This window comes from Stenella coeruleoalba, assembly GCF_951394435.1.
Source record: "Stenella coeruleoalba genome assembly, chromosome: 14".
Lineage (NCBI taxonomy): Eukaryota > Metazoa > Chordata > Mammalia > Artiodactyla > Delphinidae > Stenella > Stenella coeruleoalba.
This window is the reverse complement of record NC_137160.1, coordinates 62,648,660-62,921,738: the sequence shown is the minus strand read 5'-3', so window position 1 is coordinate 62,921,738 and position 273,079 is coordinate 62,648,660. Positions and strand designations below refer to the sequence as shown.

General features: G+C 59.5%; 12 protein-coding genes across 34 annotated transcripts; 6 read left to right on the top strand and 6 right to left on the bottom strand.

The window, feature by feature from the left end:
• Nucleotides 1–14,060: 14,060 nt before the first annotated feature.
• On the top strand, nucleotides 14,061–21,302 carry TBX1 (T-box transcription factor 1). 3 transcript variants are annotated; one of them, XM_079943217.1, is made up of 8 exons: nucleotides 14,061–14,445; nucleotides 15,609–15,969; nucleotides 17,799–17,900; nucleotides 18,582–18,753; nucleotides 19,144–19,299; nucleotides 19,916–19,983; nucleotides 20,070–20,170; nucleotides 20,453–21,302. In XM_079943217.1, the coding sequence occupies exons 1-8, from the start codon at nucleotides 14,262–14,264 to the stop codon at nucleotides 20,917–20,919; spliced, it is 1,611 nt and encodes a 536-aa protein (XP_079799343.1). In that variant the 5' UTR covers nucleotides 14,061–14,261; the 3' UTR covers nucleotides 20,920–21,302. The 3 variants fall into 3 exon arrangements, with proteins under 3 accessions (XP_079799343.1, XP_079799341.1, XP_079799342.1); XM_079943215.1 differs by having other exon boundaries at nucleotides 20,070–21,302; XM_079943216.1 differs by lacking the exon at nucleotides 14,061–14,445 and having other exon boundaries at nucleotides 15,478–15,969; nucleotides 20,070–21,302.
• A 12,973-nt stretch (nucleotides 21,303–34,275) lies between these two features.
• On the bottom strand, nucleotides 34,276–78,697 carry GNB1L (G protein subunit beta 1 like). 2 transcript variants are annotated; one of them, XM_079942032.1, is made up of 8 exons: nucleotides 78,585–78,680; nucleotides 60,664–60,748; nucleotides 55,045–55,178; nucleotides 54,549–54,674; nucleotides 50,505–50,667; nucleotides 47,422–47,520; nucleotides 44,003–44,218; nucleotides 34,276–34,791 (listed from the first exon to the last, which is right to left on the bottom strand). In XM_079942032.1, the coding sequence occupies exons 3-8, from the start codon at nucleotides 55,167–55,169 to the stop codon at nucleotides 34,540–34,542; spliced, it is 981 nt and encodes a 326-aa protein (XP_079798158.1). In that variant the 5' UTR covers nucleotides 55,170–55,178; nucleotides 60,664–60,748; nucleotides 78,585–78,680; the 3' UTR covers nucleotides 34,276–34,539. The 2 variants fall into 2 exon arrangements, with proteins under 2 accessions (XP_079798158.1, XP_079798159.1); XM_079942033.1 differs by lacking the exon at nucleotides 60,664–60,748 and having other exon boundaries at nucleotides 78,585–78,697.
• On the bottom strand, nucleotides 74,726–78,724 carry RTL10 (retrotransposon Gag like 10). The gene is made up of 2 exons (XM_079942031.1): nucleotides 78,585–78,724; nucleotides 74,726–77,042 (listed from the first exon to the last, which is right to left on the bottom strand). Exon 2 carries the CDS (start codon nucleotides 76,815–76,817, stop codon nucleotides 75,675–75,677), a length of 1,143 nt encoding a protein of 380 aa, XP_079798157.1. The 5' UTR covers nucleotides 76,818–77,042; nucleotides 78,585–78,724; the 3' UTR covers nucleotides 74,726–75,674.
• A 9,671-nt stretch (nucleotides 78,725–88,395) lies between these two features.
• On the bottom strand, nucleotides 88,396–123,007 carry TXNRD2 (thioredoxin reductase 2). 6 transcript variants are annotated; one of them, XM_079942574.1, is made up of 18 exons: nucleotides 122,935–123,007; nucleotides 119,970–120,035; nucleotides 115,217–115,273; nucleotides 114,767–114,908; nucleotides 114,235–114,309; nucleotides 113,617–113,695; nucleotides 113,113–113,175; nucleotides 110,694–110,764; nucleotides 105,063–105,082; nucleotides 104,287–104,378; nucleotides 102,504–102,678; nucleotides 94,711–94,847; nucleotides 92,344–92,439; nucleotides 92,015–92,107; nucleotides 90,613–90,684; nucleotides 90,434–90,531; nucleotides 89,369–89,587; nucleotides 88,396–88,518 (listed from the first exon to the last, which is right to left on the bottom strand). In XM_079942574.1, exons 4-17 carry the CDS (start codon nucleotides 114,847–114,849, stop codon nucleotides 89,464–89,466), a joined length of 1,278 nt encoding a protein of 425 aa, XP_079798700.1. In that variant the 5' UTR covers nucleotides 114,850–114,908; nucleotides 115,217–115,273; nucleotides 119,970–120,035; nucleotides 122,935–123,007; the 3' UTR covers nucleotides 88,396–88,518; nucleotides 89,369–89,463. The 6 variants fall into 6 exon arrangements, with proteins under 6 accessions (XP_079798700.1, XP_079798695.1, XP_079798696.1 ...); XM_079942569.1 differs by lacking the exon at nucleotides 122,935–123,007 and adding an exon at nucleotides 122,741–122,859; XM_079942570.1 differs by lacking the exon at nucleotides 122,935–123,007 and adding an exon at nucleotides 122,741–122,859 and having other exon boundaries at nucleotides 88,396–88,514.
• On the top strand, nucleotides 122,794–142,198 carry COMT (catechol-O-methyltransferase). Of its 2 annotated transcripts, none has more exons than XM_079942576.1 (5): nucleotides 122,794–122,908; nucleotides 135,797–136,085; nucleotides 136,804–136,997; nucleotides 137,233–137,364; nucleotides 140,726–142,198. In XM_079942576.1, exons 2-5 carry the CDS (start codon nucleotides 135,797–135,799, stop codon nucleotides 140,924–140,926), a joined length of 816 nt encoding a protein of 271 aa, XP_079798702.1. In that variant the 5' UTR covers nucleotides 122,794–122,908; the 3' UTR covers nucleotides 140,927–142,198. The 2 variants fall into 2 exon arrangements, with proteins under 2 accessions (XP_079798702.1, XP_079798701.1); XM_079942575.1 differs by having other exon boundaries at nucleotides 122,807–122,908; nucleotides 135,756–136,085; nucleotides 140,726–142,195.
• A 209-nt stretch (nucleotides 142,199–142,407) lies between these two features.
• Nucleotides 142,408–178,709, bottom strand: ARVCF (ARVCF delta catenin family member). 5 transcript variants are annotated; one of them, XM_079943003.1, is made up of 19 exons: nucleotides 178,190–178,709; nucleotides 161,739–161,762; nucleotides 161,410–161,637; nucleotides 153,023–153,181; nucleotides 152,394–152,914; nucleotides 150,953–151,452; nucleotides 150,215–150,398; nucleotides 149,308–149,425; nucleotides 148,789–148,960; nucleotides 147,189–147,260; nucleotides 145,803–145,930; nucleotides 145,447–145,597; nucleotides 145,152–145,350; nucleotides 144,925–145,036; nucleotides 144,734–144,824; nucleotides 144,465–144,518; nucleotides 144,021–144,106; nucleotides 143,430–143,549; nucleotides 142,408–143,066 (listed from the first exon to the last, which is right to left on the bottom strand). In XM_079943003.1, the coding sequence occupies exons 1-18, from the start codon at nucleotides 178,439–178,441 to the stop codon at nucleotides 143,442–143,444; spliced, it is 3,159 nt and encodes a 1,052-aa protein (XP_079799129.1). In that variant the 5' UTR covers nucleotides 178,442–178,709; the 3' UTR covers nucleotides 142,408–143,066; nucleotides 143,430–143,441. The 5 variants fall into 5 exon arrangements, 4 of the variants coding, with proteins under 4 accessions (XP_079799129.1, XP_079799127.1, XP_079799126.1 ...); XM_079943001.1 differs by having other exon boundaries at nucleotides 143,430–144,106; XM_079943000.1 differs by lacking the exon at nucleotides 161,739–161,762.
• Nucleotides 178,710–182,289: 3,580 nt separating this feature from the next.
• TANGO2 (transport and golgi organization 2 homolog) lies at nucleotides 182,290–207,720 on the top strand. Of its 4 annotated transcripts, none has more exons than XM_079942284.1 (9): nucleotides 182,290–182,308; nucleotides 190,575–190,672; nucleotides 196,543–196,631; nucleotides 200,572–200,691; nucleotides 201,085–201,199; nucleotides 202,152–202,222; nucleotides 204,424–204,577; nucleotides 204,959–205,063; nucleotides 205,553–207,720. In XM_079942284.1, the coding sequence occupies exons 2-9, from the start codon at nucleotides 190,617–190,619 to the stop codon at nucleotides 205,671–205,673; spliced, it is 831 nt and encodes a 276-aa protein (XP_079798410.1). In that variant the 5' UTR covers nucleotides 182,290–182,308; nucleotides 190,575–190,616; the 3' UTR covers nucleotides 205,674–207,720. The 4 variants fall into 4 exon arrangements, with proteins under 4 accessions (XP_079798410.1, XP_079798409.1, XP_079798408.1 ...); XM_079942283.1 differs by lacking the exons at nucleotides 182,290–182,308; nucleotides 190,575–190,672 and adding exons at nucleotides 190,716–193,309; nucleotides 193,396–193,616; XM_079942281.1 differs by lacking the exons at nucleotides 182,290–182,308; nucleotides 190,575–190,672 and adding exons at nucleotides 193,596–193,616; nucleotides 194,729–195,288.
• Nucleotides 207,721–210,456: 2,736 nt separating this feature from the next.
• Nucleotides 210,457–232,032, top strand: DGCR8 (DGCR8 microprocessor complex subunit). 3 transcript variants are annotated; one of them, XM_079942565.1, is made up of 15 exons: nucleotides 210,457–210,630; nucleotides 215,177–215,405; nucleotides 215,504–216,177; nucleotides 216,623–216,782; nucleotides 218,851–218,993; nucleotides 219,155–219,437; nucleotides 220,714–220,911; nucleotides 221,069–221,170; nucleotides 221,730–221,828; nucleotides 223,085–223,167; nucleotides 227,518–227,618; nucleotides 227,851–227,957; nucleotides 228,866–228,993; nucleotides 229,929–230,042; nucleotides 230,337–232,032. In XM_079942565.1, exons 3-15 carry the CDS (start codon nucleotides 215,515–215,517, stop codon nucleotides 230,418–230,420), a joined length of 2,265 nt encoding a protein of 754 aa, XP_079798691.1. In that variant the 5' UTR covers nucleotides 210,457–210,630; nucleotides 215,177–215,405; nucleotides 215,504–215,514; the 3' UTR covers nucleotides 230,421–232,032. The 3 variants fall into 3 exon arrangements, with proteins under 3 accessions (XP_079798691.1, XP_079798689.1, XP_079798690.1); XM_079942563.1 differs by having other exon boundaries at nucleotides 215,177–216,177; XM_079942564.1 differs by lacking the exon at nucleotides 210,457–210,630 and having other exon boundaries at nucleotides 214,566–216,177.
• Nucleotides 232,033–232,476: 444 nt separating this feature from the next.
• On the bottom strand, nucleotides 232,477–236,816 carry TRMT2A (tRNA methyltransferase 2 homolog A). The gene is made up of 12 exons (XM_079942566.1): nucleotides 236,535–236,816; nucleotides 235,853–236,418; nucleotides 235,550–235,658; nucleotides 235,125–235,306; nucleotides 234,832–234,946; nucleotides 234,625–234,740; nucleotides 234,437–234,548; nucleotides 233,875–233,997; nucleotides 233,621–233,696; nucleotides 233,234–233,350; nucleotides 233,002–233,098; nucleotides 232,477–232,913 (listed from the first exon to the last, which is right to left on the bottom strand). The coding sequence occupies exons 1-12, from the start codon at nucleotides 236,556–236,558 to the stop codon at nucleotides 232,682–232,684; spliced, it is 1,869 nt and encodes a 622-aa protein (XP_079798692.1). The 5' UTR covers nucleotides 236,559–236,816; the 3' UTR covers nucleotides 232,477–232,681.
• Nucleotides 236,817–237,085: 269 nt separating this feature from the next.
• Nucleotides 237,086–243,167, top strand: RANBP1 (RAN binding protein 1). Of its 2 annotated transcripts, none has more exons than XM_079942568.1 (6): nucleotides 237,086–237,237; nucleotides 238,303–238,439; nucleotides 239,952–240,109; nucleotides 241,443–241,571; nucleotides 242,231–242,296; nucleotides 242,755–243,167. In XM_079942568.1, exons 1-6 carry the CDS (start codon nucleotides 237,223–237,225, stop codon nucleotides 242,868–242,870), a joined length of 621 nt encoding a protein of 206 aa, XP_079798694.1. In that variant the 5' UTR covers nucleotides 237,086–237,222; the 3' UTR covers nucleotides 242,871–243,167. The 2 variants fall into 2 exon arrangements, with proteins under 2 accessions (XP_079798694.1, XP_079798693.1); XM_079942567.1 differs by lacking the exon at nucleotides 237,086–237,237 and adding an exon at nucleotides 237,296–237,704.
• Nucleotides 243,168–246,078: 2,911 nt separating this feature from the next.
• On the top strand, nucleotides 246,079–260,416 carry ZDHHC8 (zDHHC palmitoyltransferase 8). Of its 4 annotated transcripts, none has more exons than XM_079942656.1 (11): nucleotides 246,079–246,276; nucleotides 252,519–252,640; nucleotides 252,808–252,965; nucleotides 253,043–253,215; nucleotides 253,418–253,520; nucleotides 253,951–254,042; nucleotides 254,204–254,345; nucleotides 254,539–254,659; nucleotides 254,733–254,842; nucleotides 256,174–257,174; nucleotides 259,996–260,416. In XM_079942656.1, exons 1-11 carry the CDS (start codon nucleotides 246,173–246,175, stop codon nucleotides 260,219–260,221), a joined length of 2,352 nt encoding a protein of 783 aa, XP_079798782.1. In that variant the 5' UTR covers nucleotides 246,079–246,172; the 3' UTR covers nucleotides 260,222–260,416. The 4 variants fall into 4 exon arrangements, with proteins under 4 accessions (XP_079798782.1, XP_079798780.1, XP_079798779.1 ...); XM_079942654.1 differs by lacking the exon at nucleotides 259,996–260,416 and adding an exon at nucleotides 258,872–259,471; XM_079942653.1 differs by lacking the exon at nucleotides 259,996–260,416 and adding an exon at nucleotides 258,268–259,471.
• A 1,006-nt stretch (nucleotides 260,417–261,422) lies between these two features.
• CCDC188 (coiled-coil domain containing 188) lies at nucleotides 261,423–263,773 on the bottom strand (the record flags this gene model as incomplete). Its single annotated transcript, XM_079942865.1, is given in 10 exon segments — nucleotides 261,423–261,785; nucleotides 261,875–261,924; nucleotides 262,053–262,110; nucleotides 262,299–262,363; nucleotides 262,454–262,513; nucleotides 262,621–262,677; nucleotides 262,765–262,869; nucleotides 263,024–263,131; nucleotides 263,237–263,716; nucleotides 263,720–263,773. Coding segments are annotated over 10 exon segments (1,224 nt in total). The 3' UTR covers nucleotides 261,423–261,598.
• Between the last annotated feature and the right edge of the window lie 9,306 nt (nucleotides 263,774–273,079).

Genomic DNA, 273,079 nt, shown 5'->3' with positions numbered 1-273,079 from the left:
AGAGGGGAAGGGCAGGCTGGCAGGTACCGCCAGTTTCCCAAGGTCCTTTTCAGATGGAGGGTCCCCAGACCCAAAACTTCCTCCTAGAACCCGAGGTTCAGGATTCTGACCTCTGGGACCGTGACGTGTCCCATGACGAGTGCAGTGCTGGCCGTGTCACAAATGCCCGCTTATTCCAGGGGGTCCAGGGGCAGCTGGGTGTCTCCATCTCATCAGCCTCCACCCCTCTCACCCAACTCCTGCCCCTCTACGCCCACCTCCTCCGCGGGTCAGGCCAGACCATTGGACCCTGCAGAGGCCCCGGACAGGCCTCCCGCCAATGCCTGCCACTCCTGCCCCAAGGGCCTTGCACGGGACTTTAGTCAAGCGAGGGAGAAACTGTGGGTTTGGATTCCAGCAACTGGGCTGACTCCAGCAGAAAACGAGGAAGAATCCGTCTCCCCCAGACTGCTTGGTGGGAGCCCGTATACTCCAGGTTCTTGATTTGACAGTCTCCCCTCTACAGAAGGGAGTGGGAGGCAAGGCTTGTGCTTTAAGGGAACGGTTGAGGGGCCAGCTGGGCAGAGCCACCTCCAAGGGTGGGCTGGTGGGTGTCCAGGACTCGCCCACAGGGAGGAATGTGGCACTGGGCTCAGGACACAGGCCAGGGCAGGGCCTGGGGCCTAGGACTCAGCCTGAGGGGCTGGGGAAGGCAGCCGAGAGGTTGGGGGGAGCACCATGGACTCTGGGCTTGGGCTCTGGCCATGGACTAGGTCCCTGGCTGAGCCCCACCCGCCTCCCTGGGAGCCCTGACCGCAGCGGTGTGGGGCCGGACCTCACCTGTCAGTCTGCAGCAGCTTGAAGCTGGGGCGGGAGGTGAGGTCTGGAGAGGACTCCAGAATCAAGCTCAGAACAGCCTGGAGAAGAAAGGTTTTGGGCGGGCGGCCGAAGAACAAACACAGGGCAGGATGGGGCCTGAGGGTGGAGGGCACAGGGGATCCTGCAGGAGCACGGCACATAGAGACTTTGGACAGGGCCAGACAGTGCTCTGAGCATCCACTCTTAACCCCACATGGCTGGCTGGATGGTCTGTCACCACGTGGGGCCGCAAGCCCAAGGCAGAGGCTGTGGAGGCCAGAAGGTGCCCAAGGCAGAGAGGTGCAGGGCAGGGCAGGGCAGGGCAGGGCCAGGCGGTGCTGGGTGGGCCCAACCTTCCCAGGGACCTGGCAGCACCTCAGACGTGGGGTGGGGAAAAGGGTAGAGGTCGGCCCTGAGCAGGACGGGACGGGCACCCAGCTGTCCTGTGAGGACATGCTGCTCCCCCCGCCCCCAGGCCTCGCCACCGGACATTCACATGACCCACGTCTGGCTGCCCGCCCAGCCTGCATCCCTGCCAATCATGCTGACCTTCCTCCCGCCAGCACCTGCTGGGGACTGACAGAGGTCTCTATTCCCGGCCAGGCGCCTGCTCAGGTTATATTTAGGCCATGGGTCGGGGGGAGGTGGGCACCAGGCTGCTGACCCCCTCCTGGGGCCCAGAGCAGGGCAGCTGGGCTGGGCTGCCTGCCTGGGCCCAACCTGGTGGCTCGGGCTGAGCTCTGAGGAGCAGGTTGCTGCCTGCGAGCCCGCTGTCCATAGCCGGGAACAGGCTGGGGCCACAGGCTCTGCCTGTTTCCAGTGGGAGCTCCCGGCTGTGGGAGAGTAAGGCTGGTGGTGCTGGAAACTCGGGGAGTCCAGCCTCAGGGGGGGCGGGCAGGAGCTCCAGGTCAGGGGTGGGAGAGGCCCAGCTGGCCTTTTAGTTCCAGAGGCTCTGATGTCCATGAGGTCATTCCCTCCTGGGACTTCCCAGGGCCCTGCCTGAGGGGACGCCTAGCCCCAGGTCCTTCCTGCCGCCCCGGACTGAGCCCTCTTCCCTCCTGCTGCCCGGCAGGATGTTCCCAGGGAGGAAATGGCCCCTAGGAGGCCACCCCATCCCTGCTGGAGCCCAGGGCCACTTCCTGCCCCTTGTGGGCCTTGGTCCTGCCCCCAATTCTGCCAGCCCAGGCCAGACCCAGACTTCCTGCCCCCAGCAGCGTGGAGGGGCAGGGCCATCCCAGCTTCACCCGGGCCAGCAGGGACGAGCCAGACTCCCCAGACCCGAGGGCCTGAGAGCCTCTACCTGGGACTGCAGCACCCTGCCCACAGACACCCCCCCATCAGACACCCCAGCTCTGGCATTACCTGCTGCCCCCACAGCCCACCTCCACGGTGGACGGTGACCTCAGCAGTCCTCGGCCCAGCCCTGTAAGCTGACAGATGCTTTAGAGCATCTTCCGGGCCATGGCAGAGGCGGGCCCATCTGGCACCACAGGGCTGGCCTTGAACCAGCGGGCTTGCCTGGATCTGAAGGGCCCTATGGCAGAGGTCACAACCCTGCTCCGTGGGCAGCCTCATCTCCAGGGGAGGCCCCTCCTTGGCCCAGCCCTCCCTCTCCGCCCAGGCCCCTCACACCCTACTCGAAGGGGTTTCCTGGCCCTGCTGACCCCAGATCAGGGCAAGTTGCCGGCCACCCCCCTCCACCCTCCGCCCCAGGAAACACGCAGCTGGGGGTTGTGGGGCTTTGGGGCCGGGTTGAAGGAATCGAGGGCAGGGCTGGGGGCTCTGGAGGGAAATGGGCGGCCCCAGCCCAGCCCGCTCTGTGGTTCAGGAAGTGGGGGTCTCAGAAGCTTCCTCTTGGCCAGACGTGCTCCCGGTAGGGCTGGGCAGCCAGGGGGTCAGAGGCCTGGCCCCAGCTGCCCCTTCCTCTCTAGCCGGCCACCAGCTGGGTGGCCCGTGCTGCTGCAGGCCTCGGGCTGGTAGCTGGGTGTCCCTCGGGCCCTGCAGGTGGCCGGCAGTCAGTGCCAGAAGGTCTCCGGGCCGCCCAGGCTGGAGGCACGTCAGCGCGGCCTCTGTGAGTCCGTCCGCACACCCGGCCCTGCCTGGCAGGAGTCGCCATCAGATGGGTGTGGCGGGAGTGCCCAGCAGGGCCCACCCCCGCCCCGGCCTGTGTCCCTCCTGCTGGAACTCCCACGAGCCTTGGTTTGCCCATCTGTACAACGAGGTGACAATCCCTGCCCGGATGCAGACAGAGAGGGTGCCAGTAGAGGCTGGAGCTGGACCACTGGGGTACAAGACCTCGGGCCCTCCGGGGCGGTGCCTGGGCCCCTGCCCCGTCACACCCCCTGAGCCCCGGGGCCCACTGCCCGTCTCCCCCACACTCCGGTGTGCCTGCCACGCCTGCCCTGAGTGGGCTTCCCGAGCCGGCACCAGGCCCCACACCTGCCCCCTGGCACGCACAGGGGCTGATAGAGCCTTCGGAGGTGCCCAGTCCGGCCAGGCCCCGAGTGCAGACGACTGAGGTGGGAGTTCTAGCCCTCTGGGAGACAGGTGGGCACCTTGGAGGGGCCGGGGAGGACTCCACCCTCAGATACGTTGGCTCGCGCCCTGCCCACAGTGGGGGCCCGCGTCGGTGGGGAGACTGAGGCGGGGGGAATGACTGGCCTGGGAGGGTCTCAGGGTGGGGTGAGACCAGCACCGCAGCTCATGAGTGTGCATCTGTGGCTGTGTCGCGGGCCTCACTGGCCCCCACCCCTGGCCCACACATGATGGGCGGTCGTCCGTCAGCGAGGCCTGCCCCTCTGGCCATCCATCACCAGCCATGGCCACGGGAGGAACGGCCTGTTTGTTTTGCCAGCTCCGTGTTGCTCCCTGGGGCGTGAGCCGGAGGAAATGGCTATTTCTGCCTGGGCGGGCGGTGGACAGCAGAGGTGTGGAGGCCACCAAGGGCGGGGTCAGGCTGGGCTGTGGTAGGACCCCTGGCCAGGCAGGGCCCCTCATAGGTGCCCGAGGCCTTGCCCTGCCCTGTGCCTCAGTCTCCCTCTGGCACCAGGGCGAGTGACACTGGGATTTTCTGACTGTTCCCATGGCAGCTGTCTCCAGCCAGGTCACTCACCCCTGCCCTTGCCACTGGGTGGGGTAGGCTCAGGTGTCAGCTGCCACCAGGTGGGGGGGTCCCTTTGTCAGAAATCCAAGATACTTGATGCTGGATGTCCACACTGGCTGCCGGGAGCTGCTCTGGGGCTGAGCTCAGGCCATACACCGATTGGTGGGGTGGGGGTGGGGCTGCCAGGAGGTCTGGAAGGTTCTAGGCACCCATTTGGAGATGTCCAGCCTCAAGATCAGATCCAGGGACACTTGGGGCCACATTAAAAGAGACAGCGCATGTAGAATGGAGGAAATGACATGCCGTACCAAGAGGGCAGTGTCCAGACCCCAGGGCACATCCTCAGCAGCTACAGAGTGACCACCTCTGCCCAGTGAAGTCTATTCATACAGATGACACAGCGGCATGGTGCTCGGTGCCCCAGTCAGCCATCTCTTCTCACAACAACCCCCAAGGCTCCAGCAGTCGAGCTGGGACGTTTCTTTCCCCAGTGCAGCCTCGGACCTCTGCCCTTATCTGCGATGTATAACACGGTCACTCCTCACTGCCCGGCCCTGGGCTCCCGTTGGACTTGTGGATGAGGGAAGCAGGCTCGAAAGGCCACAGTCTCAGAGCCACGCGGCGTGGGGCCCGGCTTCCAGGGCAGACGTCTCGCGAAGAACAGGCTCATGCTGTATCTGGAGGGCCTCGTCTGGGAAGCAATGCTAGAAGCCAAAAGCCAGAGTCAGGAAAATGCCCTCCAGACCCCAACCCCTCAGCCTTCCTCCAAGGCAGCCCTGCCATCCAGACACTTCTCCATCTGGGAGCAGCAGTCTCCTTCCAGAGCGTTCCTCCCTTATACCTGGCTGCTCCCTCTGCCCAGGCAGCCTGCACATGTCTGCAGGGCATCACTGCCTCCTGTCTCCCCTGAAGTAAGGCGCTGGCTGGTCTTAGCGGATGTTAGGAAAGAATCTGCAAAAATTCCCTCCAAGGTGAGCGTGACTAATAGCGTCCTGTCCTGAGCGCGCAGAGAGGGTCGAGGCACCCAGGAGAAGCCACGTCCGAGGCCACTTGAGGGGACTCTGGGTGCTGAGTTGCAGGTTCTGGGGAGAGGAAGGCTCAGCAGCCAGGCCCACCTTCCCCACCGGCACAGGGTGACTCCTGGGTCCCAGCCCAGGTCCAGCACACAAGGGCTGGCTTAGCCCCACTTGTGCGTCACCTCCGTGTCTGGTCTCACTGCCCCCCATGCCCGGCCTGGATGGGAACAGTGACATGACCATCAAATGCCACCCCCCCACCCCCCAGGCTGAAGGACCAGGCCGAGCAGCAAAGCAGAGCGCAGGGCCCAGCAGGCACGAGGCGGGCAGTCCTAAGACAGCGTGTTTGTCGGTGGGGGCAGAGCCAGGGCACAGCGTCAGGAAGGAGGGGACACGTGTCCGGGACTTGGGCAGGCAGGCGCTCTACAGAGGGGCTGGCCACGGAAGTCAGGGCCCCTGCGCCATGCTGGCTTTGTCGGGGCTGCCTCGGTTTCTCCAGTGGGCACCTCGGGGGCTCCCATTGGCCCCAGGGCCTGGCTGTTCTCAGTCAGGTCTGAGACAGCCCAGCGCCCACCTACACGCCGCCCAGCATGGGGCGGCCAGTGCGTTGGGTTCTGGCAAACACCCTGGTGGGAGGGGCTGGGTTGGCTTTGGGGCACCAGTGAAAGCTCACATCCGTCTGTCTGCCCAGCACAGCTGATGCCAAGTCCCCACTTAACAGGACAGGGCCTCCCTCCTGCCCCATAGCATGGGGCCAAGGCCAGTCTCACCCACCCCTCTTGGCCTCAGTTTCCCCATCTGGGAGGTCCCTCCCCTCTGCCCTGGTCCCCGGGTTGCCCACCACTGGCACCACCTTGGGGCCCCGACAGCTTAGTGGGTGCAGGGAACCCAAGAGGGGGCTTCAGCAGCGGCGAGATTGACCCAGCCCCTGCCTTGCCAGGGGAGACAGCGGGAAGGGCCAGGCCACCCCTACATGGATGCAAGCAGGACCCTCTTGGCCACGTGGGCAGAAGGGGTCGGGTGGGGGGGCTTCGGTGTCAGAACCAGCTCCGAGCAAGTCCAGGCCAGGGACTGGGGGAGTGGGCCCGCGGGCAGGGGCCTCAGGGCCGCCAGGCCGCCCCCTCCCCGCAGCTGTCTCCTGCTCCTCAGGCTCCCACCTCCCCCGCCGGCCGGGACTCCTATTTCACTGAGGAGATTAAGACCACCTGGCGAGAGCCCCCTCCGGCCCCTCCCCTCGCCCCAGCCCTGCCTCCCAGCCCGTCGGCCCCTTGAGGTGCCCTCCTGCCCCCCTCCCCACCCCCACATTCCCACACGGCTTCGCTGCCTGCCTCTGTGCCTGGGATCGCCCCGGCGCATCGATGCTCTGAGCCCCGAGCCCTCCAGTCCTCACCCATTGGGCTCCACCAGCCCTGCCTGGTGGCCCTGGCGCCACCGCTGTCCCCACAGCGATCCCTGTCCGCATCCTGCCTGCCAGGCCCGGGGTCCTTTCCGCTCAGCCTGTGCTGCAGCCTCCGGCAGTCCTCACAAGGTCTCGAGAGGGACCCAGGTCAGCCCCGCGCTTCAGGACGACAGCCTCTGAGCCTGGGCCCCGGGGGCTCAGGCGAGGGCCCTGTCCAGCCTGCCATGGGCAGCCGGCTGGGCCTGACGCTGCCTCAGACAGACAGGAGGAATCTCAGCTCCTAAAACCGCAACCCTGAGCGTGCCTGTTTGTTTGCTTTTGAGAAATTCCAACCTGGTTCAGCAGAGCCGAGGAGGAGGGAAGGGATTTGTCTGGCTGGGGCGGGGCGGGGCTGTGCTCGAGGACACGGGAAACAGAGGCCAATGTGGACACCTGGGCTGGGTGGGGAAGCCAGGCAGAGCGGGCCCAACTGGACTTCCTGGGGGCACGGCCAGCATCCCCCCTCCCTGAATCCCCGCCAGGTCCCAAGGCCCCACAGGAGCACAGAGACAACAGCTGCCCTACCCACAGTCCTGGGGGACCAGCTGGGCTGGGGGGCGGCCCAAGGAGCCTGGGACAACTGTGCCATCGGCTGAGGAGCCACGTTCAGGAGCTGACGGGAGTTCGCTTAATCCACACTGTGGGGCTTCCAGCTCTCTCCCCATTTCTCAGACAGAAACATTGAGGCTTGGGGAGGACACAGAGCACTGCAGGGTGAGGCTTACGCCTAGCCCAGCTTGTGATGTCTGGGCCACACCATCCGCCCTGGCTCTGCCTGCTCTGAAGGGCCCATCTCCTCCAAAACGTTGTCCCTGCCTTCTTCCCAGCAGCTCCTCCCCTAGAAGGGGAGTCCAGACAGAGCTGCTGGGGAGGGACCTGGCTGCCTCCCCTGGTCTCCCCAGGCCTTGGCCTCCTATCTGCCCACAGGGTCCTGGAGGTGGGCCTGCCGAGGGCAGTGGGCAGAAGCTCTGGACACCAGGTCGGTGGTTCTGGGCTAATGGGGTGACCCAGCTGCCCTGGGGGCTCCGCCAGGGAGCAGAGGGGACGGAGAGGGGCTCGGGCACAGAGCCAATCCTCCACTGCCTCAGACCAACTTCTACCCGGAGCTTCTCCAAAGAGAAAGCTGGGCTGTCACAACGAAAACGTGGACAACTTGAATTTTATTTTTTAAATAGATATCTAAAGAGAGGCATCTTTTATTTATTTATTTATTTTTGGCTGTGTTGGGTCTTTGTTTCTGTGCGAGGGCTTTCTCTAGTTGAGGCAAGTGGGGGCCACTCTTCATCGCGGTGCACGGGTCTCTCACTGTCGCAGCCTCTCTTGTTGCGGAGCACAAGCTCCAGACGTGCAGGCTCAGTAGTTGTGACTCACGGGCCTAGTTGCTCCGCGGCATGTGGGATCTTCCCAGACCAGGGCTCGAACCCGTGTGCCCTGCATTGGCAGGCGGATTCTCAACCACTGCGCCACCAGGGAAGCCTGACAACTTGAATTTAAATTGCTAACTGAATCAAGCATTTAATGGAAATTCCAAGTCTGATATATTCGGTTATTATAACTGCTGTATCTTGAAGAGGAGACACGATACATCCTTTGATTGTGGGGAGCTTGCCCTGGCGAGGCCCCGTTAACAAAGGTGCAGGAGTCCCCCGCTTGGCGGTCATTGCTCATGCCTCTGGCCCTGCCCCCGTGTCTTCCCAGAGCTTCCTTGCTCATCTTACCCGCCAAGCCCGACTCAGGGCTGGGGCCTGAGCATGGAGACTGACCCTCCCAGAAGGGTTCCCGCTGAGTGAACTGTTATGGCAGACTCTTCCTGTCCCCAACGTCCAGGGCATCGTCCTGGCCATTGGATCTTCCCCCAGGGGCATCATTTGAGGGTGTCACTTTCAGGAAATAATCCCGCAAGAGCAGACTGAAACATTTTGATCTTCATTGTGCAGTGCCTGAGGCTCCACATGGACCTTGTCCAAGCCAAGTAAGGCTGAGGACCAGCTGAGTTACTGAGGTGAGAGTCCTCGACATTGATGACTTGTTACAGGGGTCACTGTAGGGGGTGCACATGCATGCGCATGCGTATCTGTGTATGTGTTCTGCACGTGCCTGTGTGTGCACTCTGGCCCACGTTGGTGTGTGCGTGTGTATGGTGTGCTACACAAGAGTGTGCGCACGCGCATCTGTGGGTACGTTCACGTATGTGTGTGGTGTGTGCATGCATGTACACTCGTGCCCTTGCTCACAGTTGTGTGTGTACCCAGTCGGTGTCCCCTGCCAGCCAGAGGAACCTGAGAAGAGTGTCTGCAGGTGTCCGGCTTCTGGCCTCTCGCCCTCAGCCAACACACCCAGGGGCTTTGAGGGCCTATCCCTTTCCCTGGAGAGTGTGGCTCCCCCTGCCCTGACCACAGAGCGGAAGCTGTGGGCGGCCAAATCTAGGTCACCTGGGTCTCTGAGCCCCACCTCTGCCTGACAGCACCTGGGGTGGAGGGGCCAGTGTGGCCAGTAGATGGACAGACAGATGGACAGCCGGCTCCCCATGTGGCTGGGTCCTCCCACCAAGTGGGCAGCTAAATCAACAGGCTGAGAAATTGGAGAGGGGCCCAGGGCCAGGCTGTGTGTTGGGCCGTCTGTTTGTTTGTTCTAGAGCTGTGGGAACTTCCAGCCTGCAGGGGGCCCTGGTGCCCTGCGGGGGGCAGGGGGTGCTATCACCCAGGCCCGACAGACAGCCCCATCCGGTCCGGCCATCCCCTCACTGTCTCCACCCATCTGTCCTCCTGGGCACTGGGCCCAGAAGACAGCACCCTCAGTGAGGGGAGTACAGCCAGGCCCAGGGCGGATGGGAGGCTGCACCCAGCTGTGCATGGCTGTGCTGACCCTGGCCCATCCCTTCTGGCTCTGAGGGGCTGGTGTCACAGCAGTGTGTGCCTCTGTGCTGCTTCTCTGTCACCCCTCAGGTGACACCCTCCAGTGTCCGTGTCCGCCCCCTCAGTTGCCCTTCGTTCAATCTGCAGTCATTGGCCCCCCGGGGTCCAGGCCCTTGGATCAGGAGGCAGGTGGCACTGAGGACTTGGAAGAGTCCCAGGTGATGCCACAGAAGGGGCGAGGGCACCAGCCCCTTCCCTGGGCATGGCTCAGCTCACCCACCCAGAGTCATCTCCAAGCCACCAAACAGCACATGCCAGGGTGTTTCTGGTCCCCAGCCTTTGCCAAGAACTCCGTGGGTTCTGCCTGGCACCTCCTCACAGTCCTCAGTCCCGCACACATGAATCGTACTATGCACCTGGGGCTCAGGGCCCAGCACAGGGTCCCCCACCAGAGTTTGGGGTAAGAGTCCACCACCAAGGAAGAAGCCTGGGTGGGCTCGCAGGGACTTGTGCTTCAGTTGGGGGCACCCCGAGGGAAGGGCCTGGGAGCAGTTAGGGGGCCAACAGAGCCACTGCTAGTCCAGGTGCATGGAGCCCCCAGGCTGGGGAGAGGGAGTCGCCTCCTTCAACCTGCAGGCGGTGTCACAAGAGACCAGGCCAGCGGGGTAGGGGCAGGGAAACCGCCCCTGCCCAGGATGGATGCGGCCTCACTACCAGCTCCCACAGGCCCTGGTCCCAGCCCAGCACCGCCCCCCCAGCCCCCGCACCGCCCAAGGGTCTGCAAACCCACGGGAGGTCGCGCAGACCGCGCTGGAGCCAGTGGGGCCACGAGCTTGGCGCGCAAGAGCCACCGGCGCGGACAGCGCCCGTTCCTCCCCGCCTCATGGGTGGAGCCCATGAGTCCTCTTCGGCTCCCCAGCCAGGGGCCAGGAGAGGGAGGCCACCCCACAACGGCCCCACCCGCCCACCTCGGGGGCTTAGGGTCGCTGCCCATTCACGCCCAAGCGGGCCACCCAGAAAGCCCCATTTGTCGGCATTGCAGCCCATGCGCTTTTGTTGGATGGAGGCAGTTGAGACGCACCCAGGGGCCGAGGTCCTGCGCGAGGCGCCCACTATGGGCGGGGAGCGGAGAGGAGGAATGGAGCTGCGAAGGGAGAACGGAGCTGCCCTGCGCACCCGCCTCTCCCGGCTCCACTGAAGTTCACCCCCTCCCGCCTCCCGCCAAGGTCTGGCCCCCGGAGGCCCAGCCACCCGGGCCGCGGGGCCGGGGAGGAGCGGCTGCTGGCGGCAGAAAGGCAGGGCGCAGGCCGCTCCCGGTGCGGGGCCTGCCTGCGAGAGCACCGAGGCCCGTCTAGGCAGGCCCTGGAGGCAGTTCCCGGTGAATCAATCCCGAAACGAATGAACCGGGTCAAGAAAAGCCCAGCCTCTCTCTTTCTGAACCCCGGGTGGGGGAGATGGCTCTGCCCCGCTCGGTGCTCTAGTTCCTGGGGGACGGGGTCCCCAGTGCTCCGCGCACTCACATCCTCCAGCCGACCGCTCAGATCCATCTGTGTGCGCCTGTGCCCCAGATAGCGGGAGACCCAGGCTGGGGGAGCGGGTGGTGCCCCACCTTGTCTCGCGGAGCACGTGAGCACAACAATCGGTGGGCTTGGCGCCCACCAGAGATGCACAAGGGCGCGAAGGTCCTTCCAAGGGTGGGAACAGAGAGGCCCAGAGTGAATTCTGAGCGCTGCGCATGGTGCTGTCGAAGTGCCTTTATGGTGGCGGAAGAGTGAGGAGTGGGGTCCCCCCCAAAGCTGTGAGGGCTCCAGTCTTGACGGCTGCCCTGAGGAAGCCACGTGTGCTCCGGGGAGGCGGAGCTGGGTGCAGCAGTGCAGCCAGACTCTCCAGGGGCCTCCTTCTGCGCGCTGGGGAGAAAACCTCTGAAACAGCGCTTGCTTCGGGCAAAACTCTGAAGATGCTGGGGCGGGGGATGAGTGAGCCTCCAAACGCAAGGTGCCAGGGGAAGCGCTGGGATGGATCCCAGTGCCCACGTGGGACCCAGTGCAGGGCCTGCAGAGAGAAGCAAAGGCTGCAGCCCGTTCTGCACCCAGGATGGGCGTCTGCCGCGGCTCCATCCCGCCCCTGCCGCCTCCTGTCCTCAGCTAGACTTCTGGTCCCCGTACCTCGCGGAGGCCGGTCAAAGCAGAGCCTCGGTTTTAGGGCCTGTAAAGTGGTCTCATCCTAGTTCCCCCTTCGCTGCCAAATGGCGCAGCGAAATGCGGGTCTTGTCTTCAGCCCACGTCCCAGGTGGAGGGGCACGCCGCGCCCTAAGGAGGCAGAGCCCGAGCAGCGCACGACCCCCGGCAGCGCCCAGCCCTTCCAGCCCGGTCGGGCCGGCGCCCAGCCAGGCCTCCTACCTCGCGCTCCCGGAGGTGCGGCCGGCAGGGGGAGCGAGGCGGAAGGGAGCCGCGGCCGCTCCAGGTGAGGGATGAGGACTTCCCGCAGGCGGCGGCGCGCGCGGACACGGTGTGCGGGGCGTCGCGGGACCAGAGGGCGCGAGTTCTGTCTGGGCGGTGGGGGCACTGTGGGTGGGGCGGTGGCGGGCGGTGAGGAGAGCGGCGGATCGCTCCGGGAGGGACGGAGGAGGGTCCGAGGAACTCACCCCGGAGGCGCGGGAGGCGGTGACTCCGCAGCGTTCAGGCCTCTTTGGGCCCCTGCAGTTGGATTCCAGCAGGGACCGGGCGTTGACAGAGGGGTTCGGGGTCTGCAATTGCTCGGGTGAGTAGCTGCAGCCGGGGAAGCAGGGTTGCCAGTCCCAGGCGGAGCGGCATGGGGGGGCCCTGACCTCCTCCAGCGCTCTCTCGACCAGAATTGGCCCATTGGCCCATGCCACAGCGTCCTTTCTGCTCCCGCGCTTTTCCCCACCTAGCGTGGCCTCCCAGATCCCAGCTCAGGCATGAAGGGGTTAATGAGGGGCTGGGAGGACCCCATCTCCTGTCTACCACCTCAGACTCCGAGGGCCAGGGACCTCAGGACAGTGTCCCAGGAGGCTGACCCTGCGACTCCAGAAGCCCCAGAGTTTTTCACTTTCATTTCTCCTTTCTCAACATTGGTGTCTGCCTCAGACTGGGCACCTGCCCACTGTCTTCAGGTGTTCGCCCAGGTATACAAGGAAGGCTCCCCAGGTGCACAGGACACAACCACGGGCACCCCCACATGCCAGGACAGCACACATCCCAGATGGCATACAACCACATGCACCCCACGCACCCACCTGCAGGTTGGATGCAGACCACCAGCAAGAGGTACCCATGGTGACCGCTCTGCATGCCTCTCTAGGTGCAGACCCTCAGCACGGGCTCCCCTCCTGCAGCACCACCATGACCTGCCCCCACCAACTCCCCTGCCAGCCGGGCTCTCCCTCCACCAGGAGCATCTCCACCTGGGGTCCTGGAGGCCTGGCGCATCACACCACTCCCTGGACCTGCTCTTGGGCCCCACAGATCACTGTCACTGTCACTGTCACAACCCCACATGGCCACTGTGGGTGGGGGGCACACCCTGGCAACAGTTTCCCTTTTCTGGCATGGTCCACAAAGCTGCAGCCCCAGCCTAGGGGGTGGGGCGGGGCTCACTGTACTTGAGGTCGCACGCACCCACCCCAGTCACACAGCAGGGCCCACATGCTCACCGACTTGCCTCCAGCCATGTAGCTTTCCTGGACCTCAGGCCCAGGAGCCAGGCGTTTCCCGCTGGAGCCCACTCCCAGGTCCCCAGTTTCTGGGCCTTCCTGCCTCAGAGCCAGCATCCCCTCCAGCCTGGGATCTGAGGCCCTAGGACTGTAAAAACCCTGAGAGAGGCTGCTGCTTCCCACCCCCGTCCAGGCAAGCGCAGGCAAAGCAACAGAGGCCTTGGAAATGGAGGCCTGACTGCCAGAGCCTCAGTGCAGGGCCAGAGAGGATCCTGGGAGCAGGGAGGCCTGGCGCCCTGCTGGGGAGACTCTGGACTGGAAGGCCATGGATGCCCTGAACTGGGCAGAGAGGCCTCAGAGGCAGTAGGTGTGCGGAAGCACAGGCCAAGTCAGGTCTTAGCGTCTGGGATGCCTGGGCCTGAAGGCCCAACTGGGCAGCAGGGCCTTCCCAGGCGGGCAGGCTGGCTGTGGGGTGGGTGGTGAGCGAGGGGCAGCATACGACCCGGCCGGCGGCCTGAATTCCTCCGACGTGTCCTCGGCTCCCTCGGCCAGTCCAGGCCCCGCCCCCGGCCCTCCCTGCACCCGGCCGGTGCGCGGGGAGGTCGGAGGAGCGGGCACTGCCCACCCTCCGGATGTATAAGCGTCCTGGCCAGAGGCGGGTGGTGCGCGCGGGTGCGCGTGACGCTCGGGCTCCCGGGCTGCTTGGCCTGGGCGGCGTCCCTCTGCTCAGGGTCCCCAGCCACGACAGTGAGCCGACCGAAGAGGGCTGGGGGCCGCTTGCTGGGCTGGGTCCTGTCCCTGAGCACCGAGGAAAGGACGACGCCGTGGCCCTGGGGCTGTCCGCCTGTGGCCAGTGCCGGAGCCCGGACTGCCCTCTCCTCACCCAGGTGCAGGGGCAGCCGGGGAAGAGGAGGCGGGAGGACAGGGGCAGGGCCGGTGCCCCACAGCTTCGGGCTGGGGCTGGGCGCTCCCAGCATCCCCACCTCCCCTCTGGGGCTGGGGAAGCTGATGGCTTCGCTGTACAGAGGGAACCCAGGCCTCGGGGAGCAGCGGGATGTCCAAGGGGTGCTGGTCATGGAGGCCCCTGGGAGCAGAGGCAAGGGGCCCGGACCTTGAAAAGCAGGAGGGCCCACACCCCCAGGGCTTTCAACCCATCAGGGCCCCTCGGCTGCCACCGGCCCAGAGTGGGGGGCCGTGACACCATAATCCCCTGGGCCCAGGGCCGGCGGCTGTGAGTGGCACCGCAGGCCCCCGCCCCCGGGGCCCGAGGGCTGGGCCGGCCTCGGTGGGGCCGGGTGCACGCAGTCGGAGGCGGCGCCGGTCAGGCCGCCGGGCGCCTATGGACGCACGGAGCCCGCTGTCTCCCCGGGCCAGCGCGTTCAGCATTGCCTCTCTGGTTGCAGCAGAGGCCGCAGAGCACACCGCTCGCCTGGAACCCGGGTTCTCCGACCCGGCGAAGCTTCGCAGGCTGCTGGGATCCCCGGCCGGGATGCACTTCAGCACCGTCACCAGGGACATGGAAGGTGAGCCTCCTGCTACGTCTACACGGACCCGCCCGCCAGATCCCCTGCCCCTGCTGCCGTGGGGCCCAAGCAAAGAGGGTTGGCAGGATCCGGGCAAAGAGCGGGTGGAGGGAGCTCTGGCGGGGTGAGTTCCAGGCTTCTAGCTTGGACTCTAGGGTGGAGAGAAAGGGGGGCATCCTGCCCAAATTCTGTGCCCCCGTCCAGCCTGGGGACCCTCCAGCCTGGGGACCCCGCTGCAGAGACCCGCACGCAGCTAGACACAGGAGCAGAAGAGGGCGAGGGGAGGCTGGGAGGACAGGAAAGAAGGACCAGAGAAAGGCGGTGGCAGAGGGGCCGTGAGCTCAGAGAGGCGGGAGGAAAGGAGAGGAGCGTGAGATTGTCAGGGGACACGGAAAAGGCGGGGGGCAGCGGGAGAAAAAGAAATTGAGAAAAGGAGAGAAAACAGAAAACCCAAAAGAAGAAAGATGAAAAGGAAATGAAGAGGGCAAGAACGAAAGAGAAGAAAGTGGAGGAAATTTTACGAAAGAAAGTTGAGTCATAAAAAAAGAAAAAGAGAAAAGAGTTCAGTTTTTATTCAAAAAAAAAAAAGAGTTAAAAGCCATGAATAACAGAGAGACGCACGCAGAAAGGAGGGGGACAGGCAGACTGAAAAGAAAGACAAAGCGCTGAGGGGCTAGCAGGAAAAAGAGGAAGAGGCAGAAATAAGGAGACTCGAGAGAGATAGTGGAAGGAGGAAAGAGGATGCGGAGGGGAGACTTGAACGAGGAAGACAAAGGTAAGGAAATAACAAATTGCAAAGAGCCCGGAGAGAGAAGTGCAACGCGGGAGGGCGGCAGAGCGAGGGGCGGCCGGCGGGCGCTCGCTTGGGGGAGCCGGTCCGGGCGGTCGGGGGGCCGGGAGGAGGCGGGGGCGGGGAGGGGGCTGGGGGAGGCCATTGTCTCGGCGGGGGCGGGGGCGCGGCGCGGGGCGGGGCGGGGCGGGGCGGCTCCGCGGGCGGCGGCGTGGGGCGGCGCGGCCCGGGGCGCAGCGCAGCGCGCGCCCGCCACTCGGCCCGGGGCGCGGGGCAGCGCTCACCTCGGCGGGGCGGCGCGGCCCGCGGGTCATGATCTCCGCGGTGTCCAGCCCGTGGCTCACGCAGCTCTCGCACTTTTGCGACGTTGCAGCCTTCACGGCCAGCAGCCTGAGCGGCCTGGGGGCGGCGGGGGGCTTCCCGGGCGCCGCGTCGCCGGGCGCCGACCCGTACGGCCCGCGCGAGCCCCCGCCGCCGCGCTACGAGCCGTGCGCCGCCGCCGCCCCCGGCGCCCCGGGCCCGCCGCACGCCTACCCGTTCGCGCCGGCCGCCGGGGCCGCCACCAGCGCCGCTGCCGAGCCTGAGGGCCCCGGGGCCAGCTGCGCGGCCGCCGCCAAGGCGCCGGTGAAGAAGAACGCGAAGGTGGCCAGCGTGAGCGTGCAGCTGGAGATGAAGGCACTGTGGGACGAGTTCAACCAGCTGGGCACCGAGATGATCGTCACCAAGGCCGGCAGGTCAGGGCGCCCCTCCCTAGCGGCGCGCCTCGGTCCGACGCACGCGAGCGGGGCCGGCAAGCGGGGTGGGGGCGCGGCCGGCTCCTTCGCTCCCGGGTCCCGGCTCCGGCGACAACCGCTTGGCGCGCGGGCGGAGGGGCCGGCGGAGGAGCGCGGCCGCCCGGGTGCACCCTCAGCCCCAGGACGCCGGCGCCTGAAGCAGGGGCCGGCTCAGCTCGCCGGGCCCTCCCAGGGGCCTCACCAACTGGCAGATCCCAGTGGATCCCAACTTTTCAGAGGAAACTGCCTTCTTTGGTTCCCTAGTTCAGTCCATCCGGGCTAAATAGAGGCGCAGCCCGGCCATGGGGCAATGGTCTGGAACGTTGTAGGAGAGAGTTAAGACCCTTCAAAACTGTGCTGTGTTTCAGGGGAGATTGCTATCCAGTCTTCTCAGGCCTACGTCTCGGGCGATGGTGGGGCCTGGCTCTGCTGCTGGGGCCGCCGCCTTCAATTGGCCTGTGTTTGTTTTAAGGGCCCAGAGAGAAGGGGAACAAGTTTTGCGATGCAACCAATTTGACCGGCAGACAAAGGCGGGTGCCGGTCTGTGTCTAGTGTACACAGGAGACACCAGCTCTGGGTCCACACAGCCAACGGGAGCTCAGGGCCTGTTTGCAGAGCCTGCTCGTGGTTTCTCTTTCCGTGCCGCGGCGTCCGCCCTGGGAGCCTGGGGCCTGTGCCCAGCTCCAGATCAGGGGTCTTCTCCAGGCTCTCCCGCTGGCCTGGGCACTTGGCCTCCCCCCGCCACCCCATGAGGACTGTGCCCCAGCCTCCGGCCCAGTCCAGCCCAGCAAGGGCCTCGGCGGGGCCAGGCTCGCCCCAGAAGCCAGCATTCTGCAGCCCTCTCCGGCCTGCAGAGGCGAGGGCAGGCGTGGCAGGCTTGTCCAGGAGGGCTGGCATCTGTTTTCTGCCCACCGCCCGCAAGGAGTTGCCTGTGAGGGGAAGCTGCAGGACCAGCAGGTGGGGGCCTCATGCTGTCCTCCAGGGCCCAGCGGCCCACACTCAGGGCAAGGCCGGCCCATGGCCAGTGCCCAGGCTACGAGCCACAGAATGTCCTTTCCAGAGCCCGGGTCAGTCACCGAGTCGGAGCCCAGGGAGGGGAGAGTTAGGGGACCCCAAGGACACAAGCCAAGTCAGCCCTGAGTAGCTGCGTCTTGGGAACTTGCGTGTGTCCCCGAGGAAGGTGGGGAGACTCCAGCACTGGGTGGGAGGCAGGGCCTCAGAGTCGGGACTGTGGACTCCAAGGCTCGGCCTTACTGGAGGGACTGGGGAGCAGCCGCAGATCCAGCCGAAAGGGCGACTGGGACTCCTCAGAATCACACGGGCTGCCTCGCTTTCACTTTGTTTGAGCCGGGAGCTTAGGGCGGTTGATGAGATCGAGCAGGGGAGGCCTGCCCGAGGGCGGAGGATCCCGGGGGCCGGTGTTACTGCCGGCTGAGGCTAGCTCGGGATGGGACGGCTGCATCGGCAGTTGCTAGGCTGGGTCTACATGGGCAGAGTTGGCGGAAGAAGCCAAAGGCCTATGTTCAAGAGTGGAGGCTTGGCTCGAACACTGAGTTCGCCATTGTTGTGTTTCTAAAAAGGGGGCAGGGGGCTGTCCTGCCGTCCACTCGCCCTCGGCTGGGCAGGGGCTTGGTCGGGTTAGTCAAGCAGATGAGTGAGGGGAGATGCGATGAGGGGCCTCCCCACCCAGCACAGCGGCCGGTCGGGCGGGGAGGCCATGTCCTGGGCTGGTGGAGGCGGGTCGCCCTGCCCTCCCCCACCTGAGGTGACCGAGGTCCCACCGCCCCCAGGCGCATGTTCCCCACCTTCCAAGTGAAGCTCTTCGGCATGGACCCCATGGCCGACTACATGCTCCTCATGGACTTTGTGCCCGTGGACGACAAGCGCTACCGGTGAGCGCCCAGCCGGGCCTGGAGGGCGGTGGGTCCCTGCCTGGCCAGGCTGGTGAGGGTGGGTGGCCCAGGACAGTAGTGACCGGTGCCCCCTCCCCACTCCTGCCAGACCCCAGACCCACACGCCCCATCCCCAGCAGTTCTGGGGAGTGGCCCTCAGGGGGTCATGCAGGCTGGGCCCCCACCGTCTGGCCCCTCGCACACAGCCCCTGCCTTTTCCGTGTCCCCCTCTCCCGAGAGGTGAGCGCCGGCACCCCGTCCCTTCCCCCACCCCCCGGGAACGCTGGGCCCCAGAGCTGGCAGGAAAGGTGGGGTGGCCAGGAGAGATTATGCAGGGCGGGCCTGGCCGCCCGGACAATTAACAGCAATTAATAAAGAGAACCTGGTCCGCCCTGCGCCCTAGGCCGCCGGCGTGGCCCAATCTGGGCTCCCGCCGCGCCGGCGACACAGGAGGCCCAGAGCAGCGACCCGCGTGCGGCGAAATGTGGCGCCAGGGCCCGGCTTCCTCCCTCTGGTCGCTTCCTGCCGCTTGTGTATCAGGACGGGGAGTTTTCTCTTTCCTCACATTGCCCCTGGAAAAGCTCCCCGTTCACCTGTGGGAACCTCATCAGAGGCACCTTCGGGGTTCCCTTGGCAAGGCCCTCACCCCAGCATGCTGTGGCCCCTGCCCCGGCGTCCCAGGTACGCCTTCCACAGCTCATCCTGGCTGGTGGCCGGGAAGGCAGACCCCGCCACGCCCGGCCGCGTACACTACCACCCCGACTCACCGGCCAAGGGGGCACAGTGGATGAAGCAAATCGTCTCCTTCGACAAGCTCAAGCTGACTAACAACCTGCTGGACGACAATGGCCATGTGAGCGACCCCCCCAGGCTACCGCCCTGTCCCCCAGCAGGCCCTCGGGAGTCCCTGCTGACTGGAGCCAGAGGCAGAGCTTGGGCAGCTTGGGTGTGGATGAGGGACAGACCGAGGAGAGCTAGCCCTCCGGTCAGGGGCTCGGGGACTGGTGGGTCACACTGCTTCCCTCTCCCCACTCCTTGTGTTTTGCTGGAGGCTTTTTAACTGGAAAGGATGGGGCCGTGCGGGGTGGGGGGTGAGGGCAGCAGCCTTTGGAATCCAGGCAGTGATGCCCCACGGCCCAGCCTCCTTTTGGGAGCTCAGGGTTCTGCCGAGTTGTCTGGAAGCTCACTGCCCGTCCGGACCTTGGCTGGTTTCCTAGCTCGGCCCTCACCACCTTTCTTCCAGATTATTCTCAACTCCATGCACAGATACCAGCCACGCTTCCACGTGGTCTATGTGGACCCGCGCAAAGACAGCGAGAAATACGCCGAGGAGAACTTCAAAACCTTTGTGTTTGAGGAGACACGCTTCACTGCGGTCACTGCCTACCAGAACCACCGGGTGAGGCCCTGGGTGGCCCGGTCAACACTTCTGGGCAGGGGTGCAATTTTCAGTTGCTGCCTGGGGGACAGAAGGTTCCATTCCTGGAAACCCCACTGGATGGAGCCCCACCCCCAGAGCCTCAGGCCACCCCCTCCCCTCTGCTGCAGGCGGACCAGCCTCCTATCAGGTTGACCTCTCAAGGGGGAACTGTCACTGTGGCCTGAAAGTTTGTTTTCCAAACCATTCCGGAAACTCCCCATCAGGGGCCTGATGCGCAGTTTACCCAGATTCCTAGGGTGCTCCTCCACTCTGGACCACAGCGGGGTGGGGGGTGGAAGTGACTACATTCCCATCCCAGCCGGGGGAGCAGGGTCTCTATCCTAATCACTTGGGACGGAAAAGACAGGTTCTTTAGCGAGAAAGGGGTCTCCCCAGCACCCCTGCCCCAGGAGAGAGGCACAACCCCTGCGGGGGAGAGAGCAGTTGTGAGCCAGGCATTTCTGGTCAGCGGAGAGTAGAGGGGCCCTTACTGAGTGGGGGAGGGCTCTCCTAACGCTCCCCTCCGCTCCACCGAGGTCCGGTGGCCCCAAGAACAGGGGCTGGAGCCGGGTGTTCAGTGCCCGCTTTCCTGCAGATTACCCAGCTCAAGATCGCCAGTAACCCTTTCGCCAAAGGTTTTCGAGACTGCGACCCCGAGGACTGGTGAGTGTCCCCCGAGGAGACGGCGAGCGAGCGCGCGGGCGCCTGGCCGGGCGCCCCCTGACACGCTGCCCATCTCCCTCCCGCAGGCCCCGAAACCATCGGCCCGGCGCACTGCCGCTCATGAGCGCCTTTGCGCGCTCGCGGAACCCCGTGGCCTCACCCACACAGCCCAACGGCGCTGAGAAAGGTAGGGCCGGGGTCGTGGGATCTGGGCAGACGGCAGCGCCCGGCCTCGCCCGCGCCGCAGGGGCGCTCGCGGCCTTCGCGCGCCGGTTGCACAACGGCCGCGGCGGCAGGCAAGCGCGCACTCGCCCGCCCGGCCCGACGGCTGCGCCTGCCCGCCCCGCCCGCCGTCCCAGTGGAGGGCGCGGGCCCCCGGGGAGGGCCCGGGGCTGGGCAGGGGCGCGGAGCGGGGGCAGGCGCGTTCTCGCGGGCCTCTCCGCGATTCAGCCCTCGGCCCTCCCCGCAGACGCGGCCGAGGCCCGGCGAGAATTCGAGCGCGACGCGGGCGGCCCGGCCGTGCTCAGGGACCCGGCGCACCCGCCGCAGCTGCTGGCGCGGGTGCTGAGCCCCGCGCTGCCCGGGTCCGGCGTCCCGCTGCCCGGCGCGCCTGGAGGCCGGCCCAGCCCCCCGCACCCCGAGCTGCGCCTGGAGGCACCCGGCGCGTCGGAGCCGCTGCACCACCACCCCTACAAGTACCCGGCCACCGCCTACGACCACTACCTCGGGGCCAAGAGCCGGCCAGCGCCCTACCCGCTGCCGGGCCTGCGCGGCCACGGGTTCCACGCGCACGCGCACCCGCACGCGCACCCGCACCACCACCCCGCCGTGAGCCCCGCAGCCGCCGCCGCCGCCGCCGCTGCTGCGGCTGCCGCCAGCATGTACTCATCGGCCGGGGCCGCGCCGCCCGGCTCTTACGACTACTGCCCCAGATAATGTGGGCGTCCGCCTGGGGGTCCGGTCCACCCAGCCCGGGGCCACCGCAGGCCCCCTTCCCGGGCCTCCAAGCCGTGGGGCCTCCATCCGCCAGCCCCAGAGCTGTCCAGGACCTGGTTCCCTGGCCCCAGGGCCACCGCGGGTCCCTCCTCGGCCTCGAGGGCCCCGGGTCCGCACAGCCAGTGCCAAAGTGCGCGGTTCGCGCCGGAAGGAAGTGATATTTATTGTTCTCCGCGAGACCGCGACGTCCCCCGGCCCGGCTGGCAGTTGCAGTGTAGACGACCCGAGAACCCGTCTGCAGGCGGTGTAGATACTTGTAGATATTTGTAGATAACTGTAGATACCGCGCCGGCGCCGCCTTGATAAACGGTTTCGCCTCTTTTGGAAGCTGCCTGAGTGTCCATTTCTTTGCGTCCAGTCACATCGCGCGGGGTGTCTCGGGGAGAGCGAGTCCGGGCTGACTCGGGGACTCGGGGTCTCCCTGCAGCCGGGTCCTGGGCGGGGCGGGGGGTCCCTGAGGTACGCTCCGAGCCCCTCCTCCCAGCCCCCTCCCGGCCACGCCTCCCTGCGTCCTCTCCCCGCCCCTCCCAGCCCGGCCAGAGCGCCCCTCCCCCACTGCCACCTTGTGGCCCCAGGTGTGCATCCGGCCTTGTTAAATTCCTCACTTGGCGGTTGTCCCTTTTCTAGAACTTGGGCCCGCACCCCTGGCCTGTTTTCAGGCCGGTGCCTGTCCTGTGTGTTTTTCCACGGAAGCTGGTATAACGGTCTTGGTCGTGCAGGACAGGACACTGTCCGTTGGGGGCTAGGAAGGGGAGAAGCCCTGACTCTTATCGGAAAGACAAAAACAGGTAGTTCTGCTCTTGTAGCATTTCCCTGGCTGGCCCTGGCTCAGGCCTGCGTTTTCCCCTGTTTATTGACTTTATTTGCTGCGAGTGTCCCCACGGAGTGACCTGGACGGGGCCACAATGACAGTGGTCATGAGTCATCTTGAAACCTGCCTGTGAAGCGTTTTTCCCAGGCCAGGTGGTGAGGGACCTATTAGCTCAACAACAGGGATGGGGCCAGAGGAACCCTTTGATCCCTCCCTTCCTGAGTCCAGGCAGGAAGAGCTGACAGCCTGTCAGCGTCAAGGCTGCCGACTTGGACACGAGACGGACGGGAAATGCAAGTGGCCGAGGTTTTGTCCCCCTTCTGTGCCTGACCCAGTGTATTTGTGTCGATCGCTGCCAGGAGGCACCACATCTCCAAGGACACAGCCAGGCATTTCCTGACGCCTGCCCTGCGCTGGACTTTTTTCCCGGATGTGTTGGTCCTGGAGGCGGAAGTGACCTAGAGCTTAGCAATTGGACGACAGGAACTGTTCCCTTGAGGCAGGTCTAGGAAGGGAGGTGGTGACCAAGGCTGCTGAAGGGTGAGCTCTGGAGCCAGGGCCCTCCAGAGCCTCATGGGGCACCTGGTGCCCGGACATGAAGACTTGCAGCACTGCCTGAGTGGCCAGCAGGCTCCGTGGACAGAGCTTCAGGAATGCACTCCTGAGGGCAGCCCTGGACACCACCACTGATGGACACCATCTACTCCCCACTGCACATCTCCCTCTGGGTGAGCCAGCTGTGCCACTGGGCTCCCCTGCTTGGGGGCCACAAATGCACCCAGCACCCCCTTGTCCTGGGAGGCCTGCAGGAGTGATGGGCAGTGGTTTGCCCTGTTGAACTAGTTTTCCCTGTGGGCGCCGGCCACCCCTTCGGGACCACTGTGGTTCTCAGGCCTCCCTCTCCCCACTGCACACTTTCACCATCCAGACTGGGGGAAAACCATGGGTGGAGAAATCTCTTTTTTGGTTTTGTTCAAAGCTAAAGTGAGGAGATGCTTCCCCTGAACCAACGTTGGCACCTGGCGTTTGCAGGTGAAAGGACTCAGCGGAGCGTGGCCCCTCCCAAGATCACCACCCACTGGAGAGGGAGAGCCCTGCTGCTGTCTGATGCGGGGCCGTGCACGCGCTGATGAACGGGACAGAATAAAGGTCAACGTCGGGCTCCCGGCCGGCTGCATTTGAGAGCCTGGCGGCCTGTGGGCTAGACCCTGCAGACAGTCGCCTGCCCTGGGGAACGGCCCCCAGAGGCGGGTTCTCTCTCCGCTGCCCCCACAGGTAAGTTGGCCTGGCTAAGAACTTGTCATACATGGGTCGTGAACCGGGTGCCCAGCCGGCCACAATGCATCGGTCAGGGTTCTCTATGTCAGACCAGTGTCCAGTCTCCGGTGAAGGGTGCTTGTTTGTTCTCTAGTGGGTGCTGTGCTGCCCATCACCCCCACAGACCACCATCACCCTGCCTTTCATCCTGGGGCTCAGAGGGAAGGGTTGGCTTGGGGCACCCAGCCTCTGCTGTGGGCTTTGTGTTTCAGAAGGGCGCTCGGGCCTCTCTCAGTCGCTGATCCTGACCAAGTGCTTGGTGAGCACCCTCAGCTGCAGGCATCCTCCCTGGGACCGTCAATCGTCTTCCCTCTTCCGGCCCCTCCTCCCACACCCCGACCCTTCTCTGTGTGTGGCTGGGGTCCTGTTCGCCCCTCCTCCTCGGGGGCTCACCCTCAGCTGTTGGATGCCCCCACAGGCATCTTCCTTGCGTTTCCCTGTCGGCTCAGAGGCCATGTTCCACCCCTCTTGCCTGTCCCCAGGTACTGGCTGCCAGAGCAGCGAGGACGAGAGCTAGGACCAGGAGGGACCTCAGAGCTCTGGTCCAGGGGCTCTGGATTCTTCAATCCCGAAGCTCTTCAAACAACAACAACGTCCACTGTGTGAAAGAGGGAAAGTCGGGAGCAAGTGGAGGAGGGTGGGGCCTTCGGGCCCCACATCAGGGGTCTCAGGAGCCCAAGGACCCTGGGGTGTGGGGTGACAATGCCCAGCAGCAGGCGGCTCCCTGGGCCGGCTGCCGCCTCCCTCAGTCCCACAGCCTGAGGAACGTAAAGGGCCCAGCTCCCAGGGAGGCTCGGGAACTGCCTGCCCTCCCCATGCCCCTGGCGCAAATGGCTGGCAGTTCTGGAGACTCGCCCGGTGCCAGGCGCCCCGCAAGCCCGGCGGTTGCACCCCTTCACCTGAGTCCCCAGAGCCCCTGCTCTGGAGCCCTGTGACCCCAAAGAACTGCCCCCGCTGTTGTGAAGATGCTCAGGACTGACCCCCTGCACTGCATTGCCAGCCGTGGGATGCAGGTGGTCTGTTCGGTGGTCCTCAGGCCTGAGTTGAGGAGGGAAGGGCCCTGGCAGTTGTGGGGCTGCAGCCCCTTCCCTGGGGCTGGGGAGGTCCAGAGGGTATGTGGGCCATGGATGGGGGTAGGGGAGGGGGAGCGTGACGCACTGCCCTCCAGGTGCTGCTGCAGATCAAAGCCACGTGCAGGCGGCCAGAGGGAGGTGGGGGCCGGGAGCTTCTTCTAGGACCAAAAGGATGATTCCTGTGGAGGCAGGAGTGTGGCACAGCTGGAGCTGGGTGCAAAGGGGGCGAGCCTGGTTCCACAGACCTTGGTTTCCCTACTGTGACGGGGGGACCCCTCCTCCTCCATGTGGGCCCAGTGAGGCCCTTCGGTTCTGCGGGTTTCCGGGCAGAACCTCCGCACAGGCCTGTCCCCATGTGCCTTCCGCAATATGGAAGCAGCTTCTGCGTCCTGACACAGGCCCAGCTGGGAACAGGCCGGGGACATGGCCCAGCCCTGGGAGGGGACGATGGGGGTGTTTGCTGGTCTACCTCACACGTTTTCTGTATTTAGAAAAACTCAAATTGTGCCTTTGATTCAATTCCCTTTCCTGCTTGTTGTACTACTTCAAACCAGATGGGTTCACGAGATGAAACTTCGGAATCTCGGCATCTCCACTTAACTGCTGCCAGGGCTGTGTGTGGGAAACAGCAGAACCAAAGGTATTTTGTTGAAAGCACCCCACTTCGGGAGGAGCCGAGATCTTAATAGCAGCGATTAAATTATCTTCTTAATTATAAAGAGGAACGTTGACATCCTTTATCAGCTCTCGACTGCACGGAGCACACACCCAACCCGCTCCTCCCAGCCCCACCGCGGCGCCCCCTGGGCTGGGGGACAGCTGGGCCCTCCTGAGGCGAAGACCTCCATGCCAGTGACCCGGAGATGCCATCTCGGACATCCAAAGGCTCAGTCTTCCTTGGTGGCGTCAGCAGGAGCCTGCACCTCCGGTGGACGGGGCCGAACCTGAGGAAAGGCTCGTTTTCTCAGCCACGTGTGTGTGTGTCCACAGGGTAGGGCCCGTGCAGCTCTGGGGGCTACCCTCTTGCCCCGAAGACAGCCAGCCCCCCACCCCACCCCCAGGAGACCCCCATCCTCCGCAGCCCCTCCCCCAACACTGGCCCCTCCAGGACGATGCCCCTCCCAGCACTCCTGTCTTCCCAGCCTCCTCCTGGCTCCTCTTGGTTGTCCTAATCTCAGTTCCTCTCCCCTTTTTCCCATCTCAGAGCCCAACCTTTATCCCAGGATGCATTTTCTAGGTTCTTTCCCAGGACCTTTTGTGACCTCATCACCCAATGAAGGTGGTGATGGCAGCCAGGCCAATGGAGGCCTTGTGCAGGGAGAGGACAGCGCTTGGGGTCTCTCCAAGGCCCCGGCTGCACTTGGACCTTCCCCCAGCAGGGGGGTCGTCCCCAAGGGCAGGCAGGTTCTCCATGGCAGGGGCCGCCTGGTAGACTGGGTTGCTACCTGGAACACAAGCCCTTCCCACATGCCTTAGTGCTCTGGGACCCCTGTGTGCCCGAGGGCCAATGCCCGAGGGCCAACCGGCCGCCGCTTCCTTTGAGGCCAGCAGGTGGGGCTCAGGGCTGCAGGAGCCCCACACAGCCGGGTTGGGCGCGAGGCCACCACCTCCTCCCCTCCAACGTTGTGCTGGGGACTCCGAGCCCCTGGGCGTGGCTGTGAGGCTGAAGCAAAATATGGAAGTAGCTGCGTCTGTGCAAACTGTCACCCTTCTGGTAACAGTGAGTGAAATCTTAAAGGGGCTAAGAAAAACAGGCAGCTTCCTTAAGACGCAGCTGGCCCGTCTGGAAGCTCTCTGGCCGGGCCCTCCTCCTGGGAGAGCCTGTGAGGTGGGGACTGGGCTGCCGCTGAGCCAGGAGGCGGGCACTCACCCACCCACCACCCCGCGGCTGGCTTATGCCAGCGAGAAGCCTCTGGCCATTTAGGGCAAGGTCACTGTCCACGGGGGTGGCCGAGGAGAGGCCACTCCCCACGCGTGCCCGCTGCTGTATTCCCTGACCAGACAGCGCTAGCGGAGAGCTGACCCAGCGCCCCGAGGAGGCGGGTGGCGGCTCTGCTTCCCCTTCTGTGGGCTGGGGTGTCCCAGGCACATTTCACCTCATTGGCTCTGATGATCAAGCCCTCCCTCCCTTTGGGTGGCTGGCTGGGAGGGTCCATTTAGAGATGGGGCCCAGGACGCAGTCAGCACCCCTTTCAGGAGAGCTGGACACCGAGTCGTGCCCACAAAGTGCTGCAGGGCTGGCCCCACAGCTGCCTGGGCTTCACCTGCCACTGTCTCTGTCCTGCTATCACCTGCTTTCCTGAGTCCAAGGCCACAGGGGCCAATCCCGCCCTCTCATGGGCAGGCTGCGGGCGGGAGCCCCCAGGCATCAGGCAGCCCGACACCGTTGCTGCCAGGAAGGGGCCTGGTCTCAGGTGGGCCAGGACAGCCTCTTCCTCGTGCTGACCTGGCCGATTCGCTCCCGGAAGCCGGCCCAGCCCTGCGCTCTGTGGCTGGGTCCCTCCAGTGGTCAGCTGCTTCCATGCATGTGTCTCACCCCAGGGAATTAAGTTCCCAGAAGACAGAGATCCTATCATGTGTACACCCAGAAAATAACTTGACGATGAATGTAAAACCTGGATTAAACCACAGCAAGAGATCACTTCACACCCATTAGGATGGATGGATATTATCAACACAAAACAAACAGAAAATAACAAATGCTGGTGGGGATGGGGAGAAATTGGAACCCGTGCACTGCTGGTGGGAATGTAAACTGATGCAGATGCCGTGGGAAACTAGAGTTTTCACAAAAAGTGAAACATAGCATTACCATATGACCGAGCAATTCCACTCCAGGGAGTGGACCCAAGAGAACTGAGAACAGAGACTTGAACCTGCACTTGTCCACTCACGCTCAGGGCAGCTCAAGTCACAGCAGCCAAGAGGTGGAAACAGCCCACCTATCAATAGCTGATCAATGGATAGAACTGATTAATTGAAAAATGGATAAAAAGATATGATCTGTCCACACAGGGGAATAAAAAGGAAGGACATTCTGACACTACAATGTGGATGACCCTTGATGTGATGCTTGTTGAAATGAGCCAGGCACAGAAGGACAAATCCTGTGTGGTTCCCCCTACATGAGGTCCCTGGGCTTGTCAGATTCAGAGACAGAAAGCAGATGGTGGGGGCCAGGGGCTGGTCAGGGGTGGGAGGAGGGGGAGTTAGTGTTTGATGGGGACAGAGTGTCAGTTTGGGAAGATGAAAAGTTCTGAAGGTGACAGTGGTGACAGCTGCAGGACAGTGTGAATGTACTTGATGCCACTGAGCTGTGCACTTAAAAATGGTTAAAATGGCAATGATTTTTTTTTTTTTTTGGTGGTACACAGGCCTCTCACTGTTGTGGCCTCTCCCATTGCGGAGCACAGGCTCCGGACGCGCAGGCTCAGCGGCCATGGCTCACAGGCCTAGCTGCTCTGCAGCATGTGGGATCTTCCCGGACCAGGGCACGAACCCATGTCCCCTGCATCAGCAGGCAGACTATCAACCACTGCGCCACCAGGGAAGCCCCGGCAATGATTTTTAATGTATATTTAACAACTAAAAACCGCTGGATTATCCACAGTCTGCAAAAAAAATATGCTGTTCATCTCAAATTGATCAAGTCCTCACCTGTCTCTAAACCAGCAGTTTTTCACACGGTAGTTTTGTCCCCAGGAGCTTGGGCAGCATTTGGCGACACTGTCGGTTGTCACACGGGGTGGGTGGAGGCTGGCCCCCTGCAGTGCACAGGAATCTTCAGGGCAGGTGTCACAGGGTCTGGAGCAGCTCACAGTGCGGCCGCAGTGTTCTGAGCCCCTCAGCCTGCCTGGCACGCAGCTGGGTGGCAACTGGGTGGGCGAGCACCCATCCCACGGGAGCCACTCTCCTGGCTACGTGTCCACGAGGCCGGGTCCACCCAGCCCCCTCCACAAGCCCCCTGGTGCCCAGGGACCCAGACTTGCCATGAGGCAGGCCATCCAGCCCTGGGCTCCAGCCTGGGTGTGGGGTCAGGACCCGGGAGAGAGCCCCTGCCAGCACCAGAGCCCGGCCAGTCCCATTGGCTCTGGAGCAGAACGGACCTGCAGGGCAGGCGATGGTGGGATCTTTTTCACTGACCCCTGTTGCTCCTCTGAAACCACCAGGAAAGTCACTGAGGCTTCACAGTCAGAGCCTGTGCCGACCACCGACCCCCGACATTCAACCCCAGGAGCTGGGCTCTTGCTGGCCCCTCTACCGGCCCCTCCTGGCCTGCCCAGCGTCTCTCCCTCTGTTTGTGGGGTTCTGACCCTCCAGGGGCCAGGCCCAGGGTGGGGAGAGGCAGGGGCCAGAGCGGCACTTCCAGGTACGTCTCGTGCCCGCCCCACACTGTTCGCTGAGACAGTTTCTGCTCTAAAGGACCACATGTCCCCCAGGGAGGGACAGGGATGCCCACCAGGATCGGCTGGGCAGCTGTGCTCTGGGGAGGGCAGGGGGCTCAGGACAGGCTGAGTAGAAGCAAGACCCCTTGGGGGCGTGTCCAGCCGGCCCTGCTCAGGACCGTGCATGACCAGGCTGGTGGGTGAAGCCTCACGGCAGCACATCCACCCACGAGGGACGGATGGATGGGGATGCACCCCAACGTCCACAAAACCAGGACACGGCCAGGTGAGCCCGGCAGGGGGTGGGTGAGACATTCATCCCTCCGTCCTCAGGACCTGATGCAGACGAGGAGGGAAGGCAGCCTGGACAGCCTGGGGAGATGGGATAAGGTGGGACACGGTGGGACCTGTCTCCACACCCGGAAGAGGCAGAGCTGCAGACCCCAGGACAGACAGGGCGGCAGGGCCACGGGGCGACTACGAAGGGCGGGGCGGCCGCACCGGGTGGACTGCAGCTGTCGTGAAGCAGGTCCTCTCGCCGTGAAGATGGAGCCGGGCCTGCTCACCCCTTCCTGACCGGACCCCACCCTGGTGCTGCCCCTCCCCCCTCCACGCCCCGTGTCTGAGCTCGTCCGTGTGTTGACGTAGCTCTCGGGTCTGTTATTTATTGCTAATCACAAAACAGCGCCTTCTCCCTCTTTACTTCTCCAGGGCAGTAAGAGAGCCATCGAGGGCTGGGGGTCACGGCCAGGAAGGCAAGGCTGCAGCGGGCGCGGCCGTGGGCTTGGTTCGTCCTGCCCACAAGGAGAGATGTGTATCCAGAAAGGGTCCATCCAGGCCCACCTAATGGGCTATCCCATTTTTTGGGCAAGTGGCTGCAGGCCCCGGGAGCCAGAGCTCACCTAATACCTGGAGGCCGCTGCTTCATGCTGAAGCTGGGCGCTGGCTACACGGGGCTGTGGTTTTTCCCTCCATTTTGGTCTCCGCTTGAAATTTCCAAAAAAAAAAAAAAAGGTCAATTGTTCAATAAATTCTCAAGATTGATAAATTGTATGTTGTGTAATGGTAATTCCCTATATAGTCACATTCTAACTCAGTTCATAAATCAAAATTTATGAATAAAATAAAACAAAATTTCCCCAACACTTAATCACTGGTTGCAAATTCATTAAAAACTCTTCTAAACATTTAACAAAACGACAGCCTCACGTCTACTTCTAACGTCTCAGGAGAGACTCGCGGAAGCTGGTTCTCACCCATTTCTCTCCCTCCAAGGCGCGTCCTCAGTTCTGGGGTCTCACCTTGTAAAGGCTACAAACACTCTAAGGCCCTCCATCAGGAGGTGGGGTCTGTGTCTCCCACACACCAGGGCTAGGCAAAGGCGGCTCTTGGTGCCCGCCTGGCTCGCTGGCCAAGCCCTCGGTGCCCCCACGAAGAATGACTCCCCTGAGGCCACCACGCCGAGAGCCCACCCGAAGGCACCTGATGGGTGGTGCCCCCGTGCCGCCTTGTCCCGTGGAGAGAGACAAACAGCCCGGTGGGCCCTCAGCCTTCCTGACTGACGACTCACAGGCATGCCCCTGAGTCTGGGCTGATTATTAACGTCCCAGCAACGGGACCAGACCAGGGACTCAACTTCTCAACATGCACGTCTTGACAAACAACAAACATACAGGCATCCTGTCATCCTGTCCTCTTCCTGCTGCTGTAACAAAATACCACGGGTTGGGCAGCTTATCAACCAGAGACTCTGCTCAGTTCTGGAGGCTGGAGGTCTAAGACCAAGGCGGATTCGGGGTCAGGCAAGGGCCCACATACTGGTTCTGGCACTAATCCCATTCTTGGGGATCCACCCTCATGACCTAGTCACCCCCCAAAGGCCCTGCCTCCAACTGCCATCATGTTGGGGGTTAGGATTCCAGCCTATGGACTGTGGAGATGCAGATGTTTGGGGCAAAACAGTCCTCAGGCGCGTGCGGCTACCTGCTGTGACAGTACGTTTCTGACACACTTTGTTATTAGAGTGTTGGTGAGGATTCTTGGCCTATTTGAACAGAACCAGTGACCGTCACCATGATGCCCATGGCGGCCCCTGGACCCTCAGAACTGCTCCTGGCCCCTGTGAACACATCCTGGCCTGTGGCAGCTGCGAGATTCACCCCACCCCCACCCCCGTCTGCCCAGTGCCACGGAAGCAGCTCTGCTTTAAGGCAGGAGCCACACATGTCTCTGTGAAGGGCAGGCACTGAACACTGGCCCTGGGGCCCGAGGTCCGGGCGCTGTGCACAGGGCGCCGGGCTACGACACAGAGAATGAACCTGCCTGTCAGCTCCGAGTCTGAGCTCCCAGGGCAGGTGCTGGCCGTGCACGCAGGTGGCTCCTGAGCCCTCCTGGTGGGATGAGGGAAAGGCCAGGAGCGCCTACTCATTTTCCAGTTCAGCCACCGTGAGTCTGTCCTGCTTCCTCATCTGTGGCTGTGCCTCCCACTCAGATGCTTCCCTGAGTGGATCCTTTTGGGACTGGTGGCCTCTACCTGGTGGGCACAGCCCCACCACACAGCAGCCGCCTTGCCCTTCCCACCTCACTCAGCTCCGTCCAGTCACGCGCTTCCCACCTGCCCAGATCCCGAGGGGCCTCCAGACAAGCTGGTGTGAGGGTGGCCACATCTGGGCAGGGCCAAGCAGCCCCAATACACAGGAGACCAGGGAGGGCGGGGAGGGGGCTGCACACCCGCCCCAGCCCAGGTGCACAGCCTGCTCAGCTTAACCCCAGACCAGGCTCCCCGCAAGGTGCCAGCTGGTTGAGCACCGAGCCTCCAAAGAACCTCGCGTCGTCTCCTCTCTGCACACTGCTCCCGGAGCTGCTCCTGCAGAGACATGGGTGGGAAACACCTAACAGCCTTGCTTGCTGGGGGTGCAGACGCTCATGGCGTGCAGCAGAGAGCAGCCTGCAGGACAGCCCTCCTCAGGGAACCCCTCGGTGGCAACGTCCAGCCCCCGGGGCCGTGTTTACAGAGCACGTGGCGGTCTGACTTCTCAGACCTCTTGAAGCTCATGGAGCCCAGGAAAAGGTGAGAATTCCCAACCGTGCTGCGTCCCCTGGTCACTTGCCCGGCCCGCCGCTGACCTCTTGCTTGTCCAAGAGGGGCCAGGGCAGCACGATGCTGGGATGACCATGGGACCCACCCATAGAGTGCCAGGCGGCTGGAAGAGGGCCAGGCAGTGGCGAGCTCAGGAGAAATGCCTGCGTCCCCAGACCCACTTCCTCTGGTCCTGAGTGTCTGGCAGGGCTGTCACAACCCCACTCAGCCCCATGCATGGAGATTTGGCCACAAGATGTCCTTGGGACACTGCTCACAGCATGTGGCCTTGGTGGGCAGCCCAGAGCCCAGCTCAGGGCCAGCAGCCGTGATCTTCTGGGAGCCTCTGCCTGTGCCTTCAACGGAGGTGAGGGCCAGGTACGGATGGACACTTTGTCTCCCGAGCCCTCTCCCCCTCCAGGGCTGAGTCACGGCAGACAGCACACACAGCTCACCCCCAACGTTTGGGAGGCACCTCTGGTTTTTTGTGGTGCCCTGTCCTCTGCCGGGAGGACACGCTGCCACAGCTGTTTTCGTGAATTCAGCGATTCTGCCAAAGGATCGCCGAGCTGATGGCGCGGATGTAAGCGGGCATGGGCACCACGCCCTCAGCTGCGGCTTGGTTTTAGAGGCTGCCCCAGCCCAGCGCCCAGCACCTCAGGGTCACAGCTGCGGCGGGACCCACAGAATGACTGGTGTGTTCACAGCTATGCTCTAGTGAGGAGGCCAAGTGGGTCCTGAGACAGAGTCCTTTGCTATTTAGCACTGGCCTCTAGTCCAGTCTCCAGGACAGACCCACGGGAGGGGACGCTGGCCTGAACGTTGGCTTTGCTCGGGGTGGGGGCACATGTGAGATGCAGGAGCCCGGCCAGGCCGAAGAAGCAGAGGTCCACCTCCCGAAAGGGGCACCCAGTGCCCTACTGCCTCCCGTGGAGAAGGCAGAGAGTGGCGTCCTGAGCAGACCACAGTGCCCGGAGGACGCCCCACACGCAGGGTTCAGGTCTCCGCAGCCTAAACAGAGCCGCCCGTCTTGCTGGCATTCGTGATGTGGAAACCCCTCTGGATGCGCACCACCCCCCAACATCCCAGGGGCCGCAGCCCCCCCACCCCCGCAGATGTGCTGGAGGAAACCCAGCAGCACCTCTGTCCAACGGGCCCACGGGGAGGCCCGTCCCTGAGCTGGGATGGTGCACAGCCCCCCAGTCAGGGGTGTGGGTCTGGGGGGCCCCGGCTGGATCAGCAGCACAAGTTGCAGGCAGTATGGTGGGCACCTGGGCCTGGTTGCAGGGCAGATACCTGCTGGTCCAGGTGGCCCGGGTCAGACGTCTGCTCGCTGGATCCAGAACGCTCTGCTCTGCCCACGGGGACCAGGCCAGGCTTCAGCAGCTGCCCACTGGCTCCTCTTGCCGGGGCCCGGGGTCATCTGCCCACACCCGCAGTCCTGGACCCTTGTCCACCATGAGGCCCCGCAGCCCCAGGACCCGTCCCCACTGCCGCTTCTGACCTTCGGGGAAGAGGGACCACAGAGCTCTCCAAGGATGCAGGTGGTCCTCACAGCTGCCGGGAGGCACATCTTCTGGAGCCCGAGGAGGGTGAGCTAGTCTCACATGAAGCTCCCCCAACACCCTTGGTGCCCCCCTCTCAGCACCCCACACAGTGCTGGCATTTCAACCCCACTTGTGTCCCTCGTGGTCCCTGCTTCAACCAATCAGCCAAACGTCAGAGCCCTTCAGCCCCCGAGCTGAACCTGGAGGCCAGACTCTCCAGCAGGGCCCTGTTCCAGTGGGTTCGGCATCCCGCCACCTGGATGCACACGTGTTCTCCAGATGCCTGGGAAAGCCACGCAGCCCTTCTGGAGCGCAGCCACCGCAGACCCCACCCTCTCGGGCCTGCTGGGACCCAGTCTGGTTATAAGCAAAGTGTGGAGTAGGGGGTTCCTGAGTGCCCCTTAGGGCCCCTGCCTCGGGGGAGGCCATTCAGGTCCTGCAGCCAAAGGGGGGCTGACCTCAGGTAGGGTGCGAAGGGGGCTCTCCCGGCAAAGAAGCTGATGGAACGAAGGGGTTTGTGGCCCCCAGCTTGGTCGGGCTCTGCCCACAGCCCCCATCCCAATTTTCAGGGTCCCATTCCTTCCCAATCCATAGCCCAGCCTTGAGAGAAGCTGTCCTGAGGTCTGGGCTCGGCCCCACGTGGGAGTAGCCGGCGGCTGCCCTGTGTGAGCGGCTGCAACAGCGCCCTTGGTCCCTGTCTGTCTCGCTTGGGCTGCTGGGCTTTATGCCTAGAAGCCACACTGGGACAGCCACCTGCCACTCTCAGCCTCACTCCACGAGGTGGCCCTTCTTTTCTCCTGCTGGTCCTGCTGGAGGCCTAGCCCTGTGCCCTCCCCGCCACCCCCATCGGGGGCCCTCTCCCTGCCGCACTCCCATCAGGAGCCTGTCACTGGTTCAACCCTGTGATGGAGGAGCTCCTGGCCGTCTGCGGTGTGAGGAGCCCAGGACCCGGGGCCCACACTTGGCGTCCCTGCTGGACGGAGCAGCCACCCTGCCCAGTGGAGGCTCTGAGGACAGACAGCTCTGGGCTCTGATCACCCGGGGAAGCAGGGGGTCACCTGGGAGAATTCGTACCTCAAGCCTGCAGGTTTGCAAACAAGTTTATTATCAGGCACCCCCAGGTCGGCCTCTTGCCTGGGTCGCTGGTGCCCAGTGTCTGGCCTGGTTATGCTTTAAATGGCAGTCGCCGTGGCACAGACGCTGTGCTTCATGAAAGGGAGCAGGTCCCATGCAGGAAGGAGGCCCAAATGACCGGCTCTTCCCATGACCAGTGGGGCCCGTGGCCCATGGCCTCCGACCCCTTGCACCACCTTCCCGCTATCCAAGTGTCCTGACAAGGAGCCACGAGTCACGTGCACGGGTAGAGAGACCAGACACTGATGCGCTGATCCCCAGACCCTGCGGCCAGCAAGCCGTCGTCAGCGAAGGCCACACAGTGCACGGTGGCACTGTGGAAGGCCAGCACGGCCAGCGGCTTCATCGTCCGCCAGTGAAACACACGAACGCGATGGTCCCAGCCCGCAGTGGCCAGAATCTTACGGTCTGGCCGAATCTTGACGTCGGCGATCCCGGGGTTGGTGAGCACGTGAGTCCCACGCACCTGTGATCAGAGCGGCAGGGAGAACCGTTAGGTGGCTTCTTAGACCTGCCTCCACGCCTCCTCCTCTACCAGGACGCCCCTGTCAGGAACAGGGAGCCAAGCGCTCCTGCCAACTTACTGCCACCTCCTGGAGCCAGCACAGGCGACCTCTGCCCTTGGCCAGACCCTCGGGTTGAGACAGGACAGGCCTCAGTGGACTGCGGCCTGGGCCCCTCCCCAAGGAAATACTGCCCCCCAGCCTCCAAGCAGCACTGCCCACTGGACGGCAGCAAGGTCAGTGGGTCCTCTCTCGCGAAAACTCACCGCACCCAAAGCAGACGGAGCAGAAGGAACGCAAACCCCACCTTCAGCAAAGCCAGGGGAAGGGCAGCCCTGCGTGGCATGCAAGGGGGAAGGCTGCCCGGGGCTGGATGTGCAGCCATTGTGGGGCCATCTGGCAGCTCTGCCCCACGTTGACAACACACACTTGGCCATCGTCGTGATGACCCAAATGGCCACGTCCTTCCGCCCATCCTGTCTTGGCCCAGCCCTGGGCACCAGAAGTCCTTGCTGCCCCGGGGTCGCTGGTGTGCCCACAGCAGCTCCCCTTTCTCTGCAAATTCACCTCCTGTTGGGCCAGAGCAGCCTCAGGGAGAGTCATTCGTTTTTCAAAGACAACACAGGGAAAAGGAGGAAAGAAACTCAAGCAACCAGACACTCACCAGACACTTTTGCAAATCAGCAAAACAGAACTGCATGAAGCAATGATCTCCATAAAACAAGAACCAGGAGAGCAAACCCAGAAGAGGGAGCCTGATCCACAGGCACCGAGAGAAGCAAACACTGCAGAAGCGAGGGGAATCGGAAGAGACAGCAAAGGCAGGTGTGACCCAACCTGGGGACAGAGGCATGGCCACTGGAGAAACAGCAGATGTGGAAGGCCGCGCAGCTGCTCTGAACTTTGCCGTTTAGAAAATCTGTTCTTGCTTCTAGAAACTGAAGTCTTAGGATCCACAGAGAGCCTACAGGGTGGTCACAGGAAGATGCGCTTGATAACGTCATTGGACGCAAAGCTGATTAGTCCTTTTGTCAGGCAAAAGGATCAAGTCAACCATGAGGGCAGAATGGCCCATAGCCACGTCTGGGCCAGGTCTGGGCCAGACAGTGGGGTGACGCCTGCGAAGCTGGGAGGGGAGGCCTGAGAATTTTATATCCAGCCAAACTGTCGCTCAGGTATGAGAACAACAGACGAGCATTTGTGAACATGTAAGAACCCAGGGGATGCGTCCCATCAGCTCTTCCTGGAGAACTAGGAGATTAAGTCCAGTCTCTCAGGAGAAAACAGGGGAACGGCAGCAAGTGGCCTGGCAGAGAGTAGGGAACGTAGTCCCCTGCAGGATTAGGCCTGAGACAATACAGGGATCAAGGCTACAGAACCGGTTGTGTAACTAACAGAAATACAGGACGGCAGCAAAAGAGACGGGTGTGAAGTTCACTGATCTGCTCATCTTTGTCATCTGGGTCGAAGATACAACAGTCAGCCTCATTCTACGGAGATTATCTGACACCCACTGAGGTGCTGACAGAACAACCTCACTTCCTCTCCCCACCCAGGTGTAATCGTTTCCTAATATTTGCCCTTGTATTTCTCTGAAAAGGAATAAAAATATACTCAACAGACTTTGGACTGGATTCCAAAGTTAAAGCCAAATGTGTGCTGTGAACGTGAGAGACACCAAACGAATGACTGGCCAAGAAACCCCGGGAGCCAGCAGACGAGAGCCAGGGCCCACCCTGGGGACCAGGGAGCACTCGGACAGACTGCCCACACTTGACAACAACAGAGTGTGTACAGTTCACAACGAGAAGCCGCGAATGTCTGCTCAGCAGGCAAACAGACACCCTTCATGAAGCTGGGACTACAGGAGGTGGTTGTGATGGGCAGCTGGTGCCAGACCACTCCGCGTGCTGCCAACAACCACCAACTGGACAAAAGACACTGCGTGACTGCGTCCAGGCACCAACACCGGTGGGAAGGGCAGCTGACAGGGGAGCCTCCCAGAGGCCCAGTAGCTCTCTGCTCGCGGAATGTCTGGCCGCAAAGTCCAGGCGGAGCACAGCGGCCACGTGAAGCCAAGGAGGTGATCAGAGGGTGGGGCCGCTGGAACCCGTGGGGTGAGGCAGCAGCATAGAGGGGGCTGGGGGAGGGACTGCAGGCCATGTGGGTCCCACGAGTCCTTGTGAGGGCTGGGCTGTGCCCACTCAGGGCACCACACAAGGTTAGCCGGCCAGTGGCTGCTGCAGGGTTAAAGGGAACGAATACAAGAGATCAACAGTGACCTTGGACCCAGCAGCCGAGGGTGACATCTGTGTGTCCACACAAGACCAGATGAGACCCCGCGTGGCCGCGCTGCAGGGTAGGCATCACGCCCTGGTTGGGCCTACTCTGGCCAACCATGATGAAGCTGGAAACCAAGCCCCACAAGTGCGAAGGGGAGGTACAGTTTGGAAGGTGAGTCCCATGCATTACAGGAGCCTGGGATGACCCTGGGCCCCACATACTGCCTGACGGAGTGGAAGCCAAGCCCATGGTGCAGGTGAACAGCCGCAGGGCTGAGAGTGATTGCTCTGCAAAGTAAGAGAATCCAGTCTCCATCTCCATCAGTACAATGTCTGGCACAGACAAAAATTACTAGACACCCAAAGGAGTAGGAAAAAAAGCAGTTAATGGAAACCAGCCTAGAACGGCACAGGTGTGGAACATATCAGACAAAGACTTTAAAGCAATATTTAAATAAGTTCCAAAAAATGAAAGAGAATGTAAATAATTACCAAAAAATTGTCTTGATGAGTGAACAGGTAGGATCTATTAGCAGAGAAATGGAAATTCAGAACCAACTCAGAACAGCCAACACTCTGTGAAGGTGAAGAGCAAAGCGGGAGGACCAACTTCACAACTTGCTGTGAAGCTACAGGAATCAAGACCATGGATGTTGGTGGAAGAAGAGACAAACGGATCAGTGGAACAGAAAAAAGAGCCCAGCAATGGACCCCCATAAACACGTGACCTTTGACACAGGAGCAAAGTAGCCTTTTCAACAAACGGTGCTGGAACAACTGGACGTCCACATGAGAAGAAACGAATCCAGACACAGACCTGCCACCTTCACAAAAATCAACTCAAAATAGACCAAAGACCTAAATGTAAATTGCAAAACTGTAAAACTCCTAGATGACGACAGGAGAAAACCTAGGTGACCTTGTATTTAGATACAACACCAGAGCATAATCCATAAAGGAAACAATTGATAACCTGACTTCACTAAAATTAGAAACTTCTGCTCTGTAAAGACACTGTTGAAAGAATAAGAAGACAAGCCAAAGACTAAGAGAAAGTATCTGCAAAGACGCATCTGATAACGGGCTGTTACCCAAAATACACAAGAACTCTTAAGAAAATGAGCAACCCAATTTAAAAATGGGCAAAAAGCCTGAACAGACACCTCAGCACAGAAGATACACAGATGGCAACTAAGCATGTGAAAAGATGCTCCACATCGTATGTCATTAGAGAAATGCAAATGACAACAAACAGACACCACTGCACATCTGGACACATATCATTATACATTCATCCAAACCCATAAGATGTACATCACCAGAAGTGACCCCTGATGTGAACCAAGGGCTCTGGGTGATGATGAGGTGTCAGTGTAGTTCCATCGATTGTAACAAATGTCCCACTTGTTGCGGGGGGATGTCGATAGTGGGGGGGCTGGGGGTATATGGGAAATCTCTGTACCTTCTTCTCAATTTTGCTGTGAACCTAAAACTGCTCTAAAAATAGAGTCTTTTGTTAAAAAAAAAAGGCACAGTAGTAGAAAATGTAGAACTGAAAAGCTAATAACTGACGTGAAAAATGTGTAGGACAGGCTTAACAGCAGATTGGAAATTATTATTATTATTATTATTTTTCGCGGTACGCGGGCCTCTCACTGTTGTGGCCTCTCCCGTTGCGGAGCACAGGCTCTGGACGCGCAGGCTCAGCGGCCATGGCTCACGGGCCCAGCCACTCCGTGGCACGTGGTATCCTCCTGGACCGGGGCATGAACCCGTGTCCCCTGCATCGGCAGGCGGACTCTCAACCACTGTGCCACCACGGAAGCCGGAAATTATTATTTTTTAAAAGTCTGTAAACTAGGGGACATTATCAATGGACATTATCTGACCTGAAGAAGAGAGAAAACTGACCAGAGCCTCGAGGGCCATGGGACAATGTCTCTCAGGGAGGCCAGACCCCTGAAAACCACAGATAAAAAGAACGTCTTGGGAGCGGCCGAGGAGAAGCCCCACGAGGTGACCAGGAGTGAGGACCAGACGCCACGAGTCCCCAGCAGACGGGGGTCACCGGAGACCACGTGTCTTCAAAGCACACGAAGGAAGCCAACCAAGTGCTCCAGAGAAAAGGCAGAGGTTGTCGCAAAGCATGAAAAAGCAGAGCCCCACTAGAGGGCCCGACAAGGCGGCCAGGCAGCGCGCACGGGACAAAACAGAACCCGTGCAATGAGGTCGTGTGCGCGGCTGGCCCACGAGGGGGACGCCTGTGTGTGAAGGGAGGCTGAAGGTGAAAGATGGAAAAAAGCTACAGAAGGAAGTAGCAGCCAGAAGACACCTGGCCTGAGCCATGTGAAGCGCTGCTGAAATGGGCTTTCAGGCAAAAATCCTTCCCAGAGATAACAAGAGTTCAACCCCCCAGGAAGATTCAAAATGCAGACTAAGAACACACAGGACCCAGGAAAGTCACCAAGATGGACCCAGCAAAAGCACCCCCCAGAGGCCGGGGCAGGCATGGCTTTCGACCCACGTGGCCCACATGAACCACACGGCTGCCTGAGGGGCAGGCGCAGCTGGGTGGTGGGCAGCAGAAATACCTCTTTCCAAGCACGGGGGCCACGGGAACCTACTGGCATTTCAGGGAGCTGCTATCACTCAGAACTAGTTCTCCAACCACAAATGGATCAAGTTAGAAGCCTAGAAATAAAAAATAACTGGGGAAAGAATCAAACATTTGGAAACATAAAAACACTCTGATCAGCTCCGCACTCAGAGAACAAAGAAAAATCGGGCGCCCGGAAGTGAGTGTGATGAATCCCGGTCAGAGCTGCACATCGAGCCTGGAGGACTCAGGGGAGGAAGAGAAAGGTAGACGGGAAATGGGGAAAAGATGTTTAAAGAAAACAAACGTAAGCCTGATCAGGAATGGACAGGACAGTCCTGCAGATAAAACAGGGATGCAATCACAAACAACTGAAAAAGGTCAGTGCAGCCAGCACACGGGCAGTGCCCCTGCGGCGACCCATCCAGCCACTACACGCACGCCTGCCCTGCCTTCCTGCGGCCTCTGTCCAGCGCCCAGGCCCGTGATATCCCGGGCCCCTTCTCCGTCCATGGCGACCAGCAGCATCCCCGCATGTCCCGCGCTCTCTGCCGCTCCAGTGCTCTTGTCCAGAGGAATCCAGGCTCAGTGCCTCCTGTCTGTGCTGCACACAAGCAGCCATAACCCACTCACTGGCTGGGCGCCCAGCACGGCCCTCACCCCCACCGCCCCCTCCCTTGGAAGCTGGTGCAGCCATGCCCGCATGAGAAGGCAAAGCCCACACGTGTGCCCGCAGCAGGGGTGCGCCAGCCTGAGCCCCAACTCACGGGCAAGGACAAGGTGACTCACAGCCCCCGACTCTTCCTCTCCCAGGAACTCCGCCCTGGGCTCGGAGCAGTGGGTGCGCCGGAACCCACTCGGGGCCCTGCTTCAAGGTGGATTTGTTAACAACGGGGATGTTTCCCAGGGAGTGAAGGGCTCCCCAAATCTGCTGTCTGCTGGTGGAGCCGGGAGCCCAGGTGGTGGCCGGGAAGTTGCAGAGCAGCCTGAGCAGTGGTCTTTGTGTGGCTGGCTGCGAGTCGGGTGCGGAGCGGAGCGCATCCATGCCAGCGTTGCCACCTGGGGGGGGCTGAGATGCCCAGGACGGCCCAGGGGAAAGGGGACAGGAGTGATGCGCCCCCACCCTCGCAGCCCCTCCTGGAAGCTCAGAATCAAGGCACAAGGCCCTTTCAGTGGGGACCTGGACTGGAAGAGACCAGTCCTATCGGGGCCCACAGCACCCATGTATGGTCAAGGCGGCCGGAGCCCCGCCCATGGTGTCCTGAGATATGTGTGTGTGGGGGTGGGGATGGTGTTGTGCCCATAGCTCCTCAGCTCGGGGCCCCATGGTCTCCCTTGCACCAGCCCAAGTGTCACCAGCTGCTGACACTTTAGAGGGAAGCCCCCGGCAGGGCTGGGGAGCAGGCGGGCAACGGCCACGCAGCAGGGAGGAGGGGACGCCTGGCCGACCAGCCGTGGGCGTGATGGGGGGGAGTGGTCGTCTGACTCCAGCCTGGGTTGGCTGGGGTGGGGGCCTAGTTATTACTTCAGGGCCTAGAAATACCGCTGGCCGTAAATCAGCCCCTGCTTCAAGGCCGTGGACCCTGCCCCAAGTGTGGGAGGGAGGGCAGGTCTGTACACCACCTGTGTCTGACGACAGCCAAGGCCCAGACCCCGGGCTCGAGGGGAGCAGAGCGAGCAGCCCCTACAGGTGGGTGAGCGTCCAACGTCCTAGAGAGGGTGGCCGAAGGCTCCAGTTACCGCCGCGGCCTCTGGCCAAGCCCGTCTCGGACCAGGACCCTCCAGGAAGGATCCCGGCCACCAGTGGCTCTCGCAGCACATGACCTCAGGTGCCAGGAATGCGCGCGCAGCACGGCCCCATCTGGTTCCCATTACCCTCACTCCACGCAGGAGCCCCATCTGCGCCTCTGCAGCGCCCGCCCGCCCACCCGCCCGGGGAGATTGATTTGGGCTCATTAGAGCTGCTGCCGCGAGGTAAGGCACATCTTTGCCCACGTGGCTTCACAGCCAGCGCCTCAGGGCCAGTTGCGGCACCGAGGGCCCAGGGAGAGGTGCCTGCGGACACCGCGACGCTGAGGCCCTCGAGGCCCTGACACTTCCTCCTTGAGGCCTGCGTTCCAGGACCTGAAGGTGTCTGGGCCTCTGGGGACATGGATGTCTCCAGCGAGGCCACAGTGGGCAGTCGGAGGGAGGAGCGGCGCCTCGTAGGATGCACGCTAAGAGAGGCCCTGGCCGCGGCACGGCCTCCACCAACCTCCCGGCTGGCCTGGCCTCCCTATGCTCTGACTTTCCAATTCATATGCACAGTGAACCTCCAGCTCTGAGCTGGAACATGCCCCATAAATTTAAGTCTGAAGTTCCTGCAGCTGTTTCTCCAACAGGCCAGGGGAGACCAGGCCGACCTGGGCCAGGACGGCAGGAGGGGCCTCTTCCTAGGTCCTGGGGGCAGGGCCTGGGGGCACTGCAGTCAGTGGGGCCCTCAGGAGAGCCACCTGGGTCTCTAGGCATTTGCAAAGTTGGGCTGAAGTTGAAGCCACAGCAGGACAGAGCACTGGACCTCATGGGGGTGGGGGTCGCTGCCTGGTTCCCACCAGGCAGGAGCAGAGGAGGGTGTGGGGGGAACCCCGATGCCCACCTGGCCAGTCTCTGTGTCCTTGACGGCTCAGAACATGAAGACCCAGCACCACGTGGCTCCGCCCCATTTCTAAAGATGAGCACCATGGTGACTTCCACTCCCACCACCCACATCCAGGACTTCAAGGCCTTGGAGATGCTGCCTCTGGAATGGAGGCTGGAGAAGCTCCACCCCCACAGCCGGCCCCAGCCCCGTGGGGAGGCCTGTTTGACCCCATCCTGCAGGGCCTCTGTGGACTCCCTGGGACACCGGACAGGAAGACGGACGGGAAGCTGCTTTACTGCAAGTCAGGCGAGCGTGGCACAGGCTGGTCTGCAGTGGGGGGGGGGGGGGGGGGCGTGGGGGGCAGGAGGTGATGCCAAGGAAGTTGGAACACCTGCCTTGTCCTCATGTGTCACATGACCCCTCCCCCCCTCTCCCTCCCCCGTCCCCGGGACTCCACAGGGCTGCTCGCCCCTCAGGACCCTTCCCAGACCCTGCAGCCATGGCCACTCGCTCTGGTTCTAGCTTGGTCCTCCCATGGACTGTGCTTTTTAGGAAGCTAGAGCGGTCCCTCCAGCTGCCGCATGGAAGATCTCCCTGCTGAGTCTGCCCTTGGCCCCTAGCTCCTGCCCAGGACCCCTCACCCACCCCTGATAGCCCTGCCCCTTGCTATCCTGCACCCAGGGCACGGCAATGTCCGCTGGGCATGGCAGTCTCTCCCGATTTTCACCCATGCCTGCCCTCTCCCACCCACCCAAGTGCACAGAGCCTCTTCCCTGGCTGTGGGGGCCCCGGGCTGCTGGGCAAGGCCTCCCATCTGGGGAGGGCCCGAGAGATGCCCTCTTCCTGCGGTCTCCTGTCTGCAGGGAAGCCTGGACCACGCAGCCCCTGTAGAGGGCATAGCCACAGGCCCTGTCCTCCAGAGCTCCAGGAGGTGGGATACACGGCTCCCCACTGCGGCCCCACTCCCCCACCAGACCTGGGCTCACAGAGCCGGCCGTGGTCAGGTCTCAGCCTTCTGAGGCTTCCTGGCTAATGGGGGCGCCCCCGCCCAGAAGCCAGTGTGCACTCAGGCCACCCTCAGGGGGCTGACAGGCACAGGGCACACCCAGCACCTCACTCCCCAGGACCTCACCCGTCTGAGGCCTGGCCAGGAGGCTCCCCTCCCGGCCAACTCCATCCCCCCCTCCCAACAGGGCTGAGCACTGGGCACCCAGATGTGGCCCCGAAGGGCCCCCAGCCACGTGGTGGGAAGCCACTGAGCCGTTACGGCCCTCCCACTGCCCCCGGGCAGCTTGCAGACAGCCACAGGGGCCTCACTAAGGGATTTCTCCATGTAGGGTTTGGGGTTTTTTCTTTTTGATTGATCAGTTCCTTACTGACCAAATTCCTCTGAGTTTTGCAAACAGGCTTGCACAGTCCTGGATTCTACATGCCTTTCCTCTAGATGGACGAAACGTGACCGCTATTAGCCAAGGTCTGAGGGAAACCCAAACCCTGTGAATGGCTCACGAGCGCCAGCCCCTCTACTGCCGCCCGCCAGGCCCGCCCGCGCCGGGTCCGATGATTAATTAACTGCGGACCTGCCACAAGTCCTCTTCATGCCTAAATATTGTTCCAGCCCATCAGACTGTTGGCGCAGAGCAGGATAAATGACACCTCGGGCCTGGCCCACTGACCTGCAGGGCCTGCTGCTCATCCAGGCTCCAGACGGCCAGCGCCTTCTCCGCAGAGCCTGAGACGCCCCTGGCCTCCTGGGAGTCGAAGTCCAGACCCATGACGGGCTCCGTGTGGCAGGAGACGCGGCTGCACACTTTCCGTGAGGAGACGTCCCACAGGGCCACTGAGCCGTCCTCGTAGCCAGCCAGGAGGAGAGGGCGGGGACTGGAGTCAGCCTGCGGGGACAGTTCGCTGTCAGCTGGGGGATGCTCGGGGGTCCCGGGCCTTCTGGAGGAGAAGGAGCTTGAGATAGGCTGCCTTCCCCACTGAGCCCTGGGGGGTCTGCACACCCCCAGGGGGCCGACACCCAGACTGGGGCCAGTGCGGGCTGGGTGGGGTGCCTGCCATCGGGGTCTGGGACACTGGCTGGTCCTCCCACTCCTTCCCACCGGCCAAGACGTGCGGCCACCCCTGGGCGGGGCCGGCCACCTGTCTAGAACTGCCGGCCAAAGAAAATCTCGAGCTCCGTCTCAATGAAAAATGAACCTTCTGTACTTTGTCAACGTCGCCGCGGAAGCCCCCCAACCGTCAAGGCTGCAGAGTCAGCGCCTTGCCGGCCGAGCCGCGTGATGGATGAGGGCGTGGGTCAGAGGGCTGTGCAGCCGCCTGCAGGGGAGCATGGGGACCCTGGGTCGGCCTGGCACCGACTGAGAGCGGCCGCCCCGTGCTTGGTGCCCAGTCCCGGGACTGCCGCCAGGACCCAGCACCTTTGCTCTCCACTGAGCTCCCAGGGCTCAGAAACGACCAAGCGCCCCCTGCCAGCGGAGGATTTCCCGAGGCCAGGAGCTCAGCCGGCGGCCCTCAAACCCTGGATGGCCAGCGGTGAGCACAGGGCCTGGGGGCCGCCAGCAAGGCTGCCTCCAGGGTCGCCTGCAGCTCCAATGGGGACCCGCTGCTGGCAGGCAAGGCTGGTGCTGAGCCGCGTGCCTAGGCATGGCCGACAGCACCCAGGCGGGCCCTCCTGGCCCACCTGCTGGAGCTCGCTGCCCACCCAGAGGGGCTCCATGCCCAGGTGTTGCACACCGTGAGTGTCTAACATGAGTGGACGCTAGCTACGTCCTGAACCCCAGGAAGCAGAGCTCGCCGTGCTTGGTGTGAGGGGTATGTCTCAGGGCCCCACAGAGTGAGGGGAGCCAGGGGAGCCCCGTACAGACCAGCTCTGGGATCTGGAGGACGCCTCCCACAAGCCCTTTTTTCTGATGATAACATGTGCTCCCAAAAACAAGCAGCAAGGAGGAGTCCAAGAAAGCAGCTGTGAGGAACTTGCCGGGGCCCCCTTGGGTCCATCCCCCTTGGGGCACTGATGTGTCCTCCCACCAGCTTCCCACCGCACTGCCTGGCCCAGCCTGCTCCCCAGCCCCCACCCCGCATGTTCCTCCTGCATCCAGGGCTCCCCCACTGCCTATGGTCTGGGAGCTCTGAGTGCCTAGGCTGGAGCGGGGGCTGCACACCACTGAGCCCCCTGTGCAGGCACACAGGGCGGCCAGGGCAGGAGCCAGACCAGCCACAGGACCCCGTGCCAGGCTCTGTCCCTGCACTGAGGCCCCTCCACCTTCTCTCCTAGCACACAGGGTCCCTGCGGCCCCCCAGGATAGACCCTGCAGGCGGGTCAGGGCTCTGGGGCCTCAGTCCTCTGGCGACCACGCCCTTGGTGCCAGGCTGACTTCTGCTCACTCTGCGTTCCCGTCCCCACCCCAGGTGTGCCAGCCCGAGGCGCCCCCCAGCACCTCGAGGTTCCCCGGGGAGCCCTTAGCTGGGGGCGTGGGGGGGACACTGGAGGACCTGCTCTGAGGGTTGGTGTGGACAACCTCTGACCTCCTACATGACAATCATTCTAATAACACAAGCCATCCACTCTCAGGAGCAAAACAAGAAATCTCTGAATGTTTCAGAAAGGAATCCCACATTGGGCCACTCTGCCACACTCAGATCAATAAGCTATAACCTGGACCTCCAGGCTTGGCGAGGAATAAAGGGACATTTCAAATCAGCATAGTCTTTTCTTAACAGGATGCTTTGCGCTGGATCTGTATCAACTAACACAACTCGATTTGTCCTTCTGTCAACCACGTCAATTACCTTGACAAGTTTGTACATCCCATTTCTGCACATTTTTCTGATGGAATTCTTACACAATTAGGCAATGACAGCATCTCCAGGGAGGGAGGGTGAGCGGATGCAGCCCCGTCCCGCCCGGGGCCTGTGAGCACCAGGCCACCTCCACAGCCTCCGCTGCCCCTCCAGGCGCCCCCCCACCCTGCCTGCTGGCACCAGCAGCTTTGCCATCCAGGTGAGTCTCAAAGCCCCCACTTCCTCACGCCCCTCCCCCATGGGCTTCTCTCAGTTCAGAGATGGCAGGGACACCAACTGCAAGACAGGGCAGGGCCCTGGAGGGACAAGAGCTGGGCCCAGGGACCCTGCGGGCACAGACACCTCCAAACCATGCGAGCCTGGCCGGGTTCGTATGGAGAGTCACAGCAGGGGCAGGAACGGCCTCCCCCTGGTCCCAGGCAGCCCGGGGTGGCTCTGAGGAGGCACAGGTGAGCTGCTCGGAGCTGAAAAACAGGCCCCAGGCAGCGGTCCGGGACAGCCCTGGTCAGTGACCTGCTCCCCATGGCTTCTGCAGCTGTAAAGACGCTGCCGAGACTCTTTCCACATGAATGCACCGGACCATCTGCTCTGCTGCCCCCAGGAGTAGACGCCCATTTTGAGCTGGTGCTGACCGCTGGGAGTGGGAAGCTGCCCCTCTGGTCAGGAGGGTCCCTCCCAGGCCTCGCGCTCAGCCGCAGAGCCAGAACCCATCCTGCAGGGACTCAGGCCTGTGACTCCGCTGCCCCCCGGCTTCTGCCGCAGCCTCAGGAGATGCCTCCAGACCCTCTCTAATCAGAGAGAACAGCCAAGAAAGAAGGAAATGGCGTGGATCAGAAATTCCAAGTGTGGCCGCAGGGAAAGCCAGCACATTAAGCCCACTCCAGCCTCAACAAGGCAAAGAAGTAACAAAAATTAATCCTGGCGACGCAGGGGCCGTGCAGGCTTGCAGGGTTAGTCAGCACCCCCTCCTGGCCCCACGCCAGGCCATGCCGGTGAGCAGACCAGAGGGGAGCATGTGGCTCCCCCAGGAGGGGGTCGCTGTCTCCCACACCGCCCTGCGAAGACGAGGATGAGTCTGGCATCCCCAAAGGGTCTGTAGGCGTCCTCGCAGCAGGAGGGCTGGAGGGCTGGGGACACCAAGGCTGAGGAGGACGCTGTGCACACGCCTCCCAGGGGCCAGTGCCCGTAGGTGATGAGGAACCAAGTCCCTAATGGGCATGATTCACACCTGGCGGGCGTGGCCGGCAGGTGTGGTCGGTGGGCGTGGCTGGTGGGCGCTGGGCCTTACCTGCCAGAGCTGCAGGCACATGGGCATGCCCAGCCTGGCCTGTGCCTCGGGCTTCAGGGAGCACACTGACGTCTTGGACGGCATCTCCAGAATCTGAACCTGACAGTAAGAAAACAAGCTGAGTTGGGCCAGAGCCAAGTCAAGTCTGTGCTGCACAAACAGGAGACTCTTGAGGCCTCAGCCCGGCCACCGTGGGCCTGTCTGCGCCTTCGGGAACCCAGGCCGTGCCTCCCGCATTGACCCACGGGCTCCTGGGCTCGGGGACTGCCGGGCTGTGTGGAATGCACGCGTCACTCATGAGTGACTGGCAGGTCCCTCAAGCGGTGTCACTGCCCTGCAGCTACCTCAGGCCTCCTCTGCGTTGACCTCTTGGCCAAGCAGGCGGCCTGGCCCACGGTGCTGACTCAGCTCACTCGGCCTCCCGCCCTCCTCCTGGCACTCCTTCCCTGTCGGGCCCCACACGTGGATGACCCTGAGCCCTCCAGGACTGTCGCATGGCACCCAGACCTGCACACCTGGGGCCCCAGCGCCTGCTCCTCCACCGTGTGCGGCCTGTGCTCAGTGTCGCCTGATGCTGACACAGCCCCTCCTGCGCCTGGCTGGGTGACATGTCCCCACCTGGTGGCTCCAGCCACCCTCCTGGGGACACTCCACCAACAACAGTGTGTGCACCGCAGAGCTGCAAGGCACCCCTCGTCGACACGGGGCAGCCCCAGGTTTGCAGATGAGGAGTCTGAGGTCCAGACGTGATGGGGCATCGAGGGGACAGAACCTACACCTGCTGGTCCACTTTGACACCTGGGGCACAGAACCCCCAGGAGGAAACCCCAGGGTGAACTCAAGGTGTAAATACACAGTGTGGAACGGGTGTAGCCCTGCTGCTGCTCTCACTAACGCACGTGCACATGCGTGTACACACATGCCCACACACATGCACACACAGCCCCCTCCGCCGGTATCACATTGCCTGCAGGGCCAGCACCTACCCCAGACACCTCGTTCTCACTGCCCCAAAGAGACGGAAAAGGACCTAATTGACGTGAGCGTCATCCCGCCATGAATTAGAGGCTGCTAAAAGGAGTTCCTGTAGCACCCACGAAGCTCAGGGGAAGCTCCAGCAAAATGAAGGAGGTACAGGAGGATGCGGTGGCATGGAGTGTGGCCCAGAAGTGACCGAGCAAACCAAAGAGGAGGGGGCCTCGGAGCCCTTCTGTCCTCCGAAGTCAGCGGGAGGGAGGTAGGGGTGGGGACTGGCTGGGCCTCAGGCACCCAAGCCCGTCCCGGCCAAGGCGGGGGACCTAGAAGGTCAAGGAACATGGTGCTGGGGGCTGGATGCCTGCCTTCCTATTTCTGCTCCGATGCCAGTTTCCTAAAACGTCACTACGTCAGGAGGACAAGCTGCTGGGCGATGGGGGAGCGGGGTCCAGGGTCAGAGAGGGATGCCCCCACCCCTGATCTGGGGGCTCAGGAAGACCCCTCTGGTGGCAGTGAGGAGAGACGCGAGGGCGGGGGGATCGGGCAGAGGTGAGTGGCCCAGAGTGAGGGCGACACCAGGGCAGCCCAGGCCTGGGCTAGGCGCCATGAGAGGGGGCACAGTGCTGGCATCCAGAACAAGTGCCCCTTGGTCCTTGTGGTCCCAGGAGGGGCTCTGCACTCTGCCGGGGCCTTCCTCACACCGGGATGCTTCCACCTGGCATTCAAGGGCAAGTTTTGTTTCCAGAAGGAAAAATGTTTGGTTCGGGCAAGTGTGGCCACCCAGACGGCCGGGCCTGGCTCTGTTTGGGCACAGGCCAGTGGTGCTGATTCCAGGTGGGAACATGGAAAACAGCCCTTTTCCCAGGATATGCAAGGTTCCCAGACCTGTGGCTCCCGGGCAGGGGGGTGGTGGTGTACCAGAAGCTGGGGAGCTGGAGAGAAGCAGAGGGGACGAGCAGTCTTGGGCCAGGCTGGCGGGGGAAGCGGAAGGCAACCTCAGCGGAAGTGTGGTCCGGCCCCCACCACTGAGGAGGCTCGGCGCCACCCGGCTGCTGCCACCAGGAGAAAGCAGAGCCCTCTCTTTTCACGTTAATAAAACTTTTAACAGGTTTTTGGCAAACTGGCAAGAAAATCGCATGTAGCTCCTAATTGGTGACTTAAACGCCATCATGAACAAATAGATGCCTGTTCCTGCCTCATTATTTATGAGCTGAATCTGCTTTAAGACTCACGACTCCTCTTGGGTGGGGGCCAAACTTCCCGGGTGCAAGGCTTGCGTCCCTGCCCAGCCCCGCCCGCCGCATAGGCCCTCAGGGCAGCAGGGGACACGGGAAGGACGGGGCGTGGGCGGTAGGCAGGGGCCTCCCTCCCCCTGCACATGTACCCCAGGCCCACGCCCACTCTCGGCGCCCCCAGGCCCCCACCCACCAGGCCATCCTGCTGCACTTGGGGCTCCTTCCCCCACTGCCTCCAGCACCCCAATCCCCCTGCCCTCGGCGCTCCCCGCCGGCACCCCGTCCTGGGCTCTGCTTCCCCTGGGGATTCTGCCTCTTCTGTCCCTGGGGTGTGAACACCACTGTCCAGACTGACCAGTCCCTGCCACAGATCACTGCTGGACACTCAGCCTAGACTCCATCTGACAGTGACCTTGGGGATCCATCCCACCCACTGCCCCCAGGAGCCCTGTCCTCTGACGGGCCCCACTCATCTGTGACTGCGATTGCCACCCTGGTGCCAGCCCTTACACCCTGTGTCTCAGCCCTGCCCAAGACCTCTCACGCCAGTGCCCAGTTCTGACCCCAAAAGGCCGCCCTCCCCTGCTGTCCTGACTCTGAGGCCTACCTCGACCTCATGGGGTCTGCCTGGGGCTTCCCTCCATGCCTGCCTGCTCCCAAGGCCCCTGACAGCCTCGGGCCCTGACCTTGTCCATCCCGTGCTGCTCCTGGCTGGGTGCCAGGGCCTCCCAGAGACCTTGGGCCACTTCGGGCCCCTTTCCCAACCCCTAGCGCCAGGGCCACCTCAGGTGACCAGGCCAAGGCTGGCCTGAGGAGCCGCTCGGGGCACAGTATTCCTGCAGCCAGGGGCCAAGGGTGAATGGGCTCACTCACCTCATCGCTGCCTCTCCCCGGCACAGCCAGCAACCAGCGCTGCAGGCCTCCAGCCAGCACAGAGCCCCTGCAGAAGCCCACGCTCTCCAAGAGCACGGAGTCCACGACGGCGTTCCTGCCCTCCGCCAGGTCCCACACGCACAGCTTCAGGTCGCGGCCCTGGCTGCCAAAATAAGAGGAGACGGGCCGTGACCCTCCCGGGTGAGGACAAATGTCAGTGTGTTGTGGGTAGAATGAAATTCTAACCCAAGAATAAAAGAAATCTCCACGAGCTCAGACCCAAGAGTGAACACATATATACACAGGGAGGAGAATTCCCATTAAACAGAAGAGTTCCAGTGAAAGTAGAATGCTATAAAAGGAGGAGAAACCCTCCCCGTGAGATCAGCCCAGGCACAGCTGTGGGGGCAGAGCCCCTGGGCGGACGCTGAGGATGGAGGGACGGGGTATCTGCAGCCCTGAGGCTCACTATCCACTGCGCGGCTCTAACACTCACCAGAAATGCTCCTCGCTGGGCCTCAGGACTCATTTCCTAGGAGCCTAGGAGGCAGAGGGAACGGTCCCTGCTGGTGGGACACCGTGGACACACTCCCCAGGTGGAGCCCCACAGATGTTCCAGACCCCCGACAAGGGGATGAGAAGGGTTTCCTCCCAAAAGCCCACCTCCCCAGTCTGACCCCAAGAAACCCCGGAGCTGAGCCGACGTGAGGGTCACCCCACAGAACCGCCCTCCCATCCTCCTCTCAAGGGGTGAGGTCCAGACAAACAAGGGAAGAAGCAGCAGCATAGGCCAGTGGGGACGAAGGGGACAGGACAGTGGGCCAGTCCTGGAGCTGTGGAAGGGGACAGGAGGGCACGCGGGGCCCGGAATCTACCTGCACCATTGGGAGACCTCGGTGCTGCGTGGATGGATGCCCCCCAGGTAGACCCAGGGCACCCGATCCTGATCCAGATCCCAGCTCTGTCTGCAGAACCGCTGGTGTTGGCAGGATGTGCCTGGACCCTGGGGAGCAGGAGTCATTCGGCCTGAAGCGGCAGCGACGCGGGAGAGAGAGAACGTGAGGCCTCTCGACACCGTGTCTGAGTGGAGCTCAGGAGAGAAGCAGCAGTGGGAACCGTGCTCTCACACAGAGGCGCCGGCCAAGGGCACCCACACAGGGAGGGAGGGCTGTCCTGTATCTGAGGAACCCCCAGAACAGTGGCTCCCTGCCTCCTTCGCCTGGACCCCTAACTGCTAACGCTGTACACGCGCCCAGCTGCGCTGCCACCTCCACGCTTTCCCCCACAGCGAGGGACCCTGGCACAGCCCATGTGGGTCAGTGCCAGTCACGGAGAGGCGAGCTCGGGGCCCCGGGACAAACACTGGGCTGGTCAGCGCTCACCAGGCCCTTGGACTGGACGGGCCACGCCTTTCCCTGTCCCTTGTGTGTGTGCGTGTCATCCCCAGGGTGACATTTCCACGTTTGGGGAGGACAGCAAGGGGATGACACTGCACATAAGGCCGACTGCCCACCCTGATCACCTGGACAGAGGCGCCCGCCAGGTGTGTTCACTCAAAGCCCCTCCCCCTGCCGTGGGCACTTCTGGGAAAGACACTGTGACATCCGCCACCCTGGCCTCAGATGACCCAGCGCCTCCACCCACAGTGGTGCTGCCCGTCAGCCCTGCAGACGGTGCAGACGGTCATCTTCCACGTCCACAAGGCACACCCACCAGACAGCGGGCTCTCGCCTCTTATCTCCCCTCCTCCCATCAGTCTGGACTCACACATTCCTGTGTTACTGATGGGTCATCACCCAGAGTTCTCATTGATTTTTGTGCCCTAACCATCCCAGACTGGCCAGTGAGAGCCCCTTCAAGGACACTGGTGGCCTCTGAGCAGCCCCACTGCTGGATCCGGGGGCCCCCAGCACCGGGAGGCCCGGTGGGAGTCTTCTCAAGCCTCATCCACAACAGCTCCAAGTGGACAACCCAGATCTCCACCGACACAGAAAGGTGAGGAATCTGGGTACACACGTCCAGAGGAATAAGACAGAAAGACCCACACAACACACTGCAGCCGTGCACACCCTGGCGGGTCTCGCAAACACAGAATCAGACACAAAGGAAGCTGCTCCATGTCGCTCCATTTAGGTTAAAAGAAAAAAAACATAAAATGAGTCTATGCTTTTTGGAGATGCATATTCAGACGGTAAAGCAAGAATGAGGTGGAGGGGCTGCCTCCTGAGGATGAGGACAGGCCGCTGGGCGGGCGTGGGGCGGGCAGTGGCTGCCCAGGTGCCCACCCATGACGAGATGGTCTGAAACTCGTCTTATGCACCTTCCTGTAAGTACATCACGCCTCCCAATAAAGGAAGTAGGAAACAAGCCCACCCAGGCAGCTGTAGAGGCACAGGTGCATCCTCAGGGGTACAGGTGTGGCTGGGGTGTCTGCAGAGCCCTGGCTCCCAGCTTTGTCCTCCGGCCCCTTGACATGAAAGGGCACCTTCCCCCTCAAGGGCCACTTTGGAGGCTTGACTTCCAAACACAGCTGGGCCCCGGCCTCTAGTGCAGCATCCAAGCACCTGCGTGGTCTGCGCCTGCCTAGGCGGGGGGCCCCCACAGCGCCATCCATCATGCACATGAGCAGGGTGCCCCTGGAGTTGCCACCCCGCACAGCACCAGCCAGCTCTCCAAGGGGTGGAACTCCCGGCCTGAGGCTCCCCAAGGCCAGCCCAAGGTGCGCAGAGGAGCATGAGGTCCAGAAGGGCTTACACCTCGGCTCAAACCTCAGGAGGAAGTTTCCAGCAGCCTTGTGGGGTCTTCAGACACAGCATCCACTCTAATCATCAGGGAAAGAGCAAAGCCACGTGAGGGCCCTGCAGTGAGGGGTGCGTCTGGGCAACTGGGCAGGGAAGGAGCGAGGCGCTGAGATGGATGGACAAGCACACACGCCCAGGGTATGGCCTCCAGGACTCCTGGGGCCTCAGCCACCTGCAGGGAGTGGGAGCGGCTTCAGTCCCACACAAAAGTGCTTTGAAGCCACTGGGAGCCCAAGAGGCCTTGTTTAATGGGGACTGGGCTCCACGGTGCCCAGGTGTCCAAGCTCCAAGTCTGGAGCAGGAGAGCAGGACCATCTGGGAGTTCTGGGGCAGAGGGCGCCGGGGAAAGCCCTCTTTGACTTGGCAGATTTCTGACGGGGGTGGGAGAGCTGGGACCCCTGTACAGGGGCAGATGTCAGGGCCGCCCCAGATAGCAGTCGCTCTGGCTGCCAGGTGGCCCCCGCTCCCTCCTGTCCGTGCCCTTCCCTCACCATCCCCCTCTCCAGGGGAAGGAGGGAAGCCCCCTGACTTACTCCCTCACCCACCAGCGCCCTCTTGCTGCCTCCTGGCCCACCTCCCACCTGGGGTCCCAGCCCGTCACCTCCACAGGACCCTCCCTCACTGCTACCCAGCCCCCAGACTCCCCAGTCCCGGCCCACCATGGTGTCAACACATGCAATCTCCTCTGCCAGGGGGCCAGACCCCTCGCTCTGCCATCTCCCACCCACCCACGCTGGCAGCCCAGACCCTGGCACCTGCACGGCCTCCCAGTCCCCCCTGGGGCAGCCGCACTGGGCAGGGAGTGGGGCCCCATCAGCCTGGGTGAGCTTGAGGTTCAGCTCTGTGCCACCCTGGAGACCAGTCCTTCCTGCCTCGCAGGAAGGTGGCTCCATGGCCAGGGAGAAGGCTGCGCTGCAGAGCGGCTATGAGGACACCAGGGCCCGCGACTTGCAGGAGGGAAGTGGAGGCTCCTCCAAGTACTGGCCCCCAGCCCTCGCCCTGGGGGCCCCAGCAGGCCAGGGTGGGCTCGGACAGAGCCGTCCTAAGCGTCCATCGGGCTCTTCTCAATGGGCACCCGCCCGGAAGGCCCACACACCCGGGCTGCGCTGCCCTCGACAAGTCACCCGGTTCTGCCATTGTTGGGGCCGTTCTGGCAGCTGGGGGAGGCCTTCAGGGCCTCCCCTGGAAAGCTCACGGAACCCCCCCGAAGGCCACAACCTGGCTCACTGCCACCAAGACTCACCTGAGGAGCTGGGGCCCCTGGGGCAGTGTCTGCAGCCAGGTCACACACTGGCCCCCATGGCCATCCAGGGTGGCGACCACCCTCCGTGTCTGCAGGCTCCAGATGTGCACCAGCCCACGAAGGGACCTGTTCAGAGAAGCTCCAGTCAGGCTCGGGCATGGGGGGGAGCGGGCTGGACACCACGCAGCCGGTGGGTCAGGTGCTCCAGCCAGCAGCTCCCAGCTCAGGGGACAGCTCTGAACACATAACCAGGGGACACGTGCTCCTCTTACAGGGAGGGTGGCAGGGCCCTGGAGCCTCTTCTCTGGAGAGGTGGGGAGGCCGCCACTGACAGTGCCAGCTGCCTGGCGCCTCTAACGGAGACCATGTCCCTGCGTCCTCCACGGGGGAGGCCCGAGGGGACAGCGCGTCGAGGGCTCTGAAAGGGCGAGTGCCCGGGTGATGGGCAGCCTGAGGCCCTTACCCCCCGACTTCACCCTGGGCCGGGGGTACTCACCCTGAGAGGAGCAGCGGGCGCCCCTGCCCCTGGGCTCCTTCGCAGAAATGCAGTGTGTGCACCGCCGACTGGGCGCCTCGGAGGACAAACTGGGGGTCTGGTGGTGGGAGCGGTGGGGCTGCCATGCTTGTCACCTGGGGACCGAGGAAGGGCGTGAATGACTCACCTGTCCTCCTTCGGGAAGGCACCGGAGCATCCCTGGATGCTGCCCACCCCGGCACCCTCTGTCCCAACAGGTACTGTCCCCAGGCAAGGGCAGCAGTGCCCACACCCCCCACCAACTTGGGCAGGGTCCTCCTCGTCCCAGCTGTCCACACACTGGGAGCACTCGTCCTGCCCTCTGCCCAGGCCTCGCTCCAGCTTCTCCCTCAGGGGGCCCTCCCCAACGAGCCCTCCCAGCCAAGTCAGAGGTGTATGGGGTCCACGGTCTTCGTCACATGGGCTGCAAACACGGCCCGCCGGGTCCCGGTCCTGCTCATCACAACCTCCAACTGTTACAGCCACCCAAGGAACCGTCCGGTGAGCTGCTCTAGGCCTCCCAGGCTCAGGTTCGAAGTGTTCCAGAGCCTGCACACTGCCACCAAGGGGCAGAAGGGCCGGCACAGGTGTGTGTGTGGGCAAGGGGCGGGGCCCAGTTACCCAGCCACTCCCCTGGAGGGCTGCTCTCAGAGGACAGACCCTTCCTCAAATCACTGGTCCTGTGTGTAAGGCCTGCTGGGCCCACCCACCCCAAAGGAGAAGCTGCCAGGGCCCCCCCGAGCCCACCCCAACCACGCCACCCCAATTTCACAAGCAGCCAGGGCTACGTATGTCTGCCCGCAGGCCCTGGGCCGGGCCGAGGGTGTAGAGGGGACGGCTAGGAGCGGACCCCCCGGGAGCTGCGGCAGCTGGGGGGGGCCTCTCCTGCTGGCCTCTGGGACAGCCCCCACCCAGCCTGCACACAGCAAGGGGAAGGCGCCCACACAGTTGCCAGAGGGGGGAAGTGAAAGGGCCGGAGTGGGCCTTCGGGAAGGGGCTCCGGGGACAGAGGGACAGGCCACCCCTGCACAGGCTCCCACCGTGCAGCCCCCCAACACACATACACACACACGTGCTCACACAGGCGCTCACACGCACACACACACACACACACACGCACACGCACACACACACAGGCAGCACAGTGGGCCTGGGCAGCGCCAGCAGAAACCCAGCCCACACCTGCCACCTGCCTGCGGCCTGACGGGCGTTTCCACAACCTCACCGCACCAGGCTAGCTCCCAGGTGATGAAATCAAGTCCTCCTCCACTGTTTTCCCCGGACGTAGGGAATAAACCCGTCAAGTTGTTACAACAGCCGGACGCTCAGGCCAAGACGAAGCCTCGGCAATTAAGGGCTCCATCATTTCAAGCAATTAAAGTAAACACTTTATTTGAAAACTAATTAATTCTAGCTACATATTTTTCCCATGACAATACTCTATGATGACTTGATTTATGACGTCTAATTATTCTTTATTAATCTAATTGAGAATAATCGTATTATCCTATCTCCTGGCACCAGGCCGCCCGGAGCGGTGAGCACGATGGCCGCCCACCGGCCTTGCCCCCCGCTGGCCTTGCCCCCACCTCCACTGGCCTGTCATTCTCCCCCCACCCAGAGGGCAAAGGAGCCTGAAACTTAATCCATGGAGCACAACTTTGGGTTCTGCAAGACACATTCCTTTAAAAATTAAAAAGAGAGACAGTCTGACAGCCTTTCCACCATTGCTACAAATGCCCCCAGAGCCCCCCAGGCCCGGCCCACAGACGGAGGACAGCCGCAGGGTTACTCCTGTGGAGGGGGGACCCGGCCTCCCCACTACCCTGGTGTGGGAGCACAGTGCAGCGTGGGCAGGGCCACAGAGCCTGCAGCTGGCCCTGCCCTAGGGCACCTGCTGCCCTAGGGACCTGGAGTCCCAGGTCCATGAGGGACAAAGTTTGAGCCCTCTGGAGGTGGGTAATCTCGAAGGAGTATCCCCTACAGATGAGGTCCCCGGGGCCATGGGCTCAAGTGTTAGGCTGAACCAGAACCAAAGCTGTGCTCGGAGATTCTAGAACGTCACCGCCCTCAGCTCTCAGCTCCAAATCACACCACCTTGGGGCCCCCCAACTGCAGGCCGTGCATCTCTCAGAAGGACCCCTTCAACCCAGGCCTCAGTGAATTCACAGGAAAAACCCTAAGAAATGCCGGCTCCCAGCCAACACTCGTAAAAGCAGACAAGGAGGCCCAGCCCTGCGAGGACCAGGAGCACCAGGAACCGCAGGCGCAGACCTGGACCCGAGCAGAGCGTTCAGGTCTGTGAAATATAACGCTTCACGGCTTTAAAGAAATAAAAAGATGGAACTGAATGTACAAGCAGAGAGCATCACCTCTCAGATCCGGAAAATGACCCGACTGGGGAAAAGCTATTGGGAGCAGGAGATCTGCTGTGCCTACAGGTCGTTTATGAATCACAGAGGAAATGCTCCTTCATGAGGGGACACCGGGCTGTCACCACTGGCACTGTCCTTGAAGCGGGCCACCCGCAGTAAACAGCCTGCATCACTCATCTCCCGAGGGCCCATCGCCATCCACCTATGCCAGCAACGTTCGGGAACTTCCAGACATACCCACCAGGGGCCCAGACAGGACACCCAGCTCAGACTCATGGCAAAGGTCAAGGTCAAGAGAAACAGGGAGAGAAACAGCAGGGTGACTCTTCTAAATTCAGAGACTAAAGAGCATGTCGACCAAATGCAACGTGTGAACCTTGATTAGATCCTGATCAGAAACAGGGGCCACAACTGGGGGAATCTGAATACAGGCTGCAGATAATATAGAATTAATATTGCTAAGTTTCTTGGGGAAAACAATGGTATTTTATGTAGAAGAGTATCCTTATTCCTAGGATACAGTATTTTAGGGATGAAATGTTATGTCTGCAATCTGTTTTCAAACGTTTCAGAAAAAAAACCCTCGACCTGTGTCTAGCTACATGCAAGTACACAGGCAGAGAAGTAAAGCAAATGTGGCAAAATGCCCGCCATCGGTGAACACAAGTACTCACTACTCCACACTTGCCACAAACCCACAGAGGACTTGTATCCAGAATAGATAAAGACACAGGTCAATAACATAAAGAAGCAAACACCAAACGTTAAATGAGCAAAAGACTTGAACAGATGTTTCACAAGAAACATAAATACCCAACAAACATAGGAAGAGATGTTTAACCTAATTAATAATCTTGGAAATGCCTGTTCAACCTTAGCGTGAAATAACTGCACTCCTAGCAGATTAGCCAAAAATTAAACAGCCTGGCAAATGCTGACCAAGATGTGGGGCAACTGGAGCCGTGTACCACATTGGAGGGGCCTATGTGGAACCAATCACCGTGGAAAACGATCAGGGACCACCTGGCACGCCCTATGACCCAGCAACCCCACACTTAAACACCCTAAAGAAACTTGCACACTTGCACACAAAGACTTGTACAAGAGTGTTCATAGCAGTATTGTGCATAATAATAAAACCCAGAAACAACCCAAATAACCATCAGCTGCAGAATGGGATGCTTCTGGCACATTCATATGACAGAATACTCCACAGAACTGAAAATGAATAAACTCCAGTGTCACACAGAAGAAGTTCAAAATCATGATTTTCTTCGAAAGACATTAAGGAAGTAAAAAATGAGGCTAGAAACAAGGATAAAATAGTTGCAACATATATCTGATAAAGGACTCATACTCAGAATATGTGTCAATAAGAGAAACAAGTTAAAGTGATTCCAAAAGGCTGAAATTAAAGATAGACAAAGGTATGTCAGGCAAACGGAAACAGTAAGAAAACAGGAGTTGAAACACTGACATCAAAGTTTAATTCTAGGGACTTCCCTGGTGGTGCAGTGGTTAAGAATCCATGTGCCAATAGAGGGGACACAGGTTCGAGCCCTGGTCTGGGAAGATCTCACATGCCACGGAGCAACTAAGCTCGTGCACCACAACTACTGAAGCCCGCCCGCCTACAGCCTGTGCTCCGCAACAAGAGAAGCCACCGCAATGAGAAGCCCGCGCGCTGCAACAAAGAGTAGCCCCCACTCGCCGCAACTGGAGAAAGCCCACGTGCAGCAACAAAGACCCAACATAGCCAAAAATAAATAAATTAATTAATTTAAAAAAAAGTTTAATTCTAGCCAAAAAGCATCAGATTTGACAAAGCCAGACACTTTCTAATACTAAGCTGCGGTTCACAATGAATGTATGAACATCTATGTACTAAGTAACAGAAACAACACCTCTATAAAGCACAAACTACAGGAGATGCAAAGAGGCACAGAAAAAAACTCACTAGTAATTGGAGAATGTAATATACTACCGTCAGTACAAGTCAGACCAAGTGACAAAATAAGTAAGGAGACAGAGACTCAACAAGGTAAACAGTATGGAACTGTAGGGAACTCCACAATCTGACAACAGACACTATACCTTCTCCTCAAGGGCACATGAATGCATTCTCTGTGATCAAATACTGCGTCACAATTGAAACATCAGTAAGTTCCGCAAAGAAGAAATATTAACATTATAAACAATATTCTATGATCACAGTGCAATTAAACCAAAAAATTAACAAAATAAAAACCAAAAAGATCTTTCCAACTAAAAATTTTTAAAAATTTATTAAATGATTTCTAGGTAAAAGGGGAAATACTTAAACCACAAATTTTTTAAAATGGCAAAACAACATTACATACCAAGATTCATCAGATATATTTAAAGCTTTGGTCAGAAGAAAAATAGAGATTGATATCACTTATCATACAAAAATAGCAAATAAAATATTAGCAAACAAAATACAACATCAAATTAAGAACGTAATACATGCTGACCAAGTGGAATTTATCCTAGAATGCAAAGTTGGTTCAATTAGGAAATCCATTAATGTCATACATCATATTAATAGATTTATAAAGAAAAAGCATATGACTATCTCCATAGATGCTGATAAAGCCTCTGACAACATTCAATATCCTTTTTTTTTTTTTTTTTTTGCGGTACGCAGGCCTCTCACTGTTGTGGCCTTTCCCGTTGCGGAGCACAGGCTCTGGACGCACAGGCTCAGCGGCCATGGCTCACGGGCCCAGCCGTTCCGCAGCATGTGGGATCTTCCCGGACCGGGGCACATACCCGTGTCCCCTGCATCGGCCGGCGGACTCTCAACCACTGCGCCACCAGGGAAGCCCTCAATACCCATTTTTAATTAAAATACTTAAGCAAACAGAAACTGATGGGTTTCTTAAAAATGATTATAATACATACACACACACACATACACACACACAAACACACACCCTCCTTAGTTCTAAAGCCAAAACACATTACTTTATGAAGAAATACCAGAGGTATTTCTATTAAGATCAGGATACTCACTGTCTACAATATTAGTCAACATTGTATGGGAGGTTTAAGCTTATTCAGTTAGATAAGAAAAATCAATTAGAGGCATATGAACTGGAAAAGAAGATGTTAAATTCTCTTCCAGATGACATGATGGTATACATTGAAAGCCCTAGATAATCAATGATAAAACAGATCCAAACATTAAAAGAACAGGACTTACCTGGAGGTCCAGTGGTTAAGACTCTGTGCTTCCACTGCAGGGGTCGTAGGTTCAATCCCTGCTCGGGGAACTAAGATCCTGCATGCTGTGCACCATGGCCGTGGCCAAAAAACAAATAAGCAAACAAACAAATGAAAAAACAAACATTAAAGGAAAACTTCAGTGATAGTAGCAGCAAATAAAACTAGCAAAGAGAACTCAACAGCTTCCATGTACACAACCAATAACCCGTCACAGAAAATCCCACTTACAATACCAACTAAGAAGATAAAGTACTTAACAATAAATTTTTTAACTTTTACACATCAAAAGAGATAAAAATCAAAGTATCTTTAAAACACATAAAGTCTTCAAAATTAAAGAAGGACTAAATACCAAATAGAAAATTGGGCAAAAGACATGAATAGACAATTCACAAATAAAGATATGAAAATGGCCCTTAAACATAAGAAAAGATGCTTAACCTCACTCATGGAGAAATGTAAATTAATACCACCTAAAGAGGCTTCTGGTTCTGGCCAGGATGAAGTAGGCTCACTACAGCCTCTCTCCTCTCTATCTGCCAGATTGCAACTAAAAACTCTAGACAAAATATAAACAGCAATTACTTGAAAACTCTGAAAAGTGAACAATAGCAGACAGACTTTGGAGGCAAGCAAAAACTTGGAGAATTGATCTGAATGGGCACAAGCTTCCTGCTTTTATTTTTATGTCTTGGGGCACTGCCTTGAGGGTGGGTCTAAGTTGCACTGCTGCAAGGCAGTGGTAGCTAAAATTTGGAGAGACACTTTTTCTCTGCACTGAGATTAGTTTAAGTCCTAGATTGAGTTAAAAACATAATATATAATACAAGAAATATAGTCAAAAAGCCAATAGAATCCTAGATTCTAAAAAGTTAGGGTTTGACTCCCTGATGGCCTGTGTTTCTCTTCTCTCTTGGCCCTGCCCCGAGGATGGGCCCTGGACACGGAGCTATGTGGAAGAAGTGACTCTGAGAGACCCCTGTCGTTCTGGTCAGAGGAACCATGGAGAAAGAACCCTGCCAGATCCTATGTGGGTATAAGAATGGCAGAGAGGAGAGAGCTAAAGAAAAAGATCCCTTAATTCTGTGAATGAACCCACAAAAGCCCCAGGCTCTTCTCTGAGCTGCATACATGTGGGATAGACCCAAAGCAGCACCAGCTTTAAGACCTGAACTAGGACCTAAACCACTGCCCAAGTCTCAGGCTGAACCCAGAGTGGCTGGTGAGTGGGACAGACCCAAAGCAGTGTATCAAGAGCCTTGAAAATGGAAATGAAAGTAAAACTGTAGCCCACAGAGGGTGAGACAATCTAACTGGGTTGAATGCCTGTTAACACGAAACTCAACATTCTCCAGAGGACCCAATGTAATACCCGGTCCAGGGTATGTCTAGGATACAACACAAAATTATTCAACACACAGAACCACGAAATGAGGTCAATTCTCAAAGGAAACGACAATTTACAGATGCCAACTCAAGACAGTTCAGATGTTGGGAATATCAGATAAGGGTTTTAAAGCAGCTTTTATGATTATACTCCATGAGGCAAAGGTAACCACACTTGAAATGAATGAAAGAAAGTTCCCAGCGGAGAGAAAAATTTTTTTTAAAAAAGGAAGTTCCAGAACTAAATAATACAATATCTGAAACAAAGACATTCAATAATGGAATCAGAGATGACAAAGGAGAGAGTCAGTGACATGAAGACTGGTCAAAAGAAATTATCCAATATAAGATCAGAAAGAAAAAAGACTGGAATAAATGATTAGAGCATCAGGGACTGCAGAATAATAGAAAAAGGTCTAACATTCATGCATGGGAGTCTGAGGACAAGAGAAGGAGATGGGGTAGGAAAATTACCTGAATAAATAATGCCCGAAATGTCACAAATTTGGGAAAAGACAAAAATGTATAAATTCAAGAACTCAATGAATCATAAGCAGGATAAACTCAAAGAAAACCATACTCATGTCATAATTAAACTGCTGAAAAATAACAGCAGTAAAATCCTGACAGTAACGGCACATTACACATAGGGAAATAATCATCTGTGTGAACGTGAATTTCATATCAGAAACCAGGAAGTCAGAAGACAGTGGAACATCTTTAGAGTAAACAAAAGAACTCTATATCCATCAAATTATCTTTTGGGAATGAAGGCAAAATAAAGGTATTTTCAGGTGAAGGAAAACCAAGAGAATTTCTTGCGGGAAGATATTCCCTAAAAGAAATATTAAAGAAGGTTCTACAGCTCAAAAGAAAGATCAGAAAGAAATGTGGAACTCCAAGAAGATAGAGGAAGAGAAATGGTAAACATAAAAGACAAATTTCCACCTCTTAAGTGAACATGTATATTGTTGGGGTTTGCAATCTGACAGCTATAACATGAAGGGGGGAGGGTAAGGGGACCCATATGGATGTAAGGCTTCTACTAACTATTAAAAACATAATATATAAGAGATACAGACAAAAAGCTAACAGAAAATTTAAACAGAGTATTTGAAAATATCCAAATAATCCAAAAGAAGGATGGAAAGAAGGGATAGAGGGCCAGAGCATCAGGAAAATGAGAAAACAAAATGCAAGACCTAAATAGAACCATAAAAACGACTACAATAAACATAAATGCTCTCAACATGCTATTATAAGACCCAACAACTATAAGCTAATTTTTAAAAAGCCCGACTGTAAATTATCTAGAAGAAACCTACTTTAAATATAAAAACATAGAGGACCTCCCTGGTGGTCCAGTGGTTAAGACTCTGTGCTCCCAATGCAGGGGGCATGGGTTCGATCCCTGGTCAGGGAAGTAAGATCCCGTGTGCCACACAGAGTGGCCAAAAAATAAATAAGTAAATAAAATAAAAAAATAAAAACATAGATAAATTGAAAGTAAAAATATAAAAGATATACTATACAAATAACAAAAAAAAAGGTGTAATGGATACATTATTATCAGAGAAAGCAGACCTCAAAACAAGGACTATTAACAGGGAGAAGAAAACACACAATGACACAAGCCATCAATTCATCAAGAAGACATGAAAGTCCTAAACATGTACTCCGCTAACAGCAGAACTTCACAACACATGAAGGAAAAACTGATGGAAATGAAAGCAGAAGTAGACAGATACATAATTACAGCTAGAGACTCAAACTCCTCAGCAATCAACTCAACAAATGGCCAGAAAATAGTACAGGAGACCTAATACTATCTATCTACTGGACTGAGCTGACATGAAGTGAACATTCCACCAACAGAACAACTCATACGTCTCAAATATACATGGAACATTCATCAAGATAGACCATATCCTGTGTTTTAAAACAAACCTTAAGGGCTTCCCTGGCTGTGCAGTGGTTGGCAATCTGCCTGTCAATGCAGGGGACACGGATTCGAGCTCTGGTCTGGGAAGATCCCACATGCCACAGAGCAACTAGGCCTGAGCGCCACAACTACTGAGCCTGCACTCTAGGGCCTGTGAGCCACAACTACTGAAGCCCATGTGCCACAACTACTGAAGCCCACGCACCTAGAGCCCATGCTCCACAACAAGAGAGGCCACCACAATAGGAAGCCCGCGCGCTGCAACGAGGAGTAGCCCCCACTCTCCACAACTAGAGAAAGGCTGTGCGCAGCAATGAAGACCCAATGCAGACAAAAAAAAAATAAAACAAAATTTTAAAAAATGTAGAGGAACCTTTGTTACTATGTGAGGTGACAGATGTTAACTGGACTGATCATGGCAATCATCTTGCAATATATACAACTATCAAATCATTATGTTGTATACCTGAAACTAATACAATGTTATATGCCAATTATATCTCAAAAAAATGTAGAAGAACCAAAAGCGCACAATGTTCTCTGACCTTATGGATTTAACCTGGAATCAATAACAGAAAGACAACTGGAAAAATCTCCAAATATTTGGGAAACAAACAACATGCTTTTAAATAATCAATGGGGCAAAGAAGAAGTCCCAACAGAAATTGGAAAATATTTTGAACTGAATAAAAATGAAAATATAAAATAGCAAAACTTGTCAGAAGCAGCTAAAGCAGGACTTCGAGGAAATTTATAGCATCAAATGTCAAATTAGAAAAGAAGAAAGGGGGAATTCCCGGGTGGTCCACTGGTTAAGACTCCGTGCCTTCACTGCAGTGGGCCTGGGTTCAATCCCTGGTTGGGGAACTAAGGTACTGCAAGCCTCATAGTGTGGCAAAAAAAAAAAAAAAAAAAAAAAAAAAAAAATTAAAATAAAGGTTTTCTTTAAAAAAAAGAAAGAAAGAAAAGAAGAAAAGTCTCAAATCAATGACCTAGCTTCTACCTCAAGAAACTAGAAAAAGAAGAAAAATAAGCCCAAAGCCAGGAAAAGGAAGGAAATAATAAGGTCAGAAAAGAAATAAATAAAACAAGAGAATTGTAAAACTACAGAGAAAAATCAGCAAAACCACAGATTGGATCTTTAAAAAGATCAATAAAATAGATAAATCGGTAGCTAGCCTGACAACTGAAAAAAGAGAAGAAACCAATTATAATAATGGAAGAAGGGTTATCACTACAGACACCACTAACCTTAAAAGGAGGATAAGGAAATACCATAAATAACTCAGTGCACATAAATACAACAACTTAGATGAAATAGAAATTGAAAACCACAGACTAGGGGGTTTCTAGGTCACCTAGAAGAAATGACCTGAATAGCCCTATAGTGACTAAAGGGATTGCATTTTTAGTTAAAATCTTTGCAAAGAAAAGAAAACTCCAGCCCACATGACTTGACTGGCATATTCTACCAAACATTTAAAGAGAAAATAGCCCCAATTCTATATAATTTCTTCCAGAAAACAGAAAAAAAGGGAACATTTCCCAATTCATTTTGAGGCCAGCATGATCCTCATACCAAAAGCAGATAAAGACAGTACAAGAAAAGAAAACCACAAGCCAATATTCCTCATGAATACAGATGTAAAAATCCTCAAAAAAAAGTAAATCAAATCCAGCAGTATATAAAAAGAATACACTACGGGGGTTTCCCTGGGGGCCCAGTGGTTAAGAATCTGCCTGCCAATGCAGGGGACATGGTGGCGATCCCTGGTCCGGGAAGATCCCACATGCTGCGGAGCAACTAAGCCCGTGTGCCACAACTACTGAGCCTGTGCTCTAGAGCCTGCGAGCCACAACTACTGAGCCTATGTGCAACAGCTACTGAAGCCTGTATGCCTAGAGCCTGTGCTCCTCAACACGAGAAGCCAGTACGACGTGCACAATGAAAAGTAGCCCCCACTTGCCACAACTAGAGAAAGTCCGCGCGCAGCAACGAAGACCTAATGCAGCCAAAAATAAAAATAAAATAAATAAGTTAAAAAAAAAAAAGAATACACTATGACCAACTAGAGTTTACTTCAGGAACACAAAGCAGATTCAATATTCCAAAATCAATAGAGATAACTCCATCACATTAACACAGTAAAGAAGAAAAAACACAAGACCATATCAGCTACACTGATACAGAAAAGGCATCCAGCAAAGTTCAACATCCATTCATGATTTTTAAAAACTATCAGTAAGCATGATCCACAATAGAAAAACGGATAAATTTCATTTCAAGAAAATTAGAAACTTCTGCTCTTTGAAAGATGGTGTTAAGAAAATGAAAAGACAAACTACAGACTGGGAGAAAATATTTGTAAATCATGCATCCACAATATATAAAGAATCCTCAAAATTCATGAGGAAAGCAAAGAAAAAGTAAATAAAAAACAGAAAGTAAATTTTAAAAGAAAGGGCAAAAGATGTGAATAAACACTACAGCCAAGAAGATATGCAAATGCCAAATTAGGACCTGAAAACATACTCACCAGCTTTGGTCATCAGGGAAACACAAACGAAAGCCACAGTCACCTGTACTACACGCTTATGGGAGCGGCCCACATTAAAGACTGACCACACCCCTGGCCGCTGGGAAGCACGTGAAGCAGAAGAACTCTCCTATGAACATACTGGTACAATGGCTTTGGAATAAAGCGTGGCTGTTTCTCCAAAAAAAGTCCCAAACTGGAAACAATCCAAACATCCATCAAGGCTGAACAAACGGTGGTATACCCATACTCAACAACAAAGGGGCACTGATCACGCCTCCCCACGAATCAACCTCAAAATCATATATCTACTAAAAGCAGCCAGAAAAAAAGAGTAAATATTCTATTCTATTTACATAAACTTCTAAAAAGTGCTAACTACCCAGTAGCGACAGGAAACAGATGAGTGGCTCCTGGGGAGGGGCGCTGCAGGGAGTGGGGAGAGGCCTTACAAAGGTCGAAGGTTGGGAGGAAACCCTAGGGATTCCCTAAGGACAGCAGGCACATTCATGTCTTGGGTATGGTGATGCTTACACAGGTGTTGGAACTTATCAAATTATCCACTTTAAATATGTGCACGTTTTAGTATATCAGTAATATTTAAAAAAACTCAACAGCAACTAAACAAAAGATCTGAACAGACGACACTTCACCTATAAGGTGTACAGATGGCAAATAAGCACAAGAAGACGCTCAGCATCCTTAGCCTCTAGGGAAATGCAAATGAAAACAACACGGTTCAAATGAAGAAGACAACCCCCCGAGGAAGCCAACGGCTGCTGAGCCACAGGTGAGGATACAAACTGCACACACGCCCTGGATGACAGCCCAGCAGGTCCCTGGAGCACAAAACAGCCGATCGTCAAGTTGCCAGCACTCCGCCGCTGGATATTTAATCTAGAGAAATGAAAACATACGTGCACACAAACACCTGTACCTGACTGGTCTGTTCTGTTCAGAATATCGCCCGAATGCGAAATGACAAGACACCCTTGAGCAATAAAATAGGAAGAAAGTATTGATGAACGCAACACCATGGACGCCTCCCCAGAAAATCAGAGCGAGTAACAGGCTACATACTGCTTGGCCCTATTCACACGGCATTCTGGAAACGGCAGGGCCAGGTAGACAGCGTGACTGGAGGTGCCAGGGGCCAGAGTCAGGGATCAGGGGTGGGCTCATGACCAAGGGGCAGCGAGAGGAGGGCTCTGACCATGGAAAGGTTTCTGTACATGTGTTGGGACTCCCTGTAAGTTCGTGTCTTAACAATCAGTCCTGATTGATACCGTGAGTCCACAGTGATGAAGGAAATGACTGAAGAAATAGATCAACAGGGAGAGCAGACAAATCTGAGCAGAATTCCAAGTGACCTGCAAGGCGGCGGAGCTGGACCCCTGCCTGCGAGGGTGTGCGTGGAGGTAGCCCTCCTCACAGGGGAGACCCGACAACCGCCACCGTCCAGGCGATCAAGGTCATGCTGACAGCACGTCCCCTGGGTCTGACACGGTGCAATGGCCCTTTATCTTGGAGGTCTTGCTCCTAGAAACCCAGACCCCAGGCTGATCTCGAACGGCAAATCATAGCGGAGGGTACTCGCCTCGAAACTGTCTCAGGCATCACAGCCCACAGGGGCCCAAGGGGATGTGACCAAGTGTCACATAGTCCTAGCTGAGGTCCTGGAAAAGGACACAAGAGGAAAACTAAGGAAATCGGAATAAGCTCCAGACTTGGGTGGATCACAGTGCTCAAGGCTGTTCATCACGGGACGACCGTGCCGTCCCCACGCACAACAGTCGCAAGGGGAGGGCACCAGCACCTTCCAGGCATGGGGCAACCACTGGGCCGCCGCCTTCCTGGCCATTTTCGAGGAGGCTATTTTTCAAATAACATATATTGAACAATATTTGGGGGCTATTTTTTCTTGACCTACAGTTAATGGTATTTGATTTACCACTAAGGTATTATGAAAACCCAGTTTCCTGTCTAGATTTTTCTGGCTTTAGATCCAATTTCTCATTCCAGTTAAGGTGACTTTAAACAGATTTAATGACAATTTTTAAGTGCTTCTCCTATTTAAAGTGATTTCCCATCCTATTTTTGCCCTAATATAAATAGACTTAAATCCATCAATAGCGCCCCCAACACAAGGTAGTCAGTACTCAGCTAAGCAATTTACTGGTAACTTTTATCATCTTCATGCTCATTGTTACTCCCAAAGCAGAGTAGCACCAGGGAAGGGAGATGCTGACCCAGCAGTCCCCTCTCTCTCATGCGGCACGGCCATTCTAGCAGGAAAACTCTGAGCTGGCCAGTTCTCCAGGCCAGGAGGAACTGAGACCCAGCCCCTCTGCACCTCCCAGGCCACACCTGGACAGGCCATCCTGAGTAGGCCCCGTCGCCCTCCACCTTCCTGATCAGCTCAGACCACAGCAAGGCCCAAATCCCAGAACTGGCCCCTGGAAGTCACGTTACAGATGTGGCGGCCCCAGGGCGGTCCAGGCCAGATCACTGGGAAGCCTCCTGCTTCACAGAACATGGAGGTCTGACCACCACCCCTCCCCCATCTCTGAAACGCAGGGAGGTCCAGGGGAGTCGGCACACAGCGCGTGAGCAACAAGCCCACGACACAGGACAACGCTCTAGGTAGTTAGCCCGTCACCAAGGTCCCTGTGGGTCAGCATCCGGTCCACGGTGCTGGCTCACTGGGTGAGGGCAGCCCAGTGAGTGACACTCAGGCCTCCAGGAGTGGTCCCCCAATAGTAAGGCCGAGGACACAGCCCCCTCCAAGGAGGCCAGACTGGCCCACAATGCTGTGGAGAAGCTGCGGTTCAGGGGTCCAGGTGAGACAGGGGACAGCCTGCTGGGTGACAGCCCTACCCTGTTCCCTGCAGCTCGCTCCCTGGGCCAAGGAAAACGCACCAGCCGCCCTGCCTTCCTGCGGACTGCCACACGTGGGCCCAGCCCAGGGAGGACCTGGCCTCAGCACCAGCCCTGGCCCCCCCTCCCGCCCGTGCCTGCAGAGCCCCGCCCAGGCCCGGGTGCAGCGGCAGGTTTGCCCAGGGAACTCAAACTTCACAAAGAAACCATCTCTGGAGTGGGCTCTGCGTGGCCATTCGGAGTCAAAGGCATGCTTCATAGCCCTCCTGAGCCCGTGCACGGCCAGGGCCCCTTCCCCTTTGAAGCCTCTGGTGAGTGATTGAAGCGTCTCCTTTCTGAGAGGCAGATAGCACAGTGTAATCTGACTCTAAGCCCCGGGATAAAGGTAGTTTGTTTCCTCTCAGCCTTTCTGTCAACACCTCCTCAGTAATTAGCCCTAATTATTACCAAGGGCCAGCCTCCCATTCGGTTATTAAATCAGAAATAGTATCGTGGCCGGGCATCTGTCAACGCGCGGCTGGCGACCTTGGATTCACTGAATCCTCTGTCAGTATCCATGGCTTCAAAGATGCGGATCCTGGAGAGGGGTTCCGGGGAGGCAGCTCCCTGGCCCGGGGAGGGGGTGGGGAGGAGGACGGTGCCACAAGCAGCCCCGTGCTTAGCGGGCCTCAGAGCCCATTGGGGAGGCGGGAACTGGGCACCATCCCTACACTACCTTCCCCCAACCCAGCCATGCCTGCCTCCCGGGGCCTGACGTGTCCGTGTGTGGGGGGGTGGGGGGAGACTAGGAACACCCTCATAGCCCTTCCCTGGGCCTGCCCGCCTCTGGCACAGCGTCGCCCAGAAGCCCAGGTGGTGGCCTCAGTTGCGCCCGGTTCCGCACGGCCTGAGGCTGGCAGGCCCGTGCTGGCTGTTCTGCACGTGCACGGGGAAGACTCCTGAGCCCAGCCAGCAGGAGCCCCCCGAGTCCCGACTACAGCCTACCCACCCCGCCCCCCGTGCGCAGGGCACCTCCCTGTGAGCCAGAGGGTCCACAAGCAAACTCGGGGATGGCTGTGGACATGAGTTTCGGAAGTGGAGCTGAGTGCTGTGCTCCTGAGGCCCAGGGAGGACAGCCACCCACCCGGCCTGGGCCTGAGCCTCTTGTTCAATCCAAGAGAAGCAAGTCACCTGCTCCTGCAAAGCCTGGGAGGGACGCTGCTCCCTCTGGCAGGATCCACTGCTCAGGCAGCAGCAGCGCTGGCCTCACATCCCTGGGGCAGCATCCTGGGCCCTTGGGCAGCTGCCAGCAATTCGTGTGAAGCCCCTTGGGGGCTGTGAGTGTCCTTTCCAACTTGCCCCGTGTTTGGGGAAGATGGCCACGGAGGACCAGGCTCCTCCGCTGGGGTCAAGGTCCACGTGATATGATGGGTGCCTGGGCAGAGGTGAGCACAGCCCGTTCTCCCCTAAGCACCTCTGCGGCCTGACCAACAAAAAGTATGAAGGGCTTCCTACAGCTGAGGGCTTGGAGGCACCAATTGGACTCCTTGGGATGGGGGGACAGGCCATCATTGCCGGGCCAGGAGGAAATGCCAGGGTGAGGAGCCACTGGTCCAGGAGCTGGAGATGGCAGGAAGGAAGGCCACTTGGGTGTTCTCAGCCGGCCTGCCTGGCACTTAGGGGCCAGGGTGGGACTGGCTAGCAATGGGCTGCCACCCTGGTTGTTCCCGGTGAATGCACAGAAAAGCTCCATGTTTTACAGGAAGTGGGACCGTTCCCAGGCACCAGCACCGGCCTCTGGGGCCCACTACCGCCAGGAGGGATGGTCCACAGGGGCCAGTTCCCCAGGGCTGACATCAGTGCCCAGATGGCCCTCCCCAGGGCCTGGGATGGGGCTGATGCCCACGGGCTGGTGCCCAGGAAGTTCCCGTGAACCCAGTCCCACTTGGAGAGGGGCCCCTAAGCATGGTGGTGGTGAAGGTCGCTATCACTTGAGGCCTCTCGGGGGCCGATGTGGCACTCCCAGCGGCCAGCAGGTGTCCCTGCACCGTGGCTGCACTTCTGCCACCCGCACAGGCAGGTGTAAGGGCGCGGGCTCACTCCCGACCGCTGGCCCAGGCCGGCACTGCTCAGACACACAGGTGGAAAGCAGCCAGGGACGTCCCTCTTCACCTTCTTACGGCCCCGCCAACAGGGAGACAGGGCACCCGGGGAGAAGGAATGGGCTGTCAAGGGCGCCCTGCAAGCCAGGAGATTCCAGAGTCACGTGAAAGGAAGAATGTTTAAACTTGGGAATATAGAGTAACATCTTCGCACCCTCTGTAGGGGTCCCAGATACAGAACTGGGCACATCCTGCTCGGGGCTGGAGCAGCTCTGCACACAGGGGCGACGTCAGAAGGATGCTCACGACAGCACTGCCCAAGACTGCAAAGATGGGAAACAAACAAACCCATGTCAGGCGTTCTGATGGCCCAGCTGTCTCCCCCAAGTTCCCATGTTGAAGCTCCACTCCTAGCACCTCAGACGTGGTTGTGTCCAGAGGCTTCAAAGAGGGGATTAAGCTTCAATGCGGTCATATGGTGGGCCCTGATCCAATAGGACCGGTGTCCTCATAAGGGGGCGAGGACACAGACACACTGAGGGAGACCGTTGGGGGACACACAGCGAGGTGAGGGGTCTCGGGAGCAGCCAACCCTGCCAACACCTGGATCTCGGATGCCCAGGCTCCAGGACCGGGAGGAAGCACCTCCTGTCGCTTAGGCCATGCAGCCTGAGCAGGTGCGCACGGGCATCTCTCCCCACGGCCCATGTGGCCCCCCGTCACGGCTGAACGGCTGTGTCCTGTGGCTCGGTGCTGAGGGCCCCACCCACTTCGCGGGAGGGCTCAGCAGCTCCCTCAGGCCAGGTGAACGGAGGGGAGTGATGCGCACCACTAGTGGTTCACAGCGGTCCTTCCCCAGTCTCTGCAGTCATGGCGAAACGTAGCCAGTAGAGCCCTGTCGGCACGACCCGAGGGACCACAATGGATGGGGTGGCCACGATGTGGAGGTTCTGTTCCTGCAGCACAGTCGGCCCGCCCTGACCAACACAGCGCCAGCAGCCTGGTGACCGCACTCCTCGCTGCCGGACCTCCAGGCTGTTAACAAGGCGGTGACCCCCACTGGGCACTCACTCAGCCCTACCCCGCCGCCTTGAGGACGGGTGATTCCAATGGCTCATGGTTCAGCCGAGACCATGGAGCGAGCAGCCGCCACCTGCACGCGGGCCAGGGTTCAGCGCGCCCAGAGGCCTCCTGCGGTTCACGGCACCTAGAATGTCTGGAATCACAGCAGAAAATCTGCCCGTACCTCCCCATGGTGCTTTTGTGACTTTTTACCGTTAAATCTTTAATCCACCTGAAGCACGGCTGGCACATAGTGAGTTTCACTGTTTTCCAGACAACTGACCAGCTGCTCCAAGTCCTCTCACTGAATGATCCACTTTACCCCCATTAATTGGAAACAGCCCTGCCAGCGTGAACTAAACCCCTGTATTTATTCGGCTTTATTTACAAGTTCTCTGCTCATCCTTCCATACCAATTTCCACGTCCTTTCGTTCCTGCAGCTTTAAAAAATGTTCTGTATCTCACAGTACCTCATTCTCAACACTTCCGGTGTTAGAAGTTTTCTTGGACACGGGCGCTTTACAAACCCTCCCACAGTGCCCATCGTGTCCCAGCTTTAGAAAATGAGACCTCCGGGTATTTCCAAGGGAAGCGAGGGACAGACACAATGGTCTGGAATGCACGCCCCAGCACAGCCCACCCTGAGCACATCCAGCAACCCTGCCAGGCCCAGAGCACCCTCCTCCGGGTGGGCTGCCTACGTGTGCAGAGCCGGGAGTGGCCATGACCCAAGGGCCCTTCTCCTGCCACGCACAGCAGAGCCCCCTCTCCTGGCCCTCTGTGTTCCTTCTCCCCCCAGAGGAGAGCAGCTGGGTCATCACATCTGCCCAAAGGCAGGGCACAGTGCCAGCTAAATATGGGGCAGTCACTTTGCGGAACGATAGGCGCTGCCAGTCTGGAAGGCCAGCGCCCTCCCACCCTCTCCCGACCCCAGGAATGGGTGACCTTGCCCTCACAACTGAGGCCTGCCCTCCCGTCCTTTTCTTCATGGCCAGGGCACACCAACAGAACCCATTTTCCGCAGGTCATCTGTCCAGTCTCTCCCCAAAGCCCCCGGGCCTGCCGTTGCAGATGACCCTCATGAGAGGTATGCTGGACCATAACCTGAGCCTGCAGGAGCCGTCTGGGGCCCGAGGGGGAAAAGGCCCCCAGTGAGACCGGGGGTCAAAACGGAAGATGGAAATCTTGGGCTGAGGGAACTCACTCCAGGTCCACTAAGTGGAGACGGGAGAGGCAGCCTGTGCAGAAGGCTGCTGACTGGGCCACCCGCCCCAGAGGGCAGCTCTGGGGCCCCAATGTTGCCAACGACATCAGACCCATACGTGGGCCAGGCCACAGCTGACCAGGACAGCCTGCAGGAGGAGGGCCCGGGCCTGAGCAATAGCATGGGGGCAGCAGTGTGACCAGGCTGGGCTGGAACATCCAAATTCCTCCACTGGATCAGAACCAAGGGTGCACACTGATTTCTTATCAACTTGCTTGTTTCACTTTGGGGCTACATCAGCTTCCCACCTACTTCTAAGACTCGCAGCTGTTTTACTTATGAGGTGTCTGTGCCGTAAAATAACTCAGAAATAAAACCACCTGAACCCAGAACATTTTCAAGCAAATTACTAATGAAGTAATCCCAACAATGTCTATTTTACTTAAAATTTACCATTTGCTTATTACTTTCCTTCCTAAAATGACTTTCTGATTGCAGTTATATTTCCACTTCTTTTTCTTTCCTATTCTCCAGGAAGGTGTTTTGTTTTCCCAATTATAGGACCCACAGGGGCCTGAAATGTTTGCCTATCTGTCCCTCGGAGCAGATGCACTGTGCCTGTCCTGTGCTGACCTGGGCTGGAGAAGCCTCCCAGTCAGCTCTGTTACTAGAAAACCCTCCCTGTGCAGAGCAGGTACTCCTTCACTCCACCCTCGGCCCTGGGGACTCACAGCCCTGGCCTGCTGCCTGCTCACTTCACCGCTGGCCTGGAAGATAGTTCTCAAGGCCACACCCCTCCCACCAAGCCTCCCACTCCCACCCATTCAGCCAGTCCCTGCAAGGATCCAAGTCCCTGCCATGAACCACACCTGCAACGCTGACCGGGTGCTCACGGCTGGGCCCAGACTCTGCTCCCAGATGGACAAGAACTCACTCAGCCATGGATCCAACCCATGTTTAATAGCACCGACTGTGTAGCAGGGACACGAGGTTGACTGATGGAGCCCTGCCCTAGGGACTCACAGTCCCTGCCCTAGGGGCTCATCCAGAGGCACAAGTCATTACAGCGCTGGGCGTTGAGTGCTGAAGCAGCCAAGTGCACGAGTGGGCGTGGAGGCAGGATGCTGAAGAGCAGAGGGGAGGGCAGCGCGGGCCAAAACAAGACTAGATGCTAACACTGCAGGCAAATGCCTGAAAGGGAGCTGAGACTGGCAAGGAGGCCCCCACTCCACCCTCCTGCATTAAAGCTGTCCCAGTGGGCCAGGGCTGCTGGTAAGCCCGTACATAGGGAAGCACCCTTCTCTGCCAAGACACCCTCCCACTTATACTGAATAATGAAAGCAGCTGCTTTCTCCATGCACCCTTCCTTAACTTCCAGTCCAGAGGATAGGGGACACAGGGAGCAGAGACTGGGGCAGGAGTCAAAGCAGACACCACAGGAGTTAGATCCAAAAGGGCTGGCACAGCGGACCCAGTCCAGTCCCAGCCAGCACTGAAGGGGGTGGGTTTGGGGGGGACTAGTTACAAGGACTGTACAAACTTGATGGGGACTGGTCTACGCAATTCTTTCCAACTAGGGGGAACAGGCCAAGTGAGAAGGCGCTTCCCAACAAGGTGTTGGGATGCAGCCAAGAGCCCAGTGGGAGGCAGCCTCTGGGCCACTGAGTTGGAGAATGAGGGGCACAGGGCAGAGGCCACTGTCCTGCTGTGCCCTGGGGTGGGAGTTTAAGGGGAGCTGTTTGTGCTCAGACATGGCAGACGCCAAACAAGTCCATCTCCTGCCCAGCAATGGGGCAAGTGGACAGGGCACTACCTGGTGCACCCCATCTAGAGTTAGCTGGCAATACCCCACTGTCCTGACAGGGGGGCCGTGGGGTTCCCTGGTCACGCAGACCACTTCATGACAAGGGGGCACTGCCATACCTGCCCAGGCCGTGTTCGGAATCCAGTGCTGTGGGTTGGTGCGTGGGACAGAATGGTGGCTCTCCTAGGGTGGCTGGGGTGTCCACTGCCCCCTCTGGGGTACCTAAGGATGCCTCCTGGCCTGCCTCTGTCTCAGAAACCTCCTCCTTTGTTTTCTGGGGTCCTGGACCCCCTGGGTTAGTGGGACCTGGTTTCTGGGCAGGGGGTTCAGCAGATTCTGCAACTGCAAGGACAGGTTTGGGGGCCGCCTCCCCTGGCTGGGAAGAAGATGGCCCCACGGGACCAGGACCAGCACTGCCTGCAGAGTTGGACAAGGCAGAAGGTTCCACAGGCCCAGAGCTGCTCTCCATGGCTAGCAGCTGCTCAGATAGAGCATTTCTAGATGTGGAATTGGAACTAGAAACAGTGGGGGTGGCCAGAGCAGCGGGGACAGACCTGGGGGGAGTGCCCATGTTGAGGGCCAAGGCCTCTGAGAACCTAGCTAAGTACTGTCTCACTACAGGCAGCTGTGGGGCCACTGGTGGCTGGCTCGAGGCCAGAGGTAAAGAACAGGGCCCTGCAGCGTGGTACTCAGCAAAGTTGTTTGGGTTTTGAATAACTTCCTCAAGATCCTGGCAAAAAAGCTCATAGTTGTCAGGCAGGGGCAGGTCCCCATCGAGGTAGGGGGCTGCCCACGCCCGGGCTCGGCCCGTCAGGCGCCCGAGGATCTCGCAGACGCGGCTGAGGTTGTCCCGGTAGTGCTCAAAGCGGAAGGACATGTAATCGCCCAGCTGGGCCAGAAAACGGTCCAGCAGCCAAGGGGAGCCATCGAAGGTGCCTGGGTCTGAGCCGGGCACCCAGTGGAAGTCCACCCTGAGGGGCCGCGGGCCCATGCGCATTGCCGGGGGGCCCCTCTCCGCGGGCTTACAGCCCACAGCACCACTCGCTGACCTCTTCTGCTCCATGGTCGTGCGCACACACACAGGGTCCCCACAGCAGGGCCGCTCAATCCAGGGATCCACTAGGGGGGTGTACGCAACCCCAGGAGTGGCCCCGTCCTCCTGCCAGGGGTGTGCATTGGCGTAGTTGGCTGCCGCCCGGATGGGATTGCGAGGGCCCTGGCGCCGGCCACGAGGCATGCTGGGAGCAGACGGGAGCTGTCACGTCAACTAGAGAAAGAAGAGGGAGAGGAGGGAGGGACGGCGCCCAGAGGGTGGGCAGAAGCGGCGCGCAGACACAACGGGACAGACGGTTGCGAAGGGGTGCTCCAGGCAAGTGCTGAGCGGGGAGCTGACCACTGCGGCCTCAGAAGAGCTGAGAAGAGCTGATGGGACTGTCAGACGCAGGCCACCATCCGAGGCAATCTGTCCAAAAACAAGGTGGGAAGAGTGGGAACTAGGCCCAACCACCACCACTGGGCAGCCGACCCTGGGCCCCCACCAGGAGCTCTCCATGCAAGGGGGCCCAGAGGCCTGCCTGGGAGGTCCCAGAAAGCAGGTACATGCCACCTGGGATGTTTCAAGGGCAAGATGTGATGGCGGTGATGTCAATCCCAGGAGGCCAGATCAGGGGGCCAGATCAGATCCCCCTGGGCTTCCTTGGACGGCCTGGATGGCTGTCAAAGAATTTCAGGAGTGACAATAACAACCTTCACTGACGGCTCTAGTCATGGCCAACAATGACCCCTGATGAGGCTGACCCCGAGGCACGGTGGTGAGTAAAGTCACTCGTCTGTGGCCACACACACCAACCAGTTAGTGGCAGAGGCAGCTGACCCCACCACACATCACCACGCCATTTACAAGCTACGCTTCACAGTCCTGTGAACCATCTCCCAGCCGCCCAAGCACTGTACTGTCAGGTGCAGAATGTGTCATAAGATCTTTTTACATCACAGCCCCAGAAGCATGGCAAGCACGACCTGTGTGCCTTCCAGCTTTCCCCCCACCCCCACACCCGTCCTGTGTCTCCTAGACTCATGTCGCTACTCACAGTGCAGCCACCCCCACCCCAAACATATCCTCCCTGCATTCCCCTCCCTGTCAACAGCCCAGAATCCGAACCCGAGTTAAATTCCACTTGCTCTGTCTACTCTCCCCACCCCAAGGTGGTCCCTGCAAAGGGCCTGGAGAACAGTGACCATCATCACTCCTGAGCAGCCGAAAGAAACGCAAAACAAAAAAGGAGGTGCAGTTCCCGTCGGATGCAAGGAGTCCTCCCGCAGTCCAGCCTGAGGGTAGCCACCTCCCCAGTCTGCCTGCAACACGAGGTCCACTCCCGGCCTGCACAGAGCGCTCTCTGCTTCACCCCTCCTGGCGCGATTTCCCCAACAAGCCCTCCACACACACACACACACCCCGCCCCCCACTGCTCAACCGGCTCCCACCTAGGGGCGCCAGTCTGCACTCACCTTCGGGGCGGCTTCCCACGTGTTTACCTACCCCCATCTGCGGGAGCTCCTCCAGGGGGCACGGCCTGTTGGTCTTTCCGCCCAGGACCTCCCAGGGCGGCCTGCAGCATTCGGAGCCGCCAGGGGCCCCAGCACCTGCCTCCCCAACCCCCAACGCTGGTGGCGAGGCGGGAGGTGGGGGTCTTCCACCCGAAAGCCCGTCCCATCCTAACACTAAAAACACGCTAGGGAGGCAGAGACCGAAGACAGCAGGTAAATGCCGTCCGGTCCAGTTTCTCACCGAGCGCTGAAAAAACGGTGACCACGAACCACTCCCGCTCCTGCCCCCTGTGAGGGGAGGCAGCCACTGCCGTGCGCGCCCGGGACCCCGCCCCGCCTGGCTCTCACTAATTCGGGGAGCGAGGTCCCCAGCCTGCCCGGCGCCGAGGGACCGGCCCTTCCCCGGGACAGGACAGCGCGCGCCCGGTTCAGGCGCCGCCGCACGAAGCCCACCTACCTGCGGCCACGCGGCGCCACGACGGTCCGGTTCCCTCGACAGCGAGTCCGAGCGCACCTACAAAACGGACGAGACCGGCCGCCGCGAGGCGAGGCCAGGGCCGGCGCGGACCGGGGTCGGGAAGGGACGGAAGGGCGCGGACCCCAACACACTAACCCGCCGGGCGCAGCCCGCGACCCCAGCCGCGAGCAGCGCGAGCCCCAGCACCGCCTTGTCGTGCGGCCACGCCCCCTGCGTGCGCGCGGCCGACCCCTACGTCCCCGCGCCGGCTCCCGGAACGCCCCTCGCTGGCCTCCCAGCCGCGCTGCGCCTGCGCCCTGCGTCGTGAAGCCTCGGTCGCGCAGGCGCTTCCGGGCCCTGCCAGCGGGGCAGCAGGACGCGAGGGTTGATGGGAGGGCGCTCAGCCGGACGCCGCGCGGAGTGCCACGAGAGCAGGTGGGGCCGCGTGCGCAGGCGCAGGAAGGGCCGGGTCCGGAGGGCGGGCGGGGTCGCGTGCGCAGGCGCCCGCGGCGCGCTGCGCTGAGGAACGGCTCGGTGCGGCGGGATCGTGGCGTCCACCTGGCTCTAGCTGGGACTCAGGGACAGACGGGGCGACAACTGCACTGAGTGCTGAGCGTCAGGAGGGATGTTGGGGGCCGAGGGCACCTGGGAGGGTTGGCACAGAGGGGCTGCAGCGTTTCCTGGACGGAGTGCCCGGAGAGTACCCGTAGCTGGAGACCAGCAGGGGCCGGGCGCGTACGTGCGCCCAGGAGCGACGGGGCGGGGCTGGCCCCGAGGACCGTCCCCTGAGGAGCCCGGTTCCCTCGCCGTGGGCGGGCTGGCTCAACTCACCCCTCAAGGCTGGACCCTGAGCGGCTGCCCAGCCAGCGCCCCGGCACAGGAGGCGCCGGTGCGGGGGAGCGCTGTTGCCCTACGTGCGAGACCTCTAGCACCTCGTGCCCCGGGGCCCCCAGGTGGGGACAGGTTGCCAGGGCCAAGGCGGCCGAGGTCACTGGAAGTGACGTAACACCAGCTCCCTTTCTGCCCTGGTCTAGCGACTTCTTTCATGAAACCATCTCTGAAATGTTATCTGCATTTACAGCCAAACTCACTTGCTTTGATCCTTGAAACAGAATCAAAGATTACACTGTACCTTCTCAGGGTTTGTGGGGCTTTCAGCAGCCTCGCCAAAAATAATAGAGGTGGCACCCAGCCAGGAAACGCCTCCTGGAAGTGTGAATGAAACTTGTATTTTTCGGTTGTGTCTTTCCTAATTGACCTGATAATTTAAACTTCCTGCTTCAAAGGAGAAGGGGAGTTCCCGACAGAGTTCCCGACAGTTTGGCAGCTAAGGCCAACTCAGGGCAGTCAGCGGAGAGTGGGCAGCAGACTTGTGCAAAACACCCAACCACACCCACCCAACTGGGCCACACCATCAGAAAATACCTTTTTGGGTCCAAAACTTTATTTTGTTATTCAGACCATCTTCTATGTATATATATTTTTTAAATTGTAAAATATACATAAAATTTATTTTAACCATTTTTAAGTCTACATTCAGTGGCACTAAGTATATTCATATTATTATGCAAACTTCACCACCATCATCTCCAGAACTTTTTCATTACCCCAAACAGAAACTCTGTCCCCATTAAACACTTCTCCTCACCACCCCTTTCCCAAGCTCCCAGTAACCTCTATTCTACTTTGTCTATATTAATTTGCCTATTCTAGGTACCTCGTATAGTTGGAATCACATATTATTTGCCATTTCACTTAGAAGAATGTTTTAAAGGTTAATCCATGGTGTGGCACCTATCAGACTTATTGTTCCTTTTTAAGACAATAATATTCTTTTCTACATATATACAACATTTTGTCTATCCATTCATCTGTTGGTGGACACTTGGGTTCCTCCCATCTTTTGGCTGTTGTGACTGATGCTGCTGTGAATGTGGGTATACAAATATCTGTTTGAGTCCCTGCTTTCAATTGTTTTGGGTATGTACCTAGGAGTGGAATTGCTGGGTCATATGGTAATGCTATGTTTAACTTTTTGAGGAACTGCCAAATTTTCTACAGTGGTTGCATGAGTTTTCATTCCCGCCAGCAATGCACAAGGGTTCCAATTTCTCCACATCTTCACTAACAGGTGTTCTTTTCTTCTTTTTCTTTCTTTTTTTTTTTTTTTTTTTAAATAATGGCCATCTTAATGGGCGTGATGTGGTACCTTTTGGTTTTGATTTGCATTCCCCTAGTGACTAGTGATGTTGAGCATCTTTTCATGTGCTTATTGGACCTGGATGTGTGTTTGAACTGGGAGGCCCAGAGGCAGTCGTCAGGCTCTGAAGTGTTCAGGGTTGGTGTCAGGTCTGTGGCTCCCCAGAGCTAGGGCAGTAAGGAAACAGGGACACGCAGCCCAAGAGGTGACGCCAGCTGCCTGAGGACTGCCAGCCTGTTAAGCCTGCCTGTGCTGCTTGCCCCTGGACCTTCCTCAGGGCCCGTCCCTAGAGCCAGCTGGTGGACAGCAGAACCCAGAACCATTCCTGCCATTTCTTTGTTCAAATTTGCTCTGGTCACTCCTACCTTAGTTCTTGTAGTGCAAGCAATCACTCTAGCTGTCACCTAAGTGTCTTCATTTCTCCCTCATTTTTGAATAATATTTCTGGGTTGGCTTTCTTTCTGAATGTAGATTTCATTCCATTTCTTCTCACCTTCATTTTTTCGATGTGCAGTCAGACACATGTAATGTGTCCTTATTCCTCCAACTGTTCTCACAGTTTCCTCTTTGTCTTTGATTTTCAAGAGCTTGACTGTGATATGCCTGCCTGCCTGGCTGTTTGTTTTTATGTTTATACTGCTTGAGATTTGTTGGGATTCTTGGATCTATAAGTTGACCCAAAATTAATGAAATTTCAGGTCATCATTTCTTCAAATTTTTTTTATGCCCCATTCTCTCTCTTTTCTCCCTCCGAAGCACGATTATATTAAACTTTATTTCTTTTTTAAAAAAATAATTATTTATTTATTTGGCTGTGCCGGGTCTTAGTTGCAGCACGTGGGATCTTTGTTGCTGCATGCAGGATGTGCGTTGCGGCGTGCAGGATCTTTTAGTTGCGGCATGCAGGCGCTTAGTTGTGGCACGTGGGATCTAGTTCCCTGACCAGGGATCGAATCTGGACCCCTGCACTGGGAGCTCGGAGTCTTAACTGCTGGACCACCAGGGAAGTCCCTAGACTTTCTACTGTGGTCTCTCAGATCCATATTACCTCTATTGTTACTCTCTATTCTTTTGATTGGACAATTCTTATTTATTTGTCTTCAAGATCATTGACCCTTTCTTTTGCCATCTCCAAACTGTTCTTAAAATCCGTTAAAGTCCATCAAGTTACATTTTCATTTATTGTTATACTTTTCAGTTTTAGAATTTCTATTTGGTTCTCTTTGACTATTTCCGTTTCTCTGCTAAAATTCTCTGTGGTCATTCATTATGGCCAATTTTTCCCTTGAGGACTTACCTATATTTATAAAAGCTGTTTTAATATTTAATTCCAGGGACTTCCCTGGAATCCGCTTGCCAATGCAGCAGACACAGGTTCAAGCCCTGGTCTGGGAAGATCCCACATGCTGCGATGCAACTAAGCCCGTGCTCCACAGCTACGGAGCCTGCACTCTAGAGCCTGTGAGCCACAATCACTGAGCCCGCATGCCACAACTACTGAAGCCCACATGCCTAGAGCCCATGTTCCACAACAAGAGAAGCCACCTCAATAAGAAGCCCGCACACCGCAACAAAGAGTAGCCCCTGCTCTGCAATTAGAGAAAACCCGCGCACAGCAACAAAGACCCAATGCAGCCAAAAATAAATAAATTTATTTTTAAAAAATTTAATTCCAACATCTGGATCATCTTGGGGCTGGTTTCTAGGAACTGCTTTCTCCTCCTGGCTAGGAATCACATTTCCACGTTCCTCACACATCTAGTCATTTTTAGTTGCGTTCTGGACACTGATGGCATTTTGTGGAGCCTTTGGAGTCTGTTATCTTCTGAAGTGTGTTGGCCTTTGTTTCATCAGGCCTTCCACTTTGAACTTTTGGAGGCATTGTTTTATTTTTGTGAGGGTGGATCTGTTGCAGTTTTGCCTTTAGTCCTACACAAACCCATTAGTCTTGGAACCTAATTTTTTCTCGCAAGGTGTGGACTTGCTGTAGTTTCAGGGGAAAGCCCACAGTGCTTGCACAGCCCCTGTGACTTGGTGGGACTTGAGATCCAAACTCTCTGTCCCCCTGCAGTGGATGATCACTGAAATCTCTGCTCTCTCCTCCTTGAGTCTCGCTCCCACACGAGCAGTTCAGTCATCAACCAAGGATCTGACGGGAGTTTACATGCAGGTTTTCAGGGATTTTCTCCCTCATTTCCAGATGCTCTGGCTGACCCCAGCTGTTCTCTGGCACCTCAAGCCAACAGGACTACAGCTTCCTATTCCCATTCTGGTCACTGGTGCCCTGCCCTAGGGAGGGCCCTCAGGGGAAAAGCATATACACGCAAATCTCACTCAGTACATTTCTTTTTCCAGTGGCTGGATTCCCTCTAGATTTTTATTGCTTTGGTTGATCTTCAGTGCCTTCAGACAGTATCTTTTCTATTTTGTGTGGAGTTGATCACTTTTATTTGCAAAAAAGTTAGCTTTATACAAGCTGCTCAGACACCACCCAGACCAGCCCCTCTGCCCCCTGTACATCTGTCTCCAATAGCACCAATCCAGCTATGCCTGCCTGTATTAAGACACACAGCACCTAGTGGAACACTTGGAGCAGACCTGGCCTCCTGCTCCCCTGTGTGGCCCTGGCACATGAGAGCTGGAGGAGGAAAGCTGCAGGAAGTCAGGTCAGCTCTGAGCTGCACCCCTTTCCACGGACACACGGTGTGTGGAGCTCAGACCTTGCAGAGCAGGCTCCTCGGACCTGTCAGGATGGAAAACACAACGTAAAGGCTTCACACCCAGGTTCATCAACAGCTGTGCCTCGAGCACCTACTACACACCAGGCACCATGCTGGGGACAGAGACACGAGGAAGGGAGGCTCCTTCAGGGCAAGAGAGAAACACCATTCCAGGAAGGCTTCCTGGAGGGAGAGCCTTGCACTGAATCATAACCAAGGAGGGGGGCTGGCCAGGCAGAAGGTTGGAGGCACAGCCTGGCAAAGGCTTAAGGGCCAGGCGAGTGCCGTGGGGGAAGTGATCCCACTCTCTGCCTCCCCGCAGCAGGACCTGGTCCTCGCAGCCCTGTAGGGCAGGTGGGGAGGGCCTCCCGGTGCAGTTCCTCGCCCGGTGTGCCCAGGCATGCACCTCTGGGAGGAGGCAGGCGCCGGGCGGGCCTCTGACCTGCAGAGAACGGCTGATGTGAACAACACTCCACTTGTACAATGTCTCCCCTTTGAAAACCAGATACTCCCTGAGCTATGGAAACCCAACCGCTTGCTGAGCGTCAGGACGTTATTATTATAATCACCCGGCCCAGTTCCAGCCACCGGGGCAGGACAATGCGCCTTTGAGGCCGCAGAGGGCTCGCCTCCCATCCACCCTCTCCCACAGGCAGGGGCCTGGCTGCACCTTCATGCCCCACGGGGCACCTGGGGGTCTGGGCATCAGTCTTCTCACTTGTCAGGTGGGGGCCCAAAGAAGACACGTCCAGATGTTGCTTCGATTGCCTCCTGTTCTGTCCCACATCTTGACCCTGGTAGCTCAGGAGCCACTTACATCTGCTTTGGGGGAACTTATGGGTATGAAAATTCTTCAAAGATACTAAGACCATCAGGGGCCACTAGCCATTCTTGCCATCATGGGCTGCATGCCTCGATAACCTAATTATGAAAAGGGGGCCTGTGGGGGGCCATGCCCAGTGCCTGGAGCCCTGGCCGGGTCAGTGGCTGGCGGCCAGGCAGGGAGCTGGGCCCTGCAGGCTCCTGACCCCCAGCTGCTACGTAACAAGGCCACAGTGCCTGTTGCTCATGGTTCTACTTTATTCCCAAGCTTTTGGTGTTACTTGATCATCAGATTTATGCCATAAAGATCCCAAATTTATTAAGAAAATAAAACCCCAACAAACTTAATTTCATGGAACTGCAGGCTGCATCACTGTCCCATGAAACCCTAGAGGCCAGAGTCTCAAGGCTTTAGCCAGGCCTGCCTCTCCTGTTTGCTTCTGCTGTCGCCGCTGGGCAGCCCGGGGGCAAGGCTGGAGCAGGACCAGCCAGGCAGTGAGGGCTCGGTGGTTCCTGAGCTCACCTGCGTTCGTCAGGATTGGGTGTTCACCCTGCGGGTGCCCTGTCCCCAGTGGGGGTCAGCTCCAAACAACAGGCACGCAGAGGGAGGTGGTCCTCCTGCTGCCCACTTGGACGGTGCTGGTATGGCTGCTGGGACCCGGGCTTGGGTTTCAGGATTAGGGACACCCGAGCACCATAAGCCACGTTTGGCTGGGATTAGGCGGGCTCAGCTCTAAGATGCTCTGCTGGCCCTGGGAAGGCACAGGTGCTTGGCTGGGGCCCAGGACGTGCAGGGTTCCCAGAGCCCTCGGGGCAGGCCCAGAAACCCGAGAGATCTCCAGGAGCTGGGCCGCAGGGAGGGCCGGCCAATGGGGAGGAGTGGGCCTGGGGAGAGCAAACGGGGAGAGCAGGAGTCTGCCTCGGGGCAGACTAGGCTGTGCTTCCCCCCACAGACGTCAGACCCAGGTCTGAAGGCCACAGCCCACCTGTCCTGAGGCCGAGCTCCTGCAGACCAAGAAGCAGCATCTATAAAACAGTCTTCTCCCTCCCAGTGTTGCCCAAAAGATCCGATGTGTCAGCAGGAGCGGGTCTCCTGCCGGACCCTGGCTACTCGGGGCGGACAACCCAGCTACTGTCCCCAGGCACCATGGCACCCGCCCAAGGGGATGCCATCTGTGGCCATCGGGATCAGGCATCACTTCCACCAAAGATGCTTCCCGACAGGACTGGGCCAGCAGAGGGATGTGCTGTGGGACCTTGGCACTACAGCAGAGACAGGGCAGGGGACACTCATGGGGCTGTTTGTGATGTGGCCACCTCGGGCCCAGGCACCCTGCTGGGCTTGTTTGCCCCGGGGGTGTGTGGGGGCATCTCCCAACCTGTTTCTGGCAGTGACTGGCCCACAGCGTCCCCCCACGTGCACCCGGACTAGGACCCAAGGGTGGACCGAGCAGGACCGGTGGGCGCTGACCAGAAAGGAGGTGGGCAGTGGAGGTCAGGGCAGGCTTGGTCAAGCTGGGCAGGAAGAGGCCATGGCTCAGGTGAGGGCAGCCAGGGGCCCTGGGCTCCCAGAGGGGCTCAGGGATGAGTGGGGGCAGCCTGGGGCTCTTGGTGGCCTGGCCTAGACCCGGCCAGCACGGAGGAGCCTCTCATGGTGGACTCATAAGAACCAGATGCTTCCGTGAGTGATGTGAGTGTGGGGCACTGAGGCCTCACTGTGGGCGGTGCCCTGACTGGGGTGGGCCGGGCGCCCAGAGCCTGAACAGGGTCCACAGGGCTCAGTCATTCAGCCTGGTGGCCCTGGGCCTCTGGACAAGCGCACTGCCCAGCCTACTCACGGCGTCCCTCTTGCAGGGCCCTGGGCCACCTGCACCGCGGCAGCTCCTGGAAGCTCAGCGTCAGGCAGTGAGTGGTGGGTGAGGGCCTGCTTCAGGCCAGGACACCAGCCACGTCTCTGAGCTGTTGCCTGGCTTGTGGCCACAGGACAGATGCCCCAACCTATGGGCACCACCTGACAATGGCTGTTTCTCACAGGGCAACTCCGCCTGGAGGACCCCTGGCTGGACCTGGCGGTCACCTACTCAGCCAGGCCTGCCGCCGCGTGAAACTATGGCTGAGGCATGTGTGGGGTGGGTGTTCCCTGCTACCCACCCAGCAACACTGGGGGTCACCACACGGCTGTGGGATGCTGGGGGGCACCCACGGCCTGCGGAGGGTGTGTAGCCCTCAGCCCAGCCCTTGAGGACTGGTCACCCTCCCCTGTGTATCCGTCTCCCTGGGGGCCCAGGACCTCGGGGACAGCACCTCAGGGGGCTGGGAGAGGACTGGGGTGGCGGCAGAGGGCTTCCCAACGGAGGGAGAGGCAGGGGAGGGGTGGGCTGGCCCCAGCGGCAGCTCCCCCACGTCACTGCACAACTCGCAGCCACAGATGAGTGCAGGACATCGCGGGGTCATTGTAGGTTACACAGAACAATCTGAGGAATTAAAGTCATATTTTCATTGCACCATAAAAACATGCCAAGGTGCAGGAGGCGGCCCTGGGCCCAGGTGGAGAGCACCTGGCCTGTGGGGTTCTGGCCCCTCCCTATGCTCCCTGGGAGGAGGGATTGGAGCCGGGCTTTGCCCAGGGAGGGGTCTCAGGCCACGCAGTGAGCGAACCTGGAGCCAGGCAAGCCCGAGGGACACACAAGCAGGACAGAATGCCCTGTGCCCAGCTCCGGCCTGAGACCCAAGAGTACAGCAGGTGCCTCCCCAAGTGCAGGGCAGGGGACTGGGGGTCAGCGAGGGAAGCCTGGGTCTGCACACACCACCCCACTGGAGCCCCCAGGGCAGGGGGATGGGGGACATGGCCGGGCCCTTTGTGGCTCCTGATGTTTGGGAACAGGGCCAGGCCCCTGCCTGGGACAGGGAGGGGGTGAGCCCCGCGTGGGGGAGGGGCCTCCACACTGGTGGCGCCCCAGGGCTCTCCCGAGCACCGTGGGGGCTTTGTTCTCCCTTCGGTGGCCACACAGGCTGCGTGAACTGGCCAGAGAGAGGATGTCGCAGGCACAGCTGGATCGAGGCTGCCCTGGGAAAGGGGCTGCAGGGGCACTGACATGGGGCGGCCGCCTGTCAGGTACGTGGGGCTCCCAGCCCGACTGCATCACCCGGCATCACAGTAAGCCGTGAGGCCGCGTCAGGTCCCTTTTGGCCCCATGCGGCCATCCCAGTGTCCAGGGCCCCCCTTCCATCCCGGTCAGCTGACCCCGCAAAGCCCGCCCCCTGCCTCCAAGGCTGGGAGGCCATGCCCAGCGCAGAGGGAACCTCCTCGTGGGGCCACCAGCCGGGCGTTAAATGGGACACGGCTGATCGCGCTGCATTTGTCAAGAGGCCTGGCCCCTCCCGGCACTTGGCGTCTCAATGGGGCGTCTGAGGGCCGCTGCACACGCTTCACGCGAGCGGCGTCTGAGTTCCCGCAGGCCCATTAAGGCGCAAAGACATTCCTTTGTTCGCTGACAAGCAGGGTCCCACCCAGGGCTCCCGGGCGGCAGACTAAGTGATGTTTTCTTTGGGAAGACACGAGATTAACCGCCGCTAAAGCCCCAGTACAATACCGGGCCCTGCCCGTCACTGTCAGCGCCACCTCTCCGCGGTGACTGACAGGTGCTGGGGGCCTCCCTCCCCGTCAGCCTCCATGTGCGGGATTAGCCTGAGCCCAGCCGACAAGCTGGATGGGGCCCGGGAAAGCGGAACATTCGGGGGACAGGGCCTCAGCACCATCCCACTCCTGTCACCGGCCATGACACTGGCAGGTGGCTCTGGAACACAGCCTGCGTTCCCAGGAGGCTCTGCTCCAGGAGGAAAGGCAGGGTCCTCCGGGGCGGGGTGATGGGGAGCCCCCGCACGCTGACCCCAGCACAGTATGACTCGGAAGGGATTCCCTATGGTGACGGATGGGCGGCCACCCCGGGTGCGTCGGGGACATCATGGGCAGGGCACACTTCCGGAAAACACCCTCTTTATTTGTGCCCTGGAAACGCCAGTGAACTCAGACGTGGGCAGCCCGCGGGGGGTTTCTGAGCAAGTCGTCATCATCTGGCATGGGCGGGGGTGCGAGATGCAGGCCTGGGCCATCCCTGCAGGGTGCTCGGCGTTGGTCCAGATGCACTGGGCAGGGGCGAGGCTCACCTGGGCTCGGCCTCCAGCATCCTGCCTGCCGAGGATGGGGGTCAGCATGGGGTGGCCCCACGTCCCCACACCCGCCCGCACACAGGGACTCTCGGGGGACAGAGAAGAAACCAGCCAAGGGGTGGCCCTGCCCCACCAGGTCGTGCATAACTGTTAGAAACACCCTGAAATGAGAAAGCTCATCAGAGGCAGCCCTGTCCAGGAGGTGTGGAGGAGCCAGTGCCCTGGGTGCCCCAGGAGAGGCTCTGGGCCTGGCCCACTGATCCTCTGCCGTGGCTTGGCCCCTCACGCCCACCTGTGGGCATCCCGTGGGTGCCCACTGCTCTGTCCACAGTCCCCCGGGGCCCTCGGGACCCCAACCCAGGAGGAGCCGACGGCCACGGGTTGCCCCTCTCAGGCTGACAGGTGGAAAGGCCCCAACCACAGGCATCCCCTTGGCTGGGGTCAGGCAGGGACTTGCTTATTTCCTCCTAGATGAGTCTCAGGACAAACATCACACCCCGGGGCTTCTGGCAGCCCACTCAGCCCGGCTTTGCAAAGTCTAACAGAACCAGACTGCGGGTGGCTCTGAGCACGAGCCTGCGTCTCCACCTTCTGGGCAATAGAGAAAGGAGCTGGGCTGTTCTGAGCGGGGCAGGTGGTAGGGAGGCCCACTGAGCATTCCACACCCTGAGTCCCCAACCCCCCCGCCCCCAGGACAGGCGCTACGGGGTGACCCCGGCCCCCAGACACCGCCTGTACATGAGGAGCAGCAGCAACCGGCTGGGGTCTGGAGTGCCCTGTGGGGGGTGGGGCCCTCTCGGCAGGTGCAGCTTCTCCTGCACCTGGAGAGCAATTCACAGTGGCACCCTACTCCCCTTAAACATAGGACCTACCTGGCATGCGTACCTGGCTCTGAGCCTCTGCTGAGCCTGGCCGTGGGGGCAGAAGTCATGCTGAGCACCCTGGGTCTAGGGATGGCCGCTTAGCCTCAGCAGCCGGTCACGGTGGGGTCCAGGCCCGAGCGCTTGGAGATGCGCAGCTTGGCCACCTCCTCGGCACAGGTTGGGTGGATGCCCACCGTCCGCATCACCTGCTGGTAGGAGGCCCCACACCTGCACGCCGGGGACAGGGGATTCGGGGGACGAGTCAGTGCAGGGAGGCGTGTTCCAGTCCCCCCGCCTCCATCCTCAGGTGGTAGCACACGGGGGAGAGTTGGGAGGTCACGGTCTCCTCACCATCCCCCAGCCCTGGCCCCCCTCCTGTCTTCTCCAGCTGGCAGCCAGGAACACCTGCCAACACCTATGCTGGCCCCGCCCCACCTCCCTTGGAGCAAACACCCCGAGCCTGCAGCAGCCAGGCAGCCCCACCTTGGGGCCCACCTCCCACCTGCCTGGCCTGGCCTCCTGCTGCCCCCAGCCCACCAGGCACAGGCCCACTCGCCCTCCTCTCTGAGTTCAGCCCCCTCCCTCTGCTTCACCCCAGCCCTCCTGCCTCTGACAGCCCCTCACCAGCTGCCTGGCCTCTTCATACCCAGAAACCCACCCCCACCAGAGCTTCCACAGCATGGGCCCCGGGGCCCCGCCATGCACAGCCTGCAGCTGGGACCAGCCCCACAGGACACGTACCCCCCGGGAGGCCCTCCCAGCACACTTGATGCCGAGGCCCTGCTCCTGACTGACTGGGCACTCAGCCCCCAACCCTCATTCTGAGCAGAGAAGACCTACTGTGCCCCTCAGGCCTGGCTGGGGACATGAGCCTGTTCCCCCCGGTTGGCCCGGCCAGAGATGGACATGGCCACCTCTCAGGTGACCGACCGGACCCGTCCCATTGGGCAGACACTCTCTGAAAACATGACCATGAGTGACCCTGATGTGGCAGACTTCCAACAGCGGTGCCGCTGACTTTCGGGGGACCCCAGCCTGAGTGTCACGTAACGGCCCACATTCCTGTGGACTTACTTGATCCCCAGAGCAAATCCTTGAGTAACTTCGCCAGCATTGGGGCCAAGGAAGTGCAGGCCCAGCACCAGCTGTGGGGGCTCCCGCAGACACACCATCTGAAAGGCACACGGTCAGCAGGGGCGTGCGCGGCCGTGGGGGCTCTCTCTCATCCCGGCCAGGCCCACGGGGATGCTCACCTTTATGTAACACTGGGACGCATCCCGTTCAGGCACCACAAACTCCAGTGGTTTATAATACGCGTGATAAACCTGGGTGACAAGACATGGATTCCTGGGTCAGCGGCTGCAGCAAACTAAGCCCCGGGGGCATTTTACAGCTCGACAGGCTGTGGGCACAGTGGGGGGTGGGCCGGAACTGCCCGCTCAGCCTGCAGGTTGTGGTCTGGGGCAAGGACAAGGCTCGGCTGGCCTCGGAGGCACCCCTCTCCTCCCGGCACGGCAGCCTGCAGACAGACGCTCTCCCACCAGGCCCAAGACCCCCAAGAACTACAGCAGCGGAACGGGTGCCAGACTGGCCACCCTCTGACTTGCCCCAGAGCCCGAGGCTCAGTGCAGGCACCGGCACCGCCCAGGAGCACAGCCCAGGTGGACGCTGCAGAGAACGGACGGGGCAACCGCAGGCAGTGGAAGGAGGGCCCGGCCGCCCGTCTGGCCTCCCTCGGGCACCTCGGTTCTTGCCGGGCCCTCACTCGAGCCAGCAGGCGGGGCGGGCGCGGCCCCCACCGGAGCTGCTGGACAAAGGCTTTCAGCGCCTGAGAAGGGCCGATAGCGCATTCGGGGCTGCGGCCGAGTAAAAAATGAGCAGAGCCCTCACATGTGCTGCACAGCCATTATTAATTAATGCAGCTTCAGAGAATATTGTTCTAACGAAGACAGAATTGAAAAGAAAACAAACAAAGGGCATTTGGCCATTCAACATTGTGAAACATAAAACAACATCATGGAATGCCACGGACACATGTCCCAGGGCACTTGTGATGAATCGAACAAAAATAGCAAATAAAGTGCCGTTGATGGAGGGAACCAGGGCGCAGGGATGCAGGGCAGGCACTGGAGCCCGGGGCGCTCATTCCCAAAGGGCCCCAGGCCGCTCTGGTGGCCACGTGGGTCCGGTTTCTCCCAGCCCGCCTGCAAGCTGCCACAGCACCCACAGCCCACCAGGCAGACCCCAGAGAAACCCCTCCCTCCGGGGTGGGTGCCTGGGTCTGGGCTGACAGAGGCCCACGAGGACCAGACTCGTGGAGGAGGCACAGGGCCAGGCGGGGGCAGAAGGGCAGGGGTGGAGGCGAGCAGAGGTCGGAGGGCAGGAGGAGCCTTTCAGGTCAAGGCAGACACGCACCCCCCTGAGGTGGGCCGCAGCCCAAAGGCCCCGTCATTCCCGGGGCTGCCCGCCAGCACCGCCAGCCCATCACAGCCATCGTTCCGGGCCCCACGCCCCGCCCTGCTAAGCTGCAGGCCCCAGGAAGCAGGACGCCAACACTCCCGCTTGCCGCAGGCCTCTGTGGGGGGCAGCCATGATGGGGTGGAGGGCCACACAGGCCTGTGTCCTGGCAGCCCCCTCCCTGGGGCCCTGACTCACCTCCACACGCTCCTCTCCATGGCGAGCCACGGCCTCCTCCTCTGACAGCCCCACACAGCCATACTCCAGCGGTGTGAAGACCGTCGTGGGGACCTGGAGGGTGGGCCGGGATTAGGCACCAGAGCGAAGACCCCACTGGGGTACACCGAGAGCGGTAGTTGCAGGCTAGTCCCTGGACAGGCAACCCCCTCTCTTGTTCCCGGGCTGCACCTCACACACAGGTGCACACGCACACGCACATGCTCGCATGCACAGACACACGTGCACCCCCAGAACGAGCTGCAGCTCCCACAGGCTGGAAGTGGCGTCTGAAGAGGAGGGGCACTCACGTTGTCATAGTCCATCAGGTCTGAGGACCGACTGCAGAGCCGCTGGGCTAAGAGCCTCCCGGCCATGATAGCCGTGGGCGTCAGCTCTGGCCGTCCCTGGGAGGTGGGAGCACAGGGTTACTTCAGCTTGACCCTCAGTGGGGGTACCACCTTCCCAGTGGGGCGTCTCCCCCAGACGCATTTTGCCTCTACTTGTCCCCGCATGCTCCCCTCTGTCCTGCTCAGGGGGGAGACAGCTGTGGTCACGGCCCCTTCCCTGGAAAAGGGGGTGAGCCGCTAACAAGCCTGGCCACGCCGCCCGTACCCACTTGTGACTTCTCTCAGGACCCCTTCTTCACGTCAGTGCCTTTGCAGAGCTGCCCCCACAACAAAGCTCAAAAGGGACCCAACCACCATTTACCCATTCGCACTAACGGATTCGGGCTAAGACGGGCCCTGGGAGCAGCAGTGGGCTCCGACACGCAGCTTGTCTGGCACGTCAAGCCCATTACCGAGCCCAGATCGGACGCCGTTTCATGGAGGCCTCTGCCCCAGGGTGTGTCCTGCCGGGGAGCAGGGGGTGGCACAGCCCCGTGTCCCCACACGCATCAGCCTGGGGCTGGCTGCCAATCACCCCTGCAGCAGCAGGAAATGCAGATGTTGTTTGACATTCCAGAAATGAATGGAGATCGGCAGCGATAAAGCTGTGTAGGCAGCCCGTGCATTCCACCGGCCTGACTAACTGACTAACGGGGACACAGCCCACATGGCACACGAGGTCTCCCTGAAGCACGGCTTCCCCTCGCCAGACCCCTGGGGGTTAACGCTTCTTGCTGCTCAGAGTGACCTTTCTGAGGGAGCAGGCTGAGTGTTTTAAGACACAGCACTGCCCAGCTAAGCAGCCAGGTCCCCAGGGCAGTGAGCAAGCATGAAGCCTCGTCCACACCAATGGGTCGACTAGGTGGCCAGATGACCCAGCGGGGGGAGCGGCTGGAGCTCTGACGCACCCAGCGGGCTGTCCCCGTGGTCGCGACACAGGGGGCTGTTTCCGACACAGCATCTCATGAGCCTGGGTTCATGGGGGGCTTGAGGCTCAAGCGGCAGCCAACTGGCTCCCATCTGAGCGCTGGCCACGGCGGGGGCGGCCCCTCTGGTACAATGGGGACACCGGGGCCAGGCTGTAGTGCAGGACAGACTGTCTCCAGATGAGCAGGCTGGCCCTTCAGGAACAAAGGGAGGCCCAGCCGTGCATGGCCTCCCCGCGCCCCCTGCCCCATCTCCACGTGTGTGCCAGGCTCTCTGGAAGCCCCCCACCTATCACAAGCTGCAGCAGAGGCTGGGGAGGCTGAGGGAGGGGCGGTCCCACAGCATCGATGACGACTGCCGCCTTTCTGACCCCCACACTGAGCATCTCCTGACACCTGAAATAGCTCTTTTGCTTGTCATCTGTGACTGTGACAGAACATCACCTCCACGAGGGCTGGGACTTCTGTCTGTTCCTGCAGTGACCCCAGAACCCAGAAAAATGCCTGGTGCTCAATGTGTGAAGAATAAACATAAACTAACACCACGGTGGGTTTCACAGCACCCCCAAACTCATATCCCCCCAGTACCTCAGACTGTGCCCTCCTGGGAAGTTGGGGTCTTCGCAGGGATAATTAAAGTGAGGATTGACATGAAGTCAGCCTGGATTCAGGTGGCCCTAAATCCAGGGACAGGCAGGCCCCAGAGGAGATGCTTGTGAAGATACCCGGGGCCTCAGAAGCTGGACCTGGTGAGGAGGGTCCTCCCCAGAGGAGGGAGCACAGCCCTGATGCCTTGACCTCGGGTTTTGGGCCTCCAGAACAGGAAGGAACAAATTCTGCTGTTCTGACCACCCAGTTCGTGGCGCTTTGTGGCGGCACCGTGGAGAGGCCTGCTAGGTCTGGGGGCCCAGCCTATGATTGGGACCCTGCCCTGGCTGCCCTCCTCGGGACGCGATGCACGTGTGCAGGACAGGCCGACCGATCCTGAGGCGCCAGGGCTCATAGCTGAGCAGCCCCCGGTGTTTCTGGGCCCTTAAGGGGGGGCCACTGACAGATGCCTCCCAAGCCGGGCTCATGGGGGTCCGGACTGCCCAAGATCAGAGGTAAACCGAGGCCAGGAGGTCGAGGCCACTCCATGGTGTGCAAACAGACACCATCCCTCAGAGCTGACCCGTGAGGAGCTTCACGGCAGGATCTGTGGACGGTGCCCCCTTGTCCGCCCACCCGTCCACAGAGAGGAGGAGCATGGAGGCGGGGGTGATGCCAAGTCCTCCTGGGGCTCAGCGCAGAGCCCGTGTGAGCCACAAGGCAGGGGTACAGGGTCGGGGGACGGGGTGGGGGCAGGCAGTGGCGCAGGCCGTACCTCCGCCACGTCTCCGATGGCATAGATGTGGGGAACGGAGGTGGCTTCCTGGGCATCAACCAGGATCTTCTGAGTGTTGGGGTTGGTACGCACACCAGCCTTCTCCAAATTCAGACCTCTGGTTTCTGGAACTCGGCCTGAAGGACACAAAGAGCAAGGCTGGGAGGTTTTCATTAGTGGTTCTGACCGAGATTCCTTGTTTTATTTAAAACCCTTCTCAGAATGTCCACTTAGAATTGGTAAGACATCAAGCACCAACAGTGCCAAGGGCCTCAAACACGCGCTCACACATGTATGTACGTACACACACACGTGTGTATACATGTGCACACACAAACACCTGCATAGAGACTCAATGAAAGGACGGAGCAGGAATGGGGAGGAAATGGGGTGGATGGAGAGTCAGCAACAAGACCCTCCTAAACACATCCTATGATACAATTTTGTTTCTTTAAATCATATACACAGTTTATACGTATACATATTCAAAAAGTAAAATTAAACGTGGAAAAAAATCCCTATAACCTGTAAACAACCTAAAACAAAGGGGCCTATTGTAACAGAACACGTGGAAAGACAACTCGGGAGACCCTGCGAACCCACATTGGAACTGTACCTCCGAGGGTCACGTCCCCACAAGTGAAGATACTAACAGGTCCTACGTGTCACTCAAAGAGGATGGTTCAAACTCCGTAACGTCAACTTTGAATTGGAAATTCATGATTTTTTAAAAATACAAGGCTCCTGGCTCTGACCACAGAAACGGTGTAGAAGCAGCAGCAACCAAGGGCGATGTGCCCCCAGCCCCAGACTGTGATCCCTAAGCCCCTCCCCGCGGAAGGGGCCAGACTCCGCGGGGCCAGGTACCCCAGGCCACATGGTGGAGTGATGGACAGGAAGGATCAGCATGGCCGCAGGCTCAGCCCGACAGGACCTTGCAGCCTCTGAAAGCATCAGCCCAAGGGGAAGTCGGAAACAGGACCCAGGCCTCACAGACACTGGGGCCCCATCCCCTGTGTGCATTTCCCGGCAGGGGTGTCTCAGAGTCCTCACGTGGTCCCCCAGGCTGGCCTCCGCCCCCACCATGACACCCCTCCTGCAGCTTGTGCGAGGCAGGACGGTGCTCCACGTGGGTTTACCTCTCTCTGCCACCAGGCTGTGGCCTCGTGTCCCCACATCTGGCAGCGGCCGTTCCCCCAGCACCCGTGGCGCACGAGTTGACCCAAAGGAGGCAGACAGTGCGCACAACCTCACCCCCCCACTCCCCGGGCAGCCCCAGCTCCGAGACCTCCAGGGCCTGCACTGCACACCCACCCATCCCTGCAGGCAGTCAGCGCACGAACCCTGCTCTTGGGCGAGAGGCCAGAAGGGGAAGTGCCAGGCACTGCCGGCTCCGTGTGCTCACAGCCTGGGCCCCGTCACAGCTGAGCTGCCTCACCACCCTTTCTCTCCCAGTTCAGATGATGTGGCCTCGTCGAGCCAGGGCGGCAAGGGCCACTCTTCCTGCCCGACCCCAGGGGGGCAGCGAGTGGCCCCCGTCACCGTGGCTGGGGGATCCTGACGGCAGGACGCATGGCTTCAAAGGCACAGTTCCCACAGCTTCCATGGCTCAGGCCCCAGAGGTCGGGTGGTGGCTGGTGGAGCCCGGGGAGGGGAGCCTTAAGTCTCCAGCTGCTCTCCTGGCGGGAAGTCAAAACACAGGCTCAGCTAAGCCTGCTTCTTGAGCGGATGGCTCCGGCCTCTGCATTCGGCTCGGCCCCAGGAATCGGGGGCTGAGGGCTGGCGCCCTTCGCCGTCAGATTGGACACGGGCAGTGCAAGGCCAGGAGGGTCCCACCTTCTGACGGCACCAGTACTGGCCCTATGGTCCTGATGGAGACCCATGAGTGCAGAGTGGGACCTGCCGCCTGCCCAGCATCCTGCCAAGGTGCCTGGGGACCCAATGGGCACCTGGGAGGGGACTGGACTGTGCTCCCAGAGAGGGGGGAGCTGGCCCCACAGTCAGGACTGGAGGGCATGGGCTTAGTGGGCGACAGTCCCTTATGCAGGGGCTCATAGCTCAGTCCTCAGGTTCCTCCCCAGGTCCCCGGGCCCTGCGCCTCCCGGTGACACTCTGGGCTGGGGCTGGAGAGTCTGAGGGCAAAGCCGGCAGCACTTGGACCAGCTGCTCTGACGCCGGCCATGCTGTCCCAGGCTCTCCCTTGCACCTCTTCCTGGCTGGTCACAGGAGGTCAAGAGTGCTTCCTCCTGCGCCTGTGGTAACCATGGTAACTACACACCTTGCAGATGCCAGCAAACCATATCCCAGATCCCGAAAGAAATAAAGATAAATTTGAAAGTAGTAACAGGAGACGGTAACATATGCTGGAGTTAGGTGGCCTCTGCAGTCCATTTTGAAGCCAGGATTTTTTAGGACGTTCTGCATACATGAACTTGGAAAGTATGTGGGATGTGTGAGCCAAGCCACTGGTAAAAAGAATAAATGGATGGTTCATGGGGGGTGGGGGGCAGTACAGTGAAGAACAGGCCGCATGCAGCAGGCACTCCACTGACGCTTCCAGAATGAAGAGTGAAGGAAAGGAGGGGCTGGAGCAGGCGAAGCCCCAGGGGCAGCCGCGGGTACCTCAGGGCTTGGAAGCTGGGCCTTGCGGGTGAGGCCTGGGGTGGGCAAGCCCTCGACAGGGGTCACACAGGGAGGGACAGGCCCACGCCCTCTGCCGCGCTGCCCCCTCATGCTCAGAGCAGGGGGTCATGCCCTCCCTTTCAGCTCAGGCCCAGAGCCCCAGAGGAAGATGGAGAACGGGTGTGGGGTCCGGGGGGCTACCCAGTGGCTGGTCGCTCGGGCGCCAGCTCAGGCCCAGGCTGGGCTTACATGGCAACAGTCACGTCGTCCTCCAACTGCCTCCCTCGCACCTTGTGTGCAGGTAGTGCTCCTCCCACGATTGGTGGAGGCCCGTCCCGGTCACCCTGCATGTCACGGTCACACACTGCCCTGTCCGGCACGTGGGCTGCCTGCTCCTCGCCCTGCACAGGGTTGGTGGGCCCCCAGGATGAGGATGGCACCCTCAGGGGGGCTTCGGGGCGCAGGCAGGGCTGCCCCCTCCTCAGTGGTAGTGGGCTCTGCTCATTTGCAGGGCTGTGGAGGGGGGACTGTGAGGATTGAATTTGCGCTTCTTTGACTACTAGTAAAATTCGGTGTTTTTTTGGCCACATGTTAAATTAGCTGCATCTCCTCTTGAGAATGTCCGATACTGCCCTTTTCATTCATCTATACGCATCCTCGTGATTCTCTTCCCTTGAAAGAGTTTCTTCCTTAAAACCCACGTGACTCGCTGCCGTGCTTATTACAAATGACGAGAGCACTAGAACTCCACGTACGAGCAGACACCTGGCTTCCTCCTTGGAGGCGATGTCCACACACCCTGCCCTTGGAGCTGCCCCTCGCCTGCTGGCCGGAGTCCCTCGGGGGGACTGTGTGAGCTCCGGTGCCTCGAAGCTGGGATGGCCCTCCCTCCCAGCGCCGACTGCCCAGGACACCCAGGGCAGCATTGCGCCCGAGAGCGCTCGATGCGGCTGAGCCAGTCCAGCCTCCTCTGGTCGCACTGGGAGAACCACGAGCTGGTCATGGCTACTTGCTCCTCAGCACACGGGGACGCAGACAACCAGATACACGTCCTCTCACGTGCCCCTTGCCTCCCGTTACAGGAAGACGGGCATTCCCTCCAACTTCATGCCTCCTTGGAGCACACTTCCCGACGAGCAGGGGGATCGTGTAACGAGGGAAGATTTCAGTGCCGGCAGGAGTGTGAATGGTGAGCACAGGCTGTGGTCAGACACCGCAGCGAGGGTGCACAGGCAGCAAAGTGCCGGGAGGCAGGGACCCACCCTGGGCGACCCTCCCAGGGGGCACAGCCAGGCCACTGTGGGGTCCCCACCTAAGAGAATACAGCCACACAAGGGGCTGTGTCCTCGGGCCCAAGGGCTTCAGTGTGGTCGTTGGGTGCTGCTGGGAAGCTGGCCTCCAGTCCTGAGCCAGATCTCACGAGCTCCCTTTTCCCATGTTTGAGGCTCAAACGTGACACAGGTAAACGGCAATGGCTTTTTGCTAAGACAAAGCCTGAGGAAGAGGAGATGGCTTCAGGGGCTGACTCCCCCTGCCTTGTCTCGAGGCAGGCACTCTGGGCCCCGTAACAGTGGCCACCTGGGTGGGCTCTTCCAACTTGGGCAGGGCTCCTGTGGCCCAGGGATGGACGTGCCAGAGCCTTCATCCTTCCCTGGAGGCTGGAGATGCTGAGGGGCCCAGGACCGTTTCAGCTCCTGGTTTTTCCGAGGTCATGTGCTCTAGCCTTCTTTAAAATAAGAGGAAGCTACAAGGAAGCTGAAGGCTCCTGCTCGGAGGTGTCCACTCAGGGCCAGCCAGTCCTGCTCCCACCCCCCACCCCCCCACCACCACAGCCAGGCTCCAGGCCACAAGTGGTTAACTGTGCGGGTGAACACGAGCCTGCGGCAGGCGGGCTGACTGTCTTCACTCAGCACCGTAATCGGCACATCTGCAGACAGGAAATCCTCCTCCTGCGAGTTCCCAGCCTGTTATCTAAGACACCTGGTGTGGGTGGGTGATTCACAGACAAACAATGAGCCGGCCCCCTGCACAGCAATTAACTGCTTTAGCTGCTAATGTGTTTAATCCACCACGTGGAGATCAAGGCTGCACCGAGGGAGAGGCTGGCAGACTGCAGGGCCCACGTCCCATCCCCGCATCTGTGAGCCTCGTCGGCTGTGGCCAAGGCCGTCCACGTGGACCGTCCACAGGGCACGAGGCGCATCTTTCCCTTTTCATTTTTAACACGTCAAGTCCAGCCGGTGTGGATGCAGCACTGGCATCTGGGCAGACCTACAGTCTGCGAGCTCTTTGCCTCCTCGGCCGTGCCGCCCAGGTCGTTGTATTTTGACCTCCAGGATCACCCTTTGTTGCAAGTAGAAATAACGCTTGGTTCAAGGCTTACCTGGTAAACGGGCGGAGAACATTCCCGGTTGTTAAACTGGGAAATGGTTCCTGAATGTTTACAAAACCCGGCGGGAGCAGTGGCCCCGCCAGCACTTGCCCGTGCAGACCCAGGAGGCGTGCCAGGAACCCGCCACCGCAGCGCCGCCTCGGAAAGCAAGGTCAGAGGCCAAGGACTGTGAAAAGCTTCCACCCCCAGCATCAATCACGCCCGGCAGACTGTCTGGGGGATGCTCTTTTTGAAAATACAGAAAACAAAACCAGTTGGGGAGGGCTCCCGGGGCCTTGCCTGCCGCCCACCAGGGTCGTCTGGACGCTGGGAGGACCCTGAGGCTTTCCGAGGGCCCGGCCCCTCACCCTCTGGCTGCTGCCAGCAGTGTGGGCTCAGCTGATGGCATCTGGGTGCAGGCCCACGCCTCAGTACAAAGGCGTTGGGGACCAAGCGGGAGGATGGGGTGCGAGTGGGAGGGGGAACCAGCCACCTCGCCAGTTAGAACGGATTTTAAATTAATAAAAATCAGTTTATGTTTCTGGGTCTGAGTAGCGTTCATCAAAATAAACCTACGTAAGATTTACTTTTACAATTTGGTCAAGAACATTTCCTCTGGTAATCTAGCGGATCTTGGTCAAGAGGCAGTAAGTTCACTCCGGGGCATTTCAGATCTTTGCCTCGTTCCTCAGAAGTGAATTGCTGACTCCTCCAGAGTTTATTTCATTTTCTGATTTCCCACTACTCTAAGCACCGCAGCTTCTCTGAAGTGCACTGCTGCCCGGGCCCACCTCCGGGGACGTGGGGGCCTGGGAAGCCGGGGTGGACAAACGCTGGGGGACAGGCCCTCTGAGGGCTCGGCACACTCGCCGAGTGCTGTGGAGCCGGACAACAAGTCTGACGACCACACGGAATCAGAGCCCAGGCCCAGAGCGGGGACGAGTGACCGGGCTCAGCACGAAGAGACCCACGGGCTGGAAACACGGGAGAACGAAGACACTGACCATCCCTACGTTTAAAATGCAAGTTGACAGATCAGGGAAAAGGGTCCCAAGCCCACGGGCCACAGGCACCAAGGCAGGTGGGTGTCCCGGCAGGTGAGCCCACATGCCCTCGGGAGCAGGACCCGCAGCCCCTCTGTGGGGAGCCCCTCGCAGCGCCTGCACTCTCTGCTCCACCCTCAAAGCCCATTCCTCTCCAGGCTGACCGTCCCAGCCCTGGCAGGGGCCCCCCAAATCCACTCTCCCCTTCTCTGTGGGGGCAGCCGGGTGCAAGGAGGGCCCAGCCTGCGAGGGAGTGTGCCCGACAAGGTCACCAACAAGCCGTTTCTGCATGGCCACACTTGCTCGGCCTTCACCCCCACAAACAGGTGGACCCATGCCTCTCGGGGAGCGGGAGGCAGGGTGGCGGCCAGCCCACGCCTGCTGGGAAAGGCCCGGGGCCTCTGCCCTATCACTAGACGCTGCCTTTGCAAATCTGCAAAGTGTGATTTCTGGCAAGGCCGGGAGGACACCCACTCCCAACACGAGATGACCCACAGAGCTGAAGGCAGCCAGGGGGACGCGTCAGAAGCAACAAGAAGCTGGCTAGAAGCTACACGTCTCCGTTACGTTCGCATCTCCATTACGTTCACGTATTAACAGCAGCTGGCTTCTGCATGCCACTGTCCACAGCAGCATTTTCCAAGACACCCAGAAGATAGAAGCAACCCAAGTGTCCACTGGCAAATGCCCAGATGAGCCTAGTGTGCCATATGCAGCACTGCCCACCTTCACAGGTCATGACACGGACAACCTCCAGGACACAACGCCAGTGAAGTAAGTCAGACACAAAAAGGGAAACGCTGTAGGGTCCCACTCACTTGAGGGACCTGGTCATCAGAGTCACAGAGACAGAAAGTAGGAGGGTGGGGGCCAGGGCCTGGGAGGGGGTGCGGGGTTATCTGATGGGGACAGAGTTTCCATTTGGGATGATGAAAAGTTTTGGAGATGGAGGGTGGTGTGTGAATGTACTTAATGTCACTGAACTGAGCACTTAAAAATGGTTAAGATAGTAAATTTTTTTTTTTTTTTTTTTTGCGGTACGCGGGCCTCTCACTGTTGTGGCCTCTCCCGTTGCGAAGCACAGGCTCCGGACGCGCAGGCTCAGCGGCCATGGCTCACGGGCCCAGCCGCTCCGCGGCACGTGGGATCTTCCCAGACTGGGGCACAAACCCATATCCCCTGCATCGGCAGGCAGACTCTCAACCACTGCGCCACCAGGGAAGCCCAAGATAGTAAATTTTATGTTACTCACACGTTAAAACAGTTAAAAAAAGGTAAAAACTCCGTTATCGTTTGTATGTTATAAACAGCTATCTTGAAGCTACGGTGGAAAACAAGTCTAATTTACTAAAAAAACACATCTACACCAAGGTTTAAAGTTAGTAGGAAATGTACGCGAGGCCTCGATAAACCGCCCATAGGACTAACTAGTCTCCCCGACGAAAACCCAGCTGCCTGCGACCCACCATCCACAGCTCTTCCTTGGTTTTCATTTCCAGTACGAGGAGCGCTGGGGAAGAAAGACCAGGAGAGCACAGTGTGCTCGGACGGAGGAGGAGCGAGGCTGGTCAGGGCCGCCTCATGGCCTTTATCCAGCCCCCACCCAAGAGCCAGCAGGGTGACGAGCGCCAGGAGTGGCGAGAAGGGGGCCAAGATGCCCAATGGAGGGGAAGGCGGTACGCCTTGTCCCCCGAGTGTGCATAGGAGCACCTGGTCCCCGAGTGCGCGTAGGAGCACGGGGTCCTGAGCATCCTTACCTACGGCCCACAGGACGGTGTCAAAGGTGCCTGTGTCCTTCTTGTCAGAGGCGAGGTCCACCCAGGTGACCTGGAGTCGCCCGTCTGAGAGCCTCTCCACCCTCAAGGGGGTGCAGCCCCTCAGGATTCGGGTGCCATGAACAGCCATGTGCTCTGTGACCAAGGAAGCCATTTGCTGCAAAGCACAAGAGGACATGCCTTGAGGACCGGGCAGCAGTGGGAGTGTCACTGCTGAGGCCTGTGGAGAGGACCTGGGCCTACAGCCTGAAAAGGCCTGGGGCCCCAGGGGAGTCTGTCCAATGGAAGAGGTCAGGGCCCCACGCCTTCTTCCAGGATGCCTCACACAGGCCGCCCCACTCCGAGTGCCCTGCTTTCCACGGAGCTGAGGGCCGAGCCCGGAGAGCCTCTGGCGCCCCGACCCCCTCCAAATCTGAGGACCCAAGCCCCTCGGTTAGGGTGCATGTGATCTCTGGACTCTCTTTAGATGTTAGTTAACTGAGTCTTCACTGAAATGGCAGAGACGCACCCCTTCTCCCAGGCTCTGCCTGCCTGGCCCCCCGGCTGGCGTCAGCAGTGGGGTAGCTGGGAGTGGAGGTGGGCACCTCCGCTTCCCACCAAGAACTGCTAGGGAGGTGGCATGGCATGAGGAGGCGCTGCAGGGGGTTCCTCCCTCCCAGCCCAGGCAGCTGTGCCCCCAGGGCCACGGTGGGGGCTTGAACAAGCCATCAGGAGAAAATACAAGTCACTGTTTAACTCCCCTGACTCAGGGGCCACCCCAGCATGAGGAGCTTTGTCTGTGCCCCAGGAACAGGTGGGCAGGCTACAAGGCCTCACCTGGAGCCTGCTCTCCCCCTGCTCCCCCGACTCCAGCCTGGTGACCCCACTGTCTCTGTGTGCCAGCCACATGCAGATTCTCCCTCTCCTGCTACCATGACCACCCGCCAACAGGGCTCTCCAGCTCAGCCTCATCGGCCCCCTTCTCCACGTCCCTGCGGGCCTCTGCCTCTTGGGCCCCATCTCCACCTGCGTCTAGCATGAGGCTCGAGGCCTTCCCTGGACATGTGTCCCCGTGACAGGTGCTCGGGCGTGGGTACTGAGCAGGTGACAGGACCGAGGGGTGCACTGCCCCAGAGCTGTGCAATGGACAGTGCCCATCTCTGCAGGGCACGGGGAGCCTGGTGTCTTGACAATGACAACCCAGACCTGGATTTTAAAGTGACATCTCCTCGGAGGGTTTTTGGTTTAAAAAAAACTCCACGCGCTCATTATGTGGGCACGTCCACCATCAGGGAGAGAGTCTGCGCCCCAGGGCCGGTGCTGCCCCGTGCGGTGGACGGGGAGGTGGCGAGGCTGCAGTGGCCTGGCTCATCACGTCTTTCCAGTCCATGGTGGCCGGGCCACCATCTCCCGTGACGGTCACCCAGGGCCTCACCAGCTGCCGCCTGCTCCCTGTCCATGCTACCCTTGGATAGTGGAGCTCCTCAGACCTCAGGGGGCTCAGCGAGGAAGCCAGGACAGCACTTCTGCCCACCGGCCGCTTACTATTGGGTGACCTGACCTCACGGCCCGTGAGCTGGCCAGCGTGCCCACAGTGTCCCTCTGGTCCCTGCCACGCTCCCCACGTGCTGACCCTTGCTGCAATACACTGGCAGGTGTTTATTTTGCCAACAATCTCCTCATTCGACTCAAGGGCCAGTTTCTAAAGACTGAGACCTCGCTCCCAGCCCACACCTGCACCTGCCCAGGGGGGCCACAGGTGGAGGGGACACCAGCCCGGCATTACCTGGTCGAAGGCCCGGAGAGGGACACTGCGTATCATGACAGTGGTATCCAGGCCGAGCCCAGTGAGGAAGCCAGCACACTCCAGGGCCACGTCTGCCAGAGCAGGCTAAGGAACGCTAACGGAAGCTAGGCAGCAAGACCCCCAGTGCCCCCGCCATCAGCCCCCGTCTCCACCAGTCCCCAGCAGCCCAGAAGAGTCTCCAACACTGGCCACAGAGACACTCTCCCCACCGCCCCCATCTCTCAAACACACGTCCAGGGCAAGGTGGAGGCTCCCTTCAGCACCCACAGGCCAGGCGGGTTCTGCCTCCACGGGGCCTCTGTCCAGACTCCCTGGAGGTTAACCAAGGGGCCTGTGTGGTGAAGGACAGGAGACGTGCCCAGACCTCAGTGTCTCCATCTTCCTGCAGACACACCCTCCACCCTCCCTGGTGTTACTGCTCCCTCTTAAGGAACCGGCCTGAGTGGGGCTGCTCTCCAGGGAGGACCGTCTGCCTCACGGCTGTGTCCAGCTGCCCAGCCAGCGAGTGACTCAGGAAGAGCCTCCAGGAAGCCCCAGCCTCAAAGGTCAACCTCAAATTGTCCCTCGAGCACAGGTCATCCGCCCTGAGTGGGCCTGTAAGTGCCTGTAAGTGCCTGGTTCCAGGTGGCAGAGGGCAAGCCCCATGGGAGAGAGTGCAGTGACGGGGGGAGGTGGGCCTGGGGCCCAAGCTTCCACTCTCAGGATGGTGAACACAGCTGTCTATCTGTCTGTCACCTGCACGCAGCAAAGGATACAGCTGGCCCCAACCACCAACCTGTAAGAGAGATGGACAGAGAGAGAGAAATTGAGTCTCACACGTGGCTGCCATGATGCACGCAGCCGTCCCTGGTGGGGCTCTGAGGGGGACGGGGCCCTGCAGCCTTCATGCAGGGTGCCTGTCAGCTGACATGTCACTATTGCGGAGTCCCTGTGGCTAACTGTTCAAACAGGCTGTCCCAATGTACAAAACCCACTTCCCAGAGCTCCAGCTGTGAATGACAAACAGAGCTGCTGGTTTGGGAAATTGCCTGGTGGCGAAGGAATGAGTGGCCAGGGACAAAACAGCACGTCCCAGGGATGGGACTGGAGGCGGGACAAACATGGACGAAGCCCAGTCAGAAGAAGCAGGAGGATTTTCCTTCTCTCCTAAGGAAAGTTCTGCCTTGGGTTCCTCTGGACCTCCTGCAGCCAGGCTGGAAACAGACGGGGAGGCGCCAGACGTGGGGTGGCTCCTGGAAGCCCTGTCTGTGGGCAGAACACTCTGGGACCACGGGGCCCAGGCAGACGGCCCACCCCATGCCCACCCAGCCCCACTGCACACAGGCCTGTGGCTGGGAGAGTCAGCTCCCTGAGCAAGGGCAGCCAGGGAGAGGGACACAGGATGCTGGGACCCAGCAGATCCTCTCCTGTTATTCAGCTGCACACACTCTGCATGCATACACGTGCACACACACACACACACACACACACACACTTGCACACGTGTACACATGAACAGAACTGAACACAGAGTGGAGACTCCCAGCCCGGGCGGCGTGTGGGTGGGCTTGTCAGATCACCCCTCAGCCTTTGAACGAGAGGAGGTGATGCAAGGATGGATAAGCAAATGTCAGCTCTGATCCCAGCAGGTACTAATGATATAATTCCATTTCAAACAGCAGCACATCTCTGGGAATACTGTTGCCAGTGCCCTGCGGGAAGCAACTGGCATACGGCTTCCTCTCAGGAGCTGGGACAGGAGTGCTGGCATCCTGTGCAGGGTGAGTGGGGAGAGCTCAGCGTGTGAGGCACACACACATAGGCACAATGCACATGTCTACGTGTGGGTACGCTCAACGTTACACAATCTGCCCTCCCTCAGTCTCAACATGTATGGGGGAGGGGACAAGCCTTTCTTTAAAATATGAAACTACGAGTTACTTAAAATGCAAACAGGCTTGAGCTGCTTTGAACATCCTGCCCCAATGCAAGGACCAATGAAGAGCATCTGTGTGGACCTCACAGTGCCCTGTGCTCCCACTCAGGGTGGCCATGGCCTGGGCAACCGTGACATGCAGGTGCCGGGGAGCCCACTGCCCGCCTGCTGGGCTGTCCTGCTCGTCCGAGCCTTCCTGTCTCCGTAGAGCAGACCCTCTTGGGGGGGGGGGGGCGGTGGCTACAGCCTGAAGCCCACAGCCCAGCTTCAGGCAAGGCAGCAACATGGTCTCCTGATTTTGGCAAAAGCGTTTTGTTCCTGCAGCCCCTGGGCACCTCCTCAAGCCCTGCAGGGAGCAGGGTAGGGAGGCGGGGTGGGCCCCCCACTCCCACCTCCAGGTCATGGTACCCCCAGCCCCAGGCTACTGGTTCCGAGCCGCCAACAGAGGGCACATCTGGGGGATAGGCACCAGCCAGGCCAGGCCTCAGTGGGCGTCCTTGACCAAGCATGGGTGGCTGAAACCTCAGAGCGGGCAGGCATCCACTGGCCCTGATGGTCACCTTGGGCCTCATCTTGTCTCCAAGAGGAAAGACGGTCAACAGTGTTGGTTTTCACTCCACCCTGCCCCCAATTCATCAAATAAGTATTATTCTTCGAAAAATGCAGGATTCAAGGTCTCAACCAGAGAACTCCCTTCAAATGGACTGGAGTAAGAAAACAGCAAAAACGGAGCTGGCGCCTGCAGGTGGGGTGCAGGCAGCCCTGAAGGGACGCTGCGTTTTTATTGGCAGGTTTGAAGCTGCAGATGGGCTTTGCCGGCCACCTAGGAGACCCCAGCCTGGGTGGGGCTGAGGCTGGTGCCAAGGCACAGTGCCCACGGCAGGCCCTGCCGGCAAAGGGAGGACCTGGGGCGGCGGGGCCTCTGAGGACTGGACACACGGCCTCACACTGCAGCAGGACACCCCACGGGGGCTCCACCTGCACCAGAGTCCCACTCAGCTGTGTGTGTGTTCGGGGAGCCCCCCTGTGTGCCCTTCGGTGCTGCAAACACTGTACTCCAAGGTGTAACTGCCGTGGGATTAGCCTGATCACAGGGCTGGCTCTTTCCTTAAAGTCTGAAGGGGGAGGAAGCAGAAACAAAGCCTTCCTTCAGGCCTTGGAGCCCCAGCTTAAAGAGCTCTCCACCTGCCTCTTGAGTCTGAAGGCCCCAATCCGCTCCCCGGGGGTGCACCCACACAGCGTGGGGGCCCTGCAGCTGTCCCGCCAGCACAGGAAATGCTGGGGCCACAGAGCTCGGGGCCCCCAGGAGCAGCTGGACACAGGATGTCCAGAAAGCACCAAGACCCTCGGGGGCAAAGGCGGGTGGGGCAACAGCGGAGGCTGAGGGCCGGCTCTCCAGGCCTGAGCTGCTGGCCACCCAGCCTCATGCAGATGCCCCTGAGCCGCCAGCCGCGGCCCGCACCCTATCATGGGGAGGAAGACAGGACGCCACGGAGCCCATGGGCCCTTGGGAGCCGGCTAGTGGAGGTTCCACCGCTGCAGGCCGAGGCCAGGCACACTGGGCACCCTCAGCCGCCGGCTGGCCTCCTGGCCGGGGCCAAGTGGGAAGGTCCTGGCCGGCTTCGGGAGGCCTCCAGGGCCGGGGGCAGCCCTCGGGTCCATATTCATTTCAGCTCCATTTTAAAGGCGAGTTAAAATAAACACGGGGAATATTTATAAGGCAAATAAATCTGGCAGAAACAGCCCCTCAGAGTGTGAGCAGAGGCCCCCCCGGCCCAGCCCAAGCTGATAAAATACAGAAATGCTACTGTAGACCCTCGGGCTTATTTTGACTGCGGGCAGGAATGTAAGGAGTAAACACTGACTCCCGTATCACACTGTTACAACTTGCATCCACAGCTCCGCACAAAAGCTGCGTTTCACAGAAGCATCGTACAGGGATATATCTCCAGCTTAATTTTTAAAAAAACCATTTCCTCACATAAATCATGCTCAGAATGGAACGGGTGACTGATACATTGCAAACACTTTTTTCCTTAAACAATAACATACCTAGATTCCTTCTAAACGAAAGAGCTTTTTTAAAAAAAGTCTTCTAAACGTTTTTTTTTTCTGAAGAAAATAAACACTTTCCTGACCCCAATATCTGGGGCTGTCTTCCTGGCCGCGCAGGCCGCTGCCCCAGCACGTGGTCACTGGGGGCAGCTGCGCGGGGCCCCTGCGCCCGGGCCTCCTTCCGGCCTGTGCGGCCTCTCCGCACACCAGCCTCCAGTGAGCAGTGGGCAGTGAGAGCCGCCAGACACCGGCCCCCCGGAGGTGGACTTGGCTCTCAAAATGTAACGGGGAAATAGCAAACAAGAGAAAATAAAACACACAGGGACTAATTTAAGAAAAGACCAGGATTCAGAAACTGCTGGCCTTCGGTGATGGGCGGAGATTACCGGGCCACACGGGTGGCCTCGGCCAGGCCAGAAGCACTGAGCGGGGAGCCAGTGTCCAGGCGGCCGCAGGTTGAAGGCCATCGGCACTACGGTCTCCACAGTCCACCTCGGAGAGGCTGGCAAAGTGCCTCAGTGACCCAGAGAAATCAATGCGCAAGAAAACTACGCAGGTCTGAAGACCACACTGGGCACTTGCGCAACGGTAGGGACCCCAAATCAGGGCCAGAGCAGGACTGGGCTCTGCTTGGAGGAGCTTCCAGGCTGGTGGGAGGGGCTGGTGGTGGACGCATGGGACCCCATCTCTGCCACAGATGTGCTGCAGACGCCCCAAGGCCCTGGGACCCACAGGAAATCCAGGGCTTTTGTCAAAAAAGATTTTGGTGGGGAAAGACCCTCCTGAACATGCAATAAATCTAACAGCCATTAAGTGTAAAAGAGCCTAAGCTATACTTAAAAAAAATAAGACCAAAACATTTGTATGTCACATTTGTATGTTACATGAGTTAAAAGGACAAGCTGAGAAAATCTGCAATTGTAAACAACACGGGATCTCAGCCCTGACAGCAAACCCGCGGGAAGATAAGAAAGAGAAAAGCCAGAGAGAAGGCCCAGGAGCGAGCAGCCCCCATTCACAGTCACACACACTCACACTCACAGACATAGACACACGCTCACTCACAGACACACACTCACAACTTACACACTCAATTTTAAACGGCCAATAATTACACAAAAGACCACATAATAGCAAATGCAAATGAAACCAGGACACATTTAACCTACTAGTCAGAGACAAAACAACAAATAACCCAGATACTATGGCGTAAAGAGAAAACGTGATAAATGTGACATCAGAAAAATTAACAACTATTGCCAGGTCGAAGCACCAACCACAGCCTGGGGGCCCTGTGGGAGGCGAGGCGGTGGCCAGGGCCAGGAGCCTGACCGCAGATGGAAGTGGCTGTGCTCCCTCCACCCCCCCACAGGGAGCAGGAGAGGCTCCCTTCCCTTCAGGCCCCATGGAAATGCCGAGGCAGCATCAGGCAGGGAGAGCAGCACAGGCGCCCAGCCGGGACCGCAGTTCTCTACTGTGGACACAGTCCTGACCGCGCACACGACACATAAGAAACACTGAGACAACAAAAAGACGCACGTCGGGGTTTTCACTGCAGCCTTTCACAAAGAGGTGGCCGCGAGTGGTGGGAGGTCACACCAAGCCACCCCCATGCCAGGGGCCGTGCCCAGCCCTGAAAAAGGACACCTCGTGAGGCTGGGATAGCAGGGACAAGCAGAGCGCGGCACGAGCACACGCGCAAGCTCTCACACGTGTGCTCACGCGTTCACACACGTGCTCACATGTACACATACATGCCCTCACCCATGCTGACACATGCACCCTTGCACACGCCTGCCCACCCTGGGGCATGCCCTCGGGCCATCGGCAGCTGGTCCCCAGCAGCCCAGCACTGTGACGGCCGAGCCTCTGTCGCCCTCTGGTGGCCTCTATGGTCCCTGAGAGCATGAGGTCTCCTCAGTGCCCTGGCAGCAGCACCCAGACCCGGACCCCATGCCAGGAGTGAACCCAGCCCTTGGCCACGGGGGTGCCAGTCACGCTGCGGGCCTGGCTTCACAGCTGGGCTCTGGTTTCTGGCAGCCCGAGCCTTTGCTGATTTCAGGGAAGCCCAGGTGACAAACAGATGAAAACGGGGACGTTCGATTGGAGCCGGAGGGGGACCAGGGCTTTCCCCCAGGGCCCACCCACCTACCTGCATACCCAGATGGCCCTGAGGACCCACTGGGACCTGCGGCTCCTGGGAACCCTGGTGAAAACCTGCGCCCCAGACAATAACGGCCACGCACTGTGACTCAGTCCTGGGAGAGTGTCAGCCCCAAATGGGCACAGGGCCAGGCTTTTTGCCCTTCCCTCAGGTAGGTGGGAAAGAATGCGTTACAGAGGGGCAGCAGCATGTGCTCCCCGCCTGGCTGTGTGCACAGGGGAGTGGGGCCCCTTGGGCACCCCCAGGCCTTACGTTTTTCCAGGGGACTCCTTCAGCCAGAAGATGTCATCACTCGTAATCCCGTATTCCAAGGCACCTTCGATCTATCTGGGAAAAGGGTCAATGTGAGGCCCGCGTCCCCGCCTGCCCCCGGGGCTCCCTCTGAGGACGCCCAGTTTGTAGACACAACTGGGCCAGAACCACCTGCCCACATGTGGCTGCACCTCCTCGGGTGCGGCCTCTGGGACAGGGGATACGGCCGCTCCCTTGGGGGCCCGGGGCAGCGGCTCCTTCCTCTCGCTCTCCAGGACTCCCCCCAGATCCAGACCCAGGGCTGTGGGGAGCAAGGGGTGAAGCGGGGTGGGCCGGCTCCCAGGGCGCCAGGTTGGAGGCTGGATGCGACCAACCAGGGGCCCTTGAGGGACAGCATGGTGGGCCCTGTGCCCGGGAGTTGTCCAGGTCACCCCATACCCCAGCAGGTGGGGGACACAGGACACGTCCTCTCTATGGCCTCTGAGAGTCAGATGTGCTGGGAGAGAGGAAACGGATTTCAAACAGTTTACGGTTCCAATTGGCAAAAAAAATAAAGTCAGGAATTTCTTAAGTTTGCTCAAGAAGATCGAAAGGTCTGGATATCAAAGGGACTAAAACACAACAAGTGTTGGCAGGCTCCGGGGCGGGCAGCCAAGAGCAGAGTGGCCACTGAGCGGCTTCCGCAGGACCCGAGGCTCCCACTTCACCCACCCCCCACCGCCCCACCGCCTCTCAGGCAAGCGGACAGCAGGAAGAGGCCGGGCCAGTCTCCTCGCAGGCACTCTGGCAGCCACGTGCAGGGTGGAGCTGAGCTGATCTCTGGGTCCCAGGAACTGACCTCGACCATCAGGGGCTTTGAGTGGAGCCAATGTGGGCCCAGCTGTGGGTGAAGGATCACTAATGGTCACCACTTGGCCCCTGTCTGTGTGGCTACTGGAACAAGAGCCCTCCCCTCCTACGGAGCCACACATCCTGCCCAGGGCCACCTGGCACAGCTGTCTGGTCCCCTCTGGAGGCTGCTCTTGCTGGGCTGACAGCGGCAGGGGCAACGTCGCGGTCTGAGGACTGGAGTGGGCACTTGCCTTGGCACCCTCCCAGCTCCTGTTTCCAGTGGAAGCACAGAACTGGACGGAGGTTCAGATTTAAGAGTCTGCAAGGAGGCAGAACCACGCCCTTGGTCCTCCCCATCCACCTGTCTGGGCCTATGTCTGGGTCTGGGGCGGCCTTGAGCACTGGCCTCCAGGCCCCGCAGAAGCAGGTGGTGGGGGCGAAGGCAGAGCGCCCCCCACCAGGCTGAGCACTGAGGGTGGGGAGCCTCGCAAAGACGGGGAGACTTCCTGGGTCTGGTGTTTAAGCACATCTCTGCCCAGTCACTAGCTGGCCACTGAGCAGAGACCTCAGTAGCCTCACAGGACACAGAATAAAAAGTTTACAAAATCGGTCCAGAAAAATCACCCAACAGACAAGCAGCAATAAACGAAATCCCAAAGTGGAGGGAGATCCTAGCTTCCAGAGTGAACATGTCATTTTGTTTGAAATGATCACTTTTCAGTAAAACATCACAAGACACGAGAAGAAACCAAAAAGGATGAACCCCACACACTGCAGGTGGGGATGTAAACGGTGAGGCTGCCCCCCCGCCCCGGGGGCCTGGGACCTCCACCCCCAGGTGTCTGCCCAGGAGAAGGGACAAGTCGCATCCACATGGGCTCCCAGCAGCATCACTCATAACAAAGTGGAAACAACCCAGAGGTCCACCACGCAAGCGGACAACAGAATGTCACACCCACCGCGGAACATCACTCAGCCGTAAGCTGGTCAAAGAGGCCATGCATCTCATCCCACTGATGTGAAACGTCCAGAACAGGCAAATCCACAGAGACAGAGAGCAGGCTGCTGGGGCTGGGGGAGGGGGGCAGGAGCGACGGCTGATGGGGCCGGGGTTTCGTTCTGGGCGAATGAAACATTCTGAGATTCAGTAGTGGGACCGACGGGTGAACGACTCTGAATAAACTGGAACTCACTGGACTGTACCCTTTGAAAGGGTGCATTTTATGGTATGTGAGTTTCACATCAACTAAAGAACAAGATTTGGGTTTGGGGGAGGAGGAACCAGGCTTAAGTCCCAAAGGCTCCAACATTCTGAGGCTAAAAAGGAGGAATCAACAAGGGAGATAGAGGAGAAGTGATGTGGGGACAGGAAGAGGGCAGGCGGGGGCCGGCCCAGCAGCTGAGCTGCTCTCGGGACTCAGCCAAGTGGGGATGTGGGAACCTGGCTCAGCAGAGGGCACTCGAGAGCACGGGCAGTGGAAAGTGACAGCTGTGAGCACAGGGCCACTTGGAGGACAGGGGCGAGTGGGAGGTGCATGTCACCAGACCATGAACGGGGTGGGGGGTGGGGGCTCCTGAGGACACTCACGTGCGTGGGGTACCTCGGCCGCCCTCCGGTGGCGATGACAATGTGGTCGGCCGAAAGCAGAGTCTGAGAAGAAACCGAGAAAGCCACAGTCACCCAGGTCACCTGCAGTCCCCATTCGAGGGCTCCACCAGCTTCCCCATCACCGCCTCTGCCCTGCAGTGTGGACCCTGTGGCAGCAGCCCCAGACACTGGCAGGAGAGCCTCTAAGTCCAAGCACTTCACAGTTTACACAGCACTGCACAGGTGGTAAGGTCTCCTGGAATCCCCGCAAACCCCTGCAGGGCTGCAGCCGCCCGAGCAGCGGGCAGCCTGGCGTGGTCACTTCCTCCTTCACAAAGAATTAGACTGGCCTCAGCCCAGAGGAACGTCGTATCAATCCCAGCAGCGCTGATCTCCAAGGACAGCACTGAGACCGAGCAGAGCTGAGGTCCACCCGCCTGGGCCACAGACTGACCCACGGACTGGCCCGTGCTGCCCCAGGGGCCCTGGGAGGAGGGCGCTCACCTCTTCCCCACCTTTTGAGACACCACAAACCATGTGTGGGTTGACAAAGCTGGCCTTGAAGTTAAAGTACTTCACTTTTCTGCAAAATAAAAATAGGATGTTCAAACATTTCCTCTGCAAATGAGGCATCACCTCAGGATTAAATAGGGAACACTAGGCAGATGGCTACAATGTGAGCTCGGGCCACCCACGGCTCACGAGGGGCAAAAGGAGTGTGCGGACCCGCACTGGGAAGCATGGGGCGCGGCTGCTGTCTCCCCAGGGTTCCTCGGTACGTGGTGACCACAGCTGCCATGCAGGGGCGTCTTAAGGGCCCAAGCTCAGCCCTGGTGTGTGAGGACGGAGGTGGCCGGGCCTCCCCCGAGGTCAGTCCTGTCACCTGGACACCCTCCACCAGGAAGGGGAGGCCCCCACATGCACCCAGTTACCCTCCCCCCAAAACACCCATGGACCTCCTGCTGGTGAGGGGGGTGCCCAGCAGGGAGGGGACAGTGAGGATAACAGGCACTGCGAGGGGCGAGGGTGGCCAGGCTTTCTAACCCGGGTCTCACGCCTCCTCCTCCTGGGGAGTCCTCACGTGCCCCAGGACCCTCCCAGAGCATAGTGCGGCGTCAGTACCTGTCCTGCAGCTGGACCCGGTGCCCCCAGTTCAGGGACTTCACGTGGTTTTGAACGGCTTCTGCCATTTTCCTCCTGTTGACACAAAGCACGATGCTTAAAGCCACCACACAAGTGTCAGCTGCGGGTCCCGCCACAGATTATTAGAGGCAAACAGCCCTTAACAGAAATGCCCAGAGGCAGAGGGGTTTCTCAAGGTGGTAAAGGTGATGTCTGTCCCCACGGCTGCCGCTCCCGGGCCAGGTTTGGGGCTTCAGACCGAGGGGCTCCAAGCGGACCATGCGCCACCCGCCAGGCCTGAAGCACTGCAGCCTTTGGGCCGAGCGTCCTTCCAGGGGTGTCCTGGGCGCCGTGGGGCAAGTGGCAGCGTCTCAGGCTCCACCCAGGGGATGTGCAGCCCCCACTGTGGAGATCACCAAAAACGTCTCTAGACTTTGCCCACTGCTGGGGGCCCAGAGGTGCCCCCAGGTGAGAATCGCGCCCACAGCTCCTGCGAGGCTGATGGGATCGGCCGTCCCCCACGCGCCCTCACCAGTCGTGCGGGGGCTGGGCCACCTTCCAGCCGTAGTGGGAGGCGTCGTGGATCATGCCCCCTAGCAGCGCCGCCTGGTGCATCAGCTTCTTGGGGATGCAGCCGACGTTCACGCAGGTGCCGCCAAGGCCCCACCGGGTGCCTGGGGAGGTGGGAAGAGCACACAGGGTTCAGGTGAGCCAGGCCAGCCCTGTTCTATAGCTGTTTCCAATTCCTTTTAGTTGCTTTAACTCCAACGCGGCCCAGGTGAACCTGCCGTGTGGACGCGCCGGCTGTGGTTGCATTCAGACTTGGTTTAAATGAGGAGGATGAGGAACCTACAGTGATGGCAGCTTCCCCGAGAAGCAGGATGCTGTCCGGAGACTGGGCAGCAGTCCAGGGCTCAGCCACCCTCTGTATGTGACCCCCCACCTTCCCCAGGACACGTGGCTCCCGGCAGGGGCTGCCTACCTCGGGGGGAAGGCTCCACATAGTCCACCACGGCCACCTTCTTCCCCAGCTGAGCGGCTGGAAGGACCAGAGAAACAGGCAGGTGAGTACAACCAGGGACTGATTCAGGGTCGGGGACCCCAGGAGCCCATGAGGCCCAGAGGAGGCTGGGGAAGGACCAGGCCAGCAGCCGCCCATGAGCTATGCAGCCGGGTCTCCCACTGCCTCTGCTCCCAGCTATGCTGCCCCTAGATGGGCACCCCGACCTCTTCCTGACCGCAGGCTCTGCACCACCCACCAGAGCAGTGCTGGGATGCGCCCCCCCCCCCCCCGCCCCGCAACCTGGTTGCAGGTCCAGCACAGGCCCAGGGCCCACCCCAAGCACACTCCCTGGAGGCATCACAGGGAGGCCCCCGGCTCGCTCCCCAGGCCCTCCCTTACTCCTCTCTTCCCCAGACACCATGTGGGGTGGCCCTCGGTCCACGCTGGTCAGAGCCCCCAGGTGGACGTTTGCTGCCTCCTCTCAGGGTGAGGAAATGGAAGCTCGGAGGTCAAATGGCAGGTTCAGGTCAGCCAGGACCCAAGACCAGGGCTCCAAACTGCACCCCTGCCTGGAGCCCCCAGCTATCAGCAGGCTCCCCCAGCCACAAGCCCCAGGTTCTGAGGCCAGGACTAATCACGGGCTTCCTGCTGGCTCGCCTGTGGCACTGCATCAGCCCGCCCTGGTCCCTGGCCGTGACGGCCCCGAGGGCACGCCCCACTTGTATGTCACGAGCCCACGAGTGTTTGAAACACTACAGAACATGCTTGATTCATGGCTACCAGCTACCAAGATTAGAACCAAATTTTAGAAGTCTTCATTAACAAAACCATTTCATTCAACTGAATCAAGATGGGATCCCAGTGCTTGATCTGAAGTCTCCGGCCAAGGGGACACCTGAGACATACCAACGCCCGGCTCCCAGGTCTGATCAGGACGGAGCAACAGGGACCAGAGTTAGCCTCCTGCTCAAAATAACCAAAAATCCTGACAAAATACGTGAAATAATGGTTTCAAGAAACTGAATAAACGAAAACAAAGGCCAGCGATCTCTGAGAGACAGGAAAGGGACGAGGTGAGCCCCGCGACCAGAGAGTCTGCAGGACACAGCATGGAGGGGGCCCAGCAGGCTCTCGGGCTGAGAGTTCCTGGGACAGAGGAGAGAGAGGGGAAAGTACCTAAGGCCGGGACAGTGCTGCTCCCAGAAGCCAGCCTGGAGAAACGTTAACTCCTGGAGCACTGGGTGAGCATTAGGAAGGTCATGCCTCAGCAGTTGAGAATAATTAGCCCCAGACTGGGCACAGCACCAGAGCACCTAACAAATCTTAAGCAGAAGTCTCAAAAAGATCAAACTGTCTGCAGCTACATCCCAGAACGTGCTCAGAAATATTTCTAGGAAGATAAAAATATCCAGAAACCAGCAAGGTAAAGTCCAAAGTGTCTGGCACTCAAACAAAAATTACCAGGCACGCCAAGAAGCAGGAAAATACAGCCCTTAAAGAGAAAAATAGTCAATGGAAACTGACCAAGAACTGACACCAACGTCAGAATTAGTGGGAAAAAAAGTAAAACAGGTGTTTTAACTGTATTCCACATGTTCAAAAAGTCAAGAAGTAACATGGAAGATAGAAAAAAGGACCCAAGTTGAACTGTAGGGATGAATACTGCACTGAGTGGGGTTCATGGTCGAGTAGACGTCGCACACTCTTTTATTAGTGAATTTGAAAACAGGAATAGAAACTATCCACAATGGCAAGAGCTCTCATGAGCTCTGGGACAACCCAGAGCTGCCAGATGCTCAAGTCCCTTATAGAAAACGGTGCAGCATCTGCAGTAACCTTTACCTTAAATCATCTCTAGATTATAACACCTAATACAACGTTAACACTGTGTAAGTAGTTGTAAATACAGTGTAAATGATAAATAGTTGCCAGTATGCGGCAAGTTCAAGTTTTGCTTTTTGGAATTTTCTGGAATTTTTTAAAAAATATTTTTTTGATCTGTGGTTGGTTGAATCTGTGAATGTGGAGCCTGTGGATACAGAGGGCCGGCTGTACTGTTCCTTTGAATTCTATACTCAGAGAAAATATCTTTTTAAAATGAAGGCAGAGTAAAGATGTCTTCAGACTCACAAAAGCTGAGAGAATTTATAACCCCTAGAGCCACACGACAAGAAATGTTCACGGACGTCCTTCCAGTAGGAGGAAAATGATGCCGGGTGGAAATTCAGATCCACAGAAAGGAACGGAAGCCCCAGAAATGACAACCACATGGGCAGATGTGTTAGCTTTTTCCTTATCACTGAAATCTCTTCAGAAGGTCACTATTTAGGGACTTCCCTGGTGGCGCGGTGGTTAAGACTCTGCGCTCCCAATGCAGGGGGCCCAGGTTCGTTCCCTGGTCGGGGAACTAGATCCCACGTGCATGCCGCAACTAAGAGTTTGCATGCCACAACTAGGGAGCCAGCGAGCCACAACTAAGGAGCCCTCCTGCCACAACTAAGACCCAGCGCAACCAAATAAATAAATATATAAAAATAAAAACAACAAAAAAATAATCAGTATAAAAAAAAAGATCACTGTTTAAACAAAAATTGTACAACGTGCTGTGGGGTTTGTAACATGTAGAAGTGGAACGTGACTGGTGGGAGAGTGTCACCTGAAGGGGGACCGTGACATGGAAAGGTGCATGTCTCAAACCCGGAGGTAATGACCTCACCACGTCTGCACGTTAATCCACAATGTACCAAAGGCCTAAATGTAAGAACTGAAGCTGTGAGGCTCTCAGAAGAAAACAGGCCTAAGCCTTTGTGACCTTGGATCGGCTGTTTCTTGGATGTGACACCAAAAGCACAAGAAACAACAGATCAACTGACTTCATCAAAATTAAACACTTTTGTGCTGCAAAGGACACCATCAAGAAAGTGACAAGATAACCCCTAGGATGGGAGAAAGTAATTGAGAATTATGCATCTGATACGGATCTAATATCCAGAATATACGTGTGTGTGTATTCTCGTAACTCAATAATGAAAAGACAACCGAACTTAAAAGTGGGCAAAGGTTCTAAATAGACATTTCTCCATAAATACAGAAATGGCCAATAAACACATGAAAAGATGCTCCATTAACCATGAGGGAAATATAAGTCAACCACAATGAGATACCACTTACTTCCCACCTACTTAGGATGGGCTACGATAGAAAAGTCAGTAATGGGTGCTGGCGAGGATGTGGAGAAATTCGAACCCCACACTTCCTAGGGGGAATATAAAATGGTGCAGACACTTTGGAAAATAGTCTGGCAGCTCCTCAAAAGGTTAAACCTTGAGCTACCCTATCACCCAGCAATTCCACTCCTGGGAATCTGCCCAAGGGAAATAAAAGCACACGTCCATACAAAACCTGCAGGAATGTTCAGAGCAGCATTATTCATAACTGCCCCAAGCAGAAATAACCCAAACATCCACCAGCGGACAAGTGGATAAACAAAATGTGGTTCATCCACACTATTCAGCCCTAAAAAAGGAACGAAGTACTAACACACGCTGTATCACAGATGAACACTAAAAACATCATGCTGAGGGAGAGTAAAACCACACGTTTCTATGAAACATCCAGAACACAGGCCAGTCCATAGAGGCGGAAAGGAAACTAGTGGTAGCCTGGTGCTGAGGAGGGGAGGGAGACAGGTGACTACCAGTGGGTACAGAGTACCTGGGGGTGATGAGATGTTCTGAAATTGGTGGTGGTGATGGTTGCACAACTGTGAATATAAAATCCACTGAAATAGGCAGTTTAAATGAATGATCTGTATGGTGTGTGACTTGTACCTCAGTAAAGCTGGGGGTTTTTTTTGTTTTGTTTTGGGTTTTTTTGCGGTATGCGGCCTCTCACTGTTGTGGCCTCTCCCATTGCAGAGCACAGGCTCCGGACATGCAGGCTCAGTGGCCATGGCTCACGGGCCCAGCCACTCCGTGGTATGTGGGATCTTCCCGGACCGGGGCACAAACCCGTGTCCCCTGCATTGGCAGGCGGACTCTCAGCCACTGCGCCACCAAGGAAGCCCAGTAAGCTGTTTTAAAAATATGAAACACTAGGGATAAATCTGACATAAGATGTGAAAGACCTGTATATTGAAATGACAAAATATTGCTGAAAGAAATGAAAAAATACCTAAATGAGAGATACACCACATGACCCAGCTGTTCCACTTTTAGGAGATTATCCAAGAGATTTAAAACACACATCCACACAAAGACACAAAGACACACACACACACACGAATGTTCATAGCAGCACTGTTCACAACAGCCAAAAACTGGAACAACCCAATCCACAGACTAATGAACCAACCAAACGTGGTCTAGACATACAGTGGAATACTTATCAGTAATGAAAAGGCGTGAACTCTAGATACACACAGCAACACAGATGAATCTCCAAATAATTGTGCTTGGTGGGAGAAGCCCGGAAAGTAAGAATACACACAGCATGATTTCACTTAGACAGAATTTTAGAAAATGCAAACTAATCTACAATGAGAGAAGGCAGATCAGTGGTTGCCCGGGGTTGCAGCGGGGAGGAGTGGGCCAACTGCAGAGACAATGCATTCAGCTCGTAGCTGGTCAGGAGGATCCCCACCCAGCCCGGAGAGCACCACTGCCCTCTCCAGGGGACCCGGAAGCCTGGAGGCCCTGCCATGCTGGCGGGATGCAGGACACAGGACACGTACCTTCCTTGGCACAGGCTAGGCCGCCGGATCCTCCGCCAATCACCAGGAGGTCATAGCATTGCCGCCCTGCAGGAGTGAGGGGGAGACGTTGAGAAGGAAGGACCAGGAGCAGCCTGGGGCGCGATCCCAGGAGGCCACAGTTTCCAATGTGGTACAGGGTCCACTTTAGGGGATCGGAGTCCCGTCCTGTGATGGTATGGGGTGACCACACATCCCCCAGCAGGCAGGAGGCAATGACGGGGTGCATGTTGTCTGCCCAGATCCCGAGACTAAGCAGGTGAGGCTGGCAGGGGTGTAGTCCCCACCTCCCCACATCAGGAAGGTAATTGAACTGGCGGGACTGCCCTGAACTCAACTTCACCCAACGTTCTAGTAGACACGGGATTAAAACGTTTGTCTTGACTCCACCTGTCTTTCCGTTGTAAAGGTCACCCTCTGTCCCCAGTGAGGGAGAACAAGGGCGGCCCCTGCATTGGGCAACACGGCCTGGCCTCTCTCAGTGCCCGGCAGGGCCTGGCAGGACAGCGGCTCTGAAACGCCTCTGGGTTCCTTGGAGGCCATTTGCACCCTCCACCCCTGCCCCCGGCACACAGGCCGCTGGAGTCCTTCCTCCCTGCAGAAGCCGCTATCCGTCTCCTGTAAATGCTGGCACAGAAGGCAGGCCAGAGACGACTGAAGCAGGGGGACGGCAAGGGCAGGTGTGTCCTTAGGTGTGGCCAACCTGTGAGAGCCCCGAGCTGGGGACCCTCAGCACCAGGCTCCGGCCTGCTCCCCGTGGAGGGAGGAAGAAATAACAGAAGATCATCAGGACGTGGGGAGGGAGGCGGGGAGGTCAAGGCAGCTAGGGGCTGCATCCAGGTGCTCTCTCATATCCGCTGCTCAGGGAAGCTCTGACCAGGAGAATATCCCTACCTTCCATGGCAGATGCCCATCCCTCCTGCCGCCACTACAGGGTCTAGGCTGTGTCACCCCACAGCCCCACTCTATCAGGCAGAGGGCAGCGCGAGCAGCTGGCCGCGTGGATTGTGGGCTTATCTTTGGCGGTGGGCTCTCCCCACGTGCACGCCCAGCAGCCCTCTCTGTCTGATAAGCACTTGGCAGAGGCCTCCGTGGGGCCTCTGTAGGCTCCACTGCAGGATATCTGCCTTTAAACACCTGGGGGGTCTGGGTAGCCTGTGGAGGAGGAAGGACTCTGAAGGACCCCAAGACGGGCAGGGCGGGTGCTGCCCTTAGGGTGTCAGCTGGGGACGCACCCGTGCACTCTATGGGGTACCCTGGGGCACCTCACAGCCTGGCTCCCTTCCCCGCATGCAGGGGCTCAGCCGGGAAGGTGTGTCTGCCCCTGTGTCCTGAGCCCACCCTCTTCTGATTTTCTGCTCCTTCCTGAACTCAGTGGCTGGTACAGGGCCTGAAAAGAGCGGAGCCCCGCCAGGACGGCGAGGCCTCGGGCACAGCGTTCTGGGGAGGTGGAGGCCCCCGTGAACCCACAGGCCGCTGGCCACCTCGGGAGCCACCTGGGGGAGCATCCGCACAGCTGTCCCCCCTGCTCACTCTCTGCTGGCAGCAGGGGTTCGGGGGCAGGTGACACCAGCATCATGGTCACTCTGGCTCCTGTTCAGGGGCCACTTCTGCCACCCCCCTGCCTGGATGGGGCAGGCATGTTCCTATCAGGAGCTCCGGGGCTGAAGTGGAGGCTGAGGCTCAAAATCAGACCCTGCTGACTAGGTGTTGGCACCGTCCCCAGGCCCTACTGGCTCCTCCTCACCCTGGCCCTGGGGGTCCCCCTTCTGCCCTTGAGCGTGGGGGCAGAACTCTGGGTGCATGGCCTCCTGCCAGCCTGCATGGTCTGGGCTGTCACAGCAGCTGCAGCATGAGGGCTGAGGGCTTTAATCGTGAAGGTCCTGCCTGACACGTGCAGCAAGGGGGGGCCCAGGGGCCAGCAAAGCCACCAAGAGCAGCCCTCCGTCCCCACCTCAGGAGCTGGTGACCGCCTCCCCAGACTCCGCAGGGCTACCTAGCCCTGCTCCCCAAGGCCAGGGTGGCACACAGCTGGCCAGGGCTGCCAATATTCCTCCCACAGCACCCTATCCGTGAAGGAGCCCTCCCCCGTCCCTGCTCCAGCACCTCAGCACTCATTCCCTGTGGGGCAGTCCAGGGGTAGGGTCTGGGGGATGGTCCCTGCAGGGATGTGGTGGGGAGCATGTTGTCATGCGTGGGACCAGCCACACTATGGTGGCAGATATGGTGGCACTGTGGCCAGCTCTGGGGGAGCCCCCCAACCGGGAACCACCACCCCACCCCACCCCACACACGCCCTGTGTGCCCAGCCGGTGCTCAGGACCCTAGCAGGCCCAGCACTTGCGGTCATCGGATTGCTGTCTGGTTTGGTCCATGACCCTTGGTGGCTCCAGGAGGACCAGCAGTGTGCTCCGCTCCCCCATGGCACCCAGAGCGCAGACCGCCGGACTCACCGTCCCCTCCTTGATTCCCTGCACGTGCATCTATTGAGCACCTGCTGTGTGCGCCCACGGGGCCTTGGGGAGGAGGTGGGAGGTCTGGCTAGTGGGGTGCGCAGGGCGCGAAACCTGGTGACCTCGGGAGATGAGCCACCGTCGGGACCACAGGTAATGCTGGGCCGGGGGATCGGGAGGCGGCCACTCTCCCCGCGCTGTTCCCAGCGGGTAAGGGCGCCGGCGCGGACCCCTCCGGCCCCCGTCCCGCCTCCTCGCGCGGACCCCAATCCCGCGCCCGCCAGCCCGCGCCCCGCAGACCTGCCGCGCCCCGCGCTCCGCCCGGCACCGCCCGCACACGCCACCGGAAGCGCCCGACAGGTCCCAGCAGCGCCGCCATAGCCGCCGCCGCAGCCGCCGCCTGGGGCCTCGGCCGTGTCGGGCTGCCCGCCGCGCTGCCTGCGCCGACGACCAACGGAGACGCGAGAGGTTGGTGTGCGCGGGCGGGGGCCCACCCGGCGGTGGGGTCCGGACGGGGAGAGGGGCTCCGACCCGGGGCGAGGAGCCTCGAATGGGGGGCGGATCCGGGTGGAGGTATCCCCCTGGGGGTGGGGGCTCCGACCTGGGCGGGGAATGTCCCTGGACATGGGGTGGGTCTCCGGAGGTGAGGTGGGGTCTCCGGACCCTAAATAGGGGGGGGCGGGTCCCCGGATCTGGGGCGGGGTCGCCGGATATGGAGGGGGGCTTCAACCTGGGGTGGGGTCCCGGGACCTAGGGTGGCGAGGTCCCCGGATCTGGAGTGGGTCTCCGGACATGAGGTGGAGTCTCTAGACCTTAAGTGGGGTGGGTGTTGGGGTGGGTCCCAGGACCTGGGGTGAGGGGTCTCTGAACAAGCGGTGGGGTCTCCTGACATGGGTGGGGGCGGTGGCACCAGGCTGGTGGAGGAAGGGGGAGTCGTGCTGCAGAGAGAAAGTCCACTTGGGCACAGAGGCCACCACAGGGCTTGGAGACCCCGACCCCAGGCGTGGTGGTTTCTGGGAGGGCTTGGCCATGGAAATGGGTTGCAGAGTCAGGGTCTGACTGTCCTTGGGTCCTCGGAGAGGGAGAACTGTGGGGGCCTGGGCGAGGGGCTCAGCCAACTGGCAGCTCTGGCAGGCCCCGGGGTGCCCTGGGGCCTTACCTTTTGTGGGAATGGTGGCCCTACCAGGAAGGGGAAGCCTGGGCCCAGACCTGCCCCAGACCAGCCTTTGAGTTTTGAACAGTGGGATTCCTGCACGCTGCTGCCTCCACTACTGGAGGGGTCTGAGGGGCTTGCCAGGAGAGTGGGTCAGATAAACACAGAGGACATTGGTAATGGCACAGTTGGGGAAAGACCCCAGCACCCTCCAAACTTGCTCAGAGGCAACTGGGCCTTTTAAGTGTGGGTTGGGGGGGCATCGGGGCTCGAGACTCAGGGGGTGGAAAATACAAAAAGTGCTAAGAGGTGTGGGTCCATGTGATTCCCACCTGAGCTTGCCAACTGGATTTGGACTCCTGCCCTCCTGCAGAAGCTGGGCGGTGTTGCTAGAAGTGATGAGCTTGTCAGGTGGGCACCGTGGGAGGCCAGGGCATTGTAGGGAACTGGCCTCTAGCTGTGAAACGCAGTCAGTGTTTGTACCAGTCTTTACAGGAGGCCTCTTGGAGAAGAGGGCTCAGAGGGGCCTGGCTGGGTTCTGTCAGGGAGCGTCTCCTTAGTGAATGGTCGGAGCCAACAGTAAACCCGGGTTTTGAGTCCTGAGGCCGGCCAGTTGAGAAGATTTTAGACGTTGAGCTCTCAAGTCTCTAGGTGGTGGAGTGAGGCTGCGGTGGCAGTCCACTAGATTTCCTGGTTTGCCTGTGAATGTTTGTGGTGACGTGGAGACCTCAGAGTCGCAGGCAAGGCTACTTCCATCTGCAGCAGAGCCCGGGAGACGTGGGCATCCCAGTGGGCTCACACAGTGGCCCACATGTGATGGGCAGTGGTGACCGGTTCTCTGAAGTTCTTGCCACCTTATCTCCCTTCAGCTTCCAGGGCTTTTTCAGACCCTGGAGGAAAAGGGCAGCTACACGGCACCTGAGTACCAGGATGGGTCTGGGCAGTCACACCAGGAGAGAGGGAGGAAAACGGGAAAAATTGATATTTGGAGAGGTGTATCAGATATTGAAGGAAATGGAAAGGCCTGGGGATCTGTTGAATGCTGACAAATGTGTAAGTTGGCAGTGCAGTCCAGCGAACAGGTGGATAATAAAACCTCAAAGGCAACAGACAGGACTGGACTCTGATGACCCACAAGGTGTATTATTTTCTCCACTGAGACAAAATTTCTGTCTGTAGTCACTTCCATTTTTGATCAAAGATAAAGTAAGATTATTCTTGTTTACAAAATAGCTCCGGTCTCACTAGATTTGGGCTGATTCTTTATGTAAGTGCAGCAAGAATAATGGTTGACACACAGCCCTTTTAAAGTTTGCCTCGTGGAATTTTTTGCAGGGAATCTCAGATTGGACATTTAAAAGCTTCCAAGACTAGGAAGTCAAGAAAGTGCCAGCAGAATTCACCTGTAGACTCGAGTGAACTCCTCTCTGCTCAAGGTTCCCCCAATATCCCAGGGTTCCTAGGCCTGTAGGAGGCGACCTTCCTCGCTCCCTGGGAGACTGGGGACCCTGGATGCCCAGCACCAGGCTGGGTTTTCCCAGAGGGCTTTTTAAGCCTTGGTTCCATAAAGTGACTGCAGTTCCTTAGAACCGTCTGGTCATAGCTGAGTCCATGTGTCATTTTCAAACATGACATTCCTTGGTAATACAACCAATGTTTTCAGTTATGTCCTATCACAAAGAAGACAGAGTCTTATTAAACCTATGCAAATAACTATATTGCCATGAAAATAAGGATACCCAATAATAGTTTCTGATTTTTGGAGGGATCAGGTGCAGAGAAAAACAAATGCTTCAATTTTGTTTACAGAAGTATAACTTACTAGATTGTTATGAGTCATAGACAGCTTAAGAGAAAAGGGAAAGTTTTTTTTTTTTCTCTAATATCCAGAAAATGGGACATTAAAAAGCCAACAAGGGACTTCCCTGGTGGTGCAGTGAATAAGACTCAGCACTCCCAATGCAGGGGGCCCGCGTTCAATCCCTGGTCAGGGAACTAGATCCCACATGCATGCTGCAACTAAGAGTTCTCATGCCACAACTAAGGAGCCAGTGAGCCGCAACTAAGGATCCCTCGAGCTGCAACTAAGGAGCTGGCCTGCCACAACTAGGACCTGGCACAACCAAATTAATAATAATTTAAAAAATAAACAAATAACTCTTAAAAAAGAAAAGAGCCTACAGTATTCTAAACAGAAGCCATAAAAATTATAATCATGCTTTGTCAGTTTACTTAGTCTCATGTAGTTAGTTTTTTTTTTTAACATCTTTAATGGAGTATAACTGCTTCACAATGGTGTGTTAGTTTCTGCTTTATAACAAAGTGAATCAGTCATACATATACGTACATCCCCGTATCTCCTCCCTCTTGCATTTCCCTCCCACCCTCTCTATCCCACCCCTCTAGGTGGTCACAGAGCACCGAGCTGATCTCCCTGTGCTATGTGGCTGCTTCCCACTAGCTATCTATTTTACATTTGGTAGTGTATATATGTCCATGCCACCCTCTCACTTCGTCCCAGCTTACCCTTCCCACTCCCCGCATCCTCAAGTCCATTCTCTACGTCTGTGTCTTTATTCCTGTCCTGCCCCTAGGTTCTTCAGAACCATTTTTTTATTTTTTTAGATTCCATATATATGTGTTAGCATACAGTATTTGTTTTTCTCTTTCTGACTTCACTCTGTATGACAGACTCTAGGTCCATCCACCTCACTACAAATAACTCAATTTCGTTTCTTTTTATGGCTGAGTAATATTCCATTGTATATATGTGCCACATCTTCTTTATCCATTCATCTGTCCATGGCACTTAGGTTGCTTCCATGTCCTGGCTATTGTAAATAGAGCTGCAATGAACATTGTGTCATGTAGTTAGTTTTCGTTCTGCTTGATCTTGGGAGAGCAGTTCCTGGGCCCATGGGTTTCTCCACTAGAGTTCTGGGTTCTGGGTTCTGATCCTTAGTCCAGAGGGATGGCGCTGCCCGAGGTCCCTGCCCAGTCCTTCCGCAGGTCTCTGAGGCAGGCCCTTTTTGTTGAGGATGAAGCCCCCTGGCCTGTAGCGGATTACAAATGCTTTGGAGAAACATCAGAGTGAAACAAAGTTACCTGCAGCTGACAAAAGACTTAAAATGGCTGTGGTTAAAGAACTGATGAGAGGAGCTTCCCCTGGTGGTGCAGTAAGAATCCGGCTGCCAGTGCAGGGGACATGGGTTCGAGCCCTGGTCCAGGAAGATCTCACATGCCATGGAGCAGCTAAGCCCGTGCGCCACAACTACTGAGCCTGCGTTCTAGAGCTTGCGTGCCACAACTACTGAGCCCGCATGCCACAACTACTGAAGCCCGCACGCCTTGAGCCTGTGCTTCGCAACAAGAGAAGCCACTGCAATGAGAAGCCCGTGCACTGCAGCAAAGAGTAGCCCCCGCTCGCCGCAACCAGAGAAAACTCATGCACAGCAACAAAGACCCAACACACCCCAAACTAAAAACTAAAAAAAAACAACTGATGAGAGGTCATCATAAAAACACAATTGACAAGGAAATTTGGGTGTTTCTATAACATACACACCACTTTAAATATTAACTATAATTATGAGTGATAACATTATACCAGAACATATGGAAAACAAGCAAAATTTCTAAAATATTTATATTAATAGCGTTTACCTGTACAAATATAACATATGGAAAGTTAAGATTCACTTCTTATTTGACAGTGCTTCCCATGCAGTTTACCATAACAGACAGACCTAATTATTTTTAACATCCCTTCTTTTACAAGGTAAAAGTACAAACCACTGAGATTTTCCAAGGACCCTCTGGGAAATCCCAAAGCCATTTTGAGATCCAGACTTCATTTAGGATTTATTTGGGGAAGACAGAGTTGTCCCAAATGTCAGAAGGTTTGAACACTTGATTAAATAGGATCCCAGCTCATGGCAGAACAAGACTCAGTTATCTCCTTAACCAAGTGACAATACGGGAGCTCACAAGTAGGAACAGGAGGAAACAGGACTGCAGACCTGGGTTTTTGACCAGGGGGGACACTCAGTTCTCCCGAGTGGCAACTAGGGGTACAGGTAATTATTTTAAGACACAGATTTTTTTCCTAGGAAGATTATTCAAAAGGTAGAGAGAAACCTTTTACAATCTCTTATTAAAAGCAGACCAATAATCCAAGAAATCTCATTTTAACAGAGAGGAAACCAAGCTCTAGTTTTGTATCAGTATGCTATTGATGGTAAAGCTCATTTAAGAAAACTTCATATACAAATCCATTTAACCTTAGCCAGCTGTAACCTCACAACACAAAATTCCTTTTCCACAAAGCTTCCACCACTTTCTATGTCCATTCAGGTTTGTTTCCCTCTTTTTTATTTTACTTGAGGACAAAACGACTCTCCTTCCCTAACAAAAACACATCCTACATTCTCTGCATACTTTTCACATAAGAACATATCCTATTTTCCAACTTTGTGTACCAAGTTGTTTCCCTTTGCTTTGTATCTAGTAGTAGTTTTATTCTCACACATTGATTATAATTTTTAACCATTAGCAACCTTTATTTTACAGAGAAAACTAGGAAGTAGGCAATGGCAAATTGTCTGTCATATCCCAGTATTCTGTAGCAGATTAGCAAATTTTATGAATATAACATCTCGTAATCTGGACGTAGATGCTTTTGACAGTACAAATTGTTTAACTGTGGCAAGAATATGTTTATTAACACACCCAAATGTCTTTAGCTTCTTTGTATCATATAAACATGAGAAGCCAAAAGTATATAAACTTATGCCTAATAATGAATGTTTCAGCACTTTATCTTTTTTAATTAATTAATTGATTGATTAATTATTTTTGGCTGTGTTGGGTCTTTGTTGCTGTGTGCAGACTTTCTCTAGTTGTGGCGAGTGGGGGCGACTCTTCTCTGTGGTGCGTGGGCTTCTCATTGCGGTGGCTTCCCTTGTTGCTGAGCACAGGCTCTAGGCGCGCAGGCTTCAGTAGTTGTCGTGCACGGGCTTAGTTGCTGCGCGGCATGTGAGATCTTCCTGGACCAGGGTTTGAACCCATGTCCCCTGCATTGACAGGCGGATTCTTAACCACTGCGCCACCAGGGAAATCCTCAACACTTTATCTTATTTAGAAATTATTTAGATATTCAATGAATATCTGTTATTTAACTTAACTTGGCATAACTCTAAGGTTGCAAGTTACCAAAAAGATTTTGGAAACTGTTTTTAGGCAGACACATTATAAAACACAATTATTATTGAAATAAAGTTTGTCAGAATAGTGACTAGATTTGATTAAAATCAAACTTATGTGTAAAATCTTAAATGTCCAGTGGATAAAATATTAGCTATTTGACCAGTAAACCAAGTAGAATAAAAATGTATATTTGCACTATGTTTAATGTTGACAACTCTAAAGATACACCTGTTTTATGAAATGAACAATATTAAACTAGTTTTATTTAGCAAAGATTTACCAAATTATGGGAACTTTATTTAGCAAAGATTTACCAAATTACGGGTAAAACAGTTGAGTTGGTTCTTATATTTCGGGAGTTCTAGGAAGATTTAATTTATGTAAGTGCTTGTTCCTCTCGAAGCCAATTAGGATAGAACTCCTTTAAGGAATTTTATAACATGATTTGGTAATACCATCTGGAGGTAGGGAAATATCATATATATATATAAAAACATACAATCTTGCATAAACATGCAAACAGAGATGGTTTTCTTTAAAAAAAATTTTAGCTATGCGTCAGGCATAAATACAATTATATAAAACTCACTAGTTTATATAAGAGTTGGACCTTGTCTTTGCTTCGTTTTATATTTTTATCCGAATCATGTTGTGGCAGGTGGGGCAGGCTAATTACCTGTTCCATATGAGGCCTTAAAGCTTCCCACCAGCATCTGTGGGGACACCTTTAAGACTTTTTCTTCACTGATATATACATAGGGAGGCGTAGACTAAATATTTCCAATTCACTTTTTTTTCCTTTTCAGCCTCAGGTGATTGCTTTCCGGGGTCCCTGAGTCCCTTGAGAGCCCCCAGTGGGGCAGGGCCCAAGGTTTCAGGGACTGGGGGATTTTAGGGGCTGGGGGAGGGAAAATGCTGGGAAGGGACAGAGAGCAGAGGAGGCAGGGGCTGGGGGAGGAGGGAGTGCGAAGGGGAGCCACTCAGACCACCTTATCCTTAGCAAGGATGCTGTGTTGACCAGGAGGAAGTGGGCAGAGGCAGCCCGAGTGCTGCTCCGTCAGCGGGGCTGCAGGGAGTCCCCAGGGAGGAGCAGAGTGGCCCCCAAGGGCCAGGAGGGACTCCAGCCCAGGAGGTGCCCTGGCCTTCCCCTGCCCCCTGCTTCAGGGGCAGCACCTGTCCTCACTGTGGTCTGCGGACATGTCTGGAGCCAGAATCACAAGGAAGGGAGATGAGCCTGTGGTCCCTGGGCCTCCGCGTCCCACGGGGTGTACACGGGCAGTGCCTGAGCGCACAGCTTTGCGTGTCCCCGGCAGACCCCCAGCTTGGGCAGCCAGCTCCTGGACCCCCTTCACAAGGACCCTGGCCAACCCACCCTTTTGTCCCCAACTGTTGCCTGTGCTCTGAGGCCTGCCTTCTGGGGACGCTGCGCCCCTCAAGCCCTTTCTCCGGGAGGCTGGCTGGGCCTGTGTGGCTCCTGGAGCCCCCACACAAGTGCCATATGCCCCCCCCCGCCGGCTTCCCCACGAGTGTGGCTGAGGCCCAGGCGTCTGCTGCTCTCCAGACAGGGGGAGGGCCACCCGGGTGCCACAGCACATTCAGCTCTTTGCAGAGGGGCCAGAGGCATTCCCAGTGTCTTGATGGACCTTTCAGACAAGCCTTGGAACCCCGGGACTGAAGATCCCATGGCTCTGGTTGTCCGTGCCCTGAATGCCGGTCCCCACCTGGGTCTGAGGGGGGCCAGGGCCCTGGCCAGTGTCTGCATTGGGCCCTTAGGGGGATTATCTCCAGGAGGATAAGTGGTGATAGGAGATGAGGGAGGGCGAGGTTTGGGGGTTGCAGGGAGAACACTTAATAACGGGCTTGGGACTTCCCTGGTGGCGCAGTGGTTAAGAAGCTGCCTGCCAGTGCAGGGGACATGGGTTTGAGCCCTGGTCCAGGAAGATCCCACATGCCGCAGAGCAACTAAGCCTGTGCGCCATAACTACTGAGCCTGCGCTCTAGAGCCCGTGAGCCACAACTACTGAAGCCCGTGTGCCTAGAGCCCGGGCCCCGCAACAAGAGAAGCCACCCAATGAGAAGCCTGCACACCGCAACGAAGGGTAGCCTCTGCTCGCTGCAACTAGAGAAAGCCCGTGAGCAGCAATAAAGACCCAACGCAGCCATAAAAATAACGGGCTTATAATAAGGAAGGTTTGCGGGGTGGGCTGTTGCTGTAGTGGTTTTGGGAGAGAGGGCCTGCCCCTCACCCAGGTCCACGTGCTGTCTCTGGGGAGATGGATGCAGGGTATGTACGTACACTGGAGGTGTCGGAGGAAGCTCAGGACAAGAAGGCCTTCCCCTCCTCCCAGAAGCGGGTGAGTGTGCACTGTGGGCGGGCAGCAGGCTGCCACCAGGCACCCAGTCTCAGGGGGCAGGTGGCCAGAGGACAGAGAGACTGGGAGCTGGGCTGGTTTTTCTGGATCCTGCTTCCTAGTGAGGAGCGGTGTGTCCCTTTTTCTTTTTGGAATAGGGAGGACCAGAAACAAGGTGGCTTGTTTTCTTGGTTTTCCACTGTTTTTACTGTAGTAAAACATACATAAGTTAAAATTTACCATTTTAACCATTTCTAAGCATACAGTTCGGTGGCATTAAGTGCATTCACATAGTTGTGTAACCGTTGCCGCTATTTTCAGCACTTTCTCATCATCCCAGGCAGAAGCTCTGTCCCCATTCAGCAGTAATTACCCTCCTCCTCCCCAGCCCCTGGCAACTTCTGTTCTGCTTTCTGTCTCTGTGGATTTGCTTCCTGTAGGTATTTCATATGAGTGGAAACATTCAGTATTTATCCTCTTGTGTCTGGCTTATATCACTGAGCATAATGTCCTCTAGGTCCGTCCGTGATGTAGCAGGGTGTCAGCACTTCCTTCCTTGTGGACTATGAATCAGGGCTGCATTCATCTTAATAGCCAAGTGATGCCCCAGTGTGCAGATAGATCACACTTTGTCCGTTCGTCCGTTTCCATTCGTTTGTCCCTCGGCTGCTGTGACTCACACTGCTCAGAACGTGGGTGGACAAGTGCAGGTTCAAGTCCCTGCTCCTAATTCTCTTGGGTCCACTCCCAGAAGTGGAATTGCTGGGTCATATGGTGACTCTATATTTAACATTTTTAGGAACCACCAGCTTTTTTCCACAGCAGCTGCTCCATCTTACGTTCCCATCAGCCGTGCACGAGTTTCCGATTTCTCCACATCCCCGCCAACACTCATTATGTTCCCTTTTTTTGGGGAAGTCATCCTAATTGGTGTGAAGTTGTACCTTGTGGCTTTGATCTACATTTCCTTAGTGACTAGTGATGTTGGGCACCTTTTTGTGTGCTTATTGGTTGTTGGTGTATCTTTTTTAGAGAAATGTCTATTCATGTCCTTTGCCCATTTTCTAACTGGGCTGTTGTCTTTGAGTTGTAGGAATTCTTATATATATTCAGCATTTTAAACCCTCATCAGATATGTGGTTTGCAAATATTTTCTCCCATCCCCTGGGTTGTCCTTTGCTCTCTAGATAGTGTCCTTTGATGCACAAAGTTTTTAATTTTAATGAAAGTCTATCTGTTTTTCTTTTGTTCCCTGTGGTTTTGGTGTCATATCAAAGAATCCATTGCCAAATTCAAGGTCATGAAGATTTACTCCTACGTTTTCTTCTACAAGTTTTATGGTTTTATCTCTTAAAATTAGGTTTTGGATGCATTTTGAGTTAGTTTTGTATATGGTGTGAGGTAAGGGTCCAAGTTCATTCTTTCACAGGTGGAACTCTAGTTGTCCCAGAACCATTTCCTATGGAGTGGTCTTGGCACCTTGTAAAACAATCATTTGATCATAGACGTGAAGGTTTGTTTCCCGCCTCTCAGTTCTGTCCGTTTGTTCTATGTGTCTGTACCACAGTGTGTTAATTACTATAGCTTTGCAGTAAGTTTTGAAATTAGGAAGTGTGAGTTCTCCAACTTTGTTCTCTTCCAAGATTGTTTTGGCTATTGTAGGTCCCTTGAGATTCCATATGACTTTTAGGATGGATTTTTCTATTTCTGCAAAAATGCTATTGGACTTCTTTGGTGAGAGTGGCATTGTATCTGAGGGTCACGCTGGGCACTATTTACATCCTGACAATGTCAAGTCTCCAGTCCATGGACATGGGATGTCTTTTCATTTATCTGTGTCTCCCTCAACTTCCCTCTCACTATCATGATGCTAAATGTGTCACCTGTGGAGGCCTCATGAAGGTCCTGCCTCCTCAGCAAAACCGGATCTCCACGGCAGCCTCTCCCAGGACTGCCCCTGTCCTGAGGCGAGAGCCACCAGGAACAGGATACAGCATCCTGCACAGCTTTGCCCCTTCCCCTCACTGTGGTCGGGAACCATGTTTGGAAAGTGCGCTTTGCAAGCCCCTTAAAACCTTCCATCATGCGTGTTTAGGACACACAGAAACAGAGGGTTTGAGGGTGCCCCTCGGTCATCGGCTCTTACCTTCTGGCCAACGGCCCCTTTGTCCTCCTCTCAGGGTAACTGGGGCTCTTTATCTCCCACCCTGGGCCCAGAGCCAAGCAGGGTGTTGGGATCCTAGGGTCCCAAGGCCACCGCTGGGTATACCGAGTGACCTCACCGTGGCTCTTTGGAAGGGCAGAGCAGAAGACACTTGGGTACAAAGACCTGAAATAAGAGGAGCCCTCCATGTTTTGTTTCCCCACAGAGGGTTCTCCACGGCCCTGAAGCGCTTCCTCCAAGTGTGGCTTCCTTCAGTGGCTTTATTCTTTTTATTTTTTTAAAATAAATTTATTTATTTTTGGCCCCGTTGGGTCTTCGTTGCTGGGCATGGGCTTCTCATTGCGGTGGCTTCTCTTGTTGCGGAGCACGGGCTCTAGGCACGTGGGGTTCAGTAGTTGTGGCACATGGGCTCAGTAGTTGTGGCTTGCGGGCTCTAGAGCACAGGCTCAGTAGTTGTGGTGCACGGGCTTAGTTGCTCCGCGGCATGTGGGATCTTCCCAGACCAGGGCACGAACCTGTGTCCCCTGCATTGGCAGGCGGATTCTTAGCCACTGAGCCACCAGAGAAGTCCCCGGAATATTCTTTCTTATTTTTGATATTTATGTGTAACATTTATTAGTTTTTTTCATCAACCCAGAGAATAAATCAAAATGATCCAACATCTCACCACCGCTAGTGAAGATAGTCATGATACATAAAGCAACACAGGTGTGGTTAGGGGCTCCTAAGCCCGCAGAAAGGAGCACAGTGAGCAGTTCTGGTCACTTCAGGCCACTCGGCCCCTCCTTGTTGAGTCCTGTCACCTGTCCCTGGAAGAAAGCGCTGTGCCTTAACCCACGGCGCCTCCCCTGTGATTCCCCCACCTGCCTCCTGGGTGGTGGTGCGTCCTGCCCCATGGGGCATGTGCCTCCTTAGCCTGCAGGGCAGTGCCAGGACCAGGGAAACCAGGGAGGCTGTCCCTGGTGTCCGGACTGGGGGACGCTCCAGGCTATGTCTCACTGCCTCTCTGCTCTCACTTGAGGGCCAGGCCGGCCTCCGGGAGGGGCCCACGTGCCAGGACTCTGGTCACCTTCAGGTTATGGTTCCTGCTTAAATTACCTAAAGGCAGGACAACCCCGCACAAATTCCATCTGCTTTGCTGCTGAGCTCAGAGGAGGGGCGTGGTGGGCAGAGCCGTCTGAGGAGGCAGGTCTGGTCAGTGGCCTGGGAGCAGAGCAGGGCGTGGGCCCCACCTGGGTCTTTGTGTGTGCAGACTCTGACCTGCTGACCACGTGCTCACTGTGCCTGGTGTAAATAGGCCATGTAGCCTGAGACCACTCAGACATCTGGATGTCCATGCTCCCCTATTCATCCCTGCTCTGCCCACCAGGCCCCCTCATCGTGGTCCAGGGCGTTGGGGTTTGAAGCCCTGAGCTGTCCTCGAGGGGTCTCCCCTCCAAGATCCTTGGCCTGCCCGCTTTCCCATGTGCCTTTCCCAATGGGAGCTTCTCGGGGAGCAGGGTCCTGTGTGGCCCCTTCCTGTGAATGACCCTTGCGTGACCGCAAGCCCCGATGGAAGCTTCCCACCTTCCTCTGTCTTTCATCCTTTTCCATTTTTTTTTTTTAACATCTTTATTGGAGTATAATTGCTTTACAATGGTATGTTAGTTTCAGCTTCACAACAAAATGAATCAGTTGTATATATACATATATTCCCATATCTCTTCCCGCTTGCATCTCCCTCCCTCCCACCCTCCCTATCCCACCCCTCCAGGCTCCTTTTCCATTTTAAGGTCTCTGCTCTGTGCCAGCTCAGCCTTGCCGTGTCTCAGGGGCCCCGGGCCCCTCGTCTGACTGGGACCCCAGCTACCTGCCCAAAGGGTCACTTGCCAGGGGGAGGCCTGTCTCGCTTCCACTGTGGTGTGGGTGGCAGGGTGGCCTTCCTCCTCAAAGGGGAAGAGGGGACAGACTGACCCTGTGTGGTCGTCCCCTACGGGAAGAGCCAATGGGCTGTGCCCTATGTGCCTGACTTGGGGGCTTCCTGTGTCCTTCTCTGGAAACTCACAGGGCCACACAAGCTCCTGGACTGTCCCGAGTGTGAGTGCCCAAGGGGGCTGTGCGTGAGGCTGGCTTCCCCTGTGCTGTGTAAACAAGCCTCAGGCCAGCTGTGTCCCTTGTCAGGGCTGTCTGGGAAGCCACGGGGCTGGGGGAAGCCAGACACGCCCGCTCCCGACCCCCGCCCCAGCAGGAAGTGGTTTGCAGGTGGGCGGGGCTGTGGCTGTGCTCACCTGGAGCTGGCCACCAGGCATGTGGCTGGCCTCTTGAACCTTGTACCCCCATCAGCACAGGGGGGTGGCGGGGGGGGGTGGCGGGGGGGGGTGGCAGTGGCAGCAACCCCAGACTGAGAGCGTGGGTCAGCCAGGAGGGCAGGTTACTAACACTGTGGTGACCACGTGCTCCCAGGAGTCCCGCCGGGTAGAGCCCCGCCCATTGCCCCATCACAGATGCTGGAGGCCCCACCCCTGCTGCTGGCAGCTGGCGCCCTTGGCCTGGTGTTGCTGGCACTCCTGTGGCTGCTGCAGGCCTTGCGACTCTGGGGCCTGTTCATCATTGGCTGGAACGAGCTTGTCCTGCACCCCGTCCGCAACCTCCTCATGGGCAACAGCAAGGAGCAGCGCATTCTGCACCATGTGCTGCAGCACGCTGTGGCCGGGGACCCGCAGAGCGTGCTGGACGCCATCGACGCCTACTGCTCGCAGAAGGAGTGGGCTATGAACGTGGGCGACAAGAAAGGTGGGCAGTGCGACCAGCACAGGTGAGGGTCAGGGGCTGTGCAGAGCCCCGACGCCCACGTCACTGTCCCCACGGGAGGGTGGGACATTTGATAAACCCCCCCTCCAGGAGGTGCTGTTCAGGGGGCCCCTTGCCATCGCCAGTCAGAGGCAACAGCAGAGTCTCCACGTGGGCCCTGCACTCGCAGGCCGTCAGGCAGAGCCAGGTGTCAGCACAGGGTGGGTAGTGGGTCCTTGGCTGTCCTGGCTGGGCCTGATGGTGTATGGAGACCCTTGGACTCTGCCAGGCACAGGCACCAGCCCCCCGGGCTGCCTCCTGACCTTTGGACTCCAGCCTGGGGCACAGGCGAGTGCCACACTACACCCCCTGGAGTCAGGCCCTGGGGACAGACATGACAGCCACTGTCCAGCCCCCTTGGACCTTCTGACAGTGTCCAGCTCAAGGGAGCCAGGGAGGCTCTGAGTGCAGCCTGGGGGCAGAGTGGGGGCTGGACAGTGGTTGTCACGTCTGTCACGTCTGGGGGCTTCCACAGAGGGCAGCTCTGGGTTAGGACAAGTTGGGGGCAGGGAGGAATGGTGGAAAAGAGAGGGAGCAGCGTGTACAAAAGCAGAGGCCTGAGGGGCCAGGCACTGGGAGGGGCTGCTGCTCAGTCAGGAAGGAGATGGGCCAGGACTGGGGTGGGTCACCCCCTGCCTGCTCACCCCACTCCCCTCCGTAGGCCAGATCGTGGACACCGTGTTGAGGGAGCAGCGTCCCTCGGTGCTGCTGGAGCTGGGTGCCTACTGTGGCTACTCGGCCGTGCGAATGGCCCGCCTGCTGCTGCCCGGCGCCCGGCTGCTCACCATTGAGCTCAACCCTGACTACGCCGCCATCACCCAGCAGATGGTGGACTTCGCAGGCCTGCAGGACAGGGTGCGGCACCATTCCTAGGGTGACAGATGTGGACACAGGTTCCAGGGGCCAGGAGGGCAGGAAGGGCCTGGGCCACACCCCGGCGGCTCAAGGCCACATTTACCCAGCTGGCCCACAGCCCCAGTCCACAGAGCAGGAGACTCCCAAGGCCCCCAGAGGGAGGGGCAGAGCAGGAACCTGTCTCCCAGAAGCCACTTGGACTCTCAGGGGTCCGGGTGGGGGTCTGTTGTTTCAGGTGACCGTTGTCGTCGGGGCATCCGAGGACATCATCCCCCAACTGAAGAAGAAATACGACGTGGACACTGTGGACATGGTCTTCCTCGATCACTGGAAGGACCGGTACCTGCCAGACATGCTCCTCCTGGAGGTGAGTGTCTACTTAAAAAAAATTGCACAATGTGAGAGTAGCAAGTTAAGTTTTATTTGGGGCTACATGAGAGCTGCAGCCTGGGAGACAGGACCCCCGATAGCTCGGAGAAACTGTTCCAAAGAGGTAGGGGGGGAAGGTCAGTATATATGTGATTTTGGTGAAGGGGGAGTACATGCAATCGAGTGCATATTTTTTTGCCAAATGTTTCTGCTAGTCACGAGGAGCAGTCATCACCGTGAAGGATTTTAGTGTTTTTCTAGATACAAGGAGATACAAGAATGGGGCTCATAAAATCTTCTCCTGAAAATATCTATCTGAAGACCTGTTCTGCCAGTTTTTCCCAGAGCACAGAGTGCCTTATTTTAGCTCTCTACCTGAACTCGTTTCAGGGAGTGTTGACAGTCAGCAGCTGCAGCAGTAAATGATTTAATCCTTGTAGAGGTAGATGGTAAGTGCCAACGGAAAATGCCAATTCATAGTTGACAGGAGCCTTGCGCCCGCCTGGCCGGAATGGGCCCTGCCGAGGGCGGCCCTGGGGGCCCAGGAGGCTTGGGCCAGCCTGCCTGCATTTAGGACATGGAGGGGAGTGCGGGGCCCTGGGTGGGGTGGAGACTGGAGGAAGGGGGATCCCTGCAGGGCAGCCTGTGCCGGGGTGGCTGGGAGGGGTGAACACCTGGGGCTGCAAGGGCTTGGGCTGGGGAGGCAAGAGGGAGGCAGCCTAGTGGCCACGTGGCTCTCCTGACTGGATGGCAGGTGCTGGCCAGGGAAAGACGCGTCTCCTGCCCACCTTCCTCCCCAGACTCCTTGTTGTACGCCCCCTGCGTCCCCACCCCCCCCGTGCCCACCCGCAGGCTGTCCAGCCTCAGTGCCAGCTGCTCCTCCGGCACCACGTGGTAGCCAGGGGGCTGCCTCGCACCCAGGTGAGTGGAGCTCAATATTGATGACCACCACCTTGTCCCTCCCGGGCGGTCAAGGGGACACAGCAGCTGGGGACGCTCTGCCCCACCATGGCCTCCAGCCCGGCAGCCACATGGGGCTGACCCTTGTCAGTCCCCTGCTCGCCCACCTCAGCTCCCCCACAGGCCGGGCATCACCCGGCACAGGGGGACTGTGGGCGTGGGGGGCACGGCTGCTTGAGCCATAGCTGGGGCCAGGCAGGACCTTGCACCAGTGGTGTTGGCGTGGGTGTGGTGGGCCTGGTGCCTGGACGTGGCGAGAAGGAACCAGCCCTGGCTGGGGGTGTGTGAGAGGGTGCGGGATGGTCTGGGACTGGGCAGGGTGGGGGCAGTGGGCCAGGGCTGTGTGTGGAGGGCTTGACCACACAGGCAGGGCACGGAGGAGGGCTTCAGGCAGGTGAGGGCAGGCTAGACCTGTCTTCCGGAGAGATCCTGTTGGCTGTGTGGAGTGGGGAGAGGTGGCGGTGCAGGGGACCCAGACCAGGAGCTGCACGGGGACCTGTGCTGGCTGAGAACAGGTGGCAGTGGGGGGGCTGGCACAGAGGCCCTCGAGCCAGAGCGGGGGCGGCTGCAGGGAGCACATCTGGGCAACTGAGCAGCTGGGCCTGCGTCACCGGGAGGGGAGGTTTCAGCAGCTTTGGGGTGTGTGATAATTACGGGGCCTGCATTGATAGAAAAGCAGCAAATATTGCCCTTAGTAACTAGGAAACTAATAGTTTTCTCAGTGCCACTTGTTCAAAGCTGGTAATTATCTCAAAAGAAAAAAAGTTGTGAATTGGGAACGTGCACTCTGAAGCCCTGCAGCTGGGCTCTTCTTGGGCCTGGCTGCTCCCCCTGGGTTGGGGTGAGGGGCTGGCAGGGAAGGTGGCCGTTCAGACCAGGAGCTGCTTCGAGGCGGCCTCGGTCCCCCATTGCTCGGGCCTCTCCACAGGCTGCTTGGGTGTCCTCCCAGCAGGGCAGCTGGCTTCCCCCAGAGCCAGAGACAGACAGAAGCCACACAGTGGCCAGAGTCTCAGCCCAGCCCACACCCTGGGCGGAAGGAGGGAGGGTCAGGGAACAGTGGACCCGGCTCTGGTCCTCTGAATGCCGTTCCCTCCCTGCTGCCAGCACACAGTCTTACTCGGATGTGGGCTTCTGGCCAGAACTCTCCAGGGCTCTGTCCCCAGGCGGGCGGCCCGGCTTTTGCATCCCTCCTCTGTAACCTGTGGGTTTAGCGCCTGACTTGTTGAGCCTACCTTGTCCACCTGCGTCCTTCAGAACGAGCTCCAGCTCGCCTTGGGCGTTTCCTGCCCAGACCTGAGATGCCCTCCTGGGGCTGGGCAGGGCGGGGGTGGGGGGGCGCCTGCTCCCAGGCTGCCCTTTCTCATCAAGATTGCTGGGAAGTTCCTTTTCTTTTTCTAAGAGAAATGCTCCATGATTCAATAGAGGTACTTTGTTCAAATGCTGGCTCATGGGTTGTCCCAGCCTCACTGATCTCACAGCTGTGTTTTCCACTCTGGCCTGAGGGACCTTGGCCTCCCCCTCAGCCCATGGGCCGGAAGGGAGGCAGCCACCACCAGGGAGATTCGAGGGCTGCACAGTGGACCTCGCATTCCTAAGTCACCAGGGGGTGCCCGTCTGTCCCTGTGGTCCGGCTGGCAACTGGCAACTTAAGACACACCTGGGGCCCTTGCTTGATTTTGCTTTCTGTGTTTGGGATTGCTTTTTTTTTTTCTCACTTTTATTTAATGATCATGTAAAGAAAACTCTGAGCTACCAACAGAACAACTGGGCTGTCCCTTCACCCCCTCCCCCAGACAAACATTTCCTCTCGAGGTATTTCCTCTTTTGATTTTTGATGTAATCTAAGCATCTCCTCCCCCAGCTTAGAGAGACTGCAGAGGGACCCGGGAGGTCCAGCCGCTCCTCCCTCTGCAGAGCCCAGGCCCGGAACACTGGCCAGCTGCCCAGGCCCCAGGCGCTGGTGGAAATGGGGTGCCTCAGAGTGGACCCAAGGGCCAGGCTTGTGGGTGGGTGGGGAGGTGTGCCCCATCTCTGCCCCCCAACAGTCACCCTGGTCAGGGCGGATTGAACCTCCAGTGACCGCTGACAGCAGCCCACACACTGGGCACCAGGCATCTGACCTGGAGGAGCCCCGTGTTCCTGGCACCCGGTGACCAAGGGACCCACTGGCCTCAGTCACCACTGTGGCTTTCCCAATCCTGGCCCCGTCACCTCCTCCACTCACACTTCCAGCTAGTGCTTAGTAAGCACCTGCTGTACTGAGGATGCAGGAGGAGCAAGGAGACCCCGGCCCAGCACAGCCATTTCCTGCTGTGGCTGCTGCCAGTGAGGAGCTGGTGCAGGGCTGACCCAAGGTTAGGCCACCCTCACCTCCTCCAACCGTCCGTCTGTCCCTGCAGGAGTGTGGCCTGCTGCGGAAGGGGACAGTGTTGCTGGCCGACAACGTCATCTGTCCAGGGACACCAGAGTTCCTGGAGTACGTGCGTGGGAACAGCCGCTTCGAGTGCACGCACTTCAGCTCGTTCCTTGAGTACTCACAGGTGGTGGATGGCCTGGAGAAGGTCGTCTACAAGGGCCCGGGCAGCCCTGCACAGCCTTGACCGCCCACCCTGCCCCAGCTCCCTGGCCAAGCTGGATTCTGAAGGGTGTGGTGGCCCTACTCCTAGCTGCCCCGTGTCTGCAATGTGTGCATCTGTCCTCAGTGCAACACCCTCAAGGCCTGCGAGGCCCAGGCCTGCCCGCGCTGGCCCCTGCATGTGGGTCCACCCCAAGCGCTACCAGCTCACCTTGCAAAATCACTACAGTAAATCTGGAAAAGTATCTGACTGTAAAGGCCAGCTCAGGCAGGTGGTGTCCGTGACAGTGTCACACCCCCACCCCCACCCCCCAGCATTCGTCAGTCTTCTGATTCAGGAAGTCAGAAGTCAGGGAACTGGGGCTGTGCACTCACACAGCCTGCCCTTGAGGTCTGCCGTCACCAGGTGGCAGCAATGCCTCAGTGATGGCACCATAACCAACAACTCACCCCACACTTCGGACTCCTGAGTTCTTTCACTTGCTTTTTAAGAATGAAATGCCACTTCTTTACTAAAATCATCTGTTAACAATCTTATATACCAATATCATGTTTAAAAGATAGTAAAATAGAAATTAAAGATCTAAATATTTAGGTAAGAGATGAACTGAGTGCTTCTTTTCAGCCACTGTGATGCTGCTGCTTTCCCCTGGCGTCCTCCAGCTTTGCACCAAACACAAGCTGCTCCCCTTGGCCAGATGCTAACACTGCAGACTGGCCGCAGCAGTGCCGGAGGTCGGCCTTGCTCAGTACTGCTCCCGTGGCCAGGCCGAGGGCACCTGTTACAGCCCCATGGGGATGTCTGCAGGCTGGGGTGAGCCCCACCTGGGAAACCGGAACAAGGCAGTCAGCCAGCCTGCAGGTCCATCTCTGACCAAGCAGGTGCTGGGGAAGGTGGACACGGCCCTACAGCAGTGCCAGATGTGGTCTGTCCAGTGCCCAGCCTTTTGGGGCCCGTGTGTGGCTCTGAGGGGAAGCACCGTCCCCAGTCCCACTCGGCCTTGTTTGGGGAAGAGAGAGTAGACTCAGACCAGCTGCAGCACTTCTGCATGTGCCCAGCTGGCAAGGGATGAAGCAGAGTTGGTTTGCATCCACCTAAATCCACAGGTGCCCCCAGCTCTGACCTGGTGCTCCAGCCCCAAGGCCCCCAAGTGGTTGAACCTCTGGCCACCTCGGAGGCTCCCTTGGGCCCCAGCAGAGGGTGGGGTCCTAGACCCCAGGATCACCCCTCCTGGTTGAGGCCCACCTGTGCCCAAGACCAGCCACTGGCCAGGACTCCACCCCAGGCCTCAGGACCCAGCTAACCACCCAGGATCAAGCCCACTCCTCTTTGTGTGTAGAAAGGGGACGCATGTGGGAAAACAACCCTGGGTACTCGGAGCTGAAACCCTGCTGGACACAGCAGACACACACCGAGGGCCACCTCCGACACCCAGCAAACGATGGGAGCAGCTCACGGAGAGAGCTGAGCCTCGGAAGACAAGAGGTTCCTTTGTTGTTTTTTTTAATTTTTAATTTTTCTTACAAAAATTTAGATGTTTACCCATAGTCTTATTTTGGTTTTGTTTTTAATTGTTTTCATTAGTGTTTTTCTTGTTTTTAAGTCACAAACAGCAGGCACTGAACAGCAGTCCCCCACTGCTGCTGCCAAAGGTCAGTCCCAGAGGCGCTACTCAGGGGCCAGAGCCGAGCAGGGAAGGCGCTCCAGGCATCCGGGGGTGGGCGGGGCCCTCCAAAGCCTCTCTGTGGGTCGCCCCCCACTCAGGGCCCAGGGAAGCCCCTCCACCCTTGGGTTCAGACTCCCTTCACTGAGCCCCCTCCCTGCCTGGCTGCGGGGCCCCAGGGGCCCACCCCCACCCAGCTCCTCAGGGGCCCCGCCAGCCCCAAAGCAAAGCCAGGTGCCCGGCCCTGGGCCCCACCGGGCTCCCACTGGCACACAGCACCATATCAGTAAACTAACTCGCCTGGGAGTTAGAAGGGGGGAGCGAGGGCGGGAGGGCAGGCGTGTCCAGAACCCACAGCTCCAGGGAAAGAGGAGCTGCCTACCCCCGCCACCAGGGGCTCCCAGCTCCACGGCGGGGTCTGCGCAGGCCGCCTGGAGGTCCTTTCCCCGAGGTCCCTTCTTCCGAGAGCCGACCCTAAGAGCAAACGGCTGGGCCCAGGCCCTGAGGAGGAAGAGGGGAAGGCTGAGCAGGCCTGGTAGCAGGGCGATGGACGCGTGGGTGAAGGCGGCAGCCTCGGGTGGTCCTCGGGGGGCCCTGTGCTGGGGGCATTGGAAGGTGTGGACCACCCCTGTTCTCACCCCGTGACCTCCAGGCCCTGATGGCACAGGGCCTGAGCCAGGCTGCAGGCCAGGGGGCCCCTCCCTCAGCCCCCAGCCTGGGCATCCCTCCGCTGGGCCTTCAGGCCTGCTGAGCTCGAGGTGGCCCTGCGGGGAGCGTGCGGAGAGTGGAGCAGGCAGGCAGGCAGACGGGATGGAGAGAAGGCCCCACCCAGAGGACGAACACCAGATGAGAACAAGAACGTACCAGGCATGCAAGCTAGACCCAGGAGTCAACAGGCTGAGGCTTAGCGTCCCCCACGGCGTCCACCAGCCTGACTGCGGGTCTGCTGGGCCCGGGAGGAGGAACCTTCCTGCCGGGGTCGGGCTGCAGGGCGGTGGGCAGGAGGGCGTTAGAGGCAGAACAGAGCAGGTTAGTCCGAGCTGGCGAGTTGGGGCTGGGCTGGTCAGCAGGGCAGGGTGAGAGCCGGGGTGCACGCGAGGAGAGGCCTGAGGGCCGGGGGAGCTGAACCAGCGGGGCTCGGAGAGGCAGGGTTGGCACAGAGCAGATGGCAGGGGCTGCCCTGGAGGCAAGACCATGCAAAGGAGGGTGCAGATGCGCCCTCTGTCCCGGGCCCCCTCCCTCCCAGTGGGTGCGAGTTTTTAACCACCTGCACCCACAGGCTGGCTCTGACGTGAGGTTCCCGAGGCAGAAGGGCCACACCCCGAACGGGTCTCCTAGCCCAACTACCCTGCAGGTGAGCCCCACCCCAGGCCCCAGACCAAACCTTGCCTGGGCCCCTCTCCAGGTGACCCCCGGACACACCACCTCCCTGGACACCTGCCCACAGCCACTCACTTTCAACGATTCCTTCTCAGAGGCCTCCCCTGCAGGGTCACTGCCTCGAGCCCTGCACTCCCTCCGGTCAACGGCGGAGTATCCATCTGTGGGATGGAGGCAGGAGAGGACTCTGAGGCAGGCACCAGGCATGGATCTCCCTCTCAGCCCAGGATGCATCTGGAGAGGGCCCCCACCTAGCCCGCTCTGAGCCAGGCCTTCTCACGGCCCCTCCCGTGCGGTGGGCCTTGCAGCCTCTCCCCTGTTCCCCACCAGCAACTCAGAACCCTCCAGCTGCCCCCTCAGCTGCCAGACAGGACACCCTGGCTGGGCAGTGACCCCTCCCTGGCTGCCCCAACCCTCACCCCTGAGCACCCCTAAACCAAATCTTTTTTCCAACCACACCTCCTCGGAAGGTCCTCCCCACACAGACTATAAGCAGCCTGTACCTGCACCTGCCCTCACCTGGGCCAAGTGCCTCCATGGGGATCATGTCCCGGCTGCCTGGCTTCTCACCGTCTGCAAGGTACGAGCGGGTGGCTGGCTGGTTGCAGCGGTGGCAGGGGACCAGGGCTGGCCTCAGCCTGGTGCCAAGGTGAACACCACGGGTGGAGAGGATTGGGGAGGGGAAGGGAGGGGGCCATCTTCCTGGAGGAAGGTCGGCCTCCCTCTACCCCTCAGCAGGGTGGAAGGACACTCCTGAACCTCAGGATGGACCCCTGCCTCATACTCACCCAGGCTCTTGTCCACCAGCGGCAGTGTGCTATCGTCCAAGCCTCCGGGACTCGGTGGTGCCTTGGGGCCCTTGGCATTAGCAGAACCCGACTAGGGGGAGGAGGGCACATAACAGACGGGGTGGGTCGGGGTGCTCCCACGGGGTACCCAGCCTGGGCGAAGTGAGAGAGAAGGGCCGGGTGGGCCGAACCTGGAAGCGCGCCTTGGTCCAGCCGTCCCTCTGCAGAGCACCACGCAGCTCCTTGTAACTCCACACCGTCTGCAGCACGTGGGATGCGGCCTTCGCCTCGCGCACCGATTGGCTGCGGTCCGGGCTGGGGTCAGTGTCTGGCCAAGACGGCCCTGCTCTGGCCCCACCTAGGCCCCGCCCCGCCCACCTGGGGGCACCTCCTGCCCACCTAAGCCCCACCCACCCACCTGGAGGCGCCAAGTGCCACCAGCGCAGGCACGCCGCGGGCCTGCAGCAGCGAGCGCGCGTTGTCCAGGCTGTCAGACACGATCTCGTGGATGGTGTTGAGCACGGCCACCACTGTGTCCTCCTCCAGACAGGCCCCGGGCCGCGCAGGTGCCTGCGCGCTGCGCACATTTCGCACGAGCTCGGCCATGGCGTAGCTCCCTGCAGGCAGGGGCTGTAAGGACACTCCGGTGCCGGCAGGAGGGGGGCCGCGAGGAGCGGGTGGCCCGGGCCCCAGACCCCCGTCCCCGCCCTCACCGATGAGGTCCTTGTTGCGCCGGTCCAGCGAGAGGTTGCGCAGGGCGATGGCGACGGCGCGCACCACCTTGTCGGTCTCCGACTGCAGCAGCTCCACCAGCACCGGCAGCCCGCGCTCCTTGCGCACTGTGGCGCGGATGTACGTGGCCCACTGCGGCGGGGGTGCGAGGTGTGCTCAGTGCTGGCCGCGCCGCACACACCAGACGCTCGCCTACCTGAGCCCTGACCGCTCCTCCGGCTGGACTGTTCTTCTCCCCCGCCTGACAAAGCCCTCCCCCAGCAGCTCCCCCAGCATCTCCACCGGGAATGCTCCTGGGATTCCCTCGGCCTCCTCCCTGCCAGGCTTGGCCTCTCACCACCCAGTTGCCGGCACTGAGGTTCTGCAGGGCACCGGCTGCGGCCTCCAGAGTGTTGAAGTTCCGACTCTCCGTCAGGAGGGACAGGTAGAGACGCACTACCTCGGGCTGGTACAGCAGCTCGAAGCCTGCGCACGGAGCACCCGCAGCCCACAGTCACCCAGGCCGCCCCATCACCCCCTACCCCCTCCTCAGCCCTCCCAGGGAAGGGCGAGCTGTGGCCCAGGATGGCTGTGGCATCATCAGGAATGTTTAGCAGCAACATGTTCACCCCTTAGCCACCGAAGAGTAAAAAGCCTTCCCACTTCACAAGGCAATCAACCCAAGCTCTGAGGTAGCAGTGGGTTTAGGCGAGGTCATTCTTCCTTGACTCCACTGCCAAAGAAATGGGACCTGCCTGATGCTGGAGCTTCCGGGAGGCCTGGGGTGGGGAGGGAGGCAGTAACCACAGCTGCTCCCCTAGCAACAGGACTCAGACTCCCTAGCAACAGCCCCCCCACCCATATATAAGGCCCACCCTCCCTGTCAGAGCCACTCAACCACTCCTCGTCCCTCATCAATTGAGGCTCCAGCCTGGCAGCAGAGCCACCCCACAGTGCTCCAGAGAGGAGGGCGGAGCAGCCTTCCAAGTCTGCCCCCACATTTAGGCTTCTGTGTCCCTGGACATTTCCTCCCCTCCCCCGCACGCCCCACGTGTCATCACTCCTTCTCCAGTTCTCATGTCCCATACTCCCTCCACTCCAGCCTCCTGTCCCCCAAATGCTCCAAGCACTTGCCCCTGCAGGGCATTTGCATGGGCTGGTCCCTCTGCCTGTGATGCTTCCCCCCAGACCTCCCACGGCTGCGCTGCTGCACCCTGCTCTTGGGCATCTGGGCTTGCAGGGCAGACCTCTCTCGCCCAGGCTGGATTCCCAGTGCACAGAGAAGTGCCACACAGAGTGGGGCTCCGATGGACACAGGGAGCGAGAAGCTTGAACCGCTCCCCCACGTGACCTGGGTGATCTTGCCCAGCCTCCCAACTGGATCTGACTGCACCTCGGGGCTCCAAAATCCCTAGGAGTGAACCCGGGCTCCTCGGCTGGCACAGGAGGCCCTGCCCAGCTAGCCCTCACTCCAGTCCCTGCCAGCCTCTCATGTGCTATGTGACCTGGCAAGTGCCTGGCTCCTCCCTGCCTCTGCGCCCACACCCTGCCTGAAATGACCTGTGGCACAGACCCTGATTCTGAGCCCTGAGCAGGTGCCCAGGGACTGCACAGTCCTCCGAGGAACCCCACACCTGTAGGCCTCAGTTTCCCCACGAGATCCCCAAGGCCCTTCAGCCGCTTGGTGGTACAAAGCTTAACTCCTGGACAGGCCTCGGCCTGGATTCCACCTCCCACTGCTCACCTTTGGCAGCCTCAGTCCGCTTGGGTAGGTCCAGAGTGTCAAAGTTCCGGTCCATCTCACCATCCCTCTTCCCTGGAACAGAAGGGCAGTGGGAGGTGAGGTGGACCCTGCAGGGTGCAAGTATGTGTCAGGAGGGGCGGGGACAGCACCCCCACATCCAAGACTGGGCACCAAGCGGCCTGGGAACAGAGCACTGCTCTGAGTCAGGCAGGCAGCTCTGCCCAAAGGGCAGTGGTGGCAGTTAGGCCTAGGGAGGTCCGAGCCCTGCCTGAGCTGCCAGGACTCATCCTCCATCGGGTGCTGGGAGCTGCACTGCAGATCCTCCCGATGGGCTCCTTGGGCCCACCATGTGTGTGAACTGAGGGGCCCAGGAGCCCAGGCTGGGGCAGGGAGGTGCAGACAGGGAAGCCAAGGGCTGGCAGGGACAGGACTTGCCTGGCTGCACAGTGAGGCGGGGCTGGAGCCAAGAATCCCACTCATGGGGAAACTGGCCCCTGTCTGGGGCCAGGACCCAGCCCTGGGCTCTGCTGGCCAGGAGACCCCCCACTCGCAGACCCCTGCAGCAGCCCCACCTAACACCCGTCAGCCTCGGCCTGCACACCTCCGTGAGAGCCAGCTCACCACCTCCCGGCTGCCCTCCCGCTCAGATGAGGAACCTTCCCCTTCCTGGAAGGCAGAGCTGAGTTCAGACAATCAGGGGCCTGCCCTACCCAGCCTCCTGGGGCATTTGCATGGTCCCTCCATCTGAGCCACACCTGGCCCATCCCATCAGGGGGGCAGACCCTGCTCCCCAGTGCCCCTGGGAATGGACATGCCCAGGCCCTATCCACCCTCGGCTCTGAGGTTACAGAGGGACAGCCCCTCGGCCTCCCAACCAGCCCCAGGCTGACATTCCTGCAGTTGTCATGTCCACACAGTTGCCATGGAGATGGCTGCCTAGAGAAGGAACTGGGATCAGGACTTCCCAAGGATGAAAGGTCCTGCAGTTGTCATGGAGATGGCTGCCTGAGCAATGGGGGCGGGGAGGGGTCCCTGGTGCCCACTGCACCCGCCAGGCCTGCACGGCAGGACAAACAGGGACTTACCTTCATGGAACCACTCTTCTGGGCGGCCGGAGGAAGCACAGGAGAGAGGAGAGGAGGCTGAGCGGGCAGCACCCCGATTCCCTCCCAGGAAATGTAGAGCAGAGGGACGGGGACTCTCACCCCGATTACTTTTGGGGGCTGAGTGCCCACAAGTGGGACGGGGATCAGAAAAGGCCAACGCAGTGGGGCAGGTGAAGGCAGTGTACAGACCCCTGGCAGCTGCACCCGAGGTAGGGACGGCGTGAGGCAGGTGGGGTGCTGCCCCCTGGGCTCCCCAGGGTCCTCGGGTGTCCTGCCAATGCCAGGAGGCGGCGCTGTCCTCGGCACTTCCAAACTTGGGCCCCCAAGCCCTTCCTGGAGCTGAGGGCCTGGGTCCGGGCACCAGGGGGGACCACTGCACAGGTGGTCCTGGGCACCCTCCTTGGCTCCCTGAATGTGTCCCTGGTGGGTGTGGAGGGCCTTCGGCTTGGCAGGGTCGGGGGTCCTAGAGCAGTACCCCAGTCCCACCCACACACCTTTGGCCTTCTTGCCACCAAAGCAGCCGGCGTCCTCCCTCCTCCGGCGCTGGGCACCCATGGCACTGCCCGGGGGCCTGGGCTCGGCCTCCTGGTACCTGTCAGCCCCCGGCACCTCCTTGTGCACGTGGTAGGAGAGGTTCCGCACGATGCACACGCAGTTCTCCACTGACTGCAGGGAGAGGGGGCTAGGGTACCGCTGGGGGGCACGGGACACTGACCGCTCCCCCAGGGAAGGTGCCACAGCTCGTGAGTGCAGAAGGGACCGGGTGTAGGATGGGGAGGCCTGGGTTAGGGGCCCACTCGGGCGAAACCCAGGGAGGGGCTGAGGAAGGAGGGGGGAGCACCTACCACACGCGGGACCTGGTCCAGGGCTTCAGGGCACACCTGCTGCCCTGCACCACACACCCGTCCCCTGTGCCGCCTGGATAGTCCAGGGCTCCTGCTCCGTTCCCCGACCCTTCATGGGAGGCTGCGATACTGACCCTGCCTGGGGCCTGCCAGGGCCTCCCTGCCTACCTTGTTGTCTGTGTCCTTCCTGCCCACGGCTGACTGCAGGGCGTGCAGGAGTGCGTCCACCAGCCCCTCACACTCACGGAGTCGCCGCCGGGCCTCTGCACCATCTGAGCTCACATTCCTGTGTGGCCAAGAGCAAGCCCTGTGACCCCAGCTCCAGCTCCGGGGTCTCATCTTATCTGCAGAATGTGCTCTGTGCCATGCCGTTAGGGCTGCTAGCAGATGACAAGAGGTTAGCAGTGAAGGTGAAGAAGCAATGGCCTGACTGCTGAGACCCCAGGAGGGGGCCCTGGCCTGGCATCTGTGTGGGGTGGGGGGTCCCCTGACTCCCAGCTGAACTGCAAAGGGACAGAAGTGGATCCAGACGCCTGAATCTGTGCAGTTCAGGGCTCCACCCTGTGCTAAGGACCCCAGAGGGCCATGGGGGCATATCCTGATGGACAGGCAGGACCGAGGGGACGCAGGACTGCCTGTGGGGTCTCTGCAGGGCCTCCAAGGGTGGTGGGGGGAGGGCAGGGGTCACAAAGAGGTGGGATGAGGCCTCTGAGACAGACTGGAGAGGAGGATCCTAGCTCCCCTTCCCTGGGTGTCACAGGGATGGGTCGAAGCTGGGCAGGGATGGAGCAGGGGTACATGGGAGGGTGGCAGACATCCAGAGGCTGCCTGTGGGGGTGAGTACAGCCCCATCAGGCACATTCTCGGGACTCGGGCAGAAACTGTGACCTGGCTCTGACGCCGAGGCCTGGGTGGCTAGCTGTCTTCCATGTTATCTGGGACACAGGGACGTGGCTATTCCTAGGACAGCTGTCCCCAGGTGTGCATGCAGGCTCTGGTGCTTGGCTCCTGCCTCCTTGGGTGGGAACAGCCCTGGGAGGCTTCGAGGGGCACCTGAGCAAGGCCCCACGCACACCTCAAGCAGCCTGATGTGTTCTTGAAGACAGTCGTCCACTCAGCATCCCGTGGCTTGGAGTCTTCGTTGGGCTCTGGCTCCCAGCCCGAGTGTGGCACAATGACCTCATGGGTCAGCGTCTGCAGGCCGTGGTCAATGATGACCATCTTCAGGGGTTCGTAGGACGACAGGTTCCAGAGTGTGCCTGCAGGGTGCCATCGACCCGCCAGTGCTGACCACAGGCACTGTCCCCACAGGACCAGCTCAGGACCCACCCCGCCCTCTTCGGGCCCCAGCTCACGCCGGAAGACAGGAGTGACAAAAGCCACAAGAGGCCCTGGGTGCTGCTCTGGTGTGGGTGAGATGCACACGCCACACTGAGAGGGGGCTCCCCGGGGCAGGGAAGGAGCCCCCTAGAGGCCAGGACACATAGGAGGGGCTGGCAGGGAGCCTGGAGCTGGCATGTGCCTTCTTTTCCCCACCCCTTCCCAGCCACCCAGGCAGGTGGGACTATGCTCCTGGGGCCACGCCAAGAGGGGATCATCACATGACCCTGACCAGCCATGGTCCCCACCACTGCCCTGCTGGGGGGGCCAGAGAGGCAGGACCCAGAGTAGTCATGGTGGGGACATGGGAGCTGGCGGGGAGGGGGCCAGTGCCAGCCCCACCTGTGGCGGCCAAGTCCAGCGGTAGAGACCTGACACAGTGCCTAAGCCTGACTCCCGACTGAACCGCGACGCAGACGGCCGGGCGCCTCACCTGTGACGAGCTCGCGGACCTCGCTGTCCCGGGCAGCCCGCAGCAGGCGCACCAGGGCAGGCACACCGCCGCAGTCCCGGATGGCGGCCTTGTTGTCAGCATCCCTGCCATACGAGAGGTTCCGCAGTGCCCCACAGGCCCGGCGCCGCACCTCCGCCCGCGGGTGGTCCAGCAGGGCCACAAGCAGCGGCAGCCCCCGCAGCTGCCGCACGCGGCGCTTGACACCCTCGTTCTCAAAGCACAGGTGCTGCAGGTAGGCGGCCGCGTTGGCCTTCACGGGGTCCACGGGGTGCCGCAGCATGGCCAGCACCTCGGGCAGCTCGGGGTCCCGCCAGCGCGGCTCCTTGCGGGCACTGTCCACCGAGGGTGAGCGCCGCACTGCCCGGTCCAGGCTGCCCAGGCTGCCATGTTCCGGCTGGGCCAGGGGCGCCGTCGTGGCTGGGAAGGGGGGCCGCTCCTCCATCAGCTCACCGCCATCGTCCGCCACGTCCTCGTAGGCCCTGTGCAGGTGAGCACGGTGCATGACCGTCTTCTCGCGGCTGCTGGCTGGCCTTGCCCCCAAGCGGCCCCATCACACATTCTCCGGGGGACCATGAACCCATGGGGCAGGGCTGAGCCTAGAGCATCGTCGGTGCTGAGGGTCATACCCGACCCAGCAAGAACTAACTCACAGCCAGTGACAGAGCCAAACCCCAGCCAATGTCATCAGAACTTGTATCCCTCCCAGATGGGAGCTCACTCACTCCCATCACCAGGCAGTTTCCCTGACTCCCAGCTAAATGTGTGTCTACGAAACATCTGTCTGTGACTGGGGTCCCACCTCCCCATGAGGCCATGTCTGGCTAGTGCACCCCTTGCACATAGCCAGCCTGGTAGGACCATCTGAGGGGCCTCAGGCCACCAGTTCTCCAGGGCACAAGATGTCAAACCCACTTCCTAGGTGAGGGATTGGGGCTGGGGGTGGGCGAGTGTCTCGCCTGTGGCCACAAAGCGTAATCCAGACCCAGGCAGTGGTCATGTTCCCACCTGACAGACAGAGAAGCTGAGGGCAGGGGAGACAGAACCAAAGGCTGCAGAGGGAAGGGAAGGACCGAGGGCCTGGGTTCTGGGTGCTCCTGTGATGGGGAAGGGGCTGGGGCCCAAGCTCAGAAAAATGCCCTGGGTCCCTTGGGCTTGTGTCTTCCGGGCCATCTGGCTGGAGCAGGGGCAGCAGGCATGGGCGCGTCACCAGATTCTCTTGCTCCAGACCCACAGGGAGGATGCCCAGTGCAATCCCACAGCCCAGAGCCCGCCCTTGCTGCTGTCCCTGAGAAGAGCCAAGGCCAATTCAAACTAATGTGTGCGTTATTAACACAGCACTGCAGCGAGACTACCCGTGTGGTACTCTGCAAGGAGTGGAAGGCAGGCTTCCCGGAGGCAGTGACAGCGCATGGGGGCTCACCTGGTGCGCAGGCCCCGCCCACAGTCTGGCCTCCTCCGTGCAGCTGTGCCACAGTCAGCCTCCAGCTCCGGGCCCCCCTCGTCCTCAGCAGCCAGGCTGCGAGTGTCGTCCTCCAAGCCATACGGCTCTGCCTGGAACCGCTCGGGCTGGGAGCGGCCGGCTGGTGGCCCAGGCTCAGGGCCCGCGGGGAAGGCCTCCCGGCAGCTGGGCAGCGTGAAGCAGCCATCACCAGGGCCTGGGCCCAGGGGGCCTCCGCGCGGAGGCCGCACACCCAGCCCGCGGGACAGGCTGCCATAGCTGGGGACGTCGCGGGGCTCGTCAGGAAAGCCGCCTCCGCTGCCAAGGCAGGTGCGGGAGAGAGTGGCCGCCGGGCCACCCCCGCGCAGCAGGAAGTGTCGGTCCAGGGGGCCATCGGTGAAGGGGCCCAGTGGGTGGCCACCGTCCAGCAGGGGGAGGCCATCAGGGCCCACGGGCACCTGGCGCACTGTTCGAGTGGTCACCGTCTTGACTGTCTTGGTGACCTGGTGGGTGAGGGGGCAGCCTGTGGGCTGGCAGCCTGAAAGGCCAGGGTGGCCTCAGCCCTCCACCTGAATAATGGGTGGCCTGCAGGAGGCCAGGGCGAGGTGTACCTTGGTCTCAGTGCGACGAGTGGTGCCATCTTCCGATGTGACGATGGACACATGGGAGGTGGGGGTGCCAGGGTCCTCCTCCACCGTCACTGTCTCCTCCAGCACCTCAGGCGCCTCCGGCATCATGGCCAAAGAGGCCTGGCTGCCCGGGCTCTGCTCCTGGGCAAGGGGGCAGGTGTTGGTGGGAGGACCCCGTGCTCAGCAGCCCTGGGGCAAGGAAGCTCGTGCTGGCCTGGACGCCAGGAGGGCCTTCTTCCCCTGCCCCAGGGCCTGTCTCAGCCCCGGCTGGTGAGGACAGCAGCACATTCTTGCCTCTGAAAGCTGAGGGGCTGGTCCCCACCCCAGGTCCTCCTCGGGCTGATCTAGTGGATAAGGCCCTGGGCCCAGCGGCGCAGTCTTGGGCAGCCCTGTCTGAGCTGTAAGCCCAGCTGCCACAGCTCCTGGAGGCCCAAGCACCCACAGGACGCTCTCCTGACATCACTCATCACCCCTGCCTGTGCCCTCCCTAAAGGATGGCTCTTTCCTGTGCCTCCTCCCTGCCCACCCCAGAAACCTTGGGTGCAGGGGGTGGCAATTTCAGCATTGTTCACCGACTCCCTGTGGCCACACCGAGGCTCCCACCATCCCCAAGGCCAGCTAGACACCCTCGCAGGACAGAAATACCCAACTCCCAGAATGCCCTGCGCACTCAGAACACCAAAATACCCTTGCCCCTTCCGGCCCAGATACTCTTGGGGTGCTGAGTGGGCAGGGCCTGGCCCTACCTCACTCGGGCCAGTGGCTGGTACCCCTCACTGAGGCCCTGGGTGTCATATCAGAGAGCCCAGAGAGGGTGGATTCAGGCCAATGTGGGCCCAGCTGATCCTTGATGGGAACCCTGGTGTCCCCTCCCCCACACACCCCCGGGTCTCCCCAGCCTTGGCCCTCAGCTCTCAGCCCCCCTTGCCAACATCCCCACAGGCAAGATGGTGCTGGAGAGAGGCTCTTCTAAAGCCCACAGGCCTACTGGCCAGATTCACCAGTGGGGAAACTGAGGCTCAGAGAGGACAGGCCAGCCCACAGCACAGCTGGGCTGGACCCCTGCTATGCTGAGTGGCATGGGGACCCCAGGCCTCTGACCACCTGGGTCCCCCCCCCACCATGCCAACATCCCAGGATCAGCGTCTGGCCAGGACGGGTAGGAGCTGAAACCCAAGCTGCAGTGGGCGGGCACGGGGGAGCACATTCCCGGGCAGCCAGGGCCGGGTCAGCAGGAGGACAGGTCCTGCTCCAGGGCCCAGGCCCGTGCCTTGTGGGATGGGTCCCCGCCTGGGCCCCAGGCCCCTGAAGCCTGCACAGACAGGGAGCTGAGGCCCAGGAAAGGCCAGCAGCTCAACCTGCATCTGCCTGGCACCAGAGCCCTGCTCTGCTCCCGTCCCCGGGCCCAGGAGCATGCAAGGCAAGGTGCCCAGGGCTGCCCTCGGGGCCTACCTCCCGAGGGCCTCGGGTGTGAAGTCTCCCCAGGTTGGGGTCCTGTCCTAAAGGAATGCATGTCCCCCCAAATACAGTGCTAAGGTTCTGGGCCCCTGCAGCCTCTTCAGGGGTCCCAGAAGCCTGCACCAACCTGCTGGGAGCATCCCTCAGGCTCTGGTGACAGAGGAAGAGGTCACAGAATGTGCCCCCTCCCCCAGAAGCAGGGCTTCGGAGGACAATATGTGATTTTATGAAAAAGAGAAACTGAGGCCTGACAGAGGAGAAAGGACTACCCAGAACTGCACAAACTGCTAACGGGGGATTTCAGGCATCCACAGGGAAGGGCTTTCAGTCACATGTCACCCCTCTGGGGAGACAGCCTTGGCTGCCGCCTTCTCAGTCCTAGAACGCAAGTAGTATGCCTGTCGGGGACCTGGCCAGGAAGGAAGGATGCTGTTCCTTGGGAAAGAGAAGTAAACTGAGGCCTGGGGTGGGGACACGCTGGTATGCGGCTGGGCAGGGTGGCCTGGCTCTTCTCTGAGGGCACTGGGGAGCTGGGGCGGTTCTGGAGCATAGGTTCAGGGACAGCATGCCCCTGCTGGGGCCTCGGCCGCCCCATCTGCACTTGGCAACTGTGGGAGCAAAAGTGTGGCTGGCAGTGAGCTCTCTGCTCAGCCGGGGAAGCGGGGGAGCAGCAAGGCCCCATGGCTACAAAGCACAGGGAACAGGGAGTGCAGGGAGCAGGACTGACAGGAGGAGACCAGGTTGTCCAGGACACTGCCAGGAGTACGAACCCCATAGTAGGTATGCATACATTTGCATACATTTAACCCTCTCCGAGAAGAGCCACTACCCCCTGGCCAGGCTTGGGCTGCTAGAGGGTGGCACAGGGGGTGCACATCTTGGACCTCAGTGCCAGGGGGGCCTGGCTGCTGCTTCTCACTCCAGCCTGCAGACACAATGCAGAATTGGGGGGAAGAGGGGATGGGGGTCCAGGAGAGCCAGGGGCCCAACAAGGCCTGGCAACCCTGCAGCATCAGCTACCAACACCCAGCCCGGGCAGCCCGGCAGCGGGATCCCAAGGCCCCAAGAGCCCTGACTGGCAAATGACCTCAGGGAGCTAAAAATGGTGATGACTTCACCCCGGTGGGCAGGGAGGCGGGAGCGTGAGTCAGCCGGCGATCACAGGGAGGCCCGGCCCCCGTTACACACGCCTGGGCACACACATGCAGAAAGGGACCTGGACACACATGTGCACGAACACCCATCCCAGCTCCCCGGCCCAGGCACATCAGTTCACAGGCTCTCCCGACAGCACCCAGCACCGACATCCCCTCCTGCCTTCTACCTGCGTGTCCAGACTTCCTCAACCACCTATGCAGCATCTACCATGGGAGTCTCAGAGCCGGCAGGTGGGGGATCCAAGGCCTAGGGTAGAAGGAGCCCAAGGTCGACCCCTGCCTTGGGCCTCTGAAATGTCTTTGGGGTGAGAACATGGGGTCACAGACTGACTGACCAGGACACAGTCAGCTCTCAACAGAGGTTGCTGACCAGGCTGCCTGGATCCTCGTCTGGCCTCAAGGCCCTGCTCTAGGGCCCCATGTCCCATGGCCACCTACCCAGGCTGGCCCACCTCAGGAACCCCCAGCCCTGCAGTCCCAGATTTCCCTCATACCCTAGACATGAACAACACCTGCAGCCTCCCCCACACCCCAAATTCCGCCAAGTCCTGTCAACTGCCTTACCCTCCCTCTGCCCTGGCACCATCCTTGCCTCTCTCGCTGGGATGACTGTCCAGCCTCCCATCAGCTCTCCCCAGGGCCCAAATCTGTCCCATGGTCCTCCCATCCATGGTCCACTTGGTCCAGGGGCCCTGGGTCTGGACCAGCAAGGGGCTGCTGTACACTTCTGGAGTTTCCCATGAGCTCCTGTGAACTTGTGGGAGGGGCCGAGCCCAGGACTCCAAGCAGGGGCGGGAGTGACCAGTATCCCAGAAAGGTGGACCCAACCACTGCTCTCAAGAGGGTCTCCAGAGGCCCAGAGCTGGAGGGCTCTGGCCCTGTCACACACCTGGGCTCAGCTTTCTTGTATGAAAACAAGAAGGACCCGGGGTGTCCAGGCCACAGGACAGGTGGGATAGTGCCAGTCCTGACTTTGTGACCAGATCTAAGGTGTGTGAGGCTCAGAAAACTGAGACATGGGACAAGACACAGAGGGGCCACCCCTGGGCAAAAGCCCACAGCAGCCTCTGGGGGCGCATGTGGGAATGGCGGAAGGAGGGGACAGAGGAAACAAGCCAAGTCACCACTGGTGGGGAGCTGAACTGGGGTCCCAGAGGCACGGATCCACCTGCAATGTCTGCCCTTGAGAGATGAGCACCCATGGTCTGGATCACGAAGAACAAGATGTGGGGTGGTTGTCCCACCCTGTCCACAGCCCCACCAGCACACGCAAGGGATAGATTAAGGTGGGATCCCACCCCTGGCTCCCACAACCCCCTGTCGAGGCTCTCAGAGAGCACGAGACAGCTGCTGCTGGATGAATGAACCGAGGGGTGGAGGAATACCAGCCCCCCATCCAGAGCGGCCATCCTGGATGAAGTCCAGGCCAAGCCAGGCAAGCATCTCCCACCAGGGAGCAAGTCCTTGGCCATTACAGACGTCCTCTCCCTTGGTGCCCACAGTGGCGAACCCAGCCCTGGCTGACCGGGAGCTCCCCGCTCCACAGCAGCAGTCCACCTGCAAGGGCGCAGGCCCAGGATGAATGGCCAAGAGGCCAAGGGGCAGTAGGTGCCCAGCAGACTGGGGGAGCAAGCTTGTGGGCGACGGCAAGGTAGGCCATCACCCACCCTAGCTTTCCCAAGCCCAGCCCACACCCATCAGGCACACAGTGGCCCCACATTCCCCCAGCTCCCCTGAACTGGCCTCTCCATCTCTGGGGCAGGCAGGCACCTAGCTGTCCAGGTGAGCAGGTGTGTAGGAGACCTACCTCTTGCTCCTCCACTCTGCCTCAGTTTCCCCGCCTGTTAGGGGACCCCGCCCCTCTGAGCAAGAGTGCAGGCTGCCCGCGAGCCTTCCCCCATGCTGGTGCTGGGAGGAAGCCCCCCTCCGCCTCCGCACGTGGGCAGGGCAGTCCCCCAGCCCTCTCCCCACGTGCGCTGCCGCGGCAGACCCGGCTTCCATTAAAGCTCCGAAGCTCCTGCGCGGCCCCCAGAGCCGGGGCCCTGTGAATTTGGGGGAGGCCTAGTCGCGCCGCCCTCTCCAGATTCGGCCTCCCACCTGCGCAGAGGGTCTGCTCGGGAAGGCCCTGCCCACCACCCCGTCCCAGGCACCTGTCCCGGGCGCTGGCCCGGGTGCGCCCGCTCCCACCCCTCCACCCGCTCCCCGCACCCCCGGTGGCGCGCTCACTTCGCCGCCCCGCCCGGCCCCGGCCCGGGGGCGCAGACAATAGCCACCTCCGGCCGGCGGCTCCACGAACAAAAGCGGGTCCTCCCGGAGGGCCGGCGCCCCGCCCTCCGCCACCAGCCCCTGGGACAGTGCCCCCGCCCGGGACCAAGTTCCCTCCAACCTGTCTGAGTTCGGCCGGCATCGGGCCGGGCGCGGGGGACGCGAGCCGGCGGTGGCGGCGGCTGGACTGGGTTCAGCTGCGGTGCCTCGGCCGCTCAGCTCCGGTTAGGCGGACTCGCTCCCCGCGGGGCCGACCTGGCTAGGCGCGACCAGCGGCCAATCGGGAGGGGCGGGACGGTGAGGCGAGCAGCCAATCGGGAGGGGCCAAGCTGGGGCGGGGTGGATAGCAGCCAATCAGCTGGGGTCTCACCCGGGAGGGGCGGGGCGGCGGGAGGCCAATTGGGCGGGGCAAAGCCCCGCCCCGACCGGCGCGGAGCGGGTCTTGCCTGCAGCCTTGGGCCGGGGTCGCCCTCTGCCCCTGCGATCAGGTCAGTCAGGGCTTCCCCACTCCCGTACCGCGGAGGTAGCATTTTCCCGCCGAGTCCTCCTTCCCAGGCCTCGGTTTACCCCCAGTAAAAGAGCCCACAGCCCAACCCCTGCAGTTGAGGAAACAGTTCTGGCAATGCAGGGGCCAGTGTGGCTAAGGCATCCTGCAAGACCACCCTCCTGGCACAAGCTGCCCATCCCGGCTGCGACTCAGTTTCCCCTAGCTGTGAAATGGTGGCCTATAAGAGTATTGACGGCGATCTGGCTCCAGGCTCTTGCCAACCCTCCAGCACCTCCCCAGTAAGCGTCCCCACAGAGCTCAACCCGGGCCTGCACTGACCCACTTTCCCTTGCGTTCTCCCCATCAAGTCACAGAGGCCCAGGGGTCCCCCATCCTCTGAGAGGTGTCAGAGCAGATCAAAGGGAGGGGAGGGAGCACAACTCTTGGGTGACCCTGGGCGAAAGCTTGTGGGGCCCAGCTGGCCTCAGATCCTCTCCCTTCCATGTCTTTGACCTATTGGGAAGTGGTAGCTAGAGGGGACGGTTAATCAGGGCTTCTCCTACTATGGTGCACTCCCCACCCCCAGCAGCCTGGCATGGAGGTGCAGCCACCCTGGGGGTCTGGCTTGGCCAAAGGGAAGCGTAGACACAGGGAAGGGTCTGGGCTGGGGCCCTCTCGGGTCATACCCCGCAAACGCAAGCCAACGGCTCTCACACCAAGAACAAGAGACTTATGCTCTGGATTGAACAGAGCTGGGCCGGCCCACAAAGGTTCAGCAGGCTGGGCAAGAGAGGGGGCCTTAGCCTTGGCTTTCTGCTTCCCACCTGCTTCTCCCCAGACCCCACTCCTCTTCTAGGACACTCCATGCACATAGGCCATGCAACCAGCATGCTCAAGCACTCTGGGTGTCCACTGCATGTTCCTCTGAGTCTCAGTTTCCCTTGAGTTGTCCTTACCACTGGACCCCCTGTAACTTCCGTCCGTGGAGCTACCTGGGGCAGGAGCAGAAGACTGTACCGCTGCCCTGAGAGAACTTGGCCTGGATGCTTACATGTGAGTCATTTCTGTCTTCTCCCAAATTTCACCATCTGTTACTGCCCTAGCCTCATCCCCCTCTTGGCCCAGCCCAAAGTTGGCCAGGTCCCTAAAGGTGTCCCCCGCCTCCACACACACACACACATTGCTTGAGGGTCAGTCCTGCTCCAGCCAGCCTGCTCCAGGTGTCTGGAGGAGGCGACCCTTTCTGCTAGAGGATGAAGGGCAGGCAGCCAGCACTGTGGAGCAGCACCCCGAGACTCTCGACTCCCCAGCCCCAGCTACCTGCCTTGCCACCAGCCTCCAAGCTGCACAGATCCAGGCTCTGACACCGAGGACCAGGTCCAGGCAGCCGTGGCTCACAGGTGGGTCACTAGGCACCTCCTGCTGAGATGGGTCTGGGAAGCAGGTTTGGCATGGAGGCTGCCAGGCCTGGCCCGCTGGATGTGGCTGCCTCCCCATCAGCCCCGCTAGTCCAGCCACAGCCCTGGGAACACACTCTCTCTGATCTCAGCCTGAGAAACCATCTCCTCCCAAGAGAGAAAACCAAGGGCAGGTCTTGGAGGGCCTTGGGTGGGGAGGGGTAGTGGGCGAGGAGGGTGGTGGCCTGATCTTCAGGCTGCAGCCCTCAGGAGGCCAGGGCAGCTCCAGGCTATGGGAATGTCTTCCCACAGGGGCGTTGACCCTCAGCAGCACCCTCTGGGCTGGAAGCCAGAGCCCTTTCCGGCCTGGGAGGGCTGGAAAGAGGGCTTGGAGCCTAAAGAGTGGCCTTGGGGTCATGGGCTGCCACTGTCCCTGTGTGGCTCAGCGGGCTGTTCTGCTCCCCAAATTTGGGGGTGCAGGCCTCACCCTTTGGAGTGCCTGGGGTCCAGGGGGCCACAGGGGTGGCCCTCATACGTAGCCCCACCTGGCCTCAGTTCCAGCCTCCCATGAACTGGCTGTGCGGCCACGTCAGCACCAGCTGGCTTGGAAAGACAGCTACCCAGTGTGTATGGGCCCACTGAAGATGCGCCTTCAGCTCTGACTGTGGACCATGCTGGGCCGTGCGTATGGATCACCCACTGGTAGATGAGGACATCAAGGCTTGGGGGCAGTTACTGGCCAGGTCCCCCAGCTTGACACAGACCACTGCTTCTGAGCCCCAAACGCCCAGGCTAGATGAAGCTAGCGCACTGGGCCAGTCTCCACCAAGACCCGTAACCCCCTCCTTTTCTCTCCAGCCACAGAGGTCCAGGCCGCCCCAAGCCGCCAGCACATATGTGCCGGGGCCCCACAGCCAGCAGCCCGTCCGGCTCCCTGGAGCTCTGCCCGTGCCCTGCCCTGCATCTCAGTCAATCACAGGAACTGCAACAATCACAGCAAACTCCCTCCTCCCCCACCAGCACCCCAGGAGCCAGGCGCTATTGCCCCATCTGAAGGTTCGGTACTGGGGCACAGCTCGTGTCGGGAGGACCCCACGAGGCCTCCTGACCTCACTGTACATCCCAACTTCAGAGTTCTCAGGGCCTGGCCAAGAGCAGACTGGGCTCTACACCTCCTGGGGCTGAGCAGGGGCAATGGCCAGTCACCTGCTGGGCTGCAGGCAGAGCCTCAGCCCTGCTCAAGCCTCCCCCAGGGCTGACCCACTGACTGATGCAGGCAACGAAGGCAGAGAGACTCCATGGAAGCAAAACCCTCAGTGTCACCAGGCTGACTGCTGAGCCGCCCAGAACAGACCCTGCCCAGCTGTCTGGGCCCTGAGGGCTCACACAAGTGGAAAGTGCTGTTCTGAGGGTTGGGCTGTGTTCTGCCCATTTGTCACATGATGCCCTGCATACCCAAGGGGGTTGGAATCCCACTTTCTTTCCCTCCCCAGAGGCCCCAGGTCGTGCAATAAGCCACTGCATGCTGGCTTGTGGTCCACCTAGGCCCCTTGATTTTTTCCCCACTTGGCCATTTTCACCCTTCCTGAGTCCCTGGGCTGTTACCTGCAGGACAAGCTGTTGCCAGGCCATCGACAAGGGCTGCCCACTGCCCACGCCACTGCTGCCCATGCCAGGCTGCTGGGCACGCTCCAGCTGCAGGGCAACATGGCGCCGTTCCTGCTCCAATGCCCGTGTCAGCCGCTCGAAGCGGGCCTCCTGCTCCTTCACTGAGGCCAGGATGCTGGCAGCCGAGTGCACGTTGCAGTCCTCCATGACCAGGATGCTGGCTGACTGCAGGCAAAGCAGAGCAAGTCAGGGTGGGGCCAGGGCGGGGGAATGGAGAGGCCGTCGTGGGCCCCCTGCCCACCCCACTCACAGATCACATGACTCACTCCCAGACCACAGCATCCAGCTCTCTGGAGAGAAGCCACATTGATTAAATTCTAAATTAAAAGCCATTAATCCAAGGCTGGCCGGAAGCAGCCGGCTCCCTCCCTGTGGTGTGTGGGGCTCTGACCCGGGCTCCCTGCTTCCTGCCAGGCCCAGCAGAACCTCGGACCATGGGTGTCCCAGAGCCTGCTGGGGAGGGAAGGGAAGGGGAGGGAAGGGAAGGAAAGAAAGAGCTGGTGTGACCAGCTCTCAGACCTCCCAGGCCCTCTGCTGTCCAAAGCACATGCCAGTTCACCCCACCCTCATGGCACCAGCACAGGCCCATCTCACTGAGGTGGGCGCTGGGGCCCAGAGAGGGTGGGGGACCTGTCTGTAGCCACACAGCTCGCACGGCAGAGCTGGCACACTAGTTGGCAGGGAGTGAGAAGTTGCTCCGCAGCCACTGGGTGCCTGGCCACCTAGGCAGGTGCGGGGATGACGCGGGCCTGCAGACCAGTGGTCCCACCTCCACTCCCAGCCACGCTGGGAGCAAGGGCGGTGTCTACCCCATGCATACAGCCTGGCTGAGATTCCGTGTCCAGAAGTGGCCCATGTGCCTGACGCCTGACCCCGAAGGAGGCTGAGGGCAGGGGCCTGGGCGCCTGAGGCCCAGCGTCTGGAGAGAGTCAGGCCTGCCCGGGCCCCAGCCCAGCGCTGCCCCTGTGGGCCCCCGGGGAGCGGGTGGGGGCAGTGGGAGCTTGGCAGCTGCAAAGACGAGCCAGAGCCAGCGCTTTTCCTTACCAGTTGCTCCCTGGCTGACCAGCATGTTTGCTTTTTGTGGGCAAAGAGCAGCAGAAGTATGTGTGCTCAGACCCAGGCTCTTGGCACGGCAGCGGGTGGGGCGCAGGCCACGCGGGGGCTCCATGTGCAGCACAAAGCCTGACCCAGGCCAGCCCGCCAAGGCCATACCAACATGGGGCCTGGGCATGGCTGGCAGTACCCCTGAAGGGTCAGCTCTGCTGCTCATGGGCCCCCGGGGAACCGGCTGCAAGGACAGAGCCCTGGAAAGGAAGGGTCAGCGCAGGGCTTGGCCATACCAGTGCCAGCTGGGCCAGGGGTGTGGGTGCACTTCAAGGTGAAAGGACAGCACAGAGACTCCCTCAGCACCCGCAACAGCTGGGGAAATCAAGGCCCATCGAGGGAAGAGACCAGCGTGGGTCCAGGGCTGGGCTCCACTTCCCCAGCACCCGTCACACAAATGAAACAGCAACGAACTGAATTCCTGCTGGGAGAGGTGGTGGTCAGCATGGCGGTGGTGGGATGGCTGCAGACCTACGTGCTAACATGGACGGCAAAATATGCATGAATTTTTAAGATGGACCATGAGACTTCAAAGATGCTTTACCCAGCTGATCCTGGGTAGAGGTCGGCTCCAGACTTGCTTCCTCTGCTGTCCCGGGAGGCCTGGGGGCCGCCAGGGAAGTGCCATGTGCGGGACCTCAATGACCCTCACTCTCCTCTCTGGCCAATGCCTTCCCAGCCTCTGTTCCCCTGCGAGGGCCCCACACTGCCTGCTGGGCAGGCCCCTCCCGCCCCTGCCCAGACCAAGCCACCAGCTTCCTGAGTCCTCGGTGGAGGCCGCTCCTCACCACGCTTGCCCGTCACCCATGGGGTGGATTTAGGAAGAGGACAGGGACACATGTGCCATGCAGACACAGGCAGCCTGTCCTGGGGCACGTGTCCAGGCCTAGGCACCCCAGGAGTGGCCCCAGGTGGGTGGATGTTGGGTGGATGGAGGGATAGAAGGGCAGGAGACCGGGTGGAAAGGGATACGGATGAACAGTGAGGGGACGTATGGAGGCTGCCAGGAGGGGGCTGCATGGGAGGGTGGGTGGGTACGGAGGCAGCAGGGTGGGGGGAGAATGGGAGGCGGGCAGGAGGAATGAGTGGACGGGTAGTTGGGTGGATGAATGGGTGAGCAAGGGTGAGGCTGAGAAACACTCCTGGGAAGGGGCCCCCAAACCCGCTGGGGCACCACTGTGACCAGTGCCCGCTCCCCCATGAGGGTGCAGGCACACGGAGGAACTGAGGAGATGCCCACCCTCCCCCGAAACCATGCCCACACTTAGCGTCTTCCTGCTAAATCAGCCGCTCCTCCTCAGAAGGAGTCCAGCCAAACCCTGCTCCAGAAATTATGGGGACAGAGTCCAATCTGGGTTGAGGAATTAGAGGAATTTCCTACGGGTCAGGCTGGCAGGAGGCCTGGGCTCCAGTGCTGACCCCTCGCCGGCCATTTGTTGGTACACTGCCCACTGCCCCAACCTTCACAAGGGGAGGGAGGGGACTGGCTACGGGTGGAGCCTCCTTTCACACTCCTGGCCCCACCCACTTGATGGGGAGGAAAGTAGGCAGCAGGGGTGCTGAAGGCCACCCACCTGGGAATGCACGGTGTCCCCCCCATGCTCCCAGCACTGTTCAGGCCTTGCAAGTGCCCATCTTTACCCTACCGCCCCTGCTGTGGTTGGATGGTGCCCACAGCCACGGGGACAGCTTCTGGCCAAGCCCACGAGGACGGGCACTGTGCCACGGCCAGGACCACAGGGTCACCCGTAGTTGGTGTAATGCGGGAGTCGCAGGGTGGGGGGGGGGCTTGGATGGGAAGAGTCCGTTCTTGACCTTAAAGCAGTGGAAGGAACTGCCAAGGAAAAAGGACCAGCTTGCCTTTGTGAGAATGAAACATTTCTAAACATCCAGAAAGAGTGCCACGTGCTGTGGTTGTGGCTTGCTTTTCAAGTGTAGCGAGCGTTTCAGACAGACAACAAGTGGGACTGTACATGTAGACACGGCTCCACTGCTGCGGAAGATGCGTGGGCACGTGGGGACACGTCACACTACTCTCCACTGTTGTGTTTGCAATTTTCCATGATGTGGGAAGTAGGAGAAAACGACAAAGAAAACGAAAATACTGTCAATGTACTGGGATCGTCTTCACAACATCCAGTAGAAAAGTGATATCCTTCATCTATACGGTGATTATATAAGTCAGTAGGAAAAACCGAACCCCAACTTGAGGTGGGAAAAGGTCATCAAAAAGGCATGTGGCCCAGAGATGAGGTGCGAAGGATGAGTGTGGAAATGGTCACGCGCGCGCGCGCGCACACACACACATATACACACGCACTGGAAAGAGGGCGTGTTGGCTGCAGCGGTGCTCTGGGTGGAGGGCTCCTGGCCCACAGGTTGCAGCAGGTCCGAAGTTCTGCACGTACCCATGTTCTAAGAGCTACTGCCTTCGCGAGAGGCAAGTAAGAAATGGGAAAGCAGGTGCCCCTCCCCCACCCCAGCAGGCCAGGCAAGTGAGCGCGAGGCCAGGGAACTCTCCCCAGGGGCTTGGGCGTTGCCGCCCGCCACCTGAGGGAAGCAGCTAGGTTTTCAGGGAGCTGGGAGAACTGTAACAGAATTCAGCCTGGAAACTGGGTTTCCCTAGCAGAGGAGGTGACCCTATCGCCACCTGGACCCGACACCATGGAGGTGGGAGGTGGACAGAGATGGCCCCTCAGTGACCTCCTCCTGCCCCCAAACCGTCCCTGTGGACACCCAGCAGCACCCACTGACCACACAGAGTACAACTACTCTGTGCAGGGGGAACGGTCTGGGCGGTTCTTCCCAAGGGGCTCTTGCCCTGCACTGATGGGGCGCCCTGGGCTAAGGGAGAGCCAGGTCCCTGGCAGCACTGGTCAGCCCCAGGGCAGGAGCCGCTGGACTGGTGGTCCAGGAGGACCAGGGGCTATGGGGAGGCTGATGCAGGAGGCTCGGAGCCAGGTCAAGGCAGGGACACTTCTGGGAGCCCACGGAGCCCGAGGTCTTGGGAGCTAAGGGCCTGGGGCCGGGCCCAGGGCCAGGGCTGGGAAACGGCCAGGTAACTACAGGCTGGACATGGCAGAGGAGGCCTCGCCCTGGCAGGAGGGTGGGCCAGGTGTAGGTGAGCATCCAGCTGCTGCCCCTCCTCAGTGGGGGGGTTGAGCCACAGGGAGCCCCCACCAGAGGCCCCCAAAGGGTCTCAGGCTGAGATTCCTGCCAGGGCAGGTCACAGACACTTGCTCCAAGTCTCCGGGTTCCCTGTCTCTCTGGGTGGACCTGTGGGATGGCAATGGACAGCAGTCCCCCAGCCCTAGGCTGCCCCTCCTGCACCTGACCCAGATTCCAGCTGCAGCTGCAGCCAGAGGGCAATGCCTGACAGGCTCCAAGTGTGGGGTCTGGGCAGCGAGGACCCACCTCCTCCACAGTCTCTACAGCAGCAGCCAGGCCAGGGGCACCCCAAGGGCAGGGCAGGGAGGGCTGGGGCTGGTGGTCCCTCTGCCTACACCAGCAGCCTACCCACTCCAGCCTGGCCACAATAGGGGAGCCCGGGCATAAGGCTGGGGAACCCCAAGGTGCCCCACTGTGTGGGGTGGGCTGGCCTGTTGCCTCCATACCTCCCCCTAGGGTCCCTTTGGGAGGTGGCTCCCCCAACCCCCCATTCCATCTCAGGGAGAGCAGAGCAGCGAGGGGGCAGTTCTGAGGGCCCAGGCTCAGAGCCCCACCCCACCGTGCTCTGGGGTGGGCACAGGAGCCAAGGCGTTCCTGAGGTGGAGCCTGAGGCTCACAGCCAGGCTGGGACCAAACCCGACGGATCCAACTGGCACCGGGGCCTGGGAGCCCAGCTCCTACCCAGGGGCCAAGGGGTCCATGAGACCCGAGGACCACCCCCCCACCGAAGGCACAGGTGGGGCAGCTGTCCGGTCAGGCTGAGGGCCGGTGGCCTGTGTGCACCAGTGCCGTCTGCCTGGAACACCCTTTCTCCCTCAAGACGCTGGACCCCTTCTTCCCAGGCCCCCTCTGTCACCATGGTAACACCCAAGCTTCTCTGAGGGACAGAGCCTCTTTGTGGTGGCACAAAGCCCCTTTGAGGGGCAGTGGGGGTTCAGCCCCTGGGAGCCTGTGGCCAGTAAGTCTCTGGGGGGCAAGACGTGGCTCGTCAGCCCAGCCCCCACCAAGGTTGCAGAGCCAAGAAAGATGAAGCAGGAGAGCCTGGTGGTTAGGGGCTGAGACACCCACCCCAGCACCACCTGCCCAGCTGCCCACGGAAGGGTCTCTGGGATGAGCCCCGGGGCCCCAGGAGAGGCTCTCTGTGGGGGTCTGAGGACTTCCCACGGCCTTTCCGCCATTTGACAAGAAACATGCTCTCCCTGGATAAGTGGAAGAGGCACTGGCAGTGGGGAAACTCCCTGCCAGACGGGAAACCAGACTCAGGACTGGGTGGGAAGCAGGCACAGGGAGCCCTCAGGAGGCAAGCGGGTCAGATGGCGCGGCCTGGCATCAGGCCTGCTGAGGGGCTGCCCATGTATCCGGGCCTGCCTTGCCCTGCTGCAGGGCCCCCCATCTTCGCCTGCCTGCCCTGGGGGAAAACAGCCAGCCAGCTGGGTGGCCTGGGGTAGCCTTGCTGCAGCCAGGACCTCAGGATAGGTTTGGGCAAGAAGGAACCTCGCTGTGGCTGGGCTCACTCCAGGGGTTGGGAGATGGGACCCTGAGGGCAATGTGGGTCCAGGGCACAGTGACAGGGACCGAACGCAGAGCTCCCTGCCCCCACCGCAGAGTGTTGCCCTATCTGTGCCCCGGCCCCGCAGTCAGGGAGGCTCACCGCAGCCATGGAGCCCCTCCCCGTCCCAGTCTGCGGGCCCATGCCACCCTGGCCACTGCTGACCAGGCACGTTGCAGTGCCCTCACATGCTGGGCGCCCTGCCGGGCAGCCCTCCCCAAGTGACCTCAATGTGACCCACTGCGGCTTTGCTAACTAAGCCCCCAGGCTGGGGGTCACAGCCCCCGGGTGGCAGCACGAGGCACAGCAGGCCCCAGGAGAGATCTGCCTCTTTGTGGGCAGATCCACGCAGGGCCCGGGGGTGGGGGGCTGCCAAGGGGCCAACCCTGACATGGCAGTGCCCCTCGTGGTCAGCAGATGAGATACCCCTGCACCCCACGGAGGCCCCGTCTCACGCCCCCACACCCCGCCCGCCTGCCTCCCCGCCAGCATTCCTGCAAGCTGCTGACACTTCTGGGCACTGGGACGGGCCTGCACAGACTATCGTCAGCAATACCAGGTCCACCTCCCCACAGAGCCCAGCCTGGGCCTTCGCCATCCAGGAAGATGGGGCCTGGGGCTCAGCTTCCAGAAGGAGGTTCCCTGGGAAGTGTGAGAGTGAGAAACTGGTCCCTTGTTCCCTCATCGGGAGCAACACCGGGGTCCAGCAGGGAGACTCCAGGCCCTGCAGGCACAGTACCCACAGCCCAGGGGGTGACAGGTGTCAGGAAGACCCTCCAGCTACCAAGGGTAGAGGCAGGGCAGCTGTGGCCACCTGGCCCTGGATGGATCAAAGGGGAGTGCAGGGAAGAGACCAGAGCATGCCCTGTGGAGGGAGGTTCCATCGTTGCTCCTGAGCCACAGCATCAAAGAGCCAGGTCCCCTCTGGTCTGCCCTTGCCCAGGGTCCTGTGTGGCCTCCAGCACTGGCTCCTCCCAGGGCCCCTGGGAACTCCCATTCTCTCCCAGAAGCTGAGCTGGATGCCAGTCTCTCTGCTCCAGAACCCCTCACCTGCCTGGGAGCCAACTCAGTGCTCCTGAAGCCCGGGAGTGCCCATGGCACACAGGTCCAGACACCACCAGCCTCCATCAGACAGCAAAGTCCTGCCTTTTATATGCAAATGATGACCCAGTGGAACTGGGCAGGGGGCTTCACCCCACCCCTACCCAGTGCAGACTCTGGGCCCCACAGTGTCCCTGCCTGGCTCCCCACCCCCCCACACCACATACCATGACAGCCTGCTGGGAATCGGACTTGTCTGTGTGCCCTGCCCCCGCCAGGACGCAGAACACTGCAACTGGTATGCTGACAATTTGGGGACCTCCTTAAATCCACCCGCAGGCTCACGCATGCAGCCACCCACAAAGTCATGCACACACACCCCCAGAGGCACCCAGGCTGCCCTGTGGGGCCTCACCTGCCCCAGAAAATGGATGGTAGGTGACCTGACACTCCTGACAGGTCCTTGTGCTGGGGGAGGTAGGACTCAGGCTCCTGGGGGTCAGCGTTCTGGGCAGACTGCATTCCTGTCCTGAACACCTGGCAAGGCTGCCCCCGCCAAGACCTGTGAGGCCGGGCCTGCCCTGGCTCCACAGCCTGAAGGTGCCCAGCCTCAGTCCACACCAAAGTGTCTCTGTGACAGGAGTGGGGACCACGGCCGGGCCAGGACCCTGGACAGAAACGCCGAGGCTGCACAGACCTGCCCCAGCCCCCAGGGCCCAGGGCAGACCCTGCTGCCCCCCGGGGACCCAGGAGAGCTGCTGTTTACCAGCACAAACATCAGGGAACAGCAGATGTGCCCTCAAAAGGTTAAAGATGGCCTTGAACTGATGAGCTGGGAACAAACTATAAGGAGAAGGACCGATCATGGGTGATGAGGATCCTGTGGGGATTTGAAGAAAAACATGGCGGAAGCTAAACAGCAGCCGGGACGCTGTCCCCGGGCTGCAGGATGCAAACCCAAGGCAGACCTGCCAAACGGGCAGAAAAGGACACAAAGGTGTCAAGAGGGAAGACAGGAGTGGTGGAAAATGGATCCTGGGAACAAATTCCCCTGGCACAGGAGGTCCCCGAGGGACCCCACAAATGGCCAGGAGCCACCCCCAACAGAGGCCTCCAGCAGGGCTGTCAGGGTCGGGTTGGGGTCTGAGCTTTCTGCCCAGAAAGAAGCTGAGCAGACAGCAGTCATGTCAATCCTAGCCTTTACGACTCGCTCTCCCTGGGCTCTGTGCCCCAGCCTACAGGCTGCTGTCCCTCCACAGGGCAGGAAGGAGGCCGCCTGGCCTGGCCCGCACCGGACACACCCAAGGCGGCACTGAGGAGGGTCCACGCTGCCACCAAGCTGCCCACATCCCAGAGGGGCTGGACGTTATCCATGCACAGATGTCAGCTGCAGGACCCTGCTGCCCAGCTATCGTCTCTTGTTTGCAGAAGCTCTTCTACAGCGAGGACCAGCTGACAGCTTTGTTAACAGGGTGCTTCCCTTTCTTCCTTAACCTGGGATCTTGAAAGAGTAAACCCAGCTCTGTACTTCCTTAAGGAAACATCGTGCAAAGTTCCCGGGCTGTCAGAGACGATTTGCCACCCCAGGCCTCAGTGTTCCCATCTGCACACTCGGTGTCCCGCAGGCACCGCGGCCCAGGGCTCATGGGTGCAGGTGTCACAGGGCGCCAGCCTCTCCCTGCAGGGCACAGAGCAAAGGCCCCGAGGACTGGCTGGCAGCCCGCTCGAAGCCTCGTTATCTTGCAAAATGCAGAGAGCAGCAAGTACATTCAGACGAATGAATGGCCTAATTAGGATTTCACGGAGAGTGAAAATATTTTGAAAAGAAAAAGTTTAACTAAAGGCATATTTGAAATACCAAACTCATCAATTGCAAACGACAACCTGGCAAGATGTGCCAGGGGGGCGGGGTGTCTCCTTCTCCCCACCTGACAATGGGCAGCCTTCCCTGTGGGCGAAAGAAACTGGGCCTCAGCCTAGCCAAATCAGAGCTGCAGGGGGGTGTCCCCACAGAACAAGACCTAACTCAGGGTGGAACTGACAACTCTGGGTGCCCCGGTGGAAGGTCACGCAGGGACGGAGACGGACGCCCAGGGCCTGGGGAAGAAAGGCCCCTCAGCGGCCTGACAGTCCAGTCCAGGCAGCAGAACAAAGCACAGCAAGCCAGGGAACAGCCAGAAGCTGACTGTGGCTGGTGTGGCAGGGAGAGGCCCCAGGGGTGATCTGAGGGGCAGGGGTTGCTCCAAGAGCCACTAGGCCAGTGGCCACCTCAGGCTTGCACAGACCACCCAGCACGGCTGGCGTGGCACTGTCCCTCCTGGTGGCCTGGGCCCCGCAGCGCAGTCACACCACCAGCCGGGAGGCACCCTGAGCAAGGAATGGCACAGCCAGAAGCTGGCATGGCTCTCGCACAATAACACAGCGGCCAGCGCAAAGTGCCACCTGTGCGAGCCCCAGAGGGCGAGCAGAGCCAGGTCTGAACCCAAGTTCCGCCTCGTAGAATGTTATTCCTGAGAAGCATGTGCTCCAGAGTGGGAAGGGGCTGGGGGCGTCCCTGGGGCCGTGGTCTTCACTCCTGACTCTCATGTTGAGCCCCCCCACCCGGGGAATGACCCACGAGTCCAATCACAGAGACCCCTGGATGCCTGGCTGAGAGCCACCCACAGGCGAGGGCCAGCACCTCGCTCTCTGGCAACGCAGGCAAGATGCTTGCGAGGCAGGTGGACCGGCCGACCCAACCCGAACTGAGACACAAACAGGCATGCGTGTGCCTGGCCCAGTGGTGCTGCCACTGGAGGCCCTGGGGGTGCCAAGCCCGTGACCCTAGAGGAAGAGGCCCATTCACCCCCCACAGCATGACAAAGCCACTAGGGCATGGGACAGCCCATGCCCTCCCAGCCACAGGGAGTCACACATTCACAGGCCAGATGCTGCAAAGGGGCCCAGATCACTGTGGGGGCTTCTGAGGGGCCTTCCCACAGCAGGGACCTGTTCTCAGTAACCAAGGAGGCTCAGGGGGGCTGGAGACCTGGGGAAGCCAGAGCGGGATGCACACGCGCACAGGCCAGCACACCAGGGGTCCCGGGGAGGAGGCCCCGACTGTGTGGACCAACTTGCATCTGCAGGGCAAGCGCGAGGCCGCCCGTGACTTTTCAGAACAGAGACTGGTCAAGGGGAGGCCCCGACCCGATCTTCTAACAGGGCCACAGGCACCTCGAACCTGAGGATGCGGTATGTCACATTTATAGTTCCTGGTGATAGAAAACATCAGTCAAGAAACTGTTCAGATACAACCATATCAACACAGTTCAGCCCTTGCCTCACATTTATGTCACAGTAAATTCCAGACGGATGAAATCTCAAGTGTAGACGCTGACCTGGAAACACCGACAGGAGAAGACAGATGTGTGTTTATCTGGCCACGTGCTAGACAACGCATGGAACAACAGAAGGATGGAAGGAGGAAGAATTCCACAGATTCCACCAAAACGTGAAAACTCTGAACAATTTTTGAACACGAAAGCCATCATAAGCAAAAATTAAAAGGCTGAAGAAAGACGGATGAAGGCAGGACCCACTCTGTGCGCAACTGCGACCCCAAGAGGCCCAGCCTCCCTCAGCCCGGGTGAGGCTGGTGGAACCAGTGCCCGCGAGGCTGTGCCTAAGTGCCTGCGGCAGACACGAAGAGTCCGTTACCACACTCGAGAAGCGCAGGAGATGGGGTAACAGGAAGAGACAGAGAGAGAGGGACAGAGAGAAACAGGGAGAAAACGAGGAGCACGAGGGAGGAGGGAGAAACAGGGACAGGAAAAGAGCAGCAAGGGCAGGCACAGCAGGCGAGGTGGTGGGCAGCCTCCCACAGACCTCATTACCTGCCATTTGGTGTCTGGTTGGCCTGCCAATCTGAGGCACGGTGGTCCATCAGAAGCTTAGGGGGGTGGGGGCAAGCACCTACCGCCCTAAGCCCCAGATGCCATGCCACCTGTGCCACCAGCAACACCACGTCCCAAGGCCTGGTGCTCTGGCCCAGCAAGCCCTGGACACAGGCTGAGCCTCTTCATCCCAATCCACAAGCCCCCATGTGGCCCAGCAGTCTGGCCACTGAGATGCTTGGCCAGATCTTGGTCCTCCCACCTGCCTGGCTGGCAGGTTGCCACACCCGAGGTCCTGTGGAACACAAGAGGAAGGAGCAGGTCCCCTGCCCTCTCCTGTCTTACAGCCCTCAGCACAGGACACTCAGGCGTCTGGAGGCTCCTGAGTCTGTAGCCACTGCCTTCTCACCACCACCCAAGTAAGGTGCTGGCTGGGCCAGGCCATCCGCGCTGGACACCCAGGGACACTGAGAATCCACAGGCTGGGTGGCCTGAGCCTCCCACGGAGACGGGGCTGGGCGGGGCAGGGGCAGAGGGCCGGGCTGGGGCCTGGGCTCCCGCACTGGGGCAGCACAAGTGGCCACCACACTCTGCAAATCAGGCAACACAGCAAACTGACAGAGTGGTACCAGCAGGGCTCACTTCCCACCACACAGGGTCCTGGGGGCCACAGGGACCACTCAGCCTCCGTCCCTCCTATACTTCCTGGGCACCATGCCTCGTGCCCCTGGAGCTGTGATGAGCAGAGAAGCCCACGCAGCTGGGCCAGCACCAGCGCCCTCGCCATGATCACAGCAGTCACGGCCCCTCCCCACTCCAACGGTGGCCCAGGGTGGCTGTGTGTGCCAGAGGCCATCTGGCCCTTTCAGACAAAGCCTCCTCCCGGCCTCAGTGCCCTCCTCTAGGAGCCGCAGCATGTGGGCCCATCGCCTGTCCTGCCTGGCAGCTCAAACCTCCCTGGTACAGCAGGGACTACCCTGAGCCGGGAGCGAATCTGACGGCCTGTGCGACACCAGACACTGCCGTGCCAGGCATCCAAGTCAAGGAGGGTGTGGACCAGTCCAGCTAATGTCCTGGTGGGCTGTCCCCAGTGCACGCTTGTCCATCAAGCCAGACGTCCCTCAAGCCGGTATTTGTGGTCCATACCCAGGCCATCGGTGAATTCAAGTAGGGGTGGCAGGAGGCCCCACGTCCAGCCTTGTCCAGCCCAGGGCCCTGTGCCCACCCGGGTTGAGGCTGGCCGGAAGCACACACCACTCAGGCCACAGTCCATCCCTCCATGGACCACACCCACCGGCCCACCACCCGTGTGAGGAGGGGACGTCCCTGGAGGAGGTCAGCATGTTCAGACACCCATCCGGCTGGCTCCACATCCTGCAGGGAACCAGAGGGCACCTGGTGAAGCCAACCGGCGGGGTTAAGTCCCTTCTGCATGGGGCCAGAGCCCCAGCTGGACACTGTCATCCCTGACCCAAGGGCGTCTGGTGGTGCTCCAACACAGACTCGCTCCCACATGACCGTGCGTGTTCTCACCCCCACCCCACTGGGACTGTCACGTCTACAGTTTGCATCGGCTGCCATGGTCCCTCCTGGGCGTTTCTTATGCTGTTAACTATCTTTCAAAACCCTGACCATTTTGAGCCGATGATAATGTCTCCCTTCTCCAGAGGTTGGGTGTGCTCTGCTGTGATAAACTCCCACACCAGGATCCCACTGGCCTGTTCAGGGGGTCATGGCCCCCAGGGGTCTGCCCCCCTCACTTGCCCTGGGGCACAGGCTGCCTGCCTCTCCTGAAGCTCCCCGAGGCCAGCCCCCATCCATGTCCCTCCTAGGCCAGCAGCCAGCCTCCCAGTCCTGGACCAAGGACCATGCAGCTTCCTGTCTCGGCCAGTGGTCTGGGGACACGTTCCCTCTCCTTGTGTCTAGGTCTGGGGATGTTGCCAAAGTGTTTGTGTTGTAAAAATGAAAAACAGGGCACCACAGACAGGCTGGAGGCCACCTCCGGCAGATCACAGTGGCAGAAGCTCTCTCCCCTTGGCTCTGCAGTGTTTACCAGGTTGTTCCAAGCTTCTGTCCAACCTTCCTTTGTGGACATGGCTCATTTGCGGGCCTGCAGGTGGGTCTCTCTGCCTCACAGTAGCCCCTTCATCACGGGGAGGGGCTTCAAGTCAGGGTGGGATCATGGGGGGAGATCAAGATGCCAGGGCCAGAGGCAAGGAAGAACGGGGAGCTCAAGCCAGGCGTGTGTGTGCATGCGTGTACATGTGTGTGAGTGAGCACCTGGGAGGGGAGGCGTGGTTGGGAGTCTACCCACCCGCTGCACCCTCCCCACCCACAGCAGGACCTGCTGCTCCCACCCTGAGGTCTGAGGCTCAGGGATCAGCTTTTGCTTAGAATGTGATGCTTCTGGGGCACGTCTGCTTTTGGCTTAAACGTTCACATAGACCTTGTTCCATGGAGAACCACGTGCTTTTCTTATCAGTCCTGATAACCGCCAGCCTCTCCCCAGTGCTGGCTGTGCCCCATCATCTCGGTGACTCTCACTAGGGGCCTGGGGTCAGCCCAGGACACCATTTTACAGATGGGGAAACCAGGTCCAGGCAAGGCAGTGCTGGGCCAGGATTTGAACTCAGGTCTTCCTGCCCCTAGGACACACTCCCCCCAATCCAGCCACAGGAAGAACGTGGTTCCCGCCTCGTGGGACTCCAGCAGGCCAATAACTCCACAAATGCAGAGGAGGGCCGGGAGTCAATGCCAGTGTGGGGGGCGGGAGGGCATCTGCAGGGCTGCAGGTGGGGAGGGGGCCCGAGGGAGCTTCCTGCAGGAGGGTGGGAGCAGGGGGGCAGGGAGGGTCTGGGGATGCAGGGTGGTGGTGGGACCTGAGGTGGAGTCTGTGTCCCCAGGGTGCCTCATCTCAGCAGCACTGTACAGATGGGGGGTGGGGGGAACAGAACCTCATAAGAGCCCTGGGGCCATGGAGAGACAGACGGACAGGTCTGAGATACGAAGGTAGAAGCATTGATGGGATTTGTGCCGAGAGGGTGGGGGTACCTGTCTCAGGGAGCCCTTTCTAGCATCCCTCAGAGGTGGTCCTGGCCAAGGACCCTGCACCAAGAGCCTCGGGGCCAAGGGACCCACCCCCAGCCTTGAAAAGGCCTGCTGTGTCCCCGACTGGGGCAGGAGGCCTCTGCAAGGGCTGGCCAAGAGTCAGAACAGCACAGACCACAGATGTCTGACAGCATGAGGCAGCCCCCATGTGCACACACCAAGTCTGGCGGAGGGACAGGGCCCAGGCTGGGGGGATGCTGGGCAGGCAGCTCAGGGCCGCAGTGGGTGGTGAGGAGCCCGGGTGAGGGTCAGGCCGGCCTGACTGAGAGCTCGCTCTGCACTCGAGCCTTGAGTCCTGCTCCACCACAGCAAATCCTGACGTGCCCTTCCAGGCCGCTGGTCACTCTGTGCACATCTTGAAAAAGCACCACTTTGGCTGCACCCTTGTTTTACAGAGGACACTGAGGCAGAGAGAGGCACAGCCCTGCGCTGAGTGGCAGACGCAGAGACCTTGCCCGGACCACTGGGCAGTGGCAAGATGGCCTATGGGGGCCAGGGAGGCGCCTAGGGCACATGCCCGAAGGAGGACCCTACCTCCACGGTCCCTGCTGGAGCCTGTGCTCAACAACCCCGTCACCCAGCCCTCGGCCTCCCTCTGCTGTACTGAGGCGGTGAGGGCACAGGGTACTTGCCCCTCTCCAGCTCCCCACCCTGAACAGGGGGCCTGGAGAAAGCAGAACTCCAGCCTCCCAGCGGATGCCTTGGCGGGTGCCTTGGGAAGGGTCCCACCTCTGGGGGAAGCTGGGTGGAGCCAGTCTTGCTGGCCATGGCAGTCCTGGGTGCCCTCTGGTGGCTGCACTCAGCTTGTTGCTGCTTTGCTAGAGGCCGCTGGCCCCTCAGGGTCCACTGGGGCAGTGGTAAGCGCTGTGCCTCACACACACAGCCCGGCTGGGGGCCCTGTAGGTGATGTAGATGTCCTCCAGCTCTGGGCTCTTCTTTCCGACCTGTGAAATAGGCTGAGCTGTGCAGCTCTCCCATTCGGGAAGCCCCAGGAAGGAATTCCTGACCCTGAGTCTCTCTTGGTTACTCTCTGATTCTGGGGCTCCTGCAGAGTGGCTGAGGCCTCATCCTAGTCTTGATGGAAGCTGGCAGCAAGGGAACAGATGTGTTCCCCAACCCGAGCCACTGCTGGGGAAGGTCCCAGAACCCCTCGCTGCCTCCCTGGCATCCCACAGCACCCCAGCTCTGCCCCCTCCCTCCCTCTGCTGACGCCAGCCCAGGGCACATGCTAGGGGCTGGCCGAGGCTCTGTTGGGCCTGGTGTCCCCACCCCCCTCTACGCTACAGTTCTTGGCTACTCTTGGAAGTGCAGGATCCCACTGCTCGTGGTCCCAGGCCTGTCTCCTGGGATGAAGGGGAGTGAACCCACCTGAATCCTTGTGCAGCACAAAGAGGGATGGAGGTGCAGCCCCCATGGAAACTGGGAGATGCAAAGGGAGCCCTGAGAGGCCACCCTGGGGGAGGCACACAGCCCAGATTGGGGGGCATCTCTAACCTGGCAGGACTGAGGGCTGGCCCAGCTCACACAGGAGGCACCTGGTCAACAGGCACTTCTGCCCATGAGGAGAATGGGGTGACGGCTGGCCGGGTTGTGCTTATGTGACCTCCTCCCCAGGCCAGGACCAGAGTCCTGAGCACAGCAAGTGCTCTGTGCCCAGCCCTGTGCTAGGTGCCTGTGGACCTCAGAGTTGGGGGTATGGGGCGGCAGGGAACAGACAGAGTACTGTGGATGGGACAAGGCAAGGCTGGGGGGAAGCACGAGTGCCCAATTCACAGCCCCACACGCTGTGGCCAGACCCCAGGTCCAGCTCGGGAACTGCTGTGGGTCCAGCACTGTCCCAGATCCAGATACACTGAGCCCAGGACAGGTGGGACCTGCTTGGGGTGGGCAGACCTCTGGCAGCCTGGACCTGGGAGTGGAGGTTCCCAGTGCAGCCCTGTGTGTGTCCTCACGGGGGAGGTTGCCCCACAGGTGCTAAGCCGGTCACCATCCAACCCCCTGGGTTCATAAACCCTGACTCGCCGTGTGCCCTGCTCGGTGACTCGGGAAAGGGGTGTGAGTGAGGGGTTATAAAATGAATCGATTCTAAAGAATGAAACCCTTGGGGCAGTTCTTTTCTTTTCCTTGTTCCTAAACACGCCTGGGTCTAAAGGGAAAGGCCGCTGGAGTCCCCAAGTTCCGTTTCCACTGGGACACGTTATACAGACGTTAGAAACGGTGACATACTGTAATAACCCAATGTTTAATTATTTAAGATTAAAATAGGAAGGTTGGGGATCTCCGGCTGCCCGCCCAGGGTAACACCACGGCAAACCTGGGCCGAGTCCCACTACGAGTGGAGGGGACACGCCTCAGCCAGGGGACAGGGCGCAGGGGTGGCGAGGAGGGGGACCCAGGTTGGGGCTCCGGGCAGGAACCCCAGGCAGCGTTCCCTCCCTCGTCCTCTGGGCGGCGGGAGCAGCGCGGCGCCGGGACATCCCTCGGCCCGGCCGTGCCGGTGCTTCCCGGCGGCGCGCCGCCCCAGGAAAGTTCCCCTGCCCCGGGCCCCTCCGGCCGATGGAAAGTTTCCGTGGCTGAGCGGCGCCAGCTCCAGGCGCCCGGTCGAGCAGGGGGAGGACACGGCTCATGTTGGGCCGCGGTCTGAGGGGCGCGCGGACCGAAGCGCACGGCCGGTCAGGCAGGACCCGAGGCTGCGCACAAAGGGACCCGCCCCCGTCGGTCCGGGGTCTTGCGCACCGCGGCGCGGGCTCGGTGCGGGTGAAGCAGAGCCGGTCTGGACCCCCGACCTTGACCCCTGCCCGGACCTCGATTCGGGCCCCTGCCCATCCCGCAGCCCCGATCCCGGCCCCGACCCCGGTCCCCGGCCCGAGCCTACCTGGAGCGCGGCGTGGGCGGCGCCGCAGCGCGGCCCCCGCCCCAGACGGGCGTCCCCGGGTCCCTCGGCGCGCGGCGTCCCCGGTCGGGCGCAAGTGACTGTCCCGGGGCCTCCGCTCGCACCGGTGCAGGACTCACTCCCAGAGGCCAGTGCAGCCCGTGGCAGCCCTCCGCCCCTCTCGCGGCCCGTGCGCAAAGAGGGCCTGCCGGCGCGGCGACCCTCGCCCCGCCCCGCCGCCGCCAGTGTTTCCATTGGTCGGGAGGCCCGGCAGCCGGCACCGATTGGACGGGCGCGGGGAGACACCGGCTTGCCACTGGGCGCTCCGGCTGTCCGTCTCTGCCGACCACGGCCCCTCGTGGAGTAGCGGAGGCCCGGGCACCTGCCGGGACCTCTGCGGCTGAGGCCCGGGCGCGGGCCGCCCTTTCCGGCGGGTCGCCCCCTCCCGGTCGCCTTGGAGGACGTCCCCGGACCGTCCGCCCCGAGCGGGGAAGGGAGCAGGCCCGACGCCCCATCGCCGGACTCGGGCCGGGTCGCCTCTATCACCACCCCCAGTTCCCAGGTATCCTGCTCCAGCGCCTGCTGTTGGCCCGGCGCTGGGCGCCACGCCCTCCCTTCAGCGTCAGTTGTGTGTATTCCCCACTATCCGCGAGGGAGCGTTCTGCTGCCCTCCCATTTTACAGACGGGAAACTGAGGCTCAGAGAGGTTCTCACTAGCTTTAGGTCACCGGGGCTCCAACCCAGTCCATCTGACTCCGGGGCCTGGGCGCTCTCCCACTCTCATTGCCCCAGGGTTCCCACTGTGGAGGCCGGAGTGGGTGGGGCTGGCAGTTTTTCAAGGGTAGAAAGGGACCCCTCGGTGAACAGCGGTTTTCCTCCTCGGTCAGGGATAACTCGACAGACACCGTGGGCTCAGCCCATCCTGCAGGGCCCCAGGGACTGGCCTCCCTCACGCGGCTCACCGAAAGGCCACAGGTCTGGGCCTGGGGAGGAGAAGTTTGTGTGTGCATTTTCCCCGCTTTCTGGTGTCCATTTCCTCCACCCTACCTGGGGTCATGCAGGATCCCTGTGGGGCTCAGCCACCCGAGTTGGGTTTAGCACAGGTTACATTTCCCTGCCAGGTGGAGAGCAGCCGCCTGGTCCCTGCAGTGACACAGGGCACACACATGACCACAAATGGGACCACAGCCCTAGGCCAGCTCCAGGTAACTTTGGGGTGCAGGGGGCACCAGTGTGGATGCTGCCCAGTGGGGCTTGTTTCAGGGGGTCCCTGACCAGTGACCTTGGCTCGTGCGTGGTTCTAAGCCGTTCTTGCTCTGGTTGCACCTGGAGATGACCAGATCCTCAGCTCACCGTATTCCCCAAGGCTGCACAGAGCCACATGGCCCACCACAGTGCTAATTGGGGGGACCGGGGGGGAGAGACATTCATGTCTTATCCACCCACATCAGGGGTCCACTGTGTTCACCCAGAAGTTCCTTGGTCAGAACGAAGAAATGGAAATGATTTGGGGCTAGAATTCACCACTGGTACCACATTGGGTTCCCCTGTACCCTGACATACATGACAAATCAACCCCCAGCAGCCACGCAGAGCCAGGCAGCCACAGCCAACTGACTGGAATTGGCACTGGAGGTGTCACCAGCACTAGAAGTGACAGCCATTTGGCACCCTGGCACAGGGATATTGCTTGAAGCTCTGGGTGGGCAGAATGAAGGGTCCCTCTCCAGAACATGGCAGACCCTTTCCTGTATTTAGGAGTGGATTTAATTAGCCCAAAGTTCTCTGTGGATCTCTCCAAGGGCATTGGGCCCTGGTCCTCCTGCGGCCCCTCCTCTCATAATGACCTTGTGGCCCAGCACCACCCCTTTCCCACACACTTGCTGATGGTGGCAAGAGGGGCTGGACAGATCTCTGCTGAGAGGGCAAAGGGGAGAATTGTGTACCAAGATCGGCCCAAGTGAGGACTCCCTCCATCCCCCCTCATCCCTACCCCCACCTCTCCTGACAGGCTTCCAGAGACCTGTCTGCTGTCAAGCTGGCTCACCAGCTGCACGGAGGGTCAGGGCAGGCAGTGCCAGTTCCACGAGGACCCACCATGACCCAGGCTGCAGATGGGGGTCAGAAACAGAGTGCAGAAGAGATGGTCTCTACCCCTAGACCACTGCCACAGGGCCCAGTAGCCTGGTCTCCTCCATTTTGCCCTCTCTACCTGGCTTCTGGCCAACTGTGTAGGGACATACCTGGGGCATGTGAGAAAAGCTGCAGGGAGAAAAAGGTTTCAGCCAGATATTAGGAGGAACTTCCCAACAGTTGCAGATGCATGAGATCAAAAGGGTGACCACACAAGGTAATGAGCTCCCCATCTAAGGATGTATCTATGTATGTATTTATGTATTTTTTTTTAGATTTTTTTTAACGTGGACCATTTTTAAAGTCTTTATTGAATTTGTTAGCTCCCTGACCAAGGATCGAACCTGCACCCCCTGCATTGGAAGGTGAAGTCTTAACCACTGGACCACCAGGGAAGCCCCTGGATGTATGTATTTAGAGGTGGGGTAGCAGTGAACCCCTTGTAGTCCTGAGACCACCCCCACCCAGATGCATCTCATTGGGCGATGGCAAGGTGGGATTTAAAGCTCCACGGAACCCAAGCATGGCTGCATCCCCCTTTGCAGGTAATGGGAAGGCACTGCTCAGGAGGGCTTGACCAGTCTGTGTCCCACCCCTCTAAGGCATTGGCCCAGTGATTTGGGGCAGACCACTGCAGTTGCTGCCCCATCCCCCAGGGCATGGTCACTCGCCTCCAAGCCCCCCAGGTCCTGCTTATTCAACACTACTATCTCTTGGCTGGACTGCATGATCCAGCTGCCAGGAGGGGGTCACTGGCACCCACCCAGCATGACTCTCTTGCCAGATGGCAGGAGGGAGGACTGAGTGTCTCACTGGGTCTGCTGCCTGCTGGCCAGGAGTCCTTGGACGTCGGGAGTCCTTGGCTTCCGTACCTGTAAAGGGCTTTTGTTGAGTTCCGGGAGGAACATAGATGAGATGGCAAGAGAGTGGGGTGGAATGGGCCTTTGGGGGTGTCATGCAGGTTTGGGTTTTACTCTTGTCTCTGTTTACTACCAGCCAGGCCCTTGCCCTCTCTGAGCCCCAGTTTTCACAGGGCATCAGTGCTCCAAGGAAGGATCAGGGCACCTAAAACCTCAACGCAGGGCTGTGGAGCTAATCCAGCCACTGCTACTTGCCATCTTCTTTTGACTTCAAGCAAGTGACATACATACTGCTCTGAGCCTCGATGTTTGCATCTGTAAAATGGGATAAATGAGAGCTGTGTCCTGCAACTCTGGGTTTAGAGCACTTAGCACATTGTTATTAACCTTAATATAACTATTTGCTGAGGGCCCACTTTGGAGCAAGCCCTGGGCCTCTGACTCCCCACTTTCTCTGCACTCAGACCCCAGACACAGCCCAGAGGCAAATGTGCGCAGGGAGCCCAGTGAACGACTCTGTCCTCTTGCAAGGGCCCGGGTCAGTGCCCCTTCCCAGCCTCTTGCTCACTTGTAACCCGGTGCAGATCGAGCCGGCAGCCCTTCATCCTGGGGCCGGCCCTGCAGAACAGCCTCGAGGTGGGTTAAAGGCTGCAGTGGCCGGTCCAGGGTCTGTCCTGAGTTTGGCAGGGATGTCAGGGGTTAGGGGTGCAATGAGGAAGATGGCCAGTTCAGAGGCATGGAGGGGGCAAGCAGGGCCCCACCAGTGAGCATCCCCGCAGAGCCTCCAGCAGGGCCCAGTGCAGCGCGGGACGCTGGGCGGGCAGGTGACATGTCCTCGAGGGCAGGGCCCAGGGCCGGCGTCTGAACCAGACGAGCTGCGAAGGCTGCAGGGGTCACGAGGCGCAGCCGGGCGCTTGGCGCAGCCCCGGGGGCGGGGCGCCGGGAGGTGCAGCCCGGAGCGATGGTACGCGCAGCCAACTGTGCTCCGGTTCGCGGCGCGCCGCCCCGCCCCTAGCCACGCTGCCCATTGGGAGCGCGCAGACTGTGTGGGGGCGGGGCCTGGGCGGTGGCGGCGGCGCGCGGGCGCAGCACCCGGAAGTCGGCGGCGGCGGCGGCGGCGGCGGAGGCGGTGAGTACGCGGTGGACTACGGGCGGCGGGTGGCCGGCGGCGTGTGGCCGACTGCGTTCTCCGCGGTGCTCGGGGCTCGGAGTCGGGAAGCGGGTCTCGGGAAGTGGGGCGCGGAGTCGGAAGCGGCCGTACAGCCCGCCCTGCCTCAGTTTCCCCTTCTCGAGGCGGTGAATGCAAATCCAGCGGCCGGTCCGGGGGAGACCAAGCCAACCCCGGCCGAAGGAGCGTTCCTCCCATTCCTGGAAGGCGTCTCCAGTGTCCCCGCCTGGGTGGGGCGTGGGCCCCGCAGGCAGGGCCGGTGTCCCTCGGTGGGGCATACTGGCCGGCCGGGAGCTGCGCGGTCACCGCGGGGCGAGGGTGGGTGGGCTACGCGGCTGACGGCCCCAGAGCCCTGAGTCACGCTGCTCCCTCCCTGCGCCCTGCTGCGGGTGACAGCTGATGTCTCTCCGGGGAGGCAGCAAGTGCCAGGTCATCTGTGCGTCTGGACACGGTCTTCCTGGGGTGGCTCAGTACTCAGACCTTACCCCCAGGGCGTCAGGGGAGGGGACTGGTCAGGGCTGCACGCTGGGCAAGGCCTTGTAGCCTCTGGGCTTTAAGATGCCTTCCCGCCCAGCAGCTACCATGCTCGCCTCTGGGCCACAGATTTGACATGGGCCTTCTGGCCTTGGACCGGTCCCTGAGGCTCAAGCCCCCGTCTGTCCTCCACTGGGCATGTCACATGGTCAGCCAGGCCTGCCGCTGCCATCCTGCTGCGGACCTGCCCACTGATGTTTTGCTGTTGCTGTTTCCATGCGGCAGCTGTGCAGTAATGGTGCTGTATGGGGCGCCTGCAGCTGGTAGTTCTTGGGAATCGCTTTTTGCTGCTTGTTCCTTAGTCTTCTGGGCACCCTTTAACGGCAAGTGTTTGTTGGCCAGATACCGTTCACAGCAAAGAAAACTCAGGCTGAGGGCCAATGGTGTTCCCAAGGTCAGTAAGAGCCAGGGTTGGCCTCTCCTCCTGAGCCCCTCTCCCAAGAACCTTCCTGTGTCGGGTGACCTTTCGTGTGGGGTGGGGCTGCAGGAGGGTGGCTGTGTTGGCAGGTGGACACAGCAGAGCTTCTGTTCCCCCCTCTCCAGGTTCCCAGGGCTCCCAGTGGGTGGAGCATGTTGCCCTGGTGCTCCCACCCCCTTGGACCCCTGACCATTCACTTCAAAAGCATGTGTCCTGCAGTCCTGTGGCTGTGTGTTACTGGTGTGTCTGCAGAATGTAGGCCCCTCAGACCAGGCCACTAGCTGTCAGCTCTGCCCTGCTGCCCAGCCCCTGAGCCGTATTACTGCCTCACGCTTTCTTTGTGTTTTCATTTCTGGGCTGTCACTTTGATCATGTTTACCCTGGGTGTAGTCACATGTGGTGTTGTGGGGACTTATTCCTGTGCTGGCTGCTGCTCTAGAAGGCGCCTCCTAGTCCCACTCGCCTGTCCGTGGATGCTGCTGCTTCTGAGGATGTCAGTAGCCCAGGGCAGGGAGGTAGGCGGGCTGCTACAAATAGGGCCACACTCGTCACTGACAACCCAGATGTGTGAGGACTGGGTCCATCCTTTGGCAACATGTCAGCCGGTGTTGAGGACAGTTTGTTGGTCTGGACCTCAGGGTTTGGTGATGGGCTCTGAGAGAATGAGGTCACCCCTGGACCACTGAGTTCCCTTTTCAGGGTATTGATGAAGCCTTTTTTTTTTTTTCCCTCTCAACTTTTTTTTTTAGGTTGCAGAAATAATGGATACACGCTTAAAAGTAAAGAGGCCAGCCCCCACCTCCTGGTACTCAGGGCGGCTCTGCTGGGTCTTCAGGACCATGCCTACTATAAGTATTTGCTTCCACCCTCTTTCAAGGGGCTGGTGGGAATGCCCCCTTCCTCCCCTATTAACCATGTGAGCTATAGGGGCCGCCCTAAGGCCGGGCTGGCCCCCGCCTTGTGGGGAAGCTGTTCCTGCCAGGAGGGGCCGGGGTGCGGAGCATCCAGAGCTCGCCGTGGCTCACTGTATCCCTCATCTGTGTTGCCCTTTTGAACCTTGAAGGGACAATGATACTTGGTATGAGGCTGAATTAGTGCTCCTAAGACATCTTGAAGATCTCAGGAAAGAGTGTCGCCATAGAAAATGTGTCATGGTGAAATGCTACTTATCAGCCAGATGACAGAGCGTAGATTGTGGAGTTCTAGGTCGTGGGCGGGGAGGAGGGCGTGGTGTTTCGGGGGTGGCGGCCGGCTGCTTGGAATGATTAGGATGGCAGGGCTTTCTCAGCGAAGGCTCCGAACAGCGACAATGTGTTCCCATGTGTTTACCTCCTCTGCTGGCAGCCTGGGGGGACGTCACACGTCACTTGTAAAGAGCAGCTCCTGCTGTCCTGCTCTGCCCTGTGCAGGGTGGGTGGGGTGCCCAGCTCCTCTGCTCAAAGGCAGATGGACAGGCTGGCTAGCCTTGACCGCGTTCCTCCACATGTGTGCGGTGCTGGGCATAAGGAGTGGGGCCGCCAACTCTAGGGCTCCGTCACCCCCTGCCCAGAGCCCTAAGGAACAGCCAGAGGAGACTGATTGCTGGGACGCGGGGCCTCACTGTCCCGCTGGCCCTGGCCCCCTTGTTCCTGCTTGCTCGCACGCGTCCCTGCGTTCCTCGCTGCCTCTGGCCAGCGTGCTCCCCTGTCTGACAGAGGGAAGTGCTCCCCGAGGGCACAGGCCCCCACCCCACCCGGTGGTCACCTGAGTGTGTGGGTCCTTGTGCAGAACTCAGGGCAGCCTGGCCGCTCCATCCTGTTCTGAGGAGCTCTGAGCTGGGACTGGATCCGCCTTGCCCGGTCTCCCGAGAATTGCTCTTCCTGCCTCGCCCCTCAGTGCCCCCCACCCAGAGTAGCAACTCAAAGCCAGCGGGGAAGGAGGGCAGGGTCTGTCCATGTTCTCCTCATGGGCAGCTTTCCAGGTGGATGATCCTGTTTTCCCTACCGGAAGTGTGCAGCGTCCAGCTCCAGGGATGGTGCAGAGTGAGCCCAGCATGCAGCCGCCATCCAGATCAGGGTGTGGACACCGTCACTAGCACCCAGACGTCTCCCTGGCCAGGTGGCCTGCCCTGCTTCTGTACCCACGCATGAGTCTTGCTTCTTCCTTGCCTCGTACAAGCACCGAGTGGTGTGCTCTGATGGGTGGGGTCCCGCTCTGCCCCATGCTGCTCGGGCAGGTGGACACCGCTATGGACAGACAGCCTGGCTTCCAGCTCCAGGCTGTGGACTTCCTCGTCTGTGTCACTTCATGGACACGGGTGCCCCACAGGGTGCCCCACGGGTGCCCTGATCAGTCGGAGTTTTAGAAGCTTCTGTGAAAAGCCAAGAGGGAGACTCACCTTCCAGATACCACAGCATGTGCTGAAGCTCAGGGGCTGAGGGGCCGAGTGGTGGGGTGTCCAGGGCATGGCCCAGGTGGTGGCAGACAGCATGCCCGTCTGCTGGGAAGCATGGGGGTCCGTGGCTCACACCTCCCACATAGGCAGACCCTGGATACATCCTAGAACAAAGCCCAAACGCAACCACGCACGGAAATCAAGAGAAAGGGGCTCTTGCTTTGGGATGAGGAGGGCAAGAGCCATGCAGTACAAGTGGGGGGACTTGCTGTGGAAGGACAGATGGGTTCCAATGGAGGCAGCACAGGCAGAGGGATGGGCCACCCCACCCCAATGCCACCGCACTGTGGGACAGAGGCCCTGGATCCTGGCACGGTGTGCCAGTGGCTGCTGGGGGATGCCAGCAGACCACCTGAGCATCTCCTGCCACTGTGGTGAGGGTGGGGGGAGCAGTGGCGGGTACCCTCGTGCTGGACGCCCCTGCGCCAGACATTGGAGGGAGTCGGCCAGGCATGCTCATCTAAGAGCGTCACCCCCTGCCCAGTGATTCCGCCTCCTGGGTGTCTGCCTGGGAGACAGGAAGGCACCTGTCGGGAAGGTCCTCAGCCTGTTTGTAGAACGTGCGTGCCGGGCCCTGCTGTGTTGCTCTGCATGAGTGGAAGCTGGATGGCAAGAGTGGATAGAAGGCACACGTGCCCTGGGCAGCAGCAGGCAGGTGGGGGACGCCGCTACCCCGGGCGTGGGCGAACTGCACGGCCAGGTGGCAAGAAGACAGGGTGGCGGGGTCCTTGCATGTGATGGAGCATACATCTGTGGAGTACGTGGAGCCATGGGCAGGGGCCTTCCTTCGGGGCCTTGCAGTGAGCACAAAATGACATGCCCCCCAACCCTAGTGGTGACAAAGATGGCTTCTCTCTGCCACCAGGCCCAGGGACCCACTGCCACGCCACGTGGGCACCCCGGGCATTTGTCAGGATGTTCGGCCATCTCACAACCTGCATGCTCCGGTCCCGGGAGGCCCCCTCAAGACTGCTGCCCATGAGGCTTCCCCTCAGCCCAGGCCACCGTCTGGGGTCTTCCTTCCGTGGGGGCCCGTCTGAGGCCTGGCTGCACCCCTGTATGCAAGGCAGTTGTAAGGCAGCCCCCCAGTGAGATACACATGGGCACAGTGATTCCAGGACTGTGTCCAGGACGGAGCCGGTTGCCCCACTGTGAGCTTTCCTGGGGGCTGCTCGCACCTGGGGAGGGTCAGCAGGGATGCTCAGGGGCACGCTGGCTTCCGAGCATTTCCATGACATGGCTGGAGCAGCTCGTTTGTGTGCCAGGGGTGCAGATGGGCAGGTCCAATGCCCGGGGCATCCTGAGAGCATGTACAGGGGTCAGGAGACCCCACGTGTGCCCACACTATCACCCCGAGTGCAGCCAGCAGGCACCCCCATCCCCCAGAGCCCCCGTGTGGCCTCTGGCACCACCTGAACTCTTGGTGAGAGAGGAGCCTGCCCAGGATGTGCCTGACCTGGGAAGTGGGTCCCCATCTGTCCCTCCCCTGCCCCGTGGCACTGGGGCCTGGCCTCCTCCAGGTCAGTGTGTCACCTGCCCCATCGGGTGGGGGCCCTGCCCGCCTGGCCTGGGTCCCCCACTGCCATCCTGCTTGCCATGGGGCCAAGCGAGGGGGAGGGAGGGAGCCCCCTCACCTGCAGAGGGCAGGCGTGTGGCATCCGACTGCCATCCGCACACCTGGCAGGGTGTGCGCGTCACCTTAGCGGCCTCCACACCCGTTGGGCCGGCACTGCTTCCTGTATCACTTGAAGCCGCAGGCTTTGCCCACCTCCAGGCGGCGTCCTCCCTGTGGTCGCTGAGGCCCGTGGGTGAAACTCCTCATCAGGCCCCAGGACCTTCCTGCCCACCTCTGCCTCTGCCTCTGCCTCTGCCTCTGGCCACCCGGCCCTCATGGCGGCCCCAGCAGCCAAAGAGCTCTGACGGCGTGTGGACACCCCGGGCTCCAGGTGGAGACAGGAGGGGCGGGGATGGCATTAGAAAGCCGGCGTGCTTCTGCCCCGGTCAACCCCCCTTCCTCGGCACCTGCCAGCCCAGGTGCTCTTCAGGGTGACTTCCTCCTGACAGGCTTAGGTGTCACCTGGTGAGGAGGAGCGCTGAGTTTACCTGGAGCAGTGGGACCTGTTGAACTGCTCCCCCCACCTCACCTTCCCACTCCATGGCCTTGGAAGCCTTGGGAGCGGAGGGGAGCGTTTCCCAGCAGCGGAGCGCCCCAGGCAGGATACCCCAGTTAGTGCCCCGCTGCAGTGCAGTGGTGGGACAGCAGTGGTGTGTCCGGGGCTTGCTCTCGGAGCCCCGAAAGTCACAGGGGTGTCAGGGAGGATTCGCCAGGCCCCGAAGAGGGTGTTGGAGTTCGGCCTGGGTGGGGGCAGGATGGGAGAAGGGCCCTGCACCCACAGGACCTGCGAAGGAGGGTGGTGGGGGTGGTGGGAGTGAAGCGGGAAGGGGAGGGGCCAGTTGGCAGCGGGCCTGGCTCGAGTGGGGGGTGAGGGATTGGAGAGAAAGGCAGTTCCTGATGGTCTCCTCCCCAGGGGCTGGCTTTCCTCTGGTCCTTCCCTCCCAATGACCGCGTCTTCACTCTTCACTGAGGCCGCAGCCCTGGGTTCCGTGCCCACACTTCTGGCAGCAAGCTGCCCGGAGACCTCTCGGCAGCCTTCCTCTGACCACGGAGCCCTTCTTGCCACCACCTTCTGGAGGGCTTGTCTGCCACCCACCTGGGCCAGCTAGGGTGGCAGGGTGCTGCAGCCGAGTTGGGGGGCTCTGCATCTGGCCTGTGAGCAGCAGTGGCCGGCGACCTCACCCAGTGCCAGTCATGCAGCCTGGGCTGGGCGTGGGGGGGATGGCAGGCATGCTGGCCTCCTTTGATGGCCCAGAGTAGTGTGTTCCTGGTGAGGCAGCCCCCTGTCCTGGAGGGGCCGGGGTAGGTGGGATCTCAGCAGGGCTTCTCCCATTGACCTCGGCCAGCCTGGTTGCCACAGATGACACCTTGCCTGGAGCATCCTTGTGTCTGGGAGAGACCAGCCCCCTCAGGGTGGAGGACCTGTGTCTTCTGTGCTGGACTCCGGTCACGTGGCAGGTGCTGGGAGCCCCGCCAGCTACACGGGACGGGTGGGATAACCCGGCCCTGTGACGCCCAGGGTGCTTCCCATCACCCTGCACTGCGTTCTGGGTGGTTCTCATTCTCTGTGCCTAATCTGCACCAACATTGCCTGCCAAGTTTTAAGTCGTACTTCCTGGGGCTTCTGTTTCTAAAGGGTCTTTCTGGTGCTGGGTGGACCCCCCGTTTACTCTTTATCATGTCCTTTCCCTGCAGATATTCCTGAGCTCCTTTCTCCTGCACTCAGTGGCTGGTTTTTGGGACGTGTGGGGACTGCTGCTGGTTCTTGCTGTGGTGCTTTGTTTTATGTGGTTCTTTCTATTGTACTGCTTTTTGTTCTCGAAATTATTTGTGAGACTTCTCGGAAGTCTGTGATGAAGAGGAAAACTTTGGTTTGCCTGGTGCCCAGGGGCACTGCCAGTGCAAGCACCCATCAGACCAAGTCCCTGGACCCCCGGTGTGGCCTAGCTCTGCACATGGAGCTTCTCATGGACCACCCCCACTTCTGTGCGCCTCCCCTGCGGTCCTGGTGTGGCTGTGGATACAACCCCCCCACCCTAGGTCCCTGTCCTGGGGCGGCTCTGGGCCGTGTCTTCTGTCTCCCTCACCCCTGAGGCCACCAGAGCCCGGTTTGCCCCATGGGCCAGTGCCCTGAGGCAGGAGCCGCTGCTGTACTCTGCTCTCTTTCCTCTCTGGGTTCCTGTGTTCTCTGAGATGTTGGCTAAATCCTGCACCACCTTGTCAGCTCTTGGTTGCTTTTAATATTTTTCACCTTCTTTCAAGCGTTTGAAGTTGCTTTTACCAGGGAGGTTGCTCCCAACAGTCTGCCTACTAGTATTGGGATCATCAGGCACTCCTGGGATGATGGCCACCAGTGGACACTACCAGGCCGCCCTGGCGGGAACCCAGCCTGTTCCCATCACCTTGGGGAACCCTTCTGCACAGGGCCCTTCGGCATCAGCACTGCATGTGGCCCAGCATCCCTGGTGGGGGGGCAGCGGCTGGCAGCCCATCTCACATGGTGCATGTCCCCTAGCGCCCCAGGCTGCTGGAGATGGTGCTTGTCACAGCGGCAGCGCCTCAGCTGCACAGCCACAAAAATTGGTCCTCTGAGGCTGTCACCACATCTGTGCCTGGAGGAACACAGGGCTGAATCCTGGGGGTCCCTCCAGGGCCCGTGGGGGCTGACAGGGAAAATAGTGGGGTGAACCCTGACCCTGCCACCCGCGCCAGCCAGACCAGTGAGCACGAGTGAGAGGAGGGTGGGATGCCCGAAGGCCTTGTGCACTGGGCAGCTACTGCATGGCTCTGAGCCACGGTTGTGTCTGTGGTGCTGGCCTTGGGCTCCAGCCCCTCCTCGGCTTCTCTTTGCATGGTGGCCAGAGCCACCACGCCCGCCCACCCACCATGCGATGCTGGCATGGCTTTGAAGCCGGGGTCAGTGTGGTGGGAACATCCTCCTGTGAATCCCAAGGTGGGAAGTGTTCCATTTCAGACCCCAGAACCAGAAGCAATTGCCAACAATCCAGGGCCAACGAGGTCACAGGCGTCAGGGGAATGTCTGACCAGTGCCCAGGAGCGTGTTTACAGGGATGGGCGAGTGTCAGGGCAGCCGACACGCGGTCTCCTCGTCCAGCGAGGGTCTGGGTGTTGTGAGCCTGTTCCATTTGGGCAAGGGAGCTTTGCAGGTTTGGGAGGCAATTCTGTCGTCTGCCATTTACTCAACTCATTTTTCCTTCTCCCGCAGACCTCGTTACCCCGTGTGAGCCAAGCCACCCCTTGGGGACCCATGTGCATCATCTTCTTTAAGTTCGATCCTCGCCCCGTTTCCAAAAATGCGTACAGGTAACCCCCTCGTGCTGCGTCTGCTATCCTGCTCGGCCTTGGGAACACGCCATACTCAGTGCCTGTTTGGGCTCCATGTGCGGGGTCGGGGGCAGAGGCCAGGCCCTGGGACACACTGCCCGGGCCCTGCCCTGCCCTCTCCCACAGTGGCCACTCAGTGTGGGCAGGGACCCTGGGTCGATGTGCAGAGATGCTAAGACTGAGCCGCTGAAGGTGGCCATGTGGGCAGGATGGGGGAATGACGTGGGTACAGCACAGCCCTGCACCTCTGACTGGGGATCAGGTGGCAACAGAACAGTGGCAGGGAGCGAGACCTGGCTTGTGGGGCTGGAGCCTGTGGCCAGTGAGCAGTCTGGGTGGTGAGGGCAGAGTGCAGGGGGTGGGTCAGGGAAGCTGGGGGACCAGCTGGAGGAGGCAGGCGGCTGAGGCCAGGGAGGGGCCACACGGTCTGGTTTCCTCTCCTCCCCATGACCCCTGGCTCTGGACGGCGCCCCTCCATTCCCCGGCACCCTGGTGGGAATCCACCGACATTTATCCACATGGAGAATGAGGCTGGGATGTGACCCTCAATCACAGATGAGCCACTAGTGCGACTGCTTAAGAAGTTTACATCATCTCAAGATCTGGAACGTTTCAACTGGCTTCTGGGATTCCGTGCTACCTGATGTGTGGCTGAAGTAACTCATTCCAGACTGGGGAATGGGGAGAAAGGGGTGCCCAGTGTCCCCTTCCTGCAGGGGAGTGCGCAGCAGGGCCATGCTGGGGGCCGGGAGTTGGCCCTGAACAGCCCCCGACAGAGCATGCCGTGTGAGTCGGGGTACAGCCAGGGGACAGAACCCTGGAGCAGTGATTCGAGCAGGGAATGTCTAACTCGTGGAAATATAAACTGTTGTGAGATCGGGGTGCCCGAGGCAGAGCCTGTCCTTCATCCTTGGGCTGAGACCCAGACCTTGTTGGGGGCACAGCCGTGGCATACCGGGCGGCCGGGAGCTCTCTGGGCACTTGCTGGAAGTCTGCCCGCTCTGCTCACGCTGGCTGCTGTCGGGCGTTTGTTGCTGGGGAAGCCGCACCCAGAGCCTGGGAGAGAAGCCTCTCCCCCTGCAGCGTCCCTCCAGCGCCCTCTGCTGACAGAACTGGACCTGCAGCCACTGCAGAGCCCCCAGGAAGGGCGGGAGTGGGGCTGAGGCAACAGGTGGATGGATCACTGGCGCTGTCGCCTCCTGCGCTGAGAGTGGCACTCCTTCCTCCTGACAAGTGAGGACACGCGGCCTGATGGCCACCGAGTCCATGGCTGCCTTGGTTCTTACTCACGGATTCAGCCAAGCCCTGAGGTCACCCCTGTTCTCCTGGGAGGGAGAAGGAACGGAAGGGACGGGGAGGGGAGCCTGCGTCCTGCCACGACCTGCCTCTGACAGCTCCAGGGCTGGGACTCAGTCTCAGCATTGATCTCAAATGTTGTCCTAGCCTGATGGCGCTGGAGGTTGAGAGGGACTTCTGGCTCCGGGGTGGGCAGCTCTCACGTGTGATGTGGGACTAGGATGGGAGGAGTGGGGGTGGGGCTGCTGTGGGAGGGACACTGCAGCAGGGCCGTGAGGAGAGCCTGGTGAGCTGACCCTGGGCCCATCGGAGACCAAGGAGGGGCCCCCAGCTCCTGGAGTGGGGGGGGCAGGCTCAGAGCCAGGAGGCCTGGATGTCCTCACCTGGGCTCCCTCCCACCTAAGCTGTCACTGCCCTGGCTGGCAATGCAGCAGCTTCTACCCCCACCCCAGTGCCCATCACTGAGTTCACTGCCGGCCCCCCACCCAGTGATGTCAGGAGAAGATTTGTACTTTGTGTGTGTTTGTGGTTAAGCATACATGACATAAATTTACCTTTTTTTTTTTTTTTTTGGCTGTTCGCGGGCCTCTCACTGCTGTGGCCTCTCCCGTTGCGGAGCACAGGCTCCGGACTTGCAGCCTCAGCGGCCATGGCTCACGGGCCCAGCTGCTCCGCGGCACATGGGATCTTCCTGGACTGGGGCACGAACCCGTGTCCCCTGCATCGGCTGGCAGACTCTCAACCACTGCGCCACCAGGGAAGCCCAAATTTACCATTTTTAATCGCAGGGCTCAGCGGCATTAAGCATTCACACTGTCATGTAACCGTCACCAGAACTTCCTCATCTTCCCAAACTGACACTCTGTCCTCAACAAACACTGACTCCCATCCCCCTCCCCAGCCCCTGGCACCCACCCTCCTTCTTTTTGTCTCTATGACCTTGGCTCTTCTAAGTCCCTCATGGAAGTAGCATCATATGTTTTCTTTTTGTGTCTGGCTTTTTTTCACTCAACATAATGTCCTCAAGGTTCATCCACATTGTAACATGTGTCAGGATTTCCTTCCTTTTTAAGGCTGAATAATGTTCCTTTGTGTGGATGGACTACGTTTTGCGTCGGCGTCCATCCTGTCAGCGGACACCTGTACTGTTCCCGCTTCTCGGCTGCTGTGGACATTAGTGTACAAGTACCTGTCCCAGCCCTCCTTTCAGTCCTTTTGGGTATATACCCAGAATCAGAAAATCCTGGATCACACGGAACCGCCAAGTTGATTTCCTCGTGTGTCTTCTGATGGCTGTGCCAGAGGCTCCCTACAGCGTTGGTCCGTGTCCTCATGTTGGGTGGTGGAGTGGGTCTTTGTGGCGCTTCGTCGTCATGCATCATTGAGACTAGGTCCTCTCCCCACAGCCGGAAAGGCCAAGACCCAGGGCCGCCGTCCACTTGGACACCGCTGCCCACAAAGCCTGTCCGGGGCCTGGGACCCACACAGTCCCCTGCTCCGGCACCTTCGACATCACACCTGTTTTCACCTGTGTTTGTGAGCTAAGGTCGCCCGTGTCAGGAATGCTCCAGGGTCAGCTGATTGCAGAGGACTCTTCCATCTGGGTCTGTGGCCATCCCTGCCGTGTGTAAGCATTGATCTACACAGATCACCTCTGCCCTGAAGGACAGAGTGGGACATCCTCACTCTGATCCTGTGGGCGGTGCCGCTCCTGGCTTTGTCCTTTCCAGTCTCACGGGAACCTGTTTTCTGGCCTCCCTAGAATTAGTTCCTGAAAGATGAGGCCAGCCCTGCCAGCCCCACCGTGCCTGTGGGGTTCTTGAAGCCTCTCTCCCCTCCTCGGGCTGCAGCCGATTTAGAGCGTGTGTCCTGTGGGCTATTCAGCCAAGTGCCCTCGTGGGTGTGGGAAGGGAGGGGAGACAGCCCAGTGTGGCCGGGAGTACATGTGAACTGCCTCTGCAGAGCAGCTCCAGGCCTGATGTTGGGCTGGGCCGTGACTGTCATGGACCCCTCATCTGCACCCCACCCCCATGTCACCAGCCCACTGCCCTCCATATTGGGGTGCCCATCCCTCCAGACGTGGCAGCCCTCCCCCATCATATCCCACTGCCATGTCCCCCCAGACACTGCCCAGCATGATCCTCCAGGCGCCCTTGGGTTTGACCTGCCTTCCAGGCTGCATACCTGCCCACCCACAGGTGCTGCGCCCTCCTGGGGTCGCCCCTGGGAGGTCCCGGCCTCTGCACCGCACCCCCCATCACACCTGAGGTTGCCCAGCACTTGGAACCTCCATATTTTGCCGACACGATGAAAGTTCCAAATCAGGGGACCCCGAGTTCATGGAATGGGGATGTCCTGGGTGGGCCTGACTTCATCGGGGTGGCCTGCAGAGGGACCAGCCCCTCCTCAGGGAGTAAGCTGCTGCCCTTGGAGGGGCCCGTGGCCAGAGCTTGAGGGCAGCCTCCAGGAGGCGAGTGACCTCGGCGGCGCACGGCAGGCGAGACCAGGGCCCCCAGTCACATGGCTTCAAGAAACTGACCCCTGCAACAGCGGAGACGCCGCCGACCAGCACCTGTGTCACCCCGGGGCTGAGCACCTGGCCGAGATGATGGGTGGGCGTTGCTTTAAGCTGCTGCATTTGTGTAGATGTTTGGCTGCATAGAAGACCAGCATACTCCCGTCAGTATGGTGCTGTCATGGCTGTCACGTCACCACCCTCTTTGTCAAAATGTCATTTAGACCCACAGGTTGATGCTTTTACTGGCTCCACCTGGAGGGACTGCTGGGTCAGCTGTTGCCCTTTGGGGTGGCTTCCATGGAGGTCGTCACTACTGGACACTTCACTGGACCCTGGCCTGTGCACCCATCACTGCTGCCAAACTCCCCCCGGCGGTGTGCAGACCCCTCCCCTGACTGTGCCCAGACCCACCCCTCAAATGGTGACAGACCCTTTCCATGACTGTGCCCAGTGGGACTCGGAAGTGAGGAGTGAGGGGCTTCCTCTCGCTTGGAGCTGCCACGTGGTACCATCATGCCCACCAGCAGTTCGGCTAAACAGTGACTCTGATGAAAGCAACCCAGCGCTTCAGGCTCCTAGCGATTAGCAAACATCTCGCTTCTTGTCTACAAATGGGCAGTTGGAGTAAGAGGACAGAGGCACTGCTCTTTCGCTTTGTTCTTTTCCCTAAGTTTTCCTTTCTGGAGTCTTCACAAGAATGGGAACCAGAAGCCACGGCACCGGCCTGGTTCGGGCTCAGCCTCCCGTCCCCTGCGACTGCAGGGGTCAGGCGAGCGGGCAGGTGAGGGGCGCTGGGCACCTGAAGGAGGACGCTTGATCCTGGCACAGGAGCCACTGCACCCTCTGGGGGGCCCAGGCCCCGCAGCCAAGTCTCCCCATGCGGGGAGGGGGGGCATTGCGCTGTCCTTCTCCTGACTGCTGGTTAGTCAGCTTCTGCCAGGATGGGTCCCGGACTGGGTCCCAGGGGGACAGGGCAGACATGGCAAGGGGCCATGGGGTCCAGGTCAGGGCCTGGCAGCTGGAGCTGCAGAGGATCCTTCTGTGAGCGGCTGCAGCTTGTGTCAGGGACAGTGAACCCCCCGCCCCCTGCACCTGAACCTGGCGCAGCCCTAGAGCCAGCTGTGTGGAGGGACAGCCAGGTCACAGGCTAGACAGGCATCCTGAGGGTGGTGAGGCTTCCAGGGTGGTCCCTGGCAGTGCCAGCGCCTGTGGCCGAGGTGACGTGGGAGGCACAAGTGGGGGGTGACACGTGCACACAGGTGAGAGACTTCCAGGGCCCTGGGGTGCCAGCACTGGTTTTGCCTTCAACTTTGTGAGTGTCTTTGTTAATTCACATTTTACCACAAGCCGATATTCATGAAATCAATGAGTCGATGCAAACAGTACTTCTGAAGACTTCTGAGGATCTGACCCCTGACTCAGCGAACTTGGTTTCAGACCCACTGTGGCCCCAGGTGCCGTGCCCGCCTGCGGTGCTTGGAGGGTCCTTCGGTGGCCACTCTTAGACCCCGGGGTCTTCGGGACCCTGTGGGGTGACCCTGCCCACTCAGTCGCCGTCTGTGTTCATAGTTATTTTAAATGGCAGAGCTGACCGAAAACTTCGTTTTCTTACCTCAAAACCAGGGCCCTGAAAACATCGATGTTTTTGCTAATTGCCAAAGAAATACTTGTTTGATTCATAATACAAAACACTAGTGAAACACAGAAAAGTCCTCACTCGCTCCCTCCCAAAGACACCCCAAAGCGCGGGATGGAGCAGCCCTTGGAGTCCCTGAGCGCTGGTGGGAGGCTTACAGGGTGTCCCTCAGGGGAGGGACCGAAAGGCAGGAAGACACGCCCGCCCAGCGCCCTGTTCGGGGTGGCAGAGCCAGCAGGGCTGAGCCGGCAGCCACCCATCTCCTCCTCCCAGTGGGTTCCCGTCCTCTCTGGGACTTGCCCAGGTTGCTGCCTACCAAGGTGCTTTGTCTTGGTAACGAGAGGAAACACGTGACTCTTCCACATTCACGCGAGACCCTCAGCCGTGCTCTCTCCTCAGGCTCATCCTGGCCGCCAACAGGGACGAGTTCTACCACCGGCCTTCCAGGGCTGCAGACTTCTGGGGGAACAACAACGAGGTCCTCAGTGGTGAGTGTCCCCGCTGTCCACCCAGCACTGTCCACTCAGCTTCACGTGCCCGGATCCCCGGGGGAAGCAGCTGGAAGGTGGGGGTTGTATTTGGATCCACCATCCGCTGCGGTTGGTCTCGTGTGAGGCATGATTTCAGACCGGTCACCTCGGAGCATCATGGTTATGCGTGCACGCGTGTATGTGTACATGCATGTGTATGTGCATGTGATTCTGTTAGACACATGCACCCCTTGCCCCAGGGAGAGTGGCCTGAGTTTGGGGAGCAGAGGCCCGGCTGGCAGGGCTGGGGGAGCCGATGGGGAGCCCATGGGGTGGAGTGGAGGTGACCGCACCCTGCCTGCCCTGCTGGTGGCTTCCGCGGGCCCCTTGGAGGGAGCAGCTCCTATTCCTGCAGGCAGGGGCCACTCGGAGGACGTGCAGACAGTGTCGGCCGGGCCAGGGACCCTCTGCCTGCGGAGCCTGGAAGCTCGTCTGGAGCATCCACGAAGGCCTCCAGTGTGGACTGGGGTCGGGCAGTGGTGCTGCGTGGGAGGAGGATGGGAGTGGGGAGACCAAAGTGGGGGTCTGAAAGGAGGTGGGGAGAGCTGTGAGCGGGGCCCTCAGGGTGGGAGTGCAGGAGGGTGGGAGTGCAGGAGGATGAGGCTGGGTCTCGGCCTCACCAGAAGCTGCTCAGGAGACCTTGGATACCTGCTTGCTCGGGAGTGCGGGGTGGGGCTGGCGGGGAGGCCCCCGCTGCCTGAGCTCTGGCCACAGCGGTCATGTGTGTGGGGACTTCAGCCAGGCTGGCCATGGCTCCCCCAGAGGTCCAGTGGCAGGCCTGCTGGGCCACGGGAGGGGGTCCTAGGGGAGCCTGTGGGCATGGCCAGGACCATCCTGGGCTAGGACGGAACAAAGGGATCGTGGGGAGAGGGCAGGCCGTGTGTGTCACTGCTGCAGGGCACGCATGGGAGGCTGAAGTGGGGGCTGCTCAGGACGGGTGAGGTGAAGGGTGAGGAGCTGATCCTTCGGGAGAGAGGCAGGAGGCACTGCTGGGGCACTTTGTCGATGAAGACATGGAGGCTCAGACGAAGGGTGAGCCTGCCTGGGCCCCTGGGCTGTCCTGGCCCCTGGGCTCCACGCTTCCTGCCCTGGTCAGTGCCCATCCCGCTGGGGAGCCCCAGCCACTCAAGTCCTTCACCCTTTGCAGTGGTTTGGAGGCGGCCCCTGGCGCGTTGATACGCGTCCTGCCAAGCGGGAGGGTGGCCCTGCTGCACCGCAGTGCTGGGTGGGCCCGTGGCCACCACGCCTGGCTCAGGCCTGGGAGACCCCAAGGTCCACCCCCTCCCTCTGTCTGGCGTCGCCCAGCGTGCACAGAATTGTAGCAGCAGCGTCAGCATTGCTGGGGACTTGTTAGGCGTTCAGGAACCTCTGGGTTCTGTTTCTTCAAGTCCTCCGTCTCCTGCTGTCTCTCCTCAGCCCCCCCCAATCACACGTGTGTCAGTTTATCTGAAGTGATCAGTGCCCTTCGGTTATGCTTGGTTCACTTAAAAGCCCTCTGTTGTCCCTGCTCCTTTTTAGGTGGTTTCTATCACCATATCCTTTACTCACGTTCACCAACCTTTTCTTCTTTAGTGTCTAACCTGCTTCTAATCCCATTCTGCATATTTTTCATCTCACACACTGTAGTTTTTATCTCCAGAAATTCCACCGTGGTATCTTCCTTGTCTGGACTGTGTTGTTTGGCCAGATGTGGAAGCTTCATTCACTTTCTAGTTGTTGGTTTGTCAGAGGCCTCTGTGCTCTGGATGTGGATCCTTTGCTGGATAATTGTGTCACTGTCTCATTTTCTTCATGATGTCCTTTGGTGAGCAGAATATTTTATTTTAATGAAGTGCTGTTTATCTTCTGTTTTGTGACTTGTTCTTTTTGTGTTTTACCCACAAAGTCTTTGCCTATCGTGAGGTCGTAAAGATATTTTCCTCTGTGTGCTTCTGGAAGCCTCCTGATTTGGGTTTATGCTTAGGTCTGTGATGTATCTCAAATTAAACTTTGCGTGCGGTGCAAAGCAGGGACTGAGCCACGCCCACCTCTCCGGCTGTCCCCACAGCACCAACCAGTGGGCCTCCTCTGGCCTGTGCATGACTACGGCAAACTGGCTGAAAGTCAGTTGATCACATCCGTGTGGGGCCGTTGTGGACTCTTGTGTCCCACTGACATGGCTCGGGTGCTGCAGCCTCTGAGCAAGTCTGGGAACCAGCTGAGGTGAGCCCTGTGGCTTTGCTGCTTGTTGGGACTGCTGTGGACGTCCTGAACTTCAGGGCCAGCTTATGAATTTCTATAAACACCAGCCCACAGGGTCTTCACTGGGATCATGTCACCCTCTTGGTCATTTGGGGAGAACTGTCATCCTTTTTCTGTTTTGTTTTATTATTTTTTTATTGAAGTACAATTGATTTACAAGTTTGTCTTAATTTCTGCTGTTCAGCACAGTGATTCAGTTATACATACATATGTGTATATTCTTTTCCATTATGGTTCATTATAGGATATTGAATATAGTTCCCTGTGCTGTACGGTAGGACCTTGTTGTTTATCCATCCTATATGTAATAGTTTGTATCTGCTAATCCCAAACTCCCACTCCATCCCTCCCCTCCCCCACCCCTGGCATCCACAAGTCTGTTCTCTATGTCTAATGAGTCTGTTTCATAGATATGTTCATTTGTGTCATATTTCAGATGACACATACAAGTGATATCATATTATATTTGTCTTTCTCTTTCTGACTTATTTTACTTAGTACAATAATTTCCATCCATGTTGCTGCAAATGACATTATTTTATTGTTTTTTTTATAGCTGAGTAATATTCCATTGTATATATGTACTACATCTTCTTTATCCATTCATCTGTCAGTGGACATTTAGGTTGTTTCTATGTCGTGGCCATTGTGAATAGTGCTGCTATGAACATTGGGGTGCATATATCTTTTTGAATTAGTTTTCTCTGGGTATACGCCTAGGAGTGTGATTGCAGGATCATATGGTAGCTCTATTTTTAGTTTTTTCAGGAACCTCCATACTGTTCTTCACGGTGGCTTCACCAATTTACATTCCCACCAACAGTGTAGGAGGCTCCCTTTTCTCCATACTCTGGGAGAACTGTCCTCTTAACCATGTGAGCTTCCCGGGCAAGGAACAAGACTCTTCCTTTAACTAGGTCTGCCTGACGTCCATCCCTCAGCACACACGTCTTTCCTGTAACATTTTCCTAAGTGTTTTGAAAATCTTTCAGTGCTGTTGTAAATGATTAATTGAATTTTCATTTTCCAGTTCTTGCCAAGTATTCACTTACTCCAGTAGGTTTTTTTTGTAGATCCTTTTGGATCTTCTTCACATACGATCCTATCTTGTACAAATAAGGACAGTTTTGCTTCTTTCAGATCTTTGCAGCTTTTAGTTCTTCTACTATTATAACTTATTACTGTTATAATAATAATATGTTAATGACTTAGCTATTTTCACTCCAGTTGTCAAGTGAAATGCCCCTCTGGCCTGGGAAGACACTCTCCTGGGGCTGTAGTGGCTTTGCTGGCCCTGCGGCGGGGCCCACGGTTATGGAGGGTTGCAGCCTGCGGGGCTCCTAGTGAAGGGCCTGCCAAGGGCTGGGTCCTGCCTAGGGAAGACAGCCAGTGTCCCTATACCTGATCGGGATGCGGGGCTGGGGCCTGGCGCGATTTCTGCAATGGAGCTGGTGCTGTGCCCCCAGCCTGATGCCCACCCAGGCACCAGGATGTGTTGTGCAGGGGCCGGGGGTTCCCAGGGGCATCAGGTGTTGTCCCGAGAGAGGGTCTCTCCCACATACCCATGGTCCCCAGGGGCTGCCTCAGACTGCGGTGTTCCAGCCCCCGTTTCACCACAAGGGCTGCTGGGCTGGTGGTGACACTGTTGTTGCCGCAGGGCTGGACATGGAGGAAGGCAAGGAAGGCGGCACGTGGCTGGGCATCAACACACGGGGCAAGCTGGCGGCACTTACCAACTACCTGCAGCCACGGCTGGACCGGGACGCCCGGGGCCGAGGTACGGGGCGGGGGGCGGGGCTTCCTGGGCACCTGGAGGGATGGGAGGAGTGACGAAAGGAGGGGCCCTGAAGCCCCCTGGCTGGCAACGCCGGGAGCCACCCTCGGCCTGGCCATATGGCTCCCACTTGTGGCCATGGCATGGCTCCCGACTGCCGTGTTGTCACTGCCCATCTGGTGGACATATACTGTCCCCACTGAAGACGTTTCCCCTCGTGCTGGACTTCCACGTCAGGGCACAACAGGAAAAATTTTCAAAATCAGAGTTCTTGGTGCCGACCTCCTTGGCTGCCGGGTCGCTGAGGTGTGGCCGTCCCGTGGGGGACCGTCAGTCTCCCCAGGAGAGGGGCTCAGTCCTACCGCCCCGGCCATGGGTGTGTGTCCCCTGATGCAGGTGAACTCGTGGCTCAGTTTCTGACCTCAGACATGGATAGCTTGTCCTACCTGAAGAAGGTCTCCGCAGAGGGCCACCTGTACAACGGCTTCAACCTCATAGCGGCCGACCTAAGGTGGGTCTACCAGCTGGGGACGCAGCCCCCAGGCGCCGCACAGGGCCGGGTTGCAGGCTTGGCAGGCAGCGGGAGCCGGGGCATCTGTGGCAGCCTCTCTGGGGACATTACACCTGGTGGGCTCAGGGAGCGTCCCAAGGGCCGAGCCCCTCCCAGATCCACTGTCCTGGGGACTCAGGGATCCAAGCTGGGGCAGTGTGAGGGCCACCAGCTCCTGCTGTGGGAGCTGGAGTAGGGCCGGGGGTGCACGCGGGCCAGATCGGCCCCTCCGTCTCGTCTCCTCCCCGCTTCTGTGGCTGAGGAGCCCGTTTTTGAGCCATACCTCACTTGCCCTGTGGTCTGGTGGCAGAGGTGCCCCGGTGGAGAAGGCGGTGCAGGCACAGCTGGGTACAGAGACCCCGGGCCCCATGGTGGTCGGGCACTGCCGAGTGCTGGGCAGAGTGGGTGGCAAGGCTCACGTCGGGTTCTGCAAGGGGCTCGGCAGACGGCTCCTGGGGCAATGACGCTGTCCATGCCACCCATGGGCCCTGTCGCCAGAGGATATGGTGGCCGGGAGCTTTCTCCGCCCGGGGTGGGGCAGACCAGCTGGGAGCAGGGCAGGAGCAGGGGCAGAGGGGCCTGTCCTAGAGGCGGGAGGAGCAGGTCCCCCAGGGAGGTGCAGGCCCTCGAGTCTAGGGCGCCTGCGCTGGCTGTGAGATTCAGGAGTCAGGTTGCTGGGACTCTGCAGGAGGCTGGGGCCACGTGGGGAAGTGGCAGTTGGGGTGTGGCCAGGCCCATGTTGGCACACACAGAGATGCTGGGCAGGGTGGGGGGCAGATAGCTCAGCAACAGCGGTGCCTGCACGGATGGTGCCACCCGAATGCTGGGGCCCGGGCTGTGGGGCTTGCCAGGCAGCGAGGGTTGGGGACGCCCTGTGGCTCCTGTCTGACCCTGTCTCCCCTCTGGTCCGCAGCACAGAGAAGGGAGATGTCATTTGCTACTATGGAAACCGGGGGGAGCGTGAGCCTGTTGCCCTGGCACCAGGTGAGGCTGCTCTGGCGGGTGGCACAGGGTGGGGCTGCTCCTGTGGGGACCCCAGTACTTTCAGGGACCGGGTCCCTGCTGATTTCCCTCCTGGTGCTGTTTTTCGGCCGTTCGTGTACCTTGTGCCCAGTAGTGGCCATGGCCTCACCCGGTCCACATGAGGCTGCACACAGGTTAGGTTGCCTTCCCCCTGTACCGAGTCCCTGGCTGTCTGGAGAGAATTGGAAGCTAAAAGGCACAAAAGGACGCAGAGACCTTCCCCCGCAATTCTGTGGCCTTTGTGGAAGCATCTGGAAACCACCCCATGATGCCCTCAACTGTGACTAGAGATGCTTCTTTTCTGCTAAATTGCTGCTTAGAAGGAATTCTTTTGAACTCCATCCTATTTCATCCCTGAGCCAGCCGCGCCTGATCCATGTCCCTTAAAAAAATAAACAACAGCTCCATTGAGACATAACCGCGTGTCATACAGTTCACTCATTAGAGTGTGCCTTCAGGTGTTTTACTCTATCTACAAAGTGGTGCAACCATCACCAAAATCTAACTCCAGAACATTTTCATCACCTCACCAAGAAACCACACCCACTGGCACTGTCCCCGGCCCCTAGAAACCACTAGTCTCCTTTCTGTCTCTGTGGATTTGCCTATCCTGCACATTTTACATAAACAGATGCAGACAATATGTGGCCTTTTGTGTCTGGTTTCTTTCCCTTTGTGTAATGTTTTCAAGGTTCATCCATGCTGTAGCGTGAGTGAGGGCTCCATTCCTTTTTATGGCTGAATAATATTCCATCGTGTGGATTTTCTGCCTTTTGTTTATCCATCATCCACTGAAGGACACTTGGTTGTATCCACCTTTTGGCTATTGTGGAAAATGCTGCTGTGAACGTTTGTTATGTTTTTGTGGGGAAACGTTTTCATTTCTCTTGTGTGTGGACCTAGGAGTGGAGTTGCTGGATCATAAGGTAACCATTTAACCTTTTGAGGAATTGCCAGACTGTTTTCCAAAGCAGCTGTACCATTTTATTTTCCCAGCAGCAACTTATGAGGTTCCAGTCTCTCCCCATCCTCGCCAAGACTTGTCACTGTCTGACTTTTTGATCGCAGCTGTTCTGGGGTATGGTGCGGTCTCACTGTGGCCTTGATTTGCATTTCCCTGATGGTTAATGACGTTGAGCAGCTTTTCATGTGCTTGTTGGTCATTTGTGTATCTTGTTTGGAGAAACGTCTATTCAAGTCCTATGCTTGTTTTTAAATTGGGTTGTCTTTTTGTTATTGAATTGTAAGAATTGTTTTATATATTCTAAATACAAGTCTCTCATCAGTTACATGATTTGCAAATATTTTCTCCCATCCTGTGGGTTTTTCCCCTTTCTCGTTGGTCTCTTTTGAAGTACATCATTTTAAATTTTGATGAAGTCCAGTTTTATGGGGGTTTTTTGTTGTTGCTCATGCTTTTGGTGTCACATCTAGGAAGTCATTTCCTAATCTGAGGTTGTGTAGCTTTTCCCCTATTTGGTTTTAGCTCTCATGTTCAGGTCTTTGAGACGTTTTCAATGGACTCTTGTGTGTGGTGCGCAGTGGGGGTCCTGCTCTGTTCTTTGCATGTGGCTGCCAGGTGCCTGATGGATACAGTGTGGTGATGCCGTGGCTGGCGGTGTGACTATGGGCCCCACAGTGCCAAGTGGCAGTAGTCGTGTCAGAGTTGGCCCAGAGTCCGGTAGCAGCAGAGGGTAGTGGCTCTCTGTCCTTGGTGCATCTTTTCAGGCCGCATGGCTCTGGGTTGGCTGCCCCTGCTGCCTCTTTTGAGAAGAGGCTCTGGGGGCCTTTCCACCTTGAGACTGGGACTCTTCTTGAGAACTTGTCCTGAGAAACTTGCTCTAAGCCCCTACAGCGCCCCCAGCCAGGGACCTGGCCTACGCCTCGGGCCGGCCAAGGTCAGCGGGCTCCCTGACCCCGGCTGACCCCGGTGGGCTGCCTCCTGGCCTCAGGCTGTGGTGCTCCCAGCCTTGACCTTCTCAGGTGGACCCCCATGTCGGGCTCCCCCACTTATGGACGGACCTTCCTCTGCTGTTGATTCTGATCACCCACCCCCAAGGCCTGGCGAGTTCCTGGACGCATGTAGAGAAGGGGCGGGTGGGTGGAGTTCCAGCCAGAGTCCCCCCCACCTCCCACGCTGGCTGAGCCAACCCCTCCTGCAGGGACCTACGGGCTAAGCAACGCGCTGCTGGAGACGCCCTGGAGGAAGCTGTGCTTCGGAAAGCGGCTCTTCCTGGAGGCCGTGGAGCGGGCCCAGGCGCTCCCCAAGGACGCCCTGGCCGCCCAGCTTCTGGACGTGCTCAACAACGAAGAGGCGTGAGTGCTGTGCCACACACACACACACACACACACACACACACACGCCCCCCCCCCCCCCCCCCAGCTCTGAGAGGTGGCTACTGTCCTTCCACAGGGCCTGCACGGCTCTGACCGGACAGAGCCCATGAGCTCGTGTCCCTGGGCCTTGGGAAGCTCCTGGTGGCCCCAGCACAGGGACTGGCCCCCACAATGGAGCCCTGAGTTAAAGGCTAGATGGAGGTTCGAGGCCTTGACCTGGAAAGTGCCCGGAACAACCCTTGTGGTTCCCCCAGCCCCTCTCTGAGGCTGGTGGGCTCCTCAGGCGCTGCAGGGCTGTGGCTGAGCGTTGGCGGGGATAGGTTTGGGGCGGCCAGTGGTGACTCCTCCTCTGTCCTTCAGGCAGCTGCCAGACCCAGCCATTGAGGACCAGGGCAGGGAGTACGTGCAGCCCATACTTAGCAAGTACGCAGCTGTGTGTGTGCGCTGCCCGGACTACGGCACCAGGTACGACGGATGGGCCGCTGGTGCGCCCTCCTGTCCCTGGAGGAGCCCATCTTCCCCAGCTCCTCCCCACCTCCACCCTGTCTAGAAGCCATTGCAGGTGTCTGGGCAGTCCCCGGTGGTGGTGCTGGGAGCCCTGGGGGTTCTGAGCAGGGAGGTGCCTGGTCAGCCCAGGGCCTACCCTGCTGAGAGTGGTGGGCGATCAGGGCTCATGCTGCAGAGTGTGGGCAGGGCGGCCTGGGGGTGTTTCAGAGGGGAGGTGATAGGACTTGTGGGCAGGGGCCTGCAGGACCTGCGGCTCAAGGCCCTGATGCCTCACAGGGGACCCTCTGCTCGCCGAGACAGAGGCTGCTGCTCTTTGTGACCCATCTCGAGCCAGGCCAGTGCCCAGCAAGGCCCCTCGCACCTCTGGTCTGATCCATTTGGGGCTCTGACTGGCGTGCAGGGGTCCAGGGGCAGCGGGCTGAACGCAGGCCCCATGCTCTCTTTCAGAACCAACACGGTCATCCTTGTGGATGCAGATGGGCACGTGACCTTCACAGAGCGAAGCATGCTGGGCACGGACCCCTCTTGCTGGGAGACCAGCACCCACGAGTTCAGGCTGCAGAGCTAACCCCCACCCGGGTGTGGCCGGGGCTCCCGGGAGGCCCTGTCACAGGTACTGCCTGTGACTCGGCCAGCGTCCCCCAGGGCCAGAGCCCTCTGATGTGTGTGAACTGTTTGCATCCCCATGTCAAGCTCGGGGTCCAGCCTTATGACAGAGGCCCATGGCCAGGTGTACGGCAGGCCCAGGTGTGCTGTGCCTCCCCCGGCCCATGCACAGAAGCTCACACAAGGCACACGTGACACCCATCATGCATGCGCGCACACGTTACAGGCAGTAGACGTGTACACACGTGCTCAGACACACACACGCTCCAGGCATGCAGCCTCCATGCGAGCCAGACACGCAGAGCTGTGCCTCTCAACACCCACACGTGCTTCTGGCCAGTGAGTCTTGCTGTGATCCTAACAACAAGAGTGGATGTCTGTTTCAAAGCGGCCCCTCCTCTCCTGGGCGTAGCCAGTTCCTGACCACCAGCCCTGCTCTTGGAGAGGACACAGGCCACATTTGAATGAGGAAAACCTCCTCCATAGCAGAGGCACAGGCCGCTGGGTGGGTCCGGTGGTTCTGTGGGTGCCGAGGGGTCCTGTGCATGGAGCTATCCTGTGAGGGAGCATCCATATGCAATGGGCCGCCTCAGCAGGCTCTCAGGCCTCCACCTGTGCAGGGGGATCATGGGTTCCGGGCAGGCCCATCTCAGGGAGGGGACACAGTTGCCCCTGCCATTTCCCTTCTCCTAGGGAGTTAAACTTCATAATAAGACTCTGTACTTAAATGTGAGACGCTGATAATAAAACTCTGAGGCCGTGGTGAGCCAGTGCATTCCAGGCCCTTGACTCTGTGACAGGATGACCAGAGCTGCTGTCCGGGAGCCCCCAGGAGCTCCTGGGGCCCAGACCCCGGTGCAGGGCTCTTCCACATTTCCCTTTTGCTCATGGCCTCCTGAGCACTGTGACGGAAGCCAGGAGTTCATCCGGGTGCAGGTGGGAGCCCTGGGGAGCCGTGCACACGGGCTGGACCGTGGAGGCCAGGGGATGGCAGGAAGGGCTGGGCTTCAGGTAACAGAGCAGGTGGAGTCTGTCCTACCCCAGGGCCCTTGTTTTGGGCAAGCACCTGGAGCTCCTGTCCCCAGCTGGGGCCGGGCATTCGGGGGTCCTGTGTCCAATGCTGACACTCAGGCTTCCCTCCGCCTCGGCGGTCGACCCAACTTGGTCTTCTCAGTGCAGTGACAGCTCGGGTGGGCTGTAGACCTTGATTGGGCCCAACCTGCCTCTCCATCCCTTCTCCCTTCCTGCTCACCACCCCACAGCCAGGCATGAAGGGGCTCCCAGTATGATGCAGCCTGTGCCCCCCACCCACGTGTCCAGCTGAGCCATGGCTAGCCAGGCTCCCAGCCCCGGCACTGCCAACACCCTCTGTCTGCTTTAGCAGGCCACCCCGCACCATGGAATGGACCAGGTCCCCACACCAGCGCCTGCCCTGGCCAGGCAGGTCTGCCCTCGTGGGGCGCTGCTGGACTGGGTACAAAGCCATCTGAAGAGCCTTTCAGATGTTTGCCGCTGCCCCAGGGACGGGCCTGCACAGGAAAAGCTTCCCCACACTTGTCATGGTCCCCTCTGCCCCTGCCTGCCCTGGGCTCCCTGGCAGCTTGGAGCCCCTGAGGAAGGGGCAGCCCAAGACTTGTTTCTATTGTTATGGGCTGAGTTGTGTGCCCTCTAAAAGATATGTTGGGCCCCAGCAACCAATACCTCAGAATGTGATCTTGTTAGGGTCTTTCCACAGGTAATCAATCAAATGGGATCGTTAGGGTGGCCCTAATCCAATATGAGTGGTATCCTTATAAAAAGGGGGAAACGTGGACACAGGGACAGACAGGCACCCAGGCAGACGTCTGTGAAGACTGGAGCTGGGCTGCCTCACGCCAAGGAACCCCAGAAGCTGGGAGAGAGGCCGGGACACGTCCTCCCCTGGAGCCCTCAGAGGGAGCAGGGCCCCGTGACACCCTGCTCTCAGACGTCCAGCCTCCAGAACTGTGAGAATAAATTTCTGTTGTTTAAGCCCCTCACTTGTCGTACTTTGTTATGGCAGCCGAAGCAAGATTAAAAAATTGTGACCTTGCTTTACACACAAGGAAACTGAGGCTTGGGGAGACACAGTAACAGCCCCTCAGTCCCCAGGTGGGTGGGGAGGCAGAGCCACGAGGCCAGGAGGGAAGAGGATGAGGGCGAGGTGGTCCTCAGGGTCCTGCCACACCTGGCTCACCCTGCTGCCTGGCACCCCTGCCTTCGCCTCACTTGCCCTGGCTCTTGCCACTGCTCCTGCTCCAGGGCCTTTGCTCTCGCTGTCCCCTCTGCCTGAAGGGCTCCTTCCCCAGACACCCAAACCGCACTCCCCCTCGTGTCCCACAGGTCTTTGCTGAAGTCCCGGGCAGTCGACCTGTCTAAGGCGGTCTTCCCTCCCTTGGTCCCTGCTCTGCATTGCTCTGTAACAGAAAGCGCTGTCTGATGTGCTGTGCACTTTGATTGACCGTTTCTTCTGTGTCTTCCTGTCGGAACAAGAGCTCCAGGAAGTCGGGACCTTTCCTCTCTTGTCTACCCCTGTATCCTGATGCCCAGGCCAGGTAGATGTTAGAGCTGAGGATGACAGTGCTGGCCCTTCCCAGGCCCCATTGGCTCAGGCCAGTGTCTGGAAGTGAGGTCGGTGCTGTAGGTGGGTTTGGGACCCTGGGAAGCTGTCTCCTAGAATTGCTTTTGACATGCCCAGAAAGGCCTCTGTACTTGTCACCAGATGCATCTGATCCCTGAGTCCCCAACATGGGTCTCTTCTCCTGGGCAGAGACTCTGCCCCTTCCCAGATGAGCTGCTTCTGTTCTCCGGCTCCAGGATAGCCAAGCGGAGGTGTGCAGGCACAGAGGCTGGAGGCGTGGAGCTGAGCGAGGCAGAGGCATGTCTACGAGCACACATGGCCAGCCTAGGGACACAGGAGACCTTGGGTCTAATCCCATGCGGGCCTGGGCTCCTGGCCTTCTGCCCACAGAGACCGCCCCCCCATCCCCCCATCATCCCATCTTTTGGTCTCATCTGCCAGCAGATGGCATCATCCACGCTCTCCAGAGGGAAAGGTTTCCTCCCCCAGCATGGGCTGGAGTTCCAACTTCCAGGTGTTGATCTTTGTGACTCCAAGGCTGGAGCCAGGTGGGGATGGTGGGGAGGTCCCGTGGTAAGGTCCTTGTCCATCACCCAGTTGGTGCCAGGCCGAGTGGAAGTTGGCTGTAGTGTGCAGGGCTGTTTCAGGTCTGACTGGGGTAGGCAGGGTCCCCACCTCACCAAGCAACAAAGCGTGGCGAGGTGGCTAGTTGGAGGGTGGTGTGCTGAGGGTTCCCATGGGCTCTGACTGCACTGGACAAAGTCAGCAGCTGGCTGAGTCCAGGAGCCAGACCCTTACAGGGCTCGGTGTCCACTGGGGTTCCTGGTGCTGTCCCCTGGCGCAGCCTGACAAGCAGAGGGGCAGGCAGGGAGGGAAGGGCCTGGGTATGCCTCCAGCTTAGTCACCTGCAGCACCCCTGCCCCACTTTTTTGTAGGAAATGATTTCAACTTGCCACAAACTTGAAAAAAATAGAACAAAGAATCCAATATCCTTTGCACAATTCCTCCCGACTGTAACTTTACCTAACCACAGTAAACTGTATTACAACCATGAAATTAGCATCGACCTTTTCTGAATTTTACCAACTGTCCTGCTAATAACCCTTGTCTGAGTTCAGACCCCTCATCCCACTTAGTTGTCTCTCCTTCAGTCCAAGACAGCTCCTCAGTCTATCTTTGACTTGAACAATCCTGACACTTTCTGAAAAGCACTGGCCCGTTTTTTGGGTAGAAGGGCCCTCCTATGGGTTTGCTGGATCTTTCTTCACGATTACATTCAGGTTTTGCCTTTGGGGCTTTAATGTGGATATATGTCCCTCTCAGGAAGCCGTCCATACGTCCCTTTACTGGTGCTTTTCTCATTTTTAATCGAGGCATCATTAACACACAAAGCAACACACGACTTTCAAGTGCATCCTCTGATGTTGGTCGTGTGCACCTTAGGTCACCTGGTGAAGGGGTCTCCCAGGTTATTTCTTGAAAAATCACTGTATTCACTTTGCCGTTAGTGAGAGTCTGGGGCGGGTGGGAACTCTGCAACTCTGCCAAACTGACAACCCCCGTCTGTTTCTCATTCTTTGCCCTCTGTCTAGCACCCCTGGCTTTTGTCTGCAGCAGCCACCGTGCCGGCTGCAGACGGGAGAGCGTGTTCCCGGCGTTCCTGGGAATTCCCGCCTCAGCAAGAGCGGTCCCTGCTCCACGGCTCAGCACCTTTGTCAAGGTTCCTCGCGCAGGATCAGCAAATGGAAAAGTGCCAGACACTTGTGCACACTTGTCTTTTTTCCCCTAGTGGTTACGTTTAATGCTTTTAAATGGAAAACGGGTGATGTCTCTATGTGTACGGTCTCGTCCTCACCGTGCACACAGGAGAGGCACCCTCTACTCCCGGCGTCCTCCGCGCTTCCCCGTTCCCGGCGTCACCCGCGCTCCCCGTTCCCGGCGCCCCTCGCGGCCGCCGTCCTCCGCGCCGCGAGCCCCGCCCCGGCGGCGACCGTTAGCGCGGCCGCGGCCTCAGCGCCTGGTCCCGCCCACGTGGCCGCGCCATTGGGCCGCGCGCCGTGGCCGGGAGCGCCGCGCGCCGCCGATTGGCTGCCTCTGCAGCCCGCTCTGCGGTTCCCCCAATGCGGGGCGGCCGCGCGCAGGATTGGCCGCGCGCGCCAAGGTCCGCCCTCCGCTCGCCCCGCGCGGCAGGCGGGTCCCGCCGACTGGAGAGCGCCCGCGCGGCCCTTCTGGAGGGCGGCGGCGGCGGCGGCGGCCGGGCAGTAGGGATCTCCGCTGCAGTTGGGCTGCGGGCAGCTCGCGCCGGCCGCGGGCGCCGGAGGTAGGTGCGGGGCGCGAGGGGCGCCCCGCGGCCGAGCGGGCGGGCGGGCGGGCGGCGCTGCGGCCTGCGTGAGGCGCGCCCTTCCCCTCCCTCCCTCCCGGGCCGAGGCCGCGGGCCGGGGTCGAGCGGGCGGGGGGGCGCGGGTGGGCCTGGCCTCTCCGAGTCCCGGCCTTTGTGAAGCATCATGGCCACGGGCCTCGGAGCGCGGGCGGGGGGCCCGCGGGGGCCGGGGTCTGGGCTGGGCCGGGGGCGGTGGCGGGCCCCGGGCCGGGGGGCGCCGCGCCGGTCGCTTTCCGCCTGGGCAGACACCGGGGTGTGAGGAGGCCCCTCGTCCCGCGTGCCCGAAGCCGTAGATGGCTTTCAGGCGGGAAAGGTACCAACAGGGGCGGTGCTCGCCCAGGACCCTGCCGGGTGTAACACAGTTTGGGAAATCTGAGAAGTCGCCCGTCTTCACCAAATGCTCACGGACTGAGTGTCACGTAGGTGATCAGGATGTGGTTTTGTCGTAACAATGACCATGATAGAAATAAGTGGAAGGTGGCAACCTGTTGACAGAGGTACCTGTCAGGTGTCGTCCGATGGACTTGGGTTGCTCAGGGTAGGAACTTGATTTGTCGTTTGCATGCTTGCATGTACCTTGTTACCCGGTGCACGACAGTCCATTCTGGGGCTGGGGACTGTGCCAGGCCAACCGCTAGGCGGGGATCCTGTTTCCTGGCGGCGGTAGAGTGGGCCAAACCCTGCTACAGGCGGTCACCCACCAGAGGGAGTGAATGGCCAGTCGGCAGTGCCGCCTGTAAGTGCGGGATGTGAGGCCGATGGAGGATGACAAAAGGACGGGATGAGGTCATACTGCTGCTGGGTTGGGCGGGAGGCTGCAGCGCCGAGAGGCTTGAGCGAAAGGCAGCAGCCACAGCGCTGGACCATCACAGACGGCACCTCCATGCCAGCCCAGCAAGCGGACTCCAGTGAAGGGCACTGTCCAAGCGTCTCGGTTTTACCCTGTGTCGGGATCCAGGGGAGCCTGCTGCAAGTCTGCTGCTGGCTTATGGTCCACTTGGCAAGCAAGGTTTGCATCCGTGTGTGCAGTCAGCTGAAGCAGTAGTGAGGCCGATGGCAGGAGAGCCACCCTTTGAGCCTTTTGTGGCCAGCCACTGTGCAGGGCACTTCCCAGGGGTTTTATAATCTAACCGTGACCTTGGGGGTACGAAAGTGAGTCTGACTAGTTTGCCCAGTCTCGGCTTCAGGTTGGAGCTGCCCTCTACTCCTTGGTGATCTCGTCCAGTCTCCTGGCTTTAATGCCGTCTCTCCTTGACATCTGCATCTCCATCTCCAGCCCTCGCCTCCCTTCTGAGCTGCAGCCTTATGCCTGTGGCTGCCTCTTCCACATCCCCCCGCGTTACTTTGATGCCAAGTAGCCATGTGTAAACCTAAACTGTGATCTTCACTCACCCCAAACACTCCCCATGCTGCCTTCACCACCTCTGCACGTGACATCTCTGTCCTTGAGTATGGAGTCACTCCTAGGCCTCCATGCAACCCTCAGGACAGTTTCTCACCACCTCCAGCGTGACATGCTGGTCCAAGCTCCCGGTGAGCCTCTTTATTCTTTTCTTTGCTCTCACCCTTGCTCCTCCTACTGTCCACCCACCTGGGGTTTTTCTGGACCTACAGTGTTTCTTTTAAACTGCAAGACTGTAATCCCGAGGCAGTACAGACTGGAGCCAGCTTACCTGGGTGGTAAATCCGCTCCACCACTTTCTAGCTGTGTGACCTCGAGCAAGTTGCTTCATTTCTCTATCCTTAACTTTTTCTCACAGTGCTGTGTGAGAGCTGGTGAGTGACAGTACCTAAAGTGCTTAGAACAGGGCTTGCCTGAGGGTTGGTTGCCACTGCTGACCTTGGATCATGTGACCTCACCGCTTGGACCCTCCTGTCCAGTGGCCCATCTCTCAAGATAAGAGCCAGAGTCCTGCTTTCCCTCGCCCTCATTGATCTGGCCTCCTCTCTCCCCACTGGGCATACTGCTGTCACCTGCCACCCCACGCTCCTACCCGGAGGCCTTTGCTCTTCTCGCTGTTGCCTGAAATGTTCCCTCCTCCCACCCCAGCTACCCACCTGGCCCACTCCTCTACCTTCAGGTGGACGTTGGCTGTGAGGCCTTTGCTGCCCACCCGTTTTGAAGCTGCCTCCCCTTCCCCAACTCCTTGCTTTGTTTTTTCTTGAACGGTTCTCAGTTTTTCTTAGTTGTTACTTGTCAGTCTCTCTGCTAAAACGTGAGCTCTGTGGCCAGGGGTTTTGTCTGTCTCATGCCCTCAGCATCTAAAATGGTATGTGTGTGCCACCTGGAAGGTATTGATAGGTACCGACAGGCAACAGGGATGGTAAGGAGCTTGCTTAGGATGGCCTGCTGTGGAGCCCTCAGCATGAGCTGCTGCCCCTGGGGCTGGGCAGCTTCCCTGAGCTCCAAGGACCACACTTTCCACGGCTTCTTGGAGACTCCACTCTGTGCAGCTCTTCAAGGCTTCCATTCTTCAGTTTTTATCATTCTCATCCTGGCTTCATGCTGCTCTTAGCCTTTGAACGTGGTAGCAGGTGTCCCCGTCCTGTGCCGAGTGTGTCTTCAGTGCCCCCCGTCTCCTCACATCTCTTCATGTTAGCCTTTTTAGCCCCAGAATCACGAGTTGGCTCTTGCTAGGGTCTCTGCAGACCTGCCTGGTGCCAAGGGGTTTGGTCCTGGTCACATCTGTGTTCTGTAGCACTGGGTATGCTGACCTTCTGTCCTTCTCTGAAATGATCTTTCTTGGTGCCAGGAGACTGGCCCTACTCCACTCAGTGTTCCTCGTGTGTGTCTGGCTACAGCCTCCTCAGCGATCACTGCGGTTCTGAGTCTGTCATCATTTGTGTGCTATGTTTCCTTGGTCCTTAGCACCTTTGACAGACATACCTGTGTGGGAGGTATTAGGTTAAATTCCCACTGAAATCAGAAATGTGAAGACATCTTAGAATCTAGGAAATAGATTGACAGTCAGTGGTTGTTGCCCTGTAGTTCATGGTAGTGCCCCCATCAGAGTAGGTAGTCTTTGGGTAGTTGTTGGATGAATTAATCAAATCTAAACAAGTCTCTGGTTTTTATGTTATGTCCCCTTCAAAGTTCAACCACCACGCTCTGTCCCTTCACTGTAAACTTCTTAAACATGTGGTGTCTGCTGTTTACTGTTCTGTCTGCAACCAGCAAGCTGCCCCGAGTGGGCGCGGGCACGCACATGTGTCTGCATCCGCGTGCATATGGCATGTTTGTGCGTGTGTCTGCACGGTTTGGGGGTGTACATGTGAGCACATGCGTGCGTTTCTGCACGTGCTTCTGCTCTGGTGGGTGCCCTCCCTCCTGCAGGCCCCTGTGTTTGGATGGCCCCCTGCCCTGCCTTCTCAGCCTTGTGTCTTCCCTTCCGTTGTGCTTCTCCAGAGTTGCGTCCTCAGCCCTCTTCTCTGTCTGCATTCCCTCTCTGGGCGGCCTCTCCTGCGGTTTGGGTGACCGCCTGGCTGATGTGTCCTGGCGGCCTCAGCCCCGTTGGCCAGGTCTGCCCAGAGGCTCGGGGCGCCCTCCTCTGCAGGCGCTGCTTGACTGTCCCTCCGGGGAGAGGCCTCGTTGGTCGTCAGGGCCCCCTTGTCCCAGCTCTCCACCTCTGCCCACTCAGCAGTGCGGTCAACTCTGTGTCTCTGCTGTTCTCGAGGGCACGGGCACCATGCCTGGCGCAGCTGTTGGCCTTCCTTCTCAAGTAGGGACTGAATTGTGGCCTGAGGGTCCCTTCACTCCCGGTGGCTTCTTGTTGCCCCCCAGGATGGAGCCAGGCTCCGGGCGGCTCCCAGGACTCCCCGTGCCTTGGCTCCAGCTGTCTCCTGCGGCTCCCCCGACCCACCCTGGCTGGGCTCCCTTCCCTGCGGTCACCACCCCTACCTCTCCCGGGAACAGAACCACGCCACCTCTGGCTCCCCCAGCCCGCTGCATCACTGTCCCCATCCACGTGCCCCAGGGTCCCGGGTGACAGAACCCCTGGCCCTAGTGCCGCAGAGTTGAGCCAAGGGTCTCCCGCTTGCCCTCTGACTGACCCGGCCCTCGCAGGTGAGTGGATCCATGTCGCTCTGGTGCTGGAGGGAAGCCGCACACCTTCTGTGTGTTCTGGAAAGGGCAGCCTTGCATTGCATGCTGGCTTGCCTTGTAAAAACTGAGTTAGGGGGTGCTGCGGTGAAGTTTAGTGGAGGATTTTTTTTTTTAATCCTTTTTGAGCCTAAACATAATATGGTTTTTGTGTTTCTCAAGTTGGAATTACAGTGGACAATTAATAAAGTATTTAATTTGGGACTTAAGGTACAATTTAGGTTCTGAAGAAAAAAGTAAAGTTCGATTGTTTTGAAGCATAGAAGGTTCTCTTTTTGGGCAGCATTCTTTTAAATTTTCACTGCTCTGTCAATAGCACTGGGCTCTTGGTACCAGGACGCGGAGGGCTCTGTTGCGTTGTGACGACGCCTTTACGTCTCTTTGCAGGTGGAGGAAGACGGGTGCCCCTCCGGCTTGAGGACAGACTCGCTTAGTCGTCAGTCATTTAAGCTGAGTGCATTGTGATTTCCAATAATTGAGGCAGTGGTTCTAAAAGCTGTCTACATTAATGAAAAGAGCAATGTGGCCAGCTTGACTAAGCCGCCAGCGTGTGCAGCGCGGGCAGGACGGCACCCGGGTCTCGACGGACTTGTGCATGTTAGCTGTATAGATTTATGTAAGGTTTTTTAAAACTCTGGTCTTTTAAAATAGTCTTAACCACTTTTACTATGGAGACATGTGAGAGCCCCTCTCCTCTCCCGCGTGAGCCCGCAGGAGGAGCGGTGATGGAGAACCAAGCTTGCCCCCTCCGAGCGCTGCCCCGTGGACAGTCTCCACCACCTCCCCTGCAAACGTCCAGTGATGCAGAGGTAATGGACGTTGGCTCTGGTGGTGATGGACAGGCCGAACCCCCTGCTGAGGACCCGCTCAACTTCTACGGAGCTTCTCTTCTCTCCAAAGGATCCTTCTCTAAGGCCCGCCTCCTCGTAGACCCGAACTGTAGTGGCCACAGCCCGCGCACCGCCCGGCACGCACCTGCGGTCCGGAAGTTCTCCCCTGACCTTAAGTTGCTTAAGGATGTAAAGATTAGCGTGAGCTTTACCGAGAGCTGCAGGAGTAAGGACAGGAAGGTGCTGTACACGGGAGCGGAGCGCGACGCGCGGGCAGAGTGCGGTCTGGCCCTTAGCCCTGTCAGTGGAGACGTGCATGCTTGTCCCTTTGGCGGGAGTGTTGGTAACGGGGTAGGCGTAGGGGGTGAGAGTGCGGATAAGAAGGATGAGGAGAATGAGCTGGATCAGGAAAAGAGAGTGGAGTACGCAGTGCTGGATGAGTTAGAAGATTTTACTGACAATTTGGAGCTAGATGAAGAAGGAGCAGGCGGGCTCACGGCTAAAGCGATCGTGCAGAGAGACAGAGTGGACGAAGAGGCCTTGAAGTTCTCCTACGAGGTATGTCGGTGTCCCCTCCTTTGGAGCACTCTTAGCAAAACCCAAAGAGAGGTGTTTGGGAATCGCAGCATCTCTGTAAAGCTGATGTTGCAGAGGAAAGAACACCCACAGGAGGTGGAAACGTAAATGTGAAAAGAGAAAGCCATCAGGAGTCCAGGTTTTCAAACTTTGCTAATGAAAAGTTTGGCTGACAGGTCTGCCTCGTACCCTTGTCCCAACTGAGTTGGAAGGAGCTGCTGGCCACGCTCCCTGGTGGCACGCACACCTGCCTGAGCGTGTGCTTCAGCTGGCGGTTTCATTCCATTTGTTTTTCAGATGATCACGCAACATAGAGGCACACCTAGGCCCCCGAGAGCGCCTCCTTTCTGTGTCGTTGTCAGTGACACTGTGACACTTGCCTGGAGGGCACCGGGGGGCTGTGGTGTCTGAACAGCATATTTTGCAGGATGATTTTGACAACGATGTTGATGCTCTGCTGGAAGAGGGCCTCTGTGCTCCCAAAAAGAGGCGGATGGAGGAGAAATATGGAGGAGACAGCGACCACCCATCAGACGGAGAGACAAGTGTGCAGCCAATGATGACCAAGATTAAAACAGTGCTCAAAAGTAAGTCGGGCCAGGAAGTAGCGAGTGTTCACGGGGCTTTGCATGTATGGGCATGAGAGCCCTCGGTGTCAGGCAGCAGGTGTGTGTCTGAGGCCAGGAGGGCCCTGTCTGGTGATAGGAAACAGACAAGATGTGAGGACACACCCAGATGCATGATGGCCCAGCTGCAGGTGGTGCAGGTGCTGTGGAAACCAGAGCAGCTGGGCTTGTGCGGCGTGGTGGGGAGAGGCCTTCTGAGGGGGTTGGGCAGATCCCTGGGGAGGGGGCATCCAGGGTTATGGATGCTGGGCCCAGAGGCGGTTGCTCGGCATGGTGGCTGGTGATGGTTGCAGTCCGGGTTCTAGATTCTGTGCCAAGTGTCGGGGGAGCCACTGGAAGCAAGCAGGACTCGTTCCACAGTCTGGTCTGAAAGCACGGCTCGCGGTGCACGTGTGACTCCTGCACTTTGAGTAGAGGTGGAGGGGTCGGAGACGCGGTGGGGAGCGGTCAGGGGGTGCCCAGAGCTGGCCCGTGCAGCCCCCCTGCTGATGCGGAGAGGTCTGAGGGGTCTCCGTGTCTGTTTCTGTCTTGGCCTGGAGGCACCTCTCAGTGTCTAGGTGGAGGTGTCAGGTGGGTGGTGGAAAGGGGCTGGAGGGACACAGGACTCAGGCACACAGGTTACATCTTCTGCTGAGCACCAGCGCAGGTGGCCAGCGTGATGGGAGGAAACCGAGGGTGGCCGACGTACAGTCTCCTGGCTGCGGAGCGGACATGTTGGCAGTGCTGGGCCGCGCGTCTGCCAAGTGGGCCGCAACAGGAACAGTAACAGACTATGAGATGCACGCGAGCTCTCCGGGCAGCTGGGCCAACTCTGTGACAGCTCACTATCGCAGACATGCCTTGTCCCATGATGTGCTCAGCTTGAGCTGTGTGAGTGCCTCCTTCTCCTTACTTAGCCCATAGCTGGTTGCAGACAGCTCCCAGCCCAGCCCGCGGTGGGCATGGGGGTGCCTGACGGGGTCTGTGCGTGTCCAACCTCACATTCCCTCCCAGGGCCGTCCTGACACAGGTGTCTGCTGGTGTTGGCCACGTGTGGGTGTCAGACCTGGCACAAGGGTGTCATTCCCTTTTCTGTGAGAATAGCTGGTGCTGTTTTCATCTTGTATGTGTCTTTTTAGATTTCACTTGGTTTTTCACTTCCATTTCTGAATTTTTTTTTTTTTTTTTTTTTTTTTTTTTTTTTTTTTTTTTTGCGGTACGCGGGCCTCTCACTGTTGTGGCCTCTCCCGTTGGGGAGCACAGGCTCCGGACGCGCAGGCTCAGCGGCCATGGCTCACGGGCCCAGCCGCTCCACGGCATGTGGGATCTTCCCGGACCGGGGCACGAACCCGTGTCCCCTGCATCGGCAGGCGGACTCTCAACCACTGCGCCACCAGGGAAGCCCCCATTTCTGAATTTTTAACTTGTTCCCAATACCTGTAAGAAAAGTAAGTTTTACTTAAGTCTTTGCCATGTGCTTTTTTCAGCAGCCAGGGCTGTCAGTAGCAGCTCGAACAGCACAGGCTTGTCACCTGGTCACAGGGAGCAGTGATCCACAGATGTGCAGTTACTAGCGAAGCCTACCCAGGCCCTGCGGTGCCTCTGGCCACACCTGTGGGAGGCGGGCGGGGAGTCAGTGTCCACGGTGCTTGCCAGCCGTGGAGGCAGAGCTGTGGCGAGGCCCTGTGTCTTGCAGAACCCTGCTCTAGGCTCCGAGGCCTGCCTGTGCCGTTCTAGGCTGGGGAGTATAGCAGTGAGCAGGGTGGACAGCTTCCTGCTGCACGGAGGGACTTGGAGCCTGTGGGTCACACCCAGAGGGACAGGCACAGCAGCAGAGGGAGAGCAGAGTTTTGCAGGTGGGGCTGGGTGGGACTTTCTCTAGTGGAGGGCGGGGTGTTCCCCCCTCCTACATTTTAGAGGTTCTCTGTAACGTTGGGTCCACCTTGCTGTTGTTTCTGACACGGGTTGTAACTTTGGAAACATCCTGACAGTTCTTACTCAGTTACAAGCGTCTTTAAGTGATTGCAGGGTGTTCTTGTCTTCTGTGCAGGTCGTGGCCGTCCACCTACGGAACCACTGCCGGACGGGTGGATCATGACGTTCCATAACTCCGGAGTCCCCGTGTACCTGCACCGAGAGTCTCGGGTGGTCACCTGGTCCAGGCCATACTTCTTGGGAACGGGAAGCATACGGGTAGGGGACACATCAGTCATGAATTTAGTCTCGTAAGTTGCAGGAGGAGCATGCATGTCTGCCCACGTTGCATTGCAGCCAGACAGGCAGATGAAAGGCACCGGACGTTCAGATGTTTGGGGCCATCCTTGTAATCTGTGTTGCAATTTCACTGTCCACAGAAACATGACCCTCCTCTGAGTAGCATCCCCTGTCTGCATTACAAGAAAATGAAAGACAATGAGGAAAGGGAGCAAAACAGCGAGCTCGCCCCCTGTGGGGAGGTGTCTCCCGCCAAGCCCCTGAGCCGATCTGCAGAGCTGGAGCTCCCCCTGGAAGAGCCCGACTCCTTGGGAGCTGACTTGGGGCCCCCAGATGAGAAGGATCCACTGGCGGCCGAGGCCGCCCCCGGGGCCCTGGGGCAAGTGAAGGCCAAGGTGGAAGTGTGCAAAGATGAATCAGTTGGTAAGTTTCCAGAGTGAACTTGGTCCCTGAGGAGGAAGGGACCTGTCCGTGCTTGCCTGTCCACTCCCGCATGGCTGGAGAGGCCGTCTCCCTGAGCTTAGGAGATTCTGCCTGCTGACCTCTTGCTCCCGACCCGCACACTGGTGCTGCCCTGCAGTGGCCTTTTTCTCTGGTCATGTTCGCGATCTTTCCTCAAGTCTTGCTTTTCATGAAAATGGAACATGCTCGCATGGAGTCCTGGTGTACCAGTGCGCAGAGTGGGCGTCTCCACCACGTGGTGTGGATGCCACCCCCTTCTCAGACCCTCAGTTGCTCTCAGGTGTGGGGCGTTCCTCCCTGTCCCTCCTGCATCTCTTCCATGGTGGCAGGCTGTCTTAGCCCCCATGCGTTTTCAGGGTCTCTCACTCTGCTACTGCCTGGCCTGTCTGGGAACTCCTGCATGTGAGGGGCTGGGGCTGCTGCTGAGGAGGGGGATAGTGGTGTCTGGCTCCCCGTCCCAGCTAGCTCTGTCAGCGGGTGGGCTGTTCTCGGGACACAGCTGGAAGGGAGCCCTCCCTGTAAGATTCTAACTTGGCGGTCTGCCTCTTCACACCGTCCTTCCGCACATGCAGGACACACCTGAGTGTGCTCCTGTTTTTCTGAAAACAACTGCCTACCACCTCTGACCTCATGGCTCTTGTTTCCAGACTCGCTTCTCTGCACTCATGTGTAAAGAACTATGTGGTTTTGGTTTGTCACTAAGTGTGCAAGCACGTTGTTCTGTAGCTCACGTGGAATCTCAGGCATCTGCCTGGTGGGAGGAGGGGTGCAGGCAGGGCGCCAGCAAGACTGATGGGAAGCCCTGGGGTCCTGGGGGAGAGGTGGAACAAGTGCCATGGCCCTGAGCTGCCTACTTGCTGCAGGGCGTGGGGGCGGCCATGGTGGGCACGTGGTGCCTCGGCTGCTGCTGGCCGTCCAGCACCTGTTTCCATATGGGGAGAAAGGTCCCAAAGGCTGGTTGCGGTTGGCTTTTTTTTTTTTTAGATTCGTTTTTGTTTTTTTATTTTTGTATTCTTATTCTTGTTCTAAATAAACTAAAGGACATGCCAGAAATTTGTCCCTAGGGGACCTGGCAGGGTAATTTGAGCTGGCAGAATGAAGGGACGTGATTCTTTACTTCCCTCGCCCTTGGAGAGGAAAGGGGAAGGGGGTATCGTGTGGCTGGGACCTGTCCTGCTCACCGGGTGGAGGGCGTGACCTCCACCCGTGACTTGGGTCTCTGATGAATCCCGTATAGACCTCGAGGAGTTTCGGAACTACCTGGAGAAGCGCTTTGACTTCGAGCAAGTTACCGTGAAGAAGTTCAGGACATGGGCTGAGCGTCGGCAGTTCAACCGAGAAATGAAGCGAAAACAGGCTGAGTCAGAGAGGCCCATCCTGCCGGCCAATCAGAAGCTCATCACTCTGTCTGTGCAGGACGCGCCCACGAAGAAAGGTGAACGGGACTCACAGGTCTGATGTTCCTGGGATGTGTGCTCCAAGGGTGCTGCATCGGCCTGTGTCTGCCCTGCGGCGCAGAGGTCCTCTCCCCGCGGGCTGGGGTGTGGTCACTGCAGTCCCCGCTGTTGCTGAGACGGCCCCTCTTGTCACAGAGTTTGTCATCAACCCCAATGGGAAGTCGGAGGTCTGCATCCTGCACGAGTACATGCAGCGCGTCCTCAAGGTCCGCCCTGTGTACAACTTCTTTGAATGTGGTGAGTGTGACCTTCCCCATCTCACTCCTAAAGCATCAAGCACGTCACTGGGGTCACTGCTGGGGAGGTGGGAGCTGACTGTCATTCCCCTCTGCTGGGTAGGAACGAGAGGGGAGGTCGAGGGGGATCAGATGGTCACCTCCCCGCACCCCCTTCCCACTGCACCTCCGAGGGTGGAGGGGCTGCAGCCCTGCAATGGCCACAAGCTGTCCTCTGGCCACCCGCATCACTCCTTAGTGAAAACCAGAAGCTCAGCGTCCGCTATTGTCTTCCTGCTTCTCTGGCTCACAATGTCTGCATGCCACCCCTTGCACTCTTCCGTCCATCTTTCTCAGACGTTGGTCCCTGTCCCCCTCGACTTCCTGGCCATGCTCTCTGCCTGCTGACTGTCCCTCAGCCCCACCCCAGTGCCTCAGGGACCCCCCCGCAGGCCTCTGCCTTCCAGCAGCAGCCCTACCCCCACCTCGTCTTGTCTGTCAGCGCGAGCACATTGTGTGTGTGCACGTATGCTTTTAATGTCTTGGCAAGTGTGTTTTAAAATGGTAATTTTAATTTTAAGAGAACCCAAGTGAGCCTTTTGGTGCCTCGGTGACCATTGATGGTGTGACCTATGGATCTGGAACGGCAAGCAGCAAAAAACTCGCGAAGAATAAAGCTGGTAATGTGCCTACTTGGTGTCAGAGACCCGTGTTGGCCCACCAATGGCTAGGGAAGGCTGTGGATGGGGCAAGTCTGTTTTATTTATGTAATCATCTACTTGGATCTTTTTAAATTATGTACTCACTGGAAAAGATTCAAATAGAAAAAGTAAAATGTGAGAAATGAAAGTAGAGGCCCTTTTCCATTCAGATGGCTGGGCCAGCGCCTCCCGCCCTGTCCCCAGCGCTCACAGATGCTGGTTGTTCTGTGCTGCCTGAGCCCAGGGCACCGTCTGTTTAAACCCAGCAAGGCAGGGGTGTGCTGAGAAGGAGAACAGGTGGCATCTTCCTCAGGTGGTTTTGATGTCCATGAGGACCATTTTTCCAAGTCCTTCCAGCTCCAGACTTGGGACTGCCACTCCTGGAACACAGCCAAGCAGGCCCTTGGGAAAGCTGGTGGTTTTTGGTGGAAGTCTGATGCTCCTCCTGCCCGTGTCCTGCTGCTGGCTATATTCCTGGCACTCCTTGTTGTTGGCGTGCTTTTCCAGAAGCCGCTTAGCCCCAGCACCAGGGTTATTTGGCCTCTTCTGGGGAGTGGACCACATCGCAGGCACGTGATGGATGCACCCCGGGCCCTGGCACCCCCATCGCCACGTTGTCTTCAGAGCAGCTCTGCCTCTTACAGAGTGCGGAGCGTTTATCGCAGTCTCACCGAGTCTCGGGTTGGTGGAGTGTCTGTGCTCCGGGGCTCAGAGTGCCCCTGGGCCTTGCTCTCTTCTGGTGGTGAATGCCGAGGGTGATGGGACCCCACGTTACTGTCTGGCTGACCCTGTGTGAAGCTGTGCTGGGTTCACAAGCTCTGCCCGGTCCCCAGGAGGTCTCCTGTCAATTTTAGAGAGATTCTCTCCAAAGGCTCTTCCTGCTTCACAAGTGGGGTGTTCCTGGGGTCTCGGAGCAGAAGCCTGTGAGGGTCCCATGGTGGGTGGGGCCATCCTCATGGCGCTGGCGCCTCGCCTCCCACCCCCACCCCATGCTCCTCCCCACGTGCTCTTCGTTTTGCACCCCTGTTCATGGGGTGCCTGCACTCGGCTTCTCGCCACCCCTGCGCTCGGGCCTGCAGGCGCCTCCCCAGAGTGTCCTTTTGGCCCAGCTGCTGCTCCCCACCACACCCTTTGCCTGTGCCTCACGTGCAGGCCCTTAGGGCTCTGTCCCTGGGGCCCAGGCTCCCTCGGCCGTGGGGACCCCACCCTCACCCTCAGTGTTCCTCTTTCCACAGCCCGGGCCACGCTGGAAATCCTCATCCCAGACTTTGTTAAACAGACCTCTGAGGAGAAGCCCAAAGACAGCGAGGAGCTGGAGGTGAGGGTTGTGAGCCCACCCTGGTGTCAGACTGTGCTTGGGTTTAATCGCTCAGGTGCCAGGTGCTCCGTCTCTTGTATTTCATCAAAGAGGAGACCTGCTTGTCTTTGCAAGCAGAGGAAATGTTCTTGTCAGAGAATTCTGTCCTTGTGTCTTGCCGAGGGTCGTGAGAAGCTGCGGGTAAATGTTTCGGAAGGAAGCCATGCTCCGCTGACAGCAGATCCAAAGTGGAGTGAGCCTTTGAGGCAGAAGCTGCAAAACCTAGATTGTTCTTTATGTTAAGAACCATTTAAAACTATTTGTAAAGTTTTTTGGGTAAATATGGTCCTATGGTTATTTGTAGCAAGCGCTTCTCACTCTGAAGAATGCATTCTTTTTTATAACACCATAAATTTTTCCCTTTTGAACTACACAGTACAGTGGATTTTTGTACATTCAGAATATTTTCATCACTCCAAAAAAAAACTTTGTCCCCATTAGCAGCCACCCCCATTCTCCCCGTTCCCAGCCCCTCAACCCCCAGCAGCCACTCATTTACTTTCTGTCCCTGGATTTGCCAATTCTGATGTCTTCTGTCAGTGGAATCATACGATGTATGTTCCTTTGCGACTGGCCTCTTCCACTTCACGTGCTGTGTGAGCTAGTGAGTATTATCAGATTGAGGACGTTTCTTCCACTCCTGGTTTGTTGACAGTTTTTGTTAAGAATGGGTGTTGGATTTTGTTTTTTCTGTTTCTGTTGAGATGATCTCGTGGTTTTTGTCTTTGACTTTACTGATGTGGGGGGGGGTGTTTCATTGACTTTTGAATGGTAAACACACCTTGCATTCCTGGGATAAATCCCACTCAGTCGTGGTGTATAATCATTTTTATGCGTTGATAGGTTTGGCTCACTGGTATTTGTTAAAGATTTTTGCAGCTGTACTTATAAGGGGTACTGTTCTGTATTTTCTTTTCTCGTGATGTCTTTGGTGTTGGTATCAGGGTAATACTTGCCTCATAGAATGAGTTGGAAAGTGTTGCTTCCTCTTTCATTGCAAAGGATTTGTATTAATTTTTTTTTTTTCTTTACGGTACGCGGGCCTCTCACTGTTGTGGCCTCTCCCATTGTGGAGCACAGGCTCCAGACGCACAGGCCCAGCGGCCACGGCTCATGGGCCCAGCCGCCCCGTGGCATGCGGGACCCTCCCGGACCGGGGCACGAACCCGTGTCCCCTGCGTCGGCAGGCGGACTCCCAACCACTGCGCCACCAGGGAAGCCCTTAATTTTTTTTTTTAAAGATAAACCACACGCTTCTTTGGTGGTACAGTGGTTAAGAATCCGCCTGCCAATGCAGGGGACATGGGTTCGAGCCCTGGTCCAGGAAGATCCCACATACTGTGGAGCAACTAAGCCCTGCGCCACAACTACTGAGCCTGTGTGCCACAACTACTGAAGCCTGTGAGCCTAGAGCCCGTGCTCCACCACAAGAGAAGCCACCTCAATGAGAAGCCCGCACACTGCAATGAAGAGTAGCCCCCGCTTGCCACAACTAGAGAAAGCCCGCACGCAGCAACAAAGACCCAACACAGCCAAAAATAAAAAGATATACCATGCAAGCACAATATTTATTCCTTCATTTATTTATTTATTTATTTATTGGCTGCACTGGGTCTTCGTTGCAGCACACAGGCTTCTCTAGTTGTGGCGTGCAGGCTCTGAGGTTTCAGCACACAGTCTTAGTTGCTCCGCGGCATGTGGGATCTTAGTTCCCTGACCAGGGATCAAACACACGTCCCCTGCATTGGAAGAAAGATACTTAACCACTGGACCACCTGGGAAGTCCCGGTATTAATTTTTTAAACACTTGGTAGAATTCACCAGTGAAACAGTCCAAGCCTAGACTTTGCTTGGTTTTGAAGTTATTTATTTACTGATTCAATCTTTTTGCTTGTTATACATCTTCAGATTTTCTACTCCTTCTTGAGCCACTTTTGGGATTTTGTGTCTCTCTAGGAGTTTTCCCACTTGATCTAGGTTATCTAATTTATTGGCAAATACACATTCATAGTATTCCGTTATGATCCTTTTGTTTAAACTTTTTTAAAATAAATTTATTTTATTTATTTTTATTTTTGGCTGCATTGTGTCTTCATTGCTGCACGCAGGCTTTCTCTAGTTGCAGCCAGCAGGGGCTGCTCTTCATTGGGGTGCGCAAGTTTCTCATTGTGGTGGCTTCTCTTGTTGCAGAGCATGGGCTCTAGGCACGTGGGCTTCAGTAGTTGTGGCACGCGGGCTCAGTAGTTGTGGCTCATGGGCTCTAGATCACAGGCTCAGTAGTTGTGACACATGGGCTTAATTGCTCCGTGGCATGTGGGATCTCCCCGGACCAGGGCTCGAACCCGTGTCTCCTGCATTAGCAGGTGGATTCTTAACCACTGCGCCACCAGGGAAGTCCCTTATTCCTGATTTTTAGCAGTTTGAGTCTTTCCTTTCTCTTGGTCGGTCTGACTGAAGGTTTGTCGATGTTGTTCGTCTTTTCAAATATCCAACTTCTGGTTTTGTTGATTTTTTTCCTATTGGTTTTTTATTCTCTATTTATTTCTGCTCTTGCCTTTATTATTCTTTTTTTCTGCCAGCCTTGGGTTTAGTTTGTTCTTCTTTTTCTAGTGTCTTAAGATTAAGGTATTGATTTGGGGTCTTCTTTTTAAATATGGAGTTTACAGCTATAAATTTTTTTCTGTGTACTATTTTGCATCCCATAATTTTGCTTTAATATATTTTGTGTTTCTTTTGTCATTTGTCTCAAGGTATTTTCCTGATTTCTCTTGTAATTTTTTTCTTTAAACTAGCAGTTATTTTAGGAGCATTTACTTTTCATATATTTGTGAATCTCCCAAATTTCCTTTGGTTATTAATTTCTAACTTAATTCCATTGTGGTTCAAAAACATAGTTTTTGTGATTTCAGTCAGTCCTTCTAAGTTTATTGAGGCTTGTGTTGTGACCGCCTGAGAGGATGTGCATTGTGTGCTTCTGAGTGGAGTGAACAGGCATCTGTGGGTTGAGCTGGTGTGGGGTTTGCTGTTCTCGTTCTTGGTGGGTCTTCTGTCTGGACTGGTGTTGAGTCCCCAGCTGTTACTGTTGAATTGTTTATTGCTCCCTTCACTTGTCAGGTTTTGTTTCATGTATTTTGGGGCTGTTAGGTGTGTATGTGTTTGTGATATTGTGATATAAAATACACGTTTGGTCTTTGTCCTTGGTTCCTGGTGGGACCTTCTAACGTAGTAAATAAATTAACGTTTGGTTTTTGTCTCCAGTTCCTGAAGTAGTTCCAGTTGATAAAAGTGAAGGGAACGTTCTATTCTAACCCCTTCAACTACGCCTGAGTTCATGTTCAGGAGGTGAATTTTGGAAGCCCCAAGGATGGGGGTTGGTTGCCAGGGGAACCATCATGTAGTCGGAGGTTGGACTTCCAGCCTTGTCCTCTGCCTCCCCCAGTGCCCGGGGAGGGGTGGTGCTGGGGGTTGGGTTCATCCCTCGTGGCCAGGGGTCTGAGCAGCCTGGCTCACACAGCGATGCCTCTGCAGACACCCTGACTAAGGGGCTCGGGGTGCCTCTGGCTGGCGGACCCATTGAGGTGCTGGGGGGGCGGGGTTGTGCTTAGAGGGGGATGATTTCCTGCTTGCTGGAACCAGGGCCTCCTCCTGATGCTGGGTGGGGAGGAAGCCCCCTCTCTGCCAGAGCAGCAGGTTCTAAGGCTTTTATATGAAGAGGGCAGGGCTGTGGTTGATGCTGCTACAAGCCGAGGGGCCCTAGAAGCTGGACAGTCTGGGAAGGGACCTCTCTGAGAGACCTCAAAGGAGCATGTGGTTCTCCGTTATGGCCAACCCGGGAGGGGGCCCACACTCCTGAGTGGGAGCCGGGGGCCATGGGGTCAGAGCCGCCTCTGGGCTGGCAATGCCTCTGTCACCAGCTTCCTTTTTCTTCCCTGAACCAGTTGGGCGTCGCCTCTTAAGAACCTTGGTCACGTTTCTGTTCTGCCGTGTCTGGTCACTTTCTCTCTTCTATAACCTCACTTATGATGGTTTTCAAGCTTTTTTCCGAAGGTTGTGTGTCTTTAGACTTCTGACCGGTCGTCTGATCAGCCTCTGATTCAGGATGGGCTCCCCAGGCCAGCGGCAGGCAGCCCGGCCCTTGCCATTCCTCGTTTGTGTCTCGGGCATCTGGGTGGGGAGGTGTGGGATGTGGGATGCAATGTCTCCGAGAGGTAGTGGTGGGGGCAGGAGGCCCCAGGGGAGGCGGCAGCACGGGAGCCGCTTCACGGGGCCACGGGAGTGGCCAGCACTATGACCGGCTGCTTCATTTTGTAGTATTTTAACCACATCAGTATCGAGGACTCGCGAGTCTACGAGCTGACCAGCAAGGCTGGACTGCTATCTCCCTACCAGATCCTCCATGAGTGCCTTAAAAGGTAAGTGGGCGGGGGGGGCGCTTCCCTGGCCATCGGGCATGGGGCCTCTCTTGGGTGCCCAGCACCCTTCCACCCAAGGGGCTGGATGGCGTGTGGTGGGAGAGTCCCTCCTTGGAGCAGCGGTTTGGGGAGAAGGGTTGGTTCTGTCTTGATGGGCCCTTGGAGGGCTTTCTGGAAGCAGCCATTTCCTCCCCGTCAGTTGATGTCACCTACTGTCTGTTTTCTCCTACAGAAACCATGGGATGGGGGACACCTCCATCAAGTTTGAAGTGGTTCCTGGTAAAAACCAGAAGAGTGAATATGTCATGGCGTGTGGCAAGCACACAGTGCGCGGCTGGTGTAAGACACACACCCCTCCCCCAATACACCCACACACAGGCTTTCAGTGATCCTGAGGACCACTGCCCTGGCATCAGCCGAGCCTCAGTTGTATGCTGACTGCCCACGGTTGTGCCCACAGCATCCCATGTCCACATCTGAGTCACAGCTGACCTGAGTGCAGCTGTGGGTGTCCAGTCCCTGGGCTGGTCATTTTGGCTGGGCTGTGTTGCTCCCCAGCGGCTGCCACCACTGCCCCTGTCCAGCCCTCGGTCCCTGTAAAGGGAGCAGGAGCCTCCTAAGACAGCAGCAGAGCCCCCCGCAGGGCCCTCTGCTGTTGCTGGGCACCAACTGTGCTCTTCACCTAATCTGGTGTTTGGTTATAACCTTACTTGCAAAGAAACTTTGTGTAACTACTGTAAACACAGACCAGCACTGGGTAAGTGAGAAGGTCATGACCAAGCAGGCCCTGGGTGTGCCCTGTGCCCTGCAGACACCATTCCTTGCTGAGGCCAGCCCTGAGCAAGTGGGCAGGGCATAGGATAGATCCCCCATCTGAGCCAGAGGCCCTTGCTGCTCTCCAGGCCTGTTCTGCACCCTGGCCCCACCTTCTCTCCATCTAGAAACGTCCCCAGCACAGGATGCCCTCTGGATGCTCCCCCACCCCTGTGTCTGCCCTGCAGGTGCGTCCTCTGTGTCGGCAGATGTGGGCTGGGGGCCGGGAGGCCTCATAAGCTATGGCCTTGGGTGTGTCCTGGCCTCCCCGAGCTTCTGATGGGCTGTTCTGCAGGATGGGCCGGGCTGAGGTGCTGTGCCCAGTGCAGCAGCTGCGCCTTCTGCCCCCTCCCGTCGGGAGCACCCCTGTCTGGACGAGGTGGCCTTGTGGATGGCTGGTATCTGTGACTCCCTCTCTCTACATTTCCTCTCAGGCAAGAATAAGCGAGTTGGGAAACAGTTAGCTTCTCAGAAGATCCTTCAGCTGCTGCACCCACACGTCAAGAACTGGGGGTCCTTGCTGCGCATGTATGGCCGTGAAAGCAGCAAGATGGTCAAACAGGTAATGGGGTCCCCTTCTGGCACAGGGGTCGGGGGCAGAGTTGGGCTCTGGCTGCATGGGGAGGGGATGGGGTGCAGGCCAGGGCTAGAGGGAGAGCGAGCAGACCACACACAGACAGCTCTCCCTGGCCACTTTCAACAGCCCATGTGTGTCGTCTGTTTTGTATCTGCTCTTTGGGCCAAGATCTCAAGATTTTAGCCAATACCCTTAGGTTTTTGTGTTTGGGGTGGAGAGAAGTACAGGGAAGCGAGGTTTATGTTGACTTTTTCCCTGACGTTTACAGAAACGGTCTGGGTCACCAGCACCCCTGTGAGTGGTGGGTGTGGAGGGTGGGGACTGTGGATGGTGACCCCCAGGCCGTCTGCGAAGAGCTCCTTGCTCTCGGCCTGACAGGGTGGGTGAGGGGAGGGGACACTGGGCCCCGAGGTGCTTGGCCCCGTGTTGCTGAGCCTCTGCCTTCGGGTCTGTGCTCTACTTCTGTGCATTGTGCTGGGCTGTGAGTGAGGGGAGAAAGCCTGCTTGGGCCCGTGGTGGGAGCCCCCTGGAGCTGGCGGGCAAGGGGTCCATCCAGAGGCAGGGGAGTGTGGCACCCACGGCCAGCAGGCATCTTCAGACATGGTTTCTTCACCCTGGACGGGCCTGCAGGGAGCTCAGCATCTGGGCCCCACAGGCTCCCAGGGGCTGCAGTGCCGGGGCAAGTTCTGTCCTGCAGTGTGCTGTCCCCCCGGCTGAGGCTGTGTCCTGGTTGCTCCTGCCTGAGGGCTCTGGGCATGTCGAGTGCCTGCTCAGTGGCTATGTCAGAGGCCAAGGGGGCCGGGGGAGCACCCTGCGCAGGAGGCAGTGGCAGAAGTGGGGAACAGCTGGCAGGCAGCCATCCAGGCGGGTCAAGGGAGGGGTGACCCCAGACGGTCCTGCGAGCGGGCTCTGCTCCCCAGGAGACGTCGGACAAGAGTGTGATCGAGCTGCAGCAGTTTGCCCGGAAGAACAAGCCCAACCTGCACATCCTGAGCAAACTGCAGGAGGAGATGCGGAGGCTGGCGGAGGAGAGGGTGAGGCCTGTCCGCATGCTCTCAGGCTGTGGCAGTGCTGGAGAGCTGGTGGCCCTGGCCTCCTGTGCACTGATGTGGGGTCCCTGTAGGGCTTGTCGGGGCAGCTTCAAACCCCTGGTGGCTGTGACCTCCTTGACCCTCCACTCCCGGGCATGCGTCTTGATGCCCACAGAAGTGCCAGCACGTGGTGCTTTGCGATCGCGCACATTCTGCAGCCCCGCCACCGGCCTTTCACCGAGGTTGGGCTGCAGGTTCCCATGTCGCCTACATCCCTGACCTTGGCTGTTCTTCCAGGAGGAGACGCGGAAGAAGCCCAAGATGTCCATTGTGGCATCTGCGCAGCCTGGTGGCGAGCCCCTGTGCACTGTGGACGTGTGATGGCTGGTGGTCCGGGCTCAGGGGCTGCCAGCTCTGCTGCGGGGGAGACCTGCCCTCACTCTGCAGCCCCGGTTCTCCAGTCCACGGTCCCCTGCCACTGCGTGTCTGACAGCCAGGTCCACGCAGCTCTTCCTTGGGGGCCACCCACAGGTCTGGGTGGCCATGTTAAAGCATCGACTCAGCCTGCCACACAGGTGGACACAGAAAGGTGGGAGGTCGCCGTGGACCTCTGCTTGTGTGGACATGCTGCAGACTGGTGTTATGAAGGTTTTCATGAATTTTAGTATGTAACAGGCGCTGACAAGAAATGATAGTTGGATGACATGAAATGAGAAAGCCCTGCGCCTGGTGCTCCCACGGGCACCGTAGGGACCTGGCCAGAAGATGCACGCTGGCACCCCATCCCCTTCCCCGCCTCCTGGGTTTTCCTTTTTTCTCCGAAAAAGTTATAGTTAGGAAGGAGTATTTCAGACCTCTTTGGTTTAAAATAAACACAACTTAGTATCAGAACTATTTTTCAGAGGCTGTAGGCAAACCACCAAGGTGATCATTCTTTGCCTTGAAATGCATTGCCCGTGACGTGGATGAAGGCACCTGTCCCTGCCCAGCTTGCTGCCCCTGCCTGGGCTGGGGGGTGCAGTCCATTCTTCTGAGTAAGTCTTAATGCCCCCAAAACATGCCTTCTTAGACACTGAGGCCCCTCACCTTCGCTGGCCTCTGGCAATTTTTTACTAAATTTTTGCACAGTCAAGTCTGTCCACCCATCAATTTTTAAAGCTTTTATGATATTTTAGCGTTTGGAAAGAAACTTTTACAGTGAGAGTAGAAGATAGATTTGGAATCACGTAGCAGATGTGAACAGTTAATGCATTTTAGCTCGTGGATTTGAGAGGAAACGAGGACCCTCAGTGCAGTGTGTTCACATGCTGGTGCTCCTGTCCAGAGCTGGTGCGAGCATGTTGGGGCGGCACTGGGTTTTGAGAGCAGCCGTCTGGTGCAGCCAGGTGACTAGGTGGCCCCTATGGACAGGTGTGGGGTAGATTTGTTCCCACTGAGTCCCAGCAGTCCAAGTTGGTTGTGAGCCGTTGGCTCCCCGCCCCTGGCATCTGTTCAGGGCACCGTGTGCTCATGGCACAGTGCTTGACACCTCCCCTGTAGGTGGTGTTTTTACAGGAGACAGTATTCTCTATGCCCTGCCACCCACCGTGACTGAGGTTGGCGCCTGTGCCGACCTTTGTAAAAGAGAGTCCGCAAATCGAGTTGCTATAATTACACACTTGCTTCTGTCCTGCCCCGTCTGCAGTTGTGAATAACCATTTGACTATAACTGTTTGCCCTTAAAACAAACAGTCAGATGCACCACCTCGAACCAAAGCTTTGTGCACACTGGAGGCAGGTGAGCCTCACTGAGGCCTCCCCGAGTCCTTCCTCTGTCCCGTGTATGGGTGCAAGTATCCTGTGAACACAGCCGTACTGAGGGGGCAGAGGGCAGGGGGAGCCTATGCTGAGGCCACTTTTGGGTGGCCACCACCCTTTGTGTACCTCCCAGGTGGCAGCTGGGCCATGGCTATAGGGGTGAGCCTTGATTGTCTGAAAGCATAAAGCAAAATGTCCAAAAGGAAATGGCTGGTCTGTCTTTCTTCTGGCCATGGGGTGGTCCTTAATTGGCTAAAGCTGCCCTGAAGGCCAGAGCAGCTGAGCGGTGTCCCAACCCCACCCCTAGCTCTTGTGGTCACTGGGAGGTATGTCCCTTTGGGGATGGGACTGCAATGAGGGTGGGGAAGGGCAGTAGGGCAGCATCTCATTCTGTGCTCCCCACACCATGTGTACAGTTGGCCCTTGGCCACAAGGCCTGTGTCTCTTGTCAGACAGCAGGCTCTCTGCTGGGACACTGGGACTTTTGGCCACGTGAAGAGCTGGGAGAACTGTTCCAACTGGGCCAGTTCTTATGAGCGCTCCTGGCCCTGCCCCGTTGCACCTGTGGTGAGAGTAGAGGAGAGTCCCTGTGTGCCAGGCTCTTGAGTTCTTATCACAAACATTGGTAGTTCAGCACTTGTTTATTCCAGCCCTTGCGGCCCATTTTGGGGGTGAGGGGAGAGCAGGCCACAGGAGCCCACGGGGACAGGGGTCTTGTACCCTCTGTGGCTACTGCCTGAGTATGCCAGGCCGGGCAGGGCAAGGACTTGGGGAGCCCCAGGATTCTGCCCATGATGCAGTCGGGGTGCTGTTCTGGAAAGGCTGGTTTCTGCTGCCCCAGAGAACTAAGAAGCAGGGGAGGCCCTGGTTTCTGGTGGGGTGTCACCTGGGGGCCCTGGTGGGGGCTGGACAGGAGGATCCTGGGGCTCTAGGGCCCCCATGCCATTGGGGTGCTCCACTCTCTCAAACAGGATGAGCATCTCACAGTGTGGGGTCTGCGGGAACAGGTCCACGGCCACAGCCTTAACTGGCCGGAACGGACTGCCCTTCACCCGGTTCGACGGGGCCCTGCAGAGGCTATATAGGAGGGAGTGCCATGGTCAACTGCGTGGGTACAGCAGGGTCTCCTGGGGTGAGGCCCCATCCACCCATGCCCCACACTCACTCCACAAAGTTGCCCATGGCTGCTCGGGGGTTGCAGGAGACATATAGGAGTCGCTTGAGGTTCTCAGCTCTGCGGACAGCCAGGATCACTTTGGAATCTGGGGAGGCACAGACCCCTCAAGGGAGAGTCCCCAATGGCTCCCCCTCAAGGAGCGGACAGGGGCCCGAGACCAGGCAGCCTAGTGGGCCACCCTCTGCCTCCCCACACCACCCCTCAGGTGGACACCACTCACGTAGACCGGCGCGGGGTGGGTCCAGGATGGCCATGAGCTGCTGGGATGCCAGTCTGCTCACCAGTGCAGGCACCAGGTCCTCGGCCCTCCCGCAATGGAACTCAACGTTGCTCAACTCTGGAGGTGACCGAGCAGCGGCCCTGCCATGAGGCCCGGGACACCCCCTAGAGATCTGCCCGGCCATGTCCAGAAGCCCCCAGAAGACACCTCAAGAAAACCCTTCCCTGCGGGGCAGCCCCAGGCATCGTGGGCGCACAATAGGTCCGCACGGTAGGGGCCCTTTCTGCCCCCACCCCGTGAGCCCTAGGAGCCACTGGGTGGGTCCCAGGTGCCCTGTGGAGGGACACACAGGGCCTGCCACCCACTGCGAGGCCCGCTGGCTCTCACCGTTGTCCAGGGCATTCACCCGGGCGTCCTCCACAGCCTCCTGGCACAGCTCGATCCCCACGACTCTCTTTACCTTCTGGAGCAAAAACAGGGCAGACTGATGGCACCCTTCCCCACCCCTGGATCTTCTGGGGGGCAGCGGAAGAGGACCTGGAACAGTCTGAGGTTATCTTAGGGGGGTCATGACAGGACGGGTGATGACACAAGGGTGGGGTGGGGGAGAGCATGCTCTTGACCGGGGTAGGAGGGCTCACCCGGGCCAGAGCCAGGCCGATGGTGCCGGTGCCGCAGCACACGTCCAGCACCGTGCTCCCTGCGTCCAGCTGGGCCCAGTCCTGGATGAGCGTGTAGAGCACCTCAGCTGCGGGGGTGTTCACCTGGGCGTGGGTTACACATCAGAGCAGCCTATCCGCTGCCCACCAGCCCCCCAGTGTCTGCATCCCCAGGCGCTTGTGCTCTTGATTGCCCCCCCACCCCGACTCCCTTCTCCACTTCTAACTGCCTGAGGGCCCTAGGGCCCCTCCGTCCACACCCTGTCTCCCGGCCCAAGAAAGCAACTCAATGCTACCCCCCACCCACCTCCTCGAAAGCTGGACCCATGGGACCCCTGCAACAGCTGATACCAGACCCCACCAGTGCCAGAGCCTGGTGTCGTGCCCACAAGCCACCCTCCCACAGGGTGGTCACCAGGGTCTAGCGAGTGGCCACGGTTAGTAGCCCTTCTTCCAGGTGGCCGACCTCACAGCCCTGGCAGCTCCCTGCCTGGATGCTCTCCCCTCTCTGCTGCACCAGCCCGGAGCCCAGGGATCTGGTCACCTGGAAGAAGGCGTGAGGGGAAATCCGGAAGGTCAGCCCCAGCAGGTCCTCGCGGATGCACTCGTCCCCGGCCACGTGCTCCAGAGGCAGGCCCTCTTGGCTGGGGGTCTTTCTGTGGGCGGGAAGGTGGGTCTATTGGTGTCACCAGTCCTCAGAGAAACCCGCCCAGCCCCACCTGGACTACCTACCGCTGTCCCTCCTCCACGAAGTAGAGGCAAGTCACCCCGCTGGTCTTGCCTGACCCCTCCATGAAGTGCTGTGCCAAAGAAGCCTTCAGCCCCTCCAGCTCCTCAGGGCTCAGATTCTGGAGCAGGCAGTAGAAAAAGCCCATGAGACTGTGTCGAAGTCTGCTCTGGCCCAGACACCCCTCCCCCAGCAAGCCACCCGCTTGAGACCTGCGGGTGGAAGTAGGCAATGGCCATGGCTTGGCCACGGCGGCTGATGCGCACGGTCAGCTGCTTCCAGTGACCCGAGTATGTCTCCGGGTCATACGCCGAGTAGGGAGTGGACCTGTGGGAGCCACAGATGGCCCTGAGTCCCTGACATCTGCCGACCAAGATAGGGTGAGCAGCGTCCCTGCTCTCTCCTCCAGCCACACCCACCAGACCCCCCAGATAGGACCCAAGTCTTCTGCTCCCAGACTGCCTCGGGATGTCCCGAAGCCACCAGCCCAGCCACGTGTCCTCACCGGATGAACTCCTGGAAAGCCTTCACCACCTGCTTGGTGGCCCCAGGGATATGCACGGTGTCGAAGGGGGCTGCCACAGCACACGTCCCGCCCTTGTACTTGCCAAGCCGGCAGCCGACTGTGTTGTCTTCCCCATCCACCCCAACACCAACAAGAAACTCACATTTGTTCCGATACTCGGTCTGCAAGGAGAGAAGGAAACAGAGATGCCCACCCTTACCCCAGCGGTCCAGCACTCGTGCACGGAGGGTGCACAGCAAAAGACAGCAATGACCAAGACCCTGGTTCCCCCGCAGGCCCTGGCAGCCCAGGGCAAAAGGCTGACAACTAACAAGCACTTGATGAGAACCATAAGCAGAAGCGCAGCAGAAAGAAACATGGAAGAGCCAGGAAAGAGGAGCTTCTGTGAGAGCAGAGGCCCTGACCTGCTGAGGTGATGGCCGGACCCCCTCCAGTGGGCAGCAGGCCTTGTTGTGTTTGTGCCTCTGTAAAAGCAGCCAAGGGAGCAGGGCGCGGTTGGTGCTCCCGATTTCCCTGCGGGGCAAAGGAGGGGCAGAGGTCAGGCTCCAATTGCCCAAGCACCTGGGCCCCTTTTGGGGACCTCACTGTCCCGACCGGTAACACAGGGTTTTTACTGGTTGGCTCCCCAAAGGGGTATCTGAGCAGGCTGAGCGCACAGGGAGCCGCCGATGGGCGCTCTGCCCAGGAGTGCCTGCACCCACACTCACTTGGCAAGCTTCTGCAGCACCTGCTCACACTCCAACCGCTTCCGTTCAAGCTGCTCCGCGTAGGGCATCGTCCAAAGAGGGGTCACCACATCAGCAATGCACGTGGCGGGGGTGGTAGGCGGCTCCCCTTGGTCCTCCCGCTGCCTCTTCCGGGCCAAGGGGTCAGCCTTGGGCCTGGCGAGGCGCACGCTGAGCGGCCGGCCCTTCCACAGGGCGCCGTGCAGCACACACAGGGCTTTGTCGCGCTCGGCGGCGCTGCGAAAGGTCACGAAGGCGCAGGGAGGCTGCCCGAACAGCTTCGTCTTGTGGGGCTGCAGCCCGAAGCGGCCCAGGAAGCGCCGGACGTCGCTAAAGCTGGCGTGGCGCGGCACGTTCTGAAGCTCCAGCTTGAAGATCTCCGAGGTGAAGAGGCCAGCCCGGATGTAGCCGTAGGGCCCCGGCTGAGCACCCGGTCCCGCGGCCCCGGCCCCCGTGGCCTGCTCCTCCCCCTGATGGGGGCCCGGGGCCGCGGGGCTGCCCGGCGCGGTGGGGCCGTCCTGGACGGGGCCCCCCACGCACGCCCGGCCCTGCGTGGAGACAGCAGACAGGCGGGCTGGCTGGGGCCCGCGCGCTCCGAGCCTCTCCCTCCCCGTCCCATGTCACCACCCGCCCCCGGCTCCGCCAGGGTCTCCCTTCACCGTACTTCGCCGTCGAGCTCGTCACCCATCGTCCGCTCCGTCCGCCTCCTCGTCCGCGGCCTGGCACACGGGCGGCGAGCGGAGAGCGGCTGCGACTCGGGGAGGCCGGCCCTGCTCCGGCCCGGGCAGGGGCGGGACTCGTACCCTCTGCGCTCAGGTCCGGGTCCCGGGCACGGGCTGCGTAGCCAGCCAGGCAGGGTCCCGCGCCCGCCGCTCCCCTCGCCTGCCGCTCTCTCGTCAGCCGGCGCGCGCAGCTGAGGCGGCGCGTCTCTATCGTCCCCGCTTCCTGCGACGTCATCGCCACGCGCCGCTAGGACCCCCAGCACTGTCCGCGAGCTCTAGGGGCGCGCGCGGCCGCGGACGGAAGTGCGCGCGAGGGCCGCCGGGAGTGCGCGCTCCCCGGCCTCCGGGCGGGCCGGGCATGCGCTGCGGGCGTTTTGGCGGGAAGCGCGGGGCGGGCTGGACAATGAGAGTGTCCGCCGCCTGAGCCAATAAAGCTGCGCTGGTTTTGAATCGCGGCGCGTTTCCCGCCGCCGGGGTCAGGGGTCGGGGTTCGGGTCGCGGGGCGGAGGGAAGAGAGGGCGGGCGGGAGGTGCCGGCGCCAGACGCGGAGGAAGGAGCTGCGACCAGTCGCCGAGAGGCCGCGGAGCCCGCGACGACCGAGCCAGCCGAGCCGCCGCCGCCGCCGCGCCCATGGCGGCCGCCAAGGTGGGCCGGGCTGGGCGGGCTGGGCCGGGGGCCGGACGGGCCGGGGCCGCTGCCGGCGGCCACGTGGGAGGCCCGTGCCGCCGCCAACCCCCGCCGGCCAGCGGGCTCAGGCGCGGGGCCGCGTGACCTTGGGGCGGCCGGGCCTCGCTCTCACTCCTGGCCGCCGGGCCGCGGGCAGGCGCAGGCCTCCCGCTCGATCCCCGAGGGCCCCGCACCGAGACGGCCCCCGCCCGCCCGCGGCCCGCGCAAAGCCCCATTCATCCGGTGCTGGTCCCCGAGCCGCCACCGGCCTCCGCTCCCGCGCGGCCCGGCGGGTGGCCTGTGGCGGCGGGGGCCCGGGGGTGGCCGTGCGGCCCGGTGCGATCCGGCCGAGGAGTCGGCGAAGGCCTGCGTTTCTGGGCAGAGCCCGGGAGCTAAGTCTGGGTGTCTTATCCTCCCGAGTTATGGATTGCCAAGCCACGTGCTCCGTGAGACAATCTAAAACATGATCCTTTGTGCTCTACAGTTAGTTCTTTGTACTGGATTAGAATTCTGTAGGTCTTGTGTGAATTCTTTTGAATTTTAAACGTAATTTTCCCAACCTAGGTATAACTGCCGGCAGAAATGTGAGTCCTGTATAAACGCTAGCAGATCCATCACAACTTTTTTTCCTCTTAAGCAAGAACACAGATTTTTCTCAACCAGTAAAAACTCAAAGGGTTGCTTTGTTTTAACGGTAGTGTTTCTTTCTAGGCCCTCTTTTCTCCATCATCGTGTCCTTAGTCTGTGCGTGGCAGTACCAGCATCTGCATCTTGCAGATGAGGAGCCTGGGGCAGTTTCTCCCCGGCACTGGGAGTTTCAGGGTTTAGGGAGACCAGTCAGTCTGTGCAGGTGTGGTTGTTGCATCTGGGGGAGGGTGTCGGAGTCCGGTGTCTCACTGCAGATCCCAGAGAAAAGCTTTGGGTTGAAAGGCTTTTTTAATCCCTTGCTTTGTGGTGAGGCCCTTCCCTAGTGGGGATGATGGCTGTGGCCACTGGTGAGCTCTGGCATGGCCAGTAGGGTCACATCTCCACCCTCCTCCACAGGACACGCACGAGGACCACGACACCTCCACCGAGAATGCCGACGAGTCCAACCATGACCCCCAGTTTGAACCAATAGTTTCTCTTCCTGAGCAAGAAATTAAAACGCTGGAAGAAGATGAAGAGGAGCTTTTTAAAATGTAAGTAAGTTGGTGTCTTTTCAGAAGTAGGCATTTTTAGTATAAGATAGTAACTGGATTTTACGGGTGTCAAGATCTTGGCTTGACCTTTAACCACACGGAGAGTTTTGTGATGGCTACTCCCATGTGGAAATCAAGGCTGTTGTTAGAATCAACTCATTCCTAGGTCCTGGGTGTCCCTGCTGCCCTGAGGCCAGTCCTGGGGAGGGCATGGGCACTCCCAGGTGTCATGTTACCACTGCTCTGTCCACAAGGGACATCTCCCCAAGACCCCTGTCCTTGCCACCCTTGCCTCTAAGACTCTCTCAGACCCCTGCCGCTGGTTGAGCATTGGGTCTTTACTATTATCTTTTTTCCTTAAATGTGGGGGTATTTTGAAGTTTATGAATTTCCAATTCAATACTTTTAGTATACAAAACAATGCCTGGAATTACAAATGAGAGTGGGCGGTACTATAGTCATTAAAGTTACTCTTTAAAAATCATACGTGATTCTTGGTGCTTTCAACAAGAAGCTACGGTGGCCGTGTCACTTTGAAGCAGTGGTCACAGAAGCCGTGCATCCAGATGCGTGCAACAAAGTGACGGCACCGCGCGGACACGCAGGATCGCAGGAGACGCTAATGTAGCTACAAGTTAGTGGAAATCAGGGGGAAGCAGACTCTCCACCCATTCAGATTCTGTCCAAGATGCCAGGTTATGGTTTGAGTGCTTTGCTGTGGGTCAGGGGAGGGAAGCAGAGGGGATCCCAGTACTGCGACTCCTCCCTCTAAGGCAGGGAGGCTGGAGAGACCAGCCCCTCCCCACCACTTCCAAGGGCCTGGGGAAGGAGAAGCTGTCTGCACCCCTTGAGTCTCAGGGGGTGCTGGGCGGCTCCATAAAGACACTGGTTTTCTGGGTCTCTGATCTGCATAGAAATGCTGCTACACTTCCTGGCATCCTGAGGGGGGTGGGGCCGTCATGATGGGCCTGGGGCTTCTTCTTGAGGATGCATCTCCCTTGACAGAGTTGAGTTCGGAGAGCAGAGTCTTCCACAGGAAAGGGACCGGCTGAGCTGGGGTCCTGTGGGGAAGCAAAGGGCAGGGCTGCTCTGGACAGGAAGGCAGGCTGTTGGGCCAGAGCCTGGCGGCCTGAGCAGAGGCCTGCAGTCCCGTCTTCCCAGCAGAGGGAAGGCTCCTCGGCTCCTGCCTACTTCCGTGCTGCCCTTGTGGCGCCGGGGACGCCAGGGAGCCCCCCGTCCCATGATTGCAGCCTTGCCCAGGACGTGGTGGGCTCTCTGAGAGGTCAGGTCTTCCTGTTGGAATACGTTGCAACTTCTAGGAATTTTTTTTCTTTTTTTATTGTGAAGTAAAAACCTGGAGTTTGTTGAGCCGCCTCACTCTTTTGTTGATATCTTGACTTGTGGTTCTGGGAGTAAAAAGAAAGGCAAGGGTGTCTCGTGATGCCGCGGGCGCAGGCTCATTTGTCCCCTTCCGTGCTTGCCTAACCCCTCGCTCAATGGCTTTCCTCAAAGGCGGGCCAAGCTGTTCCGGTTCGCTTCAGAGAACGACCTCCCGGAGTGGAAGGAGCGGGGCACCGGGGACGTCAAACTGCTGAAGCACAAGGAGAAGGGGACCATCCGCCTCCTCATGCGCAGGGACAAGACCCTCAAGATCTGCGCCAACCACTACAGTAGGTGGCCCCGGGCACAGTGTGGGGCGTCCAGGGAAAGCCACCTGCAGCTTGGCTGGCGAAGGGGTGACAGTAAGATTCCCCCTATTTCAGTCCCTTGGTTATTGGGCTGCTCTGGAGCCGCGAGTGTGTGTCTGGAAGCAAAAGTGTCCGGTGGGGCAGGGCCCCTCCTCTGGGCACACAGGTGACCCTGGCAAGAACCAGAGGGAGCAGCCCTGGAGGGTGATGTGGCCAGATGAGCAGGGAGGGCCCTCCTGGCGCCACAGTCCCCCTGGCCTTCACAGGCCAGACTCCATGTCCCTGCCCCATGGTCCTCCCACCCTGCCCAGGCCATTGGCTCTGGCCTGGTCCTTGTCTTCCAACCCAATTTGAGGTGTTTCCCCGGGGGTTTTCCCTGACCCCCTGCTTTTCCCAAAGCCAGGCCAGTCACTGGGTTGTTTGCTGTGAGCTGCAGGTGGGTCCCAGGCCTGGTGCCCTGTAGGAATGCAGGATCACTGGGTGTCTGTGGGCTGGGATGACGTTCTCGGTTTAGAATGTGACGTATTCCTGGGGCTGGGCATGTCCTGTATCTCAGGAGGCTTCTGCCAGGGCCGTGGGGTGAGCGTGGCTCTGGGGTGCTCCTGTTTCTTGGGGAGCTCGTCCCCCTTGAGTCTGTGCGAGGTCTGAGAAGATGGACAGCTATGCTTATTCCCGGCCGTGACTCAACCTTCTGTGACGTACGAGCAGGTCACGAGGCCCTCAGTGTCCACTTCTGGTGGCCTCGTTCCCCGTGGTGTCCCTGGACAGTGCAAGGCTGAGAGTGGTTGCCCTGGTCTGACCATGGCCTTCCTGGGTGATCACTCCACTTCCTGGCTTCTGCTCCTCTGCCGCTCCCCACTTTCTGTGGGCCAGGTCCCAGATGGAGTGGCCAAGCATGGACACAGCCATGTGGTGGGTGCCCTTCACTGGAAGGGCTGGGCGCACCAGGCCTTGTGGCCCATGTCTGCGCTGGGTCTGGGGGCTGCTCAGACAGGGACAGGGCCGTGGGGCTGGGTGTGAGCAACCATGGTGGCATTGGAGGCCTTGGCTGAGTTGAGATTGGAAACCCTCGCTGAGGTGTCCTCGTGGTCAGGGAATGGGCCACCCTGTTCCCAGATTCAGGGCGGTCCTGGTTTTAAGTGAACATAGGATGTTTTCAGAGGTTTGGGTAAAATCCAGACCCCACAGGACTTTGTCTGAGCCTGGTTGGCAAACCCCAAACCAGGCCTGTTTTGCCCCAATTCGGGCCTTCAGGGGTCAGGGTGGGTGGGCCAGCTTGACAGCTGCACCATCCTCATGGGGCTTCTCTCTCCAGTCACGCCAATGATGGAGCTGAAGCCGAACGCAGGCAGTGACCGTGCCTGGGTCTGGAATACCCACGCAGACTTCGCCGACGAGTGCCCCAAGCAGGAGTTGCTGGCCATCCGCTTCCTTAACGCCGAGAGTAAGCAGGCCTGGGCCAGCCTGCCGCTGCTTCTTAACGGTGTAGCGGTTTGGTTGCAGACGCCAGTGCTGTTGCTTTCCTGGGAGAGTTGACGGCAGCTGGGAAGCGTGTGGTGGGGACTGTTCCTGCCCTGCCTGATGGGCCCTCGGGGAAGGGATCTCGGTGCCCTCGAGGTCTTGCCCAGACTCTTGAGTCCATGACAGTGTGGTTCCTTTGCTGAGTTCACAGGGGCCTGTGCTGGCAGTCTGCCCAGGGCCGACCTGTTCTCTCACCATGGCCTGAGTGCCAGCAAGGGCAGTGCCCAGGCAGACCTCTCCCCTGCTGGGACATCTTTCCAGCTCGGGTTGTCAAAAGCAGCACCCAGTGGGCCCTGGGGGGTTGGTTGGGTGCTGGGGCTCAGCACCCCAGTAACTGAACATCCAGTGCTGAGTGGACCTCGCCTCTCCTCTGGGAATGGGGCCTGCAGGAGCAGAGAGCAGAGCGCCTGGCAGGAGCAAGGCTACCCTGCCCTGCCCAGATGGGTGCCAAGTCAGGCAGGGAGGTGGAGGGTTGGGGCAGCCTGGGATAGGCCTTATGAACCTTGGAGTTTCAGACCCACCAGGACACGTACTCCTCACTGCTCAGGGACCTTAAGGGGGTATCTTTTCTCACCTCTGCAGATGCACAGAAATTCAAAACGAAGTTTGAAGAATGCAGGAAAGAGATTGAAGAGAGAGAAAAGAAAGGTGCCAGATGCCCATGGGGTGGCGGGCGCCCAGGGGGGCTCTGCAGACTCACTCTGCACCTGACTGCAGCCCCAGGCGGGTGCTTTTTCTGTCTGCCACAGCAGCATTCCGGGAGGTTGTGACCACTTTGACCTGTTAAGGGCAATGCAGCCACCCCGGTACACGGGTGCTTTCTGAGGGGCAAGCCAGCCACTGGGGCCCCGTGCACGTGCTTTCTGGCCTGGCCTAGCAGCCAAGTCACGACGTCTCCTGGAGTCTCCCAGGGGCTGCAGGGGCTTGGAGAGGTCCTCGTGGTCACCTGCTTACTCAGGGCCCCATGCTGGTCGCCAAGCATCCTGAGTGGGGTCCCAGGCGTGAGCACGTGTTTACCTGGAGGCACACAGGGAAGTGGTCTGTCCGCTGCCACGGGGCTGGGCAGAGCGGTGATTCTTTCTTACTGCGTTCCTGTGTCTTGGCAGGATCTGGCAAAAATGATAGTGCCGAGAAAGTAGCTGAGAAGCTAGAAGCTCTTTCGGTGAAGGAGGGCAAGGAGCCTGAGAACGAGACCAAGGAGGTGGCTGAGGAGGAGCAATGAGTCGGCTCCCGTTGTGTTCTTTCTCCCTGTCTTTTCCCTTTTTCTTTTTTTAAATTTTGCCCTGCACCCTTCTTTTTGGTTTGTTTTTATTCTGTTTTGTTTTTACAAGGGACTTTATATAAAGAACTGACTTCCAACATTCAGGTTGTTTTTTTCTAAGTTTTTGCCGTAATGAAGACGACTTCAGAAAATCCATTACCCAGTCGTGAGAATGTACTGTGCTAACTTTCTTTTCCATAGTGGAAACACTTATTTATAGTCATCAAAATAGCAAATAAACAACACGTTTGAAACTTGCATGGAGGCAGGACCATGTGTGCGTCGGCCCCATCCTGGGACAGTGGGTTCCTGCCCCGTTGGCTGTCACACACGCTCTGCTGTGTGGCCTTTGGGCCGCGGTGCGTCTGAGCTGGTGCTGGTGGGGCAGGTGGCCTGGGGAAGCCAGTGCTGTCCTGGAGACCTAAACAGCCCTGCTTTGCCCCATGGCCAGGAGCAGGGAGGTTTTTTCCTGGCCTTTGGGGGAGAGAGGAAGCCCACCAGGTCCCCTTGGCTGCGGCACAAAGAGACCTAGTGGGTCCCCTGCCTTCGGCTGGGCATCTTTCGTTGGCCCTCAGTCCTGGCAGAGCCACCGGTCCACAGCTCGCACATCTGGCCTGGTGCTGGGTGCAGGCGGGGCTCAGCCCCACAGCCATCCTCGGAGAAGACCTGTCTACGTGCTCCTGGCCCTCCGTCTGGGTGGAGGCTGGGGACATCTGCAGGAGCTTTCAGTAAGGGAGGACTTCAGGGCTGCAAGCGGGTTAGTGCCATTTGGAGTTTGTCCTGTAAGGCAGGTAGGCCTAAGCAGCAGAGAGGTTCTCCAAGCACACGGTCTAATGGCCTGTGTCCCGCGAGACCACCCGGGCTCGGAGGAGCTCCCACAGGGGAGGGGAAGGAGCCTGGCAGGAGCCGACCCTGGAGCACCTATCAGAGGCTTCCATCATGGCCTAGCCCTGGCCTGTCTTCCCTGTGTCCTGTGTCCCATTTAAACCTCACTTCCTTGGCACCCCTGGTGGAGGCACCTCCAAAGGAAGCCAAACTGAAGACCTCGCTGGCCTTGGTCACGTGCTGGCATCCCAAGCCCTCGCTTGCTCGCCAGGCACCTGTGGTGGTCCTTGCCTCCCAGGGAGGCCCAGGGAGGGACATGGAAGCTTTTGCACCTCCCCATTTCAGTCGTGATGCTGGTGGAGGTCACGATGCATTGACTGGAAAGGCTGGTGCTGGGCCGTGGTCCTCCAGGGAAGGGTGGTCAGACACCCCTGCCAGCACAGAAGGGACGTGGAACGTCTCTGCTTTGGGCTGTAGTACATGGTGAATTCCACTTGCTGTAAAACGCCAGGCTGACTTCCCTCCTCTTGGGTGAGGAGATGTGTCTCCAAGGGGGGAACCCTGAGCGGGGCGGCCCCTCGGGGTGGCTGGGGCACAGCCATGCTGTGACCAGGCTGCACTGCAAGGTGTGGCAGCCAGGACGATCGGGGACACTGTGGGGGCTCCTCTGAGCCCCCAGCCAGTGTATGTCCAGGTGGACTCCCTGAGGCGAGGGGGTGTGTGATGGGGTGTGTGATGGGGTGGGGGTGGGGCGCGAAATGGCCACTCTGTTCCAGGTCAGTCCCTTGGCCTGCAGCTCAGGCACTCTGCTGTGCTCAGGAGAGGACACCTGGGCCATGGCCTCACTGGGTCCGCCCCACCCGGGACCCCTCTGCCCAGGCAGTCGGCAGGGACCTCTTCAAGGGGGACACGTGCCCTTCCTGCCCACGCCCAGCGACAGGTGCTTACTGCACAGCTCTCACCCCGCACAGACCTGGAGGCCCTCTGGGGGCCTCCGTGTGCTGGGCCACAGAAGAGCTGGAGCCAGGGCCAGGCCCAGGGGGTGGCGGAGGGCTACAGTGTGTCCTCAGGCCCTGAGGCCCCAGAGGCTGAGGCAGCCCGGGCAGAGTAAGGAGGTGTCTGCTCTCCGCTCACCTCTGGGCCCCGGGCCTCCTGGGGTGGGTGGGCTCCCCGAAGGGCAGAGGCTGTAACTGGGGTGGTGGGAGGAAGCCCATTACCACCTCTGCTGTCCAGCAGCTGCATTAATGCCTCTGTTCTGGCCCCCAAGCCCAGGTTCCTTTCTAACAGCTCACGGCCCTGCCTGCTGGGCTAGGACCTTAAGGCGAGGTGGGGTCTTCCAGTCTGAGGAGTCCCAGGGCCTGTGCAGCGTGGCCCAAGGAGGTGGCCCGAGGAGGTGGCCGCTGGCCTGCGCGGGGTTCTGGCTGTAGAGAAGCAGATGCCCAGGGCCAGGGAGGGCGAGGGCCCCACATGGATTCTGACCTGGGGAGGGGGCAGATGGGTCTTGGTTTCAGAACAGAGGACCCAGGGACCGGTCCTCACTGTGGAGGCTGTGGTCCGCCCACGCGCGGCCCAGCACTGCGAGGCTGCTGGTCCACCTTAAGCGACAGCAGTGGCGGTGCTGGAGGGGTGGGATTTCCTGCAGGAGGTGGGCCCGCCCGCGGGCCTATCCCAGGCACGGGCAGGGTGCCCGGCCCTTCCTGAGGGGCGCTCCTTTCTGTCCTGGGAGGCCTGCAGCCTGGGCTGGGATGCAGAGGGACCAGCAGACCCGCCCTCCTTACCCTGCCCGCTGGCCCTGTGGCTCAAGGGCTGTGAGGTGGGCAGGGGATAAACAACCAAGGTGCCCCTGCAGTGTCACAATCCCCCACCCTCATAAATGCTGCGGGTGGGGTGGGGTGGGCGGGGTGTTGCTCCAGATGGGAGGGGCCAGGCCCTACCCAGGAAGAGCTCCGAGGTGTTTAGGGAAAGATCTGTGCAAACAGGGACCCGGAAGGGACCTACATGCTCCAGCGCCGCGGCCTGTGGGCTGGGGACAGGAGGCCTGGCGGTCGCCGTGTGTACCCCGGTGGGCAAGACCTCAGGTGTGCGGCGGCCGCATGGCCTCTGAGGGTCACGGGCTCCCAGCCTGGAGTTGGAGGAGAGGCCCCGCTGCGGGAGGGTCCGCCGCCGGCTCTGCCCCGAGCTCAGAGGGAGGAGGAGGAGGAGGGAGATGGCAGGCCGGGCAGGTGGGAGGGGCCGGCTGTCGCGAGGGGCCCCGCCCGGCCCCACGGCCCCTCACCGCTGGTCCACCTTAAGGGGCGCGCTGACATCAGCACGCTGTCTCCGCCGCCGCCCGGGAGGTGGGATTTCCTCTGCTGCCACCGCTGCTGCCTGGGTCCTGCCCGTCCAGCCGGCCCCGCCCGCCCGGCCCCGGGGAGGGATGCGGCGGCGCGGTGCCCAGGATGCCCCGCAGCCCCGGGACGCGCCTCAAACCCGCCAAGTACATCCCGGTGGCCACGGCGGCCGCACTGCTGGTCGGCTCCAGCACCCTGTTCTTCGTGTTCACGTGAGTCGGCCGCGGCGCTGGGGCCAGAAGGGGCAGGGCTGCGCACAGCGGTGGACGCGGCCTGGAGGGACCAGGGCCGGGGTTGGGCTGGCGGGCTGGGCTGGGTTGGGGCACCAGGGCCGTGGGCAATGTGAGACCCCACTCTGGGCCAAGGCTGATGCCACGAGCGTGCCCTTCCTGGGGTGTCAGGGACAGGTGAGACCTGGGTGTGAGGACACTGGTGTCCAATGGCCACCCTGTGAGCATACCAGGCAGGCCCTGGGTGCGAGGCGCCGGCCCGGGCAAGGGAGTGCGTGCGGGGGCTGCCCAGGGTGTGGCTGCAGCCCTGCCCTCCCCACGAGGGGAGGGGGGCCGCCCAGAGCCACCAGCCCTCCTTGCTAGGAGCCAAGGACGACTCTCAAGTGCCCTCCCAGCCGTCCGGCCCCAGGCCAGAGCCAAGTTCCCGCGTAGGTGTGGCCTGGCCCGGCTGCCACGTGCCTGCCCCATGGCCACCGCCGACGCTGGCCTGGCAGTGCCCTCTGCCTTCTCTTGATCTCCTTCTCAGGAAGGTCCAGTGGTCACAGCTGGAGGCCCAGGTCAGGCCACACCCAGGGACACTGGCCTCAGTGGGCGCTGGGACCCTTGAGGCAGAGGGCAGGTAGGTCCCGGGCCCGTGCAGACCAGGGCAGGCGCTGACCACAGTTCCCTCTGCATTGTTGTGCCACCCCCCTCCCCAGGGCTCCTCAGGCACAGGGAAGGGTTGGGGACCCCAGGCTTCAGCCATGCAGGTCTGCGACCACCTCCTGCCACAAGTCCCAGGCTGGGACACAGCCAGGTCACCAGAGTAGCAACCACTCTAGCCTTCCTGGGGACCTGAGGCTTGGGGTGGCCGCAGCCAGTGGGGCATCTGTTCCAAGGCGGGGGTGGGCAGAAGCCAGCCGGGTACCCCTTCACCTTAGCCGGGGCGAGGGCAGCAGCACAAGGATGGAAGGCTGCATTGGGCACCTTGGAGGTAGGCGAGCCCCGACCTGGAGGCTGGGCTGGGTGGGCACCACAGGCTGCCAACAGCATGTTTAAAAAAGGCCTGTGTGGACAGGCTTATTTCTGGCTTTGGCGAGCAGACTTGTTCTTGTCACTCAGATGCTGCTGGCTATGAGGCTGTGGGCAGCGGGCGCGGGCCGAGGTGGGATGCGTCCCGCTGAGGCTTCTGGAGGGTGGGGCCTGGGCAGGGGTCTTGCGGGAGTCTGGGCCCTGCTTCCCTGCAGCCTGGCCTCCACGTGCTGGTTCTGGTTTCTCACTCCCCAAATGCAATTCAGCATTTGTCCTGACTTTAAAAGGAATATGTGTTCTCTAATGAGAACTTGTGAAACGCTGGGGAAAAGTTCAACAAGCAACTGAGATCAACCCCACCCCAGGGAGCTCACCCACCTCCTCTCCCCTTAGGTGCACACAGGCCCCCTGAAGGGTGCTTGTCCTGAGCCTTCCCTTGATCTCAGAGGGTCCCTACTGTCCTGTGAACTCAACCTGCCCTAGGGGCTGGGCATGGAGGCTGCCTACCCTCCCTCTGCTCTCACTGCTGGGGTTCTGGGTTCTGGGTTCAGTGATCCAGCGCTGAGAGGTTCGGGGTTGCCTCAGGGCAGCACAGGTGTGCCCTGCATCCTGCCCTGAGTGACTCACTCTGCCTGAGAGACCATGCGGAAGATGGAGGTGCAGGGGTGCTAGCCGGCGTCCAGGTGCAGCAATCATCTTGCCAAGGGACCCTCACTCGCCCCCTGGAACAGGGATCCCTGCACCCCACGGCCACATTCCTTGGCTGAATGGCCATTGAGGACCCTGGCTGGCGCCCAGCCCAGTTCTGAAGGCATTGTAGCTCCTGAGGGGGTCTGCTGGGTAGCCCAGGCCCAATGACACCACCCACAGTGGGCTGATTCCGGGTAAGCAGGGGGCCAAGCAGTCCCCTTCTTGGGACAGGCCTCTCGTCACCCCGGTACCCACACCTCTGCCCTGTTTCTGATCCCAGGCCCACTGCAGACTCAGACACCTGCTCCTGGGCCCTTCCTACCCTGCCCTCGGGGCCCCACAGGATTCTGTCTGCTCTGCTCCTTGGACTTCACTGGAAGCTGAGTGGTCCCCGGCCCCCGCTCTATACTCAGTAAATATGAGTTGCCCCTTTGAGACAGGTCCACGTAGGCAGCAGCTCCGGGTGTCACTCAGGGTGGGGAGCCCAGGCCTAGAGGACCAAAGACCCCTCCCTTGGGCCAGCTCTCTGAGGGGCTCGGCCAGCAGGACATTCAGACATGTCACCAGGAAAGGCTGGGGTGTAGGGAGGAGGCCCAGAGCTGGGGGTGTCCCCCCACGAGGATGGGTAGCATGCCTCAGGGTAGGTTCCTGGTGGCCCTCCTCCTCCAGGAAGCCTTCCTGGGTTCTTGGTACAGTTCTGTCCCCCTGGACCCCAGAAGGCTCAGCGTCAGGCTGGGTCAGGTGCTGGGAGGTGTCCGAGAGTGCCGAGGCCAGGTCTCTGCCCCTTCCCCTTCCTCCTCCTGGAGCCACCTTACAGAACGACAGGGACCCTGTGAACATCAGAGGGCCAGGGCTGCTTGGTGGGATACCCATGCCTGGGGCCGACACTGGGCTGTCTTGTCTCTGTCTGGGGCCAGTGGGCTGACTTCTGGGATGTCATGGCAGGTGCCCAGGATGGGCCTGAGCCCTCCCTATGCTTAGAGGCCCAGTCAGCCACAAGGCCCAGCCTAGGACAGTGAGAGTTCCAGTCCAAGACCAAGCCAGCCTGCGGCGGGCCTAGGTGGATGGAGCCGCTGGCAGGGACCATATGGGGAGGGGGACACTTGGTGTTAGTCCCCTGCCAGGACTTGCTGTGTGTACCCCTGGTCCCCTGAGCTTCAGTTTCCCCATCCGCTTGGGTGTCTGTAGGGTGGGTGCATGTGGCCAGAGGCCCTGCCTGGCTGGACCAGGCAGAGTAGCCGCAGACCCTCTGGTTCCGGGTGTCCCGTGTGTGAGCTTCATTAGTCAATGTTAATGAAGAACCTGATTTAAGTGAAAACGCCTGAGTTAAAATTTTCCATTCTGCATTTAGCCGAGGCAGCATGCTACGCTGCAGAACCCCATCCTGCTGGGCGGTGTCTCCCGCCGGCCCAGGTTGGGCCATGGTGGAGGCTCAGGAGGGGAGCCGGCCCGGGGGAGGGGCCTGCAGTGTGTCTGCCACCAGTGGGCAGTGTACAACCCCTGCCTGGCAGGGCGAGCCTGGAGCACACCATTCCCTGGGAGGGGAGTGGGGTGTCATCCCTGAGGGCAGAGAGGTGCTCCTGGAGCCTGGCACAGACTCAGGCGGCCGGAGCAGTGCTGCCTGCCAGGCCTCGCCCACGGAGCTCACGTGTCCTCACACATCCTCACACTTGCCCAGCCCGCAGGGAGCTGAGAGATGTCCAGAGAGGGCTGGGGTGTGTGGGTCAGTGGAGGAGGGGCAAGTCTGCATCTGTGTTTGTGTGTGGATGAGGGTACAAATGTGCCATTGTGTGCACGAGTGTGCATGTCCATACACACGTCAGCACACGCGTGCCTTTTGTGTTGATCACATGTGCGTGTGTGTTTGCATGCTTGTGCAGTATCCACACATGTACGCCTGGAGCATTGTGTGTGTCTGCATGTGTGCTACACACGTGTGCATGCATGGGTCCCTGCATGTTCATGTGGATGTGCGTGTGTTCTTTTGTCTTCTCCCCTACTTAGCCGTTCCTGGGCCCTGGCAGCATTGGCTAGCGAGCTAGTCCTTGTTGGGCATGACCCAGGCCTCAGCCCCTCTTATGGCACAGCCTGGGGGTAGAGACCCCTGGGGTGAGGATGGGGGGACAGAATGCGTGCCAGTGCCTGATCCTGGGTCTGAGTGAAGCCTGGGGGGCTGGACGTGGTGAGTGGAGGGTGCAGTGGCTCAGGTCCCAGTCAGAGAACCCATGCCCTCCCAGACTTGCCCAGCACAGGCTAAAGCCCCACCCTGCCCTCCCCGGTATGTGCTGCCCATGCATGCAGTGGGTGGGTGGTGTCCACCCTGGGTAGAGGCCGTCTAGAGCCTCATTGCAAGCGTTACTCCATCACCTTGCAGCTGCTGCTCTCCCCAGCCCCAACTGTGTCACTCAGGGTCATCAAGGCCCAGGGAGGACAAAACAGTGTGGGCCTCCGGGGCGGGGGTTCAGTCCCTGCCTTGGGTGACAAGCCCTCAGATACTCTTGATTGTAAAATGGGGATGACAGAAGCGCCGCCCCCCCGCCTGAAGGGTGGGATGCATGGTTCACTGAGCAGGCCGGTGGGCAGTGGGCTCTCAACATCTGCCGGTAAAACTTGGAGGGCGATGATGAAGGGCCGTGCTCAGCCCCCGTCCCACGTCCTCCCGCCTTCAGCGCCCGCCTGCCTGCTGCACGTGTCTGCATGTCTGTCCGTTCTCGGCTGGTTCCTTCCTCTCGAGAGCAGGCTGGCTCCTCAGTGTGCGACAGTGCAGGTGCCTGAGAGCCACACTTTCCTTTTGCACAGACTACATGGTCAGCCCTCCCAGCAGGCGCGTGGGGAGCTGGCTCGCAGCACCAGGGTGGGTCCGCGGTGCCCACCTCTCCCAGGTTCTGGCTGTGCCTGGCTCTCTCTCACCTGTCTTAACCGGCATCTGGGCTCCTAGCCCCCTCCCACCCATTTGGGCAGACCATGCCTCAGGGACCCACCGTCATCCTGCCAAATGACATTGGATCGGAGGTCACAAACATACATTGAGCGCTGTCTGCACGCCAGGCTCCAGCGTGCAGGGGTGGGGAGTATGGAAGGTATCTGCTCTGGGCCGCCTGGGCAGGGGTGGTGGAGGAAGGCCTCCTGGCAGAGGACCCCGTGTCCTCAGACTATGCATCACTTCCACGGCGGGTTCTGGAGAAGAGGTAGGGGCAACTCACGGCTCCCAGCCTGCCGAGTGTGCTGCCTGCCGTGGGAGCGGAATCTTTAAATAGCCTCTTGCTTTCCACTAAAAATAGAGAAGTTCCGCTACCATGGAGGTGGTTGCTGGGGTGGCAGGGCTGGCTCCTGGCCAAGGCAGGCGTGGGCACCAGTGTGGCCGGCGTATGCCATGGGGGCGGGCAGGGCCACGGGCACGACTCACTCTGCAGGTGGCCACAATGCCCTGTCCACATGGTCAAGTCTGGTGTAGGGGATCCCCACCGGCCCCCCAGCTACACAGAGGGCCTGAGTGCGGGGAAGGAAGCAGACCCACTGGGTGCCCCCTGCTTATCACAGCAGCCATGGGAGAGATGGTGAGCCTGAAGCCAGAGGGGCTTCGTAGTAGCCTAGTGGGCAGAAACCCACCACAGAGTTGGGGCAGGGGGTCACAGGCCATGTGCCTGAGGACTGGTGAGTCTCCAGTCCTGAGGAAGATGCTCTCTGTGCCAGAGTGTCCACCAGGGAGGCGTGTGAGACCTTTGCAGGGAGCCATCAATCTGAGAAGGCTTCATGGAAGAGGGGGCAGCCTTGGAGCCAAGTGGCGAGGGGTGATGAGAGATGGCGGAGGGGTGGGAGGTGCCATGCTTTTAGTCTCCAAGTATTCTGCACTGCCCTATGGAGAATAAGGTGACAAATTAAAAAGAAGAGGCAGCCTGGGTGGGGATGCACCCAGGGCCCAGGCCCTGAGACTGCACCCCTCAGGGAAGAGCAGGGAAGAACCCCCCATGCATTTACCGACCGAGGATTGGGGCTCCCCACACCACACCCCAGAATCTCCCTGGCAACAGGATCCTGCCAAGCTGGGGACAGGTCTGGGTGAGGCCCAGGACTGGCCTGAGCTGCCCGGCAGTTCACTGGCCTCTACCCGTCAGAGCACATGGGCAGAGCCAGCTCCTTTCCCATCCTGGGTTCCCACCTCCTGTCTCCTGTCTCCTGTCTCCCCATCAAGGGCAGGGGACCCGGAACGATTCCCAGCTGGGGCAGGAGGACGCGGCTTGGCTCTGGCCTATGGGCCTCCCTGAGCCTCAGTCTGCTCAACGGGGGGTTGAGCTCCTAACAGGCGCTCAGGGGTGTCTGGGTCAGGGCTGGCACACACGGAGCCTGTGCACAGCCCCTGAGGGTTGAGTAGAGAAGCAGTGGGCCCGTGGCAACAGTGGTCTCCCTGACTGCCATGCTGAGCGCTGCACGCGTGTGGCCAAGCCTAATTCCTCTGCCCTGCGTCCCCTCCCCACACACCTGCCACACCCCCAGACCCAGCTCTGCACTGCTGTCCGACACAGGTGCCCATGGTTGACACGAGCTGTGTCCCCAGCCGTTCCTGTCTACAATGGCATCCTCTTCCTCTTTGTGCTGGCCAACTTCAGCATGGCCACCTTCATGGACCCTGGCGTCTTCCCCCGAGGTAGGGCCCTGTGCTGGGGTAGCTCATCTGGCTGACTTTCGCTAGAGTGTGAGTGGCTGACAAAAGAGAGTCTGGCTGGGGGCGGTGTGGGGGGTGGGTGGGAAGGGCTGGCTGGAGAGGGGCTCTCCTGCCAGGGAAGTCACTTTCGTGCTGCCCCCGACCCACAGCGGATGAGGACGAGGATAAGGAGGATGACTTCCGGGCCCCGCTGTACAAGAACGTGGATGTGCGGGGCATCCAGGTCCGTATGAAATGGTGCGCCACCTGCCACTTCTACCGCCCGCCGCGCTGCTCCCACTGCAGCGTCTGCGACAACTGCGTGGAGGTGACCGCCTGCCCCGCCCCCAGCCCACGCCCTCCTCCCCTGCCCGCCGTGTGCCCTGACGCGCTGTTCCTGCCCAGGACTTCGACCACCACTGCCCCTGGGTCAACAACTGCATTGGGCGCCGCAACTACCGCTACTTCTTCCTGTTCCTGCTGTCGCTCAGTGCGCACATGGTGGGCGTCGTAGCCTTCGGCCTGGTCTACGTGCTGAACCACGCCGAGGGGCTGGGCGCCGCGCACACCACCATCACGTATCCTTGGCCTGACCACAAAGGCGGTGTGGACCGGGGACGCTTCTCACAGGGGAAGTCGAGGCTTGGAGGGGTGGGTCGGCAGCCCAGAAGTCCCCAGGGAGTGGGTCTCCTTCCCTGAGCGGGCGGTGGGGAGGGTGGGTAGTCTGTCCACAGGTGCCTGCTCCATCCTCACCCACGGCCGTTGGCCTTAACGGGCCAGCATGGCCGTCATGTGTGTGGCCGGCCTCTTCTTCATCCCTGTCATCGGCCTCACTGGCTTCCACGTGGTGCTGGTCACTCGGGGCCGCACCACCAATGAGCAGGTGCAGACCCTGGGTGGGGCCATGCAGTGATGGGGCTGGGCATGGGAGGGTCCCCGATGGGCTGAGCGAGGAGCCAGGGCTGCACAGGGACTGGGGTGGGGGGTGCGGGGCAGGGCCGGGGCCCTCGGCTGATGTGCAGCTGTGGTAGGGGAAGCTCTGGCCCTGGAGACCCCAGGTGGGGTTTGGCATGTGGGGTCTCACCTGCCCTGTCCCCCTCCTTGCCCCCATCTGTAGGCACTGCAGCCACCAGTGAATCAGAGCCCAGAAATTCCACAGCAGGGGCAGACCCTGGTGACCTGGGTTGGGGGCACCCCTGGGCTAACCCTGCCCAACTCACCTCTGCGGAACCCCTGCTGTCCCTGCCTGTCCCCCTGCCCTCCTTGGCCAGACCCTGGCTGGCCAGGCTGGCTGAGGGGTCCCATGTCCACAGGTGACGGGGAAGTTCCGTGGGGGTGTGAACCCCTTCACCCGCGGCTGCTATGGGAACGTGGAGCACGTGCTGTGCAGCCCCCTGGCGCCCCGGTGAGGCCCGGCGGGTGTCCAGTGGGCCTCCTCGGGGTTTGGGGTGGGCAGCCATGGGCCCTCAGCCTGATCCACTTCTGCTTTTGGCAGGTGGGGTCCTGCCCTTGGCATGCATTCAGGCCAGGTTGCCCTGGCCACTGACCCCTCTGGCCCTGGTGCAGGTATGTGGTGGAGCCGCCCCGGCTGCCGCTTGCCGCTCGCCTGAAGCCGCCCTTCCTTCGGCCGGAGCTCCTGGAGCGAGCCGCACCACTCAAGGTCAAGCTTAGTGACAACGGGCTGAAGGCTGGCCTGGGCCACAGCAAGGTGGGGGCCCAGGGGTGGGGTAAGGGATGGGGTGAGGTGGGAAGTGGTCAGGCTGGAGGGACCTAAGAGTAGAAGGGGGAAGGACTGGGTGGAATCGGGGAGAGGTCTAGGTCCCAGGCCTCAGGATGGAGTCCCCAGTTAAGCCCTGCCCGTGGCCTGTACCCTACACACCACTGACCGTGCCCCCTCCCAGTCCAAGGGCAGCCTGGACCGGCTGGATGAGAAGCCGCTGGACCTGGGGCCGCCGCTGCCCCCCAAGGCGGAGGCTGGCACATTTGGCAGCGACCTGCAGACCCCACGCCCCGGCAGTGCTGGTGAGGCGGGGGCGGCCAAACGGAGGGAGGGGCACAGACTGATCCCAGTCTGACAGTGGTCCATCTTCCCCAGAGAGCGCCCTGTCGGCGCAGAGGACCAGTCCCCCGACACCCGCCATGTACAAGTTCCGGCCCGCCTTTCCCACGGGTACCAAGGCGCCCTTCTGTGGGCCGAGTGAGCAGGTGAGGAGGCCTGGCCCTGCCCAGAGGTCCCGAGGTCCCGCCCCGCAGGCTCCACCCAAGAGCCCCCCCCCCCCCCCCCGCCCCCCGGACCCCGGGAAACTCCAGAGCCCCGCCCCCAGACTTCGCCACACCCTGGAGGCCACTTCCCAAGGAATCCTATCTAAGGCCACGACCCAGGTCTCACCCCTGAAAGACCCGCCTGGGTCACAGAGGGTGTGGGCATCCCAGCTGGGGCTGGTAGAGGGGAGCAGGGCCAGGTGTCCTGGGAGGGGCTGGCACAGGTAGTCCTAGCCACCCAGCCCTTGGCCAGTGTTGCCTGCTGGCTCTAGGCGCTGCCCCCGGGGGCACTGTGTGCCAGGATGCCTGGAATTCCACAATTAGTCACTCTGTAAGGTCCTCAGGGCCCTCGGGAAGGCTTCAGAGGAATTTGAGATTGTTTGAGGAAGCACATTTATTCTCTGCGTTCACGTGGAGCAGCGGACGGCCTGAGCAGACACCCAGACCCCTGAGGTTCCCAGGCTGCCTGCCTCCTTCATGCCACCAGAGGGCAGGCCCGTGGCTGAGCCAGCACGCTTGGGCCAGCCCCTCTCTCCCAGGGAACTCCCTCCAGGACTGATAGCCTTCCTGACCCTGCCTCTGGGGCCTGCTGGTCAGGGCAGTGAGTCTGGGCCTCCCTGGCCAGTGTCCGGTGGCCCTTCTTGGAATGAGGGGGCTTAGGTGGGTTGCCTCCTTCCTGGGATTGTCCTGGGTCCCATGGAGGGTCCGGCTGGTTGGCCAAGTGCCCTGAGGCCACATTTGTCCCCACCCATGCGCCTTCTGGGTTTTGAGGTTCTGCAGGCTCTTGTCCCAGTCCAAATCTGTGTGCCTGGAATCACGGAGAATCAAAAAGGCCCCTCTCTGTCACTGTGGCTACCCCCTGGGCTGCTGGGCTCTGAGGGCACTGCCCTGCTGTCTGCTTTGCACTGCCCGCCCAGACCCTCAGCCGTGGGCTGCCTGGGAGAGGCCCTGGGTCACTGTGTGGTTAAGTCTCTCTGAGGTCCTGATCCCAAGGCTGCCCCAAGGCCCCTTCCTCTCCCTGGGGAGTTGGGCTGGAGCAGATGCACAGCCTTCCCTGGAGAGATACTGGGGCCCCCGGCTCTGCTCCACCCTGTCCCCGCTTCCCTCCGTGGGGCGCAGGGGATAGAGAGCTTCTGGGAACAGCTTGTCGGTTGCACCTGCCGCCATCCCTGATGCCACCGGGATTGCAACTTCCTAGTGGGCACAGAGCACCTGGTGAGCGGGCAGGGCACGGTGGGTGGGCCAAGATGGATGTGCGCCATCTCCCCCTGCAGGTCACGGGCACTGACTCCCTGACGCTGGGGGAGGACAGCATCCACAGCCTGGACTTTGCATCCGAGCCCAGCCTGGATGTCCCTGACTACCCGCCCAGTGGCCTGCATGCGGCCTACCCGCCATCCCCACCACTCAGTGCTGCTGACACCTTCTCAGGCGCCTTGCGCTCCCTGAGCCTCAAAGCCGCCAGCCGGCGGGGCGGGGACCACGTGGCCCTGCAGCCCCTGCGCTCTGAGGGTGGGCCCCCCACGCCCCACCGTGGCCTCTTTGCCCCCCACGCACTGCCCAACCGCAACGGCAGCCTGTCCTACGACAGCCTGCTGAACCCTGGCTCTCCCGGGGGCCACACGTGCCCGGCCCACCCCTCAGCTGGCGCAGCCAGCTACCGCTCACCCTACCTGCACGCGGGGGCAGCGGGCGACCCACCACGGCCCCCGCCCCGCAGCTTCAGCCCCGTGCTGGGCCTGCGGCCTCGGGAGCCCTCGCCTGTGCGCTACGACAACCTGTCCAGGACCATCATGGCCTCCATCCAGGAGCGCAAGGACAGGGAGGAGCGTGAGCGGCTGCTGCGCTCTCAGGCTGACTCGCTCTTTGGCGACTCGGGCGTCTACGACGCACCTAGCTCCTATAGCCTGCAGCAGGCCAGCGTGCTGTCTGAGGGCCCCCGTGGCCCCGCGCTGCGCTGCAGCTCCAGGGACGACCTGGTGGCCGGGCCCGGCTTCGGGGGCGCCCGCAACCCCGCGCTGCAGGCGTCGCTGTCCTCGCTGTCCAGCGCCGTGAGCCGAGCGCCGCGGACCTCCTCTTCCTCCCTGCAGGCAGACCTGGCCAACAGTGGCGCCCCGGGGGCCCGGCCTGCCAGCGGCTCGCACAGGTCACCCGTGCGCCAGGTCCCTCCGTCCCCACCTAGCACTCCCCGCTCGCCCTCCTACGTGGGCCCCAAAGCCGTCGCCTTCATCCAAGCGGAGCTCCCAGAACCGCCGCCCTCGCTGTCTGTGCAGAGGTGGGTGCTCAGGGTGCGGTCAGCTGCTGGGCACAGGGCAGGTGTCTGGCTGCCTGCAGGGCCTCTTGGCCAAGCACGTGGGGGCTGCCCAGGAGGCCTGAGGCTACCTAGGGGGGTGGGCCTCACCCACCTTGGAGGATCCTGGCGGCCAGTGTGAGGGTAGCCCGGCTCCAAGGGCGCCTTGGCATGTCCTGGGACCAGGGGCAGGAGAATTTGCATCTTGAGCCCAACACCCACACTCTCCCCTGGCTGGCACAGACCCAGCATGTGGGGGACCCTAGGGTTCTTCCTCTAGAGATGATGCCACTGTCCATGCCCAGAAGGCCAAGTCTGGGTGACCCTCCTCCCACAGCAAAACATGCCACTCTGGGCACCACGGTCCTGGCCCTCGGGGGGCACACAGCCCCAGGAAGCAAGGGCTTCCCTGCTCAGAGATGGGCAAACTGAGTCTCAGAAGGGTAGGCTGGTCCCAGGCCCACGTACAAGAGCTGAGCAGCTGCTGGGCACGTTTGCTCACCAGGGCTTCACCTGGCTGCCGTGAGCACAGGCTCAGTTGACGAGGAGGTTCCTGTTGTGCGTGTGACAGGCCCAGAGGGGGCAGCTGTGAGGCAGCCCAGGGAGGGAGGGGCTCCTGCCTGCATGAATGCTGGGCAGCGAGGTCCATGCTACTGGTCAGTGTTGGGCAGGCTGGAGGGCAGAAGGGCAGCCCCTCGCTTCCCTTGGAGGGAGCAGGGAAGAGGCCACATCGTCACTGCTGGGCTTCCCAGCTCAGGGCACCAGGACAGGGCAGGGTCTAGGGACTCGCCTGGCCAGCATCCACCTGGCGTCCCTGTGTTCTGTGGTCTGTGCCGAGAGGCCTGGGAGGGGATGGCAGCCATTCTGACATCTGTCTGTCCTGTGACAGCACGGCCCTCCCCTGGCAGGTTCTGCTCCCCCACCCATTTCCGTGCGGGACCGTCCAGGGTCAGAGGCAGGGGCTGCCCAGTGCTCCGTCTGTGTCTGTGTCCTCTGTCCTCTTGCCTCCGCTGGCCCCTGTCCTGCCATGGTCCCGTGTTCACCGTGTGTGTGCGTGTGTGTGCTTGTTTTGATGCAGGGACCACCCTCAGCTGAAGACCCCCCCAAGTAAGCTTAATGGGCAGTCCCCGGGCCTGGCCCGCTTGGGGCCTGCCACCGGCCCCACAGGGCCCTCCGCCAGCCCCGCCCGGCACACGCTCGTTAAGAAGGTGTCCGGCGTGGGTGGGACCACATACGAGATCTCGGTGTGAGGACTGACTGCCACCCGTCGCCGTGGTGCCATGGGAGCCAGGACCCCCCCCCACAGCGGCTGCCCCCCTCCCAACTTCTCTACCCCGGGAGAGGAGGCCCAGGCTTGGTGTGGACGCATCAGCGGGAGGAGAACTACGCCTCCACGGGCCTATCCCTCGTCCTCAGCCCGTGCATCCACTCATCTGCTCACCAGGGCACGGCTGGGCCAAGGGCCATGAGGCTGCAGGATCTGCGTGTTGGTGGCCCTGCTCCCGCGAGCTGGGGCAGCAAGGGGGCGTGGACTGCACAGGTTGTCACCAGGCCAGTCCCTACCCACTTCCCTTACACATGGGTCACTGTGGCCCAGAGATGGACAGAGAGGCCTGGGCCCCTGGCCATCCTCCCAGACCGAGGGCCCCACCGCCCAGCTGCTCCTAACCATTGCCTTTCAGGGACCCGCTGGAAGCTTGTAGCTTGGCAAGGCCCACTCTTCTGCAGGGAGTCCAGGCCCGGCCCACAGGCACCCAGCTTCGGGACTGCTCTGGGTTCTGACGGACAGGTGCACAAATGGACAGACGGACGGACAGCCAGCTGTGGGTGGGGTCCTGGCTCCGTGTGTCTCGTCTCGCCCAGCTGGTGGGCGCGTCCCCGTGTCTGTGCGCTGAGCTGCCATGCCACGTCCCATGTGTTCACGCTCGGGCCCCCGCTGCCCCCACTGCCCGGAAACTCGCTTTAATTGAAGCCTTAATCTTTGCTTTATGCTCTTGTGGGAGGTGATGGGGGCAGAGGGAGCGGGCACAGGAGGCCGCCACAGGGGGCCCACGCGACCCCGAGTCCCCTCCCTGCAAACTGGAGACCCCCACCCGAGGCATGCAAAGTCCAGGCCCTGCTGGAGCCTGGGCGCCCACGTGGAAAGCACATCGGGGAGGGGTCGGAGTTTTGTCTGGCGCCAGGGACCCGAGAGTAAGCACACGGCAGCGTCCGCTTGCGTTGTGTCTGTTTTATGTTTTTATATCTACATCTATATATCTATAATTTTATTAAAAAAAGAAAAAGAGTCATTTCGATCCTTTCCTTGAGCAAGGCCAGGGGCTCCGGGCGGGGGCAGAGGGCGTCAGGCTCCGGGAGAGGTGGTGGCAGATAGTCTGGGCGTGGACGTTCTGCGTGGGCGTTTCCGTGGACTTAAGCCAAATTGGAGGCCTGGGGGGTGGGGGCTGGCCGGCGGTTCTCTGGCTGACCAGCGTGAGGTTTCCCTGGGTCTGCGTCATCCCTGGCAGTAACAGGACGTTTGGAGAGAAGCTGGGACTGAAGCTGCCCCAGGGGCCCCGGGATTCCAGGAGCAGGGAGTGCCCGCCCGTCCTGCAGCTGCGCGGACTGGAACTCATCTCCCGTCCCCCCTGCAAGTGTCCGGGGTGGGGGCGTCGGGAATCCACAGCTTTTCAGGGGCTGGGGGACCGGGGCAGGGGCTGGCCATGTGTGGGAGGCCAGTGGGTCCTCAGACCCTGAACCGGGCAGCTCTGCCCCTTGCTGACCTCCGCCTTTCTGCTTCTCTCTCACGGGACGCTGCAACCCGCAGGGGGCGGATCGGTACCTGCAGCCGTGGATGGGGGCGGCGTGGCCAGCCCAGGGTGCCCCCCGGCCTGCACCTGTGCCACCTCGGCCTCCCGGTGGACCGCCCGTCACTGCGGGTCCCCTGGAGCCCGGCCACTGGGGCGCCCCCCCGGGGGGCCGTGTGCCGTCTACACTTGGCCGCCTCCAGCCTCTTCCCCAGCCTCTCAGGGCCCGAGCGGGACACCAAGTAGAAGACTCCGGGGCCCAAGAGGCCAGGCTGCCGCGGACCCTAGGGTGTGGGCTGGGCGTCCCCTCTCCACCAGCTGCACCTTGACTGACCCCGAGCCCACCAGGGCCCGTGACCCTGTGCCCTCCCAGCTCAGGAAGTCCCCACCTGCTGCAGAGGGTTCGAAACCCTAGGTGGGGGCCCTGGAGCTGCTGGGACCAGCACAGCCTTCCCGGGTGTCACCATCACCTGATCCCCCTGCCTGACCAAGCACTTTACACGCCACTTCCTCCCAGGGAGCCCCGGCCTCTGTGGGTTGGGCTGGGTGGGGGTCTCAGGTCGCCCCTGCAGGTCGCTATACTCCCCGCTCCCTGCACCCAGCACATGAACAGATGCCTTAAGCTCCTGGAGCTGCCAGCTGGAGGAGACCCCAGCCCACCGGCCCTGCCCGGTGGTCTTCACTCCTTCACTCTGAGATGTTGCACCTGGCGAGCTCAGAGGGCCCTGCCTCCCCCAGCCTTGCAGCCCCCAGCCGGCTGGGCCTGGACGCTCGCAGGGGCAGGGCTGGGCCCTGGCCGTCCCCTCTGCCTGGGCAGCAGCTCTGTTTCTCCCACTTGGGGGTGAGCAGCCACAAAGCTATTCTCTATTGTTCTAAAAGGTATTGCCCCGCCCCAGTTTAATGCACTAAATAAAATTTTTGGTGTTTACCTCCATGGCTCTGTCCACCAGCGTGGTCCCCCTGTCCTCCAAGCCTCTGGGAAGCGCCAGGAGGCTGGACTGGACAGGGACCCTGGGGTGGGGAAGGAACAGGAGCCGGGGGACGGGTGGTGGCTGGGTGGTTTGGGAAGGGGGGTGGTCAGCCAGACAGGGACGTGGCTTATGTGAAGCGACAGCAGAGCCGCAGGCTTATGTGAAGGGTCCCTGATCTCCGAGGTCCGCCAGTCCCAGGGATGAGGCCTGAGGGTCTCACTTTCAGTGGAGCCCCTTCTGCACACCCTCTGCTCAGAGCCCTTCTGGTGGCCAGGGCGGTCTGGGGGCGTCCTGTGGAGAGGCTGCCCTGGCAGCGGATGGGGCTTGGGGGACGAGGCAGGGGCGCCACTGCAAGTGGGACCCTAGGGACCAGGCAGGGACCCTCACTGCAAGATCCGCCTCAGAAGGCGGCAAAGCCTCCTGTGCCCTGCCCCCATTTCCATGGAAACAAGTGCACAGGCCTTGTGTCACTACTATATGTCCAGTCGCAGGCCCAGCCCTCAGGACAGACCCTGCCTCCACCCTCCTCCAAGGCTCTGGGCTGGGACCGGTGCGTGGCAGTGCCATGGGTGGGGGCTGGCACGGCCGCTGGGCACCCTGGGCCACACCAGCCGCCTTGCTTCCTCCTCGCTGGGGCTGTTGGGCCTCCGGCCTAGAAGGGCAGGAAGTCGTCCACCTCAAGGCGCAAGAACGGGCCCAGCAGGGTCCGGAGCTTCCAGACGGTGGCGCGGCTCAGCAGGGGCGGCACCAGCCCCTCGAAGGGGGCGGGGTCCACCATGTACACGTAGGCGGCGGTGCAGGCTAGCAGGGCGCCCAGCAGCAACCTCAGGGCCAGCAGCCTGTGGACGGCTGTGGTCAGGGGGTGGGGGCACCCAGGGGACAGTTCCTGGGGACTGGGCTCTGCCCCTGAGCTCGGACGGCCACCTACCAGAGCTGGCCTTTGAGGCCCTCGGAACATCCCAGCTGAGGCCGCGCCTTCTGCGGGAGAGGGGCTGAGTCAGAGCGAGTTCCTGCTCTCCCTCAGGACAAGGGTGATTCTGGTCACAGGGATCCTCTCCAGCTCCCTAAGCGGGGCCTCCAGGGAGAGGGTGGGGTGGGGGACTTACCCCTATGCACGCCATCTGCTGCTCCTTCCTGACCCGGCTGCGGCACTGGGCCCGTTCCCTAGCGGGGGTGGGGGGGGACAGCGCACAGTCAGCGCCACATGTACCCCCCACCTCAGCCTGGCACCACCTGGTCTGGTGCAGGGGAATTGGGGAGGGGTCAGGGATTGGTCCGCCCCATCCTGACCTGGACACCTACCCCCATCCCGGCTCAGCCAGGCCCCGCTGGCTCCCAACCCTGCACATCACCCCAGAATCTCCAGCTGAATGTCCTCCATCTGGTTCAGCACCCCCCGGATGTCCTTCTTGAGCTTCTGGGGGGCAGAGAGGGTAAAGCTGGTCCCCCAACCCCACTGCCCCCACCCAGCCCCCTCATCCTCTGGGTGTTGCCTTTAGGAACCTACCAGGAGCCCGGTGGCCTGGTTGTTCAGGGCCATGTGTACTTCGGCCACGCCGTCCCACACCTGGTGGAGGGTGGAGACTGGGTCACGCCCCAAGGAGCAGGACCCATGCAGGATGCACGTCACAGGTGGCTGCCCCAGCGCCCCCTCCCACCCTTGCAGGTGGGCACCTCGGTGATGGCCATCTTCTTCCTCTCAAAGGACAGTCGGATCTGCTGCAGCTCGTTCTGGGGGAAGGCACAGTGTGGGCAGAGGGAGGGCTGGCGGGTGGTCAGCTCCTTCCTCCCCGCACGCCCCCGGCCTCCGGGGCCCACCTGGGACTGCTGCACGAAGGACTCTTTCCCCCGGCACAGCTCCTGCTGCAGCAGCTGCAGAGGGGCCCTGTCCTTCAGGGGCCGGGCGCTGGCCTGCTCAAGGGGCTGCAGAGGAGCCACCAGCTCAGCCCCAAGGCCATCAGCAGCATCCGTGGTCAAGGACTGCTTGGGAGTGGGGTGAGGGTAGCGCATGGAGTGGCAGGGAGCTCCCCAGAGCCTCCCATCGTCCTACTGGGGCCGCACCCCGCCACGCACTCACCCAGGTCAGGGCCATGCAGCTCAAGTGCTCCGGGCACAAGGGCAGGAACTGCTGCCCCGGCCCCAGGAGGGCCCCCAGCTGCTCCCGCAGGTCCTGGTTCTGCCTTTTCTGCGGGTGGGGGCAGAGAGATGGGAACAGCCACTTCGCAGGCAGGAGGTCGAAGGGGGCGGCGGTGGAGGGCTTGGGGCCTGGGAGGGCTGGGAGCGCACTCACCAGATTCTGGTTCTCCTGCTCCAGCTGGAGAAAGGACTGCTCTGCAGGCCCCAGGAGCACGCTCTGGAGCTGGGAGGGGGCTGCCCTGGGCGAGGCCGGGGTCCCTGCCCCCGGGGTCAGGGGCGGGCAAGGGCAGGGTGTGGGCCCTGAGCTGGGCCCCGCCCCCTGCGTGGGTGTCCCCTGCTCCCGGCCTGAGTGCAGGGGCCAGCCCCACCCCAGCCCCGTCTCTACTTGTCCTTGTCTCGCCCCCGCCGGGTGGTCTCGTGGCCTCTGTCGCTGCATCTCTCCCTCTTCAGCTGTGATAAAGTTCCCAGGTACCTCGTCACTGACCCTGGGCCCCCCACCCCCTGTCCCCGGGGCTGGGAAAGGCCTGGCAGACTCCACTGAGTGGGTGGAGCTGAGAGGCACCATGCAGGGCCACCTTACAAACCCCTGGCAGGGTGGGTCCAGGCATCCTCCATGGCTGCTCGAAGCTGGGGGTTAGGGGCACTGGGGGTGGGAGTGGCCACGGGGTCCCAGGGTTTTCGGCCCCTCCATACCTCCCTGTGACCCCTTCCTGACCCCAGGTCTAGGCTTTGGCCTGGCCTGAGCTGCCACCCTCTTACAGATGGCCCTGTGAGCCATCTGCCCCTTGGGACTAGATCATGAGACACCTCACAAGTCTGAGGGCCCTCTGGGTGTCATGGCTCACAGGTGCCTCAGGGGCACCTGTCACAAAGGCCTGGGCATGGCCAGGGAGGTCATAATGGGCTGGGGTGGTGGTCAGAGCAGGGCTGGTAGGGCCCCTCCCACCATGTCCCTGTTCCTCAAGTAACCTCAGGGGGTCACCCCCTCTGCATCGTCCCCACCACACCCACCTCAACTATTTTCTTAAAATGTACAGCAGATCATGCAGACACATGGTTAGAACAAAGTCAAACAACAGGAAGTGTCCAGTGTGACCCTGCCCCCAGCCTGTGATCCCCGTGGCTGAGACCTTTCTGGAGGTGGCTGCACGTCTCATGGTCTCTCTTCACACAGAAGAGATCATCCTACAGCCTGGCCTTTTCACCTAACGTATCTCCAAGTTTTTTTAAAAAAATCATTTATTGAACATTCGATGGTCCTGCAAGGACTATTATTATCCTCTCCCTGTAGGCGGGGGACTGAGGCGTGAAGACACTTGCCCGAGGCCATGGCCTATTCAGTGATGGGACCAGAGTCCAGCCTGGTCTTCACCACTTTAGGGGTCTTTTCAGTGACAGCAGAGCGTGCCTCCCATGCGGAAACAGATCCAGCCCCCGCCCCACAATGGTTTCTCCTCCCTTCCTACAACATCATGTGGTGCTATCTGTCCCACTGCACCCCCGCTGCTCCTGGAGCCCCTGCCTCACATCCTCCTCTTTCTCAGTTCCCTCCCTTGTTCTGTGGAAGCACATCCTCAAGCAGCGTCCTCAGAAAGGTGGGTCAGTGGAAACCCGAGTGCCTGTGTGGTGGAAACAGCCGCAAATCCCTCCTGTCCCCGGGTCCTTGGCCCTCTGCAATGTGACCCTGGGCTCTGGGCTAGCCTGGGGGTTCGCTAGGGCCAGTGGAGTCTTACCAGCAGAGACCTGAACAGTGCTTGTGTGTTGGGCTGTGACTGTCTTGCTGCTCTGGGGACCCTCTGTGGTGGGAGGGGGGCACGACCTTGCTCTCAGATACCAGGTTGTGGGGGGGGAGGCTCTGGTCATCCCAGCGGGTCCCCAGCTGCCAGGAGCTGGGTTGAAGAGCCCAGCGAGACCACAGAGACCCACCACGTGGGGCCGGCCAAGTCGCCAAGGCCCGACTGACTTGTGCTTGTTTTAGCCTCTGAGATTGGGAGCCATCTGCCCCTTGTGACTAGATCATGAGACACCTCACAAGTCTGAAAGCAACTTACTCTGACCTCACGCTTGTTGGCTGAGTTTGGGCAGAGTCAGCTCGGAGGGCATTTTCCCACAGGAATTCAGGGGCTCCACAGTCCCTGGAGCTGCTACCCGCAGGCCGTGCTGCAATCGTGCTTTAAAATTTCAAGACATCTCCATTGTTCTTTGTGTTCCCTTATTCTTTTTTCAGAGCTTCCTGTTCTGTTTTAGGGATAACGTGGATTTTGCAGGGAGGGGAACTTTTGCTTCCTGCTTTTTCTCTTTGTGGTTCTTTTTTTCTGTTTGGTAGGACTTCCTATTAGTCCCTGTCCTCAAATGTCTGGCTTTTCTACTCCTGTGCATAGGGAGGTAGGATGGAGCTGAGGAGTTCCTCTCCCCGTTAGCAGCCGGGGTGTCCCAAAGTCAGTCCCCTGGAAGGAAGGCCTCCTGCCTCTGGGCAGACGTCTGGAGAAGGGGACAGCTTGGGGAGTTTGCCTGGCAGTCCCCGTGTCACCTACCGTCCCTCACACGTGCTGGAGGCCACCCCAAGCCGTCTCCTAGCCAGCCCAGTTTTTATGCCCTGCCTCGTCCACACCCAGGTGATGTCAGCCCCTGTCCTGCTATGTCAGCCCCTGCTTCCCGCTTCCTGTCTGAAGAAGTCTGTCAAAATCCCTTATCTGCTGATGGTCTCACTCCTGTCCTCTTTGTAGGACAGATACACTACAGGGGCTGCTGGACGGGGGCCACCCACAGAGGAGGGGGCATGCACAGCTCACAGGCTGTGTCTACCTGGACACAGGTGGCCCAGCCCCAGGAGGTCACTCTGTTTCTAGGGTTGCATCTGTGAAGCATTAGCAACAGGCTCTGGCTGGGGATGGGCTGGGAAAGATGGGCCTGGAGCCCCACTCAGGCATCAGCGGTCCCCTGAACTCTCCCCTGAGCAGACTCTGCTTAGCCACCAGGGGAAGACGGGGCCTCTGGGGTGGGGCGGGGAGCGGCGCCCTGTCAGGTGCCAGCAGGTGCCTGGGAACGTTAAATGGGGAGAGGGGATCTCCTCATGGAGACTGGGGATCCCCTGTAATAACAGCAAGGACAGTGGCTGCAACCCGGGAACTGCTAGCAGAGGCCTCAAGTCTCAGGAGCCAGGCAGGGCACCCAGGCGGGGTGCAGGAGGGGGTGCTTGGGACACCCCATGACACAGGAGCCTCGGCCCCACCCACCGTGTCCCAGTCTGGAACCCCATGTTCCTGGATGCAACCTTTACCCTGGCTGCGCCCCATCTGGGAAGTTTGCTGGTGGCTCACAGCCCAGCCCTGAAGAACCCAACACCCTGAAACCTTCCTCACACCCTCCCTGTGGTCCTTGTGAAGTGCCCCTGAGCTTGAGAATGGCCCAGAGGGTGGGGGGCTCTCAGAGGGAACCTCAGCTTTGGTGGCATTTCCACAAATGGGGACAGGTAAGGTAATGTATGCGGGGCACCCTGCAAATCCTTGTTGATTGGGGTGAGGGTCTGAATTGAGTCAGGGCTCCAGGATGGGGTCGGGGAGAGTCTGCATCGTCAGATTTCCTTGCCATGGCGGGAGGCGAGGCTCAAGTGCGTCCTGGAAAGAGCCAGGCCAAGGCCCTCCTTGTCATGCAGTGTGCACCTCCCTGGACACCAGTTGCCATGGCAGCCGCTTCCTGCCCAAGTTGCCATGACGCCCAATAGCCTCAGGGAGCCTGAGCCTGTGAGCAGGGGTTGGGCTTCGGAGGGAGAGGAGGTGTGGAGGCCCGCGCCCTTCCTGCTCCTGCCAGGACTCACCGTGGCCTCGACATTCAAGGCCCCACGCTTATTTCTAAAGCTGGGAAACAGACCTGGAACTTGTGGTCCCTGGACCAGCCACAGCCCCTCAGGAGGAGCCCCATCTCTTTATCCCCTAACCAGGGCCCTGGTCCAGAACCCCCCTCCAGCCCTCAGACCCTCAGGCCCTGCAGGCTTCCTGGAGCAGCCCCAGGCTGGGGATCACCCCCTTCTCTGGGGCTTCAGGTCACTCTTGGGATCTCACCTCCTCCCAGGGCCTGGCGGTTCTCCCAGGGCCTCCCAGTTCTCCTGTGCTCTGAGTTTGTAGCAGACACAGATGGCCTGAGGCTGGGACCCACGGGGCTCTGAGGGTGGTCTTGTGCCCTCTTGGGGCACAAAGGGGTGGTTAGGCCCATAACCAGGAGGACAGGTCCACTGGGTGTGACTGCATGAGGGTGGGTGGCCTGGGGAGTGACCGCCCCAGCCCAGGGCCAGAGCGCAGGCACACTGCAGGCGAGTGGTCACAGGCAGCTGAGCGCTGGGCAGCTCCCTCCCCTCCCCAGCCTGTGGGGAAGCCCTTCGGGATGGAAAGCAGGCTGGGGGTGGGCCCTGGGAATGCGTGAAGGTGAAGGTGAGAGGCGGTGCTGGGGGTGGGCCCATGGGGTCCTCCCACAGTGGTTCTATTTCAGAGGCTGTGACTGAGCAGCTCCCAGGGCATGGGCTTGGCAGGCCATTTGTCTCCCCTCCCTCGGTGACTCTTTGGGCAGCTGCTGCTCGCATTTTCTATTTAAGAATCAGAGGAGACTGTACATTTGAGATTCACCACGAGATAGTGTCAAAATGTTTTTTATCATAAGATCTACAAATAATTTTCTGACAAATCTATGATACCGTGTATGTGTAATGTAAAGTCACAACCATGGAAACTGTTACTTTGGAAAACTATGCCTAAATCGAAGTATGATTGGAGCTTTAAATTTTTTTCCAGCAATAATGCTTGTTACTTGTTCACTTATTTTGTCAAGCAGAAAATCAATAACTGATACTACAGATTTAAGCAAAATTTATGAGAAAATTATTTCAAACTAAGGCAATGCTCTCCATGAGCCTAACTTTTATCTGTAAATTAGGAAAGACTGTTTTGGTTCAATCAGTGATCAGACCCATGGATCATTGGTGCAGGAAAAAAAAAAAAAATCAGATGAGATAATGTCAAGGAAAATACTCTCTATAAATTACCATCAGCCAGGGTGCTGAGGGCTGAAGCCTGGGGAGGTGGCTGTGCTGTGGCTGCAGGGCCTCCTGCACCCCAGGGTGGGTGAACTGGGTGTGCTTACCCTGCCTAAGCCCAGAGATCCCCCCCAAGAGGGTCTCACCCAGCTAGGTTCACCCCCTTTTCGATACCCCCATGCCCATCTGCCCCTGCTAGCCCGACAGTGGTGCCCGGGAAGCCAGCATGGCCAGAGCACCTGATGGTCAATGCTGGACTCACCTCACCAAGTCCATACCGCGGCCAGAATCCAGGACATCTGCCCACCCCGCTCTCCACCCTCTGCCCCTAGCCAGCTCTTGCTGGGCCGTGAGCTACTGGGTCCATCCCTGAGTCCAGGCAATGGGCCCAAAGGGGTTGAGTGAGACTGGGGGTAAGGTGAGCGACGGAGACCTCGGTGGCAGATGCTCCCTCCCTCTGAAGGATGCTCCATCCTCTCCCGGCTGGCTCTGTGTAGGTCCCAGGATCCACCACTAGATGGCGCCAGAACGCTGCAGACGGGCTGCAGGCTTTGGGGAACCCCAAACCCAGGGCAGGGGCAGCCCTGGGCTGAGGAGGAGCCAGGGGTGGTTCCACTGAGGCCTAAGCTTCTGGCAGTGCTGGGGGAGAAACCCCCTCCCCACTTGGATCTGCAGTTCTGTGGGGATCTGAATGCCTCCTGCTGGTTCCATCTCACTGTTCACACTGAAATAAATGACCCTGGGACTCACCCCCCACTCCTTCCGGCCCCTCGCCTGCTCCCTGCCCAGGGTCTGGGCTCCCAGGATGGGGGGGAGCCTTCCCCAGTGTGGGAACACCACCCCCAACCCTTGCTAGCAGCCCTGGGCTGGCCACATGATGCCTGGTTGTCAGTGGGCAGCCAGAGTTGGTGAGGGGGGTCCAAGGTTCAAGACTGTGAGGCCTTGGCTAGAACGTGGCTCAGGCGCTGGGAGGTGAGATCCCATCTGCAGGGGGCAGGCTGGGGCGTCTGGCACCCTTAGGGGGCCAGTGCGGCAGGGGCAGGTTGTGGTCACCTGCATGGTCTCCAGGGTGTCTGGGAAGCAGGGGGACAAGGAAGGAGGCGGAGGGGTTGGGGAGAAAAAGCCCCCACTACCAATTGTTGCCTCAGCCCCCAAGGCAGCAGTGGCGGTGGCGTGGGGATGGGGGACGTTGATGCTCTGTGCCCAGAGATGCCGCCCCAAGCCTTGCCCTGGGGTGACGGGCTGGCCGGGCAGCAGGGCACAGCCACTGTTTTGGGGTGACCACGTGGTGCTGGCACAGAGAAGAGGCCTGGAACCATCTCTGCCTCCCACAAGATCATCAAGGTGGACACACTGGACGTTTGCTTGCGTGCTGGGGACAGGGCCTTGGATGGGTTCTCAGTGCAGGCTCTCCGGACTTGGGACTGGACCCCCAAGGCGTCCGTGCCTCAGCCCTGGGGGGGCCCAGCCCTTTCTAAGGCCTTCAGTCCCCTGGGCAGCCACCCTACTCTTGGAGCCAGGCCAGGGGTCTGGGCTCTGTCCTGGTGAGATGGGGTTTTGGGGTGCGGGACCAATTGCTGGGGTGGTGAAGTTGGCTGTCTGGGCTCTGGGGGTGGGCCTCAGAAGTCGGAGGGAAGTGGGTCAGGACTGGGGCATGAGTTGGGGGTTCCTGGGTTGGGAGATGCAGGCTGGAGGGGACACAGGCTCTCTCAACCCTGGGCTTTTGGGGCCTGAGCCTGGCTTCCTTCCCAGGCAGGCTGTCCCTTTAACTACAATTCCTGCATGAATGGGGAGATGTGATGAGGGAGTATCAGAGCCTCCCTTGGCCTGGCCCAGGACACACAGCTGGGAAGTGGACCGAGGTCACACTGTGCACCTGACCTTGGGGCTTCAACACCGACCATACCACCAGAGCCTCCAGTTGAGCCTGGGCTGCAGGGCCACAGCGGTGGGGATGGGGGGAGCCGGTGGGGGATGGAAAGGAGGCAGGCGCATAGTTGTGGGGTGCAGTCGTCCATCCACCCACCTGCACGGGGCTTCCATCATCCTCCCTGGCTGCCCATCCGGTCCCCTCCAGGGCTCCTCCAGAGGGCTCAGCTTCAGGGGAAGGTGGGACCTCCAGGGCCAGTATTCCAGGCCCCTGGCAACCCCAGCTTGTAGCCCTTGGCCAGAGTCCGCCCAGACATCCACAGTGGAAACTGATTTGGGGCCTTCCCCCTCCCCTCCCTACAGAGCAGAGACCAGCACCCACCCCCCAGCTTTCTCTTGTGAATAGTCTCACTGTTGGGTCCTTTGTCTGAAGGTGGTTCAGCTGAGCACAGCGGCCAACACTTGTAGCAAACTCAGTCTCTTGTCTGGGCACCTCAGCTTCCCCACTACCCAAAAGGCCACCCACCCACCCAACCAGCAAGAGGCACGTTTCTGCACCCACCAGCCAACTGTGACCACCAAACCCACCAGCTAACCAGCTCACAAACTTACTGACCATTCAAACACTTGTCACCTACTCCGCCCTCCCTTCTGGCACTGACCCTGAGATGCCCCAGGACCCTTGGGTGCCCAGCGCAGCCCAGTGGGAAGTTAGCTGCTGGGGTCAGCTTTGGTCAACAGGAAGGGGCAGGTGGGTAACCCCCCTCCCTTGTTGTCAGGCCTGCTTTCTGCTGCCCTTCCCTCAACCCTCTCCGACTCCGGTCCCCTACCAACCACCCACAGCTTCCAAGCAGAGGAACCCACCGCCCACACACCTCCCGAGCCGACCGTGTCCCACTCCGGACTGTGCGGTGGAGCCCAGGCGCCTCCCGGGAGGCAGCGTGAGGCATTCTTCCTAAGAAGACCCCACGTCAGTGATAAAGGGCAGGATCACCCCTTGCTGATGTGCCATGAGCCGCCCGCCATACAGGGAGACGTTCATTTATCTCAGGAACTGGGCGCAAGTTATAAAAATGGTAATTTCTTGGAGATTCAATTACGTGATTTCACTGTTACCCTCAGTAATCAAGGAAACGATTTTTAAAGGAAGTCTGTGGGATGATAGGAATCTGGAGGGGAGGATCGGGCCAGGCGTTCACTGGTTTGAGGACCGGGAGAAGGATGGTGTCTGCTGCGGGCAGGTGGGCAGAGTGGGGCTGGGCTGCTGGCCTCAGTCTTCCACCCAAGATGGGCCCATCTGGGACCCTGCCAGCCCGCAGCAAGATGAAATGATCCTAGGGCTGCTGAGGACGCCCACTCCCCGCCCAGCCCCTGGGCGGGACTCATCTGTCTCCCAGGGCCTCTGTGGGAACAGAAGTGGCTACTTGTGGGGTTTGGGCTTGATTTTCCCCCAGTGATGTCTTGACTTTAAATAACAGCTCCAGGATTAATGGTGCTGGCAGCCAACAGCTCCAGGTGATTGGAAAAGGGTTTTATCGCCCCTCGGGTGAAATTGAACTTGCTTCCTACGTGTGTTTCTGAGGTGAGATTGTCCTCCCTGGCAAAGGCGGCAAGTTTCACGCTAATTACAGCGGCTCATCACCCACGCTGCCTGTGGTCGGGGCTGGGGTCACTGCCAGGTCCCCCTAATCTCAGCAGATCCTGGTGCCAGTTCTGGGGAGGTGACCTCACCCAACCAGGGGCCAGGGAGGGGAGGCAAGGCTGGCCCAGCCAGTCACACCAGGGAGGGGGCTGGAAGGAGGCCCCAGCCTGTGGGGTGGGTAGTCTGGGCTCCCTCCCACCAGGCCCACAAGGTGGCCCTACCTGCCAGTGGTGACCCTGACAGCAGGGGGGGCGGTGCCCAGAATCCAAAAAGGGGACTTTTCCCAGAGTAATCACCTTTGATTCACTTGCAGTAAATACTAGGTTATTTTTTTCCTTTCCAATAATTGAACTTATTTATTTTTAACTAAGATTAAATGTTGTCTGTCAGCTCAAGATATACCACTGTGCTGTCAGGTCTGGTCTAGGCTCTCTTACCTGCTGCCTCTAGGGACAGCCCACAGGCAAGGATGGGGCCAGTGGCTGGGGTGGGGACAGTGGTCAAGACATTGTTTGTCTGGGAAACTCTGGGTCCTGGAGAATCAGTTTTCATTACCACTGCTGTCGCCATGAACATGACCATCATTATCATCATCTCTACCTCCACAGCTGCCACCATCACCTCCTCCACCATCACCTCCACCCTCACCTCCACCACTACAACCACCATCACCTCCACCACCACCACCACACCACCACCACCATCACCTCCACCACCACCACTACCAACAATACCACAACCGCCACCACTACAACCACCATCACCTCCACCCCCACCACCACCACCACCATCACTACCATCACCTCCACCACCACCACTACCAACAATACCACAACCGCCACCACTACAACCACCATCACCTCCACCACCACCACCACCACCACCACCACAACCACTACAACCACAACCACCATCACCTCTACCACCACCAACAACAATACAACCACCACAACAACCAACACCACCAATACCAACACCACAACCACCACCACCACCACCTCCACCACCACCACTACCACCAACACAACCACAACCAACACCACAACCACCAACACCTCCACCAACACCAACACCTCCACTACCACCACCACCACCATCACCAACACCACCTCCACCCCCACCACCACCACCACCACCTCCACCAACACCAACTCCACCACCACCGTCACTTCCACCATGACTGCAATCACTGCGCCTGTGCCATCAGCATCACTGTCACAGCACCGTGTTGACAAGCCGATCGTGGGTTCAAGCCTCCATCAGTCAGCACTAATCACTCCAGCACAGGCACCTTTATGCGGTTCTGATCACACCTGAGGGGAGGTTGGATGTGGCTGTCTGTGGGGGACATGTGGAGCGGGAGAGAGGCAGGCTTGGCAGATCTTGAAGGACTCGGGCTTTGGGGGACCCCAGCCCAAGGACACTCCCAGTGCCCCCTCCTGTCTCAACACTGACCCACA

Coding starts and splice junctions, on each gene's coding strand:
- ZDHHC8 (XM_079942656.1), top strand. CDS start 246,173: ATGCCCCGCAGCCCCGGGACGCGCCTCAAACCCGCCAAGTACATCCCG. Junction 254,660..254,732: donor CCCACGCCCCGGCAGTGCTG/GTGAGGCGGGGG, acceptor CATCTTCCCCAG/AGAGCGCCCTGTCGGCGCAG. Junction 257,175..259,995: donor CCCTCGCTGTCTGTGCAGAG/GTGGGTGCTCAG, acceptor TGCAACCCGCAG/GGGGCGGATCGGTACCTGCA.
- ARVCF (XM_079943001.1), bottom strand. CDS start 178,441: ATGGAAACACTGGCGGCGGCGGGGCGGGGCGAGGGTCGCCGCGCCGGC. Junction 151,453..152,393: donor GGGCGGGGCCTGCGCACCAG/GTGAGCCCCCAT, acceptor TCACCTGCACAG/GGCCTACGAGGACGTGGCGG. Junction 145,931..147,188: donor GCGGACTGAGGCTGCCAAAG/GTGAGCAGTGGG, acceptor CTCCGTGCGCAG/GCTTCGAGCTGCTGTACCAG.
- RTL10 (XM_079942031.1), bottom strand. CDS start 76,817: ATGCCTCGTGGCCGGCGCCAGGGCCCTCGCAATCCCATCCGGGCGGCA.
- TBX1 (XM_079943215.1), top strand. CDS start 14,262: ATGGACGCACGGAGCCCGCTGTCTCCCCGGGCCAGCGCGTTCAGCATT. Junction 14,446..15,608: donor CGTCACCAGGGACATGGAAG/GTGAGCCTCCTG, acceptor GCGACGTTGCAG/CCTTCACGGCCAGCAGCCTG. Junction 17,901..18,581: donor GTGGACGACAAGCGCTACCG/GTGAGCGCCCAG, acceptor CCGGCGTCCCAG/GTACGCCTTCCACAGCTCAT.
- TANGO2 (XM_079942281.1), top strand. CDS start 195,056: ATGAAAGCAACCCAGCGCTTCAGGCTCCTAGCGATTAGCAAACATCTC. Junction 195,289..196,542: donor GGGGTCAGGCGAGCGGGCAG/GTGAGGGGCGCT, acceptor CTCTCTCCTCAG/GCTCATCCTGGCCGCCAACA. Junction 202,223..204,423: donor GCCTGTTGCCCTGGCACCAG/GTGAGGCTGCTC, acceptor CCCCTCCTGCAG/GGACCTACGGGCTAAGCAAC.
- TXNRD2 (XM_079942569.1), bottom strand. CDS start 122,819: ATGGCGGCGCTGCTGGGACCTGTCGGGCGCTTCCGGTGGCGTGTGCGG. Junction 114,909..115,216: donor TGTGGAGCCTTCCCCCCGAG/GTAGGCAGCCCC, acceptor CCACCTCCCCAG/GCACCCGGTGGGGCCTTGGC. Junction 104,379..105,062: donor GTTGGTGGTTGGGGCCAGCT/GTATCCTTTGCT, acceptor CTGCTCTGGCAG/ACGTGGCCCTGGAGTGTGCT.
- COMT (XM_079942576.1), top strand. CDS start 135,797: ATGCTGGAGGCCCCACCCCTGCTGCTGGCAGCTGGCGCCCTTGGCCTG. Junction 136,086..136,803: donor GAACGTGGGCGACAAGAAAG/GTGGGCAGTGCG, acceptor TCCCCTCCGTAG/GCCAGATCGTGGACACCGTG. Junction 137,365..140,725: donor CAGACATGCTCCTCCTGGAG/GTGAGTGTCTAC, acceptor CTGTCCCTGCAG/GAGTGTGGCCTGCTGCGGAA.
- TRMT2A (XM_079942566.1), bottom strand. CDS start 236,558: ATGGGTGACGAGCTCGACGGCGAA. Junction 235,659..235,852: donor GTGCTGCAGAAGCTTGCCAA/GTGAGTGTGGGT, acceptor TTTGCCCCGCAG/GGAAATCGGGAGCACCAACC. Junction 235,307..235,549: donor TCCGGCCATCACCTCAGCAG/GTCAGGGCCTCT, acceptor CTCTCCTTGCAG/ACCGAGTATCGGAACAAATG.
- DGCR8 (XM_079942563.1), top strand. CDS start 215,458: ATGGAGACATGTGAGAGCCCCTCTCCTCTCCCGCGTGAGCCCGCAGGA. Junction 216,783..218,850: donor GATTAAAACAGTGCTCAAAA/GTAAGTCGGGCC, acceptor TCTTCTGTGCAG/GTCGTGGCCGTCCACCTACG. Junction 227,958..228,865: donor GCACACAGTGCGCGGCTGGT/GTAAGACACACA, acceptor ATTTCCTCTCAG/GCAAGAATAAGCGAGTTGGG.
- RANBP1 (XM_079942567.1), top strand. CDS start 237,681: ATGGATTGCCAAGCCACGTGCTCC. Junction 237,705..238,302: donor ATTGCCAAGCCACGTGCTCC/GTGAGACAATCT, acceptor CCTCCTCCACAG/GACACGCACGAGGACCACGA. Junction 241,572..242,230: donor CCGCTTCCTTAACGCCGAGA/GTAAGCAGGCCT, acceptor TCACCTCTGCAG/ATGCACAGAAATTCAAAACG.
- GNB1L (XM_079942033.1), bottom strand. CDS start 55,169: ATGGCAGCCCCACCGCTCCCACCACCAGACCCCCAGTTTGTCCTCCGA. Junction 54,675..55,044: donor CGCCCGCTGCTCCTCTCAGG/GTGAGTACCCCC, acceptor TTCTCTGAACAG/GTCCCTTCGTGGGCTGGTGC. Junction 44,219..47,421: donor TGTGCCTGCAGCTCTGGCAG/GTAAGGCCCAGC, acceptor CTGTCCCCGCAG/GCTGACTCCAGTCCCCGCCC.